The sequence below is a fragment of the Eutrigla gurnardus genome (assembly GCF_963514095.1).
Source record: "Eutrigla gurnardus genome assembly, chromosome: 15".
Lineage (NCBI taxonomy): Eukaryota > Metazoa > Chordata > Actinopteri > Perciformes > Triglidae > Eutrigla > Eutrigla gurnardus.
The window spans coordinates 1,599,990-1,840,307 of record NC_139938.1 but is presented as its reverse complement, the minus strand read 5'-3'; the positions used below and the strand labels follow the sequence as shown (position 1 = coordinate 1,840,307).

At 41.5% G+C, this 240,318-nt stretch overlaps 11 protein-coding genes across 18 annotated transcripts; 3 read left to right on the top strand and 8 right to left on the bottom strand.

Annotated features, from left to right (window-relative positions):
* Positions 1–56,707: 56,707 nt before the first annotated feature.
* ubash3ba (ubiquitin associated and SH3 domain containing Ba) lies at positions 56,708–75,194 on the bottom strand. The gene is made up of 14 exons (XM_084029398.1): positions 74,431–75,194; positions 62,917–62,970; positions 62,511–62,697; positions 62,222–62,420; positions 61,812–61,981; positions 61,431–61,639; positions 60,664–60,808; positions 60,373–60,493; positions 60,150–60,272; positions 59,332–59,424; positions 58,710–58,854; positions 58,513–58,619; positions 57,993–58,102; positions 56,708–57,894 (listed from the first exon to the last, which is right to left on the bottom strand). Exons 1-14 carry the CDS (start codon positions 74,556–74,558, stop codon positions 57,757–57,759), a joined length of 1,929 nt encoding a protein of 642 aa, XP_083885524.1. The 5' UTR covers positions 74,559–75,194; the 3' UTR covers positions 56,708–57,756.
* A 669-nt stretch (positions 75,195–75,863) lies between these two features.
* Positions 75,864–85,660, bottom strand: f11r.1 (F11 receptor, tandem duplicate 1). Its single transcript, XM_084028111.1, has 10 exons — positions 85,238–85,660; positions 81,121–81,180; positions 79,254–79,370; positions 78,691–78,834; positions 78,353–78,555; positions 78,155–78,257; positions 77,863–77,970; positions 77,531–77,543; positions 77,312–77,378; positions 75,864–77,169 (listed from the first exon to the last, which is right to left on the bottom strand). The coding sequence occupies exons 1-10, from the start codon at positions 85,287–85,289 to the stop codon at positions 77,134–77,136; spliced, it is 903 nt and encodes a 300-aa protein (XP_083884237.1). The 5' UTR covers positions 85,290–85,660; the 3' UTR covers positions 75,864–77,133.
* A 3,372-nt stretch (positions 85,661–89,032) lies between these two features.
* Positions 89,033–95,686, bottom strand: LOC311025289 (uncharacterized protein; the record flags this gene model as incomplete). Its single annotated transcript, XM_084028140.1, has 6 exons — positions 89,033–90,304; positions 90,407–90,730; positions 90,880–90,922; positions 91,494–91,566; positions 93,028–93,122; positions 95,426–95,686. The coding sequence occupies 6 exons, from the start codon at positions 95,684–95,686 to the stop codon at positions 90,198–90,200; spliced, it is 903 nt and encodes a 300-aa protein (XP_083884266.1). The 3' UTR covers positions 89,033–90,197.
* LOC311025679 (uncharacterized protein) lies at positions 94,842–99,562 on the top strand. 5 transcript variants are annotated; one of them, XM_084028748.1, is made up of 5 exons: positions 94,842–94,860; positions 95,937–96,058; positions 97,505–97,852; positions 97,945–98,068; positions 98,169–99,562. In XM_084028748.1, exons 2-4 carry the CDS (start codon positions 95,989–95,991, stop codon positions 98,049–98,051), a joined length of 525 nt encoding a protein of 174 aa, XP_083884874.1. In that variant the 5' UTR covers positions 94,842–94,860; positions 95,937–95,988; the 3' UTR covers positions 98,052–98,068; positions 98,169–99,562. The 5 variants fall into 5 exon arrangements, with proteins under 5 accessions (XP_083884874.1, XP_083884875.1, XP_083884871.1 ...); XM_084028749.1 differs by lacking the exon at positions 94,842–94,860 and adding an exon at positions 95,386–95,530 and having other exon boundaries at positions 98,173–99,562; XM_084028745.1 differs by lacking the exon at positions 94,842–94,860 and adding an exon at positions 95,387–95,530.
* A 9,183-nt stretch (positions 99,563–108,745) lies between these two features.
* LOC311026113 (forkhead box protein O1-A-like) lies at positions 108,746–123,215 on the bottom strand. Its single transcript, XM_084029447.1, has 4 exons — positions 123,101–123,215; positions 122,409–123,012; positions 113,741–113,932; positions 108,746–113,390 (listed from the first exon to the last, which is right to left on the bottom strand). The coding sequence occupies exons 2-4, from the start codon at positions 122,994–122,996 to the stop codon at positions 112,236–112,238; spliced, it is 1,935 nt and encodes a 644-aa protein (XP_083885573.1). The 5' UTR covers positions 122,997–123,012; positions 123,101–123,215; the 3' UTR covers positions 108,746–112,235.
* Positions 123,216–124,817: 1,602 nt separating this feature from the next.
* mrps31 (mitochondrial ribosomal protein S31) lies at positions 124,818–127,841 on the bottom strand. 2 transcript variants are annotated; one of them, XM_084028838.1, is made up of 8 exons: positions 127,670–127,841; positions 127,206–127,248; positions 126,754–127,097; positions 126,329–126,481; positions 126,061–126,204; positions 125,918–125,988; positions 125,581–125,721; positions 124,818–125,503 (listed from the first exon to the last, which is right to left on the bottom strand). In XM_084028838.1, the coding sequence occupies exons 1-8, from the start codon at positions 127,777–127,779 to the stop codon at positions 125,268–125,270; spliced, it is 1,242 nt and encodes a 413-aa protein (XP_083884964.1). In that variant the 5' UTR covers positions 127,780–127,841; the 3' UTR covers positions 124,818–125,267. The 2 variants fall into 2 exon arrangements, with proteins under 2 accessions (XP_083884964.1, XP_083884963.1); XM_084028837.1 differs by having other exon boundaries at positions 126,754–127,248.
* A 253-nt stretch (positions 127,842–128,094) lies between these two features.
* On the top strand, positions 128,095–134,421 carry taf6 (TAF6 RNA polymerase II, TATA box binding protein (TBP)-associated factor). 2 transcript variants are annotated; one of them, XM_084028952.1, is made up of 15 exons: positions 128,095–128,302; positions 129,539–129,696; positions 129,849–129,935; positions 130,050–130,203; positions 130,299–130,355; positions 130,446–130,565; positions 130,656–130,777; positions 131,056–131,133; positions 131,238–131,339; positions 132,067–132,249; positions 132,500–132,574; positions 132,678–132,803; positions 132,993–133,166; positions 133,328–133,519; positions 133,870–134,421. In XM_084028952.1, the coding sequence occupies exons 2-15, from the start codon at positions 129,541–129,543 to the stop codon at positions 134,158–134,160; spliced, it is 1,917 nt and encodes a 638-aa protein (XP_083885078.1). In that variant the 5' UTR covers positions 128,095–128,302; positions 129,539–129,540; the 3' UTR covers positions 134,161–134,421. The 2 variants fall into 2 exon arrangements, with proteins under 2 accessions (XP_083885078.1, XP_083885077.1); XM_084028951.1 differs by having other exon boundaries at positions 129,521–129,696.
* A 422-nt stretch (positions 134,422–134,843) lies between these two features.
* On the top strand, positions 134,844–137,960 carry LOC311025738 (thialysine N-epsilon-acetyltransferase-like). The gene is made up of 6 exons (XM_084028823.1): positions 134,844–134,992; positions 135,081–135,132; positions 135,916–135,999; positions 136,309–136,410; positions 136,568–136,608; positions 136,731–137,960. Exons 1-6 carry the CDS (start codon positions 134,930–134,932, stop codon positions 136,908–136,910), a joined length of 522 nt encoding a protein of 173 aa, XP_083884949.1. The 5' UTR covers positions 134,844–134,929; the 3' UTR covers positions 136,911–137,960.
* Positions 137,961–138,334: 374 nt separating this feature from the next.
* Positions 138,335–141,742, bottom strand: LOC311026103 (claudin-15-like; the record flags this gene model as incomplete). Its single annotated transcript, XM_084029436.1, has 5 exons — positions 141,524–141,742; positions 139,391–139,555; positions 138,720–138,801; positions 138,511–138,621; positions 138,335–138,434 (listed from the first exon to the last, which is right to left on the bottom strand). Exons 1-5 carry the CDS (start codon positions 141,738–141,740, stop codon positions 138,335–138,337), a joined length of 675 nt encoding a protein of 224 aa, XP_083885562.1. The 5' UTR covers positions 141,741–141,742.
* Positions 141,743–148,132: 6,390 nt separating this feature from the next.
* grk1b (G protein-coupled receptor kinase 1 b) lies at positions 148,133–154,248 on the bottom strand. Its single transcript, XM_084029763.1, has 8 exons — positions 154,059–154,248; positions 151,737–152,443; positions 150,908–151,035; positions 150,526–150,683; positions 149,466–149,549; positions 149,216–149,340; positions 148,879–149,080; positions 148,133–148,791 (listed from the first exon to the last, which is right to left on the bottom strand). Exons 2-8 carry the CDS (start codon positions 152,433–152,435, stop codon positions 148,508–148,510), a joined length of 1,680 nt encoding a protein of 559 aa, XP_083885889.1. The 5' UTR covers positions 152,436–152,443; positions 154,059–154,248; the 3' UTR covers positions 148,133–148,507.
* A 4,017-nt stretch (positions 154,249–158,265) lies between these two features.
* Positions 158,266–192,014, bottom strand: cpeb4b (cytoplasmic polyadenylation element binding protein 4b). 2 transcript variants are annotated; one of them, XM_084029835.1, is made up of 11 exons: positions 191,607–192,014; positions 189,552–190,788; positions 177,802–177,892; positions 172,819–172,869; positions 169,246–169,269; positions 167,834–168,004; positions 167,529–167,618; positions 167,007–167,125; positions 166,741–166,855; positions 165,522–165,703; positions 158,266–162,930 (listed from the first exon to the last, which is right to left on the bottom strand). In XM_084029835.1, the coding sequence occupies exons 2-11, from the start codon at positions 190,740–190,742 to the stop codon at positions 162,703–162,705; spliced, it is 2,262 nt and encodes a 753-aa protein (XP_083885961.1). In that variant the 5' UTR covers positions 190,743–190,788; positions 191,607–192,014; the 3' UTR covers positions 158,266–162,702. The 2 variants fall into 2 exon arrangements, with proteins under 2 accessions (XP_083885961.1, XP_083885962.1); XM_084029836.1 differs by lacking the exon at positions 169,246–169,269 and having other exon boundaries at positions 191,607–192,013.
* Positions 192,015–240,318: the final 48,304 nt, after the last annotated feature.

Here is a 240,318-nt window from a genome sequence, read left to right as displayed (position 1 = left end):
AAAAAAAGAGTTCGCCTCGGAGTCCTCTGTCATTTATGCTCTGAGAAAAAAGAAGAAAAAGAAAAAAAGAATCACACACAGGGCCCCTGTCTCATTTCTATGGCAACCTGAAGGCTATTATCGTACCTTGCCATTCATCATGAAAGGACTTCAGTTGAGGGGGGGGGGGGATTTTCCCCTGCTCACAGCTGGGAAACAGGAGGAAAAGGAATGAATGACCGAAAGAAAAAAATGTGCAGTAAAGTTCATTGACACTTACAGTACAACATTTGTTAATGTGACCACCAGCGGCTACATGTTAAACCTCCAGTCGTGGTTTGGATGCTAGTGCTCTCTAATGTCGGGCAATAAGACAAACGGTGCATCCTGACTCACCGTCAGCTGATGAAGACTGTGAAATATAGTCGAAAGCGAGTAAGTGGACCATTGAGTCAAATGTTTGACATCTCATACATTATCTGGGAGTTAGCTTGTGTTTATGTAAATAGCTGTGCTCACTTGCCCTCCAGCTACAGATGTACAGTACGATATATACATAATAATTCATCATTCATACATCTTAAAGCTAATTTATATCCACAACTCATCAGAGCCTGACCTGAGTGAATTTATTTATCATCATTTTTACATTCTTGGATACCAGCATGAAGCAGGGAGGGAAATCTGGATCAGTTACCTTCTTTTTCCTTTTTACAGTCCGAATGAAATAATAGAAGATTATTGGTTTGGCTGTTGTTGTGGTATTATTTGCACTCAACCACAAGCAAAATATTTCCTATCTTTTCCCAATAAGTTGCTTAAATCTGCCAATGAGCGGGAATGATTGTTGTTTGGAACGCTCCGAAGGATTCAGTAAACTAGGTTTGAGCGCTGGCAGCAGAGTGAGCCGGTTAGTGTGACAGTGCATTAGCAGCCAGAGTCCATTCTCTGCATCCCCAGAGAGACCAGAACGGGCATATTAACATTCTCCTCAGAAGGGCCACAGGATCTGCCTTCAATGGCGTCTGAATCCAAACAAAAGACAGTGTGTGTGTGTGTGTGTGTGTGTGTGTGTGTGTGTGTGTGTGTGTGTGTGTGTGTGTGTGTGTGTGTGTGTGTGTGTGACGAGGAGAAAAAAAGCAGGGATAAAGAACGAGGGAAAAGGGCTACAGTAGGCAGAGGACTGCATATCTATCGCTGGCTGCTGTGTACACATTTGCATTTCCCCTCCATACTGTGACCTCCTACCCCACACAACCAACAGCTGTTGCCTCATTCCTCCTGGAGAAACATGTAAAAATGAAGAACATGAATATGAGTCAAAACCCCCCCAAATCTGACTCATGACGTTCTCGTCTATCGGCGATCATAAGTTAGCTCCCTTTTATTTTCTGTTTAGTGATCAACAGTCGTCCACACTGTGACTGACGGTTCAGTGAGTTTTGCTTTGTGAGGAACATGAGGATCTGATGTAACTGTAACAGCGACGGGAGGATAAAGGATTTTATTGCAGATTGTGAAAAGTGACAAACAGAGCCCGATTAAAAAAGAAAATACTGGAATGATTATTTAAGGAAAGACTCAGACAATGTTGCTATTTTGTTAACCTTTATTTTTGCAGGACAACCTGGTGGTTTCTGATGACGTTGCTTGCGTTTGTTTGTTTTCACTGAAAAAGACGTTCACTAATAAATTATTCCAGGGTGTTTTAGTGCCATTTTTTAATGTTTGAAGCATGACGCTCACCTGGATGTAAATACAAAAGTCAGACAGGCCATGCTACATTTACAGCAGGCACACCAGTGCTTTGAGCTAAATGCTAACATTAGCGTTCTAGCAGGCTTTTACCTTCTGTGCTAAGCATGTTAGCATTTAGCAGTGAACACAGAACAGAGCTGAGGCTGATGGGAATGGCACTCGTCGTAGGTATTTAGTCGTGAACCAAAGCAAATTTCATGGGAATGCATTTAGTAATCATCAACCTCATGGTGGCGCTAGAGTTCACAAGGAAACATCGGCTGGGATCTGTGATCGTCACGTACAAACTGCTGTGTCGTCCATCTCATAGAGGAGGAATGTTTTACTGGATAAGTGAAGCATTTTACCTGCTGGAGGACAGTTTGGGAACACACGTAGTTAGGATTCGTCTCGTCCCGGAGATCTGTAAAATAAACGTTGATAAAAACATTCTGAGATATTTCAGGCTGGACCAAAGCAGGTGGACGACACTGTCGGCCCCAAAAAGGTGATGTGAAAACAATGGTGCTGAAAATAGATGTCTTTGCTTTCCAAACATTTGTTTTATCTCCCCATTATGACACACCATGCCCTCTTATAATACAGTATACTGCCATCAAAGCAACATTTTTTTATTTTGTTGACTGTGCCTGTCAATTATTTGTTTATTCATTTGTCATATTGCTGTATTTGACTGCTTACTACTATAATAGGAACTCCTATTTGTTACCTCTTCTATTAGTCAAGCAGCAGTTTCATGCAGTTGTCGTGTGTGAATACTCCATCGTACGACACAATACATGTTTCAACGGAACTTTTGCAAGCATGTCCATGATTAGTGCGTTGACATTTCATTTACTGGAAGTCATTCAGGACCCTTCTGCAGGGCGTTTCAGTCTCAGACAAAACATTTGCACATATATTCGAGGTATGTTGTTGATTGTGATCTCAGAAATGGCTGAAATTCAACCCCTTTTGGTTCCGTTTCTCTTGGACCAGATGACATTCAGATGCAGTGTGATGTTTGCATACTTGTAGCAGCGATTGAACAGCTCTGCGGTTGCCTTGCAGCTGGTGGGACGGAGGGCTTCCTCCACCAACCTGAGAAATGAAGCGTTTCATAAAAGCTGACAACATTTTAACCCCGCAGCCTTTGGCCTCGCATGTTCGGCAACTAACGCATGCAACCTCAGATGTATGGGCGTACTCTCGAGGGGCCGTTGGTTTTCTTCACACTCTGTATGATTTCATTAGTATGGTATAGTCTCTTCTTGGCAGCGTGTCTGAGAGGATCGAAGCCCTCCTGAACTCACCGCTGCATCACTCTGGCCTCCACCTACTCACATCCGTGTTTTTCCACCAAAGCGCAGTTCTCAGTACAGTAACAGCATTTCCATACTTAACAGCGGAAATGTTTACCCTTAATGATGCTCTGTATTTCACCCATATGTGATTCTGTTGGGGAAAAGTATGCAGCACCGTGTACTGCCTTTGTTGTACTGCAAAAATACTTAAAAGCGACGAGCACATCTAGAATGCAGGCATTTGTGAATTATTTATGGAGCTGTTTGGGAAAATGATTTATCTAGACAATTTAATTATGTTCACACATGTTCTGTGCAAATGGTGTTCGGAGGGAATGGAGCATGTGTGATATTCAGTCATTTTGTGATCGGCTCTGTGCGCATATGGTTAACAGCGGTACTTTTCAACCACGACTCAATATCTTTCTCAGCATATGTATTGATTTATATATATATATATATATATATATATATATATATATATATATATATATTGATTTATAAATATATATTGATTTATATATATATATGTGGTCATGTTCTCAGCACACACTTGGCTCCACAAACAGAAAATCCTGCAGAATCAGGGTTAGATTGTAATGAATATTTTCCTTTTAGAGAACAACAATCACATTTTGCAAAAAGGAGATGACACTTTTTACCTATAACATCATTTATAAATTAGCAATACAACAATGAGTTCACTGTCACACCCATGTGGCTAGCTTCTGGTTTAGCTTTGGGTAAGGTATTGGTACAAACAGTTAGAAACGTGCTATAACAGGTAACATGCACAACTAAACTCTGTGCAGGGATAAGCTCAGCTGCAATATGTTGTGAGTAAGCTATGAAAAAGCAGGATTGCAAAAATAAAGAAAAAGCCATAGTGGCTGGAGTGAGAAGCTGGCAAACACTTGAGGCTGGGTTCCACGATTTGGTTTTGAGTGCAGCAGGCAGGCGGGCAGACCTGCAGCACAAGCAGTAACAAGATGGCGGCGGTCTGCAGCAGCGAGCTCTGTCCAGGGAGAAAAAGGGAGACGGAGAGGCCGTGAGCGCAACATGCTCAGGGCGCCGAGGTGCCAAGTATCACAGGGATTTGGAGCCGGTCCCGTTAGTGCAGTGGCGGCTGGCCAGAGCAACGCCAACACCCATAAGAGCACCTTTAGGTGAGGGGGGCGCGAGAACAATGTAATGGCTGCCTACCAGACAGAGCTGCCGTACTGCAGTGATAAGGGAACAGGAAGGAGGGAGGTGGGGGGGCAGTCCAGGAGTTAGACACACCTGCTGCTGGAGCAACAGCAGCAGCAGCTACTGTAACAAGCAGGCAGACAGAGAGCCTGAGCTGGATTCAAACGTGAGCCCGGTCTCTCATCCTGGCGATCAGAGGGCATCTCAGGACTCGGGAGAGCACGAGTGAGATCACAGTGCAGCGAAGAGCTGCAAACGACAGACGAATGAGGACGTAAGGCTTTGCTGGCATATGCTGTTCACTCACAGAGCAGATGTGTTTATTCATGCAGTTTTGACATGAACAATTAAAAAAACCTGACATGCTTATATGCTGAGGCTTGCTCCCAGCGTGTGCAGTAGAAAACAGTTGTGATTTAGTCAAACCACCTCATTTAGTGCATTATAACAGATCTACAGCAGCTATCATGGAACATCACAGAACCAGGTTTTAATTAAATAACAGTAATTGGTTGAACTATGTAGTAGCGCGAGCTCGTCATCACAGTATATCATTATTACAACCAACTGACAGAACTAAATACCTGGACATGCTCACACATGGTGATTGGATCTATATAACGTATACTGATCTGTGTAGTGTGTTTTCCTTCATCCCTGAAAATGGAAGCCTGACGTCTGCTTTCGCAGTAAAAGCTTTGTTTCTTCACCGAGCAAGCTGTCAGCGAGGCATTGAAGGATCTACTGTCCTCTAAATGGTCGGCCATTTTACAAGTTGGAAAAGAATCGAGCAGAGGCCGGGGGGCAAGGCTGTGGTGGGAGGTCTTAATAATGTGGCTTGAGCACACACACACACACACACACACACACACACACACACACACACACACACACACACACACACACACACACACACACACACACACACTCTGATAGAAGTACAGTCTGAATGCTCAAACTGCACACATGGAAGTTAGCTGCTTTCATTTTCAGTCATTACTGGTTTTTTGAGAGAGCAGAGGACATTTTTTTTTACAACCAAACCAAAATCATACATACGAATGTTTAGAACGTCACACACACCGACACCACGACCAACTGATGGAGACCTGCTGCTTCGAGTACATCACATTACTGCATTTACAGCCAAATACCTGAATGTGAAAATGTGTGTGACACATGGGACATGGGAAGTGTTGAGATTATGTACTTCTGCTAACAATAAATGCCCCCCCCCCCCTTCTGATTCTCTTTTTGATGCAAATCTCCAAGAGACTGAATGATGGGATTCCAATAATGCAGATGCACACACCAAAGCCCTACAGCTAAAACATCTCAATATGCAAATGATCACATGGAGCCGGAGACCTCAGCGGTGAAGCATTTCCGACCGTGGCAAGGAAAGATCAGGGCCCACATATAAAAGTGCATTCTAGATGTGACACAGAGTAGACAAGTCCAACTCCACTGTAAGGAGTATTTCTTTTTGTCTGTCAAGTGCGTGACAATGAGAATGAGTTGCACATTTACAGAAGTCAATGCTCATTAGAAGTGTTTGACCACATAGTAAAAATGCCTATTTAATGAAGCTCCGCATGGAGGGATTGTACAAAAAAAAGCTGTTAGCCGTGTCTTCAACCGCTCAGCTGACTTGGCTAAAAATGCCTTCAAATCAAAGCTGAATATAGACTCGCAGCTCAAAGCTACCTGTCCTTCAACCACGTGATCGCTGCATCACATTCCGCCCAAACTAATGAGGGAATGAGGACAAAACATCAAACAAATTCGCCGTTGAAATGCGTCTGAAGCTCCCTGAAAGACTGAGAGCGACTGAAGAAGAGGAAGGAGACGTGTAAAGGGTTACACACTGGAGGTGTGGATAAAGGGGAGGGAAGAGCTGGAAATGAAGCTGTTACTGTGATCACAGATCACCGACCAATTATAGAAACAGGCATTTTGCCTCCAGACACATTTCGACACGCTGAATGTTGGTTTCACAGCGAGCACAGGGACGACGTCCTTAGCATGACACTTATTGTCGGTAGCCGGAGACCTGACGCAGCCCCAAGTACAATACTGCATCAAACGCCTGGACCTACACCGTCTCGCTGGGATGGAGCATCACGCTGCCATCCTGCTTTCATCCAGAGTTTAATGACTTGACACCCATGGGAGAGGAGCCCTGCTGCACACATGCACAAGTATCCCACAATTCCCACTTGAACATGCAGAGTTTCCCTATTCAGTATCTTATTCACATGTGAATCCCACACACACACAGATTGGAGGACCAAGTATAGAAGAAAAAAGATGATAATTTTCATGAGGTCAAACACAAGTGTACCGAGCTTTCAGTTCACGCTCTCACCAGTACTTTGTGCTGCTCTCAAGATGAGGCCCGCAGGAACCAGTCGGGATGAATTTGTTTCATTTGTCCGTTATATAATAGAAAATAAAGTAAAGCACTGAATTCCATTCTGCAAAGGGTGATTTGCACTCTGCAGCTCGGTGATCTTATAGACGCTACAATGATTTTCTGATGCATATAAATGAATGTTTGCTGATTTATTGTGTAACTACAGTACACAGTACAGTGTGTCTAGCACTGTTTTTTACAGACTGAGTGAAGTCCTTGTGCTGCTCGCCAACGTTAGCATGTGTAACATTAGTCACTGTGGGTGTAACCTTAGTCATAAATTCCTCATTCATCGTACCTGCCCATAAAAAATGAGGATTCTGTAAATATGACACACTCCTCCATATCACCCCACCTTGTGTGGACGTCCCCCCATCCCAGTCACATGTCCTTCTTACCCACATTCCTCTATCCATCTCCCCCTCTCCCCCGCCCGATGCCCCACACACTGTGCCTGGCTCTGAGTCTAACCCCCCCATAACCTGAAAGAAACCCAATGTTCTTCCTTATCCTTCCCCTCTATCTCTAGTTTTTTCCGTGTGTGGATCATATGAGCGTTCCCCGTCACCGTGCCGAGCTTGAAAAAAAGCAAAAGTCGTCTCTTCTTCGCCGCCGCTTTGTGTCTTTCCGCCATGATCGTCTCTTCACTCTTTTTTTTTTTTAGGTTACAGAGATGTGTGAGCGCCCCTCGCAGCTCCCAAGAACCCAACCCGTGCACATCACAGCAAAACGTCACAAGTTAGGGTCTCAGGGAATGAGAGAGGTACAGATTGTTATTTTTTTGTCTGGTCTATGCGACATACAGTAGATCATCTGCTGCACGAGCGCTGTGGCTGAGGCTGGACCAGACAATGGCAGCTTCCTCTCTCGCTGGCTTTGTGCTGTTTCCTAAGTCTCCGTTTTACCACTAAGGTCTCGCGAAGTAGGGATCCGCATGTGACCACCGCACAACACTTTATACTGTATAAGACAATATGAGTCACGAGTCAAATACCGATGCAAACTGTAAATCACAAGCACACACTCACACACTCAAACTGACCACGTATCGTCTTACTGCCAGTGAACACATGCACACTGTACATGCTTATACTGTAGTCACCACTGAATGGCCATACACACCCAAGCAGCATTTTATTACCATATGATGTTCATGAGAATGACTCTGCCTCAGCATATTTTGGCCTAGCTGCCGCAGCCCGGCTTGGCAATGGTGGTGTAGTAATCTGTCGTACAACATCTTTTGTTCTTCACTTAAAATGCCAAAATGCTGCAGCATGCACACACGCAGCAGTACCAGTCGGGTGACAAGCAGAGCAGCGGAGGCAGATAAAAATCCCCCTCCATCACTTAAAAAAACCCCAAAGCTGCTTACAACTTATACCCTCCCTATGAGATATATCCCATCTCCATACGTGGCAGGCTTGTCAGTCCTCTGAGACCGCACCTGTCAATCATGCGGCTCTGGCTGTATAGAGGGAAGGAGGAGGAGAAGGAGGTTGAAGAGATGAGATGCGAGGAAGGAGAGGAGGAAAAAAAGGGAGAACTCACCCAGCTGACCGTGGTGGCAGAAGCTGCCGCAGTCCTCTCTGTGTGTCTGCGCCGGTCAGCCTAGAAGAGGAACAGAGGAGGGGAGGATGTGGCCAGACAAAATGAAGACAGAGAGATTTGTGAGAAAAGGCTGGAGAGAGGAGTGGAGGAAGAGATTTTAGTGCGGCTAGCACAGGCTTTGTTGAATGGATCATTCGGACTAGCACATGAGGCTGTGTAGCAGATTGCTGCTGTCTAGCCGTCTGCTGCTCAGACATGCAAGACTATACCATGTGCAGCCAGAGAGAGAGAGAGAGAGAGAGAGAGACAGAGATACAGAGAGAGAGAGAGGGATGAAAGGGAGGGCATGAGTGGGGTTAAAGGGTTAAAGTAGGTGAACAAGAAATATAGCAAAGATGCGTTTGAATAAAAAACTTGATAGGAATGACTGACACTACAGTAAATGTACAAACTCTGGAGGAAATCAGCCAAAAACCAATCATTTAAATGTCTTTACATCTAGACAATAAGAATGCAAAAGGATGCATTGTAGTGGGCATCAGTAGAAAAACGGCATGCACAAGGAAAATATGTCGGATCAATGGGCCTGTCCACCGCTACACGCTTACTAGTACAGCAGAGCAGGAAAAAATGAGAAACAGAATGAGAAAGAAAGAGGAGGGAAAGCGTGGAACAAAAGCGGCATTAACGAAAGTCAACTTAAGGTCAGATACATAACTGATTTACATGAATAAAAAGAAACCATGCCACATACAAACCAATAAAGTAGACCCACAATCTCAGTAAAGTGCTCTATGTAAATCACAGCTCTACATTAGACCTTAAAAAACCCCCTAAAAAATACGGTTATCATCTAAAATGTGCTGTTATGTTTAAGAGTTTTGAAAATAGGCTCAGTCACAGAGCACCAAAACAGCCACAGTAAAGTGAATAATAGGAAAAAATGTGTAACGCCTGTTGCTATAGTGCCTCTGCCCGCTGCTACTCACCCCTCTTTCTCCATGTGACACTACTACCCATCTTTTTCTTCCCCTCTCTGTCTGTCTGTCTGTCTGTCTCCATCTGTCTCACATTTTCTGTCTGTTCTTGCCCGGCGCTTTAGTCTCGCTATATCACACCTCTCTGTCTGTGTCTGAGCCTCTGTATTTTCTTTCCCTCCTCTGCCTTGCATGCTTCATGGATTGCAGGCTTCGAGTCCCCAGGGCAGAGAAATTGTAGAGCCTCTGCTCACCCGTCTGTCTGTTACATACAGCAATCGAAACAGCAGCAGCATAGCGGGGAACGAGAAATAAATATCATCCATTCATTTCCTCCCACAGCTGAAATCACTTAAGGGTCTAAAGGCCTGCTATATGCAGAGAAGAGAGGTACAGAAAGGTAGAGAGGGAGGGAAACAGTGGAGAACAGCATACGGCACAGAAGAGAAAGAAAGCAGGCAAAGATAAGGCAATCACATTTTTATCTTACAATGTCTCTTTTCAAGCTCCTTCTCATTAAAGAAAAGAGGGGAAAAAAAATCCTTCCCTGGTCGGCAAGTCCGGTATTCTGTTCCCGTCTCTCCCCCTCTGTGTCTGTGAGAGTGACTGGGTATTACAGCGTGCGTTTCATGGAGGAAAAGGAGGGTGGGAACAAGATCGGAAGAGAAAAGGGGGGAGTAAGAGTGAAAACGCAGTTCAGGGAGCGGTAAAGGAAATGTAACTGGAAGCCTGGTGGTGCGGTAGTCTTATACTTTATCAGCATTAGCTGCTGTAACGCGGCAGAAAAGGCTTGTGTAAAAAGGACGAGAGACAAGATGGTAGGAAAGCGAGACCAATGGGGAAAGAGGGAATTACAGAACAGGGTTCCTCTGACGGACAACACACAATGGGCTTAGATCAGTGACAGCAACAAAAAAAAATGGCCAGTGTGGTTTCACACTATCAGCGTCTTTCCCTCCACTGGTTTCTTTGAGAGCGTATTCTTTTTAAATTGAAGGTCAAGTAGAAAAATCCTAAACACACGCTCACTTTTCTTTCTTTCTGACTTGAGCATCTCAAAAATCGTCCCTTTTGACTCCATTCCAGCTGGGTTTTTTAAAGCTGGAACAGACATCACATGCCATGTCCTCTCAACACATCACATGCACTTCGTTGCAGAGAAGGGTCCGTTCATATAACCTTGGTTCCACAAATGGTCTCTCTTTACTTTCACTTCTCTCTGTAACACCGACGCTTGGAGTCGGCACCAGCAGAACTAACATTAGAACAGCTAAACACGACTATTTAGAGGAATTTTCATTGAGGACAAAAACCTACACTTAGATTCCACAAGGAGGGCGTGGTGTGTGTGCTGGGGTGGGGGTGGGGGGTCACTAGGGAGAGCTCCTGTACAGTATGCCTCTTGCTGTATACTACCCTGTGGCCACAACAAAACCTCTCACACAGATAGGGACGCAAATGTAAAACACTTAGCTTAAACCAGGGAAAGAAAAAGCCCGGAGTAAGCTGGGTAAATATGCACCGAGCCCCCCCCCCCCGGTAGAGTCCTGCTGTATCTACTGTAACTGAGTGCTGGCTCTATCGTTCTGCAGACGCTGCCCCGTACTCAGGGCCCCTGCTTCATTCAGAGCTCCTTACTCCACCTCCAACGAACTTGGTGGCCTTGGGACGGAGAGCGAAGGGTTTAAGTGGAAACAGTCTTTCACCATCACACCACTTCATGCGCTACACATCTGCACACAGCTGCATACCGCACGACGGGGAGACCATCGCCCCTTAACAGGCTGCATTCTCTGCCGCGTTTTTAACTATTAGACTAGTTCAGACTTCGCACTGCATAAAGGAACATACTTTTATTGTAGTCCAAACGAAGATGCAGCAGGAATCATTTATTTTCACAAGTGTGTCACTCAGGGGAATCAATCAAATACATTAAAAAACAAAACAAAAAAAAACAGCCTAACATTGATTTCATGTTATCTGAGGGAGTGTCTTTTGACGGCAGTCCACCGCTGAAATTCAAACATCTCAAATTGGGAGTTTGGACGATAAAACTGAGATCTGTCTGTAAAGAACAGCTAAAAGTCACACAGCTTGTGACAAGTCTCGAGAAATGTATTTGTGTACGCAACGAATAAAGCAATAAATCAGCGTGTTTTACATCGCTGTAGATGATTTCAGGGGTCGGTGGTTTCCTTGGTTTGAAGCAGTGAAAGTTCTTACTGACTGTTTTGATCACAGCAGTGTCTTTACCACATAGCTGCACAGAGGAAATCTATCGCTTTGCTTAAGTGAAACTGAACTTTGTACATAATTGGCTGCAACGACCGTGTTCTTCCCCCTGCGGCTGTATGGTGTTTCCCTTCAGTGGCATCTCTTTCATTAGAGCGGCCCACAGACCTCGCTGCAGCAGCATGATGGTGCTTTCCCCCCAAAACTCACGTTGTCCCATTCTCTGATTGTTTTCATTTGGTCTTCCTGCCACAAATAATGTCTTTTTCTTTGTCATGTTCATGTTTCTCGAACACATTTTTTTTTATCTCTTGCTGCGCCTTGTAAAACACGTGAAACGTTGCATGCAATGAAATAATTCAAAATCAATATTTAAGGGTCAGATACAAAACCACCTGGTATTGAGACAATGTCATAAAAACCAAATAAAAAGTGCGCAGTTTAACATCACACAAGAAGTTTGGTTTGGTGAAATAATCCAGCGGTGTCCAGAGTGTGTGTGTCCTCAGGGAAAGCTAGGAGGCTGTACAGTTATCTCCTGTGGTGTCACTCTGAACTATACAACCTACTACCTCAACCTGTGGAACACTGGAGCAAACTGCAGGAGGGCAACATTAGTTTACAGTGAACCTTATCAGAATGGAGATCTTTATTTATGACATCTAAGAGAAATTTATGAAGCTGTCTTTGGCTACAATAACCACATGTGAATGTCTGTTTGTTGCTAATCCACCGATAACATATCTGACAATCACATTTTATGAAAAACATCCCGCAATATTGCTGTGAAACCAGTTTATTGTTTATTGGCGGCACTGACCCATTGCCCTAATTCTGGAATTGTTGTAATGCCATGTCATGTCCTTGTATAGTCCGACCCACCTCCTTTGGGTGGGTCTTTGTGTAAAGACGGGACACGTGGGCTAAGTTCGCCAACGAGGATCCTGTCGTAACAGCGTCAGTGGTGTTCATTTGTGGGAACACAGGCGAGGAGAGCTCGGCGTTATAAATGACTTACTGTGTAGCCAAGACTGTAATTAAGTCTGACAATCTCCATCTTTATTATTAACCAGTCAAAATCTGCTTTGAAGATAATTACATTGAGCAAGTTGGTTTTGTTACAGACAGAAGGCAGGTGCTGTGTTTGCCACGAAGACACATACCTATAGATACGAGCTTGTGCAGCCAGTCACCACAAGTTCGGATCTACGGGTTTGTGGCAGCTGACATTACCCCTTCAAGTGCAAATAAGGGAGACGAACCCACAAAACATGGAAACATCATGTCGTTCTACTGTCTGGCCCTGTAAACTCCACTCACTCAACATACCGACCCACTCAGTGGGCGTTCAAGCAAATAAACCACGATGAACAACACAGTATCTGTTCAAACCCGGAGACAAAACGCTGATGTCTTCCACTCTGCTAGAGGTTTAAGAGTTCATTTTACTTTTATAACATTAAGGAAGAACTCCATGTTTAAGAGAAATATACTGTTTGTTTTATATTTTGCCTGGTTTTAAATTTAATCAGACCTTTTCAATGTGGCTATAAAACACATTTCCTGTTTGTGTATCTTATAGAAAAGCTTTCAGCTTTCAGATAAAACCCTGGTACACTGAAGGCCAGAGCATGACTGTGAGATGGACGTGGTGTTTGCTGTCACACGTGCTTCTGAGGTCAACATTTATATTTCAAACGTCAAACAGAATAATATAGTATGTGTTGTTTCATATGTTGACATAAAAAAAAATAAAAAAACGTGAAATACCGGCTAATGAATTATTTCATTCCCGGGAAAAAAAATTGTGCTGCATAAAATGCCATTTAAGGCTGAATGAGTTTTTAATGAAATACAAAAATATGAGTAAAATGCCCCAGGGCCACTACAAGACCATTTGTATTCTTAGCAAAAGCACCAGGTGCATCTACAATCGCCAACACACAACAAATAAAAAATATCTTGGAAAATATTCTAAAGAAAGAATAAATACGCCTTTAAAATCATATTAAATCGCAGCTGTACAGAATACAATATATGATGCCAATTTAAATGTTGGTAATTTATAAATACAGTCTGCACAGTTATTTGATCAATTATACACAGTTGCCCTTGACTTTACTACCTGTCAAAAAATAAACACCATCAAAATATGTGCTGTGAAAAAAATCCTCAGGTAAGGTGCGGATTAGAAACATCTCTTAACCAAGCTAACAGAGAGAAAACTATTAGTATTATAAATCGCAAACATACCAGTGGGCATTGCTGGTCAGACATCCTCTGAATCAGATGTCAGGCTTGAAGAGTAGTGTAGGCCAATTCTTCAGCAGAAATCAGGAAACCTATGGAAACAGATGCACAGATCATCAACACTGTGAACAGAACAGAACGTTGAATGTTGACAGATAAGAAACCCTTGCAGTACATTCCCAAAACCACACACTTACAAACACGTGGTGATCCCAGCACACCCTTAAAACACGATAAATACTTAAAACTACAAGCACTACAACAATGATCCAATAACGGTGACAGTAAAAAAAAAAGGGAGAAAAAAAGCCAAATAACAAGCAAAAGTAAGAAGATAACATCCCCTCGTTGTGTCCCTGTTCCGCCCTCCTGAACCGTTGTCCAGTAACCATTTTCCAGGGTACAAAAACCTCAAATCGCCTTTAAAAAAAAGGTACGGCAAGAGAGAAATGGCAAAAGGTTGAATGCGGTAAGATGTGGATGAGGAGGAGTGGCAGCGCAGGGCTGGCTACACAGAAAGTGGAATTTGTGACCAAGCAAAGGAAAGGGTGGTGTTTTCTTTTTTTTTTTTCTTTTTTTTTTTTGTGCTTCATTCTGCTTGGATTTTTTGGATCCCAGCAGGATCCTTGGCTGCAGCTCTGTCTCTTCTTAGTGCTGCCAAAAATTTGGACATACCCCTTTGTCTTTAACTCTGTTGCATAAAATCAAATTGAGAGATGAGAAAAGATATAACATTAAAAAAACAAGACAAGGGGAAAGGAACGACCAACAAAACTAGAGCGCAAGTTATTAGAGAAAAGAACACAGCGTGAGTGAAAGTGCACAGCGAAGAGGAGAGAGGCTTAGCAGCTGAATGCAAGGGTAACAAAAATTCATAAAAAAAGAAAAAAGAAAAACAGTCAAGATGGAGGAAGGTGGTTTCGCTTCAGAATTTTTTCTCTGCAAACACATTATCTCCCAAGTGCGAGCTGCGAAACGTGTCTTCTCTGCTGCTACAACACGGCAGCCTTTCCAAAGCTATGCCACGTAGTGAGAGAGAGAGGGAGAGAGAAAGCAGCCACTTTTTCCTCTCTCCAAAATGGCAGAGGGCCGGGAGAAAGCAGCTACGAGTAAAAGAGGACAAGTGGTGCTCCCCGTCCTGCTCAGGGGAGGGCTGGGCGATTCAGCAGGCATCTCTCCCTCGTTTCCCTCTTCTTACTCGTGCCCTTTGTCCCATTAGCCGCCTTCGGTCCGTCAGAACGGACGAATGGCATACAGCTGTGTTGTCAGTGCATAAGAAACTCTTGCTCGGCCCACCGTGCAGGGAAGGCTACGACTGTCAACGGTACGGCTGATGTGGCTTATTGTGTCTCCCACGTGTGTGTGTGTATGTGTGTATGTGTGTGTGTGTGTGTGTGTGTGTGTGTGTGTGTGTGTGTGTGTGTGTATGTATATGTATATATATATATATATATATATATATATATATATATATATATATATATATATATACGGAGTGGACTGCACTGCATAGGTAAATTAAGCAGTTGAAAACTGGCAATATTCAAAGGGGCAATGGATTTGTTTATTTTACTAAATTCCCTATTAAATAAATAAATACAAATTCACCTGGGTGTGATTATTTTATGTGAGCCCATACTGTTTTTCCCCCCATTAAAAAAGGTGGGGGAATTAATTTCTGCACATTTGATCCTGTTGTTCTTGCTTTATATCAATAAGCGGTCCGTTTTCTAAGGTGCAGCTCTTGTTCCTGCTAGAACATTCAGATGTGGGTTTCCACTGTTTCCACATGAAACACTACTCGTTAACAAAATATTTCCATCCTACATCTGAGGAACGAACCCACGAGTGAGGTAGCCTGCACCGACATTGCAGGTTCTATTACGCAGCTACTGCATTCACTGAAGCCCCATACCAGTAAGCAGCTGCCCTGCTAAAGTGCCCATGAGCAAGACATGATTACACTATCTGACCCTGACCTCCGACAGCTGGAAGAACAATTAGCTAATTTGTCGGCAATTTATAAGCAGTTGCAAATTGTGCGAGAAGCCATATTTTATAAATACAAGAATCACCTTCACACGTGGACTCGCTCATGTATATCAGCATGTTGGCTTTATTAAAAAAGGACTGAAATGTTTAGTTCAAGACATTAGGAGCCCTGGATACTAGTTTTGCCACAGCATGCCAATGGGCTGCTGTCTGCTCCATGGTCACCACTTGAATTTAAATGAACAGATTTGACTTTCAGGATATTGCCAAGAACCCTGTCACAGGGCCGCCAGAGAAAAGGGCCTCTTCAAAACAGGAGGTTGAAGAAAACAGAGCGAACGACATGGGCATAACCCCAAACCCCTAACAAGGTAACCCCTTACAGCCACTCTCAGAGCCTGGGAAAGTGGGGAAGAGAAAGTGGGCTGCCAACAATGGGGTAAAAAAATCATACCCACATTTTAAAAAATATAACGTAAGCAGAAGAATTCCGGCCTGAGTCACATGGATCAACGATATTTACTGTCCGTGTCGTTATTGTTTGTCTTGGGCAGCAGCAACAGTCTCACAGAAGCTTCTACAAGTGTTGTACATGTACTAAGCTTTAAAAATGAAGTGTCACAGGCCTGATTGCTGGCAGAGACACACGATGTTAACTCCTCCCATCAGTCTCGTTCAATTTTGCCCCTCGTTTGCATCCGAGAGTGACCTTTAATAAGGATCCACCCGCGGCGTTTGTTCTGAGAGATGTGTAAGTGACATGCTGGGAACGTCCTTTATTAGTACAGGACGACTGCTTCAAGTAAGTCAGATGAAAAAGCTACAACACTGTTCTGTATTTGTTATTAAATCAAAGCAAGTCCAAGATTCCTCACATTAAATTTGAGGTTGGTGGTCTTCCAGTGAAGTAGTCCCCATGTTTAGGTTTTCGTCCCCTATGAGGGTCTGTGCTGTCCTTTAGAGGGACGCATTACAGACTGCATGAGTGTAAACCCAATTAAATATCTTAAAATGCCTTCATATTCTGGTTGAGTGTATTTCATTTCATAGCACTCAGGACTTTGATTCACTCGTGTTCTTTAGTTTCTTTTTGTCTGATTTACACCCTCATGAAGAAGCAGAAATTTATTTTTCCATTTGGAATGACAAGTAGGCTACACTTGAATTTGAACAGTACTACCACTACTTTTACATCTTCAACATAGTGGATTAAAACCCACGGAGTCAAATTTGCATCTGAATATGAATTTTGTAAAAATCAAGTACTATAAAGTATATTGCTTAGAATATGTTTACACAATGTGTTAACTATTTGTGCTGCGATTCACGGTTGAGTCAGTGTGTTGCAGGATGTTTCAACAAATACCTCTGTACTCATTATTGGTACCAACTGACTTCTGAGATCCTGGAGCTTTTCCAAAGTACAAGCATGTCCAGTAATGTTCCTTTCAGACGCGGTTCTCATTTATTGGAATTTTAAAAGAACATTACGATCATTTTCTGAGTACAAGCAAAATGTATCATCCTAGGGGAGAGGCACTGCAAAATGTTTAATTTTAATTGTTTGGATACACAAGTCAAAACATGTGATAACCGCCCACAGTCCAGTCTGTCTGTTGTATTATCTGAGGAACTTGCACAAGTAAGCTCATCCTTAAGTAATTCCTCTGAAAAAGCCTCACTGGAAGCCATCTGAGCATTTTTTCTACCAAAATGCTGCTTACTACAACCTCAGACTTAAGGACGGTAGAAGTATCAATCTGTCTGTCACTTTGCACAAGGAACAAAAAGAGAACACGTGTCTATAAAATAAGATTGATATTCAACCTGGTTACAGCTGTACACCTACCCCTACACAGGGAAGGAGGGTTTAGGATTTTATCTTGTATTGCAATAAAAAAACACCCACAATAAATTTATTGTGGTGAAAAATAGTTTTATTTAAATCGTTTTTGCTTTATTTATGCAGGGGACCTTATGATTCATGATCACCTTGATCACCACCCTTAAAGGTGGGTTGATTTGTTTTTCACAAAAAACAATGTTCACAAAAAAAGTTAGTCTAATCTGTGAAGCAGCAAAATTATTATTTAATTTTTTAACACATTTTGATGACTATCGGAATAATATTGTGAATATCCGTTATTTTGGCCCAGACTTAACTATAATTTTCATATCATCCCATACCTCCTCACAGGGACTTAAAGTGTGCATGTAAGTAAGCCAAATGAGTTAGAAATATAATCAAAGACCCTGCATACTTGATTTACTTCAGTGTGTACTCCCCAAAACATCGACTTGCTTTGTTCAATTGCTCCCTCATTTTGTTTCCACAAGTGTTATATTTAGAGATATCTAATCATTGAAGTCGACTGGTGTATATTTCGACTGTCAGTGGAGGCCTTTGTGTAGATTTTATCCCCATGTTCAGCCCAGTGTAACAGAATGAATGTTTAAAGCCTACACTGTGGAGTGCAGTCAGACAAGAGAGCAGGATAAAGCAGCAGTGGGAGACGCCAGACAGCAGCAGTATTTATTACTGAACATTTTCATTCACACTCATACATCTTTGCTTCTTGATGTTTCAGTCCATTTTTATCTTCTTCCCCCTTTCATCTCACCCATCTCTTGCAGTTGCTTGTCCCTCACCGTTCCCTCCTCTCACTTCCCCCATCAAATATTCTGCTCACGCACAACTGCGGCACCCTTTCTCCAGTCCTCCCCATTAATCCACACCACAGACATCTTGGCCCACTGTCTCGTCTCCCTCTCGACGTGCACTCCAAACTCTCAAAGTCTGGGCCATTTCAGCAGGGAGTGCCTGAGCATTTTTCACAGACCACGAGGCCCACTGCTGAACATGCTTTTAACTGTACAGACAGACTAGTAGTATAATCACGCTCTCTCCCACCCTCTAAATACCACTAATTAGAAAACGTTAGACTGCATCCTAGTCAAAGCAAAGGTCGTTTCAGGATACGTAGCACTCCAATTCTTACTTGGACAACCCACGCACAGGATATAACCTGTATGTTCAGCGGGAAAAGCGGCACAAAACAAACCGATGGCTTGGTTCAGCCGGTCTGATGTGGCTGTTTGCTGTTTCAGCCAGGTTTGACCAGTTTCTAAAGACGGTGAGGACGCTGGCTCGGATTCAGAAAGCAACTAAATCTTTGCCACTGTTGAAACTTTATTCTGAGCATGCTCTGCTTTACAAGCTTTTCATCAGTAGAGATTCACTTGAACAAAAAAAGCAGTGTTTTTAATCAACAAGCTGCATTATCCACATCTGTTAATCTCACCAAAAACCATCTAAATGCACATTAAATACAACCTTGGATTTCCTCTTGCCACTTAAAATAATGATAGATAGAAATTGTAAAGTTTTCCTAACTTCCCTCTTAACATTCTAATATTAAATATTAAGTATAACTTGTTAAGCATTTCTAATCATGGTTTGCCTGTAGTACAACTGCAGTGTTTGACAACATAGCAGTAAATTGTATTCATCGAACTGAGACAAAGTACAAAGTAAAACAATCCATTATGGGTGGCACACTGCTTCTTAAGATGCTTTGCGGGAGGAGTTGAGAAAGGAGAGAGCACAATGACATAGCAGGGATAAGGCTGTAAAAAGGAGAAAAAGATCTAATTACTGTATTAATTACTTAATTTCTATTCATCTGCAGGATCCACTGGCTTGTACTAATCACTTTAAGAATGCAGCCAAATGCTCAACATTAACACATCTTCCATGACAGGAGGAAGAGTGTGTGTGTGTGTGTGTGTGTGTGTGTGTGTGTGTGTGTGTGTGTGTGTGTGTGTGTGTGTGTGTGTGCGTGTGTGTCGAGGAGGGGATGAAGAAATGAGATTTAAAGGCAAATTAAAGCGACTAATGCCATGAGACTTGCGAAAGAGGCAGCTCAATGTGTACGTCAAGGAAGAAAACTCAGGGAGGTCAATTCTTTTCCTTCTCTCTTTGTGAGGCACACTTGTTCTTTAAATGCTGGCGGGGCACAGCGGCGAAATGCAGATTGATAGAAACTGTATTAACAGATATTTCAGAGTATAAAATTGTTGGCGGATCGGGAGTTTATCCCCTCTCTTCCTTGTCTGAAATAAGGGCTCAAGTTAAATTGTACAGCAGCGCTTTGAAATAGCCCACAGTGCCTCATCAGCCACCCTCCTTTCTTACCATTTCTTTCTTTCTCTCACCCTCCACTCCTGCCATTTCAGACCCTTATTTCCCTGCCCTCCTTCCCTCCCTCCTCTCATTCATTCAGTTTAATTTTGAACTCTGCACTGGTAGACAGGCAAAGAGGGTAGCTCCATGGTTACCTGGCACCGGGCCATCTCATTACACTGCCAATTGATTCTGGCCTGCCGCCATGTCCGCTGCCTGCCTCCCCCACACCCCACACCATCCACCATCTCTGCACCCAGACTGTCTGCAGCAAAGCAGATCCAGAACACACAGGAAGGAACGGGGCAAACAGCTTCACTTACGTGCAGCAAACTTAGCCCTCGTTCATGCACGGCTACACACATTTAGAGCACAAACAAATACTCACTCATGTAAATAGTACACGGAGAAATGTGTTCCAAGACTAAAAATATGCACTATATTTACTCACTCCGATAACTATAACCCCCAGACTGTTTACACGTCCGTGCAGCTACAACACCGGCATTATGTCAAAGATGTAAAGACAAGGAAGAAACCAAGCTTTACATTCCTAGACTTATTGTCATCCATCTATTAATCGTGTGTGTCTGGAGATTAAAAATGAATCCTAATAAGATAATAATAATTGAATCATCAATCAATTCTAGTGGACTGGCATTTTCAAGGACAAAGTGTTAAGTTGTGAGCAGGTAGAAATCAAATTATTCTCTTCACCACTGACAAACAATGTTGGCCAATGTCATAACTTAAAAAAAAATAAAGATACATAAAAGTACAAAAATGATAAGGAAACTCAATATGTAGAACTCGACATATTCAAGGAAAGATAAACCTTTATTGAGTAATAAATAAGATATTATTTAGAACCTAGTGCTGATCAATAATTCAATATGATTATGTATCGTCTTAATGCAATCATATTGTGATGAAATCATATATCACATGATGCACAATAAAGTTGTTTAAATTGATAATAAGCACATGCTAAATCATGGGGATATGCCAGTTTAGTTAAATCAAACTATTGTCTTCATCTGATTAATTTGTGTACATGCATGTAAACAAGCCAGCTGGCAATATTTAATTATTCTTTAATCTATAATTTCACAATTTTCACTTTGAAAAAATACTCATTGTCAAGCATTTCATCTACACAGGCGTGCACAAAAACAATCATTACAATATAATTATTTCATATAGACTATTTTTTTAAATTAAATTACCAGAAAACATGCTACATCATGCTACATATCGTTGGAGTAGGAAATATAGGATTTTATGGCACATCGGGATAAAAAACACTCACGATAATCGATCGTGGTGAATTTCCATCATCTGGATAATCCTAATTATTGTCACAAATGACTAAAGTCTGTTTTTTGTATGTATTTATCCTTTATTTATGAAGGGAGACTATATGATTCATGATCATCTAATTTAAGATGATTTGATTGGTTTTCACTGAAATGTGTGTTCATTAAAAGAAATTGTGTTTTGTTTGTGATGAACTAAATATAAAGTTATTCCATTGTATATTAATGCCATTCTAAGAGTTTTCTGCATATTCCAATGATTGGGATAATATCGTGAATCGCAATTATTTTGGCCAGGATAGTAATGACATGAAATTTTCATATCTTTCCATGCTTGACATATAGTTATCGAGATGTTAAATAAACTATATAGGGATAAAACATTTTGGCCATGTCGCCCAGCACACATGGTTGTTTTACTTGAGTAAAAAAGTACTTTTTGTTTTACAGTTGTCATTACATTATAAACATTTTGTTTCTAACATTCGATTTGACAAGAGAAATTTACAGTAAAAAAAAGAAAAGAAGAAGAAAAGAAACAGCACCTGCGTTTTAAAGTCTGTAACCTTCACCACTGCAATTTTGCATTCGCTGTGCAACTTCCAATCCATATCATTTTAAATATGGTTAAGTATGAGTTCAGACCTTATTTTGGCCAACAACTTCCACCAATGACACTGCAACTGCATTAGCAAAGTTGAACGTTGGCACAATCAGATCTTCCACAAAATCTCCTCTGGAATCATAAAGTCACTGGGGCGCTGAAAGGCCAAACTTCTAGAAAGTTCCCTTGAAGTATCTCAAAGCTCTTTGGCTCAGTGACAAAACCAGAAACCGGTTTAAGTTCTCACACACTTTACAACCTAAAAGTTTGACTTGAGAGTCACATTTACACTGAGAGCTTTAGACCAAACAAAGTGCGTCCTCATTGGGTGTTCCTCATATCTGAAGTGTCTGCTTCAAATCATTTGTGGAGTTGTGAGCCAAAGAAGACCCGATCGATGTCTAATGACTCATCTTGCCCTGTGAGACTTTCAGTGGCAGCGAGTGTAGGGGCGTGTTCACTGCTGAGACTTCATCTTACACAGCATCTGTCTGCTGTAGCTGTGACTCAGACAGTCGTATCTTGCCTCTCCTTCTGCCACTGCTGGCAGATGCTGGGGTCATGGCCTCTCCGTCACCAGGGATTTGAGGGGATCAGGAGTCAAAGGGATCATAAAGCCATATGACAGTGTGTCTACTGTGCCTTCAATATCCCCACATTCAACAGCCATTCATTCATGATCCAGTTAAAAATGTACAAGGCGGGCCATGGTGGTTTTTGTATTGTGAAGACATTGTTCTGAAGACCTGCAGTGGTTCATGTGCAGTCGCCAGAGTTGCCGAACAATGACGGATGAGTGATTTGTGGTTTCATGTTTTCCTGAACTGATACGATGCATCTCTAAGTGTGGGCAGAGCAATGCAATATACTACACTGCAACTCATATCCAGCTGACCCCCTGCCCAGTCACACAACTGTAGCGCTTCAATAAAAGGTTTCTTAAGCACCATACAACCGTATGCTCCAAGTTATATTCTCCTCCATTCACTCCCCATCGCCCGCTCTGCTTAGTATAGTGATTAAGTCAGAGATCCTTATCTTAAATCCACTTCCTGTGGTTGACTGACAGAGACATCAGAAGGAAGACACAACAGACATCGTCTTCATTTACAGACACAACTGTAAATAGGCTAACCCATTTCATGGTACGCATAAAACTAGAAACAAATTATAACGGAGTAGAAAATACCACACTAAGTACATTTGTAGTGAATGCACCTTTTTAAATAGCTATGCTGCCATCTTGACAATATCCTGCTTCATCCATTCATGCATTACTAATAAACATAAAAAGTAGGCAGTGCAAGACTTGGAGCGCACCCCCAAAACATCTGCGAATCAAACCCAATCAAAAAGTGCTCTTTTCTTCATTTTGGTAGCTTCATGGCTCATACACTTAATTAGAGATTCAGCCTTGAAAAATTATGGAATCACGAATGACTGATGAATAACTTAAAGCTTCAGGACTTTTTTAGTAAAATGCAACGTGAACAAGAACCATTATTTCCTCACGAACACCACCATTTACAACCTTGTACCTCTTGTGACTCCACTTGTTTAGACTAACCACATCATCCTCTACTTTCAAAGCTTTTAGTTGGCAAACATAGATTCTAAAGTCACATAAAAGCTACTATCTGACATGCTCCCATTTACACCAATCCTCAACCAATACCTTCACCACCTTATCATCATAGAATATAGTCATTCAACTGCAATGAAAAAACAACTATATGTTTGAGTATAAAGTCAGTTGTATCTGGGGTTATTGGCCTTCAAACAAATTATGCATCACAACTCAAATCATCAGTTACTTAAAAAGGTTATTTAATCCATCTAAAGGATGGGCCATCAATTTCATCCTAGCAGGTCCATCCATCCATACATACTGTACATCCATACATCCCCATACAGACAGATGTTAGGGAGCAAGTAGTATAGAGAGAGGGATGGGAGGCCTAATGTCTTTATGAGTTACTACAGCTTAGAAATGAATCCAGATTAAAAGTGCCACTATATACCCGTCTCTGCATGCCTCAGAGACATTCCATTAAATGAACCCATTGATCTGCCAAACTTTTAAAAGTACAAAACCCAATACAAAAGCTAGTGCACCTACTGACTTGTCCACTGAAGCACCAGGGCTTAATAAAAACTACTTTTCCACAGTAATAATTACAGGAAAAATGTTCCATGCTTAATTTGCTGAATTTTAATAAACTATCGCAAACTGTTTTGAAGCAGTGAAAACATTTCTGGACCTCACTACTCTGTCAAAGCTGTGCAAGAAGGAAAAACATTCTGACAAATAGCATTCAGTAAAATCCTCCAGCATCAAAGAATGATAATATCAACCGCCTCTGAATGAAGACCGCTTGTTGTACTAAATCGACAGGCGCTGGTCTCTTTATTGAGCTGGCGCCGTTATTCAAACACTAAGGAATTTTGATAACCTGCATTCAGTGTGTGAAGGCACATGTAGTGAACGATGATATACAATATATATTGCCAATAACTGCAGCTATATCTCACTATAGTCTGAACAACATGAAAAGATGTTTATATCAAGAATATGCTTCCTGTTGTTACTTCTGTCTACTATTGTGCACATGCTGTGTAGCTATCACGCATACAGTAGTTTGCTGTATGCGCATTTTAAATACAGATTCTGCACATATATAATATATATAGATAAATAACATTGATATTACTCTTGACGATGGCTGTAATAATTACACCTTGGAGTTTATCAATAAGGAAAATTCAGAGTAGAGATTTTCTAGCATGAGTTTGAGTCTCTAAAAACTAAGGGTTGGAGATGGGCCTCCCCACTTTGGGGCCCCTTTCCTGTACATGCACACGGGTTGTTTAAGGACACAGTGAACCAGGCTACCCGATCTAGGGAAGGGGCCAGGCAGGGGGAACAGTGACAGGACGGCCAAGTGGAAGAAACTCTCATGGAATCCTAGGAGCTCAAGCTGCTGGCTTAATGCTAGAGGGAGTAGAGAGCGCTGGAAAAGAGAGAGCTGGGATTGGCTGATGCAAAAAGAGAAGGAGGAGCCTATGCCCCAGGAGGAGAGGCGTATAGATTTATGGACTCTGCCGACAGCAAGGAGAAAAAAAAAAGAATAAAAGGTGGTAGTGAGTGCAGAGAGTGCAAGTGTCTTCTAGTGAGACAACTTCTTAAAGTAAAGTAACAGTACAGATAAGAGCCACGGTAAGTCTGGTGGCCATAATATTTGGAAAGACAAGGTCTTACTCAGTGACTTTACAAATTTCAGATGAATTCAAAATGAAAAACCTCCAGATTCTGGATCACAGCAGAGCAGGGTTGGGTTGGTCCAGCTTAGATGACAGCCCGTCACACCTGCATTCTTGGGGGAATGGGAAGCCACACAGACCGTCTCACATTGCCTCTCCCGCCCCTTCTCCATTTTCTCTCCCCTTGTTACCTTGTCTCCCCCTCTCCAGCGTTCCTCTCCTTCTGTTGCTCCCCTTTCTGTGTGAGTGTGTCTGGGTCCTGCTGGAGAGGCTTTGTCTGGGAACACTGGAGCCCGGACCGGCCCACGGGGGCCAGATCCATGAATACCCACACTGTGAGAGCCACTCTTTCTCTTCACACCACTTTCTCTACTGAAATGCCTGAGCAGTGAGGTAAGAAACTCACGCACGCGTCGTCATGTGCGCACACACACACGCAGCCATACAGTACGAGTGCACACACACATTTTCTCACTTTCTCTGCCTCTCTCTCTCTCTCTCTCTCTCTCTCTCTCTCTCTCTCACACACACACACACACAGCACACACACAGCACACACAGCACACTTTACACACAAACTGAGTGAGTCATGCGGTGATGAAAAGCCAGTGTTTTGTGTGTGAACCCTCTCACCCTGGACTCACATCCTGAGAGCCTTTCTCCTCCATCAGTCCCTGCCAAGCTCTCCCTCTAATTAAAGACCATTGGGTCCAATAGCATTGGCCCAACTTCCCCCAGACCATGCCCCATTCCGTCTCACAGAGATCCTGAGCAGAGTAGAATCTATGTGGAATGTGAATGACTGTGGTGATTAACAACTTCTCAGGGTTTCTAATTCCCCAGTTAATAGTATGCTTGGCCGCAAGAGACACATGCCAGTTTTACAGATAGGCTGGCCAAATAGATGGACCTCAGCTGACAAGGGGATCACACTAGCAACACAATAGATGGCATTGAAGTTGTTGAAATGAACCATATTTTGTGCAGAATGATACCATCTTATCTGGACTTGATATACAAATACTTAAATGTGATGCTGCCAATTTAATTTGACATTGTGTTTACACCTGTATGTAATAATGACAGGTAAGATGCAATACACTCAATTCAACAAGACTTTAGCTGTGTCCCAATTCAGTGGCGGCATCCTTTGGAGGCCGCATTTGAAGATTGAATGCGTCACAGCGGGTGCGACAGGGCTGTCCCATTTCAAAGACTCCTTCAAGTGCAGCCTTCTTTTTCCGGATTCGTAGGATCCAACTGGATCCTCCACAGCCCAACTTATCCCAAGATTATTTGAGTGCCTGTGACGATTGGATTTTAATCAACATGGTGTCTATAAGCGGATCAGCAGCAGGAGATGCGGCAGAATACACTCTTAGCTTTAAATGATGCACCTGAGGCGCCGGCAATGAAGCATATCATCATCATTATATAAAATAAAAAACAATAAAATCTGATCTCCATTTTAGTATTATAATGTTAGTTAAGTCTTATATGCTCTTTCTTGTCAACCACAGCTGGTTGCTAAGCGACGTGAGCAGAAAAGGGTGTGGGAACAGCTGGTGACGCAAGCAAGAAATCCTCTGGAGACCAGATCGTCTCATTTCGCAGAAAGCTCGGCTGTTGCGGACTTCAAAGGACGCAGACCACGAAGGCCGCGTCCTCTGAAGGATACTGAATTGGGATGCAACTTTTGTGCACTTTGTGTCAGCTCTGACACAAAGCTGTCAGTTATTGATTGCACGAGAAAGATCCTTTGAAAGTCTCAGGTCATTGGAAAGAAAGTTTGCTCCATTTGGTGTAAGTATTGCTGCAGGACATCAGCAGGCCAACAAGCCAAGCACGTGAGGGAGAGGCCATTCTGTCCGCAAAGTATGCTCCAACTGTGACTGAATTTAGTCTGTTTAAGGACTTTAGGGGCAAATTTGAGCCACAACTTAATTTGAATAAACTTCAATTTTGTGTGATTCAATGCAATCAAACTGTTTGATTGCATTGAATCCCACAAAATAATCAAATAAACACAAGAGAACCATGGTTACAGGTACAAAGGCCCAGCAGCATCCAAGTTTGCTGAGTAGTGAAAGCAATGTAGAAGTTACATGAAAGCAGGGTACATGAATCCTGTCTAAACCAACTCACCGCAATAGATGAACAGGAACTGTCTCCCAAAATATTATGTATTAACCTATTAAACACTGTTCAATATATTAGAGTCAGAAAAAAGGGTTAAAAAGGAGGGTCCATTTGCTATCAGGGCAGAAAGCAAACCTGACCAAGGCAGGGCTTTACAGAGTCTTGAATGACAGGCCTCTTAGTCACTCTCAGTCAGTGGCGGTAGTTTACTATTTCTAGTCACAGCAGGCCGCCGCCCCTTTGCCCAAATTTAGATTGGCAAACTTAAATCCAGGCTGGAGAAGTCCTCACTTTCAGCAACTTGTGGGTGATGATTGCACAGACACTCCATCCTTATAGCATCTACAGTCTGTGGTCACGCCTTTCACCTCTAACAAGTTACTCTTTTTCATTTTGGACATCACTCTCTGGAAGCTGCGTCACCGAGTTATTTTAATAAACAACTAGCGAATCGCTCTGGTTTGGAAAATGCCAAACATTACACAGACATAACCAGACCGTTACACATGTCTGCTGTAGAAGTGGAATAGGACAGCCAATGGTCTGAATCTGTGAGACGGCAGTAATTAGTCTGAAAGAATGAGTTTCAGAGTCAGCCTAGTCTATCACAACAAACAAGCAGCAATTAACTTTTGCAATTAGCCTTTCTCGGCAAAAACCGGCAATAACCGTTCACTGACTGAAAGCTAGACTGCTCAGGATGTGACTTGAGCTACCTGCATCATAATCAATCATCAGTGGCAGATTCTGAATCATCTCTTCATGGCATTGTTTATTTAAGGATTAATTACATAAAAGCAAAGGCAAAAAGGGCTGGAACTCCAAAGGAAAATCTTCCTTATTTAATCTAATATATAGGGAGAGGTTGTATGCAAAGAGACACATGAATCTTCTACAGAGGCGATGGACGACATCTCCTGTAGGTGAACTCTGCTCACATAATGAGCTAAGATGGCGTCTGCAGCAAAAGTCCTCTTCCTCTCCTTCCAACCAGCCACACTTGTGCTTCTTCCACCTGAGATTTCTAAGAAGTACTCTTGTCAGCATGGGTTGTGTCTTTCTGGAGCCTGTAGAGGTGTGCTGCTGTCAATTTTGTTAAATGTGTTTTCTCTCCAGTCTATTTATTTGAGTTAAATAAGAAGGTTAAATGAATTGTTTACTTTGATCTTTTTTATTTTATTTTGTTGTGACATTGAAACTAAGCTGCCACTTATACCCACTAGATGTGTTACTAGTGCACTAGTGTTTCTAATTATATATATATACTCGTCAAACTACTGTGACTGCATGCATCACAGGATTGAATTGTGTATTTATGAAGTGATTTTAAAACATGTGCAATATTTACCGTGTATGATACAACCTAAAAATAATACAATATAATTTATAGGCCATACCGAACCCTACCCTGAAGCCAATCTTGGCTCCATGTATTTTATCACATTAAAAAAGAAACACCAAAGTCTTTGTTTGCTGCTGTCCCAGTGGCTGTTTGGGAATGAGGGAAGATGGGTCTCATATTGTTGCTCCACCACCTCTAGACAGGGCATAACAAGGGCTGTAGTCTCCTTCGTCTTTTCTCATTGTGATTTGCGGTAAGTCGTTTTTTCCCTCGGGTTGGCAGTTTTCTTGATTGTGTGGGAAAATCGTGGCTTTTTAAATCAGTCGTAATGTAATTCAGTGGTTCATTTGCTTTTGTAATGTTTACAAACATCGGATAAGGAGAAGATTGATGATTGGTTCGATTTAAAATTGGTTTAACAAGGCTAAGGGGCAATTCTGTTTGGCTCAAAGTAGACTCCAATATTCCACAAGAAAAGACACTGCAGAGTGTGCAGTTTGTGAAAGTTTTTGACTTTAAAAAAAAAATACTGCCACTACTGCAAGTCGACAAGATATACTGTGGAAAGGAATGGGAAGAATAACTTGCCACTAAATAACTAAGTAAAAGTTTCCACAGTATTCCATAAGTTTCAGCATGAGTCTGTAATTTTAAACAAGAGCTTTTATAGAATGGGTAAAAGCACAGCAGGGTTTGTTTTATTTTAATCAATTATTCAATAGGTACTAGACACACTAAAGGATAAGGTCACTAAAGGATGCTGCACTTTCATCATTGAAATCATAAAGCAGAAGTTCAAAGCAAAATGTTAAACCAATAATAATTATACGATAAAAACAGTCACTGAGTAAGGGAAGCACAAACCCTCCATTAATGGCTGCTTAAATGTGACTACCCTCATCCATCCCCCTGAAGATGCAAGCTTCTGAAAGGCAGTTTTCTGAGAAAACCAATAACATCATCTCTCCATCGCAGGTTGACTCTATTAATTAAAACATCTCTGTATATTGAAAAACTGAAGTTTGTAGGAAGTATGGAAAATTTTAATTAAAGCTTAACATTATTAACAACAAATAATATTTTGAATCAACTTTGTATCAAACAGAAACAAAGAACAACTGATAAACCATTAAAACATGTGACTACTGTTTGAATCCAGATGGCTTCAATACTGTATACACCACATATTCCCCTTATTCTACTGGAATTATTGCCCGTCATTCATAGTTACTCCTCCTCAACTGTGGGTCAGTAGTTCAGATTAATGACTCAACACTGTATCTCTCCATAGAAGAACTGCTTTTGTCCTAAAATAAATCAATAAATTTGCTGGGTGTGTCTTTCCAATCCCACTTGAGACATATGATTCAGAATAGTGGGAAGTCATAATGAGCAAGCAAAAAAAATTTAGCCATCAAGTCACTCAAGTGTGTGTGTGTTTAAGGCACTAGGGTGTGTTGATACCAATGTGGTTTCCTGTATTCTATTGTGTCTGTGTTTGTCTGGTGACTCAGTTGCACTTTCACTTGTGTGAGCACATGAAACACAACCGGTCATTCAACCACATTTCCGCCACAAAAACCAAGCCTGAATCATCTCCTCGACCACACACACGCATGCACATGCACACACACACACACACACACACACACACACACACACACACACACACACACACACACACACACACACACACACACACGTCTTGTGTAGTGGCGAGGGAGTGAGGTACTGTTCTAACCAACACTATATTGTACTGTGTGCAGCTCCTCGGGCTTTCCAGTACATGCAAACACACACAAACAGAAAACAGGCACTATTACGTTGTGAGTCATGAACTATGGCTGTGAGGCTGCGAGGGAGGGACGTCGCAGACAGTGGGCAGAGGGAATATGGTCTGCATTGTCTCTCATCAGCTCCAACACATCAACCAATCACATCCCTGAAATCCTCATTACACCAACCTGCATAATGACGCAGTCGACCGCCAGACTCCGCCGCAGACTCCGCCGCAGAGCAAGCAGCATGTTCAGAGAAAATCAAGAATCATCGGAGTGTTTTAATCAGTACCACAACACTGATATGGTGTTTTTAATAAATGACTTGAAACCAAAACTAAACTGTCATGCAGCCTTTAAGACCATTAAGTTAAGATAAATCACCATTCAGTTCAAGTCAGAACAATAAAGACCAGTTAAAAACAATTCCTAACAACCAAAACCTGAGACAATATCTATTTTTCACATTTAGATGGATCTCCTGTCCCTGTAGGCATCATCTATACAGAGCATTTCTGTGAGTCTGCTTGCAGCCCTCTGCATCACTGCCCACTTCTCCAATAATGTCAGTGATAATAATGTAGTGTGGTGACATTTAACAATCCCATTATCAAGCTTTGTTTCACTTACTTCTCAGTTTAACTTTGGTAAGATGGAATGTGTGGTTAGTTTTCTTTCTCGTCTCTTTCAGGTCAGTTGAGGTGGTGGAACGAGAATTCAGACACATTCCTGCCATGCCCAGTAAAAAAACAGTTACAATCTCAGTTATGTGGCTGCCCTCCCAGCAGCAGTTTGAACAACACCTGGAAAATAATAATTACATGTAACTGCATCAAACTCAAACAGAAATCTATCATGAGTATCATGAAGCATATTACAAAGGCTGAAGGCCATTTACCAACTACACTATATAATCATACTCTGGCTCTGATTAGCTTTTTTCTTCACACAAAATATCATATTATATATGTATAAAACATTAATGAAGAGAGACTGCATTGGCTATTTTAATACGCCGCACCACAAAGAACACACTTACTCATCTAAAATAAAAAAGACAACCCAAACAAAATTAAACCAAAAATAAAAGGAGTTATTTATACTATGACACAAAACAAGATATTGAAATTTAATTTTAAAGAACCTTCTATATACAGGTGATCATATAAGATTGGTGACATTATTTGTGCAAACATGAGGAATAGTGCAGAATGATGAATACTTGTTGCTTTGCAAAGAGATGAATAATAGTAAGACAAAGTGAATCAATTCAATTTTAGCCATAATTTATGTATCAGAGTCAGACTAAGAGGATTACAGCCATTATATCATATTTTGCATGCTATTACTTACCCACAGACATAAAGCAAGTGTGTAATTAGTTCCATCTACTTCACAACACCTTTTCTTTCTACTTCTTCAAACATCAATCAGCTTATTTGTCCGAGTTTATAAGTTAAATATAAGATAACTATACAACAATCCATTGAGCCCACAAAGAGGCTGAGGACATTTCACCATGATGCTAATCCAACTGGTTTCTTCTGTTCTGAAACAAAGAGTTCAATAAACAGTCGGGTGGATTGTCTTATAATATGACATCTTACATAAACCGGAACATTGTTTTTTATAGATTCAATGGTGCTTACGCCGCTACAGATAATCGATCAGAAATAATAGTTTATTGTAAAAACTAGAAAGCTCTTATATCTTTGCCAAGTCTACACAATTATTTTGTTTTTATTGCAATAAGTAAAAATGTTTAGAAATGTTTAATCTCTGTGGGCGAGGATGGATTAGGATCTGCATTGCCAGACTCCTTTCATAACAAATAAGGGTGTCATGGTTCTCCAAATCCATGATTCATCTGACTTAACAATTTTTTTCAGCCTTGTCTTTTACATTTTCAAATTCTTGCTTCATGATACCATGATGGAGTCCACATTATGAAATTTAAATTATTTATTTAAGCAACCATTATACGACATATAATATAATATAGCAGCAAACAACTATAAGCTATGTAAATATATAGTAAAGTAATGTCTACCTTTCTAAAGGAAATGTGTTCTTGAGTCAAGGCAACATTTATACTTTGCCACATGGATAATTGCAAACTTTATGGCTGTGAGTGTGCTGGAATATAATAAACCCAATATATTGGTGACTCAGACCTTGAGACGGGGCAAAAGACAGCAGCTACAAGTGATACGCAATTCATAGTGCTATCAGCGACCTCAATTCATTCCTTGTGAATGCCTGTGAGTAACTTCAGGAATTCTGTATTTTAACATATTTCTCATCTGTAGCCAAAAGATTTAATCTACAGGGTTGACCCGTGGGCTAAATAAGACATATTTTACATGCAAGGTGTCTACCCACAGATGGGTGGAAACCAATTCTACAGCATAACATTCTCTTGGACATACCAATGCGTACTATTATTGAAACATGAAACGTTTTTTTGTCATCATCAACAATGATGAAGAAAAGAATCGCCTGAACAAAACTATTAACAAGCATTGCAAGGTAAAACCTTGAGACACCCACTCCCCATCTGAGCTCAGAGAGCGAGAGAGAGAGGGGGGGGGGGGGGTTAATGGCACCGACGGTATGGTGACACGTACAGTGTCAGTGCACAGTCGTGGAGAGGTCCTCTGCCGGCTGGCCACTACTGTCTGGCATGCGTCTACAGTTCTTCAGACGATACTGCCTCGCTGTGTCGGACGAGGTAATGGCCATTTTCTTCTGACTTGACAGACACATCCAGGCTAGATATTTTGAGAATTAATGGAGGCTGTACAGTAATAATGTAAACTAATGTCATTTATTTATTTCAAGACAGGGACAATGCACATTAATCTTGTACAACAAGAAAAGATGCATTATGCCAGGTTGTAGCAAACTGCTATTTTCCACCTGAAGTCCCTGGGCTACAACAAGGCTCTCAATGAAGTCACGAGAATGTCCCTAATCAGATATGTGGAGGTTTATGGCTGCATTGTATAAAACAAAGACATGTACCCCCTTTCACAATCTCCCTGACAAAACTCTCTTTCTCCCCTCAATAAAAGGCACTGATATCTTTAACTTTGACCTTGTATGGATGAATGGCTATCATATGTATGTATTGTGCTTACCATAATCATATGATTCTGTTCCAGATCAAGGTGAGCCGAGGGGCAACGCAAATTAGGAATTCATATGAGATGGACATTAGGAAGTGGATGAGTGGGGGTGAAATACTGTAGCTGGTATTCAGACAACCACGCATCTCCCCTCGTATTTCACCTCCTTCGTCTTTTCTCAACAATGAACAGAAGAACAGGGTCCGCCATCAAGATGACTGTGTGATCAGTAGGTGAAATGCTGCTGGCTATAAGCCTAATTGCACTTACAGTGTGTCGTTTTGATAGATATATATGGAGCCAGTCTTTGAACATCTGCAGGTATTCAAAATATGGTTTTAACCCTGAAAAATCCTATCAAATCTAATAATTGAAATTAGTAGCAGCATATAGAATGAATTTTTTCTATTGTAATTTTGTCATCTTGGTCATATACAGAACGCTGTAACTCGTGCAGAAGTACAGCACAGCAAAGATATCCCCTTTGAATAAATTCTCACTGTATTTACTCCTCTCTTTTTTTCTCTACTACTGCTGCTTTCTTTGCTGCAGTGCTCTGTGATTGGTTGAACACATGTGTCAAGTCACTTGAATGTTGTCAGGATAAAGAGTGTTATTGGCTGGTGCTCAAACCCCACTCCACCTCCGCCAACCACCCACCACCCAAAGCTGTGGCGTAGATGAGTGGGCAAGCAGATGTGTGCATCAGGTGGGGCTGCACTCCAAAAGGGGAGGGGGAGGCGGCGGTGGCGGCGGCACTCGGGGCCATCCCAGGTAACAGAGCACCAGCATGGGCTGCATTTCACTACCCTTTATATATTTTCATTCACAGAGGGACGGCTGCAGGGATGCAGTGGAAGGACGATGCACTCATGCTTAGTTTTTGCAGTGCTGTTCTGTGATAAATTCAACTATATCATGTCAATTCTTCCAAGAGAGTAGTAGAAAATCCTCATTTGAGGATAAAAAAAGCCGTTTGGGTTTAGATTGAGCGTTATTTGACTGACACTGATCACCTACTAGAGGTCGTAATCTATAATCCACTTTTTTCATATAAATCATGGCGACTCTCCAATCTCATTCAACCTTCACGGACTGTAAAGACTCACTGACAAGCTCACTTCAGAGCAGCATATCAAAGCTCAGCATGCAGAGCTAGCTGGCATCACACAAAGACCTCACAATGACACTGTGGTAAAAAAAAAATAAAAATAGGTCACGCAAGTGCTGTGAGTCACTTCATGTGGTCCTCTGCTTTACACCATTGACATAAATAGCACCTACACCACACAGACAAAACACAGACACACAGATTCTCACTCACACAGTGTAGTACTAAGGTGAAGTGGCCATCAACAATCTGTTGCTTTGTCACCTCACACCACATTTGGCAGATTATTTTGTGGTGTTGACGCTGGTATTGTATTGTGTGTAGAGCACACAGCAGTGGGTTTGACCTCCACCTGCAGGCCAACACAGGAAGTGAGGCTGAACTTACCGGTGAGAACATGGATTCTGCTTTCCATCCACATCTACAGAAGTTCACACAGCCACCTACGGAAGAGAGAAACAAGGACAAATAGATCAAACATACAGCAAGTAGCTGTCCAAATCATTGCCTACCAACAATGCTGCAATGTGTGACGTTTTCCTGTTCATGTGCGCCACATATTATTATTCGTTTTTTTTTTTTTTTATCAGAGCACGAGCGGCTGCTTTGCAGATTGAGGTCAGGATTTGGCTTGGAGTGTTATGTAACCCGGTATATGGGCCAGAATAATAGTATTACATATGAGATTGCAGTTCAAACAGGAGTCACGGTGGTGAAAGGCAGACTGCGGCAGTGTCTGTGTTTTCAGGCTGTGGCTCTGTGCTCAGAACAGACAGACATGCCCAAGAGAGTAGTCTAAGTCTTTTTCTTCTTGCCTCGTTTCATTTCTCCTACCCCATCAGTCTGTGTTCTCCCCTTTTCTCACCCACGCTCTGCTATTCGGTTTCTTACATTTTGTTTTCTCAAATTCCCTGATGTCGCCACATTGCCACACTTTGATGCTTCCACTTCCCCATTTACTCTGACTGTGACAAACTGCCAGACAGACAGACAGACTCAGTTCATCTCTGTATCTAGGATCTCATTAGGGTCTTGTCAATCTGTCATTGCCACTTCTGTTTTTTTCTCTCTTGCTCCAGAAGGGTGGGATATCCGCATTGGTTGCTATGGCACCAGACAGCTCCTCGTTTCCTCAGACAACGGCTAGCTGTGATTGTGTGTCTGCGTGTGCGTCTATGTCTGTGCACGTTCGTATGCGTGTGCATCCGCATGTTTAACTGTGTGCACACGCGTGTGTCAGCCCCCTTGTGTGAGGAGGAGCAATGATAATTATCAGTGTGTATCAAGGATAAAATCCACTTATGATCCATAATCCATGACAGGTGAGCAGCTGCAACTCAACTTCATGCTATGTTTTAAATCCACCTGATGACTTACTTGATTTATTCATGAGGTGAGCGGGATTACAGCTGGCATGCAACTATTAGAGAAATCTGTTAGATTTCTATCAGTCTTAGGTTTCAGTGCATCTGCCTTGCCTCTGCTGTTCTTTGGTGAAAAATGTGAGTCTATGTGACCCAATCCCATATTTTAGGGCATCCATCCCCTTTTGACCTGCCATTTCTCCTCTATTTGCACTCCAGCAGAGGGCAGTGTCTGCTCGACACTATACTATGATACTACAATATACTACTACAAAATAAATCCACTGAACGTTTATTCTAAGCAGTGACAGAGATTCATTCAAGAGACCTTGCCCTTTTTTGATTAAAAAGGCCTTGAAAATATCAACTACAGACTGACATGAGCAAAACTTAAGAGGCTTTTTAGTACCTGATGCAAATTTTTGACTGAAAAATCTCAAGCTCACTAAATAAAATATTCAAATACAATTTGCAGAATTATTTTCTCATCCAGATAAAAAGAATGAGGAGCCCTAAGTATGTGAACTTGACTTACAAGAGATCTTAAAATGGTGATAGCGAGAAGCTGTTAACACTACAAGAACATGCTGCCCTGACAGCTGGGGTGGTAAAGAAAGGAGAACTTGAGCACTTGTCTTTGTGTGTGTGTGTGTGTGTGTGTGTGTGTGTGTGTGTGTGTGTGTGTGTGTGTGTGTGTGTGTGTGTGTGTGTGTGTGTGTGTGTGTCTATTCATGTTTGTGTATGTGCGTGGGGAGGCTGTGGTGTTGGGTGAAGGAGGTGTGTTTTTTTCCACCCTGTGGGGCCTCAGGCTGGAGCAGGGCGAGGCGGAGCTTTTGGGAGACGCAGCGTGGGGCGGGCTGTTTCAGCTGAACTCAGTGCACTGTAACAGCACTCGGGGCGTGAGGTCACAGAGTCCAGCATTCCTCTAGAGCGCTGTCTGTTTACACGACTGCCGCTGCGCCGGGGGGAGGTGGCAGCTCCGCATAACTACACCATCAGATAACAGTCATTACTTGTATTTATGTTCATCATCTACCAAGGAGATAAGATCCATTGTTCCAAACGTTGAAAAGCATTCAGGCTTTTTTACACAATTTAAACCCTCCATTCTTACTGTACAGCGGCTACGCAGTAGACTTCCACAAAGAAACAGGATTTTTGCCTCCACGTATATACAGTCCACCCTTTGCAGTAATATAGGCATAGTGGTAGACTGTATGCTTCCTCCCTTCACCTTTGTGTTTTACAGAGACACTGAGGAAACACATGGCCGTATGAACTCAATACAACCTATATAGCAGACAGCACCTGTAATGCACACACAGCAATTTGTATGACTCACCTTTCAAGTGAACCCTTCTTAACAGGGCCAAGTATATGCTAAATATAAAGCGGGAAAATACGTTTCACTTAGCCAAACAAAACCTCTCAGTTGCGGCTCACGTATAATTATATTGGCATAAGTGTGCTAAGAGGCATATAAATGTACTCTATTATCCAGTCTTGGCTGTAGGTTCCTAGTGAACAAAACACTACGATTTATATCTTTTCATAGTGAGATAATTGACACCAAATTATACATATCGTGTCTACATGGATTTGATATTGTACTGTAGTGTACTGCATCACTGTGTGTGTGTAGACGGACTAATTCTAACAGAGCAGCCAAAGTCAAAGTCATATGCATCCCTGAGATTATCTGGGGTGGGTCAGAATAAAAAGGACCAGTTGAACCTCCTCTCAAGTGTGTATGCAGGAATAGCCTGGACTTGGCTGAGCTGAGATGCTGCTGGCCTCTCTGCAAGCCTAATCTGGTCTGAAATTTGACTGTAGCTCCTCTGTGCTGCTGCTCTCACATCCCAGAGCCTAGAAGCCAGCTGGCCAGCTCCAGGGGAGCACAACAGAGATGGGGAGTGACACCCAAGCCCTAGAGAGACAGTGCTCTGACTGTACTGTGGACTAGGGAGGGGGGCACGGCTGTCAAAGGCTCCATTGTTTGACAGGCCAGCATGGTTTCACGTGCAGCGCATGATTCTCGCTGCAGGTCTGAACTATAGCCCAGTCTGACCTAAACTGTCCAGGAGGATGTAGCTGTGGCCTCCCTGGGCAGGTTAACGTGTAACCCTGTCCGTGTTTTCTCAGGAAAGTGTGTTTATCTAGAGGACTAACATGGAGGCCCTTTTGTTTAACTAAGTAGTGAGGCTCGCCCTAAAAGTAAAGCTCTCTGAAACACACAGGAACCAGGTGGCCCTTCTCTGTTCCATTTATTGCTAGTTAGGTACAGTTTGCATGAGCGTGTGTGTGTGTGTGTGCTCGTATGTTTGTTTACATGTGTGGAGAAAAGGCAGAACACAGACACACACAAAATGACCTGTGGAACTAATCTGTAAACTGAGTTTTTTTTTGTCCAGCACAATACAAAACACAAACATAAAATTCAGAAAACAACAGGCACCTTTTGTCTGTGGAGAGCAAAACAGCTGCAGCCAATTAAATGCAAATAGTGTAAAGTAAATGATCGTGCACACTGTGGCACTGTTCTGTGGGAAATTCTGGTATTTTTCAACCTGTGTCTTGTTCTCATAATTGTGGAAATTGTGATTACTAGTTGCTTGTTTGGGGTTTGGAGTGTATTACCTTTTTAAATGGCCGATTGGTTGGCTTGTATTGATGGGGGGATTCAAGAAATTCTCTCAAGAAATGAAAGAAAACTAGGTACAATGGCTGGTTATCCAGTGGACTATGACACTAATAATGGTAAGTCACTTATTAATCAACAAATCAGGAGATCAATTAAAATGGAAGAAGACGAAGGATGGACGAAGAGGACATTTTTCCCATCTTAGTTAAGAGCAGTAGATACAATCCAAAATGCTGAATAACAGGAATACAATATGTGAAAGGGCCCACGATTTGTTTTCGTTTTACCAAATAGTCTCATTCATATTTGACATAATTTCTCTGCTTAAAATAACACTCAATCACCAACAAAGTGCACTCAACCCCCCTTTCTCTGGAAGCCTTTTAAATCTGCATGAATAACTTTTGGGCTGTGAAGCTAAAGATGCTCATCGCATTACAAGCCTTCCATCAACACATTCGCGACAAAATTTTAGAGCTGGGTGTCGGCTGCTCACCCAAATGCCTTGTGGCAGATGTACCTTTATGCACCAAAATTCAGTTGTGCATAAAAACCCAACAGCACTAACGAGGTCGACTTCATCAAAGGCCTCACTGATACGGAGAAGTGTGTGACGCCACCCAAATACTCCTTTCACACCAAAGCATGCATCTAGAAATGCCGTTTGCATTGATCTAATTTGGTTAAGGATGCTGTACTGACCTGAGTTTGTGACCCAGCAGCTGACCGTAGTTTCATGCAGGACTGACATAGCAGAGCATTTTGACACATGAGCGAACACAGGTTAATATATTAGCTACAGGTTAGGGGGCGTCCTGATGGTGGAGTGGATACGTTGCATACCTTAAACTGTAACTGTGACGTTATAATTGTATTATTTTACACATGCTTTTTTGTACATTTGCCATATTGCGATACTGTATATGTACATACTTATATGTACATACATACAGTACTCAGTATTCAGCCCACGAAGCAGAGGCTTACTATGAGGACGGGATAGCTGGAGTGACAGGAGGTTCATGGCAAAAAGATTAACTTCTAAAGGACAGTATACTTTACAGAGGTTATACGGTTTTAACTTGTTCCTCCTGGAACGAGGCCATGGTTTTTGATGTACAATGATTGTTAGAGTACTGTATCAACATCACTTAGGACAGAAGAGAGTTTTGAGAAAAGGAATGTCCATCTCTAGGCCATGTTTTGGTGAAAGGTCTTTGCTCTCGACATTTTTTTTAAATAAATGTGAGATGACAATTTTTGGGGTGGGGTTTTCATAAGGAGGGCTGCACGGTGGTGTACTGTAGTGGGTAGCACTGTCGGCTCACAACGAGAGGGTACTGGGTTCGATTCCCGGGTCGGCCCGGGTTCCTTCTGTGTGGAGTTTGCATGTTCTCCCCGTGTAAGCGTGGGTTCTCTCCAGGTTCTCCGGCTTCCTCCCACAGGCCAAAGACATGCAGGATGGGGATAGGTTAATTGGTGACTTTAAATTGCCCGTAGGTGTGAATGTGAGTGTGAATGGTTGTTTGTCTCTACATGTCGGCCCTGTGATAGACTGGTTACCTGTCCAGGGTGTACCCTGCCTTCACCCAATGATAGCTGGTATCAGCTCCAGCCCCCCACCGACCCTGAATACAGGATAAGCGGTAGATGATGGATGGTTTTCATAATGGAAAGGGGTCGTTTTTTGCACTTCGTTTCCCAAATGTTCAAATGCAATTATGCAAACTATTTTGTCCAATTCAGCAAATGGAAGGCAAACATACAATAATTTAGCTTTTTGGCTGAGGTAAACTCTGGTTTCACAAAAATGGTGTATTTAATTCTCTTGAGACAATTACACATGCCACCCTTTGTCAACATATCAACTACCAATATTTGGTTTGGCCTCATCACTTTCAAATATGTTAATCAATTCTTCATGTGGGCACAGCAAACCTCTTTATCTCTGCAAAGCTTATCGACACATTTTATGATCTACTTTGCAAATAACCATGTTCTGACCTAGTGCCAGGTGTGCAGCAAGTCAGTGAAGTTTGCTGTTTGAATGTAGTAACTCTGCATACATAAAGGCTAAGATCAAAACTGGGATTAGGATGAGAAGTACCAGAGAGTATATGCCAAAAAGTGCAAGGTGTGACTGCTGGAGTGGAAACATTACGGTGCCTGCCAACTCTGAAAGAAACTGGTTATCTGTCAGGAGATAAACTGGACAGCCTCCCTAGAGACCAATCTAAAATGTGTAATTGGCCTCACTTTAACCCACTTGTATCTCTCAGTTTAACTGTAAACATACTCAATCACTATACATGCAAACAAATTATATATATTCTGCTATTTGAATCTTTACCTTATGAACTTGTCTTTCAGTTACCGCAACAGTTAAAAGTTATTGTTACCACCAAGTACAAGTGAAAAGCACAAAGAAGAAATGAGTGAGTGTTGTGGTTGAGGGATAATGGAATCCAGCCATACCTAAGGAGTGATGGAGAGCAACAGGAAATTCAGGGTTAACGCAGTGTTTTCTTTCTAGCCTCACATATGGCCGTCCCTCAAGCACTGAAGTGACTGTTCCACATTTGATCTTTTTAGCTGCCATGAGTTAGAATATACAGCTAGACCAGGGTGGGTAACCTTAAGCTACTGCTTAACAAAAAGGCACACTAGCAATGAATGCACAAGCAAGTTTTTGGGAAATGTTGTGTCCTCTCATGCCAAATGATGTCTTTTACGGACATTGACCTGTAATTTGTTTTCATAGGAACACTGAATGAAATGACTCCCTGTAATGTGTTCTACTGTTCCGACTGTTAATCCAGAGCCCAATCTGTTCAAAGCTCTATGCTCATTTTGTTTCCCTATAGCCTGCCTAGCATGAAATTACAGAAAATAAAAAATAGATACAGTGGTTCAACATTTAGAAAACTAAATTGAAGATTTTTTCTCAGCATGGCAGAAAAACAAAACAAATATCAACATAACAAATGCACATAGATTTGAATTACACTCAATCACAGACGAGAAGCAGAACTCAAATGGGATTTCAATGTTGCTGTGTTTCTTGTGGAATATGTAAGGAGACATGTGTTAAGTTAAGGAGACCACAGGAAAACCACAGATAATAAAATGAATGATGTCTGAATTCCATTCAGCCGTTTCAGCTGCAGGGTCTTGATATTGTGCCTCACTGTCACGGTTTACTGGGACACATGATGTTATTGAAGCACCTGAGCTTTCCATAAATGACAAGTCAAAAAACTTTATCTATATAGCACCTTTCAAAACAGTTTCAGAGTACGAGGTTACGCTACTAAATTATGTTATTTGGATAGGAGGCAAAATGTCAGACAAAACTAACATTAAAACCTGATAAACTATACTATAGATAAAACCATTTAAAAAAAATAATACACTGTGCACAAATAAAAAGAACATGCAAATGTAAAACAAAATAAATAAAAGGAGCAGTAAAAAGACAACATGACATAAAAGCTGGTCTGGGTCCTGGGTTCGATTCCCGGGTCGGCCCCCAGAGATCGAGGGAGCGATGCCATTATATGTAATGTGACGTCTGTTCAAACCAGTGAGAATCCTCGCTGCGGAATCATTCCACGCCAACTCACCCAAATTTCAGGAACCTCCACAGGTTATCTCCTCAGATTTTGCTGGAACAATTCTTTAATGTAGAGCTATATGTTTGTACCCACCATGCAAAATATTAGCTTTCAATTCCACAGTTTCAGAAATACAGACCTTTGATATTTGGCCCAAAAAAAGCCATGTGCGGAAAAAAAATGCATGTGATTCCAACTTCAGGAACTTTGGCCAAAACGAGCTAAAATAAGGTGAAACTATAGGAGTCATCCTGAAAATATGGAACACACATGGAATTTTTTCCTCATCATACATAAATGACAGGATCATAATCTATTCACAGGTATATTTTTGCCAAGATAACACAGTCAGGTGATGAATTATAAAAGATTTAACATGAGCCCTTTCCTCCGAGGGCTCTAAAATGGGTCATTTTTGTCCCATGATTTGACCATGTGGCTAGGGGGTTAAGAATCTTCAATATTTTTCTTGTCTCATATAAGATACATCTACAACATTGTCACAAGAAATGATGATGAAAATACATTCTCATAGACTCAAGAAAACAGGAAAGATCAATGATGGGTGCCATTACTTGACATTGTTTGTGTGGTCGAGGCCTCGGACGTATCAACTGTCACAGCATGACTTTAAGCAAGTTCAAGTTCTGTTTTCTAAGAATTAAAATTCTGTGCCTCTGAATACTATGGGCATTAAATTAAGGCATTAAAACATGTTGCAGAGTTTTCTTAGAAGTTGTAAAAATGACTCATTGTCTTTGTATTCAGTGTACTACATAAAAGAGATGCTACTCAACTGAACACATTTGTTATAATTTACAACATGCAGTCATCAGTATGTGCTTGTATATGAATAAATAACCACCTTGTCACTATTAAAGTCTCATAAGAAGCATAATTTAGCCTCCTGTGGACCCAGGTTACATTTCACCTCGCAGTATTCATCTCTTTCCTGAATACTTCCATTTCAGATCTATAAGCTGCTCAAAATGAGAAAAATGTAATATTTATAAAAAATTTGTGTACATAAAAATGTATTTTTGAAAATATGAAGCCATGGGCGTAGATTCATCTTAATATTATTCAATCTGAATCCTTGAAGTAATGGCACCCAGCATTGATCTTTTCTGATTTCTGAAGGCTATGAGAATGTATTGCCCCTTCCTCACTTCATGAAATTCACACATCATTTTCATCATCCTTTCTTGTGACAATGTTCCCAATGTACCATTTATGAATAGAAAAAAATGTCACATAACCTCACTTAAGGGATTAGGCCCCCTGCATACTTACCATTTTTGGCCAAATTGCCATTTTCAGCTGCCTACAGATAGACAAACAAAGATTCTTCAGGCATTCTCATACCAGAATCTGAAATTCTGTATGCCAGTTGATTAATATCTGCAATATCACTTTGCTAGAGAGTTCCATTTCCGATTTATAAGGCCCTGAATATGAAAAGAGTGAATATTTCTAAAAATGTGTTTGTACATAAAAACACAACATTCTGAGTTGTTCCATATGTTCAGGATGACTCTTATAGTTGCAATATTAGCTTCCTAGATCAAACCATTATAACATTATAAATTCCTGAAGTTGGAAAAAAAATCTTTTTTGGGGTCAAATATCAAAGGTCTGTATTTCTGGAACTATCAGGAATTGAAAGCTAGTATTTTGCATGGTGGGTACAAACATATAGATCTACATTTAAGATTTTTCTTCCAGCTGAATCTGAGGGGAAGATAACCTGGGGAACCCTAGGTAAGGTCTGAACTAGTTGGAGGTGAGAGTGACTTTTTGGTTGATGCCTTGGAGGGAGTTACTGCACTCAAATCTTATTTGACTCCACATTTTTTGTTGAGATTTGTGGTTTGAATCAGAGTCAAATGGTTCTCCTAAATTTCTGGCAATGGATTCTATGTTGGCAGATAAGGGACGAAGGGCCCTTCCAATGTCCATGATAGAGATTGGGTGATCAAACAGTATTATTTATGACTTTAAGTTATATAGTTGAAGAAAGTTTCATCCCATCCAAGAGTTAATATTGCTGAGACAGTTTCATGGCAAACAATATCACATCTGCAAACACAGATGCTCTGGTGCTGACTCCTGGATTTCACCAAACTATGCCAATCACTCTGCAACAGTGTTGCTGGTGCCTTCACATGCACGAGTATTTGCAGGACGCCGTAAAATGGGCACCCTCAAACCATTGAAGTCAGACTCATACCATCTGTACCAAGCCCAAAGGACCATGGGTGGACCACAGACAATGAAAGACAGCTGAAAATGCAGTGGCTGCACAATCCCCAGCACCAGATGCCATGTTGCAGTTGCTCTGAAATGTGTGAGACGACAAGCAAACAACACGAGCACAGGAACAATGGCTGGAAGTGCATGAACCTGTGCAAAATACAAGCCCTTGCCAACTAGCACAGTGAGGAAGACCCTGCTGCACAGCCCAGATGTGTACGAAGATGATAATGATGTGACCTGTTGGACTCATTTTGAATGCAGCTGTTCATACAGTACACTAGGGCTGGGCGACATATCAAGTTTTTAATATGTATACAGTATATATATTCAAACACGATATAGGATAAGACAATATCGAGATTTATGTAGCGTTAAAATAACGTTACAAGTTTCTTTGGTGGAGCCGCCAGTTGGCCTGTTTCTCCCCCGTGTCTGCCCCCCACACAACGCCGCCTTGCCCCGCCTCTCTTCCTCTCTGTGAAACCAATACCAGCCCCTCCCCTACCCGCTCACTCACACACAAGTCCCGCATGCAGCAACAACATGGCAGACACACACGAGAGGCAAGAGTTGGTTAGTAAAATAAAAAACAATGGCTCCATCAATTAGAAATGGTTTGGTTTCGAAGTTTCTGAGGAGCAGCACAATAGTCATTGATAGAGAATGCCGCAAACAGGTTGAAAAAGCTCCATAAAAGTTGTTGTCCAGGAGCTCCAGGGGCAGAGCCGGTCCGAAGTGCATCCGTGTCCGGGATGGAGGCACCACGGGTGGATGAAAAAGCTCCGTAAAAGTGGCTGCCTGGTCAGCGTGGAGCTGATTCTCGCAGCCGTGTCCGGGATGGAGAGGGGAGAGGCGGGTGAGCTGCCTCGCTCTTCCCCAAAGGCACACTTAAACCCTCTGTCAAGTATTCAGCTGCTTGGATGTTTTCTTAGTGCCTCTAAGTGGTTTTCGATTTCGTGCTGAAGGTAGCCTGCAAACAGCTCATCAAATGGCTAAGATAGGAGGAGGTCAAAGTTTAAGGAAATGTTGTATTTAATATTATTATTTATTGTTATTTAAAAAGCAAGTACATGTTGATATTGTGCAGCCTGTTTAATAAAAGTGCCTGTGTTACATTTGGCACATGTTAATTTGACTTGGAACTGACTTTGTTTTTGTTATTTCTTTATGGAAAAAATATTGAGATATATATCGAGTATCGCCATTCAGCTAAAACATATCGAGGTATGATTTTGGTCTATATCGCCCAGCCCTAGTATACACACCGACAAAACAAAGTTCTCCTATTCTTCTTGAACAAAATCTGGAGCTTACATTACCCAATTCAAAACCCCCACAAATACAGCCCCTTGCCCCCGGAGGCTTATCTGTTGCAGACTGATAGCTGATGGGTTCCACGACTATGAAACCTAAACATTATAAGCTGCTTTGTTGAGATTTTTGAAGGCAGTACATGGCAGGATGTTGGAGAATGTTGTGGGAATACAGTTTTCTATGCCTCACTCTCCCACTGCCTGTCTCAGTACTACGCAGACTGGATGTTTCATATGGAATAAAAACCGGTTTATGCATGCAATATCAGATAGATTATGGCAAAGAGGAAGATATCTTTGTCATGTTCCTGTAAGATTAAGATATAATTGTTCTTGGTGGTTACAAGAACACCTCAGATTCATGTATTTAATAAGCATCTGGTCTTGAGCGAAGGTTAAAACCTGCTTCTTCTTAGCGCTGTGAGAAAGCACATAATAGGAGATGCTTTGCCTTTCTATCAGGTTGATCACACCAGCTGGAGTCCAGGATGGCAAACATGTTGAGAGTTTCACCCACAGGGTGCTCTGCATGAGCCACTCTCTTCACTTCGCTCCTCTGCACACTGCAGCTCTGTCACGTGTGTTACCTGAGGAGGATCAGGAAGGCAACATCTGGATATGTTCTGAGGGATGTAATTCTAGAAGCTCTTAATCCCCTCACAGTATGTTGTTTATTTTGGTCCTGTCCTCTGGTCGTCAATAGCCAGATTTCTTAGAAGCAGCCACTAGGTCACTGGGACTGACACGGTGAGGCCCCACAAAGTAAAAAGAGACCTGTATGGAGGCACTTCTTTAATGCAACAAGCACAGCCACCTTTCCCAACCATATTTGTCAAGGCAATTCATGTTTGCTTGATGCGACATCATGAACTGGCAATGTGTGTTCTGTGAAAAGTTGTTTGGTTTGATTTCCAGGAAACACAGCCGAGCTCAGGCTCAGAACATCACAATGTATCAGTTTTCCTATGATCCAAATGCGGAGCTGCCAGGATTGTCTAAGTCACAGAAACACAATTCAACTGCCACTCTATACATCTTTATAGCATACAAATATAGAGAAAACATAAACGAGGCTGCAGGTTGCTCTGGAGCAGGGCGGAGATGGAGATCAGCAAAGCTCACTAGAGAGCTTAAGTAAAAGCTGAAAAGTTGGGGACTCTGATATTCCATGCAGAATCTCAGTAGGACAGGACTAGGAAGTCAAAAGAACAACCAACTTTAAGATCAAACATCACTCCATCTACTGCCATTTGCCCCCATTTTGATTGTATAAACTGAACATACTGAACTATTAAAGAAAGCAAGGATGTCATTTCAAATTTAATTTACATTTGATTTTTATTATAAAAAATGTGGACTCATGTATGCTAAGGCATTGCACCTATTACACTTCCCTGTATTGAACTCATTACACTTGATAACAATCACATGCTGCAACAGGGAAAAGGCAAGACAGCCTACGAGGAGGTAAGTCGACAAAGGCCAAAAGAGCAATAATAGGAGCAGATAGAAAAGAAGGAAAAAGCTGAACGTAAGGGGATAAAGAGAGAGGGGGGGAGGAAAAGGGGATGAGAAGGGGTCAAAGGGGCAGAGGCTGAGAAGAGAAAAAGGGGAAGCAGCGTGGTCATATTTTACAGCCGACAGCAAGCGTGTGGTCTGGCCTGCACACCAGGAGTTAGTTTATTAGAGTCATTTCCTTTACGAGGGGCTGTCCTACCTCAGAAAGAAACGAGCAAGTTCAGGCCAGTCATCCCTACTCCGTCTGACACAACAATATGGCTCCATACTATACTGATTCTCCCTCTTCATTATGTAACCATCGCTTCATGTATTCTAGAGCACAACACATTAATCCGGATACATGTGCCACGGACAGTATATCACAAGGCTTCCTGACACCTGCATGTGTGGTGTCATGTGTCAGGGACACCTGGACGCCAAATCACTACATAATGAACAAAGATCAGCACGAACGGGGCTCTAATGTGTTGAGAGTTTACAGTTCCTCTCCACATCTCATCAAATTAAAGTTACAAAGCATTTATGCAATGTGAGAATTATTGAGTTTTAAAAAAAAAATTATATTCCCATAATTTCACAGCATTTCCAATTGTTAAATAAAAAAACCCACGTTTCCAAAATATGATGCTACTTTTTGGGCCAGCTTTATCACATAGGTGCCTCATCATTTTATTGGCACAAAAACATTCTGTCAAAGAAGAGCAGTGTTATTTTCATTCAGAGATATTTCTTCTACGTACACGCTATCAGCCAAGCAGGGGATGTCACTGGCACTAATGCTTTGACCTTTGGTTTGTTTAGGCATTACTCTAAACCGCTAAGTGAAATGATGTGTGATCACTGCAATGAGACTGTCTTTTCAGCCTTAAGTCTTATGCCAGTTACTGCAGGGAAATGCTTTTCTGTCACCTGCTCTCAACGGCAGCCAAAGCTTAATTTTGACATGTGACATTGACCTCAGTCCCTTAATTTTCCTGATTTCGTGATTGCAATGGTCAGTCCAATATCGATCACACATCATGATAGAATATATAGAAATATTTCTGTAACAAACGCATAAACAGATGCCCTAGCCCTTTCTAGCTATTTAGAGTGTTTGCTACCACAAGACAATGGTCTTCAAGGAACTTGAAGGAACACTGAATATGTCATAGCCCAAATTAAAGCTGAGCAATGAGGGAAAATGTATGTTAATTGAATGGTTACATGATTTATCCTGAGGGTCATAATTTAAAGTCCAAATAAATAAAGATGTACAAAACTATATATATATATATATATATATATATACACACACACACACACACACACACACACACACACACACACACACACACACACACACACACACACACACACACACACACACACACACACACGCACACTTCCATGTGCAAAATAAGAATAAAAACGTTTTCATCATTACTGTACAACATCTCCCCTAGAAGATTGACAGAACAGAACAGCACTAGGCCTACAATCACTACATTTGGTACCAGTAGCGAGCCTCAGGCTCTGGCCACGGCTGTGCAACCTTCCAGCGCGGCTGTTGTTAATTTCCATAGAGGTCAGCAGCTAAGAATGTGAAGCATGTAGAGTCAGAAACATGCCTTTCTCTCCCCAATAACCCCCACCAATTTTGTTGTAAATATTTTGAGGCTCCTCCTAGACAGTAACTCCATTTGTTTATTTAAAATACATTTAGCAAACTCTAAAGTGATTCCATCACCCAACTGCATACATTGATGTCTTATCTCCTGCTGTTCCTGTCCAACACTTGAAGCTTTCCTAGGATGGAAGCCCACAGAACTTTGAGCTAGATCACTAAATATGGTGCCATAATGACATTGTTCAGTATTTCTGAGAGCAGCAATCATTGGACAGACCTGTGAAAACTTGGGAGAGCTATTTTAACCTGTTTCCTTGCAGGATATCCTTTGACAGCATGTAGATTCTCAAACTACCTAACTCACAACAGCCACTGACTGGAGTTATCAGCCATTCAGAGCGCACCCAAACTTAAACTGTACATAATGTGAAACTAATGACTGCAATTAGACAAGATGCAGAATTCATTATTCATTCAATTATCATTAAGGTAATTACTTACTCCTTTTTTAACAGCAAATGTTTAGGTGTGTACAAACAGATGTAAAATACAGTAAAAAGTTATACAAAATATACACAATTAGTTGTGCTACAGAATGATTGATTAAATGATTGATCACGATTAACTGATGGAATGTTTCTGGGTTTTTTATTCAGCATCAAACAGCAAACAAAAAAGATCTAGTTAGCTAAAGAGACAGATATTTTCTCAGGGCATTGTGGAGACAACACGGCTAAATAAAACATGAATAAGTGTTACAATTGGCAAGACCCAAATGAATGCTAATGCTGTTCCAACTTTTACAATACGTCCCACATTCAAGCGATAATCAGGTTTGTATGGGGGTTTCTCTGCCCACTAGTGGTGAAAATGGATCAATGCATCTTTACAGTTATATATTAATTGTAGCCTTTTTAAATGGCCTCATTTATTATAACATCTTTTAATCCCGGATGAATAATACAGCCTAAAATATTAAAAGAAGGATATTATTGCTAAATGTTACTAATGCTGAGATACAGAACTTATTTTATACTGTTCTGTTGTAATAGTACAGATCATTCCAGGTCCACTCGGTTAAGATCTGACTCAGGACCAGAGTTGGGCACGGTCCAAAATACTTTGTGTGTGTTACTAGAGATATTCGTTTATTTGTATTATTCCCTGGACAGAGATAATTAACAGATACGTCTAGAGAATAACATGTTGCTACTCTTCTTGACGAGGCTGCTCATTAAACGGCACATCATTCTCAGGAGGGTTTTCCACAGGTATTTTTTGTTTGACCATTGTTTGGTCCAAATCTTTGTTTTGGGTGTGTTCTGATCTGAAATAACGTGATGTTTAACTCTAGTGAACATTTGTACAACAGATACACGAAAAACCAATGATATTCATTTAACTTTTAATTATTGCCACTTTCTAGGTTCATGACCACCAGAGTGATCAATTCGGTCAACATCCATTTAAGTTGTCAACAACACTGTTGCCCTTAAAAGAACAGTGTGTAGCTTTTAGGAGGCTCTATTGACTGAAATGGAATGGAAAACATTTGGCAAAAGGGAGAAGTTTCAGTTGGTTGCAATCTGCAACCTCGCCGCTAGATGCCGTGTTACAAATTCCAAGTGTGTGTTTTTACAAAGCAAAGTCGCCCACAATGTTGAACACTTTCCAGAGGGCTGAGGATAATTGTCCCACTAACACCCCTGTGTGAATTAGTTGTTTATAATGTCATTATGATTGGAGTGAGTATTGGTTTACAAATAGGCTGCTGTTACTTGAAGCAGCAGGAGTGAATCCTGTCCGCTCCGGAGACATCACACTGTCCCGTTGCTTCCTCTGTGGTGGAAGTGTGTGCGTGTTTATTTCTAGACATGTGAGATGTCTGAACAAATGAACAAAAGGAAACAAGAAAATCCTGAGAGAACCGGAGCAGCTGAGTCTAATCCAAAAGATGAAGCACAGACCAGCCAACACATCATAAAATCCAACAAACCCCTGTGCACGCGTGTGCACACACACACATTCCCAAAGAGATAAATAACAACTGTATGAGAGCTAAAGTACTGTACAGTTTACTTAAGGGTATTACAGCAGTTTAACAAGCGAGTAAACACTTTTATATCAATCCTGCTCGAAAACCACACAAACCAGAGTAACTTACCCTTTTCCACACAAATCTGCTTGTTGACAGTCCTTCATTCCAGCTAGGCTAGTTTGATCCTAAGAATAGTTTCGTCTCAAGATGGAGGCAGAGACTCTCCAAACACAATTCCTTTGCTCTGAGCTTTGTTATTTTGAGTCCACCAGGTCCATTTCTGCTTCTCTCCTGCTGTCTGCTACACGAGCTGCTAGCATGACAGCACTGATAAACAAGCAGCTGGAATGAGAGAGACCAGTGAGTGCTAAAACACACAGGTGCATGCTGATTCCTCTCCGAATACAAACAGAGAGGCAAAGACAGCTCAGAGGAGCTCAGTATGAAACGGCTCCTTTGCCAGTGGTTCCCCTTATGTGGGACTCCAACCTAACGCCACCTCCCTCCTCCTCCTCCACCTCCCTCTTCCTCCCCCTCCTCCGCCTCTCTGCACCTCTCCTCCCTCTATATCCAACAGTTCCAAGACAGTACAGAAAAGCACTCAGAAGTTGCCGTTTTGAGCAGCAATATAGAACCTGTTTTCTTTGTACTTTCACAATTAACAGGACAAACTATGTACAAGAAAGCTGTTGTGGCGCAACACAGTCTGAATAGTTGCTTTCATACTGTATACAGAAAGAATAGCGCCTCTTTCTTTACAGAATGACCAGAAGCATTTGTACAAACCAAGTTATTAGCAACGTTACAGAGATTTAAAAAAAACATAACCAGAGCATCAGCTATTCCTCACCAATACCTCTGTAAAGTCCAGAAGTTCAAATCACTGATGTTTACATGTTTAACTTGTTATTCAGCATAACAAAAAAGATCTTTTCATGACACAACACCTTGTTTACCTATTTCGACTTAGAAAAGCACACACTGTATCCTCCTTCTGACTAATGACTCAAAGCAATAGAGAGCTGAATCATCGCAGAGACACTCTGAAATGCCAAAGTTCTGTGCAAACAACATTATAAGCAACATTTTATCTTTCACATAAAATTCCCTTACAAATAGTGTCTTTATTCTAATGAATGCATCACTGACCCTCATTAAGAATGTTTAAATCAGTAACTAAGCATGATTAAACAGTGTTAGGTGAACCCAGGAGGAAAGAGAGGCAAGAATGCCTATCATGATGTTGTGGGGATTTCAGTTTTATAAAAAGGAGGCAAGGGGGAGGGCCCATGGCGGCTTTTGGAAACATTACTCAATGCCTCCCTTGGGCAAAAGCTGGCCTCAAACAGCTCCTGCTAGCTCTCACTTGCCTAATACTCTGAAAGACTCAATAGTGCTTATTCGGGTCAAAGCAGAACTGGAATGTTTCCCAACATCAAAAAGGTCAATCGTTTATTTGGTACCACTTCTACAGTTGAATATGTTTAAATGAAAGCCAAACAAGTAATTTGGAGTCCAAAAAATTGCCCGGGTAGTTTTATTAGGTAGAGACTTTGCTAATTAAAGAAAACCCTACTAAAGATTGCATCTCTGTCTTAGTGTGTATTTTGTGCACTGCTCTAGTATATTCACATCTCTCTGTTCTTGTACTCCGAAGCCAGTTGAGTCCATCTTGAGAATATGTAGTGGCCCCACTTACTCGTGACAGCTGTGTCAAACCCTATTAGTGGTCAGGAGGAGTAGCTACGTTGTTTCACCTCTAATCTGTAATAAAAATGATTATATATATAATTTTATATATATATATATATATATATATATATATATATATATATATATATATATATATATATATGTGTGTGTATATATATATATATATATATATATATATATATATATATATATATATAGCTTTGTAAAATTGACATTAATTCAATTTCACAATGTTGATTTGGCCCGCTGCCTTGCTTGACTAGCCAGTTAACAGGTGACTTTGTTGTCACGGTAATGTTAGTGCAGGTTTCTTTACAGACTTGTAGCAGTTATGCAGCCTGTGTAGACAGCTATGCTGGCTAAAATAGAAGCGTATCGCTTCTATGACATGGCCGTGAGGTGAACGAATGAAAAAAAAGAAATCGCTTTCTGTTACCATCATAAGGCAGTTGCATTTTTAAAAGTCAGCAAACAGCCTTATGTTCATCCTTGATTTTTACATTTATGGGGTTGAATGCAAAATCTGCTTCTAAAATGCACGGACAGCACTGGTTCAGCACAGCTCAGTAGTTTCTTTTATCTTGCAGGAACAAAGAATACAGAAATAGCCTAGTTTACTGAGTGAAACAGTGCATGCATTAGATCAGAGGGACAGCGCATTTTAAATGAGTCCAAGGCCTGCTGCACTTATGCACGGAGAATTTTCTAATTGGGACAGATCATTAAAGATCAATTATTTAATTTTAAGATTTCTTGGTTTGTCAAACAAACATGTTCATCTCAGATGTCACATGTGGTATGGTAGAACACAAATGGATGTCACTTTATTAATAACTTGCAAAGAAGCTGCTAATAGGTTGATAAATTGATTAGTCAACCGACCAAAAATTACATTACATTAGATGCATATTTACATAATTACAGCTTCTCTAATCAATACTTTTATATCAACAACAGATTCAATTATTATTACACTATGTGCAATGCAAAAGTTGTCGCTCAGTGATTAACCCACCAAGAATAATCACCCAACTCTGCAGTTCCCTCAGCTCCATGAAGAGTTTTAGCATCTGTCAGGTCATTGTTTCCTTTTACGATCAAATTCACTCTCGTCAACATAGCAGCAGCAGTTTTCAGACAGAAAGCTGATGAACTACAAAACTGACCAAGTCAGCAACAATTTGAGCATCTTGCAACTAAAGGCCCAGACATTTCCCACAGGAGATGGTGGAGACCAAAACAGAGCTAAAGGAAGAGTCAATACTGGACCCATTTGTATTAATTCAAATGCTGTTCTGTGTTAGCTGGATATGTAATTAGGCAACTGTTTGCAATCACAATCACACTTCAACTATAATGTTTAACATTTTACTGTTGTGTTTTCAGCTTGTTCCACTGCCGCCAAGTGGGCAAAAAATTAATAATAAAGCAAATCAGTGAACGCAGCTGAGAGACATGGATTATTGACTAACCTAGATCATACTCGCTCCGAAAGGCCCTGTACCAGTTTCCCTATGCAACCAAACATCTAAAACGGAGCCGGATTTAAGAAACAAAATCCTACCTGTGGGGTACCAACATATTTTCAAGCAGTGATACAGGTTCTACAGCTCTTGGAACAAATCAATCTAACTTTTTGTGTTTTCAGAAATCATATTAATGCTGAAAGACTCCGGTGATAGAGCATGCCAGGTGGAGGGAAACAGGAAGTCTCTTTTCCTCTCTGGAAATGATGACCGGCCAATGCTTTGTTTGTAATTTCATTTTAAGCGTGGCAGAGTGGCTGTATATCTTGAAAATAAGTGGAGGCTAACTTACATTTTTTGTACACATGGATGGCAAACTAAATTGTAAATGGACTATGATGAAACATTAGTAAATTATTTTTAGACAGACATTTAAATATTTTTTGAAAAAGTATTTTAAACTTATAAAGATTTATTTTTTAACGAATATTGAAACAGAATTTACAATTCAATTAATCAATGAATGAACTGATATTTGAGATTTATTGAGTAATTCGTGTTCGTCACTACATGTAAGGGATGAATTGGATCCTGCTTGTGCCATGGCTACTAACCAACAAAATTAAAAATTTAAATAAATTCACTTATTAAATACACAGTGCATCTAAATCGAATTTGCAAATCACCAGTACAGCTAGTCCTTTTCTCATATTTTCTAACTTTCATGGTGCCTTAACAAGAGTGGAAACAGCAACCTTAATCTCAATCCAGGTGTTCAACTACAATCTGGAGCCAAGTGAATGCAACCTACCTGCTGCCTGCAGGGATGCAGGTCTTCACCACCACTGCCCTCTCTCTGACCCCTGCAGGGAAATGCATGGATGAAGTGTAGACCATTACATACTTATATTGATGCTTCTATACTGTGTTTGCATGTGGTTTTGTTAGCAAGCTGTTGAGGGACCGTTCTCAAAATCTGCATTACTTTAATTTAATCATAAGCATTACAAAAGAATAGTAAAATAATAATTTGCTGATGCTTTCATCTTTACAGTTACATTTTAGCCTCAAAATGAAAATGTTTAAGTCAAATCACTACTGAATATCTAGAATTTAGTTCAAATAGCCCACATAAAAAAGGTTGGAGATTGTGGGAACCATTAGCTTGTGGTTCCTGTGAATGACTGCTACTGACGTTGTCCATTAAACAGCACCATCTAGCGTTTGTTTCACGCTATGTGAGTATATAGACTATGCGCAAGTGAGACAGTATATTATTCAGTATTATAGTATTCTGAAGCAATAATTCTCATCCTAATGTAGTATCTAATGTGGTGTAAAGGTATCTTGAGATGAAAGTGTGTGAGTATTGTTCTCCAAAGACCAAACAAAATGAATAAAGTAGAGAACAAAGTTCTTTGTCTAAGGGTGTGCATGTCAGGACCATACTGTTGAGTTTATTGTACAAAAGGCTCCTTCAGTATATATTCAAGGCAGACACAAAACATGACTAAATGTATTGTATAATAAATCTGGTTAAAGTTAAATACAACCACAGTGATTCAAGTATCGAGAGCATCGTTACCTTGAGGCGGGCCAGTTACCACACCGTAAACGGTGCTTCCATGATGTTGTATGAAACGTAATATTTGTATTAATTGTTTAACTGTAACAAACACACGAGCTAAGAAGCGTTTGCAGTGTGGTGACACTGACGAGGCTCACCTGGCTCCTTACAGCATCACCTGCGTCACGTGAGCGATGCCAACACATCAGGAGCTTTTAATACCTCTAAAGGTAATACCTCGGAAGTATAACTCTCTCTGTACCGGTCATTTATGTTAACATAAGCTAACTCAAATGAGGTTTTAGCAGACTATAACAAACAAAAACAAACGTTATTCGTTAAGAAATACAAAATACCTCGACGGAGTTAGCAAGAAACCGAAAGCCAGGCTAGCAAGAAAACGTTTAGCTAGTAGCCATTAGCAAAAGTGATGTCAGCTGTTTAATTACTTAAGTCAGGACCACTAAGGCAACGTTACGTGTCTGCTAAAATACTGCAAAAGGAAAAACTTGCACAATTCATAGTCCTCCATTTTCCTCATCCAAACATTTCCATCGTATTTAGTATGGAATGTGACTGCCTTCACGTGATATTGGAATTATGGTAATTATGAGTGGGAAACCCGGGAGATCATTTTAATTCCCATGTTTGAGTCATCACAACCTTTCAACATGGCGGAGAAGAGGACGCATTCTGTTGCTTGAGTGCATCATTGTAATCTGATCTAATGTACACTTAACTTGATAGAGACAAATGCTATCGTTCTATCCATAAAAAACATGACGCTCGTCATTTTTATTGGTCCTGACAACAAGGCACTTGAACATGGCATTCTCGTAATTCCGCCCTCACACGTGGGAAGTAGGCAGCATATTACAATTAAGGTTCCAAACTGTCCAAAAAAGTTTCTTCTTCTTGTAATCAATAAAACATATTGCTAGGTATGTTTTCCGCATGGACAGCACATTGACACTGCTGCAGACACACGATACCTGTTACAAAGTTAGCTGTGCATAGCAGTGACATAACCAAACATAACCAAAAGTAAGAGCAATCTTCATTCCCAATGGCACTAATAAAAAATTATTCATGTTTTCACAGAACACATGGCACCGGCTGATATGTATATAGGCCTTCATATCTCCACGGCCTTGCTTTATTCAGTATCAATAGATCTTTCTGAGCCATACAACAAATAATCGGTATAGGCAGTAAGCATTTAATTCATCTGATATAACAAAAGACGTTAAAATAAATGCACCAATTGTTTGAAAAGCAATGTGGTTATCGGGCTTACAGAATGTGAGGGTCGTGATAAACAAGTAAAAGTAGCAGAAGTTTAGTCAATGCACCCAACAACCGTCTGCATTTCATTATATTAATTTTCTTAAGCCATATTGACCTGGTCGCTGCTGGGGTTTTTAACCAAAACGGCATTAAAAGGAAGGGTGAAAGAATTCAAGTGTGTACACGAACGTTAACAAAGAAGAATCACTTCATGATATGACATTTACAGGAATAAAACAGGTATAATAAAACACCCACCTCACAGCACCAGAAACAATGAAGATCAGTTCTGCCCTATCTGATTGTCAACATTTCTTTTGTGCTTATTTTTTTCTTCACATGAGGGGCGTAGCTACAAGTTAAATAATCATTTCTGACACATGGAAAAATAGTTTTGCGCTACAAGTCTTTCTCGTCTAATTCCTGTCACAGTGTGTGTGAGAAGGCAGCAGAACACAGTCTTGACCGCCCGCCTGTGGAGGAGCCACAGACGGAACTTAGCGTAACCTTCACGTGGCGTAAAACCTGATTCATTCTCAAGAAATGTCCACATTTCTCGTAGCGCCTCTACATTTTGAGCAAAGGAGCGAAACGTTGAGAGAAACGCGACAAACCGCTGCCCAATCTAGAGCTCATTTTTTGCTGTGATCTCAACACAAACTGTATTTTCTCGTTCCTGAGCAGTGCATCTGAATACTTTTGCTTCAACGAATGCAATTATTTTGCATGATGTCTTTGACGGAAGCCAGACGTGTTTTGTTTGTTGTTTTTTTTCCCGCTTTTTTTGGTAGTTGGGCTGGATTTATATCAGAAGAGTGGGTTAAAAATAAATATTTTTTTGGCAGTCCAGGCCCGCCAAACGATATAGAGCCAAATCCTTCAGTCCTGCATAAGCATTTCCCTCCAGTTGAAACTGTGATTGGGTCCATGTGTCAAGGGTAAGATGGGTGGGTCGACCAGCTGCCACACCCCGGTCTCTCCCACTTCTTCACAAGCGCAAAAACCCAAGTAAGGAATCTGCACAAAGAGAAGACAGACGTACGTGTTATTAAGAAAAAGGAAATGAGGAGAGGATAGAAATGAAAGAGGCATTGTAACCAAAGGAGTAACCGGACCTTTCGGACCACTTGGACAAAGTCCTTGGAGTTTTGGGGGCTGAGGCCTTGTATCTGGCGAGTGCAAGCCTCCAAGGAGGAAGCATGGGCTACAATCAGGACCGTGTTTCCTGTGTGAAAGAGGAACAGAGAGTCACATTCTACTGATACATTAACTTTCTATACGGTCTACGAGCACTCAGCAGTTGATAGGATGCAGCTTGAAATGTTCAGATTCTTTGACCGACCTATTGTATGGCGACTGGGACATCATCCAAATTAAACATTTTGATTCAAAAGGCCAGCAAGCTAATAACAAAGGGCTTACTTTGTCACCCTATTCTTTATCTAGGTGTTATGGTATGTTCTGTGTACAGTCAAGTGCATTTTCTTTAGGGCCAGCAAAGCAGGAGTTTAGATTTCATTGGCTCACGCTCAGTGTACAGTTGCCACCAGAGATTAAAATTAATACAACAGGAAATCATCAGTTAAAAGTAAAGTTGGTATAAATTTGAATTAGATTTTTACAACTCAACGTTACCCAGGTTTTTGCTCTCTGCCAGGATCTCTCGGGTTACTTGGAAGCTCCTGCTGATGTAGGTGTCATAGGCCTCAGACACTGCCAACTTACTTATGGAAATATGAGGTCTAGGGACACAGCGATTCATAGAAAAGAGCATAGTTAATTGCAGTGTCACAGATATATGAGCTTATAGCTGCTATAGTTTTGCAGACTACCTGTACGTTGTGTCCACACTCATGTTAGCAGCAGCCAGCTCGGCTGGGGGGATCCAGACTGGTAAACATGTGCCTGAAACCCACTTGGTCCATTCAAACAATCCAGGCTCCACACGGATTTTTGTCTTTCCTTCCAGCTGGAGACCTGATACAGAACCAAACCCAGAGAGGATCTGTCAGATGGGGAGACACCTCAACCTACTCTGTCATTTGTTTAAACAGAAAAACTACAAATACATCTTAAGATTAAATGTGAGATTTGGTGCAATAACATGTTGTAATCATGTTGGTCCCATGTGCCCAAGCAAGAAATGACGAAAAAAATAAGAAAAATATTTCTAAAAAGAAAACATGAATTAGGAGTTTTGCTGTGTTCGATAAAAGTAAGTGATGGGGAAAAAGGAGTTGCCCCCAGCTTTTTCTATCTCTTTTGTTTCCTAATGAAGTCTCTAGATACCACAGCGATCTGAGAATGTGTGATGTAACTAGACAAACCATAAGATTTTGGATCCAAAACTAACACTGATAAACATCCAACGTCATCATGCAGCAGTCACTTTTGGAACGTGTGCACATTGCATGAGACGGCAGTGGAGGAACCTGAGTAGTATCGAGGTCCTACCCTGCAGAATGTGGTGAGCCGTCTGGACACAGCGGAGAGAAGGAGAGCAGTAAACAAAGTCTATTGTTGTGTGGCTTTCCAACAGCGCTTCACCTGAAACGGAGCAAAAATAGTTGTGATTCGATTGTAAGGCATTTTAATTAGAGATGCACCAATTCCGTTTTTTCCGATCCCATCTGATACCGATACCTGGGCTGAGCATATCGGCCGATACCCGATACCGATCCGATACTACTGTTGAATGAATGAACCGTATACCTTGCCATGTGAGTGAAGGCATCAGGCTTGACATAAACATTTAGTCTTGTTAAAAAAAGATAACAAATTAACACAGATATAAATGTACTTAATATTATTTATTAACAAATAATAGTGTACATTTGCAGCAAAAATAAATAAATAACACATGTAAAGTGCACTGCAAACAGTTACTTAAAATGTAATATAAAATATAGCAGCTGCCTGAAACCCAACAAACAATGGCTTAATGAACCGGCGCTTGTTCCATGTTGCTCTGTGTTTGCTCATCACTAGCTGCTGTGCGTGCTCTGCGTGATGACGTAACCAGCGTTGCAAACATAGAATTGAAGTGACTAGATCGCTGTAAATGTATTGCTGTGTCTGATATTAATAAAAATGAAATGACTGGATCGGAAATATCCGATCCAGCTAATTAGTCAATATCGGAGCCGATATCCGATCTGGGTATCGGATCGGTGCATCCCTAATTTTAATTTATTATGTATAAATTAAAATTAGTGTATTATGTATACACTTTTTAACAACATCCAAAGAAACTGTATCTAAAATGTACCGACCTACAAGACGGGCCTGGGTGGAGCCAAACACAGTAATTGGACAATCTTTATCGTAGTCCCGGTGACCTCCGCTTCTGGCTGGCAGGCTTGACGGCATGTTGAGATTAGAGCGAATGTAGCGGCCTGTGCAAACACAAATCACACACACAAATCTTACAGGATGAGCATACACTAAAAAGTAAAAAAAAAAAAAAAAAAGTGCCATTAATCTCTCCGTGTTAACCTTTGGAGTCGAAGCACTGAGTAATCCAGTGTTTCCCAAACACCACGTCCATCCTCTCCCCATGGCGACACACAAACAGTCTCATCTTGGACTGCGAGGACTGACTGGTTGGCCTCGACACCTGAGGTCAAGATTCATTTCATGAAGCATTAAAGAGTTGAGCAGCATTTCATTTCAAGCTCCCGCTGGAAGCATACGCTGTCTTCCATTGGTTTTAACCTCCTCACATCAGCATGCAGCTTGGTGATATTTGACGTTTGGTGATGTTTGACATAATGATTAGTGCCGTACCTGCATAGGAGGACAGAGACCAGCGAGGCCAAGAGGATCCGTGAGACTGTCGAGCAGACTGTCATTCATTTGTCCGTCAAATAATAACCCAGTCACGGTGCTGCCAGCGTTCGATGGAGAGGCACAGGTGAGCATAGAGTGAGACCTGAGGATCAGACCGACACAGAGAGAACTCAACTTTATTCACATAGCACTTTAAATACTACCGTAATAAAGACAGAGATAAAACAAGATGTGCACACAATCAACAAGCTCCTATAGTCATACAACCACAGAGAAACACCGGGATCAGCAAAAGTATTGGGCAGTGAAATGTCAGTGAGCTAAAGTGTGTTTTACTTGAAAACATGAAAGAGTGACACGAGTGAATGAAAGGAAGGAGGAGTGTTCAAGGAGCGTAGTAATGTGGCTGAAGGAGCCCAGTCGAAGGGCTTTTCGTTTAGTTTAATCTTTCCACCCAGCTTGGAAACATCCCCTGATGTTGTGTGCATTTCTGCTTACACTGCAAAAACGCACAATGAAGGCATAAGTGGATTGTCAGTTTAGGATAAAGCCCCACTGATGTCTTAGTGAAGTGGTTTGAGGAGAGCGACTCGGTGGCATGGAGGAGCAAGTGGCGCTGACCTGCTGCCTCTGCTACGGTACTATATGTGCACTCATCGGTCTAATAAATCAGATCTCCTCCTGGGCCCTTGGCTCCTTGAGAGTCATGGAAAGTTTAATGCAAAAACACACGGCGCTGGACAAATCGCACTCCCCCTCCTCACCCGTGGACGACCCAGGTGTCGGACTCATCGGCGCGGTTGACGTAGTTCTCGGGCAGCAGACCTGACAGCCCCGTGCCCAGCGAGGTGCCGTACACCCAGCCCTCGCTGGCAGTGCTCTGCTCCACCGGAGACATGAAGATGAAGTCTCCTTGCATCAGCTCGAGCTCGTCGTCGTTCTGAGGCACATACGGGTACATGACTTGCAGTGTCTGCAGGGGGGCAGACGGTTAACAGCCATTAGGGGGGAAAAAGGAAGAGATGAAGATCTGTATCTATTTGTCTATGATTAGAGCAACATTTCTTTCCCCTTAATGTCAGAAAAAGTGGAAAAAATGCATGTTAAGAGGAAGTTTTCATTTTCAAAAAGGAAGCAAATCACACCTCATGATTGGCGAATCGGATATCCCGGGAGAAGAGCACAGCCAGCCAGTCGCAGCCCGAAGACACGTCCACGGTTTTGGCCAACTTCTCCAAAACTGGAAGGTGACTGGCTTGGAAGTGGTACGCCAGGGTGACGTGTAGTTGCTTCTTATGAGGCTCGACGTGAACATCTGGACAAATGACAAAGAGAGAAATGTGAATGGCAGATGTACATTGTGAATATGGATACTCGTGACAGTGACGTTCTGTCTTTCTATTCTCCACTGACAGAAAAATGCAAATGTATCATGTGGCGTTACTGCTCGGCTCATCCACAAACTATGATTGTAATAAACAACTGTTTAATAAACAAATATTAAAAAAACGAGAGCCTCTTAAACTCCATCAAAGTGACAGGGAAGGTGTCAAACCTGCTTTCGCTGTCGCTTCAGTTGCAAAATCCAAAGCAAAACTCTTCAGCACCTCCGCCATCTGCTCCTCCACGAAAAGGCCGATGAAGGTTGAGGAGGTGTAGAGCTCCAGTGGGAGGGGCATGGGCATGAGACCCTTCCACTTGGCCACGGTGGTCTGGAGAGCTTCAGTCAGAGCCTCCACCTTCCCGTCGGCACACTGAGCACAGACACACCAAACAGGAAGTCACCACATGTACAACCGCTGTAAAGAGCCAGAAGACGAGCGCTGGTACACACAGACACTGACCATGAAGAACTGGCAGAGGGTGATGTGGGGGAAGATGTTGTGTGCCTTATTCTTGCCACAGGAGAGGCGTGACTGCTGCCAGAAGTGTGAGAGCTGCTGGAGCAGCGAGCCGCTGGGCCGCAGATACAACACATACTCTCTGGGCAGAGGGTCGTCCAGGAACGGGTCATCCACGTGGGAGAAGAGCCTGAAGCGACAGAGGGGGAGAGTGATGGCTGAGAAGTGGGAGGGGAGTAGGAGAGAGGAGGGCTGCTGTCCAGCAGAGGGCAGAGCACTGTTTTAATAGCACAGTGACACTCCAAAACAGTGCTTTTTACCGCAGCAGATGTTATATTTACGCATTTAAAAGAGTTTCTCTTTGCATTGTGCGTTCATAACCGTCGGTAAATACGCGTGTGGCTCTCACCAGTCACAAGCCGCCTGGACGTTTTTCCCTCCCGTCGAAACCAGAGCTTTCAAGCTGCAAAGAGAAAGAAGTGGAGATCAATGCACAGTCACAAAAATCAATAGTTTCTCTTCCGGACTGCGTTTGTTAGGAGGAGATCGCTGAGCTTCCACGTGACAATGAACAAAGAGCAAACAATCCCGAGAGAGCAGTGAAAATAATAATCCAGAGCAGGAGTTCATTATTCATACCAGAGGTTCACCGATTTTAAACTTCTTCTTTGTGAATATATATATATATATATATATATATATATATATATATATATATAAAAAAGGAATAAAGGGACACTTGTTCAGCCCACCCTGATTCTGTGGCAGACGATCCAGTGGATGATTAAACAGCGAGCACCATGTTACGGGGGAGAGAGAGCTCAGCACACGCTGTTGGGTAACAATTCACTCCGGCAGCTGCCAAATGTCACAATACTAAGAAATATGACGAATGCTTTGAAATGATTTATCTGTGTCATTTCATAAACTGCAACTTCTCCAGACTTTTCTGAAACAAGGGGGAGCTGATTACACGATTATTCTCGAGTGCTTTCAAATCTAATTAGTGTCTTTTTATAAAACCTCGGGTACCTCTGGTACTGCGGGCCGCCTCTGAAGGGATTCACTGATTCCAGCAGATGTCTTTGGGTTGGAGAGAATTAACAGAATATCTTGTCTGCAAAGATTTGGCACACATTAACAAAGGTACCGGAAATGAGGTTTTTACGAACAGTGAGGTGTCTGTTCACTCATTATAAAGCTTCCCTATGAGAAGTAGATATAACCAAATTACTCCAGGAACACCCGTGTACCACACATTTCCCCCCCTGATATAACTTCTCTAAGCGTGCCGACGTGGACAGCGCCCATTGTGCCACTCCGCCGTTCAATTTCGATAAGCTATTTTTACATTTGTCCCACTGAGAGGGTCCTAGATACAGCAACGTCCCTGAACCCCGGGGCAGTGTGCCCTGACAGAGCACAGCGTGCATCATGGGAACGCCAAGGCTACAGCGATGGAGCAGAAGGCTCACTCAGAGCTACAACACACACTAATACAAGTTGAATTAAAAGACAGACACAACTTGGCTTCCTGCTCGTTCACGTCATCAGGCCTACCACAGTTGGATGACAGATAACAACTTTGTACCAAACGGATGCATTTTCATTCCTCTACTGTAAACCACTGCGGCACGTAGGAGGCTTGAGACGGAGTCGTTTGCTGGCTGGAGCTGTCTCATTCAGAGGTTCCACCTGGTGCTGTGTGTGGATGAGGAAAAGAAGGGGATTTTCTCTCAGAAGGCATGATGGGATTACAAGCAGATGTGACTGAGACATCACTAAATCCAATCCAGGCTAGAACATTGGATTGCTTGCTTCTTATCTCCGTGGTATTTTATAGAGTGAACTCCTGAGACATGAAATAATAGAAACGGGTCTCACGCTCACACTGAGGTTTACCTGAATTTAATCTGCTTTAAAGATGCCGGGATTACGAGAAACTCTTTTCCTGGCAGGAATAATAATAATACAAGGAGACGATGGAGAGTGGTGTTGCTTGCCATTTTTACTCTCAGATGTGGGACAAACTGTTCCGCAGGAGGGTAAAAAAACAACAACAACAATGTCTATGACAAAAGACACAGAGGCAAGACCAAGACTTTGAGGAGGCGACAGCCACTAACAGTAATAAAAGTTTCAAATTTTGTTTTTGTACTTTTTTGTCTCTGCCAAAGCTTCAAAGTTGTCAAATTTTAAAAAGTCCACCACTAATCCTTAACCTGACCTGCCACTGATTATATATTTATATATTTTTTTATATAACACATTTTCCCATAGAAAATACAGCTACACTGCAGAACATATTAAGAGTCATGAATATTACACGAAATATTTTATCATTTTGTGTTCTTTAATATTCCGTATTAAAGCTGAATTTAAATGTTTGAATGCATTTTCAGTCGTTATATTTAGAGCATCCCACTGCCTGGTGAGAAAAGAGAAAAGCGGGCCACCGCTTGCGTGTTAGTCTTCAGAGCCTTTTACCACTCAGGTAAACAACCCGCCGACACTGACTCATGTTGGTTTTCTGAGACTGACCCACTTTTTCCATGCGTCGTCTTCGCCTTTCACGTTTCTGCATTTCTAAGTGACAACAATTCACTGTGAAACGGCTGGAAAGTTGGTTTTAAGCTCATCTACACACATTGGTAGTAAAACCAATTTAAAATTGTATTCCTTCTAAATGTAGTTTGAGCAATCCCCTTACTCCCACTTTAACAACACAACTCATTTTTTTTTTTATTCAATTCTATTGAAATATGATGGTTTTCTTTATATTAATGGATGAACTTTTGGAAGCAGAAAATCCAGTTGATCTACCACAGTGAATGTTTTTTAATGCAGGCTCAGTGGGCTTATTACATCCATCGTCACTCATGCACAAATAACTGAACCGACAGCTGAACATGGGTAGTATATAGCTGATACACGAATGACAAGAAAAAAAAATGTTCATGACACATTAAATACTAAATGAGGAATCTGTGGTATTGTGCATGTTTAAGTGTTGTGCTGCTGACCTTCCTCCACAGTGTCCAACCATGAAGGCAACGCTGCAGCCAAAGACAACAGTCGTCGTTTCATGCATTAATAATTCTCTCAAATAATCAATTTATAGTTTGGTGGTTGACACATTTAAATTGGATGTTTTGTCCCACCAACAGTCCAAAAAGATATTCATTTTATGATAACAGAAGACCAAGAATCAGATCCTTTGTACTCACGAAATGAATTACTTTATGATTTTTTGCTTTCTCTTTCCTCTCTTTTGGAAGCCTGATTTCACAGGTTGTTGAGGCTTTGAATAGAAAGACACGGCGTGTGCAACATTCAGAGGTGGCAGATACGCTTTCAAATAGTTCTACACAAACAACAATAAGAATATTTTACTGATGAGTTTTATTCCATGCTCCTTATCTGGGTATCTACTTCCACGACTCGCCCCAATCCAATGCCCTGCTGGTCTATGCTGCCTGGGTAACATTGTGATGCAAAGTGTTGTCTTTTTCACACAGATTGTTAGGAATAACATTTGTTTGAATTATATAGTTCCAAATGCCAATTCTGTTTAGTTTCCATATCTCAGGGCAAAAGACAGCAGGACGCCAACATGTGTGCTCCCCTCGGGGTTCGCCAGTTTCCCAGGTGCCGTCGATCCCTCAGCTGGTCCGTGTCAGCATCTGCTGTTTGACACTTTAGTACTTTGAAATAAATCTTTATTAGTTTGTTTTTGTTGAACTGAATATTCATGTTTAAAATTTATTTTCCATCTGTTCCACCGGTTGAACTGCAGCTAACTCAAAGCCTCTTCTTCGCTCTGAGCGAGAACCGAGCGAGTTATTTATAAACTTCACAGCTGGGCGAAGATAAAAAAGAAAGAAGAAGAAAAAAGGGTTAGAGGGTGCTAGTGAGAGAAGTCGCTCTGGATTTGGTATGGCTTCATATCAGCAGGACCATTACAAGATAATGGCTTTTGCTCCATGTGCACGTGTACCACTGTTGCAGACGTTATTGGAAACAGCTTTTCATTTTTTTCACCCACATATGGCAAGTGTTTGCAGTTCCTGTTTCCACATTTAACACCACTACAGATAAAATGAACTGGCTGCCAGCATGTTTAAACAGCGGCATTCCTGGTTTTTTTCACATATGTAAACATTATTTGGACTGTTTATTATAGCTGACCTTTTCGCTAAACTTGGACATCGTCCAGGCTGCTAGAGAAAGTAACCCCTTCATATCAAGCAATCTGCACACTTCTCCTAGCATCTCACGAGCCTGTAAACATTGTGTTTGAAGTCACCGTGACAAGAATTAACGACGTAAATGTCATGCCTTTCATGGCCACATATGAGCCGAGAAGGAAAAAAGGAAATCATGAATTGAAGCCAAAAAGTTTCGAGCATCTAGACGTGACGTTCACAGAACCTCGTCACCCGTCTCGACGCACACACACACAGCTACATGCTCCCAAGGGCCCCTCCCAGACTCGCCTCTATGGGGCGAATCAACATTTCCTGTTTACAAGCAGACGGCGAACACTCATCACTAACCACTTATCGCTCCAACAGCGCCACTGCTGCTGCCCAACACCAGACTGCACCCTAAGGAGAGCCCTGTCAGCAGAGGAAATGTGCTTCCCTACGTCCAGCCTGGCCGACTCTGCTCGGGTGAGCCCACACTGAGGCAAACACCGCTGAACCACCCATGTCACCGCCCTTTAGCTTACGGCTGTGCAACATATCAAGGTGTGATGGAGCGCACAAAGACAGCAGGAAAAGGTGTGCAAGGTTGTAATATTAAAAACCTATTTTAATTGTAATAGAGGGAGAGCCGGATCGGTTGGGACAAGAAATAAATACCCTTCCATTACACATGGACCACTTGTCCAGTAATAACAGTAATTAATCCCTGAATGGTTTCCCTGTTTTAGAGCCCAACCCAAACATGAAAGGAACATTTTTGTTAAATGTACAAGAAGTGCATTTCGCCAAACTTACGCCACCCAGGGACGATTGGAACAGAGGGTCAGGTCGGTTGGGCAAAAACAAACATTTAACTTGAAAAAAATAAATAAAGTCTAAATTTGCGCACTGTATTTTTTTATTGTCACGTTCACATATTTCTTTGCGAAAGGAAATATTTGTAGAATTATTATTTTTCATAAATTACTGATGGAATTTGGCATCTTTACTTGAGTAAAGGTTTTCTTCACTCTGGGTCTTATTCTATTAGGAAAAGCCTTTGTCTTGTTTTTGTCTGCTTTTTGTTTGATATGCAATGAGGTCGGAACTAGAAACAACACTGTCCCGAACGGCTCTGATAACTGTCCCAACCGTCCCAGGGAGAGCAGATTTAGGACACGTCTAAGCTCAACGTATTCTCATGAATTTTCGTATGGAAACGTACGAAAAGTTATGTACAATTTTTTCGTGTATTATCCTACGAATATCAAAATGACGCCAGTGCGCATGCGCGATTCCCTGCAGTGAAAAATGGCATCCATTCCTTTCATTCATAATGGAACATGCAGCATAATGCAGCATTTTAAAGCTGTTTCGGCATTAAAGTACGTTTTGATGACATTCCTAGCGAAAAACATGCATTTTGTTCTCATATTAATCCTTCAGTGAATGTATATGATCTTTCGTTTGTTGGTTAGGGTAAAAGTTAAGGTTAGGGTTAGAGGAGCCTGGGATCGAACCAGCAATCTTACGGTCGCTGGCTAACCCCCTCTACCTCCTGAGCTAAACCCCCGAAGGTTATTGTCAGGTTTAGGTCTGATGGTCTCTAACTACCAGCATAAAGCGCATCATTTACATGACGACGGCTCTGTGTAATACGTAGGAAATCATACGAAAATATCATGCTTTACTTTTCGTACTTTTTAGTACGAAAGCTGAGTGAGAGCAGCCTGCTATGCTAGCTATCAACAAACAGTCAGACAGCTAGCATTAGCATCAATTGATAGGCCAGAATGTAGGATTTGTGGCATAACTAAAAATAGTATAGTATAAAAAACAACAAGAAAAGAGCCAAAAATGCACACTGTCAACTTCATGTCTGTGTAATAACTAGCTAGAGCTGGGAGTCGATTAGCTTAGCTTAGCATAGCATAAAGATGAGGAAAACAACAACAACAACAAAAAACTTAGAAAGCTCAAACTGAAACGTAAAAGCTAAACGGCACCAGCTAAAACCACCAGCGCGGTGACTTATTGGAGACTTTCGTTGTGTGCCCAGTTAGCCGTCTTCCCATCTATTAGCTACACTAAGCTAACCGGCTGCTAGCAGTCATTTCATATCTGCAGGACATGAGAGTGGTATCAGCTTACTCCCAGCAAGAAAGGGAATAAGTGTATTTGCCACAATGTCAAACTACTCCATTAACAGGGGGCATGACTGGTGGTAATTACTTGAGTGTTTTGGCACCACAACATCTTGTTTGGGTTCTTTAGCAAGCTCTTGGTGTCGTACACTCACAAAGCGGCCAGTGCCAATACTGTATGTCTGTATAATGTATTGTATATTGTGTAAAGCAAAGCTAGCTTTGTACAGTCAGTGTCACCTCCTCCCGCTTCATTATTTCTGCAGAGCTGTGAAGTCCACGGGGGCAGACAGAGCAAGTCAGAGATTGGCACCATTACATCAACTGTGTGGGCTTTTGTGTGACTAAAGGATTAAAATTAACATTATTCTTCGCTAAGTGTCCATCAAGCTTATAGGATTGAACAAGTGATTATCGATGTTTCAGTCAAACTCAAAAAAACAAGGTGTGCTGTTTCATTGTGTTATTTTTAGCATGGCATGAGTTACGTGAGTGAACCAAGTCAAAGTGCACAAAGCAAATGTTTCACTGAGAATATGAGGCAGAGCGCCAAAACAGGGACGCATCACACAGCACGCCTCAAAGTCCCAGGATGTGTCATATGAAGCCGGCGTTTGAGAGTTACAGCCGTGTTTTGAAGCCGTGGATGTCTAAAAACAACACTTTCAACACCCAAATCAACTGGATTTCTGTCTGATATATAAAAGGCTATAAAGGTTTTGCAATCTTCAGGCCTCAGCCGGCATAACTAATGTTATTTTCTTATCTGCGAGTGACTGCTTAAGTCGCCCTCAAATCACCGTCCTTGCAGAGCGCTCAGTAAAGGTCACAAGCCACTTCCGGAAATGGGCGACTTCCTCTTGGCTGTCTGGAGCACAAGCTTCCAGTTTGTTCTTGCGAAGCTGCACGCGCAGGCAGGCAAGTGTCACATGTATGCATAAATGCTGTGGAGAAATTAGTATATATGGAGCCCAAACTAAAACGTTTTTTTTTTTTAGATTAAAGTGGAGTGAGACATGTAATTGTTCTGGTTAAGGCGGGAGTAATGAAACTGATGTCGGTCGGAGAACAGCCTGCATGCACACATGCTTCCTCTTTAGCGTTCAGAGAAAAAAAGAGAATTTACCGTACATGGCCATATCTCGCTACATGTGTTACAGCTCAGTGACCACAGTAACTTTGAAGTCTTCTTTGGAGAAGCAGTGAAACAGACAATGAACACGTGAGGGGATGTGAATTTAAATAATAAATTGATTGATTGATGTGTGAAATAAGCACCGTATATATGAAAGCTGCCTCAACAGCTGAAATCTATTCAACATTTTTTTAAACAATCAATTCGGAGGGAATATCATGGCAGTAAATTAATTTGACATGGCATCTAAGTTTTATTAAAATGTTCCTAGTGAGCTTTGAGGACGGAACAAAAAAAAACACCCTTAACATTTGTCATGCTTGGTTGAATATCATCAGGCTAAGTCAGTCCCACGGGATCAGTTCATTAGCAAAATATTCAAATCTGCCCTTTTCTCAGATGTGAGGATTTGTTTATTTCCTTTATTTGATGCCACTAAATTGAATATCTCTGGATTTTGGACTGTTGGTTGGACAAAAGTCTCACCTTAGGCTTTTGGAAATGTGTGACGGTCATTTTCAAAAATATTCTAACGATTCTTATAACTACACAAACACTCAGTTAATGGAAAAAATAAGCAACAAATTAATCTATTTATTTCTCTATATGCCCCCCTGAAAAATGCTGTCAAAAAGGGGCCATATTGTTGTAGCAAGCACAGGCTCTCTGACCAAAGTGTGGCCGTTGAATTTTCCATACTGCAGTTATGAAAGTTATCACATGACTGGTTCAATGCCTCCGTCTACATCTTTTTAGTAGCAGTAAAAAAAGAAAGAGGTCTCAGCCACCACTGAAGTCGATTTTCTGTAACATTTTGGTCATCAACTTCCTGTTTCCCTTGCTCACAATTGCCACATTATTCCTCTGTGCAACAAAACAACAAAGCCGAAGTAGACGATTGTACACAAATCTGTGTCCTGCAACATATTTTTTTAAATGGGTTTCTTTCTCGGGCTGTTTTGTATACAAAGCTGCCTTGAAGTCGGATCATGGCTGACGTGAAGGACACTTTTACTTCAGTGTTATAAGGTTGCTTGTTTCTCTCAACCACTCAGCTGTCTAACAATACAAAAGGTGTAATTCAGGCTTGTGTGTCCATCCAGCCAGCATAGGGACTCATCAGGTGTGAGAGCCCCCCCCCCCCCCCCCCCCACAAACCACAAGAAATAATTAATATTTAACGTTACTAGGAAGTCCCCTGACAAACGTCAGACAACACACAGTTTACACACCGAAGGGGAAATAGATGAGCAATCATTAAATAGGAGCAGGTTCCCAGGGATTAAATAGGGACTACATCCCTGGAGTTCTCAGGGGAATGTGTTTATCTCATAACAACTAATGATTGCTCACTGGACCTGAACAGAGTTATTTGAAGAGTGAAGAAGGTTCAGCCAATGAAGGGACCGAGGTCGAGGCCTCAGTGTTTTTTCTGGGCATTTGGAAAGTTTTAGCAACCTTAGGGCGAGTTTCCATTCCACAATTAAAAAAATACACATGATGGGTATTTATTTCAGGCAAATTCCTGCTAAGAAACGGAATACAAAGAACAGAAATAATCAAACTAAGAATTCAGTATTTGTATTGTATTTATAGTATGTTACAGAAATAATCAATAAAAGTCTCTAATTTTCCCAAAACACTTTTAGATGTTTCTTTGGGGGGGAAACAGTGTAATTGGGTTCTAATTATAGAGAAAAACGTTTTTATGCAGTATTTAAGCAATTGTCCTTTACGAGGCAATTGTCCTTGAAAGAACTCCTCAATTAAAATAAAAAGGCTGGACCTCAGGGTTTCTGAGTTCTTGTTAAAACAGGTAATGGAGGGGGGAGGAAAGTGAAAACTTCCAAAGCAACTCATAGTCGGACCAAAAGTGATCCAACTCTGCTTTTGTCCCATCGGCCACCAAAAAGCAAAACACACACAGTGAGTCTGCCGTGTCCTCAGCCGTTTCCCAGCCTGCTTCAGTTCTGACTGTCACATCATAGGAGAGAGCCCCCTGTCCATCCAGCTCCCATCGCTTTACAATGGACAGTTCCTGAATGACTCAGCAGAAAATGACCAAACATTAGAACTGAGGGGCTGTTTCTGTGTGTACACGATTCATGCTCCATACCGGCTTGAAAAAACTCCTCAAACACAATGAAGCCTTTGTTTCCTGAAGCTTTGACTGATAACTGATGTTCCTATTATTCCTTCTTCCTATCCCACCAGTCTTGGGAATGGCCCGATAGTGAAACGTGCAAATTGGGACGTTTATTTTGAAGTTTTACTGCGATGGACCAAAGTCTGGACCAAAGAGGAGAACATGAGAATAAGGAGCCAGAAAAGTTCAGTCCAGAGTGCTGCTACCAAACATGTCTGCATGCATAAAAATCTGTCTAAAGTACTAAAGCTGGCATTGAATATCTGGCCAAAGTCATGGCCTGTTTACGCATCGATCAGTTATGAAGCAACATTAAGATTTATTTTGAGTTTCTTTCCATTCCATGAGTGCAATAATCACTTTCCTGCTTCATTGTCATAGCTTCGATCTAAGCATGAGTCTGTCATCAGTAATAGATGCGAGTGTGGAATATAACCAGTCAGAGAGCTGTGGTCTGGCGTGATGAAAGCCGTGATGACATTAGCCCCTTCTGCAGAAGATAAAAAAGGCTTAAATTTGGAGACACTGCATCTGTCTAGTTCAAAGAAGAAAAGGCCTGTCTGACTGTTTTAGCAGAACTCAAATGCCGGTTAGTCTCTTGTCATGACTCTTTGAGATTAAAAAGACTCAAAGTGAACTGCTTCAGGTTTTTATCTTTTTTACATGGGGCATAATTTTGCAGCACACTGCACATACAGAAAGGCTTTTGTGCGAGATGACGCTGTTCAAATCCCCGGGCTTGATATATAAAGTGGGAGTCGCTGACAACACGAACAATGAGAAAGGACAGTATGATCACAGATTATGTGATTAGATGGAGTTGATATAGTGAGAGGAGGCAGAACTTTAATTAAAATGTGATACTTTCCAGTGTCTGTGGCCACCTGTGCCATATCAATGTATTTATGTGTAACAATAGGCTAAGATGGGTTTTATCAGGCATCATTTACAACATTAATGTTACATTCTTCATGTCCATTTAAGTTACTCTCATTGACTTTGACTTTTTTATTATCATCAATTCTGACATTAAAAGAGAACGCTTCTGTTGATGTTTGGTCTCAAATATTGAACATTCATGCCAAATAGTCCTTAAAACTCCTTGATGAAGTTCTTATAAACAATCTACCGCTGTGTAGTGCAAATAATTTAAGATATGTTCAATAATTATGAAGGGTCACACCGAGGTTATTTTTGAGCTTGCATTCATTGGTAGCGAGCAGACTACACGGACGTTTTTTTTAATAGAATTACATAATCCATACACTACATTTGCAAAACAGCTCTGCTTGTTTCCTGGCAACTCTTCTCTCAAGGATGAATGAGAAGAAGATGTGTTGAGGAGAACGCAGGAATACCCACAGGATCAGGTTTTCATTGAAGACCCTGGAGAGTTGCCGTGGGGGAATCAGTGATTTAGACATTTTAATCTCTGCTAGATGACTTTTACAGTGGGAAATACGTCCATATGTTACAGAACATATGGACACGAACACAGACGCACAAATACTCTACACCTGCGATGCAGCCATTTTACTGATTCTAATTAGTAAAATGGCAGTAGTACTAATTATGAAGTAGTATTAGAGCTGTATTTGAGTGTTCCAAAGGTATTTTTTTACTTTTACTTATAGCTGACATTTATTTCCAGTTACAGGTAACTTTGCAGATAAAAGGTATAACAAGCACATGAAAAATGATTCATTGTGATACAGCACATTTAACTGCATTCGTCTATAAAATAGTTCCAACTTCACGAACAACATCACAATGCAGCTTGAGTGTGAATACAGAATAAAACCCTGACAAGGGCAACTTCCGCATGAGCACACATGGGCACTTTTAGTTTTGTCAGTAATATCAGTGTTTTGCAGTGCTGTATTGTCACAATGATCTAAATACTACTAAAAATCAACTCCAGGTCAACCTGAGTGTATGTGTTTTTAGCCACTAAAACAAAGTGACATTAAATCATATTGCACCACCCTGATGCGGACCATGCAATATGGCAGTGGATTACAGAGGAGGAAAAAAACCCTGCAGTGTTCAAGGGGTCATTTGACGTGACCCCACAGGCAATGACATGTGTTAACGCACAGTGGAGCAGACATGTCTCCTTTCAGCTGCAGAGATGCTTCCGATCAGCTGATTGTGACACTGAAACAGCAGAGAGACAGATAAGGAGGCATGAAACTTTGGCTCCAGAGTGAATATGCTGCTGGGAAGCCTGATTTAACCTCGTTATAGTGTGTGTGTGTGTGTGTGTGTGTGTGTGTGTGTGTGTCTTGGGACAGTACAGCTGTGTACTCACGCCCTGGTCTTGGGGAAGCCCATGGACAGCAGCACGTCCAGAGTGGACCCATGTTTGATGGTGCTTGGCCGGTTCTGGCGTTGCCTCCGCGGCGTCACTTTTGCATAGAGGTCCTCTTTAGCTGCCATAACTCACACCTCCATCGGCATGTCAGGTCCTCGGCTCCTCTGGTGTATTTTCATTTATTTTAAAATAAAAAAATAAGAAGAAAAAAAGAGGGATGGAAGCGGTGGCCTATTTAAACCACGGAGACTTGTAAGGCGGAAGCACGTAGAAAACACCAAAGCTCCCGAGGAAAACGAGCCTTTTCTCTGGGTTTAACAAATGCTGTGAGCCGGACGAAGCTGCCTGCTGACGGCTGGCGGATAAAGTCAAACCCATCAGCAGGGGGTCAGCCATGGGAAGTCTGCTGCTCTCTCAGCCGTGCCCCCGATCCACAGTCCCGGCCGAGGCGGACATGTCTCCTGGTTGCTGCTCGCCCCTCGCAAACGGTCCACTGGATGAAAAAAACAGATGCTGTATGAGCTCCCTTTTCCACACGATGTCTTATTTATGAATGGATTCTGAGTGAGCGGATGTTCAGCCTGTAAAAGGTCGCGGCTCAAAATGCACGGCCCCCTTCAGTTAAAGGGCCAGTGCGCAGCTTTGCGAGAGGACAGGAAGTCAGCGCGGTTTTCGGGCGGAATACGTGTTAAACCGAGAAACACGCGCCGTCCTCGATTAGACGGGCTGTCGTTCCTCTCGGCCGCTGAAGGCAGTCGCACTGGTCGAGGCAGTGTGATGAAAAGCGTCGAGGTGGGGCTGAATGTTGGAAAAAGTTGGTCACACTTCCTGTCTGCGAAAGTGGGTGTCGACGCTACGCGCATGCGCAGTACACAGCAAGGAGAGCAACACGCCATCCTCAGTTGCCATAGCAATTTTCAGGTGGCAAACGTGGACATCTCCCTATATATGTTTGTGGCGAGCTCATAGACTTGGCCTTATTGCCCATAACTGGTAGCGTTACTGTGTATCGTATAAGGAAAGTGTCTAATCTTTGCATTTAGTTTCATGTGAACAAGGTACAAATTCATGATACTGTAATGAAAAAGCAGACACTTAAAAAGACTACATTTAAATAATTGCATTTTATTTTGAAACGTATGTGTTGATATATAATCTTGACATTTCCTTCAAATGATAACGTTGTGGATCATAAAAGGGTACTGTCCAATTGTATAATTGAAATTAGTGAGTTATCATACTATCGTGTGAATTAATTAGTTAATATTAACTTGTGTCATGTTCTCAGTTATAACCGTGGTCTATATAATTATGGGCATAAAGGGATGTAGAGCCAATCCCTGTGTTTAGGCTGTGGGAGGAAGCCGGAGTACCAGGAAAGAGAACGGCGTTCATGCACAGCTGAATATGACCTTGTTGACATGACAGTAGACAGTAGAACTTAACATTTATTAACTAATAAATAAGGCAAAGTTACAACCATCAGCAGTCATCAACTCTGTTTTCCACAAAGTTAAGGTCGAGCAATGTAGAAAAGTTTGTTTCCAAATGTAAATATTATACCTGAAAGATTATATAAACTCATGATTAATGTCTGACCTTATCAAACACAACCTGAGAATTAGTGGATGTCAAGGCTAACAAATGAAGCACATTAAAGTCCCTTCCGTGTATGGAGGTAAACAGAACTAATCATGTCACTAGGATAAACACACTCGTTAAAAATGGTTTAACATCGTCATTAACTCCTACCCCCATTTCAACTACATACAACGTGCAGTATCCCAGATGACGTGTTTTTGCTTCAACAGGACGTTCACTTAGCCAATGTAGTGCAGAGATTTACAAACGTATGTCCCAGAAACACAACCAGACAAATGTTATGCTACTTAAACTAGAATTGTCTTGCTAAAGAGGAACATGTGCCTAAAAAATCATATGAGCAGTAGTCATTTATATTTCATGTCAGGAAGCTCATAGATAACCTTTTTTTTATAGTTCTAAATTACAAATGTAAAAACAGTTGTTATTTAAAAAAAACCCCGTAAAACTTTAATAGAAACAACATTGTATATTACAACAGATTTGTGGTTTGTTGACATAAACAACTCTGAGAGACACTGAATGTATGATCCATCTATGATATACAAGCTCCATCAATATTTCAACTTACATACACACACTAATTGTAAAAAAAAAAAAAAAAAAGTTTATAAACTTTATTGTAGTCATGTTTCCATTTTCCTTAGAAATAATTGTACATACCAGGCTCTCCCTTATTGCCAGTAGTGCAAGTATCTGTACTCAATTTGATTTGATTCGTTTTCCACGCAGATGCATCATTTGAACAAATTAAAATGTAGTAGTATTAGGAGGCACAGCAAATCAACAGCACACAGAAACACACTCTAAACGTGGATGGGAGACATCATGAGGCTAAAAGGTGTCACTAGCAGGCTCATCTCATGCTATTAAAATAACCCATCAACACATGGAAGAAGTCTCAGAACCTGTCCGTCATAAATCTATCCTAAACCTTGATGCATTGGAGACACCAAGGTACACACTTCAGGGTCAACAATCACGCGGGTCTTTAAAAACTGCAACTTGGGAGCAAATTAAGAGAAAGACTTCAATGACAACTTTAGCAAAATCCAGAGCCACTTAAAAACCAAGGTGATCTCTTGCCGTTAATGAAGACTATACCACGAAAGATGACTTCTGCTTGAATTCCCCCTGAAAGCGAACATATCAAACATCAGAACTAAAACATTTCTCCAACAGCTCTAACTAAAAACTTAACTGTCCTAAACTAAAAACAGGTATGCTTGAATGAGATAAGAATCCTCTTGGAAATGACAAAAACACTCATACTTACATCTTCATCCTCACCGCCACCACCATACAATGACGCAGGCTGGTAGACCACGCTGGGCTTTGGTTTGCTGATGGGACAATTAAAAGAACACGTTGAGGTAACCAGAGAGAGATTCTAACCTGAACTTGCATTTCACTGAGGAAGTGTTGAGTCAGCAAACCAGTCGATTGATTATCTGCTAAAATCTACTAAAACGTATAAAAATGAAAGTCCTCTCACCTCTCAGTCTTCTCTGCAAAATAAGAAAAAGGAAACAACATTAGTAGGATAAACTACTCGGACCATATAACAAAAATTAAATATTAATATTAAACGTATTTTTGTTGAAACTGACGTAGCCAGTCAGAATAATATTGTACTTATTTAGTGGATCTTGAGATTCATAACTTATTTTACGTATGCTTTTTCTTAACTGAAGGTGATGTAATTATTATGTTTGTGATTTGACTCATTTGTTGGTTGCTGCAGCTTGTAGCCATGTCCACAGTGTTCGGTGATGTCAAATCAAAATAATGATGATCAGTGATTTTAATGTAATGTAGAAAACTCACTGGGCAGATATCCTTTCCTGTAGGCATACCAAATGCCAAGTCCCAGCAGCCCCACCAGCAGCAGAGCCACTATCACCCCAGCAACAATCCCTCCAGTGTTTAGGTCGCCTTGAAGAAGAGGAAAAGGAAAAATCAAACTCTGTTTCTATTGGTTCCTTTGATGCAGTCGAACCTGTTAACTACCCTTTAAGTGTTGGCAGGCAGTGGCTGAACTGGTTTAAAGATGAATGTCTATTTAAAACTTGAGCTCAGGCTAAAACATGTTTTTGTAATAAAAGAGAGGAGCACTTACGGACATCCATTTTCAAGGCTTTACAGCGCTTAGGAGGTCCAGCATCGTTGAATGCCTCGCAGGAGTACAGACCCATGTCACCCTTGGTTGTAACGGGAAACTCCTGAAGAGACAGAAAGGGTATATTTTTTAATTTTTAAGGCCACGGGAACACAACTGCCACACTACACATGGTGCAAGTAATAGGTTAAAGCTGACCAGGTTGCCATTAATTGTGTTGAGCTTGTAGGTGGCATTTTTGAAGCCAGAAATCTTGCTGGGCTCAGGGGGCAGGAGGACACCATCTTTGTACCACTTGTATTGGGGCGGAGGTGAGCCGTCGCTGTCGTGGCAGGACAGCAGGGCCGTCTTGCCCGTCGTCACCGAGGTGGGGACTCTGCATACAGGTACGGATGGAGGCACTGCGGGACAACACACAATGATACACAAACCCCAATACAGTGCATAAACGTACATTGTATGCTGGCGACGAGAGTCAGGGTGGATTATTATGAATGCAAAGACATTATTATAGACAGTATTTAAAGGATTCTCACCCAGAACAGTCAGCCTTACTCTGACTTCCCCAAACTGGCTGTTGCTGCCGGACACCTCGCAATCGTACACCCCGCTGTCCTTGCGGGTCACTTTGGAGAACCTCAGATTACTACCGTACATCGTCACTCTGCTGGAATATGGAGCTGGGGAAGAATGGCTGCATTTAATACCGGACTGAAAAGCATTGAGAGCACACACACACCTCCACGAACGCTGCCCATTACTCTGAACTTGTTCTCTAACTAATAGAAAATGTTTGAAACTTTCAGTGTGAGTGTGGATCTACAACGCAGATTGTTATATCATGTTATGTAATACAGTATGACCCCCCCTTCAAAGCTTCATGCGTGGCGACACTGCTGTTGGGGTCGTGTTACCAACACTGTTCTCTCGACCCAACATTCCACCTATTTTCATTAAAACACCTAATTTATTGTTTTTGAGATATTATTCGAAACAACAGAGAGACAAACAAACGGGAGAAAATCCTTCGTGGGGGGGAAACAACTGACATTAGTCAATATGCTATAAAAAGAGACAAACATAGTGTGGATCTACTTACTTGTTGGTTTCCCATCAAAAACCACATACGTCTGAGAGTCTTTCAGGTCCTTAAATTTCCACTCAACTCTGGGGTTTGAGCCAAAGTCGGCCGAAAACGAGCATGTCAGGTCAGTCCCTTCAAAAAAAAATCCAAAATATACACATGACTAGACTGCGAAGGTTTTTCACTTACATTGTGTAATATGAAATAACAAAGCAATCATTTAAAAAATTCTTATTCCCATTTTAAGTTTGTGCATTTTCAGATTTACTGCTGATCTTGAAGATTTTAAAAATAACCATCATGAGTTAATATCACATGCATTCCTTACTGCGTGGTAAGCTATTTAAAGATAACCTATATAACCTTAAAGCGATGGTTCAGAGTCAAATGCACCCAAGGTCATTTCCACCATGACGTCCAGCCAAATACCCCCGTCAGAAGCATTTTTAGCGATGGTCAACATTGGTCAAGATAGGGATATCCGCCGAATGGCTTAGTACTGGCGCTAATGGTACAGTGTGTAGATCTCGTAAATTACCTCACTAATAATGCATGGAATGTTACCAAACTTCTGCAGTAGTACACATAGGGTCTGTACTCACAAAACAAGGCATTTGAAAGTTTGTAAGTACATCAGGAGTTTATTTAAAAGAACACTTGCCCGATAGCTTCTATCCTCTGCTGCTAACACTACCGCGGCGTCGACGCCACTTCCGTGTGTACCTAGCTGTTTCTGTGACGCGAGTTTCAGTTTTGCTGAATTTTTATAAATGCTTGTATTATCAGGTCAACACATTTTTATAAATGCTTGTATTATCAGGTCAACAAGTGTTGAAAAGTGTTGACCTGATAATACAAGCATTTATACAAATTCAGCTAAACTTTTTCCATACTGTCGCGTGAAACTGCATGACGGCATCTGCTGGGTAAACACAGAAGTGGCATCTACGGTGCGGTAGCGTTAGCAGCCGAAGATAGAAGCTATCAAGCAAGTGTTCTTTTAAATAAACTCCTGGTGTACTTACAAACTTTCAAATGCCTCGTTTTGTGAGTACAGACCCTATGTGTACTACTGCAGAAGTTTGGTAACATTTCATGCATTATAAGTGGGGTAATTTACGAGATATACAAGATGTACCATCGCACCAGTACTGCCATTCGGCTTAGTACTGGTTATCTTGACCAATGTTGACCATCGCTAAAAATGCTTCTGGGGGGTATTTGGCTGGATGTCATGGTGGAAATTACCTAGGGTGCATTTTACTCCGAACCATCGCTTTAAAATATCAAAATACAACTGCAACGCAGATTTGAAACCAAACATGGCACATCGTGGAAAAAGACCACAGGGAATCTGTCAGTTTTCGTCAACGCCACCATACGACGTAAACAGATATCAGTTAACCAGCAATCACAACACTCACTGTCATTTAAACTTTAAATTATACACAAAAACATGCATTCTGTAGGAGCACTATTTAACTACAGGTGTCAAAGGTTACTAAAATCATATGAATGTTGCCTTGCGAGTTACAAAGTAGCCAGGAAGCCCAGACATGCGGCTACACTAACTGACGTGCTCCTCCTCAAAGATTTAACTATATGTTGAGGCTATGGCCTTAAACATACAGCCTGTTAGGTAAAAAGGCTCAGTTACATTAGCAACACGCTTTTATCCAAGCCATATCCGCTGCAAAATATCACTCTATCACAAAGAATAAAAGACCATGAGCAGCATAAATGCACAGCAGTAGTCTCCCGTTGAATTAGAGGATAAGGCTCATCATTCTTCTTTAGAAGCGGGGTAAAGAGTGCAAACACAATTACTTTGGGGCGAATAATTAAGGTATACAATATATACATTTTAATTTTCGATACTCACCTTCATTTTCTTTCACCCGCACATCTTTGTTCTTGCTGGTGACCTCAAAGCCACTTACACCTGCACAGAGATGAAAATCAAACCGTAATTACCAGTTTGGAGTTACATAAAATGCTGTCAAAACAACACATCCCTGTACTTTGTATTGGTGAACAGATATAATGCTATGATATACATACACGAGTATATTAGATGTTATACTTTCATCACCTCGATTCTAAATTCTCACTTCCTGCAAGTACAGCTATTTAGTCTTGGTGAATATGGTTATTAAGTAAAAGACTGCAGTCATCTCTGTATCTCCAAACATTGTAAAATCAGCCATGCATCAATAAAAAAAACTAAAGAATAAAATAATTGATGATATGACATCACACTACAGATACATGAGTATTCCACAAGTGGGAAAACTGCGGTAATCCTGAGTTTTCAGGTGGAATTGAAGGCTTGGAACATGAATAGCTGGAAGCCTCTATTATATGAGGTTAAGCCCGAGTGAGAGGGAAGATAAAAGCAGCTGAAGCAACCACGAAGAGTGGTAGGAATGAGGATGAGTCAGTCTAGATTAGATTAGAGATTAGCATCATATTCTAAACTCCTTTTCCCCATGAGAGAGTAACATCTGAGATCCCTGCTTTGAAAAGCGGAGTCCTCTACGCTCATCAACTACATGGCTGACATGTTGAGGTCACAATATGACTGACAGGATAAAGACGCGAGTAATCGGGCATAAAAAAACAGTGGAAGCTATTTCAGACATGAACATGTTCAGCACTACTTATCAGCAACTGATTTGTTAATCAAATGTGTGTTTTTGAAATGCCAAAAAAAGTGTCAATATTCACGAGAAATATTCTATGATGGTAAATATCTGAATGAAATATAAATATATTTCTGGTTTGGAATGTCAAATGGACAAATGACCAAAATTTAAAAACTTAGTTTTATAAACGAAACAATTAAATGAGAAAATAATGGTCAGATGAATGAATATAAAATGTGAGCAGCAGCCCTTTGATAACACAATCTAACTGTACGACACTTCATTAGGCTTTAAAGAACGAGCACTGCAGACAGGAAACGAGCATGCCAATGCTCAGACGTCAACAGTGTGACATTATTTTAAAGATCACGCCTCTTGTCAAACACTTAGAGTGTGCTCACACACCACGAGGGTGTGTGTGTGTGTGTGTGGAACAGAGAACTTCCGGTGAAACTCAACTGAAACTGCTACAGCAGAGACGCAGACGACTAAATGTTTATTGCATCCAGACACAGGCCTCTCTGTCACATCATATACAGTATCAGCCGCACCACAACACACCGACATTACGTGTTGGAAGCAGTTGACTTAAAGGTACAATATGTAAGAAATCTAAAGCAACTGGCCGTAAAATCATCCTAATATGTCATAGAGACTCAGGAATAATGATCATATAACATACTGAACTCAACAACAACAACAACAACAGTACAGCCAAAATATTCGCATTTAAAAAAATCTTTTGCGGACCGCAAATCATGTTTATGTTTTGAAAACATGTTTTGGCACGTGGCGCCACCCACTGGCGTCTACAAATCATTGCAGTCAGTAGAGTCTCAGCTGCCGAGCAACCACGGGTTGCCAGTTTCGACTGAGCTACAATGGCGCTGCGAAACCCAAAAGTTATGATTCACAAAAACGCCAAGATGAAAACCGAGGCAAAGCGAGGGTCTATATGGGTATGCATCTGAACGGTGGAGACAGTTGAAAGCTGAGAGGAATTTGAAATCGGATGCAGAATTGGCTACTCTTCTCCTAGACAGGTAAGTTGAGCTTGGCTAACTAAGTTAGCATCATAGCTTGATGGGGATGGACATTTCGAATACTTTGAACTGTCGAGAAACGTTATTCATTACGATCATAGAAACAAACGCTAGCAGCATAGACGTCGGAACTAGGGGTGCGGCCGACTCAGGGAGCGGCTCCCGGTCGGTAAGAGCGCAGATCCCGGCAGTCACCGAGGATCAACAGCTGAGTGGCGGAGACTCCGCTTTTATGTCGGCGTCATAACGCTTTTGGTGCGTGTTTAAAACAGTGGGTTTACTTCAAAACGCGAGCGTCAGACGCTGTCAGAGCGTTTATGAACAGTGTTTCAGAGCTCCCCCTAAATGTCTCAAAGTAGGCTTTCAGGTAATTTCGCAGCATAACAGCGCCTTCCGGGTAAAAAAGACGTAGCCTACGGCAAAATCTGGAATGAAAAATGGCACTGTTATTTCATCCCCGAATCCCATTCATAAACACAGTATCTAATATCAGTTAACGAGTCGTTTTCCGTTTTTAAAACGAATAACGGGATACGAGTCATTTTTCCGTTTTTCTCTTTTATTTTGAAGCGAAAAACGGGAAACGACCCGTTTTGCGATTGTTGACTTCAAAACGAAAGTTGGATGGCCGCAACGTACACGGACCGTTTATCCACTTAATCATTGTGTGCGTCTCTCCCCCGACCGCCGTCCAGCTTGCTGACGGAGGATACGCCAACAGCTCTGGCAACCTCGAGTCTGGAGGGGGAGGGGTGTAGGGGGAGGCGGATACGACTCGCCGCAGTGTTTTGAATTTGGGTGTAGTAACGTTTTTGGCCATTCTTACATATGGCACCTTTAACTGCTACCTTGTTGTCTGACGAGCCTGTGTTGTACGGAGACGATACACTACAGCAGAAGTTAATCATTCACTATGGGCAGCCGTTAATTACACACATCACCCACATTTTATACAAGGCCTACAGACTTTAAATCTATATGTGTAGCAACATTATACTTATACTCTCATCTCAAATTTACAAGTTACATTTTTATTGAAATTAAATTCATACCAACAGCGAGGAGCTGTTTCTCACAGGTGGAGAGATAAGGTCGTACAGTCAGAGTTTTGGTTTGGAGATAAGCCTCCTGTGTAAAATGAAACCAGAGCACTCCACGACTGCTTTGTTTGCATACTTTGCGGGTTTCGTAGTTGGGGAAAACTCAGTTTCAAGCTCCACAGTACATTTGTTTTTTCTTCGCAACAACTTGAAGCATTGTTTAGGGTCCATTTCATTTACTGAGGAGCTTTACAGCAAAGACAAACAGTAAGCAGTCTGGAAAAACAGCTGGAAGACACAGTTCACCAAAACACCAGGCCCTTCTCGTCTAACCACTCTGCCTTGTGGCCAGTGATGTCAGTCACTTATGCAAAAGTTTGTTGAAACTGTTATTACAGAGCAAGTGAACAAATTATACCGTCGATTTCATCATGTTCATTAAAATCCTTGGACCGCTCCGAGTCAAGATTGGGAATGTAATGCTGCATTTTGGCTGTTAATGAAACAGTGCATAGTACTTTTGGAGATTACTCACTGGAACAACCAACAAATAAAAAAATCCTTATTCCCTGACAGTTGGATTTGTAAACATACATGTCTCACAAATTCAGAGATAGTATGTGTTTAATTTAGAGGCAAATGGAACTGCTGCAAGTGAGTGGAAAGCTCAAAACCCTGGGTTGCATTCACACACACACCGATAGTGTTGCATTCTTAATAGGATGCAGTGGAAATCAACTCTTGATGCCTTCTGTGTGCTCGTTGTTGATCCAAGTGTAGACCCAGTGAACATTGGGGCTTCTTAATAATCCCATCTACCGGTATGAGTACAGGCCATTAACTAGAGGAACAGGAATGTGGAACAACATGTTGCATTCTTCCTACATTTATGACCACATCGCAAATGCCCATTGTTGCAAAATAGGGGGAACACATCATAGTATCGCTTGTGTCCAGCTGTTAACTTTCTGCTATATTGCTGCCATTGATTTTGAAAGAGATTACAATAAAATTAAAAAAAATAAGCTGCATATTGTAGACTACAAGGGACAATCCTATTCATGGTCACTAGTGTTAACCTCACCTCATCAGCTCACAAGGCCAACATGTTGGTTCCCAGGCCCGTTGGGTCATTCGGGAGTATAAGCAACAAGACAACATTTAGGGACATAATAGCAACATTTCAGTATTGAGCTAAACGACGCAACTTGAAATACTGTGAAGCGTTGCCTTCCTTCACACTAAAACAAAGAGAGGTCCAAATCACTCACCTGTCGCTGCCCAAAAGAACAAAGCCACCGAAACCAACCCGCTGACAAACATGTCGGCCAGTCCGCTCCTTCCTGCTACAAGCCGGCGTCCTTCTTCACTCTCCTCCCGGAGAAGCGAGCACAAAGTACCGGAATGTCTTCCTGGCGTCGAGTGAAGAACCGAGGGAATGTTTCCCGACTATTAATCCACTGTATGGACGTTTCTATCTGCGGTGGCCGTGTGCTCTCTCTCACCTGAGGAGTCCACCCAGTTGACAACAAGCTGTGTAACTTCCGCTAAAAGTCTCCTCTCAGGTAGCTGCGTGACGTCAGAGTGGAAGAACAGGTCTGACTGGAGCAAAGCTACAATGTAGCCACATGTACACGGAGAGAAAGCTGGCTCGTGAGTATGTACACAGACAGGACGGGTTCAGGTCTTTGAACCCCCCCACCGCGGTGACACACATCCAACAAGTGTGTTGAACCTCCTTCACTTCCTGCTTCACCCGCGGTCCTGGTCCAAGAATTTGGAACGATGAGTCATACATGAATTATGTGCTGAGGGATTTGATTTTCTTTCATGTTCACACAACATAATAACATTATTCCTCCTCAGTTGCAGAAGTATGGAAGCCCATTTCCGCCACTGTCAGAAGAAAAGAGAAACTTGATCACAATAATGAGAAGCTTTCTAAAAATGATGACTTAGTATCTCAAAATAATGAGAAGCTTTATAAAAATAATTACTTAGTATCTCAAAATAGTGAGAACATATATTTATATATATTTGAGATACTGAGTCAATATTAAGAGATAATAAGTAATTATTTGAGACAAACTAAGTCATTATTTTGAAATACTAAGTCAATATTTGGGGATAGTAAGTCATTATTTTTGAGATACTAAGTAATTATTATGAGATACTATGTTACTAGACACTAAATCATTATTTTGAGAATTTTGTGGCTGAAATGGACTTCTATACAGAAGTGAAACTGTCAGCAACATAAATCACATAAAGTCGCATTCTTAGTTTTTATATCCATGATCATAAAAAAGCAAATTTACCATAATGATGATGTGAGCTGTCAATTTTATCATGTGTATGAATCTGTGACAACATATTCTGTGACATTAATGGCAATGACATTTTTATTTGGTAAAATTAGGGTAACTAATAACAGAACCGTTGTCAGGTTACATTATTTATATTTATTTGGAGACACGGGGCAGCTGTTTTTAGCTTTAAGTTAAAATGCATTTAAGTTGTACTATGTATATAAATCTATTCAATCTGTTTAATTTACGGTGCCTTTTATCATCACCACAAGTAGTGGAGATACAGCAAATATACAGGATTTACACCATTGATAATGGCTTTAATGTGTTTCTTTTCTATGCATGCAATTCACAATGCATTCATTTAATAAATAACACCATTCATGTCCAAACATTAGCACCTGAGCAAGTGTGAAGGTGAAACGGTGGTGCCTTAATATAAACACAGCCTGGGTTTATATTCACTTGGGTTGGGACTCCTTTGAGAAAAGTCTGTGCATGATTCACTCCTCTGGAGTAAAGCTAGTAGCACATTATTACAGCATGTGGTCAGGAGAAAGTATTGCTGCTCTCCATCGTTTCACTCTGGTGTAGAGTTACTCCATGTCATAGCCTACTTTTTAATTGTACACAACACACAATGTAACTCGATGCCTACCTTCCCAGAAGTGTAAATGCTGTTAACACTTGTGGTTTTGGAATAAGATGTTGCAACATTTGGGCACCCACCACATACTTACTATTTGATTGCATACTTTTGGTTTATGAACCCATGAAATAGTGAACACATGGACAAAACATCTGCTCTGTACAGCCGGATCACAACATATTTTTTGAGGATGGTGATGGCATTGCAGCTTTCATTCTTAAAGGGATAGTTCGGAATTTTGGACATAAGACCTATTTTCCAACTCAGCCGGTGTGTTCGAGACGTCTGGAGACGTTTTCAAGATATTTCATTCAGTTCTTCTAGCTGCCAAGTTCGCTTGTGCTATGGCTAGCGCAAGTCAATGGTTCTAGTTAGCATGGCATTAAAAACACTCATACCGACTCCACAGTGCACCCGAGGCAAATCAATTGTAACAGCAGACTATCGATGTACATGTGTTGATAGAATGTTTGAAATAAAACCAACCTTGCATTTTTAAGGATTTATGTCTCAGCAGCGGCAGCGTGTCATACTTCCTAGTAGGCTATGGCAGCGGCGGACTGATATCACCTAGCACTTATAAGTTACCGGTTCTATGATAGTTTGTTTACCTGCTGTCATTGCTACAGACGCAGAGTAGCCTGCATTGCTAGTTTCTTCAATCTCACAGAAATAGCCACTTTTGGAGAATATACTGAAACTTTTGAAGACTCTGATGATGAGTTTTTTTCCCACCCAAACCCAACCGTACCTGTACGAGCCTGAATATACAGAGGAAGAATTGCACGAGAGGGATGCTCAAAGGGCAGAACGTGAACGAGCGTCTGTGGAGACCGAGATAGCCCCCGCTGGAGCTGAGAACCGGGACCGAACAAACGGAGACTGGTGGTGCCAGGAGGGAATCCCCCGCAACGCGTCCGAGGGTTTACGGTTCTCCGGACGGAGCAGAGGTTCGGGTTCGCGGTGCGTAATTGTAGGTTGGCTGGGCCGTGGGCTGCCCGGTGTTTGCGTGAGGTCCAAGCACTTTTCACCCAGGTCTGAGGGCATGAGGCCCGACAATTCGGCCCGGTTCGATTGCCTGTTTACGGGCAGTATTTCGGGCGGCGCGTCTTAGAGTTTTGAGTCCAATGGAGAGTCCGCATGTGTGGATTCGCATGGCCGTGTGCTGCCCGGTGTTTGTGTGAGGTCCAAGCGCTTTTCAGACAGCCTTGGGGGCATAAGGGCCAACAATTCGGCGGTGTTTAGGTGTGTATTTACCGGAGGGATTCCACACAATGCCTCCGAAGGTTTACGGTTCTCCGGACAGAGCAGAGGTTCGGGTTTGCGGTGCGTAATTGTGGGTTCGCATGGCCGTGTGCTGCCCGGTGTTTGTGTGAGGTCCAAGCGCTTTTCAGACAGCCTTGGGGGCTTAAGGGCCGACAAATCGGCGTTGTTCAGGTGTGTATTTACCGGCTGGATTCCGAGCAGCGCGTCTTAGAGTTTTGAGTCCGACGGAGCAAAGTAAAATTCCACTGCTGCTGAGAAACTAGTCTCTCAAAAAATGGATGATTCATGCGATGCGAGGTTAGTTTTGTTTCAAATATTATTCTATCAACACAGATATGTACATCGACAGTCTAGTGTTTTAATTGATTTGCCTCGGGTGCACTGGAGAGTGGGCAAGACTGTTTTTAATGCCATGCTAACTAGAACCATTGACTTGCGCTAGCCATAGCACAAGCGAACTTGGCAACTAGAAGAACTGAATGAAATGTCTTGAAAACGTCTCCAGACGTCTCAAACACACCGGCTGAGTTGGAAAAGCAGGTCTTATGTGCAAAATTCCAAACTATCTCTTTGGACTGTACCCTTGCCACTATTGTGATGGATATTGTAAGAACACATACATTCCTATAGTTTGTGTCAACTACCTCCTCAGACACTCTGCTTTGCTTATTTTAAAATGTTGGTATTTCCTCATGAATCCGATTCAATTTGACCCAGTGTCACTCTCTGGGACACCAACAGACCTTCAGCATAATGCATATTCAGACACATGCATGCTAGAGAGCATGCATTAGCACATTTCATTGGTTTCATTTAAATAGTGTTGTTCTTCTTTCATGCCATTCAGTTTCAGTTCAGTTTATTGTCATACAGTTCATAGTACAGCAGCGCTTTTCAGTGCAATTAAATGATTGTACGTTAGCGACACACCACCTACTCAACTACAATAGATACGTAAAAATCCTTGACATTATCAGAGTAAACATTGCACCATATAAAGCATATTCAGTGTATAAATAGAACCATGTGGATTCGACTAAACGCAAGTAGCTTTCAGGAACATATCATGACGACAAACCTCGGCTGAACATGGATCGTGTGTCTCAGGCACAAGGCAAAATCAAAAACAGAGTTAGCGTTTTGGATTTCTTCATTACAATAATCGTGTATTCATCCTGTAATACATCATAGAATAGAATAGAGATTTTATTGCTCATGCATATATAAGTAGTCAGTCAAAAACGTTTTCAAAGTTTTGGTTCCTCTGCTTGTCATTAGATGAAACCCTGCCAAAGCCGTCTCAGTTGCCCAGCCCAGTTCTTATCGACTGACACAACACAATCTGCCACTAGCGGGCCTTGTGTGGCACAAGGTCGCCCCTGTCTGCCCTCATCACTTGGCAGCCAAGAAGAAGACACATGGGACAGATTTCAGTCAGGCGAAATAGATCGCCTACTTTAAAGAGTGATGCTACTCAGCAATAACGTCACAAACCGGGGCGCAATGTTGCATCACTTTAACGTTTTTTTCTCTCTTTAAAATCCCTCTAAATCGACCGTCCTCGGAGACAGGTCTTCCTTTCTTGTTATCAAGACTGAATGATTTTAATTACATTTCATAAAACTGACTGAATGTGAATATTAAATATTACAGAATATAGACTTTCACTTTAAGACTAAGTCATATTCATGCTTTTTTACTCATCTGAGAGACAAGTCCGTCCGACAAGTCCGTCCGACGGATCCGGTAGATGTCGACCGCAGTTCAGTAAGTGTTTATAGAGTACTGTCGAGTACAAAGTGTATACAGTAGTAGCCTACGTGTGCTTAGTATTGGGTGCATGATGCAGAGTTAGCAGGCCTGTGACATACCAAATATATACTGTATGTTCACTCAGTTCAACTCGTTGCACTCGGTGCATACACACAACTTGAGGGGAGTCTGACAGCAGCCGCCAGACAATTACGGGGTGCAGTGTTTAACGTATGCAGCAGTTTGGCGCCTTGTTCACAGCCAGTGAATTTCCAGCAGCACGGGAAGTGTCATCAAGGTCAGCAGTAGGCCACTGCAGCGTTGTAATAGGACACTCCACCCGGAGCACGGGAGGAGGAGCTCTGCAACGACAAAAAAAAAGAAAAAAAAGAATGCAGGTTCAGAAGGAGGAGCGTTTTGGCAGCCACTATGTTTTCTTGAAATGATGACCACGAGCAGCTTACTTTTTTCAACCACAGAGGTTTTGGATGCCGTGGCCGAGCCGGGGAGTTTGATGTTGCAGGTGAAGTTGGACTTGCCCTTGGGCAGGTTTTTAAACAGCAGGCGACAGATGTTGCCTGGGAAGATGCGGGCTCGGGCGCGCTTCTTGAACGGGGCGTGCTGCTCCTCGTCCGGGTCGGTGGTGTCAAAGAGTCTTTCGCCATTTGTGTACTTGCAAAATGGCTCTGGTGACTCAGCGGGGACCGCATATTTGCAATCCATCCTGAGGTGGTGCTCATCTATCGAGCAGTAGTTCAACTGAATCACCTTCTGGGCTGACGCAAAGCCTATGTATGGAACAGAGAGATGAGCAGATATTTCCCAAACCCAACTGAAACCACTTAAAAAAGAAAAACATAACACAGCTGAGAAAATGATTCCCAACGAAAGAAAACAATATCGAACAAAACATTATGTAAACCATCAGTGATCTTACCGAAAAGTATAATCGTGGCAAGGAAGAGCATTCTCTCAACTTCCTGCGCAAACAAAAGAGAAGATATCGCATGAAAGATTCAGAGCGAACGAACAGCAGGTAATTACTGTACATCAGAAGAGCAAGCCTATTTATTTTTGCTGTCATGTCGTTCCATTATTGAGGTCCAGATCAAATACAGCTGACTGTGCTGTACTGAGCTGGGTCAGATTTCACAGACATATCACACTTCTGCAGAGGTTACTGAAGAAAAGTCACTGTACCATAATACTGAACAACACAGCCTCGCTGTCTTTACGCTGCAAAGAGATGAACTGCAAACTTCACTGGAGAATCGCCAACATTGACACATTTCTGTTTTCCTCCTGCCAAGTGCATGCGCTGTTTGCCGACTTGTGTTTAATATGTTCAGAAAATGCATGAAGCAGCTCTATTTTGTTTGCTTGATGTTAAGCTATTCTCACCTTCATTCAAGTATTTGCTGCTGGGCTGGACCCAGTATTAAACCTAATATTTCATCCACAATAAGAGAATAGGCATTGCACAGTTCAATATAATTGTTTTCGTACCAGGAAACCAGATACAGCAAATAGTAGCATATGAATCATTCTCACCTTGTCTGATGCAGTTTGAGCTTTCCTCAGTGCTCTGCAGTGTGATGCCAGGGGTAGATACAGTAGAGGTCGGCTTATAGAAGAAACAGAGGAGAGAGGGGAGGGGAGGGGGACAGAAAGGATGGGGGAGTGAGAAAATGCTGCTCCAGTGGACTTTGGGGACATTTCTCAGTATTGTATACGATTTGTATTGATTGCCATCCTCTGTTTTACCACAGGACAGAGGATCATATGTCAATACACAAACCTCTGGCCTAGTAGTAATAAAAGTGGAAGGGTGGAACGACAAAGAAAAAGGAAATGTTGTGATGAGGTTTTGATTAGCAAAAAAGGAAACAAAAGAACCCACAGGATGATATGATAGGTGTTTGAGGATGATATGATAGGTGTTTGAGCTTATCATTTATAAGTGCATTAGTATTACATTAAATGGTAAGAGGACAGTTGTAACTGATACGCTGGGGCCGGTTTAACATCTGTATCTGTTCCACTTCGAACCATGCAGATGTTCGCTGTGAAGCACAGTTTTGTTGATTGTGACCAAAACAGGATGATGAAGAAGAGATCAGAGGTGCATTAGTGTGTATTTTTTTTAAATATCTAAATCAGTTACAGTTTATCTGCATGTCTTTCCAACATGTCTTCAATTCATCATTTTTTATCCTAATAGAAATTTATGTGGAATTGTCCTAATTAGCATATTCATTCTTGAGTTTTTGCCAAATATCTGTTTTGTGGAGTCACAGTGACCTTAACCTTTGACCAAATTCATCTTTAAATCCAAGTGGATGCCAAATTTGAAGAAATTTCCTGCAGGTGTTCCTGAGATATCATGACAATAACAGTTGTCGGCCCGCTAATAATCCGAATACCTGATGTGGACACATGACACTTTCTAGTGTCAAATACTTAGACCAGGACCACAAGACTTCAGTCATGCTAGCACCTCTGCGAAGCTCTGCTTAAGGCACAGTTGTGGTTTATGTTGCTAATGCTAAAGTCAGCAAGCTAACAAGACAACATGCTAACAAGAAGCAGACAGGGTTGTTTGGCATGTTTGCAATGTTCACCATCATAGTTTAGCATGTTAGCATGTCAGAATTTGATCATTACCAAAACACACAAAGTACAACTGAGGCTGTGGTGGTGGCGCTGCGTGGAGAGTCGGAGGATCGCCATGGTTACCATGACTCAGCCGGAGAGGGACGTGCATGTGTGTACCACATTGCATTGAGATCAATACAATAGTTGTTCAGACATTTCACTCATTCAGCCATTGGATGCAACCTCTGGAGACCATGAACGTCCTAAATTGCATGCTAATTCATCCAGTAGTTGTTGAGATGTGTCAGTCAGTCTAGACAAAAACGGTGGCTTAAAAGACTGACGGGCCAACACTGCCTAAGAGCACCACAAGCTTACAATTTTATCTTAATATTAATGGCTATGGAAATTGGTTAAATTATGTAATCTTGGCTTATGCTGCCTAAACACATCACACAACACAACCAGAATTTCATCAAGTCAAATCCACCATGCGAAACCCTCTGCATGCTCTTCACACTGCTCATCCATTTTATGGAGCTCCTTCCTGGAGAGTCTCCCAGGACAAGAGTGTTGCAGAGGTCTCTGAAGGGCATAACCAAGAGCAAACAATGAAAGCAGAGGATATCTGCCACTTTACTCTGCGTTTAATACAACCACGCTACATGATCCTTTTCTTTTCCCCCTTCATACTGAAAGCAGAGCAGGTGGAGTGATCCCTGCCAAATTAAAGATGATGTCGCTGTGATCTCTGCTGCTCCTCTGCTGATGCTGCTGTTGATACACTGCAGATGAAACACACAGACATCACCCACTCAGTGATGTACACAATACTATTAGTACATTACCATTGCACTACCATCATTATCAAACTGCATCAAGTATTGATTGAAGTCTTTTGAATCCATGCACCTTTCCAGTTTTGTGTCCAGGGGCAAAGCTGTCTGCTGGATTTTTTTTTTTTTACAAATAATGAAAATATTGCAATTTACAATTTTGTATGCATAATTCTGCAGTTATGCGTTCCCAAAAGCTTTTATTTTGAAAGAAAGAATCCTAGAGCATTATGCTGCCACAGACTAAGCTTAATTTTAGCTATATATACAAAATGATTGCATATTGCTTAATGTACATTAGACATTGGTATACGTCCCACTGGCCCCATACAGATAGATGCTGCATGGGTGTAGTCTCACCAGAAAAGCACACCCAGGCCTGCTATCATTGCACCATATGGAGACAGTCATCTACTGTATGGTGCAGTTTGCATTCTGTTTGCATGTAAATATGCATATGCATATATGATAATCAGTGATGGAATTCTCGAGCTGCAGGTCTGACTTTCTCATGATGTACCATGTTGAACTCTGCAATCATTCATTACTGCTGCGACAGCAAGTATTAAATTAACTACAGTGCACACATGCAATAGCTTAACAACAGAGAAAAGGTTATGAGAGGTCATTTGCAAGGGTGATTGTATGTCTCCAAGCAGCGATTGCAGTAGAGAAACTGGCCTGCGGCAGAGGGTCCATCATGTTAACTGTCACAAGGCTGAATCCCTCCAAAGGCCTGGCGTGAATGAGTGGTTCGAAGTGGACGGAACAAATTTAGAAGTTTTACTCTCAAACTCCGCTGAAGTCATAAGTCCACCTGCACCTTTCTTTTTAAAGGTCCTATATTATACTGTTTTTCATCAATTCCACACAGCTGTCAGAGGTCCAATAACACTGTTTTCCATATGCATTGCCCCAAACCCATCCATGGTCCTGAATTTCAGCTGTCTGATAGTTGCTCAAATGAGCTCTGCTGAGAACAGGCCGTTTCTGTGCCTGCACCTTTAAATGCTAATGAGCTCCGTCTGTCATCGCCTACTCAGAGAGAGACAGGACGCCACTTACGCTAGCGGCAGCATGCACCAATGTTTACGTGGATGTATCGCTATGGCTTGCCTATGTGGCTCAGGGGAAGTTGCTGGGTCCCGTATGATTGGGACAGATCCTTTTTACGAGGGTCAGTCTCGAGGCAAAGCCAGCTTTGTACTGACCCTCGTTACTGAAGCAGTCCGATGTGAAGTGGTTAGCACACACATAGAAGCTAACACGGACCGTAGCCGGCACATTGTCATTAAAAATGAAACAAGAGACCAGACCCGGACCATTGTGCACGGTGCTTTGTCGGACACACCCCCTGGGTTCCGTCTAACCGGAGGCAGCAGTGAAGATGTACCAGAGTGCTGAGACTGAGGGAGGATTGTCTCCAGCTTCACCCACACCGGGATTTATTCACAGAGCACCAGCCGGATCACCCAGCGCCACAACCGGTAAGTCAAGCTGCGCTCTCCCCGCTTCATTACGTAACGACGGGAGCTTAATCTTGACAGCCTGTAGGAGCCGTTGTACCAGTGGGGGGGCTGCAGAGACCATGCAGGAGTCGCTTGTTTCCCTCATTCTGGGAGTTGACAGGCTCAAGGAGGACCAGTTTATAGGTGTAGAGACCAGAGAAAACCTGTTTTTCATAATATGGGACCTTTAACGCTAGATGTCACCAAAAATGATTGGTGTTGTCATATTTTTGGTGGTGTTCCAGCTTTCATCCTGCAGAGGGAACTCTCCCCAAAACAACAGCAATCTGAATGGGAGTGGTAGTGATATGAAAAATCCAATTGATTAACATTATGTTTAAAATTTAAGTTGCCATGCTTTTTAATGCAGGAACTTCAAAAGATTCCATCTGTAGTCACAGCGGTTCCCTTGCTCCCTAATATATAGACATAGATACATGGGAGGAACAATGCTTTTCTCTGGACCCTGCAGTGTAGACTTCAGGATGACACTGATGTGTGCGTGTTTGAGTGACTACGTAGGGCTGCAGAGCAATAACAGCACCCTCGGTCCAGCAGTGAGCGCTGCTCCGCCGCTGCCGCTGCTGCTGCTGCCCTGCACACTGGCACATCGGCGCAGCTCAACTTCGGGACAGGGACCGCAGATCAGGTAAGAGGAGAAATCATCCGCAGGCACATCGGGGCATGCGGAACGCGATCTTTTCTGATTGCGGTTTGCGTGTATCGGTATGCCCGCGAGGCTCTCATTCTGCGCACGCGGCGACGGCAGAGCTGCAGCTTGCTGCAGAGCGAAGACGCGCCGCATGGGCGTAGTCCTCCATCTGCGTAGTCCTCCATCTGCGTTTGGGTTGCAGGCAGACCAGCACACCCAGGCCCGCTATCTCTGCGCTAGTGGGAACAAAACAGTTCTGCAGTTATTTATAGGTTGCGTGTGTTTATTACTCTATAAGGTATCTATTACGCATCTGGTGTTTTTCTGCATGATTCTGTGATGGGCTTTTTTTTGGGGGGGGGGTTGCAACTTTCTCACGTTGTCCCGCGTTGAACTCTGCCAGGCAATAAGGCGCTGTGAAGGTTATTGATCTGATCGGAGGGACGCCAGTCGCCATGGAGCTGCAACTGTTCGCCACGGCCTGTCTCCTCGTTGGCAGGATAGTGATAACGCACCAGACCCACAGTACGTGATGCTCTTTTTGTTTATTCTGAAATCTACTGTCACCCGAGGTCGTTGTAGTCAAAAGTTAGGTCGATTTAAAGGTTGGCTTTATCAAGGCCTGCGTGTAATTCTGCCAAAAAAGAGGACTGCAGTTACAAAAAGGAGTTTAATTTTTTAAATGGTTGTTTTGAGATTAAATCCAGATTATTCACGACAAACTGACAAAAACAAGTAATCAATAATGCTGCAGCAAAGATGCCATTACTCAATTTCACCACAGAGAACAGTAAAATTATATTCGGATGATGTCATCACAATAACCTGCTTAATTATAAAGAGAAGTATTACTTGGAGGTAGTATTGAGCAGCTACTGTGAATCATCAGCAGCTCTGTGCTACAGTGACATCATTCACTTCTTCATGCATATTTATTGAAGAGATAAATATCAGCTTTGACTAAATTAATAACACACGTGTATATATACAAGTCCTGTGGTGCCGTGAAATTGCCCAATATTGAATATGGGGGAAAAAATGAATAATGAGGTTACATGAATAAATAGTGTACAATTTTTCAGTGTTCATTGATAGATGCTAACAGCGCTAACATATGCTAAGTAGGCCTAATGATTCAAGCTGACAGCCCGGCCAGCATGCAACTAAAGCCTAAAATATGAAGCGTGTTCGTTTCCTTGGTTTATTCAGAATAGCTGCGATGTAGCGAGCTAACTGGAGCTAACATTGTTGAGAGGCGGGAACCTGGCTAAACCAAAAATAAACAAATTACTTGATAAATTATAAATAATTAAATGTAACAAAAATTACGTTTTCACATTTTTGACAGAATATGTTAAATTAATAATAACATGATAATATTAATTTTGGTTTAATTTAATTACATTTTAATTTATTCATGAAACCATTTGTTTATTTGTTGGTTTGTTTAATTATTTATTGAGGGATTTTGGTAGGATTCTGTCCTCTTTAGGTGTCAATACCACTGTAAGGATTTGATACTGAATTAAAATATACAGCACAATACTGTTGAATCATTAACTAACATTTCATGACTCAAGTTTTAATAATTGCTTCCCTTAAGTTCATTCACAAGTTTATTTAGCATTTCATAGTCCCATAAGTTGTTTCTTTAATAACAGCTGTTTAATTGTTGAATCATTTGTGACTTTTAATTGCATAACATTTGAAAAGCTGCTGTGTCCAAACTGAAACAGATCCATCCACATTCAGGCTGATATGGGCTGTTATTGCTGCGAGAGATGTCTTCACTAAATCGTGACATATTAGTCACTGTGTAGCTTTGGCTTTATGTTTGGGATCATTGTGCTCCTGGAAAACAAATCTTCGCTCATAATACGGTTCTAATAGAAAAGCATTCCTCTGCATGTTGCGGCCTTCCTTTCACGCTGAAGAAGCTGTGATTCACAATCCGGTTTGCAACTCTTCCAGTGAACTCGGTGACTACGTTTCTGTTCGCGCCCCGTGGGCCTCAGATGTTTCCGTGTCTCACTTACCTGGAGCGAAACGTCCGGGTGGACTGTGAGTTTCCACCAACCTACCAGGCCCCCGGCCCCTACTGTGAGTATCGGCAGGACAGCCGCCTGGTGGGCAGCACCTTCCCCAACGCCGTCATCTACGTGTCCACGGAGGACCGCAGGAGGAGCAACGTCAGCCTGGTCACGCCCAATCTGTGCCGCCTCACCTGGGCCCCGCTGGCTGATGAGAAGCCTTTCACCTACACCTGCAGGGTTTACCAGGGCAGCGGCTGGAAGGAGAACAGCATGGCCGTCCACCACAGTGAGCCCCTAAACTCCTTATTCAGCTCTTCGTTTCCTCCATTAAAAAACCAACAGAGGCAATATCTAAACTCACATTCTGCTCTATTACAGGGATTCTTCCGATCTGCTCTGCAATCAGTGTGATGTTCAAATCATCGCCGTGGTATTTGTCCCTGGTGATGTCCCTCCCAGTGGCCGTGGGTCTTCTGAGTCCATGAACCCTCACTGTCACAAGGTATCAACTTTAACAACCTTTCTCAAATGATTTGTGACTCACTCTGGTTGGAAGGTTGGTGGTGGGATGCATTTCTTCTCTATTATTTTTTTTTTTTCAGGCAGATAGAAGCCATGAAACCTCCTCAAAAGAAATTCGACTGGATGAAGTCATTGAGCATTGGGCTATTCTTTTAAAATGTACCTTTGAGGTATGGAATATTTTAATGCAATAGACTTCATTCTCACCGCTGTACCTTGAACACCATCGTTTCATGGCGCTATCAAAGGGGGGAAAGAAATCACGACAATATCAAATGAAAGACATTGCAAACAAACGTAACAGCAAGTGTTCTCAGGCAGGGTTTTCATCTGTTGCGTTGATCAGTTCTCCCTTATAAATAAGAGGAATTGGGACCCATCTATACAAACAAACGTATTGTTAATGGCAGAATAAATATTCATTTTGTGTTTTTTGTTGTACTTTTTGTTAAAGAAAAAAACGATGCTTCCTATAGATTTATATTGCATCTTATTATTACAATTATGGGTTTGATTAAATACGCTGGCATTAAAAGTGGGGCTCTTCCCTCAAACTATAACAAAGAGCCTTTATTTATGAAGATACTAACTCACAAGTGTATGTCATTTAATTTGCATTATAACAACTATGGGTACTATGTTCTATATTCACAAATGTACTTCTAACTTTACCCAGTAGTGTGTAACCTAGACAGGTATTCAAGTGGCTGACATGGCGGTTGAGTAATAGTAATAATGGAAAACTGCTCAAACACTGCCTTTCCTGCTAGCAATGCTAATCTCAGATACCTCCAGAACCTGCAAATGGATAAAGATGATTGGACCCCCATGTTTCACTCAGTGTTTGGAAGCTAATCTGCCATACAGCCTAAAAAAAGACGCGCAGATGTCTGTTTTAACCGCCGGTTTGCAAAGTCTGTTCGATGATGTGGAAGAGGAGGAGGTCGCTGTGGGTGCCTGAGTGCGGGTGATGCTGCAGCTGAATGAGGAAGTTGGTTCCCATGCAGCTCAAGTAATGACTTCACCCGATGGGGAACGTTTTGCACAGCAAATATGAATTGCTCGGACTTCACCCTCCCGTACAAGTATGCATGTGTGCATAGTATACGTGTAGTATGGACAGAATATTGGAGCTTTACGTGTTTGTCAAAGCTGCTTCCATTTCAGTATTATATGTTTACAGTGCACACATGTAGGGCCTTTGTAGGCTCTCTTTAGGCAGCTTTCTTTTTTTAATTTAGTGCTATTTGTTTTACTTCGATGTCACCTATGTAACAGTATTTGTGTCCGCACGGCATTTCTGTTTTATTTTGCCATCATTTTCTGATGCTACGCTACTAAGTGTTATTTGCAAAGTAGTACTTGCAATAAAAATGTCTTTATATTTTTATAGACAAATCAGCTTGTTTATTTCCTTTGACCACCAAAGGTGTGCTAAATGCTATAGCAAAACTATAGTAACAAATAAAGGTTATGCACAATAAAAGTGTCCTGAGTTTTCTCTGCACACGTCACCGTTTCTACAGAATACATTCTTGACACTATCCGAGACTAACAACAGGAAAGAAAAGGGCTGAATTAAAAGGTGAAGCACATGCAGGTCTGAAGCTCTGACTGGGAATTAAGAATTGCTACCGTGCATCTGCTTCTGACACTAGATGTCATCAAATCATTCAGTTGCTGGAGCCTATCTGTCAGTTTTCTGGCACTTCCACGTTTTGTCCTGTGGAGGGAACCCTTGTTGAACACAGTATATGTATGCTTTTAACGGAGTCTCCTGCTGCATCAGCGTCTTCTGGTCTTTTTGAAGAAGAAGAAATCATTTGGTCCTTCCACCATTAATATTTGATGCTTGATACATCTGCTGCATTTAAACCAACCCACTACTTAATACTTTTTTCACTATTTGACACCTACAGGAGGTTTAAAATATGGTGTCTTGTAATCTGTCCAGTAGTCCAGGTGATGTTGGGACTTTGAAATTGTGTTGGCTTGAAATTTTGAGCGTATTCTAGTCCTGCTCAGTGTGTTAAGTGTCCTGAGATGACTTCTGTTGTGATTTGACACTATAGTCTATAAATAAAATTGAATTGATTTGAATTAACAGGATCAGTTGTCGAAAAACACCTTCAAGAGCCTTTCATAGTCCCTCCTTAAGCTGCGAGTAACTGTCTGTGCACAGGAGGAGAGGTGTGTTCCATTTTAGGGTCATAAACAGCTTTGTATATTGACTGAAGTTTTATTCTCCATAAATGCTGCAATGATACAAATGGAATATTATTATCAGAATATTAAAGGCCTAATATAGAAGTTGCATTGCCCTTAAACAATAAAGTTACAGCTTATCACTGACACTGTCGGCTCAGAGAAAGAATAAATAAATAAATACATATGAATAAGTAGATGGTAAGAAATGGCTGACACTGGACCATACACATCCCAACATGTGAATCAGTACTGGCACTTATTTATTTCTAATTCAAGCACTGAAGAAGAGATTGAATAGAAGGTGAGACATGTTGACATTGTTTCCAGCTGGAATTGTTTTCTAAACACATAAAACAACATAAAACACGTAAACACATCAACACAATGTAACATGGAAACTTCCACACAATGTAACGTGTAAACACATCCACACAATGTAACACGTAAACACATCCACACAATGTAACACGTAAACACATCCACACAATGTAACACGTAAACACATCCACACAATGTAACACATAAACACATCCACACAATGTAACACGTAAACACATCCACACAATGTAACACGTAAACACATCCACACTATGTAACACGTAAACACATCCACACTATGTAACACGTAAACACATCCACACAATGTAACACGTAAACACATCCACACAATGTAACACGTAAACACATCCACACAATGTAACACGTAAACACATCCACACAATGTAACACGTAAACACATCCACACAATGTAACACGTAAACACATCCACACAATGTAACACGTAAACACATCCACACAATGTAACACGTAAACACATCCACACAATGTAACACGTAAACACATCCACACAATGTAACACGTAAACACATCCACACAATGTAACACGTAAACACATCCACACAATGTAACACGTAAACACGTCCACACAATGTAACACGTAAACACGTCCACACAATGTAACACGTAAACACGTCCACACAATGTAACACGTAAACACGTCCACACAATGTAACACGTAAACACGTCCACACAATGTAACACGTAAACACGTCCACACAATGTAACACGTAAACACATCCACACTATGTAACACGTAAACACGTCCACACAATGTAACACGTAAACACATCCACACAATGTAACACGTAAACACATCCACACAATGTAACACGTAAACACATCCACACAATGTAACACGTAAACACATCCACACGTAAACACATCCACACTATGTAACATGTAAACACATCCACACAATGTAACATGTAAACACATCCACACAATGTAACACATAAACACATCCACACAATGTAACACGTAAACACATCCACACGTAAACACATCCACACTATGTAACATGTAAACACATCCACACAATGTAACATGTAAACACATCCACACAATGTAACATGTAAACACATCCACACAATGTAACACGTAAACACATCCACACAATGTAACACGTAAACACATCCACACAATGTAACACGTAAACACATCCACACAATGTAACACGTAAACACATCCACACAATGTAACACGTAAACACATCCACACAATGTAACACGTAAACACATCCACACAATGTAGCACGTAAACACATCCACACAATGTAACACGTAAACACATCCACACAATGTAACACGTAAACACATCCACACAATGTAACACGTAAACACATCCACACTATGTAACACGTAAACACATCCACACAATGTAACACGTAAACACATCCACACAATGTAACACGTAAACACATCCACACAATGTAACACGTAAACACATCCACACAATGTAACACGTAAACACATCCACACAATGTAACACGTAAACACATCCACACAATGTAACACGTAAACACATCCACACTATGTAACACGTAAACACATCCACACAATGTAACACGTAAACACATCCACACAATGTAACACGTAAACACATCCACACAATGTAACACGTAAACACATCCACACTATGTAACACGTAAACACATCCACACAATGTAACACGTAAACACATCCACACAATGTAACACGTAAACACATCCACACTATGTAACACGTAAACACATCCACACAATGTAACACGTAAACACATCCACACTATGTAACACGTAAACACATCCACACAATGTAACACGTAAACACATCCACACAATGTAACACGTAAACACATCCACACAATGTAACACGTAAACACATCCACACAATGTAACACGTAAACACACCCACACTATGTAACACGTAAACACACCCACACTATGTAACACGTAAACACACCCACACAATGTAACACGTAAACACATCCACACAATGTAACACGTAAACACATCCACACAATGTAACACGTAAACACATCCACACAATGTAACACATAAACACATCCACACAATGTAACATGTAAACACATCCACACAATGTAACATGTAAACACATCCACACGTAAACACATCCACGCTATGTAACATGTAAACACATCCACACAATGTAACATGTAAACACATCCACACGTAAACACATCCACACTATGTAACACGTAAACACATCCACACAATGTAACACGTAAACACATCCACACTATGTAACACGTAAACACATCCACACAATGTAACACGTAAACACATCCACACAATGTAACACGTAAACACATCCACACAATGTAACACGTAAACACATCCACACAATGTAACACGTAAACACATCCACACAATGTAACACGTAAACACATCCACACAATGTAACACGTAAACACATCCACACAATGTAACACGTAAACACATCCACACAATGTAACATGTAAACACATCCACACAATGTCAGCCTACTTGCTCTTTACATGCAATAAAGAGTCCTGTCCAGTCCTTCATTGTTCTTTCTCATGGGGGTGTACTGTACAGATGGCTGGATGGACAGACGGACGGATGGATGGACGGATGGATGATGGATGGATGGATGGATGGATGGATGGATGGATGGACAGACGGACGGACGGATGGATGGACGGATGGATGGATGGACGGATGGATGATGGATGGACGAAAGGACGGACGGACGGACGGACGGACGGACGGATGGACAGATAAACTATTTTTACACTGTCATATTGCTACTTTGTCAAGAAATCATTAAAAGCCTGTTCCTGAAATACAGCATGATGTCAATTCCTGCACAAAAGGATGAATGACAACGTTGAAGACCCCAAGCAGCACAATGCTCGATGTTTGAAGATACTTTTAAGGAAGTAAAATCATGGAATTTGTTTATAAATGTCTGGGTTTAGTGTGAGAGAATTTTTTTTAAATTCCGAATTGTTAATGCAAGAGTGCAGCTTACAGTTGTAAGAGGACAACAGCGTTTAAGAAGTGGGACCCTTCAGAGAAATGAGGCATCACATTCAGGCCTTTTTTTCGGCAGCTGTCTCACTGTGCTGCGTAAACATGCAGCGTCACTGGCGGTAAGGAGATATGAAAGAATAGCATAAAGCAGCTGCAGCTGACGTCACTTCCTGTGATAATTCACTATGCTTGCAGGTGAAAGAAACGAGCGGAGATATTATCTACATGGAAATTACCCGGGCTATCAGCACAAAGGAACAAAATACTCTGCTTGGCTTCCTGACCTTAGAAATGATCTTCACAATACTTCAACACAGTAGACACCAGAAACAGAAACAAAACTGTACACTTCTTGTAATTTGAAGATTAACAAATGAAGTGCGCACTAATAGCACAGTTTACTTGATGACAGCTTAAAGGGTCACTCCACTATTTTATTGTACAATATCTTCTGGGGCTGTGGAGCTTATTAAAGTTATCCCGATTATGTCATTGCGGTTATCTCAGATTGGGTTTGAGATTGAAGCTTTTTGGAAAAAAATAGATAGATATTTGATTCCATCTCTGCCAATAGATCACCCTAAATGCTACACTGTATTTCTAGTTGTACAAATCAATGTGCGTATCGGCCCTGTCTCCTTACATTCAAATACCATGAGATTGCATTGTGAGTTACGTTTTGAGGAAATCATATTTGGAATATCCTTGACCATTTCTTCCTTTCAGTAACCCTTCTTCTTGTTATTGATACTGTATTATATTGTGCCTGTAGATCATTCTGTTGTTTCCTTATCTGGGGAAATTTTATTAGAGCAGTTTTTTTTTATCATTTTCTTTTTCATGTGCCAAAAATCCAGCCTGAGAGTTGTTTGCAGCCACACGACCAAGCTGATTTCCTGTTTCCTGTTCAAGGATCATCGTGATGAGACTTGAACAGCTGCTGCCAGGTTAATGTCATCATGAATTAATCTTCATCTCGGCCTCCCTCTGAGACATGCAGGGGTGCGTTGCAGATCTGCGGCTGGGTGTGCGTGTGCATATTGTGTTTTGTATTAGCAAACCTCCGATGGCTTGGACCACATAATTTCCTGGCTTTTTGCCTGGGCCACATGGATAAATTAACGTAGCCCCGGCTCACTGTGTTGCCCCTCCAGACCGCACTAACACGGCAAGAATAATCTCCATCACTCTGTGCAGATGTTAATAGGGGTTCTGCTGCTTTTTCTATGAGCCAATTAAGAGCATCAGCACCGGGATTGGGAGCACAGGAGGACACCTCCAAACCACATCTGTGTCATGAGGTAATGATTGTGTTGTAAACGTTGTGCTGCAGAATAATCTCTAAATTTAGAATCACAGAGACAAATGTTTGTAATTTGCTAGATAAAGCATTAGTGATAAATATGTGGTTAATTACAACCACAGGTTACTCACAGATCAACATAAAATGGGTGCAAGAATATCAAGTTTCATTCAAATAAAGAATTGTGTCAATTAACATGACGATAGATGTGAAATATTTATGAACTTGGATGCATCTGAATAGCCATGTTAAATAATGCTCGCTGAATAAATACAATTCTCAGAGAAAAAGATGAGTGAGGGGTGAGAAAAAATACTCTAAAGGGAGTTGGATGAGACGATTGACAACCATGTCTCTATGCTAACATGAAGCCACAGCCAGCAGACCTTTAGCTTAGCATAAAGACTGGCTAACAGCTAGCCTGGTGCTGCCCAAGAGCGTCCAGCGCCTTTAAAGCTCACAAATGAGCACCTTGTGTAATGTAAAAAACGGAACGGAAATGTGAAAATGTCAAGTTGTAATTTCACAGCAGGCGGTAACCAAAAAGTAAAGCAAAAGCTTAAGTGCCTTTAACCTGCATTCTCTATGCTGGCCATCAGGGGGCGACTCCTCTAATTCCATGGAAGTCTAAGAGAAAATGACCCTTCTCACTTGAGAAAGTAGTTTTATGTCTTCTTCAATACAGCATGATGTTCATTTAGTAACGATGGTCCATATAGAGTCAATTAGATGATAAAGCAGGGTCTGCTTTATGGTGTGGCTGCCTCCTGATTGCCAGGTCTGCCACGCCTCGCTTCTGCAGCCAGCTCCCACACTACCAATATAATTAACTCCTAAGATTCCTTTTGCACTTAGGTGTAGGCCTAGTTTACCTTGAATTATGAAGCCAACTGTGTTAACAGCTTCACACCAGAACCAAGATTGATCCAGTTCCAGTAAGGTTGCTGCTCGGAGTGCCGCTCTGTTGCTTGTTTTCGTCAGATCCACCTGTCACTCCTGAACAGTCCAAATATGGTCACTTCCTGGTTGGAAAATTCCAAGATGGCGATGCCAAAATGCTGAATTAGAGGCTTTAAAGCTGAAATCCACAAACTGATGGGTGATGTCCATTTCTTATATACAGTCTATGGTCTGGCCAGAGGCAGGCTAGGTGCATTCCGACGTCCCCCCACCTACTTCCAGTCTTTATGCTAAGCTATGCTAACACCGCCTGGCTCTAGTTGGACGAATTTATGTCTTCCCATTGACTTTGTATGCAAATGCCTCGTTGTGTTTAGTCGAAACAAAAAAAAAGGATATTTCCCAAAACCTCAACCTTTGTATGCTAGTCTCCCATACTTGATCTTGACGTTGTGGAGAGGTGGGTCATACGTATGTTAGACAGCATGTTTCGTAACCAACGAGGCTGAGAAGACGAGCCCCAGTCAAACAAATAAATGACAGAGGGTGTCCTTTTAACCCCACTCAGCCACCCACCTTGCTTCTACTAATACACTTTATTGACCAGTCAGGCAGCAGAGGTGACCCGGTGGCTCTGGAAACAACAACCACTTAAGGGGTATGGGCTTTGTGATCCGCCTCCCTGCTGTTGAATGGCTCTCATCGTGTGATTAATCGTATGTGATGCATGCTGTGTTAAACTGGCTATCAAGAGAATATGTTGGAGAATTGAGCGATGAAACAAGAAAGCAAGAACGTACGTTTTTAGATTACATAAGATGACATAAATAGTGTTAGTAGTGATTGTTGGGAAATTATCTTTCTTTGACTCAAAGTTGGAGACATTGAACTTTGCCTCATATTTTTGTTGTAATGTGACTCATTTCAAACAGGAAATGAAAATGTCAACACTGGTGTCAATTTTGTCTCGTTTGACAGAAACCAAAGTATGAATAGATATGAGACATTTTAATGACCTACCGTCTGTTGTAAAATAAGCTTCAATATTCCCTTTCCTCAATCAAACCAAGCTTTTGAATTACAATAGACAAAAAACAAAACAAAAAAGGGAAGACCAAGTGGACGATGTGCCACCATAAAAATCTGATCAGTAATACTGCCGTTGGGTTGTCATGTGTTGCAGCTAGTTCACGTGAATGCTCAACGATTAGCCAGCAGCTCAGTGTCACACATGTTCAGAGACAACTTCAGGATTATAATCTGGAACCGATAAAGAATCATCTTCTGATTCATTACTCTTGTTTTAAGATTAAACATTGAATACACTTTCAGCTTCAACTAACAACTGAACTGAGTCACAGGGGTTTCATTAAAGTCAGTGTGGGTTAACTGCCATAACTGGTTATTAATTAAGAGCATTCGGAGAATTCGGAAGAGGACAAACCTTCCTTTCAAATAAAAACACCTACCGCCAGGAATATTATGTACAATCCAAATCATGTTACCATACGAAACTGATAATCCATCAATCATGAAAATATTTTTCACTACAGAACAACTTCCAATAAATGACTTTCCATTTCTGTTCATATGATACATAATTAATAATTAGTCAAGAAGCTGTGGAGGCTGAGGAAGTCCCAGTAGGAAGGATTGTAAATGTGCCCTGATAGTGATGAGAAGTTGTGGAGGACCCTTTTCATTTGGGGCCAGCCGTGGGCTGATAACCTGGAAACGATTTGTAGGCGGTGTGTTCCACCTGCAGCATGTTTTTACCTCATTTACCTCAAATCATTTGAACTTGTTTCATTTATTGTATCTTCTTTCTGACAAGTAAATGCCTTGATGTCCTTTAGGATAACAGCCGCATGACTCAATGGAGGGATTTATTGCTCTCACATTCATACATATACATTTATACAAGTAATGAAGGAAAATTTATAGAATCAAAAACATCAAAATATTTTCCTCTTCTAAATGCTGTTTAAGGACAGCTGAATAACAGAGCAACATTCATAACATCATTAAAAAAACCATCCCAAATGTAAACAACTTTCACTGGAAGCACTTACTGGATTACCAGCTACCTCACTGGTCGGCCACAGTATGTGAGGCTGCAGCACAACACCTCAGACACCAGTACAGGAGCACCTCAGGGTCGGCCAGGGGCACCGCGGAGCGCCACAGAACGCCACGGGAAGTCTCTCCTGCCGGTGGTCATCAAAACTTTATAACTCCTCTACTTTCTGCAGGACTGAGAGGTGAACCATCAGACACTGAACAATAACACCACTTCAACTATATTTTATGTTTTTATTCTTTGTAATTGTATATTTGGGCAACATCTGGCACAAGAATTTCCTTGGAGATTGATAAACTTTGATAATCTCATTTGGCTGACCTCTGAGGACCTGGATGAGAGCATGCGGGCTGCATGTGGGCTGTCCATCCTGCACGAGTCTCATTCCTCACAGCCAGCTCCACTGTTAAAGATGTTGAATAATAATCTCAAGTCATGCTGATCTAGTTATTTTCAAGTTGTTGGGCTTCCCCAAACACCCAACAAAGCAGTAAAGATCTCAGACGGATGTAAGACTTGATATCTGTGGACAGCAACGTAAACTAACATGTAATAAGTAAATGTTATAGCATGGCTATCACAGTGAAAGTGAAAGCATTACATCATACAAATGCCATGGATGAGTAAGCATTGACCACTGGCATGATCACATGTGGAAAACGGAAGCCTGAATATAATGTGGGAACAGGCACCAAACTAATATGTTAGACAGCACTGACAAACAGTCCACTTAAAATAAATACAGAAAAATGTATTTGGAATCATATGCCACTGATGTGCCTATAATATCAGTCAGCCTTAATATGATGAAGACACACAGATAACATTTTGATTTTTCTTCCTTTAATTGCATGTGCACACAGTGATTTATGCGCTGAACAGGTTACATATATAACTGCATTCTTTCCACACAAAAAAAAAAAAAAAAAAAAATACCTGGATGTGGATATCAAAGATAAAATAAGACTGTATTTCAATTTTCCTGAAAAATATGTGCACAGAAGAGGGCTTCGACATTTGGTAATTTTACAGTTAAAGATTCCATATAAAAATGCATTATTCTTTCTTTTTTAAAAAGAAAGGTAACAGAATATCTCACCATGAATCTCATTTGTTCTTACAGAAGTAGGTTTATCTGAATGAAACAGAATTCCTTTCCTTGAGTTTTTTCTGAACAGACACATTTTGCATTTAAAAAAAAATCTTTAAAAATGTATATTTTCACAAACACGTTAAATTTAATATGACTCATTTTGTGCTGTCACAAAAGATTCACTAGAGACTAATGGCTATAATCCTCAAGCACAAGACACATTAGAAATACAAAGGCAGGCGGTGCATCACACTGAACAGGTCCAATCAGCATTAATCAAATACACAAAAAGAAAACAGAAGAAAATATGTACAAAAATATATGTCAAAAATGAAGATAAATTCAATACATTACTCACTGAGAAGAATGGCAGGAAATATCCCTTCAGCACTTCAGAGGTAAAATATTTTGAGGTATGAGTGTTCAGATATTTATTGATATGGTTTGGACTGCGATATGTAAACAACCATGTCTAACACAATACTACATACAGTATAATACTTCAGTATAATCCTAGCAAGTCTTTGAAACCCTTCATATACAAAAATGCATGGCTAGAGAAGATAATATGTACAGCATTAGAAGTCTAGGCGACCATGTAGGCACAGTGAATTGGCACGCTTTCTTTGAAATGTGTTTGGCAGAGTAGACATAAAAACTGCAGCTGCTGGGAGGTAAACAGCATCAAGGAGGTCATCGTCCATTTCCACTCAGTTTAGGGATTTCGTCATCAACCTCTACAAATTCTCCATAATGTCCCTTTCGACTTGGTCACAATGTTTTTATCAGTGTGTACACACGTGGTTTTGGAAAAGTTGGAAAAGTGTGGTAGGATTTCCTAATATGGCTGAAGCTCACGTAAGCCTAGACTAGAGTTCGGAGGTTTTCCCCTGAAAGCAACATTGAATCCAAAATGGCAAAATAAGATGTTGAGATGTTGATTATAGTATTCCCAAATACATATTGGGAGTTTACAAATGCTCACATTTTTTCTAAAATCTCTTAATTATTGCATGAAACTGAACTGTTGCCAGAATGCAACATCTTCAATGTATCTGTAATTTACTTTTTCAATATTCATTTTTTATGTAACAAAAAAAAACAGTAAACAATATCATGTAACTCAAATACAGTATATACACAATGTACAAAACATAGGCACACATATTTTTACAAGCACACCAAGGGCAAAGCCAGAAGCTACAATTCAAATAATAACATAAATAAAACATTCATACAGTATGTCAATGATTACTTCATTTCAGTCAGAGGTGCAGCTTGTTTCTTATTGTTTCTAATGACATCTGATGTCGAGGAGACATGGTCTCTCAAACAAAGAAAAGTTAAAATCTCTCTCTATGGACCCTCACGGCTCCCATGTAGTCAAGATAACAAAAACAGGGACTTATTTATCTTGTTACAGTGTTTCATGACATATCCGGGATGGAATTTGTCTTCAGACTCTGCGGTTCAAAATGGGAGGAATCTTTTCTATGGATGTCAGTTTTTCAGCCACTAAAGGCCAACATGTGGCCGGCAACAGACTAGGTAACACTTGTTTTAGTCGAGTTGATTGCTCCTGAAGCAGTTGTTGATCATTTGCAGCCCCTACCAGCAGCCAATGACGGTATAGGTCAGTCAAAGTCAAAGCTTGTGGGGCGGCAGTAACTCGGTCCATGAGGACTTGGCTGAAGGAACCGGAGGGTCGCTAGTTCAAGTTAAGTGCCTTGAGCAAGGCACCAAATCCCTAAAACTGCTCCCAAGTTGCTATATGGTAGCTGGCCACTGCTCCTAATACTAGGATGGGTAAAATGCAGTGGCTAAATGTCATGGCATGCTGTGCAAATGTTGATTTACAAAAAAAAAAGTTTGAAACACTGCAACAACGAGAGATCATTGAGCACACAGTACTAACTGAGTATCAAAAATATTAGGCTGATGGTGCCAGTATCATCTGAGTTTAGCTGGGGAGAGACAGGCAGGCAGGCAGGCAGGCAGGCAGGCAGGCAGGCGCAGGCACACACACACACAGACACACACACACACAGACACACACAGACACACGACTCATGATCTCCCAACAGGTTTGGTTAAAATGTATCACTATGCTGATGATGCACCGGTTTATCAAGCGTTTAAGCTGAATGAGGTTAGTGTTTACCTTCTCACTAGGTGAACACTTTTGTATAATTTGCCATTAAGCACTGAGTGCTAAAATATCTTTTCAAATTCAACCTTGAACAACTGAAATTCTTGTCACTGATCAGACTACATAGAAGATCACATTTTGCAGGTTTTTGGTCCACTAGAATGTAATATACATATACATAAGTCCTCCTTTGAAGATTTGGATGACATTTTAAACTCACGCTTGATATTTTACACAATGAACCAAAAATCACTTCTTCATGGGTTAACTCAATATATGCTGCTGTGTTGGCCCCCAATGACTCCAAAGCTGGCTCCGTTCACTGGATGGTAGCAAGTAAAGAACCGATTTTAAAAATTCTTCGATCACCTACAGAGCAGTGTTTGTTCAAACCCTAAATTCTAACTGTGTTGTTGTGTCCCCACTGCAATTTGAAGACCCACATGTTTGCTCAGCTGGGCGTTCAGTCTTAAAACAAAAGGTGTTGGCCCTGTGCCAGACTGGCCACAAATCATACATTTAGAGAAATGACTTTTGTTGGGCACTCTGCTGCCTAACTGTGTCCCGTCTTATGTAACATACTGTACTGTGTATCTACATATGAACAATAATCAACAAAACCGCATATATAAACATTTCCAGTTTTTCACAGGCAATTATAAAAGACTAGTTTGCTGGTGTGTCTCTTATTCATTGTCTCTCTGCAGAGCTATGTTAAAATGTTTTCCATGCAGTTATGAATGAAACAGTCCGGCTGGTGTGTCTTGCCTATTCAGTATCCGGGTCTGAATGATAGCTTGATTTGGTTTATTCTATTAAATAACATAATAAAATGCATTGTTATGCATGGAGCTGCAACTTTGTGTCAGACGCTCTGGCGGCGGCGGCTTCGGTGGATTTACATTTTTGAATGAAGAGCAGAGGAGTGACGCTGAGACAAACCTGTCAGAGAAAATGTAAAATGTTCAGGGAGTACAACATGGACATAGCAACTGGACATTTCATTTCTTATACTTTTGATATGTGTACTTTCTGCCAAACTAGTTGTCGGTCTCATCTGTCTGTGATCCACCACGAGTCCTAGCCTGACACCCAGCTATGTGTGGTGGTCTTCACCCTCTGGGGAAATCCATGAGGCCCAGCTGTGGGGTCAAAGTTAAAGTCCAGTGACCCGCCATCCATGAGGGTGTCATGCAGGACAGTCTCCATGTCACATTCAAACCTCTCAAGGGACACGTTGTCCAGGTCACTGGGCAGCCTCTCCTGATGATGACTGTGTGGGTAAACCGCGTGGAGCTCCCTGTAGCCGTTGTTGCTGCCGTAGGCTGGCAGAACAGCGTTAGTGTGTGCGTGGTGTCCATGAGGCAGCTGCATGCATGTCCTCAGGTTGGTCATTCGAGTAGGGGCCCCCTTCAGACTCGTCAGACTAGTCAGGGGGATCATGTTGCAGCTATTCAAATCCTGTGAGGTTGAAGGACCCTGGCTATGTATAGCTTGTGGATTTACACGAGGAACTGGGTGACTCTGAGGAGCAGACATCATTTTGACTTCATTATGACCCCCCATGTGGCTCTGGCAGCTGTAAGTGGGCACTAGACAACCTCCCCTCACCTGTATGTCCCTACTGGCCTCTGCATCTGAGGTCAGCAGCTCTTTGAGGAGGCCTGCAGGACAGATATACTGGTTCTCATAAGCCCTAAAGCTCGGCTTGGTCTCTGGAAACACCTGCATGGGAGCAGAGGCCAGGGAGTTAATCCTCACCTGGCTGTACATGCACTTACGGTAGTCCTTCTGTGGGTGAGGGGTCAGGCCAGTGGAGCTGTAGGGGCCACTCTGGAGCAGGGCAGCATTCGGTGAATGTGAGGAGTCAGAACCCAGTTGGGTTTTAGGAGACAGCAGGTTCAGGTTATCCAACAGACTCTCCATAACGTTCTCTGAGCCACGTTGGCCCAAGGACCCAGCTACCTCGGATAGGCTGGGCAGGGTGGAGGTTATCTTGGTCCCCGCTGCTCCGGGGTACATCATGTGGCCATCGGACTCCCCCAGGTCATCCTGTTCAGAAGGGAAAGGTGAATGGCACCCACTCAGGGTGCTGGCGTCGGAGCTGGTGCGCGTCCGAAAAGAGCTCCAGGCCTCAAAGTCCTCGTTGCTGTGGGAGTTGGGGCTTCCCAGCCAATTAGAGTACTGGGAACCGGGGCTGCCTGCTCCCCCTTCAACGCCTTCCTGTAGAGACACCTGAGGACGGAAGGATATTAAAAGTTCATATAGGCTGGCATAAACAAAATCCCAGTGTATCGTTAACTAACATCTGAATTACAGGACTATTTTGGGCTTGATTGCTTAATAGCTCAGTTGCTGAGACTTAGATAAGAAGCTTAGCTTAATATTACACTTAATGATACTCTGGCAAAGGGGAAACATCTAGAATCACTCTGTCCAAAAGTGACAAAATCCAGAGCAAATCATGTATTTTCTAAAATGTCAAACTGTTCCTTTAACCTAGAATCAGCTGAATTGTGAGAAACATATATACAGATGGACTTTATGAGTATGTGAGTGTGGTGTCAATGAAGGAGAGACTGTACCTTTTTCTTTGAAGCCCTTCCTCTGCTCTTGGCAAACTTACTGTTGTTGTCCATGGAGGCGGCCCTGCGCCGAGGCGACTTTCCACTCTTCCCCCCCTCCGGGTTCAGCATCCACCAGGAGCTTTTCCCCGTCCCCTCGTTTTGTATGCGCACGAAGCGGCTGTGGAGGGACAGGTTGTGTCTGATGGAGTTCTGGATGGGAAACAAGTGGATCACGTGTAAGTGATCTGTCGAATCACAGGTTTGTGGAAGCTACGATGCAGCTAGAAGATGCAGCTAGAAGAATACCTCTGGTGAGGTGCGCAGGTGGCCGAGTGGTTAGAGCGCATGCCATGTACGCACGTATGCATACGCAGCCGACCTCGGTTTGAATCCCGGCCAGAGGTCCTTTGCTGCATGTCACACCCCCCTCTCTCTCCCGTCTTTCCTATCTGTCCACTGCTAATAAAAGGTGTCTATGCCTGAAAAAACCTCTGATGCAGAAGAAGCAACTGTGTAATCCCTGCTTGCTTTTCAGTGGGAGTTAAATGAGAAGGTGTATCGCTGCAGAGGAAATGTTTGTCGTTTTTCATAGTGAACGGAGAAATAAGCTGGTAGCCAGCAGATGGGCAGGAAGTACGCATACGTCCATGTCCTCCGTCATATTATCTCTACTGAGCCTTTTCCAAGCCCTCTTTACGCTCTCCAGCAAAAGAAATTAGTCTCTTTGGCACGAGGGATGGACGGGATGTGTGGTGTCATTTACTGTAACACTAAATAAACATTCGGTACCAAGGCGGCTGCCAGTGTAGCATCAGACAGACTAAATGTACAACAACATAACGGATTTTCATTATAATTATTTTTATTATGATGAAAGAAGTTTAGTGCATTTAGGCTGATTAATATATCTGGCTAAGGACATAAAACTATTCTGACACGTGACTTGTATGAATCTCTCACAAGATTGGCCGACTGAGACTCTTCTTGTATGATGTTAAAATGCATTAAATGATTTTAACTTTTAAGATGATGTTTTTTTTATTATCCTTTTTTACTTGTAATTGAAGCTTTGAAAAGTCCTAAATTAAAGTTTATTAGTGGTCATCCTACTCCCTCCTCACTGTAGGCTGTAATCATATGTTTGTGATTTACACCATGTTTGATCTGCTTCCACCAGCAGCACATTATTTTTACTGAAAGAGAAGATTAAAAAACACTGACTAGGCTGTGATCTTTGGGTTTAACTACATTTTTTGTGTATGTGGGCGCATTGGTCATGTGCTAACATGTGTACACCTAAATTCATTCAGTCCATGTTCTCTTAATGCTATGTTATGAACTCCTGCGGTAATTCTCTCAGGAAGAAAAACAGCGCTGGTTGTGGAGCAGAGAGGCGGTCACACAGGACACAGATGAACTGTACGGCCCGCTTGCTCTCAGCGTAACATGCTGCTCTTGGCTCGGGGGCAAATGTGGTGAATATTAATCATCAGGATGCGATTGATTATTAATTTAAGTGATTTTACATTGAGGATGGCTCCATAAAATGGTCACCTTTTTTATGCAGCTGCATGAGAATTAGACCCAAATAACTATATGAATAGAACAAGATTAAGAATATTGCGACAGCAAGTCTAACCTCAAACTATACATCGACTCATGAAGCCTGATCCTCAAAGAGGAGGCAGCGGGCTGTGCATGAATGAGATTTTCTTTTTTTTTTTACTGAAAAAGAAAGTGGGGGGAGGTTACAGAGTTCGACACGAGGATGGGGAGGGCGGCAGAGTGAGATGTTTTTACCAGCAGAGCAGGAGGTCAATGAGTTCACTGTGTGCTGAACACAAGCTCCACAGCCGGCGTTGACAGAGACATGCAAACAGGTTGTCTGAGGCAGGAACAGAGAGGGGAGAGGCATCGAAGGTGACGTGCTGACCCCCCCCCCCCCCCCCCTTCTGAACAGGACACCTCCCTTCTCTTCTACTGACTTTTAAAGAAGGCTTCCTGTATATCCTGCACATGCAAACACTGCAGGGCCCTCAAGATGCAATGCTCAATCTGCATCACATTCGATTTGTGACTTTTTCTCCCATTTCTTTTTCTTCACTTTTTTATATGATCGCGATCTGTAACCGAAGACAGGAAATGAGTCATTAGCGGGGATCTCAGCAGTGTGCTGCACAGACGCAGCCTGTTAGCAGCTTTATATTCCACTAAACCAAAACGACGTGTCTCGCTCGCACACGGCTGAGATCACTAGTGATATGCAAATGTCCACAGACTCTGATTAGGGCCCACAATAGATCATGGACTGCATGACTGGGCCCTGGGAAGGGTAATTCTCTACTCTGCCGGGGATAATCCTTGTCTGAGACAGACCTCACCTCAGCCCAAAGAGAACAAAAGGCATCACTGCCTCACTAATTCAGGAGGTGCCCCATTCACACATTATGTCTGTGAAAGCCCGACCCAAGGTGGCCTACATGTTTCATTGTTGCTAAAGTTCCATATAAAACATATTGTCACGATGCTTTTTCTCTAACCAACTTTGAAGTGGAATATGTGCACCTGTAGTTGCATTTGAATGTGGGGCATTTAGAAATCTAGATGCTCTCAGTTGACCTTTCATGGCGACCAGGGAAGTTCCCAGGCACAGATTATGGAGGCCTGTGAGCGACACAAATGTGTGAGAGAAGCTCTGTTGAGCAATTCGAGCGGTGATCCAAGAACAGCCTGTACGCAAATTAAGATGCACGGTATATCTCACAAAATATTGTAATATGACCCTAATTTGTCTTGACTCCAGGACAAAATATCCCTGCTGAGTTTGTGTGTGGGGGAGGGGTCATGTCACTTGATGTATTTTCAAAAATGATATCCTGCATCATTCGTAGCATTATAGCTACAAAAATATATATATATATTTTGAATGAATCTGATGTGCCAAGAAGAAATATATTATATTATATTATATATAAGCATATAAAAAGCTCTGTGAAGGAACAAGACATAAATCTGGGAGTTTAAACATCTCACTGGTGCTTGGCCGGCTGGTACAGGGATGCCTTGCAAGGGGAAAAGGTATTTTTGCGACTGACAAATATCTATTTTCAGTTTGCCCTCAGAAATGCAACATTTTTAAACAGAACGCAGTGAATGCAGTGCAGCAGAAAGCGGTTGTCTCTCTACAGAAAGAGTCAGCTTGCTGCTCAGATACACAGAAGAACCAGCTCACAGAGAATTATCCAGCATCATCCAACTCTTCAAATATACCAACCGATCTCTAACCAATCGTCTGCGATCAATACGGTCGAACACAAACTGCTGCAGCATGGAGCGACTCCTCCTACTGGACTTCACAACAATTGAATTGACACAGCTGCTGTTGCTTGTGTAGTGAAGCATGCGGTTTGCAGTAACGGTCGCAGGATAAGTCAACAAACACGGCCGGTCGCAGCGACAGGTGCAGCCTCGGTGAAAGTGGCTGGTCCGCATGTTTTACATGCAGCTCCAGACCACAGACAGGACGGAGGATCCCCCAGGAGACCGACCAGCTGCTGCTCATAACAGTAACTCTGTTTTATTTCAATGATATGGTCAGATGTTTAGTGATGAAACACTGGAGGGAAGAGGAGACGCATGTAGACGCCTCGTGCAGCTCACAGCGAGACTGTGTCACTTTGATAGAACATAAAAGTACAGCCTTCCTCAGGTGGTATGTATCTTATTCATGTGTGCACACTTCATACATTATTACTATGTCAGTTTGCCAACATTATAACCTATAGCATGTCAAATGCATCGAAACATTCATCAATGACAAACATGTATAACTACGAACATTAACCACTGAATGCTGAGTAAGGCTGTCATTCATGAAATGTGTTATTTCTTCCTTTAAAGGTTACAACGTCTCACTTTAACCTGTATATTCTTACATTTTCATTTTGCAGCAATGTGTGCAACCGCCCTCAAAACGTCGTATTTGTGTCGCTTCTAAAAACCAAAATGTGGTGAATGAGAAAACACACAGACATGTGCCTGCTAACTAAATCTAGATTGACCTCCTATAAGGGAAATATGATACTGTACGTATCACAATATAATGATTACATTTATAGTGATATATACTGTAGATACCACAATATGGCAAATACACAACCACATATGCAATACATGTAAAACAAATTATAATTAATGATTAATATTAATGAAGTCATTGTGATACAGTTCTTGAACATAATACTTCAGCCATATTTCTTATTACGGTAAAATGAAAATGTCTTGATGGCTTTTGCCGGGTGCAAAACTATTGTAGACAATTAATCAGAGCTGTAATCTTCTAACTGCCGTCACGTTACAACCACCACAAAGCAGTGCAGCGGTGTAAATAAGAGAATACAAACAGCACTTGCAGAGATTGCAGTAAAAGGACAAGCCACTTCCTGACAGTGTCTTCCTGTGCACCCCCCACCCGTTTCTCCTCTGACCCAGGAAGCTAAAGCTGAGCGTGGGACCCGAGTTTTCTGTTACAGGGCGGTAAAAAGCTGCGAGAGCCGCTGCAGGAGCAGAAGGGCCCTCCAGCTCAGCGCGGAGACCATCTCGCCTCTCCGGTGACAATGCAGGCTCCTTCATGAACACTGAGCATCAAACCGAGTGACCTACTTCTGCAGAGGCTTCAAAGTGGGGCGATGAAAAGGAATAGGGAGCTTTGTGTTACGAGCTCCTCTTTAGATAAACAGGGAGGGGGGCAAATGAGAACGATGACACAGTTCAACATCCTCACTTGATGCACCAATGATAAAAAAATAAAAACATACACAGTCATACCCGATGTGCAGAAATACTAAGCTGATTAGAAACTTGATGTTAATCTTGAGGTCGACACACATTCTTTGCACACTTTACAGGGTAAAAAAAGGCCAACTGCTTTTCACAGGGCCGGACACTAATCTCAATTACTTCTGATCCTGTTTCTCTTTCTTCACACCATATTTCTCTGCCTCCCTTGGCATCCACATCCTTTGTGTTTTGCATGATGGATTTGTGGCCAGGTACACAACATAGGAGGGGGATTATTATCCTGCGCTGGCTGGAAGACAATGCAGAAACCCACATGCCACAGATTCCACAGGCTCACACACGTGTAGGCAGCAGACTGTATACAGGCCCACAGCCAGCCAGTCAGCTGACTGCTCCCCTCCTCACCCCTCTTTGAAAGCCCCTGCCCCGAGCCTCCCTTTCTTCATGGGGTTAATTGAAGCTTCCAGTGGGCCTCTTAAATTAAGGGCAGTCCTCTTATTTAACCTTGTGATCCCAAGACTAATAGCTGGCGGCTATTCATTGTTTTTTCTCTTCTAGTCGCCTCTTCTCAGGCCTGTGTCCCCAAACCCAGTTCATCAACCAACAACTAAACACCCTTTACTCAACAAAAAAAACGACTAAAACTAAAACTCTAGAATGTCCCAACTCTGATGTCGTAGACACCTGCAGAGACTCCTACAGGCATAAAAGTGACATGATGTACATCACAATTGACAGGCTACTGATTTCTACTGTGATTTCTAATGTTAACATACTGTATAATGGTAAGACAAACCATATTAATATTATTATACAGATTATATTCATCCATAAAACACTGGTCCATAAATACCCAAACTGCCTTGTGTCTGTGCAGCACTATCAACCAACGCCTGTTACGCAACAAGTTCAATACAAATATTTTCTTTGTTGCCATCATGCTTTGCGACGAACACCTCAGAACCTCTGTGCCAGTTAAGCTCATGAGTGCTACTTCCTGTTCCATTTCTTAAGGTCACAGTTCACTGAGAAAAACAGTGGCAGCACCAGTTGAGATGGTAAAGTACCTCGTATGCTGCACACTGCCACTCACACACCCACCAGGATCCCAGGGGAACCAGTCCTCCCAGTTGGAAGGGGCCCCTTCTCTTTTTTGGTAAAGGCATCATGATCACCACAGAATTTCTTTTAGAGGGAAAGCAAAAACAAAATTGACACGAGAGAGACAGGAAGCTTCAGCTGGAGCAGCGTTGCCCTCGCCCTGCCCTCCACCCACCTCCAGTTTAGGTGGAGCTGCATAATCACCGAGGTTCAAAAACTCAACGCCCTCCACCCACCATGAGGTCTCTGGCTTATCTCCATCTGTCATTACAATCAGGGACGCTCACGCATGTGGATGCTAAAGTCAATACAACACACACCACAACAACAAGCTGATGATGATCTTTTTAACGCTGAAATGGAATAAACTGACACACAGAATCAGACGCAGAATCAGACGCACAAACCTATTGGTTTCTCCCTCTTTTTCCAGCCCTGACTCTCGTGTTTTTGCGAGGCGGGGATGTTAACACATGGCACTGTTTTCCATCCACTCTGCAGGAAATGCATCATAGTTCATTGTGGGGGGACGCTGGTGTTTTTTTAACAGGAAAGTGTAAAAATAACCATTAGCCGGCGGTTCCAAGGCCCAGCGGAGCATGCCAACATTTAGGAATGCAGAGGTTGAAGTGGAGATGTGTTGATTTAATATTAAAGACAAACAGGCTGGTGCTGTTGTTATTGAGGCGACTCCTGACTTACTTAAAGTTAGAACCAAAATCATTTTTGTTTCAGATATTAGAAATAAATGAAACCCAACGTTGGGTGCAGCAGGTGGAAGTCGAGCGGAGAATGAAAGCAGACACTGAGATTGGTTGAACTTCTGGTTCATTGATTGTTGTTGCTAATGTCAGTTTACACATTCAGTTAAAAAAATGGATTCTAAAATTAGAGTAAGAAAGAACTGGCCAGTATTTAAAGATCTTGGCGCTGAGAGTCGGCCTGTGAAAATCTCTCCTAGCTCCACTTGAACAAACACACCTTCATCAGAAGGCCTGAGAGAGAGCCGGAGGAAGCGACAGGATAAAGAGCAGCGGTCCGCTGAGGAAACTCTAGAAGACAGGGGCACAAAGATATGAGCTGTGCACTCAGGAATGGAGGATGTTTGACGTTGTTCCTAGTATTCCCTTCTCCCGAGCCCCCTTCCCCTCCGACACACTCCCCGACACTGATTGAACTGTTTGTGTCGCCTCCTGTTATTGTCGGGGGGGTGAGCGGCTCTGAACAGTTTGCTCCACTCTGACTGAAATCCTGACTGCATTCCCACCAGCCAGCGCAGAAGAACTGACTCAGGGAAGGAGGAAAGGGAGCTTTGGCAGAGCCATAATCATAATAGAAATCTGTGATTGAGCTTTTCACAAGCGGGCGGTGAACAATGGAAGCTATATTTGATTGACGTTCACGAAGGCATTTCCTGACATAACTTCAAAATCACATCTCATGAGAACGCAGGGGTTACAGGAAGGGCTGCAAAGACCAAATAGGAACTAGTTTCCATGTCTTTTAAGAGTGCCGGTTTTAATGATCGCCTACTTTACTTTCTCTGTCTGCTTTTCACCCACAGTTCAATTTCTATCCGTCATGGCTGAGTAACTTCCTCACCCGGCCAGACAATATTAAGACCTGGATTAGCATGTTTGTGCAGGCATTAGGCTACCGCTTTTCCCTGGCGCTAAATATTTCCAAAGCATTTCCAGGCCAGAAAGAACGCCTTTGTAAACTTCCAGGACTGTTCCAGGTTTTCCCATGACTGTGGAAATGCTGCACAGACCATGTTTTGTGGCAATACTGGACTGATTGTTCCAGGAAAATGATTGTTCACTGAGGTTTTCTCAGGAAAATGTATATCTGAAGTCTGCGTGGATACACACGGTGTCTAGTCTTAGACATGACTGCTGGATAATAAACCTTAAGGTTGCTGCAGATTTATACTGAGGATTTCCATTATTGTGCAGTGCTGCTGAAATATTCTCCGGCTGGTGTTTGTTTGGGATGTTTACAGCCTTGCTTCAGAGCTGTATGTTTCCTCACTGACAGGGCAGAGAGGCGTGTGCTACCGCTGACAGAGGAAGCCACTCCGAAACTTCAAAGGAGGCCGAGGTGCCAAAGTTCAGCAGCCGAATTCAAAGAGTAAACCGTGAGCATATTTGAACTCATGTACATGGACATAACCTTAAGAGAAAATATTGTATTCTCTGAGAGTCTGGAGGATTAGTGTTGTGTTTCTATTGTTACTCTTATCTGATGAATGACCATCACCCAATACTGGCCTGAAATAATATGATAGAAAGCTGTTACTGTGACGTCACTGACTGGGGAGCTAGGGGACACAGATGCGACTGATAACAAAACAAATGGAATTCAGCCGCCATTCATTTGAAAATGAGGGATTTTCCTCCTTGTGTCCCCTATGATCCCACAGAATACAGCAGAATAGGATGGAGCCCCTTTTACACGTCTGTGATGAGATTAAAAGTTATTTACGTGACCTTTTTGAAGCAGGACTGCAGAGGAAATTCATCAGCATGTTATATAATGGACAAAAACAAGCATTTCTAGGACTTTGTAAGTATGTGCATCAGTGCAGTCAGACAAAAATGAAGAGCATCCAGATGTTGGCCTGTTTAATAACTGAATCTTTTGGGCAGTATTGTGCAGATGTTTTACTAACTCCATTGAATTACACTTTTCTTGATTTTATGTTGGTGTTTATAGTTCTGTGGGAGGTAATGGTCACATGGCTCAGCCACTAAATCATGGCAGGCTCTTACAAACAGACACTCACCTTCCAGCCCGCGGAGCTGTTGCTGTCCCCTTTATCCTTGAAGTAAGGCACGTTCTTCACCATCCAGTCGTAGATCTGCGACAGTGTCAGCCTCTTCTCTGGCGAGCTGTCTATGGCTTTGGTGATCAGGTCAGCGTACGACATGTTCCCCCAGGCGTTGCGACGGGACGAGCTGCTCTTCCTCTGGCCGGAGCTGCCCAGCGGCACGACGCCAGGAGGAGGCACCTGTTGCTGAGGCGGCAGCGGCGGACCCGGGATCTGCTGCTGCTGCTGCTCGAGAGGATGGTGCTGGTGGCGGTGCTGGTGATGCGGATGCACACAGTTGCCCTCCCGACACTGGACATCACTGCAGGGCAGCTCATGCTCCGCGTACTCGTCGTAGTCCTCCTCCAACAAGCCGAGGTTCCTGATGAACTCGGCGTTTCCTCCCGGCTCCTGCTGCACAGACGGCGCCGGGGACGACGTGTTGGAGCTGGCCGGGTCACTGAGCTCCGGCCGGGGCAGCGGCCAGGTGCACGACCGCGGCCGGGAGAGAGGTTCAAATTCCGGGTCTATTTCTACCGGTGGTGGTGGCGGTACCTCAGCCATGTCCGAGTCGCTCTCACTGTCACACAGACACGCGCATAAAAAAGTGATAATTAATGGTAGAAAAAATATCAACAGGTGGAAAACAAAATGTTGCGTTCAAATACCAGATTCTACGTCTGAGCCAGATAAGATAATAGAGGTTTGTAGTTTAAAGGTCGGAGAACTGTGTCGTTGAAGGTCTTCGCTGAAGTTCACACCATCCTGCAGCGACTCGTTAACTCTCAAGTCCGCCGCTCTGTCTCTGACAGCCGTTTACTCTCTGGTGCTGCGTTCAAGGACCAATCACAGGCTCAGACATCTGGCTTGAACAATTTGACGGCGCATTCAAGTCCAATAACGTACATTGACTCTATTCGAGTGCTCTTTGGTTGGAAATCATGTGGATGTGTTCATCATATGTGCAACGTATTTCTTTACAATGAAAAAAAAAACCCATAGCTTTGATAATTAATTAGGCAATCATTAATTAGCCATATTTTACTCTTCATCTTATAAGGAGCTGCAGACTTTTCATGAGTTAAGCATTTTCTTCCTTGAAATACTGAGACACTACCATGGTATCATGCATAATGGTCATCTAGACAATTATTGTTAAATATTAGTATTATAGACTAGATTAAGTTTGTAGGCTATCGGCCAAATCAACAAGCGAGGGAATATACAGTATTTATTAATAACATAATTACAACCACATAAAAAAGTGAGCATCTCCTACAATTCTGCAAATATTGTGTAACTTCCTTCTCGTGTAATTCTAACTCATTTTGACGGCACATGAATGCACCATGAAGGCAGAACAATATGCAGACTCCCTCTAGTGCTGACAGACTTTGACCACCAGAGAAGTGTTATATTTGAATAGTGGTTTTCATATTGAAATATCTTTGCAGATGTGCTAATTTTAGAAGAGTGACACATTTATCAAGTGTAGTTGTGTGTTTCCCCACAAATGGTCTTATGTTCATCAGTCCAGCCACCCGTTGATATTTGTGGCCAGTTAGTTATGATTTTGATATCCAAAACAGTGCCATTATTTAATCAAATGTCTTTACAATTAGGTTATAGGCTTGTCAGTCATGGCCAATTGATCAAACTGGGTGAATACAGAATACAATTGCTGAATTTAACACTTACTTTTCATAATAACACATTTCATCACACTGCAGAGGTAGCTTTTTGTTGTTGAAATGTCTGGCACCCAGTCTTGTGAGAAATCCTATTATATGCCCGGAGCTGTCAGTAGTGCCATCTAGTGGATTATTTTCATATACGATTTCTGAGCAGAGCCAGGTGTATTTCCACACAAAAACACTTTTTTTACTTTATACATATACAAGTCGGGAAATGTTGCCAAAATCTTATCACGCCAACTACGTGTTTATGGAAAAGTGAACAAAATGTGGAAATGGGGCACTCAACTGTCAAGCGCTCGTTCTCCACTTTCTCAGACAATAGATGTGGGTGTTTTTAGACCAGATGGAATCTGTGTGGTACATTGTTAACATGTTTTTTTAAACCTTAAAATCACTTCCCTTGCCCAAGGGCACAAGGTTCATGGTCTTATTATGCTACTACTGTAAACCTGATCTGAGGCCCTAGATGCTGCACATAAGTTACGCTTGTTTTACGACCTGTCTGGAAAAACACCATTAATCACAATTGCATGTTTTCATCCACCTGTTTGTTTTTAAGCTGAAGGTCTTTAACCATCCATCCAACTAAACAGTCCACTGTGGTTTTTAATGCAACCTAATCTCCAAACATGCCTTCATATGAAATTACTTTCATGTCAATATTATATTACATCTCTTTTATTTTTTTTTATTTAACCAGTATAATTCAACACAACAGTTTTGGTGCACCACTTTGTACCAACTGTGTATCACAAAACACATTGGATTACCTGTTGATACATTATAGTCAGTTAATAGTCTGCATTAGTGTTGGATTATGTAAATAAAGGTTGAACAAAAAGCTACAACTGGACTTCTGTTGCTTTATATTGTTTGTATTCTTCGTAAAAGCACTAGAATAAACACAATTTCAAGATTGGTTTTACAGTCTGATCAACATTGTAGAAACAGTAGATACTGTTCCATGTTTGAGGACCAGGACACGGACTTGATGCCAGTCCACTCCAACAGACCTCCTGGAAGAGTTTAGAGATCCAATCTGTGCGAGTAAACACGATCATGGTTGCAAAGCCCCGCTGACGTCTTACTTTTATGTGTCCACATTCAACATATGTTGACGTATGCAATTGTCTTAAGCTCAGTTGAGGAAAACATCAGCATCCTTGAGGACTTCCTCCTTCTGGTAGAAATAGTCTCTGAACCAGGAAATGTGTTCCCTCTTCTGCTGGACTGTCAGGTAGGGGTTCCTGCACAGACCGGCCACCACAAGCTCCATGAAGTGACGCACTGGTCCCTGACGGGGGAAACCCTCCTCTAAGTGTTTCTCTAAGAAGATATGCTCATGGAACGGGACGCTGGTCTCCTCCTCAAGACCTGACACAGAGCAAAAATGTGTGTCAGTGTGGTTTTTGTCCTTCTCTGTACATTTAGCATCAGCATTCACTACTCACCAGCTTCATTGTTTAAAGGATATTGCCACATTTTCCCCTCTTTGGTCCACTGGATCATTTCCTCAAGCCCATTGCGGGGCGTTTGGTTGGTTGACAGAGACAACTGATTAGCAAAGTCCATGTCCCATAGAGTTGGTTGTGCTGAAAATATGAGAGCAGCATTGAGGGCAGATGTCCTGATGAAGTTCAAACCAAAAGCTTTGGCAGTGACAATACATTTGACGGAGACCACCTGCTCTATTGTCAGTACAACAGGACTAAAAAATATCTAGACAAATAACACCACAAATAATCCACTGTCAACAAACATAGCCAATACATCAAAATTCATCGTTACCAAGTGTTGATTCATCTCCATCAGTAGTGGGGGAGAAGATGTTAAGTCTTTTCCCTGAGAACAAGTTCCTCCTAAAAAATAAGGACGCACATTAAAACACATCTCAAAACCTATCGAGTAAAGACCATGATGAAAGTATTTACCTCCTCCGAACACCATCCAGCTCAGCAGTGATTCCTCTGTCGTGCGTATACCCTCGCCCGTCATCATCAAACCGGATTTGATTGGCCGGCCGAGCGTTCTGTCGGTTGGGATTCTTTCCTACTTTCATGTCAGCGATTATTACGCTGAGAAAATGTGTTGGATTTAATATTTATTGCATGTGAATGAGTCTATTTTGCATTACACAGAAATAATCTCATTTAATTATTCAGACCGTAAACATTCATATATTGGAGACATACCACATACCCCAGGTTGCTGACGTCCCCTTTCTTCTGAGCCTCAGTGATGGCCTCGTGCTGCCTCAGCTGCCTGAGGAGCTCAGATTCGGCCTGGCTGTGGTCTGGCAAAGTGGACGCAGCAGCAGACGCAGCTGAAACCAGTTCAGGATCCAGTGTCTCTCTAAAAAAAAACAATCAGGAGAAAAAAATATATATACATCCTCCTTTGATTAGGGTGTAAAGTCAGTAAAAAGTGTACAGGCACAAAATTCAGGTGAAGCAATTAAACCTGCAACAGAATCAATGGCAGCAGTGACCGTGTGTACATCTCATCATGTTGAGACGAAAGTCAACACTTCTTTTCAAATGTTGTAATGCAGCATAGAACTGAAAGAAACATGCATTGGCTTGTTAAATGCAATCTGACGAACAACTTCAAGCCCCGTCTCTCACCTCTGTGATGAAGCCTCTACTGTCGCCTTCTGAAACATACTGATAGTGCTCTCCATCACTGCTGGCTTTGACTTGGGTGTAGACTCATAACTCGACTTCAACTTCAAGTTTTTGAGCTTCCTCTTATTAGTTACTTCCACCTTCATGGCTCCAAGAAGGTCAAGGAGACTCTCTTTCCCACTCTTAGCTGCATCGGTATTCACTTGTTTTGGCGTTGCCACGACCTGCTCAATTTTAACATCCACCTGTTGTTGCATGGTTCTTCCCTCATCCGCCTTTAACAAAACTGGCTCCTCCTCCCTTTGTTCCGCCATCTTGATTTCTTCATCGTCACCTTCAGCTTTCTGTGTAACCAAAGTTGGAGTTTCTGTTGCGTTAGCGTCTTTAACTGCATTTGTGTTTTCATCTTGATTAAGATTGGCAACATTATTTTTCTTTTCGCAGAACCTGACCGGACTTGTGCTGAGGGCTTTGACTCCACCTCCGTTTGCAACCCTGTGTTGAAAGAAGAAAAAAAGAAGCTGACTCAATAATCATATAGGTCTCAGAATAAAAGGAATCACAGGAGTTAGAATGCCAATATTATTACAAACTTTGTGTGTGACAGGGCTTCTTTTTTTAAATTGTGATATTCATGTTGATAATAAAATATTGAAAAATACTGTAGTTAGCAATTGCAGCAATAGACACTTCATTGTTTAACCCGGTGGCTGCTGAGACCATCTTCTCTAGATTCATGTTATTTGTAGTTAACTTCATTTACACGTTACCATGGAATCCTGCCCGCGACCCACCTGAACCGCTTAAAAGAAGTGTCAGTCAAAACGTCCCGCCCCCCCCAACGGCTGTGAATGAAGAGCATTATTACGTTCACGCGTCACGTTGCCTTTCATGTTCACCCATGAACCAAACTCACCTGAAAACCGGGGCGGCCGCGTACCATTTTGCTGACAACACGCACGACTCATGTACACTCACGGAACACGTCCGAGCCGTGAACGCAGTCCGGAATAAAAATCTGTACATGACTGCTTCTTGCAATGTCCTTCCACGCTCCTGACGTTTGTCTCCGTTGCTACACCATAAGATCACCGTCGTAAACTCGGGAGGGTAAAATTGGTTCCGGACACCGGGGTTTGTGCGTTCAAAGGCACAGTACCCTCCCCGGGGGAACTGGCATGTCATTCACTAATAATGTAAGACTACACGTGTGTTGGTTATTTTTGCCGTTTAAAACACATCTCTTAACTGATTTTGCAAAGGAATAACTTTTCGATAGGCGGCAACTCCATCTATGAGGTCCGCAACCATAGTCTCGCGATATCAACACTGGAACGTGACTCAAAATGGCGATGGAACATAAGCGCTAATTCACGGAATGTCCTGGCTGCAATCCGTAAATTAGTTTGTTATTTATATCGAGAAATGGATATTCATAGAGAAGAATTAGCCTTGCGAAATAATTTTTGTTGCAAATCTCAACATTGACTGTTTTTATTCGTGTAAGTCCCCGCTTAAACTCGGAAAAGGAAAGGACAACTTCATACAGGTAAAATGTCAACGGAAGCTAAGTTACTAGCATGCAAGCTAACATATATCACATTAAGCTCACTGTAAGTTGATATTAAACAACATTACAGTCGATAAATGGCTTAAAATCAATTCTGTTTTAATGTTTTATATGAAGTAGTTGCATTTGCATGAATATATCGTAACTTTATATGTGGCTTGAGTGTTGTATGACGCTAGTTGTTATTGCGAGCGGATAGCCCGCTTTCTGTGGCGCTCAGTATGTTTGTTTACACACATGAAGTATAAAAAATGTCAAAAGTTCTTTCTTTGGACTTTGTCATGTTTAATGTAAACACGATACAACATTGAATCAAAGTGGCGGCAATCAGGCATTCTGTCACCGATAAAAGAAATGAGGAAGTAACGTAATCCCGTTCAAACCGATCACGTTATTCAATTGAGGCATTTGTAGTAGATGCTACTGCTTCCGTATAGTCTATGTCTTAGATTTGCACATATTTACACTGTAATAGTTTTCGAAAAGTTGCATAAAGATAATGAACTGCGCTTTAACGTTATGTTTTTACATTTGCGGACATGAGCGCTCTGAGACAGTTATGGCTTTATGTTTGCAGTTGTCTTCATGTTGCATTCAGGTAAACCATGTTAAAGAGCTGTTTGGGAACGTATACATTTGGTCTCATTGGGTCTGGCCATAGAGTCTTCTAGAACTTTCTGTATTGATTTTCCCACCAGCTGAGATATCACAAGGCCTTCGTGTATAAAGCTGAAGAGAAACAGCCGGTTGTTCTGTGCACATTGTCTCACTAGTCTTGGACACCTGTGACTTCTTAAATTATGTGATTGACCTCTTTAAAGGTGTGCACTCCATGTATGAATGCTGTTTTTGATGATGGCCTGCTCAGTGCAGATGTATAGTTGTCACATTAAAAAATATCTGAATGATGATCTGCAATAAGATATGCTTTCTCATATTTACATTGGGGGAATGGTACCAATGACACTCATGTGTATAAAGTGTCTAGAAGTAAACAATAGGCTGCATATAACGTAAGCTATAGTTCAAGGTCTAGATGCTGTGTTTGTAGCTTTTAGTGAACATTCACATTTTTCAAGAACTGAATTGTTTATATCCAAAACATAATGCTTAAAACTAGTGCTTCTTGAATAAGTGAAGTATTTTAGTTTGAATTTGATTGTTTTTATGTGTACATGTGTGGGGTGATATTCACAGACCTGTCTACTTTGTTAGCCATGGCGGAGGAACGTCGGCAGAAGCATAGTTCGGTCTCCCTGCCCACCGAGTCCATGAAGGCAATGGCAGAGTCTGTGGGAGTGGGGCAGTTACAGGAGGAAAGCTGCGCAGCCCTAAGTGAAGAAGTCAGCTACAGAATTAAAGAAATTGCACAGGTAAATCATGGCTGATAGAAGCGGATATTTTGATTGCAGGTCTGTTAAATGCTTGGGTGGACACCACCTGCTTGAATGTCTTTGTCATATTTGATACATACGCTTTATATTTGAATTCTGTTTGGACTCTTTTCTTTCTCCCTTTTTCATAGGATGCCCTCAAATTCATGCATCACGGGAAGAGACGTAAATTAACCACCAGTGATATAGATAATGCTCTCAAACTAAAAAATGTGGAGGTGAGGAAGAACATGAGTACTTGATGGATGCTATTGAAGGAAAGCATGAATTGGGTCCTTTTCTCTGGTTTCTTTTTAACATGTGTGTTCTAAGTAATTCTCTTTTTGTTCTAGCCCTTGTATGGGTTCCAGGCGCAAGAGTTTATCCCTTTTCGCTTTGCAAGTGGAGGTGGAAGAGAGCTTCATTTCTATGAAGAAAAGGAAGTCGACCTCAGTGACATTATTAACACACCGCTCCCCAGAGTTCCACTAGATGTGTCTCTCAAAGGTATGCAGATTATTAGTATTTCATTCATTATACTCCGGGACGTTGTATTGTTTTGTCTGTCAGCTCACACACCTTGCTTGTTTGTTAATCCACAGCCCATTGGTTAAGCATCGAGGGGGTGCAGCCTTCTATTCCAGAAAATCCACCACCAGGTGAGCCTGTTTATATGTTTTTATCTTTTTACAGATGAAAAAATCGACAGGAAAAAAACTTCAAATGAGCTTTCCTTTACTGCATTTCAGCGCCAAAAGAGCAACAAAAGATTGAATCTACAGAGCCCCTCAAAGTCGTCAAACCTGGTCAGGAGGAGGAAGGTTCGATTCAAGGCAAGAACCAGGGGGGAACGGCTGCTGATGGCAAAGGTCAGTCTCTTGTGTTCAACTTTTCCCTGTCCCGCTTTGCTTCCTTCTTCCCTCCCTAATCCTTAATGACTATGTTTACGTCTCTTTCAGGAAAGGAGAAGGGTCTTATACGTTTGAAGCCACGCAGCACTCATGAGCTATCTGTGGAACAGCAGCTTTACTACAAGGAAATTACAGAAGCTTGTGTTGGCTCCTGTGAAGCTAAAAGAGCTGTAAGTCCTGCTTATGTCTGTCCACATATATGGTTTATTTAATGCATGCTGGGTAACAATGTAATTACCCTTTCTTTATGAATATTATTCATTTTGACTAGAAATTACATTGTGGGCTTCAATAATCAACTATAAAGTAACTAAATGGCAACATTTTGCATCCAACAGGAAATTGTTTGTGCAATTACAGAATTTTACTAAAAATGATCAAATAGTAGTTTGAACCTCATTTCCCATGTCACTTATGTTTGATAAATGTTTCTTCTTGTGTCTTTCAGGAAGCATTACAGAGTATTGCTACAGATCCTGGATTGTATCAGATGCTTCCAAGATTCAGCACATTCATTTCGGAAGGAGTGAGCATCTTTTCCATCGTCTCCGAATGTTCCAAAGCAATACTTACGTTGTGAAACCCAAACATATCATTGCACAAAATACTGATTTTATGCTCTTCTTAAAGGTTCGTGTGAATGTGGTGCAAAACAACTTGGCTCTACTGATTTATCTAATGCGGATGGTCAAAGCTCTGATGGACAACCCCACCCTGTATTTGGAGAAATACGTAAGTTTTAATTTAAGGAAATGAATGACTGTATTTTTATTTTAATATTTGCTTTGATTAAACACTTTTGGGTAGGGATGCACGATATTGGATCACGTCACGCTGCGCACGCAAATCCTCGCGCCCTAGGGCATTTAATCTGATATAATCAAGGAAGCAGCAGTCTTTATTTATCGGTTTAATATATTGGCATGTTATCCGTGCACCTCTACTTTTGGGGAGCATTAGTAGTTCCAATTTTGTATTATAAGCTGACTTAAAGCTTGTGTTGGGAGGTTAAATGGCATAATCCCCACCAAGAGTTTCTCACTAAAAACACAAAAGTACAAGATTTTTCAGTTTTAATTCATCACAATAACGTTGCATTTTACCTTGACCCTATACTCATTTTTACTTTTTGGCGCTTAAATGCGTGATAATAAAGTCACCTCAACTGATGTTATCTGTTAACTAACGATGAATGAATTACAATATAATAGGCCTACGTGTCCGTTTACTCAATGTAGCATTATCAGGGATTAGCGACTAAAAAACATTAACGTCAATCTCTCGATCCTGCAACTTTTTACCAAATAGCCTATCGGCCCCTAATCACATTTATTTTTCGCTTGCCCGATTGCACAACTGAATGAGGCATTCTACAGAGTCTACTTGCATGCTTTAAGGGAAAATCTCAACATATACATTTATTCTCATTAATAATAACACATTTTCTGTGTATTTGCAGCTACATGAGCTCATCCCAGCTGTGGTGACGTGTATTGTGAGTAAGCAGCTGTGTTTGCGACCAGATGTTGACAACCACTGGGCTTTACGAGACTTTGCCGCTCGCCTCATGGCCCAAAGTTGCAAAACCTTCAGTACCACGACCAACAACATCCAGTCCCGTATTACCAAGACTTTTACTAAGGTGGGTTGTGTATTTTATTAATACAGTAAGGAGTCAGATATATCCTGACTCAAGGCATGTAATGATGTCTTTTTACATTTTAATGTTTGATTACATACTTTTTTTAAATGAACATCCCTGGCACAAAAAGGGAAAAAAATACCAATGGATAGTTTTGACATAAAACATAAATGTTACTCTATTTGATTTTAACTTTACACCACTGTTTAAAACACTTGATATACTAAACCAGACTGGCATGTTTCCTCAGAGTTGGTTGGATGACAAAACCCAGTGGACGACACGTTATGGATGCATCGCTGGACTTGCTGAACTGGGACCTGATGTGAGTGTGAATCTGTTTTCTTTATATAAGTCTTTTTAATATTTACTCTTTTCAGTTTGCACCAACCGACTTATCTCCCCCCCCCCCCCCCCCCCTCCATCAGGTGATTAAGACGTTGATCCTTCCTCGGCTTACTGTAGAGGGTGCTCGCATCAAAGCAGTGATGGAAGGACCAGTGGTCTCCAATATTGATAAGATAGGAGCTGACCATGTTCAAAGCCTCTTACTGGTAAGAACTTTGTGATTATTATGCATTTAAAAGTAGACGACTTCCCACAGATTAATACATTTGTATCCTCTAATGGTCAGAGCATTTTGTTAAAAAAAATCAGTAATTGTTTCTTACTTTGTATCAGCCCAGTAATTACATTTCATAGATACAAAATGTTGTTTTTTTTGTTGTTGTTTTTTTTTAAAGAAACACTGTGCAAGTGTTATTGCCAAGATCCGACCTCAGCCTGACAACGTGGAGCAGTATCGGACGGACTATGGTTACCTCGGTCCAATGCTTTGCTCTCATGTAATGAAAGCCAGGACTCAAGCAGCACTGCAAGCTCAACAAGTCAACAGAACCACGTTAACAATCACACAGGTACATTTAATACTAATAAATATATGAACTTTAGTGAAGTATAAATTACTTATTATTAGAGGAAGCTGAAAGAATATATATATATATATATCATTATATATAGGTGTAATTAAACCAGCACACAGCTGTTTAATCATGAATGATGAATCCTTCTCCTGTAGCCTCGTCCCACACTCACTGTCTCACAAAGTGGATTAAGTGGGTCGACGGGGTCACGCACTCCCAGCATCATTAAGGTTCCAAGCTCCCTCACCCTGATGTCCCCTCGACCAGGGACCCCATCACAGCCATCTCCCCCGGCAACGAAGTACATCGTCATGGCAACCAGCGCAGGAGCCGCCTCAACTCAGCAGGTACTTTGATTGTGAAAAATCTATTGCATTGTTGAATGTTGCTCTACAGCACCACCATAACCTGAAATCTCCACAGGGAACTTTTGTCTATATTGATGAGATGAAATATAAAAATAAAGCTGCTGCAATAACAATATAAAGATAATAAGTGATGACATTTTATGGCAAAATATATCTAACGTGTTACAATATTAAAACAACAGACAAAAGCACTAATACAAATTATTGAATACAGCTTTGAAACATTTACATGTAATTGGTGTAAAACTTAACAGGTCTCGAATTTTAGGAGATTTACTGAAACCCTTGTTTGTAAAACTCACAACTCTTTCTTCTTTTCTTCCCTCTAGGTCATCACCCTCAGCTCTTCCCAGTCGGCCTCACCAGTCACTAGCACTGTTCCCAGTGCCACTTCGACCCTGCAGCCTTTGGTAAAACTGGAGTCTGGTAGTGGGCCTGGACTAACAGGTTCACGACCCATGCAGAAGTACATAGTTGTATCACTGCCCTCGTCTGCCTCTTCCTCTTTGGAGCCTAAGAGCTCTGTGCTACCAACTTCAGTTTCCTCAAACCCACTAGAAGCAGCGATGAAGCTCGACCGGTCAGAGTCTCCTGGAGCGAGCACACAGTCGCCACACTGAGACTCGTATAGGTAGTTGAGATTTTTACCATGTTGATGCAGCTGAACACACGTTTGTTTGGGCTGAACTTAACTCTGGCCTGGTGTGAAGAGGAATATGAACTCATGACTGATAAAGAGCAAATGGGACTAGACTTTGTAAATATGTTAATGCCCAATGAAAACTGAGGTCTAGCTGTGAGATCTGTAATGTTTCAGCGTATATTCTAATTGATTTCATGTTTCTTTTTTTACTCAAAAATAAATCAGATTTTGTATGATATCCTTTGGTCTGGATGTGTTTTATATCACTGTTAAAGATCAATAGTGTGTACAGTTTGATATCATCAGATTTCACTGCTTATCAAAACCAAATTGCTGAACAGCTCTTTAAACAAACTATTTCCTACCACGTTACTTACTGCACCTACCTTGGTCATCACTGAACACAAGCCAGTTTAAACCACATGAGTGACGTTAAAATGTATGTATTAATATTAAAGTAGCAATCCTGCAGTGTAAAAAGAAAATATATATTACATTTGAAAGCTCTTTTTAGATTTACACATTACGCGATTTGAATCACCAATTCAAATTATTAACAGGGCTGTGCAGGGCATGTGTTGATTAAAACTTTGAGTGGCCCGTCTTTTATTTTGAAGAGGACAATTGCGACACCGGGAGCATTTCCGGTGTCTCCGGCGTTTTAACGCGAGATTTGTAGTCATTTCACTTTTCTCCGAGGAAGAACATCGTAATTTCGGATTAATCGTGGACCGAATTAAACTAAGATGCATTTCAAAGTGCGGCCTTCAACCAAGGAAGACTGCAAGGAAATCTCGAGGATGATCTTGGTGAGGCCCGTTGCTCTTTGCTCACCTTAAAACGCCGTTGTTGTGCTTCACTAATGCAACGCTTAATGTAACCCCCCCCATTCCTTAGGAGTTGGCGGTTTTTGAAAAAATGTCCGACCAAGTGAAGATATCTCATGAAGGTAATTGTGCGCTTAATAACTGACTTTTAAAGATGCAGAGAAAATGACTCTAAAACGGTTTAAACTGGTACTAAATGACATGCATCCTCTGTTTTAACGCCATATACGTCATCAATTACACCTGTGATTTGCCTGCTGTGAAAAAGGTCTATAAAAGTACCAAGTGAATATGCACAGATCAGTAATCAGATTCCAGTGCGTGTGATAAGCATGCGTGGAGGGGAGTCCGGCAGGGTTGAATCCGAAGTAGGAGCACATCTCCGGGGGAACATTTTCCAAAACGTGGCTGTGTCCATGGAGCTACTTGCTGCTCTTTTCTTTATCATTCGTTATGCAATTTGATTTTCTCTAGGAATTACTCCACGTCTCCCTTAATGTTATATTATGAACGGTGAGTATGCTTGAGTACTCGGCAGTGAACATTAATACAACAGCCAGACGGTACAATATAGATGGAAGACTGCATGCAGGTTTGAGACATTCAGGATTTGCAAGTTTTTTTTATAGATTAGTAAAGGCATTCTACATGTTTGAGTAAATGACTTAATCTGGAAAAAACATGCAGATCTAGATATAACATTTGGGTATGTTCAGTAGAAGGTTCTTTAATTTCTGTTTGTCAACCTAATAGTCAACTTGGTAGCGATGCTGCCATTCTTGGTACTGAGCTTCATGTGTTGATGTTCTTTTATGTGTCTTGTCACATGACGAGTGCTGATGAATACTAATATTACATCTAATGTAAAGATAGTGGTGAGAATGATCTGTGTTGCTTTACTTCAGAGCTGGAGCAGGACGGTTTCTGCCAGCATCCCTTCTTTGAATGCCTTGTTGCAGAAGTGCCCGAGGAGCAGAAATCTAAAGAAGGTAGAGTTTGGATCCAAGCCTTTTCTGTCATAGTCTTCCCCGTCAGACAGGTTTAAACTTGTCAGCATCTTGCGCAGATAATTCATTTGATAATACAATCCGTAACCGGCAAATAATGACGAATGCTCAAGTGCAAACTCAGAAATCAACAGTGTGAGATTTTTGTTGGCATCCACTGACTTGAAATCATTCACCGTTATTTATGTAAGACAAAATAATTTATTCCACTATATATTTGTTGGGATTCAAACCTTTCTGATATTCCTCCTGCTTGTCTTTGTGATGGCTTGTTTCTTTTTGTCCAGGCAGGATTCACCGTTGTGGGATACGCCCTTTACTTTTACACTTACAGCACATGGAAGGGCCGCTCAGTGTATCTGGAGGACCTGTACGTGATGCCAGAATTCAGAGGTAAAATATGGATTGTGATCAACGAAGCCTGAAAAGAAAGATATTTAGTAGTTAAGTTTAGTTTTGAGGACTTGCTTGTGTGAATCGCTATTTCTTCATGTTTCTGTCACATCTTTTATCCCCAAGTAAAAACATTTCTTATTGATTTCCTTTACAGGAAAAGGCCTCGGCAAGGGTTTACTGTGCAAAGTCGCTGAGGTAAGAACGTGTTTTTTTTGTTGTTTATTTTTGGCCAATAAATCCCAGTTTTCCAGAAGCGATGGATCGTCTGTCCCGTGTGGAGAACAAGTCACAGTGCAAGCCTGTTTGTTTTTTCTCAGGTGGGGAAGAAGAAGCAGTGTGTCCGGCTGCAGCTGTCTGTGCTGGACTGGAACACTCCTTCCCGAGACTTCTACGCTGCTAAAGGAGCTCAGGACCTCACCGTCAGCGAAGGCTGGCACTGCCTACGTTTTGACGGACAAAACCTGGACAATTTAGTAAATGACGCTCCGAATGATTAACATTTGTGGTTGTATGAAGAAGTGAAATATTGCCTTTTATCAGGCATTTTAAATACACTCTGATCAGGTGATGCTGTGTGAATATTTTGTTAAATTTCCCAGAAACACGATGTGAATTGACCAGAGTAGATCTGACCCCAGATGTGACACCATATCCTTCCAGTAGGTGGCGTAGTTAAGCAACGTTGAATTTCTCAACTCTCCGAGTGTTCGGTGATAAAACGGACCACACATTCAGCTCCGTCTCTAGACTGATATCTGTGAGTGTCTTCTGCTTTGGTTGAATAAATCATAATCAAATCATTGGAAATGATTTATTTTTGTATAAAACATATTTAAATCCACAACATGTTAAATCACCCAAAAGAAAAACATTTGAAATATACACACGTGTGCTAAAAACATATAAATGCACAAAACTTACAAAGGCTGTGGTGACATGTTTTTCTTTAGTTTGTTTTTTACCCTTTTACTCAAGTGTTCTGGTTCAGAGTTGAGAGTCAAAATCCCACTGTGTAAAAGTTGTATACTTGACCTGGTAAACCCAGTATACTGGTTACAGTTACAAGTGACAGTTGCACATTTCCTTCATGATTATTGCACTAGAATCAGATTCTCTCCAGATTTATTTTTGAAAGACACAAAATTCTAGTAGGGTCTTTATTCCCCTTAAAACCAAGTAGATCTTTTCCTTTTTCCTTTTTTTGAGACCACTTCTTTTGAAATTTAAAGCACAATTACAAGACGTGTTGGGTTTTGTGGAAGGGTGTGACTCAACTTTGTTGACCAGAAAACCTGATGCCATGTTTTAAGATACATGAGTATAACAAAGGATTACAACACTTAACATACTAACACAAATGTCATAGACTTGGAACACAATTATTAAATAGTTTAAGGTGATCTGAGGATTTTATAGTTCTGATTGTTGCGTAGTCACAGTCCAAGAGTGTTAAACAGGATTTCTTTAATATCTTCAAACCTTTAAAGGTTTTTCTCATGATCAAGTCATCCTGTAGTGATCATTAAAATGAAAGAAAGGAAAAGTAATTGTGTGTAAAGGTGTGGTTATTAAAGGCTGTTAAAATATATTGGTATAACAACCAATTGTGGATATGTAATCCGTTCAAAGCTGCTCCCCCAGACTGACAGACATGTTGGCCGTTCATATATTTTCTCCGGCCCGACTTTTGTGATTGGACGGCGTTTTTACAGTCGTGCCACGGCCACAGATGACATTTAAAACCTTTTTTTTATGTCGGAGCATTTCATTTATTTAATGCTATCAGTATGTTACGAGGATTTCAAGTAATATAACAGAAAGTGTTTCTGAATAGAATCACCTACTCAACCTTTAAACTATACAGTGATCACGTGAGTGTTTAAAATGCTGACGCTGGCTTCCCCGCCCGCACCGCCGCCTCTCAGACGTACGCGTTTCTCCCATAGTTACTCGGGGCAGCCTGAGACGTCGCCGCGGTCGACAGCACATGTCCTCTGGAGGATGGTTGGTATGGATACGGTCTGAAACACGGAAGGCGCGCTTTCAATGAGGTTCTACTTCACCCAATGATCAGACGTTTCAGTGACACATACTCACATTTTTTCCTTTGGTGTGTTGACTTTGCAAGAACACATGAGGCACGCTCCGCCACAGATGGCAAGTACGGCTGAAGACCAGCCGATATACAAGCCCTCCCCGATCTCATACCTGTTGATGCAGATGTCGTACAACATTACACATTGTTTCTGTGTTACTGAATCCACGGTAAACTCAATGACATGGTGATGCAGGATGCATTGACTCACTTTGTCCCCGGATAAAACTGGTCAAAGAACTCCTGTGTGATGTTGGCTGCATACCAAGATATGGCAATCATGGTGCAAATCCCTGCAAAACACACACAAAAAAACATTGTTTACTTGAGACGAGTGGGATGTTTTTACAATGCAAACAAGGGAAGGTAACGAGCACATGGTCAACATCATGTTTTTAGATAGTAAAGTGATGTTGGGAATGAGCAGTTTACGTCTGCTCTACAAGCCTTATATTGTTGTAATAAAACAATATTAACATTTCAAATGAAACTGGAGCATTTTGTTTGTGCAGTAAAAGGTCCCTGAGATGACCAGTGTCACTTTCTGTTCTTTTTTGTAGTTTAACAATGTGACCTATTCTCACAATCCAAATGCCTTCACTAATGGCAGCTTTTCAGCACGTTTGTTGGAGTAGGGATAACCTTTTGAACTTGTGGCTCATTTTCTGATAGCTTGTCTTCTGTACACAGAGATCCGAGTGCCAGACATGATTTACCTTTCTAGCTATTTGGTGTGGTGTGGTGGCGTGCATCCTCCTGGGGATATCTGCATATCTACAAAGGGACCTTTCTCCATAAAGCACGGCACATTTGAGGTCACCAAACATTTGATCATGTTTTTTTCGTCTAACATGACCATGGAATCGACCAACAAGTCTTTACCCTGCAGTAAAAAGAACACTCCTCCGATCGCAGTGACCCTTCCCTTCAGCATGTAGTTTTCGCCTCCTATTTTTGAGCACTTCATCCCTCCGAGCGTTGCCACGAGCCCAAACGTCCCGAACACAATGGCAGCGATCATGAGTGCCCGGGAGGCCTGAATGTACCCTGTGTGCAAACATTAAAAAAGAGAATAACATTTATACTTGATATATATGATTTCATTGTGAATTTCCATCAATTGAAAATGAAAAAGCCATCAAGGTAGAGAAGTGAAAATAGAGCCTGATTTTAAAAATATATGGGAATTATCATGTAAGAAACAACTACTAATCCTTTATTTTAGCAGGGGGGACCTTATGATTTATGATAACATACATTTTTTTCATTTAAAAACAATGTACACAAAAAAACGTGTCGTATAAGTGATGGAATAAAACTATTTGTTTCTTAACAAAATATAAGTTTAAGTGATTCCAGTATGTTTTAGTGCCAATTTAAGCATTTAACCATAATTTGATGATTATCGGGATGAATCCCAATGACTTTGGCCAGGATGTTCTACACATGCAGTATATCTGAATATTCACAGTCTAAGCATTGAAACAAGTCGATGCAGTTCTTCTTATTGCCTTAGAAATGCTTTGCTTCTGCCAGGTGATGCTAACAGTTACAACAGGACAAGCCTGATGCAGGTGTGAGCCCCCTAGAGGCCACTGAGACTAGGCTAACCCTGGTCTAGAGGCCCACTGAGACTAGGCTAACCCTGGTCTAACTGGTCTAGAGGCCCACTGAGACTAGGCTAACCCTGGTCTAACTGGTCTAGAGGCCCACTGAGACTAGGCTAACCCTGGTCTAACTGGTCTAGAGGCCCTGTGAGACTCGGCTCACCCTGATCTAACTGGTCTAGAAGCCCACTGAGACGAGGCTCACCCTGGTCTAGAGGCCCACTGAGACTAGACTCACCCTAATCTAACTGGTCTAAAGGCCCACTGAGACTAGGCTCACCCTGGTCTAGAGGCCCACTGAGACTAGGCTCACCCTGGTCTAAAGGCCCACTGAGACTAGGCTCACCCTGGTCTAGAAGCCCACTGAGACGAGGCTCACCCTAATCTAACTGGTCTAAAGGCCCACTGAGACTAGGCTCACCCTGGTCTAGAGGCCCACTGAGACTCGTCTCACCCTGATCTAACTGGTCTAGAGGCCCACTGAGACTAGGCTCACCCTGGTCTAGAGGCCCACTGAGACTCGGCTCACCCTGATCTAACTGGTCTAGAGGCCCACTGAGACTAGGCTCACCCTGGTCTAGAGGCCCACTGAGACTACTGAGGGCAGAACCCTCTAACACAGATATACAACTTCAGCCACAACACTTAACAAATATATTGTCTTCAATCTAACCAAAAAAATCTGCATTTTTCAAACAATTAATTCTAGTTATATACCTGAAGGGAGAGAATTTCCTGGTTAATACGCCAACCTTTTCCATCCCCATCATAACGAAACAGAAATGTACCGTTTATGTATGGAACTGGAAAACATGTTTCTGCCTGTGGTGAGATGAGGGTCTGAATAATGTAACTGCAGGACTGAAGACGAAGGCTGGGCATTTAGTGTCATGTGTTTGTAATGTATTTAAATGAATGGGTTAAAAAAAAAGGTAATTAACAGTCTCCAAACAAACTGAAGTAATATTCTAAGTAATAAGTTAACATTTGTTTTATTTTTTTCCTAAGTATGTATTTGTCTAGGATGTTGTTGTGCTTGTTTAAACTCTCATCTTATCATATCTTATATTACCCGTCTTTACTACAGATTATAGCCAGTACGATAGATTGCACCTGATAGGCTTTTAAAGGTACACTAACGTCCTTTCTGGATTGAGGAACACAAAGGCAAATAAGAGCAGACATTCATCCACCGTTTGATCAGCTGAATCCCCTGTGAATCTTTAAGAGTCAAACTTGTATTGTACGTAACATCCTCACCTGTATACATTCAAGATGAATTACAATGTGTTTCTTGTTTCCCCCCCTTTTTTATACAGTTTTTCTCGTTTGGTACGTCACAGCCTCCGACATCCAGACCCCCTGAGCAATCAGCACAAACAAAACCACTTCTGTGTTGGCCACATACCATTAAGTGCCAGCAAAGATGGAAAATCCCGGCAGTTGTGAACTCCCGTAGAGTCGGTCGCACAGGACATCCATAGGTTCTCGTAGATGGTTGATGTGGTGATAACGTTACCGTCCACCGAGGAGACCTTCCAGTATCGGTTTGGGAGGGCGATCCCAACCATCAGCCAGGCCAGAAAACCAAGGAAGAAGGCCAGCGCTTCCACTATGGCATTCATACTCCCTTTTGTGTCTTCTGTCCGACCCGTGTAGTTATCCGGGAGAATTCAACGCTTGCTACAAACAATGACTCCGAGCTATCTTCCTGTTGTCAGCCCTAAAGACTCAGTGTGCCAGACCAGCTCCCACCGAGCCCCCAGAGGACCACGAATCAATGATTCATTGCAAATAACCCACTTATGATTGCTCCTATTATTCTCAACTCTATTGAACCCTTTCAAAGAGTCTAAATGTTTACCCAACTTCAGGGACAACGGGAGGTGAAGTCCAACCTTTTCGAGCCCGCTTGCTAACGTCTATAGACTTAAAGCTATTCGTCACCTTTTGACGTTTGCTTTGAACACCGTGTCAACAATATCAAACCGTTATTGATGGGATTGAAGTCACGTTTGTGGCTTCTCGTGTCGCCCTGCGTTCAAGGGATGATGGGTAGCTTAGTGGCACCGAGGGGTGAGGGTGCATCCCCGCACGCTGACCCGCAGATGACAGATAAACCCTGTTTGCTCGTCTGACAACTGAGCCCAAAAAGACTTGTGACCATTAGTTTAACAAACGCAGCCTTGTTTGTTATCGGGGCCTTTATCATCCTGGTGATGAAGTACCACCGCAGCCTTCTGACCACAAAAAAAGCATTTTACTTGACTCCACAAATGGTTCAAACCTAAACACAGGGACTTAGAGCCGTTTGACTGACTGCTTTAAGTCAAAGTTGACTTTGTAGACATTTCTAAAGACATAGTTCCAGTCTCAGCAGGAATAACGTACAGCTTCATTTTAAATATGTAAAATGGCATGTGCATTGCATTAAATACAGTGGAAACAATGAAAGATAGTGTCCCAAGAAGCGACCGTGCTATGTAAGGATACCCTTATGGAGCTATGATAAACCTTACTGTTTGTAAGGTTTATGAGGTCATTTGGTTTTATTGTGTTCACCTGAAAATACAATGTCATCCAGTTCAAGTACAATAAGATGCAGTATGTTGTTAGAAATGTTGTGGTACGTACATTCCCCTCATACAACCTCAACAGAATAAACTTTACAAGCGTCACAAACTTCACCTAGCTGTTGGATCACACGGCCCATGTAATGTACGGCACCGGCACTGCATTAACTATGTATGTCATTTTTCTTTTTTAATGTGTGACTCTCTGATTATGTATGTTATTATGGATAGTTAATAATTTATAATAGTAATAATGATTTTCTAAGAAGAAAAGTACGTGCCTCAATCAGATATTAATTTCTCTCAGTGTGACGTAGATTAGAAAAATGCACAGTCAGCAGCTACATGACACTGAATCGTCATCAGAGAAAATGTGAAAGCATATATGATAATGTGAAAAATATGAATAGAGGCACAGGATATAGAAATATATATATATATATATATATATATATTAAAATGTAATAAATAATAATAATATATATATATATATATATATATATATATTATTTATTAAATTTTATTACAAAAGATACAAAAAAGTAACTTTTCCAAGAGATTATAATAACATGAAACTGTGTGATCCGGCTTTTAGACCATTTCGACTTTAACTTACCTGGCAGTGCAAAAAGGGATGGAAACTCACGACAGTCATAGATCCCCGTCGAATCACTCGCACAAGACATCCAGAGGTTCTCATAGATTGTGGAGGTTGTAATTACGCTGCCTTCTGTGGTGGATTCCTTCCAATACTGATCTTCTAGTGATATGAAAATCAATATCCAGCCCGCAAAACCTAGGAAAAGTGCTATAACCTCGATGATCTCTTTCATCTTGAAAGTAATCTTCTATTAATAATTAGCAAACTAATAGATAATATCTCTATATCTCTGTGAGGAGCTCTATTCGCAACTTCTGTGTCTGATGTACATTTTGGGAGAACTGAGCTGATTTTCTTTTCCCCCCTCGTGCACTCAAACCTGGACTAATTTGAACATTGATTTGTTGGCTGTAGCTACACTATAAGTCTGCTATTCCCGCCCAAAATTGATGACATTTCACGTGCCTGGCACGTTACCATAGAAATGTAAGCATACAATGAGGTTTTTTTCTTTCCTCGTTTGATTGGCAGCGGAGGGAGAGATAATCTCTTGTAAAACAGTTATCACAGCTTTAAATCCACGAGCCAAAAGGCAGAATCATTTGGCACTGATTGCTTTGAGGCGTCTTCAGGAGGTAGTTAAGGTGACAAGTCATTGCTTTATTCAGAAGCAGTGTTTTAAGCAGAAACGTAGTTCTGATTGTCAAATACGTTAACGCTTTATGAAGGATGAAGTAAGCAAGTTTGATGAGGTGATTTAACGAAGCAACGTTCTTATTGTCCTGTAGATTTACTCTTCTCACATTCTTCTTTCTTTTCTTCCAAATCAGTTTCTTCTTCACATCATCTTGTCCTCCCGTCTGGATCCCGTTTCTGAGGAATTGGTAGCTCGGGATTTTAGGGAGGTCATTTAAAGTTCCATAAGTAAATACTCATGGGGAAATAGTGAATAGAGGGCAAAGCAAACACTGAGAGCTGGGTATGGTGAGCGGGGTGATTTATTGGAGGCAGAAAGTGGCTATTTTAGTACTGGTTAAGCATTAACAAGTCTGCAGCGGGACAAAAGATGCGTTGAAATTCTTTCTCTTTGTAAATACATTTTTTTTGTACTAGAGCATATAGATTTGACCCTGATGAAATGCTGTATTGACATATTACAGTGCTGTCACCTAGAAGACCACATAGGCTGCTCTAACACGCCCTTATAATGTTTACCTCTATACATGAAGCAACATATGGAAATAGTCAAACATGCAATATCTAGAAGTACGCATGTATTTCTGTACACCTGCACTGCAAAAACGTGCTCAATACCCAAGACGTCTTTTCAAAGTAAACACAGATGTTTACCCTTTGTTTGAGTCGACCTATTCTTTGTTTATGGGAAATTTCACCATTTACAGTCTATCTTATCAAATGTGAATTCTCTTTTGCCAGCCAGTAATCAGATGCACAGTTCAAAGTACTGTCATATACTTACAGTATTGAATAGGCATTCAGGCTTTAAATCATAATCTTATGTCTGTTAATATGTTATTGCCTTGCCCTTTAGTCATGTCCGCGTTGACCTCCTCGCTTAAAGGGAAAGTTCGCTCCAAGCCGAAGCTTTTTCAGCTTTGCAGACTCTGACACTGGCCGCGACCAGAAGTCGGCACTGCCACTGAGGTATTCAGCCACACAACCGACTTATTGTGATTAGAGTCATTTTTAATCTCTCAGTCATTTGATTTTTAAGCATTTATGTTAATACCTGACTGTAGAATTTTGTAGTTTTAACTAACTGTTCAATGGGAAGATGCTAAACTGCTTTAAAATGTTTTGTTAAACTTTTAATCTTCCATCCTTCCATTCCATACTTTGTCCAAAGTGAATTCCCTGGGCGTAATTATTTACATTTATCCTGGAAAAAGTTCCAATCTGTACCTTGTAACAGAAACATTTTTTAATAATAATAATAATAATAATAATAACAACAACAACAATAATAATAATAATAGATTAATACCATTTTTAATGTGATTTGATTGAGAGAGCAGTGTTTGAGACGTTTCATTTTTAAATAATATTTAAAAGCACTGATTTAAAAGAATGGAAGAAGTGAGTGAACAGCAGCCGCTGTTTGACCGTGTTTTGCTGCACAAAATGATACTGATCAGTCAGCGAAGCATCTTTTTGGGCATCAAGATGACTTTGATCATTTCGAATATAACGTAACTGGAAAAACCAGCATTTCTCCACGGACCTAAGTTTAGAAGGTGATTTGTGTGTGGGCTCAGTTCAGTAATGTGCTCTCAATAAAAGCTGTTCAAATAATGTGACGTTTGCAGAACGCTGAACAGTCAGTATTTGTGTGCTCGATGTAATAGAGTTTCGGTAAAGTCACTGTTTCAATATGGTCTGATTGATTAATATGATCACAGCTTTTTGTGTCTCGCTCTCAAACACACAAACTTGTCCACACGGGAGCTTGAAAAATCCTTTTGGGTGGGGGTGACCCCCGGTGACTTTAGAGATCCCCTGACTTCCTCCAGAGCCACCATGGTCTTTACATCAGTTCTTAAGGAAATATATATGATGAATAACGAATCACCATCAGCCTCAGCTGTAGACTTTGTTTAGTTTGAATTGACGTGTTAATATGCAAAACTACCATAGTAACCATGGTAACCATGGTACCTTCATCGGAAAGTTAGCATCGTCGCTGTGAGCGTGTTAGCAGGCTGATATTAGCGTTTAGCGCAAAGCATCGCTGTGCATGACTCCAGTGTTTCCCAAACTGTTTTTGGGGACCCACTTTGTAAAAAGGCCAAACCTTTGTGACCCACAGCAGGCCTCATCTATTTGGAGAAGATCTAATTGAATGTTCCTGACCATTTATAGTGCAATTTCCACGTAACTTTTACAGTATCTTCAATAGGAAAACCAGCCTTTTTGAAGGGATGTATGTGTGATAAATCCCAACTTTGTTTTAATGCATGTGTTAATGAAAGAATATTCACACGTAAGTCTGTGGAAGAAATCCTGCAAATTAATGGCAACCGTAATCCGATCTCCTGTGACCCGGGAATGACTGCTCTACACTCTTAGTCGTGTTAAGCAACAGTTTCTTTTCATTGTTTTGTGAAAGTCACACTTAACAGTCATTTTTTACCAATGAACTCTGAGGCAGTAGTACTGGCAGTACTTAGGACATAACGTTTTTGTGAAATAAGTTCAAATAGAGTAAAAGTAAATCTTTAGATTTGCCAGTGAGACGTACAGTACACCAGACAATGGTAGGTATAATAAAATATAATTTAACATTCACTTTTACTGCCGAATCGCTCTCAGTGTTAATTTTATATTAACTTTGAAACTTAGACATGAACTGCTTTGTGGTTTAATCATTTACCCCGACGGTAACCCAAAAGAATGAGCCAATTTAAATAAAGAAGTGAAAATAGAAACTTTGCAGTATTGTTATCTAAAAGAGAAAATCCAAAACTGGCCACTTTCATATACAGATAAATAGTAAAAAAATAAAAAAAAAGTTGTGATATGCAGTGTGATATAGTCGTCAGTGTTTCTTGCAAATTTCAAATTCATATAGCAGAAGGATTTTCAATAAGCCGTATTAAAGGGTTATTAAACAGAGGGTTACTAATATGCTAATGAAGATACTGATTGATATTAAGATGATATATGATGTATAAATTATTATTTTCAGGTATGTATGTATGTATGTATGGAATGTACTTAACCGTATGCTATGTTACCTACATGTACCATGCATGTTATGTTTTTATTTGTATATTTATTTCTATTCGCATTTTGTTTCATTTTCAGTGTACTCTGTATGCCCGGATACGTTGACTTTACTTCAAGAATTTGAGGCAACCGATTCCACGTAAACCATTTAAGTAATGAAGGCAAAAGGGTTGATAACTATTTCAGTTGAACACACTTACACACTGTCATTTGTACTTAAATTCTCTTGGAAAATCAAATCTACTTTCCAAACATTCAACTCAGCATTTTAAGTTACACTGACTATTTTTTCAAATTGCATTCAGTTTAATTTACTAAAGATTTTAAGTTGTGAAAACTTAAAAATATATTCCCCACCAAAATCTTGACTTGTGTTCATAAAATATATATAAACGAATAAACACAAAATGCAGGGCAATTTGATTGAAAGTCACATAATACATCAAACAGAAATACCACTATGAAAAGATTTGGAATCGATTTCACATTTGATGGACAATTTGCTGACAGACTTGCATTTGAAGACACCATGTTAGGATAACTTTGTAATATCACACAAGTTCCCTTCATTATATATAAAACTGACGGTTTTAGGGATTTTATGGTTGCATTGAGGAACATTTTGATTCATGACGCTTTTTCAACTAGCATTCTTCCATCAAATGCTATTATTTAGATCTAGAAACAATAAAACCTGTATAAAATACAGCGAGAGAGGCACATGATCCTCCTTATTCAGGAGGTTTGATTAGCACCGAAGTCCGCCGCTGATTGCTACTATCATTTCCATTCTCTGCCTCGTGACATTTTAACTGCATCACAGTCCAAAGATTCCTATGATATTTTTTATAGGATTATTTTATATTATATATATTTTTTTAATTCCTACAATAATAACAACATAGACGGATTGCCTGTTAAATTGTTAAATATGAAATGTGTACTTGTGTGAGCAGTAGAGCCATGGAAAGAAGACTAAACACATGTTTGTGCTGTGCACGATTTTATTGATTGCTTTTAATACTTCTTTCTACAATTTTTTGCAATAATAACAACTTGAATACTATTTGTTATATAATAAATAAATGAGGAATAATTACATACTGTTAAAATGTCAGTACAGTGGATTGTCTTTGGTCCAAATGATGTTACATAAACATTGCATGTTGTTTCTATACAAAATAACTTAAATTTAATTTGTCCCTAATTAATAAACAAAAATATTGATAGACGTGGGAAGATTACAGCAGTCACAATTAGTGAAACACCATTTCCATTTTTTATTACATAGTATTTATAATATATGTTTACCATGCAGCCACATTAACACTATACATATTAGAATATAGGTACATATAAAATAATATTTAAATAATATAAATTCATAAAATACAGATGAGGATTAAGAGGATTATTAACTGAATCTAAATGTGTTTGTTTTAAGATATTCTCCCCTCTGCTCCGTTTCTACTCAAAGGAGCACGCATCCTCCACCCTTGCTTTCCACGTAGCTTGGGTCGAGGTCACAAGGCAGCTTGCCGTTCTCTCCCCAGAGATTCATCTCTCCAAACACGCCCGTCTCGATCATCTCGTCCTGCCACGGGATCGGGACGTTTCCCGAGGAGAAGTCGTTGTAGAACTCAGCGTCCTTGTTATCCAGGACGATGCCTTTGATCGAGCTGAAGACGCCCACATCGTCAATATCCTTGGCATAGACCATCCTCGGATCAGGGACAAACGGTGGAGGCAGCATCCCTAGAGATGGAACACAGAGGAGGAAACGCATGAGACTTTGTATGTCCCCACCTTTTGTGCCGTCCACATCCTGAGTTTGCTCTGTACCTGCTTCCAAGCGACCCCAGTTAATCTCTTTGAAGAATGGCTGATTCTTGAGCTCCTCGCACTCGTTGTTTTTGAACCCGAGGCGTTTGGCCGGGTCTTTCTGCATCAGGCCTTCACAGAAATCTTTGCACTGTTTGCTGAAGTTTGGCGTATATGAAACTGGATCATTCAATATTCTGCGTGCTACCTCGTCATTCTCAACCTGAAGAAAGAGGACATTATATGTTGTATGTATAATTCAGCACAAAAAAAATGGAACTGGACAAGAGCAAACAGGTGAATTGAGGATATTTTTGCCCATGAAGACAACTGTATGTCCGTTTTACATCTTTTGTACCTTCTCTCCTCGTACTCTAAAGGGCCCTTTGGCTGCAATCATCTCATACACAGTGACTCCCAGCGTGAAGTAGTCCACCGAGTAGTCGTACTGCTTCTTCTGGAGCAGCTCTGGAGCCATGAAACCTGGATTCACAGACAACGGGATTTCACACACACTAGGCAATAATAATAACCTGGATGATAGCATTTCCTCTTCATTGGGACAGTTTTGTTTCACTTAATATTAAAATATGGATTTGTTTCCTTACCTGGAGTTCCTGCATATCCAGTAGTTGTGTCTTTTCCTGGTGGAAGTTCAACAGCCAGACCCAAATCTGACAGACGGACATGTCCTGAGTAAAAAAGGCTTTGATTACAACAGTGGTACATCGCTGAAGTCATAGTATGTAAAAAAAAAAAGAAGAAAAAAAAGGTCATAGCATATTGTTTAGGGAATTAAATTAGCACCTGCCAAAGAGGGCAGTTGACCTGAAATTCTGACATCCAACAGAATGTCAGAATTTCAGGTTAACAAATATTATTTTTAAATAGCTTATTTTAAAAAGGGTGTGGGATTACGGCAATTATCTATTTCTTATTTCATCAGTCTCATACCGCGGATTCAGCTTTAAAAAGCATTCTACGCAGATCTCAAAACTAATAAAAGGCCAATGTATAGAATGTCATAAAAGTCATTATGACGTCATAGTATAGTATGTCATGAAAAGTAGGCATGTCGAAAAAAATTGTATAGCATGTCAAAATGTCAATGGATACAATGTTGAAAAAAGTAATACTCATAGTAAAGTCCAAAAAGCATATTTCTATTGTGGTCCTTTGGTGTAAGTCTGTGTTAGACGTGTTTGAGTGAGTATATGATCACAATAAATCGTAATAAATTATAAAATAAATTAATGTGAGTGTGTGTGTCTGAGACTGTGCTCCTTTTAGCGACTTCAAAGTAAGGAAGTATTTAGAATTTATTCAATTTCTTATTTCATATTTTTAGATTCTCAAGAGTGATGACGACTCCCATTCATTTGATTCAGTTGGTACGGGGGCTGACGTGATCCAATCCTCTGTACCAACCTGCACCCCAGCACGTTATTGGCATAGGTTACCATGGTGATTTTCTTTAGTTAAGAGTAAGCCACCGTCATGGTTCAAGCCCATTAACTTCTTAACCAATCAATCACTGCTTTACCTTTACCTTACTTTGTAATCCTGGACCAGAGAGACTGAATAAAGCAACATTTTGTTTTAAACGCCTCATACATGAAAAGCAAACGGTGGATTGGTGAGGAGAGGCCGGTGGAGGAACTGGCTCACCTGCATCGTCCAGCAGCACATTCTCTGGTTTCAGATCTCTGTAGATGATTCTGTGCTGGTGAAGGTGCTCCAGCCCACAGATGATCTGAGCTGTGTAGAAACACGCTCTCTTCTCATTAAAACCGGGATTCTTCTCATCCACATTGTACATATGAAACCTGCGAGAGAGGGTGGGATGTTACAGGAGGTCTGAAGCCTGAAATCAATAGTGTTGAAGGGGAGAAGCTACACAAGACTCCTTTAGTTATTCTCTGACTATGGTGCACCTGAGGGCCTGGTCCACATGTCAGCTACTTTAGGCTGATTAGTAGAGATGAGAGGATATATATATATATATACAGTATATTTACTTAAAGCTGTATCTAACGTTTATTTCGAGCACCTGAGGTCTCCACCATTCATGATGGTCATGACAAGGCAGAGGTCGGTCTTGGTCTGGAAGGCGTAACTCAGCGTCACAATAAAGCGGCTGTGAACTTTTGCAAGGATGCGCTTCTCCACAATCGCTCCCTAAACGCAAATCAAACATCAGAACACGATGAATCCAACAACAGCAAGAATATACAATGTCAGATATTAGGAAGAACTAAAGCCCCGACACGCTTTTGATTTGGTTGTATTCTAAATGCTGGCTCTCTGACATGGTTTTATGAGGCCGACCATGTGCTGCAGGTTTCTATTTTCAAACCTCGGCAGGTGATTCCAGCAGATGACTTCTTACGCTCTAACTGATTCTGAGCCAATCGGATGGAGTCTAGCTTGTAAACCTGTAGATTTAACAGGATTAGCTAATTAATTAAACGCTACACCTGTGCTTTTCTTTCTATAACTAGTGTCTATTGTATCTTACTGTCTTCATTAACGTCAGCAGGTAGATGTGTGCTATGAGAAAAAAGGATGAACATCAAGTAAAAGCTGTCTGATCGGCCGTAACTGAAGACCCGTTTGGGCAGAACTTAAACACACTTAAATGGCGTGGACTTGAAGATGTTTTAGAAGTAGTGGGCTTCGGTGGTTTCGGCCTCTGAGCTGCTTTGTGAGGTCTTAAAAGGTTCTTTGCTCCTCCGTTTGTGGTCAAAACTAAATCTCTGGTCTCACTTGGTTAAATTCTCTCACAACCTGTCCTGTGTTCATTCCTGTGATTTCACTTCCTGTTCTTCCTCTTTTGATTGACACTATGACTGGCTGTAGGTGGGACACCGGGGCTTTACCTCGTAGCCTTTGCGTTTCTTCAGCCTCTTCTTCTCCAGCTTTTTGTTGGCGTACATTTTGCCCGTTGCCTTTGCCTGACAGGCAAACACTTCCCCAAACCCCCCTTTACCCAGGACCCTGAAGTCCATGAACCACTCTTCGTCAAACGGCTGGCTCTCCAGCCATTTGAACTGAACAAAACGCAGGAAATACATGCTGTCCTTGAAGCCGTCCATGGCCTTCTTCTCCAGGTGTTTGAACAGCTGCTGCTCGCTCTCTTTGAACAGGTCGCCGCGGACGTTCTTGAAGTCTTCCACAACTCGAGCGACGGCCTTCTCCTCCAGGAAGCTGCAGAAGCTCTTTGAGGCTGACTTATAGTACTTATTGACCATTTTCTGGGCCTTCTGCTCTCTCTCCGCTTCCTGACAGATGGTGTAGTCTTCGATGTCTTTCCACAGCTCGGCAGCGCTTTTATGGGTGGCGTCGCTCTCCAGAAACTGCTGGAAGAGGCGCTTGCCGATGGGCTGTTTGACACACATGCTGCCGAAGGTGGTGTCCATAGATGTTTTCATGTGTTCACAATCTCTGATGTGCGGCAGCTTCAGCCTGGCGCGCATCTTCTTGTCACGCATGGACGCCGCTGCCGCTCCGTCCACGCTGCCACGGGCCGAAACGTAGGCGGAGTTGGCCACCACTGTCTCCAAACCACCGATGTCCATGGCTGCACCTTTGTCGGGCACAAAACCATCAAGAAGGTTCATGAGAGGGGCCTTGACATTTTAAATACATACAAAGGGATGCATTTCATCTGCGATCATATTCTATTCTCGATGTTACAGATCTGATTTGACCTCATCCGTCTTTTAGGGTTTACTTGAAGTGAGGACTTCCATGACACCAGCACCAGGTTACAATCGTATTCCATTTTCTATCATTAAAGCACTTTTGTTAAAAAAAAAAAAAAAAAAGCCATACAAGACAGGGCTGATAGTTAAATATAACGTCATAGTATAAGTATAATAATGTGTGGCATCGATCACCAACATGGAGTGGTTTCTATTGGTTACTCTCTTGGATTTTCAGCACATTCATTTCCCCAGTGTCTTCCTCATACTCCGAGCCTCACTTACTCTTAGAGAACACAGTGACAACATTGAGGACTTTTTTTCAGGTAAGAAAATATTGAAGGTGGAGCAGGAGTAATGCTGTGATCTGCTGCACCCTGCTGTTCTAAAGATAAAGGTCCCAGAAGAGATCTTTCTATTTCAGACGCTATAGGCAGGCCAAGAAATTAAGCTTGTGTGCATTTGCTTGTGCACACAATCACGCCAAGCCAAGGATTTGGGGAGCTGTGAGCAAGGAGAGCATTAATGTTTATTAGCTCGTAAGGTCTTTCCCTCCCGCAGCCTGGTTCCTCTTCTGTCTTCTACATTCATCATCACCTCCCTGATGTGGTCATTTCATTTACAAAGGGTATTTCCCATCCTGCATTTATTGCAAGCAGAAGAAGTTGTTTCCTAGGCCTGCTTCTTGCTGAATTCTTTATTTAACGCACAGTTTGAGGATCTGCTCTTACATTTCTTTTAAATCTACTGACATCATACTGCAGGCTGTGCAACGTGTAGAAAAAGAAGTGTCCCTGCAACAAAAGGGTCTGAGTGTATATTTCATGTATATAAGCTGCTCTGTCTTGACCTGGAACATGAAGTGCTGAAAGTGATACTATTGGCTGTGGGTCTTTCCTGACTCACACATAATCCAATTAACAATGACTGTTGATACCAGAGATGATTGACCTCATTGTTAATTAACCTACATTGTAGACTTGCTTCTAAATATATTTAAACAGTTGGAGGGATTATTGTCATTTCTTATCATAACACCTATTATTACATACATATAACACTGAACACGGAACAATTTACTTAAATTATTAAAAGAAAAAGTACTCATTGTGCAGTAAAATCGATGCTGTCAGTGTTTTACTATTATATATATATATATATATATATATATGCTATAGATGCTATGCTATAGATGCTATATATATATATATATATATATATATATATATATATATATATATATATATATATATATATATATATATATATATATGATAACATTAGAGCTGTATTCATTTATATATTGGATTTTACTGATTTTACTCACACACACACAATACATAATGAAATATTGATCATGAAAAGGCATAATTAAGGAAATATTTCATGTGCAATATTTTATGGCAAAACCAATAAACAATGCAACATCAGTAAATATGTTTTCATTTCAGAACAACATCATGGTCATAAAATGAATATTGATGTAGCAACACTCACCGTCTAGTTTCTTACTTCAACCGGGGAGTCAGATAAGAAGTTGAGTGCAATAAATTAAATCCAGCTGGGAAACATCCAACTTATATATTTTCCTTTCTTCCTTTTCTTCCATCAACCACAACAAAAATAAATCATCTGTGTCCCGTTGGGGTCTTGAACACACGTCCTTTCTTTGAAGTCTGAGACTCTCCCTTTCTAGATCTGCTTCCTTGTGGTGTGTTGAGACGGGTTGGGGCATCACGTCGAGGTTTACCTGCACCTGAAATCCTACTCGTCGTTCATTAGCTGGCGGGGATTACACCCTGACATTATTGGAGGGAGCAACTCGGCAGATGCTATTAGTGAAACTCAGGAGCAGGAGTGATTACTGATGAGGCGCTAATTAAGTAAATATACAAAGCCATGACCCTTAATTGATACTATTCTGGATTGATAGTTGTCATATTCTTTCATCTAAGTTTTGAATCATAGCACGATGAAGTCACAGGCTGCAGACTGAACGTGGATTGTCTTAGATGACTAAGAGCACAACGACACTGCAATCATAACATAATCTTTGAACTGAGTTTAAGTGTATGAGAGCAACTGTTTCCATTCATTGTGGATGCTGCAGGTGAATCCAGATCTTTGTAAAAGTATTCATGCAAAGAAACGATGTGGGTCCGTTTCGGGTAAGAGGATTGAGGGAAACAGAGAAGAGGTATTTAGATCGGCCACCAGAGAGGACAGACACTATGCCAAACAGCAGAGCAACATTTAGAGATGAAATAATTGGTAGATTTGTTGCTTGCAAATAATGCAGCTGCTGGAAGTTGACTATTTAATGGTGACAGGAAAGGGAGGGAAATGCACAGAAGATGGCAGCAGTTTGAGTCACACCAAATGCACTACTTTTAAGACAGCAAATTACATTGTTACAAAGTGAAACGCTATTTCATCACTTTGCAATTTCACTTGTGCATCAGCCACAATCTTAGTAATAGCCGTTGACTAACTTCTTGCATGAAAGTTCAATAGTTGTGTTGAAATGTGAGCATTTAGCAAGCTTGCATTAAGAGTTTGGCACATTGAAATTGAGTTGAGAGAGCAGAGCGAAAGCAAATGTAAAATACCTTCAAATGTGTTAATGTGTGCATGTTTTTAAAAGTTAAATAAATAATGGACAGCGGTGACAGGAATCTGGAAAGAGGTTAGATTTGTTTTTTTGTAATGAAAGTCAAACAAATAACTGACTCAATAGCAGAATTGTTTGACCCCAAAAAATCAAATGTAGTCCTATTTATGCCTGTTTAAACCCACTTCCTGTCCTTTGCTTCAGACTGGGGCTGTTCAAAAGACCCTGAGCCCAAATCCTATTTAAATGGGAGTAGAGGTGAAACAGATTTTGCGTTCATGTGTAATCCAGCTCAGTGAGGAAGACCAAGTCTCTCAGTGAAACACTTATACATGCATCGATCTCACCACCGAGCTTTCATTCGTCAAGTCAAAGGTGAGAGCACAGAAATGGTGTCACAACATCTTAAGACACCTTGAAAGACATCAATGTCAACCATCGTCTGGATTTGAATGAATTCAGTGTAAAGCAAAAATCCCCATTACATTTGCGGCCACATTGGAGTTGTTAAAATGCCTGTGATCCTCCGGCAGCTGAGCTGTAGGCCTTAATGTGCATCAGCTGATTAAACAGAGATGTGTTTAAAAACAGAACTAGAAGTCACTGTTCTGGCTCAGACAATAATCTCTAATTGAGAGTGATGGTGCTGCCCTGGTGACCCAGTATTTAGCTGACTGATGTCACTTCACTTCACACGTCTCATGATTTTTTTTTTTCATCGTCATCTCCTCTCGGAGGATGGTGCGATCACTATTGGTGCTTGCGTCCCATGCACCTCTGTGTCTGTCCATGGCTAAACTCGCACTCTGCTGCAGCAAACACAACAATAATAATATTTGGGGTAGCCAGTTGCAGTATATTATGTCATAAAAATGAAGTCGTAGTATAGTGTGCCATAAAAGTGTGATTAAAAAGCCATAGTGTCATAAAAACATTCTAATATTATTATTATTATGTCATTAAAAAAAGTATGTGTGGAGTTTGCATGTTCTCCCTGTGTGAGCATGGGTTCTCTCTGGGTTCCCCCCCCAAGCCCCTGAATACAGAGTAGAGAAGTAAATGTAACCCGAACCCCAAACCCAGACCGTGTTCCGTGTTCTTTAGCGCCTCCCAGAGGGGAAAAGTAGGAACAGGTAGTGTCATAGAAAATGTAAAAAAAACAAAAAAAATTATACAAAAATAAAAGGCATAATATAGCATGTTATGAAAAACTTCTGCATGGTATGTCACTAAAAATGCCATAAAAGGTCATAGTATATATGTTTAAGAAATCATCACAGTTATTTCAATAGACAGCAATTTAGTTTAAACTAGTTTGAACTACTTGTTCGAACACTAGCTTTTCCCAATTTGGGGCAAAAAAGTATTTAGTCAGCCACCGATTGTGCAAGTTCTCCCACTTAAAATGATGACAGAGGTCTGTCATTTTCATCATAGGTATTAGGTACACTTCAAATGTGAGAGACAGAATGAAAAAAAATCCTGGAAATCACATTGAAGGATTTTTAAAGAATTTATTTGTAAATTATGGTGGAAAATAAGCATTTGGTCACCTACAAACAAGCAAGATCTCTGGCTCTCACAGACCTGTAACTTCTTCTTTAAGAAGCTCTTCTGTCCTCCACTCGTTACCTGTATTAATGGCACCTGTTTGAACTTGTTATCTGTATAAAAGAAACATACAAGACCATTGATAATCTCCCTCGATCTCTAACTGTGGGGTCAAAATGATCATGAGAACGGTGAGCAAAAATCCCAGAACTACACGGGGGGCCCTGGTGAATGACCTGCAGAGAGCTGGGACCAAAGTAACAAAGGTTACCATCAGTACACACTACGCCGACAGGGAATCAAATCCTGCAGTGCCAGACGTGTCCCCCTGCTTAAGCCAGTACATGTCCAGGCCCGTCTGAAGTTTGCCAGAGAGCATATGGATGATCCAGAAGAGAGTTGGGAGAATGTCATGTGGTCAGATGAAACCAAAATAGAACTTTTTGGTACAAACTCAACTCATCGTGTTTGGAGGAAGAAGAATGCTGAGTTGCATCCCAAGAACACCATACCTACTGGGAAGCATGGAGGTGGAAACATCATGCTTTGGGGCTGTTTTTCTGCAAAGGGGACAGGATGACTGATCCGTGTCAAGGAAAGAATGAATGGGGCCATGTATCGTGAGATTTTAAGCCAAAACCTCCTTCCATCAGTGAGAGCATGAAGATGAAACGTGGCTGGGTCTTCCAGCATGACAATGATCCCCGGCAACGAAGGAGTGGCTCCGTAAGAAGCATTTCAAAGTCCTGGAGTGGCCTAGTCAGTCTCCAGACCTCAACCCCATAGAAAATCTGTGGAGGGAGTTTGAAGTCGGCGACAGCCTCAAAACATCACTGCTCTAGAGGAGATCTGCATGGAGGAATGGGCCAAAATACCAGCTAGTGTGTGCAAACCTAGTGAAGACCTACATTAAACGTTTGACCTCTGTCATTGCCAACAAAGGTTATATTACAAAGTATTGAGTTGAACTTTTGTTATTGACCAAATACTTATTTTCCACCATAATTTACAAATAAATTCTTTAAAAATCCTACAATGTGATTTCCAGGATTTTTTTTTCATTCCGTCTCTCACAGTTGAAGTGTACCTATGATGAAAATGACAGACCTCTGTCATCATTTTAAGTGGGAGAACATGCACAATCGGTGGCTGACTAAATACTTTTTTGCCCCACTGTAGCTAGGCAGTTTAACAAGCATGTAAATGTACATTGTACTTTTGAAAATAAGCAATAAAATGTAATACATCAGAACATGCTGCCTCAGACTTTTTCAGGCTGAAATTGTTGCTATATTGATTGATCAAATTTAAATTAAATAAAATACTAGAACCCAACAGAGCAACATCACAAGCTGAACATCTTAATGTTGATCGACCTTCAGCGTTCTCCTCATATGATGTAGAAGTGTACTCCAGTACACCGTGACATCTCTGCTGGTCAGAGGTATTTACATGAGAGCCACATGTCTAGTTGGTGAGAACATCCCCAGAACACAGCTTTAAACATCGCCTACGTAACATAAAAAGCACACCAAGCACATATTTTCATCACAGTTAAGATTTATTTCATTCAACATTTCACATTACAAATATTTAAAAATTATGCATACTGTTATAAATAGTTGGCTGCAAACAATTAAATAACATTAGATTTTTCTTTTTCGTTTCACTAGCACTTCTACAGACCAACTCCTAGAAATATGGACATATCCTTATTACATAACTTAATTAGAAAGGAAAATACAAAAATAGGAACTTATAAAGTGAAATGACAATAAAAATTAAGGTGATATCTTAAGTAAAAAAATGCTATTAATAAATACAACAACCTTCCCATACACAGTTAAAAACTATTGAAATCTTGCCATTAAGTAACATCATTAACAGACAAATATTTAAATATTTATTTTCCTTCAGAAAATGTGAACCATATATTGTGGAGCACAATATAGCAATTAGTAAAAACTAGACACTTTAACATATTAAAAGCTTCACCTCAAAAATATAACAAAAATCTGATCAAAATTATAAAAATCAATTATACATTCCAATTAAAAATATACCAATAAACAGCTAAATACATTGTTGACCTAATAATTACAATGCAATCAATCACAGTAGCTTAAAATAAACAAAATAAGCAAATGAGCACAAAACCTTTAATGTTTTAAAAATAACTTCAATTATTTATATTAGTACAAATAGTTTGATTTCTTTTCTTTTTTACAAACACCAGCATGAAAAGGATTACAATAACAGTAGAAAATGACTGTGAAAAACATATTAACATCTTCTTTAATTAAATGTCTGCAATTAAAAATGGCATTAAAGAATTACATTGCAAAGAGTCTTTATCTGGAAAAAGGTTCAAAAGAAGTATTGCACATAACAACTTGAAGTTAACTTGCAACATCTACCACATTCAAGTCTTTAAGCTCCCCTTCCTCCAGATAGGTCTATATAAGATCACCTCGACAGACAGCGGGGATGAGTTCTCAAGTCTTTTTCAAAACAGTGTTCTATAAGGATGCTCAAAGTCCTGCACTGCCAAACCCATTTTAAAGTTACGTTTCTGTCTTGTTTCTCGTCTTATCTCCCTGTCATGTGCATCCTGCAGAGGTCTGCGAATGGGGAAGCAGGGGGGGGGTCAACACGTAGGGAGGGGAGAGGTGGGGTGAGGTGAGGTGAGAGCAGGTTTGGGGTGTCCTTAACAACTTAATAGTTGAGAAACATTTGGTGCACACCACAACAATTAATTTTAATAGCTAATTCATGTACTTGTCATTTTCTCTTCTTTTTTTTGTCATGCATGCTAAGGATTACAATAGGTGCTAGTTGGCAAGTTCAAGAATATATATATATATATATATACTTTTTTTTGAAATATTAAAATATCTAAACACCAAACATCCATTCGTGTGATACGAGATTCAGCATTAAGCCTGAACCGAATTTTCATTCTCCTTATAATAAGTTATGCTCCTTCTATGGAGAGGAAACCAAGACAGAAGTTACCATTTTCCAACTAGTATAGCCATGTTTAGAGACATTAACATCAATTTCAAATTACAATTTTTTTTTTCGTCTTTCATTTATTCTCGCCATGCTGTTATTGACCAGATTGACTGGACATTTCTATTGTACGAAAAGCTAAGACCAAGAGAGCGATACACTTTGGTCTCTCCTCTGCAGATCTGAAGTCGCATCAACACAAGTGCGCACTTAGTTGTAAAGTTTCCTCAGCACTGAAATGTATAAAAAGCATAATTGAAAATAATATATATTGAAATCACTCAACTTTTTTTTCTTAAAATGAACATTTCCATATATGCAGATCTCTCAGTAACAAAAGTACAAAAGCTACCTTTCACAATGTGAAAAATTGAGGTATTGCAAAAAGGAGTTTCCCCATTTGTGAAAAATGTGCCTAAAATGACTGTTGGAAAAAGAAAAAATATTTAGAAAAGTAGTGCATAATAAATGTTTATATGTGCATGACAAAATAATTTAGCTAGAAAACACTGTACCAAAAATCAGCAGGCCATGTATAAAATAATTTTTTTCATCTCATTTAACAGCAAATTCTTCACAAAGTGTTTAAACTTCTAAAATGCTCACCCACCACACCCACAAAACTAATGTCCAGGGTGCAAAACTGGTGCAACGCCGCCACGCCGACATGAGGATACGTCTCTCACTAGTGTGTATGATCAAGTTTCTGTACTCCCTGACAGATTTAAATGCTCGGCTAGTAGGTTTCCACTGAGTGAGTCAAAACACCAAACAAATGTGAGGATTCCTTTTACTGCTGCTGTGTGAATGTGCACTTGATGCTAAACCTTCTGTTTGAGATAAGAACAACTAGTGCCTACCAGCGTGCACCTGCATTTTGAACTATGAGTGTGAGGCCTTGTGTGCGAGTGTGTGTGCGCCTGTGTGTTGACCTGTTGTTGTTTCCATTGGTGTTCTAATGTGTTTTGACTGCACTGTCAAATATATATAGAAATATATCGTGTTCAAGGCCAATCTTTGGTTTGCTGGGCTTGACAGTTGAGCAAAACTGGGTAGAAGTGACAGAATTTAAAAACTATATATGAAATAAAACACCCTTGAAGAAATGAAAAAAGAAAAGAAGAATAAAAAATCAAACCTAAACAAGAAATGAGCTACAGTATGACCCACTACTGCACAGCCATCTTTGGTTGCCAAAAAGCCACTGGGTACAACCGACTGTTATCAAGAGAAGAACTGCATGTGGGTCACAAGTGTGTAGTAGTAGAGCACACTGCAGAGACTATCTTCATTTATGCTTCAAAAACACTGGATGCTGAGTTGGATTCGCTTGGCAGGAGAAAGGAGAAAGGGTTTCACCGAAAGGGTCAGATCCCTCCGTGACTCAAATGTGTGCCGATGATTGGGAAATCTGATAAACTTTCACGTAGCAGACTCTCGGATGCAAAGTAGAACTTTTTCATTAAAGACTTGGGAGAATTGCACAAATGCATTAAAAAATAAATAAAATAAAATAAAAAACGAACAAAAGGACAGGCATTTCCCGTTTGGTGGTAGCCCCGTAGAAACTGCAATAAAAAGGTGGCCACTTGACCCGCCTTCGCTCGGGGAGTCACCTAAACCTCAGTCCTGAAAGGTCTGGATCCAAAGCCTTCGCTGTGTGCAGGCACAGGAAGCAGGTTTGGATCCAGCAACGAGGCCCTAGCCTCTGTTAGCCGCTAGCTTAGCAGCAGAGGCTGCAGACATGGGGGAGGGGGGGGGGGGGGGAGGGGGGAGGGGGGTGAGTGGGGCAGGACTCTTCTCTCTTTACCAGTAAGCCTGTCTGTCTCCCTATGCCGTACATTCCCCTAATACACTGTATGATGCTCTGCTCCGTCCCGAGCTCAACCCTGGGTTTGATTACAAAAATAAGGAGGTGATGAAGCAAGCGAGTACAAAACTGTGCCAGTCACATCCCACTCCGCCTGTTGCATCACTTCCCTTTGATTATAGTTCTAAGGAAAGAGGAACACAAGCGGGCGATAATGTTTTCTGTCTCCTGTTTTTCTTTTCTTCTTCCTTTCTTTTTAACTGTATTCGGCACATTAGCAGCTGAGTTTGAGGTATTAGTTTTTGCATGTCAAAATGGAGATCAAAACCCAAATATGTGTTGCTAAAATTTTGTCGCGATTTTTCAAGTAACATCAAAATATTGTTAAAATGTTGGAAATCATAAAAAAAGAAAGAAAGAAAGGTTCAAACATTTTGATACGGGAGGGGAAGGAGATCCGTTTTCGTTCTGCAGCGGGCCCTCTCTGTTCTTCAAAGTTAATTCAAGATTCAGCTTTGGTTAACTACTAGGGTCTCATATACTGTATCAGCACTGTATCTTTAAAATTGGAAATAAGTGCACTCTTCTTTAGCAACACCTTTTTCAATTCACATTTGCTCTGGAGCCTCTTGTATCAATAGAGAACTTAAACACACCTCTCAGAAATAAACATCCTCTGGAGACTCAGTACAAAATTTAAAAAAATCACAAGCTCTGCTACAAAAGAAGTCAATCAAATCAATGAAGTGTATTGTATTGGGGCCTCTTGTATCAAAAATTAAAATCAAATACGTTGTTGAGGAAAAAAAGATGCCAATTAAATAGCAGAGTACCATATCACACCTCAAACTTTCCTATATATGTATTTGTTGAGAAGTAATAAAAAAAAAAATTAAAAAAAAAATAAAACGCATAGATAAAATTATGTTACACATCTTTTTTCCTTGCTGGACATATTTGCATATAATTCCAGTTTTTCTTTTCTATTTTCAAAATATAGATATATATTAACTTAAAAAAACTGAGAAAAAGGTTCAGTGAAATTAGAACAAAAAGGAACCAGCAACAGAAAAGTGCATTTATTTGTACAATGATTTGCGACTCCTGCACTACCTGCCCTCCTGCTCCCCTGTTGCCTCTCCCTCTCTGTCATCTGCTCAGTTCCAGCGGAAGGAGATGTGACGGGGTCGGTCGCCCCCTTCCTTCACCAGGGGCTTGTGAAACTCTCGCCCGGCCCGCGAGTGGATGGCCGCCCAGCAGTACTCGCAGTAGTACTGCAGACAGGTGACGTTGGCGCAAAAGAACGGTGCAAACTTGCCACCGCAGCGAGTTCCCTGGCACTCATCACACAGCTGGTCATCCAGCACATATGGCTTCACTTCCACCTGCAATCACAGACATTTTTGATTTAGTGAGGTGATGACTTTCCACGTGATAAAAACGAAAAGACAACCAATTAAAAACAAAAATGTAGCAGGTTCATGGGAGCTACCGATCCCCATGCCCCACTGTGACCAAGATATAGAACCTGGAACTGATCAGTCTCATGAACACTGACCAAAGTGATAAAATATCACTGCTATTTACCATCAGCTGCTTTTGTTTTGATGCAGGGGTAAAAGAGCTGTGAGTGGGCCTCATCGGATGCAGATGCAGCTGAGGGGAGGACACCTGCACCATGGAAACAACTGACGCTGAACTGTACTGCACTCTAGTGAAAAGACGGCGCCATAACACTAAACTGGCTGAGCCCTTAAATGGCCGGCCCCCTTCAGTGGGTTTCTGCTAATAGAAGAGACCAGTTTGTGATGTATGGCTGCTGAAGTCTTTCATATGTTGCAGTGCACTAGTTAGTAATATTGAGCCTTTAGAAGGTTAAAAGAGACATGATTCTTTACCATGTCTGACCTAGATGCTTGCTAAACATTGAATAAAAACACAAGATAATTCACATTTTATTCTCCTGTCTACAACAGCTATAGTCTCTTACATTTACTGTTGTTTCCATCCTGCCAATGCCTTGTTAGTTACAATACCTGCATCCACACCAGTTACCAGTCCAATAGCTGCAGGTCAACATTCCACTTATTTAATTATTCAGTATTTTATAATATGATTAGCAGCAAATTGACTTATTTTTAAAGATAAATCAAAATACCTAATCCTAGCACTGTATGGGGCGCCATAAAATCTTGCCTAAGAGGTGAAATCTCAGTTTACACCATCTCTGGAAAATTAGATAAAGGATTTAGAAAAACAACATGAGCAGTTGAATAACAGTTTTAACAGCAGGAATATAACCTCCTTAATACACACAACACAGAAAACGCAATTAAAAAATTATAAAAAGGGAGACAAGGCAGGGAAACTTTAACCTTTCCCCTAGCAGATTAGTAAGGAGGAGACAAATGTGGCAACATATACAATCAAAAAGGATGAGACATTTACCAGTAATCCTGGTGAGATTAACAAGGCTTTTTGAGTTACTATCAACACTTTTACACGTCTCAAGGGTGTAACCCTGGAAGCGTCTTCCTCAGCAATCGGATGATAAGAAGGAGACACTAGAGGGCAGTATTATAATAGAAGAGCTTTAAGTAAGCTTTACTGACAGTTTCCCCATAGAAGATCACAAGACATCTAATCCCAAACTAAGTGTCACTGTATCTGATGGATATACTGACAGAATATAGTTGGGCTAAAGGGTTCACATAAACATAAGTGTAGTCATGCCTAATGTTCAACCGCCTCGTACCATGTTTCAGTAGAAGCCTTTTCACAATAATACATTCTCCATTATCTACACAGCTTTACTGAACAAGCCAAAAGACGATTGAAGAGATGGACTGATGTACCTTTTACTGTAATTGGGCAAATTGGCTACACAAAAATTACTACACTATATTTTCCAGCTATTTTCTACTACTACTGTCTCACACCAGCCCGGAGCATAAGAGCAGTAAGGAAACAAATTGCAGCTTAATCTAGATACAATGAAAATGGAATCAACAACATACATCAGCTCTTTACATTCTCTAACAATTATAACAACAAAACCAATCACTGTCCGTACATATAAGAATGGGCATTAAGTTCAGAAGTAAAGAATACGTTGTATTAATTTACCTGAAGCCCTTAGAGATGGTATCACAAAACTATGGTGTACAAAAGGTATCACAGCTTTCTGATATCAGTTTAAAGATGAGGCCCTTCAGGCGTTTGACGATGTCTCCACCCACGACAGGATACCCTCACTTCTTCAAATACCTCCAGGTGGTTGGGCACTTCATCATCTCAGAACAAGATTGCCATCTGCTATCATTACATTAATTGCCTCTAGATAAACTTACTTAAGTGTAATTACAAAGAAGTGGGATGGGAAGCAAATTACACAAGGCACTAGACATAAAATTACACAATCTCAATAGATTGTATATTCATAGAATATACTATTCATAGAACATACTATTCAGCTGATAGGCAGAATTAATACCCAGTACTTACAGGTCTGCCCCAGATGTAAAAGTGCTAAAGGTGCACTGGTACATATATTCTGGCTCTACCGTTGGCTAGATTTGACCTCTTTACTCGATTTGTGTATTTAAACCATCAACCCTCATGGATTTCATCTAAATCCATAAACAGTGTGTTTGATACTCTTCTGTGCTCTCACTCTGTGGAAGACATCTTGGTTGAATTGAATTTGAATTCGTTTGACAACCTCTTCCTGCAGCTTGTAGTTGGGTATTAAGAATTGCTACTCGCACTGATCTTCTCAAACTAATCCAAAATTATGCACAATGTACTTACCTACTACACATAGTATATGCATTTTTCAAAAATCTAATAACATCAACAGAGAAAAGAGGCAACGTTGAGGAGAGTTTGAGCGCAGCACCACAGGAAGGGGAAGAACGAAGGGGACAGGAGAGAGGACGCCGAAAAAAACACTGAGCTCTCTTTTCTTTCCACTTACCCGTTTATCGATTTCTCCATGCTGCAGCTGTACAAAGCGAGCACTGATAGCAGCAATGTAGCTCTGCTGATTAGAGAAGGCGACCCGCCCTGCTCCCTTGGGGTACTTCAGCTCAGGGTCTGTGTCAATGCCAGCATAGCAAACCCCACCATACAGGCGGTCCATGATCATGGCCAGCTCCACTGAAAAGGGAGGAAAAAGACACGTTGATGTAGCTCAATTAAACATTTGCAAAGACAAGTTTGAACACAGAAGCAAAAGAGTGGAAGGGAATAACAAACATTCTAGCAAAACCCAGCAACAACATGCAAACAGCCTTAATATGAGCTCTCGCCCAGCGTAGCCAGCGAGCACAAACACCCCAAATCGATTGGGTTGTTGATCGGAGAGCTTAAAGCAGGCGACGGAGACGGATTAAAGTTGAGCAGAGTTGATGGAGTAAATATGAGACTGGTGTCAGCTGCTAAAATGACTGCACAATAAATCCCAACAAGTGTATTTACAGTTTTAATTGTGTTTTTTAAGAGCCGTTAACAAATTTGGGGGGAGATAACCTTCCATATTAACAAGGCAGCTTTACTTGTTTAAACATGAAAAATACAAAATATAAAACTGCAGTTTTTGAATCTGTATATTTTACACATGTTCATTTAGACCCAAATACTATACAGGGTTATAAAACATCAGATGCGCCACAGGGCTGTGTGACCTTGGTCATTACCACAACCACAGCGCAGAAGTCTAAAACACGGCTACCGGCGGTGCAGAAGACACGAACACACAACATTGCTATCAGGATCAAAAGGAATTTAATATTCTACACAGCACAGCGTGACACAGCGGTTACTTCCTGACGGGACCAGTGTAGGTCAAAGCTGATCTCAGCGACACGCTGCAGCTTTTATTTTCTACCCTCTTACCAAGTCTAATGTTTATTATGAACACAAGCTCATCGCATTGCACTGTTTTACAGAAAGTAAGTTTGTTTACAGCTGGCATTTTCAACAATCGGGTGTGAAGGGTGGCTACTTTGTGTTGCCCATTTGTGATGTATAGTATAAACATATGAAGATGGAGTGAAGATGTATTCACGGACAGAAAATATGGGATTCCACCTGTATGCACAGTGTGTACTTCAAATGTAAGTGTTGTCAATACAAACGCTCATTTGTTGCCGATTCATCCGGTGGAAAAAAGCTCTTATGAAAATGAAGGATACCTGCACGGAGCGGACGAGGGACGCCTCCCACAAAGATGGTTTTCCTCGGGTCCAGAGGCTGAGATCCATCCATGACAAAATCACTGTCGTTCAGGTTCCACGGGCGGATCTGGACCTGTCACCCACAAAACCAACAGGTTTCAGCACTGAGTGCACTATAGTATAAGCAGCTTGTGAACTCAAGTTCAAGTCACGCTCATAAGCTCAAGTTTCACAGCAAGAGATGTGAGCAGATGGGTGCAGTTTGTGTATGTGTTCCCACTGACCGGCTTGTCTTTGATGGTGGGGCTGGACACACAGAGGTACAGCTTGCCATCCTCTTCAATGCAGGCATCGATCAAAGCCTGCACTGAGCTCTCATCCTGGAACAGCAGGAAGGCGTAGCCTGCACAAAATACAGCAGGGTTATTCATGCTGCCGGGGACAGGATGTATTGACAAAGAGTCGTGATGGAATTTAGTGCAATGATCACTGTGAATGAATGCCACATTCTGCATTCGCAGCAGGAAGGCATAAGCTTTTGCAAACAGACAAACAGTCCTCACACATGGTAACAAAATGCTTCAGATAGCAGCCTAAAGACAGAACCAGACTGCACAGATGCACGTGTTTGAATAGCAGTAATACACAGATGAATAATTCTAACAATGTGGCCCTGAAGAATACCAGAAAAAACATTTCTGTCTTTTTCTCATTCAGAAACACACTGACGCTGAAGCAAATTGGATCAGGTCAAAAAGGTTTTGAAATTGTGAGACAAAACAGACAGGATTAAGAATTTAACAAACCTTTGGGTGGAAAGTAGGATTTGCTCTCTGCTTTGTGAGGCCAGTCCACAAACAGGTGTCCAAAACGCCGGAAACTGGCTGTTATCTCATCTGAAAAGAAGCAGACAGCATGCATTCTTGTTTGTTTTTTTTTAAAGAAAACCCTGTAATGTATCCTCATTGTACAGTAAGCTGGTGTTGCAGGTGTAATTGTCTTTTGTTGTCTTTCATATTCTATAAGTTACCCTCAAGTTCCCTTTCCTCTATGTTCCAATCACAACCGAAAATGAATTGAAATCCTTTTGATCTTAATATCACTACTTTACCTTCATCTATGTCCGGGGGAAGTCCTCCCACAAAGACCTTGCGTGAGTAGCGTTCGACGCGCTCTCCATTCTGGTGGGGAAAGCAGTGTGGAGAGCCAAGGCCTGCAAGACCCTGATCGCCACGCTCATCGTCAGGGAAACCATCCTCCATGGGGAAAAGAGAGGAGTGGCCTGGAAGAGTTAGGAGAAGAAGAGGATGAATGGTTTATACCGTATTCTGGAGAAGAGAACTTGGGCAAAGTAAAGGAAGGTCTGCTGTTGTCATGGTTACAACACCAGGGCAGTAATGACAACTCTACAAAAAACGATTAATTTACTTTTTACTGCATTGAATAGTCCACCATGGTTGTGGGTGGAAGGGAAAAGGCAAAATATTTATTTTAGTCTTGATCACTCAAGACTGCATTAAATGCTACTTAAGTAAGTAGCATTTAATGCAGGTTACTAACATCTGCAAATATGTTAAAAATGTCAGACTTATATTAGGAAAATACTGCTGTCTGAAGGACAAAAACTAGTGTGAGTGAAGGAAAACATGCAGCACTCAAAGGTTAGTAGGGGATCTTTTTCAAACTGTCTTATTAAAACGAGAAAAACCTGTTATAAACATAGCCCTAACCCCAAAAGAATTGGGCTGAACAACAAACAAAAAGTAAGAAATGCAGAACTCAAACATGGCCTGCAATCGAATTGTCTATGAAGGACTGAACATGCATCCGGGTTCTCGATAACAAACACAGTAGCGGGCATGTCTAAATAGTTTCACAGTTGAGTGTTTCACAGATGAGTGTGCATGCTGTGCAAGTCTTTGTGAATGTGTTGCAGAGACTAAGCCCTCCCCGGCCTATTCCTGCTCCTATCCAACCTGCCCTGAGCTGCTTTATAAAGACTTATGCAAGGGAGTTAGCCTCAGCTTACAGTTTATGTGTGTGTCTGTGTGTGTGTGTGTGTCTGTGTGTGTGTGTGTGTGTGTGTGTGTGTGTGTGTGTGTGTGTGTGTGTGTGTGTGTGTGTGTGTAAATCCCATACTACACTTTGTGTCTGCTGCAATAACCTTCAGCTGAATGTGACAATGCCAACTATTGTCTGACTTAAAAAAAAAAGAAGCAGAGTCAAGCATAATGAGAGAAACGCAAACTAAAGGATGAAAGATACTTAAGATCACTTTACAAGCTTAACACAGGAATCAACACTTAAAACAATCATGCAGACAAACATGTCACTTCACGGTACAGACACAAAGCGCAAAGCCATTCAAACATTTTTTAGGAGCATTCATCTAACAACCAACCTAGAACCAATAAAAACATAACGACACGGCTTCACATCACAAACTCAGTCAATATACTGAGACCACGAGAGCTGAATTTATGCTAGAGAAGTGACATAATATATCCATGATTATATTTTTACCTCGTCTCCTGCTATAATTCCTGGCTGCATGGGGAGTAAGGACAAATTAAAGAAGAGGGTGATTATAAAAGGCACAATACACTGTACCAAAAAAGGTGCCAGGTGCTTCATGACAATGAAGAGATGTTTCATTGTCTGCCTGCCTGCCCTCAGCTGTGAAGGATAATAAGGCTGTGGAACCGTCAACATACATTATCAACACTATGCTATAAAAGGTTAAGTACAAGTCTATATTTTGATTGGTTTGTAGACAAATGCTTCGGTAAAGGAAGATAATGACTTGTAGCTTGATCATGTTGACACAATAATCTTATCTCAGTGTATTTTATAAAGTGATGTTTTACATGTTTCAGCATGGGCACTATTTCAAAATAAAGTGTTTCGTTACCAATAAGAAATACAATGCAAAAAGAGACACGGGTCAGATCAGTGCAACGGTAACAAAGACTATACTAGTCCAATGGCAAAAGGAAAGTAACTTAAGTAAATACAGGCACCGGTATTACAACATTAGACAAGGCAACAGAGGCTACACAGTTGTGTAACTTGACTGAAAAGTACAACTGTGTATTATCATTCATAACAGTGGAGGGAGATTTCCTGCCTTCTCATTATGACGTATCATATAAAGGGAAAGAAGACTGTTTAGTTTATTCAATGTATTCACATCAGCAATCATGTACACAAACAAACAAATCTAAAAAAAAAAAAAAAGAGACAATATGCTTTGTACTAGATTGATCTGCTAGCTAATTTCCATCTTCAGACTCTGGGCAGGCAGATAGAAATAAAACAACAAGGAGCAAAAAGGCGATCAACTCCAGTACAAAATGGTCCAACAACCTATTGATGCATACGCAGGCATCAACACAGAAATCTAGTTCCCATTCTCAGTGGCAGTCGTTACAAGTGCAGAGGAAGCACTATGGGGGGAGTGAAAATTTCTTCCACAATAATAACAGAGCAGTTACCATCATGTGTTCCTGGATCTGGCCGGCCATTTCACAATATGTGATTTGCCCTCCTCCAGTCACGCTTCAGGCTTTTAAAAAAGATGAATCTACGACAGTGAGGAGTTACCGTTGTGACCTCCGTTTATTCCAGTGTAAACACAATAGCATCCCTGCAGCCCATTAAGGCAACAGTGGCACCAATAGATAGATAGAGAGATAGATGCACTTTATTAATCCCAAACTGGGAAATTAGGAGAGTTATGCCACTGTCATGTACATGCACAGCGATCTGCCTCCATCGTCCGAGTGTTAAACTTCTGATAGCAACTGCAACTGGAAACAATAGCATTAAATACTCACTTTTTGAAAGCCCCTTGGTTTCTTTTAAAACCAGATAGCATATAAAAGCACAAATAAGAATTGTACAGTTGTGATAAATGGACATATATAATTACAAATTAAATAAATAATTGTAATAATCGAAGAAAATAAAATGTCTACAACCCACGTAACAGGTCTACAAGTCCACAATGTGGTTCAGTCTGATATGTGTACACAAGAAGCTGCTCTTTTGCTCATTCAATTCAATACGCTCACAGGGACATAATGTTTCTTTGCACAGAACTGAAGTAAAACAAATTAAGATGTGGACACTGGAGAGATGAAGCATCGACCCATCTGAAACTGTAAGGACATGGAGAGGATGAAGAAGTGGCCAGAAACACACAAGCAATAATCCCTGGCTCCCGCAGCGGACTTTCCAACCCAGATGGACATTAACTCTGGGGGGAAGGTCAAAGAGAGCTAGAAAGAGAGAGGGCAGGGAGAGAAACAGGAAAGCAGATTGAAAGAGAGCAGAGTGCGCTATAAAAAGGTGTGTATGCGTGCGTGCGTGCGTGAGATTGGAAGAGACCGAGAATCAAGCTGATAATACGCTGTGAGGGGGTGAGAGAAAATGAGAGTGAGCGAGAGAGATCAAGAGAATCGGGAATGCAATCTGTGTATGCTTATGAGACAGAGAGATGAGAGAAAGAGAGATGGGGAGAGAGAGAGAGATGGGGGGAGAGAGAGAGAGAGAGAGAGAGAGAGAGAGAGAGAGAGACAGAGAGAGAGACAGAGAGAGACAGAGAGACAGAGAGAGAGACAGAGAGAGAGAGAGAGAGACACAGAGAGAGAGAGAGAGAGAGAGAGAGAGAGACAGAGAGAGAGACAGAGAGAGAGAGTGAGAGTGAGAGTGAGAGAGAGAGAGAGAGAGAGAGAGAGAGAGAGAGAGAGATCTTGCCTATCCACTGGCACCATCTGTCTCAGGGCTTGATGACAGTTCCTGAACATGTGATCTCACCATGTGACCCAGCGATTTTGTGAAGGACCTACTGGCCTCTCGTGTTTTACATCCTGGCCAAAGACCAGAAGGCAAAAAGCTACAACAACACCATGATACACACAAAGATAAGGGAATGAGGGCTAGCAAGGGCAAGGGAGAGGTAGCTGAATATTAAAATGCTGTTGAGGAAACTGAGGCATGTACAAGGGATTTGATGGATTTGATTCAGCCATTGGAGAAAGGCATATTTATTGATATAAAGTTTAAAGGTTCTTTACTTCTGTACAACAGGACCATATGAGTAGATGAAATATACTATAAATCTTCATTGTATTTCTCCAGAAACACAGGGATGAAGAAGTATATTGTTTTCAGAGGCGTCATGATAGCACAACGATCTAAGAGGCATATGACATGGTCCCTGGTTTGCATCCGGAAGGGAAACCTTTGTTGCATCTAACAACACCTCCAAAGAGCGAACACCAATTAGTGCCTAAGGTATCTCTAACACATCCATCAATCACTGCTCGTGAAGCTCTTGAATACCGATTGCAACTGTCAAACTCAGACAGCGCTGATAAAATATGAATCAATTTGTACTTTTCGCCGCCGCGGGACTGATACAGGATTATCTTATCTTATCAAGATTCTGTTATTGCATCGTTTATTTCTCACTTCAAATGTTTTCAGAAACATATTTTGGTGTGAAATGAGAATGTTTGCGACCCGACTGCCATGTTAAAAGCTCCCCCCAAAAGGCACTTAAGCCTCGGTTATACTCCCAAATGCATGCGCAGTAGTTCTGCTCATACCGTCTGCTTGGAGGCACGTTCCACACATGCGCAGCAGATGGCTACTCTAACAGAGCCTACGCATAGACTCTTTGATTATGTATCGAATTGACCCCACACGGATCTGAGCATACTGAGAGCCACTCAAATTGAGAGAATTATCATTTATATACGTCCACGTATCTGGGGACAATACGATTCATCTGAGGGAGCATATTTTTGGAACGGGAATTCCAAAGGATTGTTTGTTTGCTTGGTTGTATTGTCTTTTTATTTAGCCTGCCTGGGTGCATATTTTTTGTATTATATTATTAATTATAATTTAGATTCAAGGACCACAACAAAACACAACAATCTCCTACAAAATGAATGACATATTGACTTTTCAATATCTGATAATTTTCATCAAAATAATTGTATTAAAAAAATTGGACACAAAATCCTTATTACTAAAATGTCAATCTCTGGTAGTCACTTGAAAACCTGAGTTGGTTGCCATACGTACCATTGAGGGGTAGAGGGTTGTCTCCTCCTGGATGGGGGAACCCCAGACGACCTGCACAAGGAGAAGCAGAACAGAAAGATTTAACATGATGGGGCCTATAAATCACAAAATGTGATAATTTTTTGTAAAAAAAAAAAAAATCATTAAAAGAAATCCAGAAATTGTAATATTACAACTATGTGCTATCCATTTTTCTAATAAAAACAAACATGTCTATGATAAAGTACAAATCATAAAACGGTAGCCACAAAATGAAAGACAAATTATCGGAGAAAATATAGCAACACTATGAGCCAAACATTTCACCTAAAAAGTCTGTGACCGTGATAATGCTTTAATCATTACTGCATGTGCAAAGATTTACATCACTGATGGGCAATATTTGAATGATTTTGCACATAACGGGTCCCAAATTAAAAGGGCACGGATTTGTTTCTGAAAAAGCCGTTTGTACAGAAGAGCATACTGAACATCGAGTGTTTCAGACAGTTCATTAAGAGTGTTCATATGGAATAGGCTGTGGCGATATGAATATGGGAAAACACAGAGTGTTTTTTCACATCAATCTCATTAGAGACTACATCTGTGGGACACCAACCATCTCTCTCCCTCTCATCGACCTCCTTCCTATGTGTGCCCCACTCTCACTTGCTCTGAGCCTCATATCATACATTTCACATTGAGCCATTTGCCAGTCTCGCTCGCACGCACACACACACACCCGCACCCACACAAATGCATGTTATGATGCCAAACAAGCTTCAAAGTTATGCAAGGCCCGCTTGCTGCAAAGGGATAATGAGATGAAAAAGCTGAAATAGTACAACCATTGTTTTACGGGTATGAACCGCCCTGTGATTGGTGCATTCCGATGCCTCGGTCACATGAAAATCCGCTGGCCCCTCCCCCACACCTCATCTATTGAGCCCCACAGTACTCTGTAGATGTGATGCATAAAACAGAACTAGACCACAGAAACCAGGATGGACTACCCGTAGCTTCCGGGAGCTATGCTACATACATACGCAAGAGATTTCCATACTACGGTCTTCCATACATTCAAGCACATTTATCACAGTCTACATTATCAGCATCACAATACAAGTTCACCGTTTCGTTAATATGCTCCGTTTCATCAAACTAATATTAAAGGTGCCAACCAAAACCAGATAACTCTGACAAGCTCAATTCCTCAACTGTTTATCACACTCTGTAATTTAGCTTCGTAATGTATGTGCTGATAGGTGCACCGCCCAAAATCAAAGTCCATCTGAGCACAACGCGTGTTGGATGTCATGTTGGATTTTAGGAGCCTTTAATAGTCTCTGAGGAGCAAAGTGTGCCATAAGAACGCCACATCCCTGTGTGTCTGCGGGCTTCTCTGTGGCCGCCCTGTGAACCTTACAGCAACCCGCTGGCTGTGTACATGTGCAGTGCAGTAACAGTTTAAGCACATGCATGCATGAACACACACAACACAGTGGTGTGTGTGTGTGTGTGTGTGTGTGTGTGTGTGTGTGTGTGTGTGTGTCGGCTGAACAGAGGGATCCTTTCTGTCAGTCAGGACAATGCTGGAAGGGATTCAAAGCCCTTTCTACTGTAGACATTTTGTCCCGCCTTTCCTTTGCTTTATCGCACTCACTTTGTTCAATATGTTCTGCAGGAAGGAGAGATTTTGCTCTGGTTATGTGCATCTAAATGTGCTTGTGCATGCATGCTGTCTGTGTTTATCATATTTGCGTGTGTGCATGCTTGTATGCATGTGACAGAGAGCAGCAGCGCAAGGGACAGTTGGCCTGGAGAAGAGTCAGTGTTCAAAGAAAATGTGCTGTAATTATGTTATTTTATTTTAACTTTGCTGTGAGGTAAAAGGAAAGGACTCATCACTGCTACACTCGGCACATCAGTGTACAAGCCTGGACTATAATTATGAAAACAAGGAATAAACAGATTCATATGTTGTAGAAGCCCAAAGGCTACAAGACGACGAGGAAAAAGACAAGGATATTGTAGTGATGCATCATGTGAAAGAAGTACAGAATGGGGCACTGTGTATGAACCAATCTGAAGATTACTGAAGAAAGCTGATGTCAAATACAATATATTGGACAATGTGTTGAATTACATTAATTTGCTGTATCGCATATAAAACACTGCCAGACAAGTAAATGGACTTGACCTGCATTCACATAGGGCTTTTCTAGTTAACTAGCTACTCAAGGCGCTTCACACTGCATTCAGTCACATTTAGCCATTCACACACACATTCATACACTGATGGCAGAGGAGCCGCCTGCACATCTATCTAACTCATTCATACACCGATGGCGCAGCATCGGGGGCAATTGGGGGTTTAGTATCTTGCCCAAGGACACTTTGGCATGCAGACTGGAGGAGCCAGGGTTTCGAACCGCCAATCATCTGATTGGACGGCGACTCGTGCTACCTCTGAGCCACAACCACCCCAACTACAACAAATCTGTCTTTCCTCAACACAAATAAACAGCTGTGACCCAAATGGACAAAGCATTTGCATTCAATTATTACAGGAAGTTAGGATCAACAATAATTTATATTTTCAAAACCCTAAATTGGTTCCATTCCTAATGAGGCATACATTTATGGGTTTTCAATTTAGAAGAAAGATTGTAGGTGCCAAGCTCTTGGATGTGAGCTAGTGGTAGGAATCTGTGCCAGCATGGCTAAACCACCTAAACATGGCTAATGAGGTAATCTTCCAGCCTTTTTTTTTTAATATTGAGGGAAGATTTACGAAGGTTTGACAGCAGAACATTAGATCACAGCTGGATGTGGCTTAGCACAGTGGGTGTGAGGCTGAAATAAATACGAGGTGATAGTGAAGTGTCTGGAGCTTGGAGTTTTCACTCATCTCGTTATTCTGGCAGTAAAACTGGTATAAATGTGTGTTTCTCTTGGATGCGTCTAACTTTGTCAAACATGTTGGATTATATACATTCTATAAGATTAAACTGGGGACTAGAGGAGATGCACTTACATCTGATTTAAATTATCTGCACTATAACATTTAAATTTTCAAATGTTCAGAAATTAGATGTAGCCTACTGTATATGCAGACTAGAAAGGAAAAGAACATCTTGCTGTTTGAATTTTGAGATTGGTTGTACTGAGATTTAAGCTTACACAGACATATAACCAATATCCATTGGACTGCAGTGACATTAAAAAAAACATGGGTGCAGAGTAGTTGTTGTCGAGGGTTAAGCCTTGTGGTGTGATCAACTACTAAGAAATGTGGCTCACAACTTAAACATCCTCTCGGCCAACAGCTAATATTGGCCACAGTACTTCTACTCAGCTAAGCACTCTCGGCTGGAAACAACACTGCTGTATTCAATAACCTATGTCTGGATTACCTTTGACCAATTTTGCCAACACTATTCAACCAATAACAGACATTGCCTAGTCTCTATTAATCAATAATCTACGTTAGTTAGGGTCCAATGGATGATTGTCTTTTTCAGCCAATTAAAAGTGTCATCTACTTTATTATACTTTATTATGCATAGAATACCTAAATAACAATAGTTTAGTTAGGTGTACCAATTTCTGTTATTTTGTCCACCCCATTTTATTTCAATGAGGGTGGGGTATTGTAAATAACATTGACACATCTCAGAAACATCTCATCTCACGTTATACAGTTCAACAGCAAAAAACAGCCTACAGCCTCCAAACTGATCACAAAGTTTTTTTCAACAGAAACAACATGATAACCTTCATTACGGGAGGATTTACTGAAGAACCGTTGTGTTTAATTGCATTAGTTTTAGCGAGGTGTTCCTAATAATCTGAGTGTACGCGTGGGTCTGTGAAATAAACGTGTTTCACAGACGCAAAAAGAAAACAGACCTGTACATCATTAAAGGTGCAAAGGTTTCACTTATTGGCTACGTCAGTGTGTAAGCACTGTCTGCTAACAGACCAAAGGTTTCTTTTTTACACCTTTTACTGGCAATATGTGGAACATATGTTGATTCTGATAAACAAACACCAACCAACACCAAACTTCACACTACAGGAAACCGTGTTGTGTATTTGTGTCCTCTCGAGAGAAACAACTGTGCATCATTGTATTTTGAAAAAAGTTATCATCCTTCAAAATGGAAGGGTCTGCAGCTGTGATCATAAGAAAACTAATGATGGCCAACAACTTCAGATCAGTGGGAGTCCTTCCATCTCTCTCACAAATCCCCTCTTAAATACAAAGCCTAAGCTTGCATCGGTCTGACATTCTCTCTGCGTCTCCTTCTCAAAATGCAGGAGAGAAAGAGGTCAGCAATGAGTTTTTCCTTTGTTTTTAAATTCAGTGCCGGAAGGAGAGAAAAGGGAGCAGAAGACAGAGGTGTAAGTTGACCTCTCTTATTATTGTTGATCGCAACACTATAAGAAAGAATGGTGATAAATTGTGAATAAGTGTGTGTGAGCAGTTATCAGCTTGACCTGGAAGGCTAACACTCCTACCAGATGCTTAGCTTTATGCTTTATCGCCTATGTTTTATGTTATTTTATGAAAGGTCAATTTAATTTTAGCATAAATGTATGCGTATAACACTGTGCAATCTATTGGTAAAATTTTGGAAGCCATTATTTTGGAGCTTTCAATTTATACTCTGAAACTAATTTACAGTGTGTTGATGCACGCTATGGCTAAATATTGCATGCTAGCCATGTGCAGAATTATGTTGTATGTGCATGAGACATTGCTGAAAATGCACCTTCAGTAGAGGAGGGTGGCTAAAGTGGGAAAATGTACTACCAGGTGCACACTCGTATCGTTCAATTTCTGTCCAAAATGACATATTGTTTATGGATCAGTGAATGAAATCCAAACATGAATTATGTTAGCTTCTATGCGCTATGTCTCTGCTGTTAACAGAGTTTAAAATTAAAACAGTAGTATTGCTCTTCTATGCGGTTCATGTTGTTGGTTGACATCTTCACCTTTCAGAGTGTCCTGCTCCGCCCTCATGATGTCAATCAGGGAGCTCTCCAGCGTGTTCATGTTGAAACTGTCAAATGACCTGGTGCGTTCCTAAACAGAGGAGAGAAAGAGAAGAAACACCGTTTAATTTTCTTTACCTGCTACAAAGACATGCCGATTTAAAAAACAGACCTGACAACTGCAATGGTTCATGGGAGCAACTGCAGCAAATTCATTTTTCTCTTCTTTTAAAGTAGCATTGCCTCAATTATCCCAAGCTGGCCAAAGAGCACACACAAGAGGAGGAGACAGGATTCATCTTCATTTACACAAGAAAATATACTGCGATTCTGACTGCTTCACACTCATAAAAAAAAAAAGGTTTAAATAGGGGGAGCAGCCAGACGCTTTCCCAGTTATCTATGAAGGGCTTTCACTTCTTTCTTGCTTTAGCTTGAGTGTTTCAAAGGAAAATGACATCTTGCCTAATTTGTGTCAATTCATATATCTTCTATCTTGCTTTGAATAAAGGCAATACTAGGACACTGTGAGGTGAGGATTTAAATGCAAGGAATCTAGAGGTGTAACGATTCATTCGATTAATCGATGAATCGATTGTCAGTCCTATAGATTCTACTAAATCGATCTGCTACAATAAATAAATAGAATGAATCGTTTTGGCTTCACCAATAATCGATATAAATGCATTTAATCGGATTAATTGTGATTCTTACTTATGATTAATGTTTTAATACGTTTAAGACACTCTCTCCCCTGCCAGCATGTAGTCTAAAAATGTTAAAAATAACGGAGCATATTTTAATTACATTTTTGTATTCAGCATAAAATATTATGCAGGTTTACTTTTTTATAGAATAAATACGTTATTTTTTCACCTTTCAGAACAATACAAATAGTCTCACTCGCATTATTGCATGTTTATTTACTGGATATAGAATTTTGGTTACAAGTTACTGAATCGAATTGTGGTTTACAGAATCGAATTGAATCGAATCGTTAAAAAAAAAAAAAAAAAGTCCTTGAATCGAATCGCCAACTACTGTATCGTTAATCGAATCGAAGTGAAGCCAAAGATTCACACCCCTAAAGGAATCTTATTTTTAAGATCCTGGTCTAATAAGTCAGTGACAAAACAAACTAGGAGTGAGCCCATAACATAACCGACTAACTGAGCCATAAATGCACTCGTTCAATGAGGCAGCATAATGGAAACCAACAGGAGAACGAGGCAGTAGAACGGGGCAGTAGAACGGGGCAGTAGAACGGGGCAGTAGAACGGGGCAGTAGAACGGGGCAGTAGAACGAGGCAGGACAACGAGGCAGGACAACGAGGCAGGACAACGAGGCAGTAGAACGAGGCAGTGCAACGAGGCAGGGCAACGAGGCAGGGCAACGAGGCAGTAGAACGAGGCAGTAGAACGGGGCAGTAGAACGAGGCAGGACAACGAGGCAGGACAACGAGGCAGTAGAATGAGGCAGTAGAACAGGGCAGGACAACGAGGCAGGACAACGAGGCAGGACAACGAGGCAGGGCAACGAGGCAGGGCAACGAGGCAGGGCAACGAGGCAGGACAACGAGGCAGGACAACGAGGCAGTAGAACGAGGCAGGGCAACGAGGCAGGGCAACGAGGCAGGGCAACGAGGCAGGGCAACGAGGCAGGGCAACGAGGCAGGACAACGAGGCAGGACAACGAGGCAGGACAACGAGGCAGTAGAACGAGGCAGGACAACGAGGCAGGACAACGAGGCAGTAGAACGAGGCAGGACAACGAGGTAGGACAACGAGGCAGGGCAACGAGGCAGGACAACGAGGCAGGGCAACGAGGCAGGGCAACGAGGCAGGGCAACGAGGCAGTAGAACGAGGCAGGACAACGAGGCAGGACAACGAGGCAGTAGAACGAGGCAGGACAACGAGGTAGGACAACGAGGCAGGGCAACGAGGCAGGACAACGAGGCAGGGCAACGAGGCAGGGCAACGAGGCAGGGCAACGAGGCAGGGCAACGAGGCAGGGCAACGAGGCAGTAGAACGAGGCAGGACAACGAGGCAGGACAACGAGGCAGGACAACGAGGCGGGACAACGAGGCAGGATCCAAGCCATTTCTCAAGTGACAGCTTTTGTCACCTACAAACAAGGGCATCCTTGGCATACCAACCATACTGGAAATGTTCATATGCACCCACAAATATGTGTATGTGTATACTCAAAATATGCAAGTATCGCAAGTATGTGCCCATAAAAACACTCATGCTCAAAGGGCCATGCTGATAAGGTTTCTGTTTTGACTCCACCTCAGCCAAACAAAATATGCGGCCTTTGACAACAACTTGTTAAAAAAATCTGATAAACAGTTTTGGCTTCCTTCCATCCGAAGCAACTGCAATTCAGGCAGACACTGCTGCTGAAGACCGACGTAGGAAATCCATATCCTCGTTGTAACATTTACAGTTGGTGGCGAATGTCCCCAAACATCATGTGAGTGGTTGTCTCATTTCTTCCTCTGTCTCTTCTCATTTTCCAGTCATCCACCAATGCATACTTAAAAGCAGAAATACCTTTTAAAAAAACGTTTTCTATCCTTATTTATGCGTCAGAGATCTCACACGGCACAAAGCCAATGACTCTTCTGGCTACAAGTTGTTGTTGAATAAACTGAACATCGTGACTAAAGTGTTCAGTCTTTTTTTTCCCCTCTACTGTCTGGTCACGAGTGAAATAAACTTTTTTTACTTGCTTCATCATATCCATTGTATCAACCACTTTATTTTAGAGCATAGCTATGAGAAAAAGATACTGAAATGCTTAAATAATATGAATTGTAGAAACCATAAAATCATCCATGCATTAGCATTTTATGTAAACACAGTAACGTACAGTATATGAGGTATTTGTAAAACACACACGAGCAATTTAACACCAGAGTAAAACTATTTTACACAGGAATTGGGAGGAGAAGCCTGCTGGACTATAAGGATACATGCTGGAAATATAGCAACACCAGAATAGATCTCCTGAGGTGATGCCACCAGATATAAGTGAAAAGATCTGCTTAGAGTTGATTGAGGCTGAACAGATCAATCAAAGTACTGTAAGGTTTTAGATGATGACGTACATGTATACGACTCACAGCATCTTGAAACCCAAACTTACTTTTTTTCTACCCTGTTTTCATAAACGTTATTAGTTGCATAGTTAAGAGAAATGTAACATTTGCAGAACAGCAACCATCGTTCTCCAGTTGGGAAATAATAAGCAGGTGTAGCAACAGTTTACATTGACATCTGATTGAGGTCTATTGTACAGCTGGCCTACCTGAAATACCATCTGTCTAAAGCTAGCATAATTACATAAACACATTACAGTAACAATATGAATAAAGCCTGAAAGCCTGTTAATTGCAGTGAGCTATGAGAAAAAGTCAAAAGAAAATCTACAATCCTGACAAAATAATATGTAAAATGTGCAGCTTTTTGTCAAAATCGCCTCTGCTGAAAAGTCTGAAAAACATTCTGACATCAGCACTGCGTGATCCGTTCTGCCCTCCATCTGACAGATAATAGGCGGGCCTTGCACAACAAGAATTACTCAACATGTCTGTCAACCTGTAAGTAATCTGTTTAGTCAATCACTCCTTCCATTCACCACTTTGTCTTCCCAACAAACACATACGCATAACCTCTCTATTATGTATCCAGCAACCAGGTCAGACCTTCACTACAACGTTAGACCAATGTCTGTGAGGAACGATCTGAAAGCAAAACCACCTTGGGAAGAAAAGCTCAAAACGTACATTGATACACCGTGAACTCCGCAGGGGTCAGATGCTAAAAGCTTTAGAAAAACAGACCTGCGTCAGAGATCCATAGGACCAAGGATTGGGGCAGGCAGGCAGCTCACTTTTTTATCTACTGTCTGCAGTTGCTCCCAAAATCTAATAACTACTTGTTCCTAACTCATCAGGCAAAGTGCGTGGTTGGATGTCTGGCACGCACTAGCTGATGAAACCGCCAACAATCCCGAGATGTAGCCAAAATGTTACCAGCATTGGTGGTGTAGATTTCCCAGACCGACTGAGGGAACATACCAACATAGGGATGACATGGTACGAGAACACACCCAGTGCACACTCTCCCTCAAAACAAATATCAACACAGGGATATAGGCCAGACTAGGTCTACTATTTTTCATATCCGCCTCAGTATCTCATGTGGACTTAAGCTATTGCTTTAGGGTCAAATAAAACAAACATTCAAAGACAAGAGAAGCAAAAACAGGTGAAAGACCGGTTACTGTGAGAAATATACAGCACTAGTGAGTTTATGTGAGGCAAGTACATAAACACATTACTCAAGACAAACACAGGTTGGTGTAGCAGCAAAGTGCAATATTGCTATGATCTGCTGCATATGTAGAGGTTACAGTATACTATGCTTTCATAGCTTAAAACAAATGGAATGCTTTCATTGGGTGTCATTATCCTTTATCGTTCCATCTCCTTGGTACAGTTATATTTCGGACGTATGGATATATGTATGGATGTATATATTTCGGATGTAGCACTGCAAGTAATCCTACTGCATTGTTTCCAGAGGATGGGAATTCATTTTGTGGCTGACATGGACTCAGTATGGCGGACATGAGGCCTGGCTGTTGCGCTGCGGTTGCTAAGCATTAGCCTGGAGAGGTGCAGAGGGTGATTAATCATCAGATTTGTGCATCCTTCTCTCTCAACAACTGGCCAGCTGACCAGCAAAGTACTCATCCCTGACAGATTGCAGGGCGTGCACAAATACACACACAAGCACAGTCATGGTAACTCGTCACATCCAGGTACACACACACACACACACACACATTAGCTGTAAGCAGACAATTTACTGTGCCGTTCACATCATATGTGTCTATGAAAGCTTACCCAAGCTAACCCAAGGCTAAAAGTATAAACACAGAGGACATGGCAGCGTGCACTATATTATTTGTGGGCAACAGGGAAATGTAACCCAGTCTATGTGGAAAAGCAGAAAAAATATAATAACCATGACCCAATCTAGTTAAAAATAAGAGATCAAAACGCCGAGACCCAAAAAAAAGCCGTCAATAAAAACCTGCATGATGGATCGATTTGCATTACACAGCATGGTAGAGTGCTTCTACCAGGCCCTGTACTGTTGAATAGATGACCCTTTACTGAACTGATCTAAAAGTATGGGGATTAAACAAGCAGTGAATGCATCATCAAATTTGAATTCATCACTTTGACTTGAGGCAGCCACATAAAATAAATCCTGTTTTGGCATTGTGGTAGGTGTGAACCCTGAACCGAGATTATTATTAGATTAAGTTACCGTGATAACAATCAAAATATTTGATCTTCAAGCATTTTAGTCAGTATACAGTACGTACATTAAGTTTGAATTAGTTTCTACCAATGAAGGTCAAGACCTACAATAGTGTTATCATAAACACAGCTCATCTGAAAGGCCTGACAAAACAGTACTGTGTTCATTTGGGAAAATGCAACTTAGGCAATGCTATCTGAACTCTGAGGAGAGCTAGAGCTGCCGTGATTGGTCAATCAACAGAAAATGAATCTGCAACCTTTTAATAAGAATAGATTTATCAATGTAGGTTTTTCCAAACAAAAATGCTCAATATTTGAAGGTTCCAGCTTCAGACGTGAAGATTTACTGTATTTCTTTATCCTCATATTATTTTGAGATGAACAGTCTTGGGTTTTCAACTCCTGCTCCGACAAAAAAAGTATTTGATGACATGAACTTTGGTGGCCATTTTTCTTCACTTTTGTTGTAATGCTATATAGACTAAACAATTCAACAATAAATAAATAAAATTATTTTTGGCAGATTAATAAAATGGACAGACAAATTGTTTTGCAATTTGTACAGTGCCACAGCTTGTTGCTGGCTTCACATGCCCCTAGTCGTCGCCAACAGCTGTGACACACATCAACAATACATGATGGTATTGGGCATCTGTAGAAAAAATGAAAGCTGCATTTGTTTATATATATAAACTAAAAGAAAAAAAGGTGAAATAATAAATTGGATCAGGAACGGTTTCTAGATTTCAACATCCACTTCACATTAATTTGTGGCAAGGCAGATTTTTTTTCCCTTCATTTTTTTCTGCATCTAATCATATTCCCGAGACAACTGGGAGAGAAGGGAAGCCAAAAGCAAAGAAGGGAAAGGGAAAATGGCAGATGAAAGAAAGGGGATGATGGAGAGAGGCAGAGCAAGCAGTGAAGTAAAGGCAAAGGCAGAAGAGAAGAAAGGAGGGCAGGAAAGGGAAGCAGGTTGAGCTCTTGATGCTTGTGATTATGTTTCTTCCTGGTCAAAGTATTTCAAAGGCTTGCTATGACATTAAATACCCCCCAACTGTCAAAAACAAGCTATTACCCAGTGTTGGCTGAATGGTGCGCATGCGTGCGTGCATAACTGTGCATTTGGTGGTGCCAAAAGGTGACCGAGGCAGGGGTTCCAGCAGTATTCACACTGCTTGGGGGATTGGACTCCTTTATTGTATGCAATGAGCTATGGCTACGCTAAAGACAATATTGCCTCTGCTTTGTCAAGACACTTGCGGAAGACATAGGGCAGGAACTAATTAGGGCTCATGGACAGACACACACACACACACACAGACACAGACACAGACACAGACACAGACACACACACACACACACACACACACACACACACACACACACACACACACACACACACACACACACAGCTTCAAAGTAAACCACATGATCTGGTCTTGATCATCGAAGTTTCATACCAATCATAGGGACTGACAATCGCTGCATGATTTCTGATACTTGCCTCAAGACATGTCATATTGATTGGATTGTCGTTCAAATAATCAAGGTTAAAAGGAGGCAGAATGCTTAGTTAAAATCATTCAAATTTACATTTACAAACATTAATTTTATTGATTTAATAGTTTGCATATGTGTTCTATCTAGCACCTTAATTAGAATAAAATATATTTGTTTGCGTTTGAATTAGAATTTGGTCAAATAAAACATTTTCATAGGGCCCCCCTGAACGTGAACTGACACTGCTAGCTGGTTTGTGTTAAAGTTGGAGGAGCTTCTTGACTAGATGCACTTGATGCAGCATGTTGCCAAGGACAAAATGCAAGGAGAGATCTCAATGTAGACTTGTACCCATTAGGGGAAGAGGATTAACATTAGTGACAAGATTTGAACTGTTATGGACCTTTATGCGCAAAATGCGCAGAGAAAAAGCTGTGCTCTGGCCATGGTGAGGTACCCCTCGTGGGAATGCAGTCATGTGATTGGCTGAAAACGAGGGAGGCATCTGATTGGCTACAGAGAGTTCCTTGTTGAAAAAAACGCATTTGTGAATCCAGCCACGTCAGGAGAGTCTCAAAAATCCACAAACAAATGCAAACAAGTTCACAAATGAAAAGCGTCTTTTAAATTCAAGTTTAACAGTTTGTATATAAATGTAACAACATACAAATACATTTTTGATGAAAATTGCAAATATTTTTTAATTCATATATTTATGGATTTATATTATATTTATTTAAAACAAAATGTACGGGGCGCACATTCGCTGATACAGGTCGAGTGTTGACTAGAAATATATGCAGAGACGGCGCTCCTTCAAAACAACATCAAGCCATGCGTGTGTAGTATTAGGATGCGATGACGTATGTACAACCGGCAATCGGGCCAAAGCCCGTTTGGGCTGGAGCAGTGTGAATGCAAAGCCGCGGCGGACCCCTGTGGGGGGCAATCGTGCCAAGGCACGCTACTGATCGCGCCCTTAGGCAGCCTATGTTAATAAAATAAGGATTGTTTTTTGATAAGCTGTGTTACTCTGAGTTAACCTATTTCTACCTGAATTTCTATGAACTATTAAGCTGTTGAGTAAACCTATAACTTATATTTTACTTGATAAAATAAGACATGCACTCATATGTCGTTGTAGTGTTTTACAGTATCTGTAGCTATTAATGTGATGCTCATCATTTTCCAGCCATATTTTTCCGGCCCCTAATTTTGGATAATTTCCATCAACCGGCACCTTAATAAGTCACTCTCTCCTTGTGATCTCGAATACACTCTGGTTGAACAAAAATGTTGAATGCAAATATAATAATTGTAGAATTGCAGACTGCTTGCTGTGCCACCTGACTTAATCCAACTGCACTAATACACCATCCCACGCGTCTGGTCTGTTGAGGGTTTTTTCGGTGGGTACCACCGGGCCTGAAAAAAATTCTAGGGTAAACACTGTTAGCTTCTGTCGCTGAGGTCAGAGGCCGGCATTATGTGCTGTCCGTTTATGTTGTCAAGGAGCTTTAATTAGAATTGTGTACTACACGATAAATGCAGTAATTTTCCTCTCTGTTCCTTGTAACGTAGCAGGGTATTTTTCTTTCAACTCTCATCTCAAATTTGTCCTAAAATTTCACCCTCCCTAATCTATTTTTTTGTGACGTCCTTAAGGTTGTGCCCTGCTGAAGGGGTACTTTAATAATGAACCTTCATATAACAGTACTGTATAAGGCTGAAGTATATCTAAGCAACACAAACAGTGAGGACCCAGGTAGCTTACTGAGACAATATCCTGTCCTGGCGTACTCGCCTTCAGGCCTTTGCAGGTCTTCATCTGTTCACAGGCCAAATTCACCGATCTGATTGAGCCCAGTACACCTGACACAGCAGCAGGCCTCTGACCTTGAATTTGTGAGGAATTATTGAGCAAGAGACTAGAGAATATTTGTTAGGATTTTCTCCAGGTGTTCTGGTTTCCTCCCACAATTCAAAGAGGTTAGGTAATTTGCAAGTCTAAAATTGCCAGTATGAATGCGAGTGTGAATGGTTGTCCGTCTCTGAATGACTGGCGACATGTCCGTGTCGTCTCTCCCCCGATGTCAGCTGGGACTGGATGGATGGATGGATGGATGGAAAGGAAAGCAAGACAGGCTTTCCTGACATTTAAAACCTACAGATTTCCGTCCTGGGGTTAGTAACTAGCTGGCCAGTTTATTAGCAATTAGCAGCAGTGTGCCTGGCCTGGAGCCCATCCAATATACTAAAGCTGTTATAATACATCAGTAGCCCTACCTGCTGCAGCAAGAGCCTCTGTGTACACCACTTTGGATGAAATATGGCATTGGCCGTGCTCTCAAATGGCATCTACACCTTTGCTCATATACACAGAAATTAATGTCATGGCCTAAAGCAGAAGATAATGCCAAACATTGTGGAAGTGGGCAGAAAGAGTGATCTTCACTTTAGCAGTTAGCTGTTGTAACACGCCTCACCCGTGACATATTGCTGCTTTAATGTGCGTTTATATCTACTGAATAGCATATAACTGCAAATGTTACAGAGCAGCTACTTTATGGAGGTCAACTATATGCTTTGTGTCTGCAGAGCCATGTTTTAAAATCTCATTGAATCCTAAAGTGTATACAAAAATGACATTATGATGAACTAACTTTGATTGTACAGAGGCAGAAAAAGAAAATGCAACTCATGCTTCATGTGTTGTGTCAGCGCTAAAATGGAGACAGTTGGAGAGGGCTTATAGTGAAATAGTGTGACAACAGTTCCTCATGGTCTCTGTTTAGTGCAGAGTAACAGGAGCTACTGTATTTCAATTACCAAACCCTGGGGTGTCTTGTGTAAGGCAACATGTGTCATCAGTCATCTGAACAGTGCATGATCTTTACAAGCCTTGACAAGAACCACTTTGAGTAGAGTTTTTTAAAAAGCAACGCAAAGCTTTTGGCTATTGCAATCAGCAAAGGCAATAGAAAAGAAAATCGTTCATCCAGTAATGGACTTAACTGAGGTGACGGAGCTATTCAGTAGCAAACTAGAAGCAAAAAATGCATATTCACACAAAACAAAATCAGCTTGACCATAAAATGGGAGTGAAAGAAAATGAAATGGCCGTATGACCTACAGATCTTAAAGACTGAACTACACTCGCATGCACAGACAGACACCGACGCAGAAACACGCCCACAAACACAGTGAGGCCATTCTGCGCCCATCCTCCATCTGCCCTTGCAGTATCAAGAGGGCAGAAGGACAATGCTACTTTGGCTGATCTGATTCAACCACAACGAAGAGCAACATGAAGTAATGCAAGCTTTAGCTTAAAGCCGACATGGGGACGCAACAGCAGGGAATTTCCACAGCTCAAAATGGATGCAGAACCACAATTCAGATCGAAAGAGAACTCGCTCACAAACCTAGATGCTAGTTGCATCTATAACCTTCATCTAACAGCATTTACAGTGGCTGGTACATTGTGAATTTTCCCTGAAATATACTGCTAATGCGAGTATATTTTATCACAATATGACTCCATAATATTAACAAGGATTAGGCCCTAATGACTTGGAAGAGGCCAGATATGAACCTGACCCCATGACTATCAACAGCAATAAGGGCGTTAGCTAATGGTAAGGTGCTGCTCAGAAGAAAGCTTGGTTACTTATTTAGCTAGAATACATGTCAGACATGTCAGGACAGCGTCCTTACCGTTTGACCTGTGGTGCACTGTGCATCATTAATTGCAAGTAGAGATAAGGCAACACCTGGAAAGGTCATGGCAAACATCACTGTTAATTAATGTGGTTGTTAGGAGGCATTTAGTTCATTCCTGAAGCACAAAGGATGGGCATGGTCAAGAAATGAAGTAGCTCCTCACCGGAAGGGATACAAACCTGGTATTTAACGGACCCCGGGGCTAAACTACTAAGGAGTGCACTTGATGAGCTCTGAAGTTATCGGTTCTTTTATCAGTACTTTTAAAACATTTTGTGTAATTTATTATAATGTATTATGATTTTATTATCTCCAACTGCACTTGTTACTGCAGACTGCAAACAAACTTTTACAAAAGTGATAAATCAATCTGTTTTACACAAGCACAGCACACTGGCTCGGTTAATAGCAAATTGTTACAAACAAGCTAAAACAAAAGCTGCCTGTTCATACTTGGCAAGATTGGCATCAGCAGAGGGAGGAGAACAGAGGACAGGATGGCTGATACAGACTGATGTACACTTCACTCAGGAATATTGCCATTCTAGAAACATCATTTAGGTAACATAATGAATTCAAATCCTGTCCTGAATGTATTCTTTATATCAATAAAGAACCAACCTGATGAGGAGTATCGATAAGAGTAGTAGTATCAATAAGAACCAGCCAGCCAACCAGTCACTCTTGGTCATATATACCCATGACGGTTCTGCTTGCACACTCTCGCTTTCCCCATTTCTTACTCCCTCTACCCATCTTTCTCTCTCCATCCATGATGCCTCCCCCACTTCACACACCCCCACTCCTCACTCCAACCCCCCAGCTCGTATACGTGGCACACACCACTGCAGTGACAGAGCCACATTAGTCATCAGGGACATACAGCTGTGGAAGTAGAGAGCCCAACAACTGAGTTCTAAGCTGACATGGTAACACATGCATCATATAAATCCATACCCACCCCCATGTGTAAAAATAACAACTATATGACATACTGTAATAAAATAAACAACTAAGATAAATTACACATTGATGGTTAAGCATTGAGACACACAAAACCAGGAACACACACAGTGCAAGTGCACACACACGTAGGTAGATAATCACAGAAGAAAAACTAGAATACTATGCCAGAATTATTGCTTAAATCATACAATGAGACTATCACAGGGAAACTGACCTGGAAGGGGAAGATGTTATCGCTGCGGCCAACACCATCATCCATCCAGGACTTGGGGTTGAAGCCTGCGGGACTGTTTCGAGGGTACTTCTGGGATGCCACATGGTTGTTAGGGAAGGTCTTCTTCAGTGGGGAGATAGAGTTGATGGGGGTCATACCGCCATTCAGCCCTCGGCGATAATCTCTGCCCTGAGACCCTCCCCAGCCACCACTACCACTACCATAACCTCCTCCGGGACTCCAGGAGGTGGAGGAGCCGGGGGAGGGAGAGGGGCTCTGGTAGCTGGCTGGACCCCAAGGGGACGGGGGTTTGTTCAGGCTGTTGGACAAATGCGGCAACTGGCTGAAAGCCGGATTCCTGTGCGGAAAGGGTGGTGGAGGGTGTGGAGAGGCCGGGGAGCGCCGATGCTGCTGGTGTTGGTTGTGGGGGTGTTGGAAGTGGGGGTGTGGTGGGGGAGCCGGATGGTGCTGCGACAAGGCCGCCGCTGGTCCGATCTGAGGGGAGAAGTTGCCACCAAACCCTGGACTGACATGGTGTGAGAAGTTCTGGAACAGCAGGGGCCCATTGTTGGCAGAGGCCGGGTTGAAGAAGCTGACGTCCTCATTGATGATGGTTGATGGTGCTGGCGGGATAGCAGCTGACCAGTTGTTGAAGCCAGTAAGTGATGATGAGGTGGTACTGGACTGGACTGTGCCAGTTCCCCCGAGACCAGACGTCTCCTGGTAATCGAAACCCGTCAAGACAGGAGACTCAAGACGCAACTGCTTCTCCTTCCCGTTACTTCCGTCAGATGTGCCGTTATCCGTCTTGGTTTCATCTGACCGTGCCTTTTCCAGTTCTGAAATGATCCCACCGCCACTCCCACCCTCCTGGTGAGTCCCAGGGGACAACTGCTGCTGCTTTTCTTGCGTTTCTTGCATTTCCTGTTGCTGCTGTGCTTTGGGCTTCTCCGGGCCCCCCAGGATTTCGTCTTGCACACTGTTGTGGGTGGCGGAGGCAGGAAAGAGCCAGGGAGAGCCTCCCGTGGTGCCATTCCCTGCAGCTGTGGTGCTGTTTATGAAAGCGGCAGGGCTCTGCGACACATTTTGGTGGTGGTGTGGGGGCTGCAGATGCGGGTGGATTCGGACCGGGAATGCAGACTTGTTGCCAGTGTTGTTTTGAACTAGGACTCCAAACCCGTAATCCCCCATTTGTTTTTTCCCCCCACACACAAATGCTATCCCGTGATCGTTTGTCCTATTGAGAGAAGAGCACACAGGATGGCATGCACTGAGTTAGCAGTCAGCCCCTCTCATTCCACTGTAGATCAAGGGATTTAGAAACAACTGGGTGATGGCCATATGCATATTCTAGTGACATAAAATATCTCTTTTTTCAGTGGGGTCCGTTTTACACCCTCAGATAATTCTTAGACATATGATTATCACACCGTCATGAATGAGCTCATTCTTGCACCGAACAATTGGTGACCCTTATTACTACTCTGTATGGTTTTAATACGCCAACCAGTTAACATTACATCTTTAGCTAATTATAACCCCGTGACGTTGCCAGCTTGTAAGTCTTCAGCTGAGCTGCTGGCAGCCACTAATATAGCTGGGAACACTGCTGTGTCGAGCCGACACAATCTCCATTTGGAGACGTTTTCTTATCGCATACCAACTGACAGAGAATGAGCTGGCCGTAGTGTAGCCTTAAAGAGACCACCGCTGTGCCAAATAGGATGAACGCTGATAATATTAACAATAAACCGTCCTAACGATCGGGGCGAAAACACTCGACCTTGTTTGACAGCTGTCACCAGTCTGTGGTCTCCAGACCTTCAAAATGTGTCACATACAAGCCATTCAATGAATAATGTCACGCGTTATCGCTCGTCATAATGTTTTTACACGTCAGGTAACAGCCGAGCGGTTTAAATAAACTAGACGTTAGCTGGCCGGCTAACATTTCCATCCGTTGCTAACGTTAGCTAGCTAGCTAGCTATCACCCGTTAGCATAAAGGCTAGCTAGCTGGACAGGCTGAGTACAGGCGAATAAAATGTCTTTTCACCTTATGATCACCACCTTCGACCTCGACGACGTCTTTGTCGAGATCCTTCCCTCGGCTTGAAAGCAAGGAGGTGTCCTTGAAAAAAAATTAGTGCGTCAGGCAAAGCTTTTCAGAGGCGATTTGATAGCTGACTAGTACAGTGCAGTCGGTCAGCTTTTTTTTCTCCCTTCGCCTGACGTGTCCTGCCTGCTCAATGACACAGCTCTCTATCTGCTGCCTCTAATCTGGACTGTATAATGGAAGAGCTTTGTTAACGTGGCAATGAGAGAAATATATACGGCCGCGGTTCTTTCACAAGCCGTATTCGATCGGTTTCATTGTTCGTATGATCTTCGGTATATTTCTTCCTCGCTAACTGTCTTTCCTACAGAGCCAGCCGAGTCCTGTGTGCTTCTTTGGCAGCCCCTCTCTCCTAGAAACCGACCGTGGCCGAATGACAGCGACTGTCAGCGAGAGATCAGCCGAGAGACACTTCCGCCTCTAGCACCGCCCTCTCCGCCGTGACCACGCCCGCCGAGAGCCACACCTCGGTATGTGATTGGCCAGAAGACCGGCAGCCTCGCCTAATGTCCACAGCATTTATAGGCCATGCACCAATAGTACATTCAAGCCATCCATAAGTACTGCCCACTGAGGTCAGATATGACTGGGGAAAAAAGGAAAAATCCTCCCAGCACGGGTCTGTGCTTTCAAGATGTAGCCGGTATCAGGTCGTGAGAAAACTGAGATACCCCCCCCCCACCCCCACTCAAAAGGATGGCAATGCCTCAGAAAATGAGCATCCTTGGCCCAAGCTTTCTCACACTCCTTCATTGTATATGTGGAATGAAACAGGAAGGTATGGTCATCATTTTAGTAGCTGTTTTAAATCCCTTTTCTTCCACAATTTTGCTTGTATATAAATATACTTTTGCCGATAATGTTAAATTCAGGTCATAGGTGAGATTATGTATTGGAGTGCATTATATGCAGAGGTGTTTCTGATATTCTGCCTCTCTCGTGTCAGTAAATGTGGTCCTCCAGATGATTATAAACATATTTAAATCTAAACATTTCTGACAATTTCAACAAAAAACTGGACAAATGAGCAAAGACATATGTTTTATTGGATTGTATTAAATTGTATAAAAGTAGGGTCCACATCGATATATGGTAAATGTATGTAATGTGTTTCTATGTTGTCTTAGCTTACCATAAAGACTGGAAACAGGGGGAGACAGTTAGCCTGCCTGTCCACTGTTTCACAGGGAGTCAAGTGCTGGACTACTTCTGCTGTCGTGATCAAACTCTCAGCAAGAAAGCAAATGTTGAACCGTACCTTTAAATAATCTATCCCTGAAGGACCTTACGCATTGCAACTATTCCCTCCATGCACAGTATTCTATCTGATATAATAGCTTTAGTCTTAATTTCTTCCAGTTTTTGCAGTTTCTGTACAGTATATCACACTGTGCTAAACAGTCCACAACCATGTCTGCTTTACTTGACTCTGCCAGATGTCTGGCCATCCAGCGCTTTTTCCCTCATTACCCGCCCACTCCATTCCCCATGTCTCTTTATCTCCCTCTCTGTCCTCCTCTGTGTCCTTCGCTCCTGTACGGTCATTATCACCTCGAGGTCATCAAACAGCTTTGACTCTGTCTGTCTCGCCGGCCCTCAACTGGCAGTGTTACATGCAGCCACAAATGGCTATCTAATAAATCTGTCACTTCAAGTCCAGCTGGGACAGAGTGATAAATTGGGGAATCCATAGTGTTTGCATCATTAAGTGTGTACAGAAAGGTACACAGGCATTAGATGATGGCAAGTATTGGCATGGTTAGGGAGAGTAATCTGGTTAAAAAAATAGATTACAGATGTCTGATAGTAACACTATTCACATTTAGCTTGCAAACTGGTGGGACCTTTGCAAATCCCCTGACATGCAATAGAATTTGAACTATTATTGTTTTTTGGAGCGTTATAATTTGATGCTTAAAATGATTCAATGCAAAGTATCCCCGTACCTAAATGAGGAGACAGTCAAATATTCCTTACTTTTAGCAAGAAATTAAAATTTTTGCAATTGTGTCCATGAACCAATTAATTTCTTTTTTTATGTTTATTGTTGTTGGGTTAAATTTTAGAATGGACGACTTATAGAAGCAAACTCTCAAGCTCACATTGTGATATTTTATCTGTCAGTTCTTTTTAAATGTAACGTGATGCACTTGACCATTAATGTTCTGCATCAAAAATTATTATTAGTACTTTAACACAAGAAGACCGAGCGAGCAAGCCTCATCTGACCTACTGGGGACCCGGGGGAGTGCTTTGTCGAATTTTATGCAATTTGTACATGCAACACTTTCACTATCAATAAACTTTGACTAAAGAGGCGAACGGCACTCTGTGTAGCAAGGGGGGGGGGGGGCTTCAGGGCTCTGCAGAGCAGCATTTCATCTGCAGCGGACAGACAGCAGCTCAATGATTGCAGTTCACTTTTGCTGTTGGATGCTGGATAACTTTACAGCTGAACCTTCTTTCACTTCTCTGGAGTCTACGAACTCAAGCGACGCACAGGAACAGCGATCACCCGGCCACTGCAGCTCAACTTGTGTACGTTTTTGGAATAGTAATAGTTATAACACTAATAAAGTTGCTCCTGGCAAAATAACCCCGCTAAGCCGGCCCGGCTGCCTGTGCCAGTGAGTCCTTCAGCTGTGTTCGAAATTGCATCCTGACATAGGCCTGCTGCATAATCAGTATGTACAACTTACTGTCTATTAAATTAAATATTAAGTATGATTTTTACGACCAGACTGTTCACTGAAGTACGCTTATGCAAGGCTTATTTGGATACAACTGACCACATATTGGGAAACTAAACAGATTTTATTAACAGTACTTTCAGTACTATTAGTATAAATTCATATTTAGTATTATAGTATTAAGTTTTAATAAAATACTGAACAGCAAACATCCTGTATTCAAATGTTTACTTCAAGTAGAGAATGACAAGGAATTATCAAGGCAAGGCAAGTTCATTTGTATAGCATCATTCATACAAAAGGCAATTCAAAATGCTTTACAGAGGCAGATAGATGCATTCAAATAAGTATACATTTTAAATAGAACAATGCACTTAAATATACTTTACTTAAGTTTACATCTGTTCAAGGTGGAGCTTTCAATTCTAATATGGTTCTGGATAGTTTTAAGTATAATAATGCATGATATTGTTATATTTTCTGAGCCAAATCTGAAAACGTAGTAACATTTCTCTGCCAGGCAATATAGTACAATGTTTTCCTCTGAAGTAAAAGTACACAGAAGTACACAGTTGAGTTACATTTTTTAATTTTAATATTTGGGGTTTTGTTAGTTTTTTCTGGGTACCATGAGTTAGAATAGTAACATAACTAACTCATTTTCATATGTAAACATCATAATGGTCATGGCGGGTCTATTTCTCAGGACTCAACACAGCTCCAACACCACAGGCCGAGTGTTCAGGTCATGGTAATGATATAACGCCACAGCTATATTCCAAAAATAATCTTTTTATAATCAGTGTAACAAGTCCAGCAGCTCCGGCCTCACACTTGTCTCATGCATTCCTATTATATATTGTCATTTCTATCGGTGACCTCCATTCCCTTTCCTCGTTCCCTAATCTTCCTTCTGTTCCACAAACGAAAGTGTTCAAGTGAAATCTTAATCATACGCTGGACGGTGAGAATCAGCACGATGACGGACTCATGTTTGATGGTCTTGTTGTGCTCCAGCTCGACAGTTGATCTTGAATAGGGCGGAGTGTTCCTCTCTCAATGGGTGGATGTTGAGCCAGAGAGCTCGGTACAGTTAAAGGCTTTCTAGGACGGACTAACCGGTCTTACAGGCCTCACTCGGGAGACAACACCCTCTCCTTTTTTCCCTTTCTCTGTCTGTTTTTCACACACTGCCACATTATTATCAAATTCCCCATGTCCAAAGCATACATATTTGTGAACTCATGTATGGAATCCACATATCTACAGTTTTAGCCCAAAATGTTCCCACGTTCAGAGCTACTGAGATTTGTAATTCTTCTACTGTATGAAATAGCTACTCGCCGGTTTCTGTGCGTTCTCTGCTATATCCGAGATAGGTGCTATGAATAAAACATTGAATCCATTAAAAAATTAATCGCCTTTTACCTTTGGCATAATTATGGTGCAATTCCTCCCAGAGTGCATGCGTGTGTGTGTGTGTGTGTGTGTGTGTGTGTGTGTGTGTGTGTGTGTGTGTGTGTGTGTGTGTGTGTGTGTGTGTGTGTGTGTGTGGAGGAGGAGCCTGAGTGCCAATGTGCACATGCTAATTTCATAAGTGTCATATTGATTATTTATATCTTAAAATCTCAATTTGAAATAATTTCCTGCTACTCTGATGGCTTTCCCTTCGGGTTGGGAAGCCCACTTATTTGACAGGACAAATGCATACATGATTGTGGTCCATCTAAAAACATGGATGTTTTGTACTGCTTTCTAGGGGGGGGGTTGGGGGTATACCAATGACATTTTTAAAATGTGATTGATTGTCGGAGGCAGTGCCAGTACTCAGTGAGAAGGATTCCTGCTGTGGACAGGTGAATTATTATGATTTATATCATGATAAGTAGAAGAGTAAACATACAATGACCACAATTGAAATGGAATACGTTTAAAAAATTGACATATTAAAGCTTAAAGTAGAGATAGGTATCCAGTTGAATGAGTAGTAACTAATGTGGGCTGGTGTGAGGCATGAAACTCCTGGTTGAAAATGAATCCTCATTCGGTTGGAAAACACAAGGTTTTTGTATTTGTGTCATTTATGTAGTTGTTTGAAAAACGTTTCTTGGACAATGTAACACAACCTTGTGATGTGCTGGTGTAGGGTTGTGTTTATATCCTATGAAATATTCAGGGAGTGAGCATGTTGCTAACAAAACGGTGTGGACATGCTCCCGGGTGGCTTTGGGACACAACAAGGACCTCTGGGTAAAGGGTGAAGTGGGAGGGGAGGTTGGGGGTCAAATATGAGAGTGGAGGATATGGGGAAAGGACCTGTGGCAAATAATGATCAAGGATGGATGCAGCAACATATAATGTGTGTGTGTGTGTGTGTGTGTGTGTGTGTGTGTGTGTGTGTGTGTGTGTGTGTGTGTGTGTGTGTGTTTAGAAACACCAAAACACACAATGACCTAGTTTTAGTTTTAAATATCTCAGACAAGGATTTTAGTCACGTTGCATTCATATTATTTCAAATCTTTGCACAGGGAAGACTTGATGGATGTGGCAGAGCTTCAGTCACATAGATCTGTCTTAATCAATAATTCATAATCACTAATAAAAATCAATTTTTAAATATAAATAAATAAGCGTCCTTCATTTTTTAATATTAGAGTGCAATCCCTCTCCTCAGTGTTTTCTCTTTCTCTCGCTCTCTCTGACAGTCTGAGACCTTTCACATCCTTCATCCATCCAGTGTATTTTGCCCTGTTGTTCCCTCCCTGGGGACTCTATACTAATTAAGCCAAAGAGGGCTCTGCTGGGTAGAGGCCAGGACAACTGTTTGAAAAAGACACATGGGCCGAGTGTGTGTGTGTGTGTGTGTGTGTGTGTGTGTGTGTGTGTGTGTGTGTGTGTGTGTGTGTGTGTGTGTGTGTGTGTGTGTGTGTGTGTGTGTCGCGAAGGCCAGGCTGATTTCATGACTCCATTGGGTACAGACGGGATAATAAATTACAACAGAGCAGCAGCTGGGGCTCCATGATGTGAGTGTCGATGTGTGTCAGTGTGTGTCTTTGGGCACACTAGATTGAGCAAATATGTAGTTAAGTGAGTTAATACAAAATTAGATATCTTGCACTGTAGCAACACTGGGAAATCTGCAGTTTGACTCATAATTTAGTCCTCGGTTGTATCTGGTCATGGTGTAACGTCCCACATTAATAACAGAAAATAAGACAGGCAATATCAAATAAGTAGCATTTTCTTTGAACTGCAAAAAATAAAAATGTATTCTAGTATTAGAGGCAGCAACTTCAGGGAGAAAATGAGCAACATTTGCATAATTACTATGACTGGCATAGAAAATGAGTACTGGTGAATTACCCATTTTAGCCCTGGTGGTAGAAAAGCTAATCAGATGTCAACTGTGCACACTAATGCCAGAAAGTTTCACAAAGGGGAAATTGAGTCAACAATGTACAGAATACGGGTGTAATTATGTTGAACTTTCTTCATGTCTATCGCTACACCCCTTTATCTTTAGTAATTCAGGTATGTTTGCAATGTTTGAAATTTGTTGTTGCCAAGGCAATGTCAAATTTGGGCTACTTGTTCATTCATCCACTGTTGGTGACACAATGAGAGATTCTGATTCTGCTTATGTTCCTCTATTTGCATCTGTATTTTTTAATTAATCAACATAAGCAAGAACAATATTTGGAAACAAGTATCTATCAAAGGGTTTGTGTGTGTGCGTGTGTGTGTGTGTGTGTGTGTGTGTGTACGTGTGATTAAAGATGCGTGTGCACAGATGTGTGAAATCAGTTGAGGAACTGTGCTGCTAAAGTGGGAGTGGTTTCATTCACCTTCTGGGCTCATGAGTCTGGCTGGGTGACAGGCTAAAAGGAGAAGCTGAATGGACGAAGGAGGAATCCACCATTTTGATCATCTTCAATCATTTTGTTTTTTGTAATCATATGATGTTCAAGTCACAGATCATGACGAGCTTCAATCAGAATATATGATATTATTGCATAATCATATTACCTCAATGTGCCTGATCCAGTTCAATGAGTGATTTATGACAAATTACATTCAGTCCATCATCCACATCAGCCATAGTTGTGGGTAGGAATAATTAACAAATGCCAGCATGCTACAGTGACTTACAAAAGTTTTCACCTTCCTTGGAATGTTTCCTGTTAAAACGGATAATTATTTGGATTTTATGTCATGGTTTTATAATAAAAAATAAAAAAGTGCATGCTTATGTATTCGCCTCCTTTGCTAGCCCCTGAATAACATCTGGCACAGAATTAGTTAAATGCCACCTTACCTACCACCTTTGTGCAATCTCAGTGTCACATGATTTGTCATCCAAGCACCATTAAATCCATCGTTAAAAAGGGAAAGGATATGGCTCATCAACAAACCAGCCAAGAGAGGACCAATAGGCAACAAAGAGAGCATAGATAACTGTAGGAGCTGGAAGACTCAGAGCATCACTTCAAGCCGTGTACTTCATGGAGCTGCATGGGCTTCATAGGGAAGTGGCCAGACTAAAAAAATATCAGATGTATGGAAATCAAGCCGAAATCAAATATTTTGAATGTTGCATGCAGGCTGTGAGATGAGTGTGTAGCTCATTTTAATGAGTGCACTTTATTCTTTTTGGGTTCATATATAAGATTTGATTCCAGCTGCCAGTGATTTGTAGCTATTTTGCCACAATTTGTTTGCCATGTAGAAGATACTGTAGAAATTCCCCAACTCTCCGACTGGAATAACAACTAGGGAGCTGATATAAACACCCATCTGCTAGCCAACTTGTTTGTCATATCAGTGATCTACTTCTCTCACTCAAAACACAACAATGTCTTATTTGGAGTTTAGTGGACAAAAGCGTTTCCCAAAGTCTCACTGTTTGTTGTTGTTTGTTGCGCACTGACCTGCAAGTTCAAAACAGATCCGGGCTGCACCTTCTGTAAGGTTTGTCTGCAAGGGGTTCATTGTCTGTGTTTGTCTTTCTCTTGTTTTCTTTTTCCTGTGTCTGCACACACACACACACACACACACACACACACACACACACACACACACACACACAGTGCTGACAGAGAATAAGAGCAATGGACAGAGGAATGCTGAGTCAAGCAGACCTGGGGCCTGTACTACGAAGCGAGTTCAACATACCTCGGGTATCTTTCAGAGATCCAGCTTAAGTAACCCTAACAAAGGCAATCGGAGATAAGCGGTCACACGAAGCTGGTTATCAACTCGTTAACTCAACCCAGGGTTTACCTGTCCAGCTATGAGCGCGTGCACATGAAAGAGGCGGCGTTTGCAGCATTTGACCAATCACAAACATGGATCAGTCTACGGCAACGGAGCGGTGTATTTCACGTACGAGGAGCGAACCATAATCTTACAGAAAGACGAAGAAGTTAAACATATAATACAGGTAAAAAGCAACAGTTTCATCTGCCAAATGCAGGAAGAACAGCTGGCAAAAACTCGGCGACTGTGTATTAATAATATTAGTAGTAGTACAATATGACTGCCCCATCATAAGGACACTAGTAGATCTGATTGATTAAATGACAGCAGTAACTTAGCTGATAGCTTAGTGGTAGAGTTACTGCCCTATGAACCAAGGCTCCTTGCAGCGATCCCGGTTCGGACCTGTCCTGCCGCTGTCTTTTAAATCATGTCGTCACTCTCTCTCTCATCCCTTTAACTCTTATGATGTCCTTCCGCAATAAAAGGCCAAACATATAACTTTAAAATAATGAATTTGTTGCTTGGATGTATTCTTATAACGTGGTTTATGACGGACTTGGGAGAAAATAAAATAAATATAAAAACATAATTCAAAGTGGTAAGTCGGCTGTACGCTGACAAAGAAAAGTCTTTCCCTCCGATGAGAATCTGTATCTCTCATATAAAACATTGTCAGACACAGAAAAAGGGTTTTGCCGGTCTCTGTACACTCTATAGTTCTCCTACGAGACCCTCTCACGATCCACAAGCTTCTTTTTTTTCTATTTCTTATCTGCGCACCAAGAGAGCTGATTGGTCAGTCGGCGGTGTGTTTCTCCACGTCGATCTCTTATCAGGAACATAACCTGCTCCGGAGCAGGTTAGCTCCACAGCGTAAGTTACCATGGCGATCTACCCCGGTAAGAAGTGAACCAGTGTCGTAGGACGGAAAACCCAGAGTTAACGCTTAAGTTACCTCGCTTAGCACAAATCCTGCTTCGTAGTACAGGCCCCTGAGCCACTCACTGCCCCAATAAAGGTACAGAGCATGTGGCCTCATCAATAATGAAAAGCCCTCCTTAAAACCCTGCAAGTCACTGATATGCATGTGTGTGTTTGTGTGTGTGTCACTGTATGTTTGTTGTTTATGAAGACTAGATCAGGTTAGTCCCGTGTGTGTCTGCAGTCCAGTTTCTGGTATTTTCCAGATCACTTTAACTGCAAGGTGAGTGTCTCTTATCAGTCGGCACAGCTGTATCTCCGAGGATGCTGTGATGTACTGCGATGTGTGTGTGTGTGTGTGTGTGTTCGGTGTGTCAGCCGGCGGTCGTGGTGAAAGCCAGCCTGAATGATGTGCACCCCGACTACCAGACATGACTACACGTTACCCCCTCCAGCAACTCTGTAATCCCCCCAAATCTCAGCTCCTTCAGCTGTGAGTATTAAGGAATTTTCGGTTTTCGTTTTGTAAAAGGCTGAGCGTCATTGCGTCGCTTTGATCTCTCAAAGTCATCACTTGTGGACATTAATTGGGTATTGTGTTGTCTGCGCAGCGAGTATCTGGGTCACTTCTGAGTTTATTTAGCATTGTGCATTTAACATGTTTGATATTTTCTGCATTTTTATTCAAATGTTGAATCTCAACCGTTTCTGTTTTGCAGTGAGTCTTATTGCTGATGGTCTTTCCATTTTTCCATTTATTCCGGGAGTTTGGTTGAAAGACTTCATTTTTGGCATCCTGGCAGCAACCTTTTTTAACAGGTCTGTCCTTTATATTTCTTCCTCTTTCAAAAGTTACTAAAGGTAAGCATTTAAATGTTTCTTTCAAGGACGGGGTGTTTTGGAGAATATGCCAATGTTCTTCGTGTTTATGCTTTTCGGGGTGAATGGAGTGTGATAAATAAGCTGAGGCCAAGATTTGGAGGGTTTTTGAACTTGTTGTCTCTCGGCTCTTTGAATTCACGTTACATACAAGCCAATCTTTTTTGTATTCTCCCTGATCATCACAGATTCTTTTCAGTCTGGTGAGTTGACTTACAGGTAGAATCTTTGGGATGAAAGCCTTGAGCACATGCATATCAAGAAAAAGTTCTGCATTTAAGTGTGAACCCTGCAAAGTTCCAATTTAGGAACAGTAATAATAATAGTAGGCCTAAAATAATATTAATATACAATGTAAGGTTTTATGAGGGGTTATTTGATATATACATATATACATATCAAACTATTCCTTTAAGGCACCTCGATATAACTTTTCATATTGGATCGTCTACTTTTATTTTGTAAAAATCAAACTGCCCTCCTACCTCTTGTGACCTAAATACATATGTGAATATTAATGTTGCTATCTATGCATTCTTACGATGCACCACCCATAACATCAGTGCTGAAAATTCACAAAAAGCATATTGTGGATATTGCTGCTGAGAAATATTAATGCGATGGGTTTTATCAGGTTCATGGTCTTCTATATTAGGAATCAGTGGGAGTTGGGAGCCTTGGAATAAATAAGTTATTCCTCCTGTCATAGATTTATATTCTGAGAGCCAGATTGTTCTTAATTACTCCTCCAGATGTTTCTGTCCTCACTTTGTTCCCTTTGGACCTGAACGATTTGCCACCTTCACTCAAATAAATAATTAATTGGATGAACGTAATTTTATCTTGCCACCTATATTCCATCTAAATAAACCATGTTAAATCAATCTATCTTGATTGTGTCATTTCAACAACACATATATTTGTAAATGTAACATAATGTTAACATGTTCATTCAAGTAATTTGGCTTTTATTGAATTCAAATGTCTGTACTAAGTTAGTCTAATTAAATTCATTTAAGCTCATTTTACATTGATTAAACATTTTCGTACAACAAAATGTAACCTTGTTATATGAACTAATGTAGCTTTTGTCTGTACTACTCATGTCAATCTTGTTTTAGTTAGTGTTTTTATTGCTAATGTAAGCATTACATTTAATTAAATTAGTAAAACATAAAGGACAGCTTGCAAAATCATTTCATCTTTCTTTTATTGTGCTCTCACATTCTTAAAACAATAGCCAAGATCCCTGTTCAGCCCAGCTTTCTCCCCTTTAACCATCCCATGCTAAACTTAATAGCACCAACCCACTGTTGGAATAAATAACAGGTACATTTAGAGTCTTTCATTAACAGTAACATATAGGAAACTACAGACCATCCATAACAATGAAGACATGCTGCATTCCTCCGGACCAAACATTATACCAGATCTAAACTATCAGATCTACTATGGGTAGCTTAGGTTCAAAAAGTATATCAGTCCAAATAACAGAGCACAAGCAATCGCGATGCTCCCCAAACCAGTGAGAACCTCCACACCTTCACTCAGGGCACCAATGTCCTCTGAGTCATCTCCAGGCTGTGCATCCTCCTGCTGTATGACATACACTCCCAATCAGTTTGCTCCATGGCTTCAGTGTTGGCCTCAGTGTTCTGTGAACTAAAATATGACAATATATACATTTGTTTGAGTCTAGATATGGGTGGCAGGAGACTGGAAGCAAAAAAAGGTAAATCATTTGCTAATTTCTGATCATAACATTATGAAAACATTTCAAATTTCATGAATAAAAGCACATATTAATCGGTACAATTGGAAATGTACCAGATTAATACAGATAGACCCATTACAAATTGTAAAAAGTGAAATGAATTGAATGACTTACATATCACGCAAGCAAATGTATGAAATATGTGCTGTAAGCCTACATCTTTTTCACACCAAGGGAATAACTCACCATGTAATCCTTCAAGTTTCTCATGGTCTTCGTTGAGGTAGATGCACAAGGACTTGAGGATGCATGCTCATCTTGTATGTATTGTGTCATCCTGGGGTGGAAAAGGACATTTATTATGAGAATATTTAACTTTTTAGGTAGCAGTTTGAAAAAAGAAGTTGGTAGACATCAGCCCATGGACTCCTAGGTTGTTGGATATGACACAACTCACAGTTCCTTTAATACACATGTTGACCTATTCAATAATGATGATGTAATGTATAATGCTGCAGTAATTTATACCTATGCTCTCTGGTGATACAATGTTTGCACTGCCACATACACATCACTGAAACAAAGAGAAATATGCATTAGCAAACGATAATATACCAAACACAAGCCAGTATTGGGGCATTAAACTTGTGCATAATGCCAACTAGACTAAAACAATGATATGAACAATATTCCATATAAATAATTCTGAATTCAAAAATGAAATGGGGATATTACAGAAAAAGACCATGCACATGCAATGACTGTGATAGATTTTATCTTGCTTCTTGGTATTATTTCACATTCAGTTAAATGTGAAAATAGTCTGTCTCTACATGCTGTCCCCCACTATATTGCACTCATCAAAGACACCAAACTCCACTGACAAAAACTGAAATTTTACCAAGCATCTTAAAACACTTCAAACTCACCAAAACCGTCTCGGTTAGTCTCTCCACTTTTCCAACAATGACCAGTTCCGGTTAAATAGTACGAAACCTATATTTCACGTAGTTATATGTGAAAACATTAAGCTCTACGAGACTTTCCCGCCTACGTCGCGCGCCAGCAAACTTGCGTCGAGAAACAGTGATAACTACGCAGATACTCATGAAACACACCTCATTCAAACTCTACAGAAACCAAATAAAACTTACCAAAACCGCTAGTAAATTACACGTGAAAACATTCTGGCTCTACACATGGTTTTCTGTTATATCGTGCTCCTTAAAGTCAGCAAACTCGTAAATAATTTTTCTAACTGCGCAGATAACCAAGAAACACACCTAAGTTGACAGCAACTAAATACAATTCACTAAAACAATTCAAATACTTCTCACAGACTACTATTTATCACACACACTGCTAACCTGAATACATTTATCAAGAAATATATGAATTACTTACCTCACTATCAAGTTTTCCAGAAGATTCCCTCCGTGCCCGCTTGTTAACGTCTCCACGGACTTTTCCGCATGTGGTGGGCGTGCCCTGGAGCATGTGCAATAGCTGTTGAAATCAGAGTTGCTGGTTTGATGGACCTCATTCTCATTCGATTGCCATGAATGAATTTAACCCATCAGAATTTTCTTTGAGTCATGTACAACAAACAAGAATGAAGTATTTAATGGACATAATCATGATTTATTAATGTAATGTAAGCATATTATTAGTTTGCCAACAGTGTTGGGCAAGTTACTTCAAAAGCGTAATGCATTATTTATTACTTGTTACTGTCATTTCAAAGTAATTAGTTACATTACAATATTACTGTCTTTGAATTGTAAGGCATTACACTACTTTTACATTACTTTTGCATTACTTTTCGCCAAAATAAAAGAAAATTGTAGTTCTCAATAGATCTTCTTGTGTTCAATGCAGCTCATTACACAGCAGGATGTGATGTTTTTCGCTTCAAAATAAAAGAACGGAAAACGGAAAATGACTCGTATCCCGTTATTCGTTTAAAAAACAGATTTTTACAAACGACTCGACGCGTTTTGAAATAAACCTACTGTTTTAAACTCGCACCAAAAGCGTTATGACGCGGACATAAAAGCGGTTCAAAACCGACGGGGAGAATCGGAGCCTCCACCTTTTCGCCGCCGCCCCTCAGCTGTTGATCCTCGGTGTGCCAGGTCGGCTGCGCTCTGACCGACTGGGAGCCGCTCCGTGAGTAGTCCAGCTCATGGAGCCTGCTAACAGCGCTTAATTAACATAGTGTAAGAGTCACACGGACCGGCTTTCACACTTTTCCAAAAGTGGAGCGTATGCCCATCTCGCGATCGCGAATGTAGAGTCAATTGATTTCGGGTTTAAAATGCATTGTAACGCGCGTTACTGAGATTTGTACCGAGTAAAATATTACCAGGTTTTTTTTTGTAATGCCTTACATTACCGCGTTACAGCAAAACGTAATGCATTACAGTAATGCATTACTTTTGTAACGCGTTACTCCCAACACTGTTTGCCAATCGAGCTACTCCCAACACTGTTTGCCAATCGAGCACATGCCCTTGTTGATTTTTTTGAGTGACTCCTTCTGTTGGATGATGATCTCCTTCATTCCTCAGGATCTCCCTCAGTCATAGTGTTTCTCTCAAATGTGGTTTGGGAAATTAAACTGTTTGAATCACACTTTAATCACCAGTACGTTATTTTATCCTGGGCTTGCACCAGAAGGGAAGTGATCCGCTCCATGATTTCTTAATCTGCGATCAAAACACTGATCTCAGACAATATCTCGGGACTTGGAGGTTTCAAACAGATCTGAGGAGAACTGGACTGTAAAGGGAAGGTCACAGAAGCGCAGGAGGTCACAGGAGTTTAAAGGATTTTATTAATCCTGTTTGATGTCTGGGCGGGTGATGATTGCTCTACGAGCTGCGTTAGCATTATTATCAAGCAGAAAGACTTTGTGACCTTTTCCAGTGAGCGACAGTGCAAGGAGGGGCCTTTAGTAAAGAGATTGATCCCCTCCCCAAACCCCCGTGCCCCCCTAGGATCTGCTGTGTTTATTGACCTCAGTTTGCAGAGTTCACAATCTGGCCCATTGGTAGTTAGAGCCAATGGGCCACATAGCTGATCAATCTTTTAAAATCGCACAGGCTGGAAGCTCAGTCAGTCACCAGCCTCAGGGGTGGTGGGAGGCACACAGCAACGTGACTGTGGGTGGGGGTCAGCTTATCCTGGATCATGGCAGTTCTGCATGCATGTACACAAACATGCATTGTGTTTGCTCTCATGCATATCTGTTCATCATACATTCATAGCGCCTGTACTGTGTAAACACATACATGTTGAACGAGCCGTGTACACTGTCTACACACACAAATGTCATGGCACCCGACAATCAATGGCTCCCAAAATCCATAACAAACTGTTTAGCATATTCTTTGATCATCTGCAATGCTGTCCCCAGAACAACCTTTTAAAGCAGGTAAGTGGACGGCAAATATTACGACAGCCTTTCTTCTCTTTCACTATTTAAATGTTTAGTCCTTCTCGTGACATGGCGCTGGGGTTTCTGTCTGTCTGTCTGTGTGTCTGTCTATCTGCCTGTCAGTCAGCGACCATGGTCCAGACCAAAACATCTTTTCATCTTGTCGTGAACTGAACTGAGAGTTTGGTGAAGCTGACTTGGAACAAGCAACTCCAAAAGTTTTAGGATAAGAATCCAAAAATGTTATTGCATGGGGGCCACTTTTGTAATAACATTGGCTAGCTCCTGACTTTCCATATAGCCCCATCATCAGATACAAATTTCTAATTTGCCCGATGATTTGGTTAATGAACAAAAACCTGCAAAAGTAATGACATTCCCAAGAGTGTTTAGTGCTAATTAGGAAATGTTAGCATGTTTATATGCAAATCTTGGCTCTGTGGCTCTGCATAGTTTACAAATTATGGAAAAAGGGAGTGTAATAGGTGCATTTGGGGTATTTACTCTGCGTTTTAGCAGAAGCAAAGGGTTTTAGACATATGACACATTCAATACTAGATGATATATGTGCCATATGTCACACAAAGAGATGTATACCACTAAATCATATAAACATACATTCAAGTGTCCTCTGTGATGCTGCTTTCACCATGACACGCTAAAATTTTGATCTTTTTCCTTTCACCATTGTCTGTATTCTGTTGTCTACTGTAACCCGGCCTCTCTCTCTCTGTGCCTCTCTTCCTCTCAGCCGGCAGTAGTGGACAGATGGTCGGATCAAACCCCATCAAACATTTACAACCCCACAGACACAAGCCTCATCGCACTCACTCCCTCACATCAGAGGTCCACCCATACCACCCCCACATGTACACACACACACATGCACCTGCCCCAGCCCCAAATTATTCTTTTCAAATTAAGAGTTTGACGGAGGCTTTGACAGAAGTCTGAAAATTTAAGTTGCTCTCCATCTCACTGACAAACGCAATTTTTTGCCCAAAAAGGATCATGCGCATAACATGTTTTGGTTATATTGTCGAAATTTGGTCAAGGACTTTCACCAGGTCACACTGAATCCATCAGACTTGTTTTACTGCAGCCTTGAGTCCCCAGGGTCCTGTATCTCAAACAAAAGGAGAAGGACGATAGAGAGGAAGGGAGGACAAGGATGATGAGTCAAGGGAGAGAGAGAGAGAGAGAGGGGGGGAGAGAGATAGAGGAGAGAGAGAGAGAGAGAGAGAGAGAGAGAGAGAGAGAGAGAGAGAGAGAGAGAGAGAGAGAGAGAGGAGGAGGAGGATGACTGTGTTGAGGAGGATGGGAAGAGAGAAACAGATGATTAGCAGGCGGGGGAGAGCGAGGAGGAGTGGTGGAGGTGGAGGAGGAGGCACAGGAATAGGATAGCTGCATTGCTGTCATGCTACAACGTCCTTCAGGCTTTCACTGAAACAACAAGCACCCACTGAGTGATGACGATGATCACATGCAGCAAACTCTCTTACACGGAAAAAACTCAATCCAACATGACTTGCAGAACCACGGACTTCTGTTCAGGTCTAAGTCCGGCATCCTAAACACTATTTCCTATTTCCTGAGCTGCACTGATCAGTGATATTTAGCCTGGACTTGTAGATTTTGACATTTCCTATGCAGCCATTCGATTGGTCAGAACAAAAGATAATTTTGTGACTACAGTCCTTGCAGAAACACATGTTCAAACACACAGACATCATGCATACTTACAGGGAGAGAAATATAACACCAGTTAAAAATGTTAATAATGATCAGTCTGTTTCTGTTCCAACAACCCCACAGAGATTTGGTTGCCAAGTCAACCACAGCCACCTCGATGACAACCACGCAGTTATCAGCTTGCCTTCCTCTATTCTATATTCAACTGAATCACTTTGGCTGCTGTTCTCGTCATGAATTTGTATTGTGATTCTCCGGGGGTCATTACAGGTTGGTTTAAGTCACTGGTTTTTGATCATAAGATTACACTGTAAGTCCATATTGTTCCTTTTGTGACTGTAAGTCAAAGCCTTCACACTAATATTGGGGTCACAGTCATCTCGATCCAAAGTTTGTGATATGGGCCGGGGAGTTCAGGGAAAGGGTGCAGGAACGAACTGATCTAACTGATGGCTGGAAGACAATAACATTGAGACACAGTTATGGCGGCAGATCACAAGGAGACTGTGATATTCTGAGAATTTCTGCTCACCGATTATTTCACAGGATCTTGAATTCAGCACAACTGGAGCTATGCCTACTGGAGCCTATGGTGGGATAGTAACACATACTACAAAATGATCGTATCATCAAACACTAAATCAATGAGGATGCTGCGTGTGCAACAGATTCTTTTAGAAGAAGGATGACTATGTCTGTTACACATGTTTCCAATTAAATGTTTGATATCATTTTAATATCCAGGAACCAATGTTTGATATGTAATGTGAACGAGAGTATGAAACCAACACATCTGCTTTCATTTTGGCAAACATGCAAATCTATTTACATTAGATTCAATTTTTTTTTTTTTACTGCAGCTCCTCTTTATGACCGATAAGAAAGGGTGTGTTTACAATAAAAATCTTGCCTAATGTAACTTAAACGTTTTATTAATAGAATATTGATTGCCTTGGAAAAGTTTTCTATTGAAGGTTTTTCCTGGGAGTAACAAACATTGGTGCTATGCAGGCTGGCTGCTGCATGATCCACTAGCAAGACGAAGATACGACGAATGCATCAAGGGTTGTACATCATTCTTTTATGCACCGGCTTTATGAGTCTGCAGCTCTCCAGCGGAGCACGGCAAAGCGCTCGTAGCATGAACATAAGCGTGTCGTGCAGAAACTGCAGAGAAAACGTTTGCCTGCTCACACAAGCGTGGATGCACTCACTCACTGACCCGAGATACGCGTAGACAACTCCGCTGTCCACACTGCTTCTTGGCACACCTTGGCCTATAATAAGACGGTGAGTCATGACGCCCGTTTTTTTTGTGTTTTTTTTACAGACACTTAATTACCTATAATGAGAACAACACAGGTGCAAAAATAACACCGAGGCCATGGAAACACAGTAGCTTATCTTTGCCTTTATGCCAGTCAGGGCATCTGCTGTTTGCAAAGCAAAGAAGGTGCAGCGTCCTCTGATCTGATTAAACACACTGCACTTTTAATAAAGTCCATCTTTCATTTGACCCGAGTTAGACAGATAGGCCAAACAATATTTCTCTGCCACACTCTTTTGCACACGCACACACCTTATCATTCAGTAACTCAAACCCAGAGCCAGTGGTAGGTCTGAATGCTCGCCCAGTGTTGACAGTGCTTGACTCATTCTGCAGTGTGCCTGCAGTCATTGAGATGCATAGCGAGGTCTAAATAAAGCTCTGCCAAGCTGTAGGCAGCCATTTAACCACCACACACACACACACACACACACACACACACACACAGACATAGATGCTCAGGGAGGGAGAGACACTGAGACCAGGATCACGTGAAAAGGCAATTAACGACAACCCTTTGTTACCGTGGTATAAATTCAGCAAATAGAAAGTGTGTCGTGTTGATACTTTAAATTCAATTGTGTTAGCATGGACGTCACAGAGGTGGTGTGTTGTGCCTGCATGGTACAAAAGCTATGCTAACAGCTCTGTGAGGTTAACAGTGGTTCTTTGAGCTAAATGTCACAAGGTCTTAGCAACAGCATGCTAGCATTGGCTAATTAGTGCTAAACACAGCCGAGGCTGATGGAAATGGCATCCATTTTGTAGGCATTGGGCATGAACAAAGGTCAAAGTCCAAATTTTGACGGGATTACCAATGTCAGTGTGATTCATCCTTCATACCTCATTTACTACTGGATGCATGACCATGAAATGTGGTACTGACTTTTAATGACAACATGAATTTTCATCCCATACAAAATATAAAACTTTATCCTCATCAACCTCAAGCTAGCATTGCCACTGTCAGCCAGTGTGTGCATGTTAGCATGCCGATGTTTACATTTAGCTCAGAGCAGAGCCTCACAGCACTGCTAGCATGCTGTAGGCTCTCAGTCTCTTCTTTTATTGTGATTCTAATAAATGTTTTAACTGCCAGTCTGGAAAGAGAAAGTAATTAAAGTCACAGTAATTAAGAAACTTAAAGGGCATTTGAAGAGCATAGACGTCCACCAAGGGCCTGCTTCGTCTTGCAATGCTATCGACAGTGACAAATCATGTACTTTGATTGGCTCCAAATGGAATGGGCTCTTCTTTGGCACATGCTACACCCTTCCACCAAGTTTCGTTTATATCAGTCCAGTCGCTTTTTCAATAATCCTGCTGACAAACAACCAAACTGAGTGGAAGTCATAATGTGCTTGGTGAAGATAATTACCCCTTTCTTGGCCATGGGACATTAAAATTCTTGCTCCAATAGCCCTTAAGACGAATACCTTCATACAATATATAATTTCTTTGCTTTCTTTTCATTATAATTACCACTGCCCTCTTATCACCAGATACACAGTTAGCCGGTTAATTTATCACAACCCCAGATTTTAAAAGCTGCTGTTGAACTCTTAGTGAAACACCCCCAATTTAAATCCAATCTCATGTGGCACACATAGAAAGAAAGAGAAAGACGCCCTTATCTGTAATCTGGAAAGAGCATTTAGTGGAACAAAGGTCATAAGGCAGCAGTTTATCTGCATGCATGCTTGGGGGAAGGGTTGGCCAAGACGAGGGCTGTTCAGCCGGCCAGCAGAACAGGACTGAACTAAGCTTAATTACACAGCAATGTTTTCATCAGAGTTTTAGAGGTAATTACATGTGCAATAGTTGAATATGTATATCGTATAGGAATTGATGCTGTTAGTCATCCTGTCATTGAGTTAGTTGGTTCATCATTTGCTCCAATTATGACACAAAACTACTGGCCAGACCATTATGGATAATCATGTTCGCCAGAAGATGGATTTGGATGATTTTGGAGATCTAACTTTTCATATAGTGCCATCATCAAGTCACATTCTACCGATGACTAACAAGTTGGTCAAGCACAACCGTTAATGGCCAGTGAAATTTACTGCAGATATTCATGGTCCCCAGATGATGAGGGTTTTTGGTTTTGGAGGCCTTAGTTCTGCTGCCAATCTCAGCCAACAGACATCAAAATGTGCCAGGATTTACATACTGTGTGCATTACTATTCAGCAGCGTTTTTCTTTTCTTGAAAAATGAAAATCACCTGATCCTGCTGTTATAATTGGGGTCAAGGAGAACTCATCATTTATGAAGAAATATCCCCCTTCTCTGCCTCTCCTTCTCCATTCTATCATCATCTGGGGAGGGTGTCATGGCACCCGGAAAAACTATGACCTTGCTGTTCCACTCCAATTTATATCCATTCGTGTGTGTGAATGTGACTGTGCGTGCATCCGCATGTGTGTGTGTGGTCATCTTAAAAGGCCCTACAGGAGGTTTTTGTCCCACATAAGCACCTGGAAACCCTCAGAAGCCCCTAATAATTAAACTACACACCTGCATTGACACTTGCACAGAACGAACCAGGGGAAGTACCAGGGAGAGACAACTGTGCTGTCAGGATACATCCAGCCTCCTTTTCCTGGAAGCTCTTCAGTAATTCCTCATTGAAACGGAAACTGCATCGTCACTCCTAACACGGATGCCATTTTGTCTCAGAGGCAGCACTAGAGGATCTGAGTTACTTATGCAGGCACAGGTTCAGCCTGCCCATCCCTCTCTCTCATTGTCGATTCCACTGACTTTCGCTCTGACAATTTGACACGTTTTGTGTGATGCAGCGCCCATATGGGTGTTGGCATACTCGTTATATCTTTGACTCAAACTTACATTTCTCTGTCTTATCTCGCCCTCACTCTGTCTTTTCCTCTGCCATTTCTCTCTGTTTTCGGCATCTCCATGCCTCCAATTGTCACGGGTAGTAAAATAAGATGATGAGATTACCATGACAACATGAAGGAGTGACGTGGAGGTTATTTCTGAGGCCGGACAGTCTGTGTGGATGAACGTGATGACACTGATGAATCATCTAGAGAAATGGGGCCGGTGTGTGTGACATCCCACCTCCTGCTTTCCCCCTATGCATCTATGCAAGTATACATACGCTGTTTAAACCGCGGGACTTTAGCTCCATCTCAGTATTTTTTATGTTAATCATCCAAGGATGTTTTATTTTTATATTTCTGCGTCGCCCTTATTCACATAGATGTTGCTCAACGGCACTTTGTCAGCGGTTGTCAAGGGAAGGCAGAGCACTACTCGTTTGGTTTCCTCCTATTGATTTTCTGAGGAGCTAGACTGAATTTTCCTCCTTAACCTTCACAGTCGCAACTTCTTTCACACACCTTCCTCATTGTTGAGCCCCACACATTATGTTTCGTTCACCTTTCTCCCACTTCCTCTTCTTTTCTCCCCCCCTGCTGTGTCAGACTGTCCCCATTTTGCTTTTGTATTCTTCACTCCTGTTCATCATCGCCCTTTTCGCAACCCTTTGCCTTTCTGTCTACTGTGGTGTTGCAAACGCAGTCCTCCATTTCGCACCCACAGCCTCGCCATAGCAACAGAAGTGACTGCGTGACAGCCTGCATATCCAGGAAGGGAAAAGAGGGAGAGAGAGGGGAGAGGAGATGCAGAAACACTGGTCTGCTTGAATAAAGACAGTGAGGGGAAACTCCAAGCTTTGCTATCTGAAAGATAAGTAGGTCAGTCCTAATATGGGGTTGAGTTTAGCATATAAATAAATAATGGAGTCAGCTCTGCAGTAAAAACACCAACTAGGTGGAAAACCCTCTAAATATGAAAACTGTACAGGACAATGCAAAGTATCCTCATTAAATTGTTTGTAGAATAACTACTTGGTTAAGTTTGGAAAACGTGGATAGCTTTGTTACGTGTGTTTTTTACGCAACTAACGTTGGTGGCGTTGGTAAAGTACGTAGCAGCGGTCTGCTGGGTGACATTACTTCTTTGATTTGACCCATTCACCCCGTGTCGCTCTTCGGGTAATATATATACAGTATATATGCCCTGCAACTGCAGCACATTACTTTTAGTGGCTTTAGGTACAGCAAATGAGAACAGCTTGTACTATGATGGTTATGATTCACTATCACTGTTAAGCATCATAGTGATGAATGGACAGTAGCACATGCAGTGATCGAGGCAGATGTAGCCTGAAGACGACATTTTGTCACTGTATGTGTGTGAGAAAAGCCTGGACTGTGCTGAGGAGATGTTAGAGATATGAGGTGCATTAGACAGACGGGGCATGTGATAGGGCACATCTGGTGATGGGAGGAGAGAGAGGAGAGGAGAGGAGAGGAGAGGAGAGGAGAGCAAAGGAAAGGAGAGGAGAGGAAAGGAAAGGAAAGGAAAGGAAAGGAAAGGAAAGGAAAGGAGAGGAAAGGAGATTTGATTACGTTTAGCATTAGGGTTGGGGGAGAGCTAGCCCAGCTCTGTCCAACATGCTTTCGTTCTGAGCTACATTTCACTCTCAGACAGAAAGGGCATAACCAAACTATTCCTCTCAATGATCGTATACACTCTCTTAACAACCAGGCCAAAAATGTCTTCTGCTTTTGGGTGTTAATCTGCTCCAACTCGAAAGAGGACATGTTTCTTTGGTACCCGTGAAACAAAATGTGGTTAGCGACATCACAGTTGATGTCGCACCCTTTTCATGAACTTTCAAAAGTAATTTCTTTTCCCCCAGGCATTTGTCCTGACCCGGGTGTCAATGCACAGCTTTGTTTAATAACCTGGTTCCATAACATACATCTTGTTTTAAGGAACAACACTTGTACTTAACCCCGTGCTGATATGTGGGACACCGCTGTACTGCCTGACACACTTATTTGTCACCATAAGCCTTGCACTGATTGGATCTATTTTCCTTTGCCCTCATAGGGTATTATAAAGCCACCTTTCATTTCTCTGTGAGCTGAAAAGGGACAAATGGAACAAAGACCGCAGTGGACCCGGCCAACACCTTCCCTGCTGGCATTAGGCTTTAGTTTCCTAATCTCCCTCTGCAGTGGCTCTGTCATTTCGTTAACCCCGTTCACACCAGCAATAAAATCTCAGGGGACTTATAACACACGTGTACATGTAGGTAATGTAACTGAATATATAGGTGGAACACATGGGTGTCTCTGGTGCTGCTCCAATCATGAAATCATTACCTCAATATCAATGGGGTTTGTGCTTCGACAATAAAAAATGTTGTCACTTATCATTTTGTCTTTTAACTTCCTTTCTACGCTGAAAGTGAGAATGTCATGTGTGGACTGATTGGATCTGCTGTTAAATTGTGGCTGCACTTTAAGCAAAAATCGGACAAGTTTTATGACAGAACAAACAGCTTGAAGACTGAGACGCAAGAAAACGAAAGATTTCCTTCCAAATCCAAACAGCTATTTACACAGCGATGCTAATTATGTCAGCTCTGCCGCACAGAGCCAGGATCAGCTGGTCACATTGTTAGAATGGTGACCCGGCAGAATCTGTTTTTAGCTGTTTTATTATGTCATATTTATGTCATCATCAGTCAATTGTGACGGGTATAGGTTTGGACCCAATTGCAGCACAGAGTCAGGCAGGTTCAGTTGGTAATGACTTTTATTTGTCAAAGAGGGACAGTCAAAAGGAGAGTCAAAGCCAGGCAGGGAGTCGAGGAGCCGATATATATACAATATTCGTCCGAGGCATCCATGTCCGAATCCAACTCCCTAGCCTCAGAAGGAAGTTTAGCCTCTTCATCTTACGAGGGTTCCCCCTCCATCTCGTCTTCGCGACCCCTCCGGGAGTGGTGGACTTGGACGGCTGGTCGGGATGATGCCGGTGAAACTCCCTGATGAGGGGGGCGTCCAGGACCTGCCGAGCAGGGACCCAGGACCTATACTCCGGTGTGTGAGCAGACTGTGACATCAATCATATTATTGTGTGACAAGCCAATTGTTCCAATTTATAGCATCAACAAAATAAACATGACATAGTTGGGTGAAAATATGTGTTTTAATCCAACAAAGTAAAAATCCTCTAGTGACAGTTTATGAAGAATGCAAATAATGTGGATAAACCTAATAACTTGCAACATATTGATGAGTAAAATGTTCATTAAAGAATCAGTCTGGATGGATGTTTTTCTCCCCTCTCTTAATGTTTTTCTTTTGAACACATTTTTGTGACACTTGTGATAAAACCATTAAGAAAGTTTGTACTGGTTTTGGATGCCCAGTTTGATGTATTAATGCACCAGAGGGGCTGGCTGTAATGGCTGATCTGATTCCCCAGGACAATGGGTGACCTCACTGTGTGATTAAACACCAACACTGGTATCTCTGGTTACCGTTGTCGTAGCAACGAACGCTAATGCCACATGTCCTGATCTGTGTTGATGATGACTGTCTGGTTTGGACAGTTAATCCCATTTTATCAGCAGAATCTTCCTTTTTTGGCTTTCCATTAACTCTCCCAACCCCTCGTCCTCATCTCTTTATCGATTTCTAACCCTCTGTCACTGCTTGTTCTTGTCTCTCTCTCTCTCTCTCTTCTTGAAAAAGTACGGATGATATTTCCAGCCAGGCTCATAAAAATATGTTTTAAGATAAAAACAAATACTGATGGTGTCTTTGATGGCCAGCATTCTTATTGCCAGTATGAGGCTAGCTTTGTTATCACCTCTTCTGATGCCTCCCATGGGCTGCGTAAAGACATTTGCCAGTTTTACAGGCAGATTTGGAAACAATTAGGAAAACCATTCCTTCCATTCTTTCAAACTTTAAAAAGCAGTAAGTCATGTCACTGAAATGCACTGAAAGCAGCAATCCGATCACGCTCCACTCGTTGCATTACTAAATGAAATAGATGTAACATCAGTCTGTTCACAAACTAAGCCAATAACAGCACTCCAGCAATGTCTGATACACACCAAAAGGACAAAAAGTGCCTGATTTGATGGAGACTTTTTAAAACAACTGCATCGTAACAAAACCGAGTTTCAAAAGCCTCCAGCGGGTCTGTCTGGCCGTCCACTTCAGCACAGCAGTGCTCAGAGCTGCATGGAAATGTAATCATGCCGATGCTGCTGGAAGTCAGAGGGTCACCAAAAAATGAGTACACGTCATCATGAGGGAAGCACAAATGCATACAGAATTAATAGAAATCTATCTTAATAGTTGAGACAATTCACTCTTAAAATGTCGATCCGTTGTAATGTCCGTGGAATGTCGTCTAGAACGATACAGAGGATCAGCAAAGTCATTACGATTCATCGCCATGATGAATATCTGAACCCAAGTTGATGCCAATTTATTTGACAGCATAGATGAAAACTTGAAGTGCTGCAGGTGGAACAGAAACAGAATGGGAATCACCACAATCATAGGCATCCAGCCACTGGTTACTGTGGATATCTAAACCAAACTGCATGTCCATGACCTAGCACTTGTGTGGAAAATGCACATACAAAAGACACTCCCGTAGCTTTCATCACTTTGTGTGTCTTTCCTGTGCTGCACTCCGTCACCTCGGAGTGGGTTTCATCCCCTCAGCCCGACGGTCGACTGCACTGTGTGGTCTGACCAGGCACAGCTGCTGTTTATGATCTCCTGTTGTTATTCCTGCCCCATTAGGACACCGCGGAGCAGCTGAGGCCAACAACAAAGGCACACATGCGGGATGCGTGAATGCTGGAAGTTCACCGGGTCAACTTAAAAGGTGACGTTGTACCAGTCAGCTTGTTGCGCTGCCCAGAAGTGACAAAAAATTAAGTAGTGAAATAAGTGGATCGACCACACGAGTGTACGTTTAAAACATTCACATAGCTGCTGAGCACTTCATCCTTCTTTATGGGAAAAGAGCAATTTGTTGGAACAGAACTAATGCTTTACACACACAGCTTTTACAAGTTCAGGCCTCTATGTGTTATTCTATCGATCAACCTCTTCCTGTCCCCCTCTCAGCTCCTACACTGGGACTCAGAGATGTTGTTGTATCTCTTTTCGAGACATCTGTTACCTTCCCTCCTCTCCTTTCACCTCACCCTCTTCTTCTCTGTCCCTCTTGGTCTCCGACTGTCAGGCCTTCCTGCCCGCCCCTCTTCTCTCTGGACGTTGTTGGAGTCAGACAAGAGCATAGAGATATTGAGGGAAACAGGCAGAAGTGATGTATGAAGAGGTGTGCTGAATTTGAGGTACAGCTATTTAAACTTCAGACGGATACAGGCGCTAGTCATGGCGCACCTCTATTAACAGTGTATCACTTGGAATAGGTTTTGTTTTGATTGTGTCTCAATCATTTCAAAGACGCTTCTTAGGGCTTTAGATCTTAAATACACCAAATCCATTTTTCGTTAACATGATGCGTTTGACAACATAAGATGAGTCTTTGGAATCTGTGAATTGTTTCCGCCTCCTGCTCCATGCCAGTTTGTAACACAGGCTATCTGTTAGACATCTGCAGTCTCCGAGCTAATATAACCCCGATGACCCCACTGTGAACTTGCTGCGGTGCGTTGTGGTACTCCTCACTGCAGCCTGCTCACCACACTGGGCTTCAGTGTGCCATTCTGCTTTCAGTGTTGGAGGAAGCTGACCAGAAATCAGCTGGGTAGGTTGTGTCTTTCTGGCTTCCTGCGGTAAAGTAGGGATTGCTGGGCTTTACCCACTATTTACAGGGTAAAAGTAATCAGTGGAAAAGGAAAAACACATTTGAAGTTGGGACTTGCAACCATTTTCAGATGTAACTGCAATTACAAAATCACACTGAAGCTCTCTTGAATTTTTCAATTATTGTGTCTGATGTCAATTATTGACTGGGTCATTTAGGATAGTATGTAATCTGGTCCCAGCATGAAGGGGTTTTTACTCGAGTCTATAGGTTGCATCTTTTTATTCAAATCATTATATTTATTTTTCAAAGTTCATCATGAACTTCCCCCATGGAGTTTTATTTCAGACAAGATGACACTTTCACACTCAGCCCTTCCTGATAGGAAAACCGCAAAGAGACCAGTCTCTGTCTCACACACACACACACACACACACACACACACACACACACACACACACACACACACACACACACACACACACACACACACACACACACACACACACCATCACGACAACACAGTGAGAGGATTGTTGTGTTGTGTAAAGCCAGTTCAGCAGGCCTCAAGCAGCAGCACATGGTGAGCCCATGTGACCCCATCCATGTGACCCTCCCTCTCTTTTTCTCTCTGGGGCACATCTGCAGCGCTACAGGCTTGAGGATATAGAACATCTGACACACACACACACACACACACACACACACACACACACACACACACATATAGAAGCTACTGTACAGTGCTTTTAACACAACACACACACACACACACACACACACACACACACACACACAGCCCTGTAAACTGAAACATGTCGCTCACAAACACACAGAGAACAACACATAATATGGGAGTTGTGCACACAGATTCACTCTGACGGCCACAGATTTAGTTGACGCTGATCACATGACCATCTTGCACTTTCTCTCAATGGCAGCTGATAAGTACAGCGTTGTCTTGGAAACAAGCCATCTGCAAACACCATTTAATAAGCTAATGGTTGTCCTCCAAAATAAGTAAAAAAAAATCCTAATGTTTTATCTCCACTACCAACGAGGTGTGATGAGGAATTTCTCACAACACAGGGACCAAGGCATTGCAGCATATTGCAGAAATAAATTGCAATCATGAAGATTTCAGAGTAGCACGCTTAAAATGCTAATCATTTGGGAACAGTAACACAGTTCTCACCTGCAGGGTGGCGTTGTGAAACGCTGCTATATTTAGTCGTGCTAACGCAGTTGTGAAAGGAGGTATAATGAAGAAGAATGGTGGATTAGCAGAGAGCAGCGATTTGAATGAACATGACTTAATGTTCCAAATGAAAGGGAACAAAAAGTCCCAGTTTATTTTCTTAGCTTAGAGACATTTAGGACCTCAAATGTCTGAGATGTCTTCTACCCAATAATGTCTTCTCTTCCTGCGGTAATGTTGATGAACACACTTGCTGTTAGAAAGCCAAACATTCACTATTTCACAAATTGTTTGGTTCTCAAATATAATGGAACTAGATGGCCATCGGTTGTGGTAATCAAAGTACCAAAAATTAATTTTGAAAAACTCAACAGAAAAGTATTCTTCCACAAATCATGACCCAGTTACTCAAGATTTACATACAAAACAATACCCGCCAACCAAATGATATTATTTTGGCGTGCAATGACCCTTTAACATGGCCACTCCAATGATAATGCTTATTATTATCTGCTCACCTGACAACTACTCCCTTACTTGCTGCTACTGCTTCTACTGTTTGTATAGCATTTAATAAGCCCCGCCTCCTCCACCCTGGCATCCACTCGTAGGCTCTGTAGGAGTTTACGATCTCCTCGAGGGAAGTTATTATCATCCCCACTCGGCCTCTGCTCTGCTGAACTTGGTGCCTCCTTGTGGGGAGCGACAAGGTCAGATCCTCAACACCAAATATCAAGGCTGTACTCATACTACATTCACATAAAAATTATCTCTTTTATGCAAGTTGGCTGACTGAACGGTTGGTGTCTGTATCACAAAGCATTCACCTCCCTGTACCTTTCCACAATGCAAATAGGGAAATTCAATTAAATATCAATCCCTGCTTATTTGAAGTTTTGAAAGTTTAAAAGTAAGGAGAAATGGGTTGCACTTAATTGAATAAAAAGAGGTTAATATATAATGTTCTAATAATCTCCAAGCTGCTCTATAGCTTCTACTTATGGCTTTGGTTTGCTTGAAGCTCCTGAGTAAATAATGCAACTTTACAATGTATGGGAAAGGCCTTAAGTCTATAGGATCACACTGACCACACACCAGGGTGTAGCTGTGTGTGTGTTTGTGTGATAGTGGGGCTGACACAGAGGATCCTGTGAGCACTTATTGAGGATGTGAAGAATGAAAGAAAAGGGATCACTGCTTATCTCAGACCTCAGGGTCCCCCTACCCTTTTCTCCCTCTGTGCCTTCCCCTCTCCACCGTCTACCAATATTTGTAATGCTGTGTGGATGAGCAAGTAAATCCACTTTGGGCTTTTCCTCTAAAACAACTGCATAGGACCAAGTTAAGGCTGACGTGTGCTCTATATGTAATTTGCTGCATATGTATGTGGATCAGCAGCTTAGCAGAGGAGAGGGTGTAAGATGTAGGATGGGAGAAGTGCTAGAATGAAGGAGAGGAGACTAAATGAAGGATGACAAAATGGCAGGAAACTACAGCCCCAGCCATGTGTCCCGGCCAGCAAGACTTAATTGATTGAGACAGCTAACTTCCAGTAATTCAGCTGATGAAGCTTTTCACTCTCGGGACTGCTGGCTGGACACAAACAAACTCACTAGCTGGGCAGCAGAGGAGTGGAGACGAAGATAGAGGAGCAGAGAGAGGGGGGTGCACGGTGTTTTGTTAACATGTCGACCCACAATCATCTACCGCCCCCCCCTTACACACACACACACACCATCACGACAACTGAGTGGAGACAAAGTGCTGATAGTGCTGTTCCCATTCCAGGGTGAAGACACATGCATGGCTGGCTGGAGCTGTGAAGATAATGTGGCATGCGAGGCAGTAGACAGTCCTACTGGTGGTGCAGAGGAATGTTGTCTGACCCTGTTTGGACTACATTTTTATCCACAGTCTGAGCTCTTTGATGCCGATTCAAATTAATCAAATTAACTCATTATGCATCCAGCGTAATTCCAGCCCAACAGGTCCGACGATCAACACAACACCAGCCTCAACCAGACCACATTCAAGCATCAACAGCAGTGTGCAGATTACAGACCTGGGCTTTCCATTGAAGGCAGCCCTGCACTTCTCACCCCTCCCCTCCTCCCCTCAAGGCTCGCCCAATCCCTGCCATATTCTCGGCCCTCTATGCCGCATGTGCATGTGTGCCATAAATAGCATCAGCAAGGCTGCAGAGGGAGATCTGCAGATGAGACGCACGGCCCTAAGATTACACCTGCCACTGCAGTCTCCCATGCAGCCCCAATCTACTCTCCTGGATTACACCGAGGGAATGGAAAGGAAAGGAAAGCAAAGATAAAAGAGTGTAGAAGAGGAGGTTAGTGGAGAGGACAAAATAGGATTAGAAATTCTCCCATCATATCTGGGACTGGCTTTCTATTGAGGTTTCCCAAGCTTCTCGGTAGATATTACACTGATATTTCATCATTGCACACTACAGTCGATTAGATTTTTTTGTCCTTAAATCCCTTTTCATACTTGAACATGAAATGTCTCTGGCATTAGTTGGAAAGCAATAATCTGCCTTCATGTGAAAGCCACAGTGGACAGATTTATGAAACAAAGTGAGAGAGGAGAAAGAAAGGGAGGGTTCATATGGGGACTGTGGAGGAAGGTGAGTCTGCTCTAACCTTGTTGTTCCAGCTACATTACACAGTTTAAAGCAAGGGCCTCTTTGTTTTAGCCATGTCTTATATTATTCTATTGAGCTGAATGCACAGTTATATGACCCGTTAGGGGAATGAATATGAATGAATGAAGTAAACGAAGAGTAAAAGAATAAGAGTCTACAGTGCTACAGTGCTAACATCAACATGCTAATTGATGTTTAGCATGTTCATCTTCGCCTTCTTAACTTAGCTTGGGAATTCGTTTATAGGTATTTGGTTGCATAAATGAAAGTTCCTGACCAGTTTTACTGTCATTTTAATTAATCTAATTAATCTTTAAACGGTAAACCAGCCATTTTGTGATAAATGTTTGATAAATCATATCTTTGTTTTATGCATGTTACATATACACACACACACATATAACTACTTTATAAATTAGACCAAATGAATGCATTTAGGCGTCGTCGACAGGCCATCTCGTTCTTATAATTCCATCTCATCAGATAAACAAACAGAATGTATGCAAGCCTGTCATATTAGATTCAATGTTAAGGCGGGTCCACACCGGACCGAAAATCGGCATCTTTGAGAGAGTCGGCGTCCGTGACATGAGTCTCCTTGGTGTGGTCGCTCGAATCGGCCCACGTCGGCGTTCATTTCAGCCGATTCAAATGTGTAATCCGCCATTCGAGTCGGCCATATTAAGTAGCCCGACTTCATTTACCGAGCAGTCGGTGCGGTGTGGACCCGCCTTTATAAGTAGGCTAATAATCACAACGATTCGAACAATCAGGCTCCATCATGTGGTTCAAAGGTGTACTGCGAATATAAATAGGAAAACATTTATTTGGCAATACCTTAATAAAATCTCCTGCGACCCACATGCGATCCCGACCTACTCTTTGGTAACGGCAGAGGAAATGTCGGGGGATCACCAAAGTCAAAGGATTCACAACAAAGGACCATGATTGTGCACGGCAATACATCCAATAGCAGTCAAGATATTTCAGGATATTTTAGAGCTAAAAAAGTAAATTTTTATGTCTAAAGTCCACATCATTTTTGATCATTCAAAATACACATTCAAACTTTCTGATGTCTTTTCTCTCTCAACAGTGATGCAACAACTGGGAGGGATGCTGCAGTCACAAAGATGCCAAACTCAAACAGCTGTTGAGAGCAGACAACTCCAATAGTGAATCAATACGTTCTTGAATGGTTATTGCAGCTCTAATGATAAACACACATATTTATGTCGTTTTGCAACACTATTTGAGCTAAACAAGCGCCGTGGTGTCTCGTACGGACCCAACCTGTGTTGCATAGGTCTTGGAATTGTTTTCTGAGGCCCAGGAAAGCAGATAAAAGTTGCCCCAATAGGTTAGCATTGGAGCGAGTCTGGAAGGCTGCCAGGCAGGTACAGATCTCGGGCTAGGCAACGTCAATTTTTTTCGGGTTTTTTGCTTCTAATAAGTCGGGATGACCCTGAGGACAACGGAAATGGGGTCAAAAATGACCGGATTTCTCCTTTAAGTCTCATACCACAAACCATGCTACACACTGGAAAAATCAAGTTCATATAAATTAATTAATGAAACAAGTATGCAGGTAAAAAGTGCAGAAAACTCGGTGTAAGAAAGTAAACTTTAAAAACTAGTATGAATTAAGTTAAATTAATTTCATCTTTAGTCAGGACATTGTTTGCATTTACAGAGGTGCAGTCATCTAACAGTTATAATAGTGGGTGCATTGGGAGAGTTGACACATTAAGAGATTGAATTCAATACCACTGACTTCATTCGAGATTAAAATGTGGCACCATTTAATATGATAATTATAAACATAACTGACAAAGACGTCTGAGGGCCAAATCTGTCACTCAAGCCCCATTGATCTCAAGTAATGAAACACTGGAAGAGACCACCACAAGGCCATTGTGTCACAGTAATTACAATGAAGAATAGCTCAATTAGATGGTGGGCGAAAGGGAGCAGTTTGGAAGTAGAGTGGAAGATACATTTTCACCGAGGAGTATTGGCTTTGTTATTAAAAAAGTTCAGGGTGTGCACTTTGGATTTCAGAGCTTCTATGTAACCTGTCTGTAATGTTTCAATATCGTAATGTAATGTGATAATGAGATCGTTAATAATTAATTGAATTCTGAAGGGGAATTTATTTATTCATCTTGTCTGAAATGAAGATTGGGTTTTGTGAAGACAGAGGTCAGTGATTTACGGCTTTAAGAATAAGTTTTGCGTCAGACAAACATTCTGTAAAATATGAAAACTATGAAAGCACATCAGAAAAGAAACAGTTTACCAGTGTAGCTAGAAGTCTAAATATTAAGTCAAAATGCATGATGAACTAAACAACAGCATGTATTGGCAGTAGCAGCATTGGGACACTGTTTTTATCCAAATATCTAAAGGCAGAGCAAACATATGCATAGCCTGAGGTACAGAGTGCAAAATGTGGATCGCTGAACAAGAGATCTTTCAACCATTTCCCTACATTCATCTCATCCGTCAGCCCGCAATGTTTGCTGCAGCAAGATGGTGGCTCTGTAACAATATGGCAGCCATCTCATGAGAGTCGTTAGCTCCAGTGATTGCTCTTCACTGCTGCGGAGGGAACATGAAGCCGCATTACATGAGCAACAGATACAATTATCATGCAAATACGGCTTCCTCACAATATTTGCATATTCAAAGTGTCTCGGGTGTGCACCTTTGACGTCTTCTGCAGTTCCCTTCAGTTCACTTCAGTTCATCTCTGCATGTTTATTATGAATGCTGGAACAATGAGTGACGTTAGTTCTTCACAGTCATAAGCTCTGAAGACAAAAGGTGGCTTTATTTCTCATGACCTGAAATTGACATAATTTGTTTTGGGAGAGAGGGCGATGTCAGTCGGCCAGTCCACCACTTTAGTCCAGACAAAAATATCTCCACACTAGTGGATGGACTTTTCCTCATAGCGCCATCATCAGGTCAAAATTCCCCTCAGTCCAATACTTTTGGTGTATGACCAAATACCTGGATAATAATTCTCCCCCTCAGCTGTGCTCAGTGCTAATAAGCAAATCAGCGTGCTAAGAGGTTACACAAAGGTGAAAGCATGCTAAAAGAGCAGCACGTTAGCATTGACATTGTGAGTATGTTAGCATGCTGGTATTAGCATTTAGCTCAAAGTATCGCTGTGTCTGAATACAGCCTCACAAAGCTGGGAGCGTGGCTGTAGACTGTTCATTCCTAGAAATATGGAGCTCCGCCAATCAAACAGCCGGATTCCTTTTCCCAAAATAAATTTGAAAAAAGAAGAAATAAAGATAAATAAATAAATACATTTTTGCAGAGCTATCTCAGTAAAACCACGTTTGTTTCACAGTGTGAAGTGAATAATTTAGTTGAACGGCAGCCAAACAATGCATTGTAATGTGTGATGGGTAATATCATTTTTAAAAACTATAATGAACCCAATGAGCACATATGCATCAGGCCATAGCGTCCGAATTAAACTGATGACTGAATAGGCACTAATATCACAACAATTGAAATTCAGAAATGTGTAAACATCCCAGCAACTTGCACATGAAGGTCACCACGAATCAGGTGTTCGAACGTTTGAAAATTAAGATTTTGTTTAAAGGGATAGTTCGGAATTTTGGACATAAGACCTATTTTCCAACTCAGCCGGTGTGTTCGAGATGTCTGGAGACGTTTTCAAGACATTTCATTCAGTTCTTCTAGTTGCTGACTTGTGCTATGGCTAGCGCAAGTCAATGGTTCTAGTTAGCATGGCATTAAAAACAGTCTTGCCCACTCCACAGTGCACCCGAGGCAAATCAATTAAAACACTAGACTGTCGATGTACATATCTGTGTTGATAGAATAAGGTGGTTAGTGGCTTAAAACCCACTAACTGTCCCCTAGACATTATTCCAGCCAAGTTTCTGAAGGAGGTTTTTAGCTCTATTGGATCAAGTTTGCTGGTTTTTATAAACACCTGTCTTAGCTCAGGGTCTGTCCCGGCTGCCTTCAAGCACGCTGTGGTTAGGCCCCTCCTCAAAAAACCACATCTTGACCCCTCTGTACTGTCCAATTTTAGGCCTGTCTCCCACTTGCCTTTTCTTTCTAAGGTATTGGAAAAAGTTGTTTTTATTCAATTACAAACATTTTTAGAAATTCATTCCATTCTTGATAAATTTCAGTCTGGTTTCAGATCCAGACATAGCACCGAGTCAGCACTTTTGAAGGTGCATAATGATATTGCCTTGTCTGTGGATGCTGGGAACCCCGCTGTGCTGGTTCTGCTGGACCTCACTGCGGCTTTTGATACAGTTGACCATGCAATCCTTGTATCTCGCCTAGAGCACTATGTAGGCATCCGTGGCACCGCCCTCAAATGGTTTAGGTCGTACCTGGCAAATAGGAGCTTTTCTGTAATAATTGGTAACCTCTGCTCCTCACAGACATCTCTCTCTTGTGGGGTGCCACAGGGCTCTATTCTTGGCCCTATTCTGTTTTCTTTGTATATGCTACCGCTGGGATCAATTATAAGAAAACACAATCTGTCTTTTCATTTTTATGCTGATGATTTACAGTTATATTTGCCCATGAGACCCAATGAAAACACTGCACTTACTCAGTTACTGGACTGTATCTCTGATATAAAACAGTGGCTGGCTCTGAACTTTTTGCACCTGAACGACAGCAAAACTGAATGTATTCTGTTTGGCACACCATCTATGTCAAGTGTTTTAACCACAAACTCTGGGACTCTGGCACCCTTTTTTAAACCTCATGTAAAGAATCTTGGGGTAACATTCGACAGTGGGCTCAGATTCGATAAACAGATTCGGTCTGTAGTTAGCACAAGCTTTTTTCAGCTGCGTCTCCTGGCCAAAGTGAAGCCTTTTTTAAGTCGGCAGGACCTCGAGAAGACGATCCACGCTTTTATTAGTTCAAGACTGGACTATTGTAATGCACTTTATGTCGGCATCAGCCAGTCTTTAATCTCCCGTCTTCAACTTGTTCAGAACGCTGCTGCTCGCTTTTTAACAGGCACGTCCAGGCGTGAACACATTACCCCTGTACTGTCGTCACTCCACTGGCTTCCAGTTCGTTTTAGAATTGATTTTAAACTGTTATTGTTTGTTTTTTACGCCATTAATGGCCTGGCTCCCTCCTACCTGTCGGAGATTTTAACTGTCCGTGACCATGGCAGGGCCCTCCGTTCTTCCGGCCAGCTCCTGTTAGAAGTCCCAAGGTCAAGACTCAAACAGTGGGGCGATCGTTCTTTTGCTGTCACAGCTCCCAGGCTGTGGAACAGATTGCCCCCTGACATTCGCACCATTACTGACCTCAGCCTTTTTAAATCAAAGCTGAAGACACACTTTTTTAGATTGGCATTTAACTGTGACTAGGGTAGTCCTGCTCTTAGGCATACTTATTTTGCCTGTTTTTACTTAAATGCACTTTAGAGGGCCTCAAACACCCTGCAGCACTAGTAGCACTTTTCCTGTGTCTTCTTGCAGCACTGTGGCACTTATGTATGCTTATGTATTGTTTTAATGTATTATTTTTGCTTTGATGTAAAGCACTTTGGGTACCGTCTGGCTATTGTAAAGTGCTATACAAATAAAATTTGATTGATTGATTGAATATTTGAAACAAAACTAACCTTGCATCGCATGAATCATCCATTTTTTGAGGGACTAGTTTCTCAGCAGCAGCGGAATTTTACTTTGCTCCAGCCGGTAAATACACACCTGAACACTGCCGATTTGTCGGCCCTTAAGCCCCCAATCAGGCCCGGTTCTACGGGGGTGCATAAGCATGCATTGCACCCCCAAAAAAATAGTTTGCACCCTCAATTAAAAAAAAAAAAAAAGATTTTCATTTTTAGAAATATGATAAAAATAATAAAATACTTGCTCACAAAACAAATTGTAGTTAAACTTGTGACAATTTCCATTAAATACCGTTGAGATATGAGCTTCCAACATCACTCTGACTGTTCACCAAACTGTCAAAATCACTCCGCATTTATGTATGGTGTTTTGTTTATATGTTGCTTGGCAACAGTCCGCTCAGTGGGGATCTATTTTTGTTGGCGGAAGCAATTTCATCCGTTTATATGATTAAATAAACAAACAAATCACAATCTATTGTCAATTATTATTATTATTAACAGTACATTTTACGAAATATAACTGTTGTATAAAGTAATATCACGCTCGAGGTCGCAATGTTGTCGCTCTATATCAGCGCTGCTGTGATAGCCTTCGGCGGCCGGTGGCCGGCCGCGTCGTGTGTCGTGTGCAAAATGCGCGCACCCTGATACCATCTTTTAAGCACAGTAAATGTTTGTTGTCCCAACATGTCAGTAGAACTACGCAGAAGTGCTTGTCTATGGTAGAGAGTCCTGTGTGTATAAAAGCGAAGTCTGAACTGAAGCTGGGTAGCTGGTTTTAGTATAGTACTGGTGCACCCTCTGTAATCTCAGATGCACCCCAAGGCATTCTGTTCTGGAACCGGGCCTGCCCCCAATGCTGTCTGAAAAGCCCTCGGAGCTCACTCAAACACCTGGCAGCACACGGCCCCGCAAACCCACAATTATGCACCGCAAACCCGAACCTCTGCTCCGTCTGGAGAACCGTAAACCCTTGGAGGCGTTGCGGGGAATCCCTCCGGTAATTACACATCTGAACACCGCCGAATTGTCGGCCCTTATGCCTCAAAGGCTGTCTGAAAAGCGCTTGGACCTCACACAAACACCGGGCAGCACACGGCCACGCAAATCCACACATGCGGACTCTCGCTCGGACTCAAAACTCTAACAGGGCGTACCCCCCAAACGCGATGAACGCGATTGAAACGCGCGACAAATGAAATCGCGTCGCGCTAGACGCTCCAGTTTTGACGCCGGTCCAATATGCCAAAAAACGCCTCATCGCGGCATCGCGTCGCGCGACGAGCCCGCCCAAACAACAACATTTCTTCCGCCATTTCATTCTCTCGTCGATCATGGCTGAGATAACCACCATCGCTGCACTGTATCTACTCTGGAGAAGTTCCCAGCTTCGTCTGCGGGCTAGGCGCCGACGTCGGTTCTGGGTGCATGCTACCCTACGGAGGCGGCGTGAGCTCGGCGAGTTCCACCGTCTCCTGCAGGAGCTGCGCCTGGACGACGGCCGGTTCCAGCGGTACTTCAGGCTGACTGTTGCCCAGTTTGTTGCCGGCAAAAAGCGAGGGAACACCAGGACGTCCGTACGTCAGCACGTCGGTGACGATCTCAACGCTGATAGGCTGTCGCGGCGCGTCTTCACGCGAATTCGCCGCAAAAGTTAAATTATTTCAACTCGAGCGATGGCGCGATGGCGCGATGAAGCGATGGCGCGATGAAGCGATGAAGCGATGAAGCGATTTTTCGCGTCCATCGCGTCCATCGCGCCATCGCGTCCATCGCGTCGCCCGGCGCGATGAAGCGTCTAATCGCGTCTTTGCATTGACTTTACATGTAATCTTGTCGCGCGATGAAGTTTCATCGCGTTTGGTGGGTACGCCCTGTAAGACGCGCCACCCGAAATACTGCCCGTAAATAGGCAATCAAACCGGGCCGAATTGTCGGGCCTCATGCCCTCACACCTGGGTGAAAAGCGCTTGGACCTCACACAAACACCGGGCAGCCCACGGCCCAGCCAACCCACAATTACGCACCGCGAACCCGAACCTCTGCTCCATCTGGAGAACCGTAAACCCTCGGACGCGTTGCGGGGGATTCCCTCCTGGCACCACCAGTCTCCGTTTGTTTGGTCCCGGTTCTCAGCTCCAGCGGGGGATATCTCGGTCTCCACAGACGCTCGTTCACGTTCTGCCCTTTGAGCATCCCTCTCCCGCAATTCTTCCTCTGTATATTCAGGCTCGTACAGGTACGGCTGGGTTTGGGTGGAAAAAAACTCCTCATCAGAGTCTTCAAAAGTTTCAGTATATTCTCCAAAAGTGTGCATTTCTGTGAGATTGAAGAAACTAGCACTGCAGGCTACTCTGCGTCTGTAGCAATGACAGCAGGTAAACAAACTATTATAGAAGCGGTAACTTATAAGTGCTAGGTGATATCACTCCGCCGCTGCCATAGCCTACTAGGAAGTATGACACGCTGCTGCTGCTGCTGGTTTTATTTCAAACATTCTATCAACACATATGTACATCGATAGTCTGCCGTTACAATTGATTTGCCTCGGGTGCACTGTGGAGTCGGTATGAGTGTTTTTAATGCCATGCTAACTAGAATTTATTGACTTGCGCTAGCCATAGCACAAGCGAACTCGGCAACTAGAAGAACTGAATGAAATATCTTGAAAACGTCTCCAGACGTCTCGAACACACCGGCTGAGTTGGAAAATAGGTCTTATGTCCAAAATTCCGAACTATCCCTTTAATGTGAGTAAATTGATGATGGCAGTAAAGACGAGTTGATTTCACATCTTTAGGTTTGAAATGAGGCCAGTGACAGATACAGCACAATAATTAACCCCAGAGTTATTTTCCAAGCCAGATAATCGTGCTGCAACCTCTGAACTGGTGAATACAATTACAAGGCACATCCAAAGGATCCCCTTCAAATCGGTTTCAACATGTACTGCTGTAGGAATAGATTTTTATGATAACTAGGCTTCACAGACTAGCGACATGTCAGGCAGAAGCTATGTGACAGTAGAGGGAGACACATAAGTGGGCACCACGGGAGTTTGTCAGACGCTCCGAGGCAGGGAATGAAGGAAAAAGGGATCCTGACACTCAAGGAGGCAGAAAGAAAATAGGGAGGAAGGAAGGCAGCCAACATATTGGTCTCCACTCATTACATTGTCACCACGAGCATCCAATCTGGGACTAGTTGGCGTGAATACAGCCTGATCCCACGATGAGTGTGTGTGTGTGTGTGTGTGTGTGTGTGTGTGTGTGTGTGTGTGTGTGAAGGCTAAATGACTTTGTCCTAGTAAAACCAGGCCATGGCAACATCTCCTTTGGGGAAATAGGCAGCGCTTAGGTCTGGATTCATATTAAACCAAGGATTACACTAATATAAAGCCACAGGGTCGGGCAGCACATGTTTGGGTCCATACAGCGTTTCCGTCTCTCTGCGTGTGGCCATGAGTGTGCCGTACAAATGCATGGATGGATGCTCACATGTGCTTTTGTCCACGCTGGTGCATATGTGCAGGAATAGTGCGTCCACAGAGCCGTGTGTGCCTCTGCTCGCTCATGGGTGGGTGGCCGCGCCACGTCCAGCCATACTTATGCATGTGTGTGTCAGAGCACCGTGCTGTTTCTGGCGGAGGCTGCCATTTGTTTGCCCTTGGCCCATAGAGGACGATTGGCTGCCAAGCACCGGCTCAGCGGAGTGGTGCAAAGAGGCATGGAGGAGTGGAGGACAGGACTGCAACGAGCATAAGAAGGATGAGAGGACATTTCTTTCAAGAGGCTTTCATTAAGGTGAATTACAGTTACAGAGTCAGTTCACTTAAATTAGAAAAAAAACATCCTCATTAACATCTAATGGTCAATCGACTCATTTAATTTGGTTTTATGTAGAATAAATAGTCCCAATAAAAACCACACTCATCTCCCTGTATCGGGGTGAAGCAACGATCTATGTGGCAGATAGAACCAGAGGTAGGTAAGGAAATGTTTATGTAATTTAAAGGTTCCACCACAGGTGGCTACCAGTTATTCTAATTATTTGAAATAAACAACAGAGAACTAAAGTAGAGCTAACACTTTCCTTGGTTTGATGTCCTTTGCCATTCATAGAAAAAATATTTCAAAAGTAAAAACAGAAAAGAAAGAAAGAAAAAATGTGAGAACCGGAGAAAAACAAATGCAAAAATAGTCATTAGAAAAGACACAAAAATAATTAAATCTAAATGACAAAAAGAGTACAGGAAAGAAAGGAGGAAAGGACAAAGAGAAGGAAATTAAACACAAGCAAAAAACCCACAAAGACACAAAAATAAACACACACACACACACACACACACTGTGGTACAGACCTTGATCACTTATTCATTCAGACCTGATGAGAGAGTCAGGAGGATCAGGTTGCCTAATGACTAATACACACACACACACACACACACTGGCAGTGAATCCCACAGGCCAGGGCTCGCCAGCTCAATTGAATTAGTGTTATCGTACACCAGGACTGAGACTGGGACCCAGGCTGCCCACCAACCACACCCTCTCTGTTTGCCCTGCACTGGAGGACACACACACACACACACACACACACACACACACACACACACAGGATCAAATACCAGCACTATATCCACGCCACACTCACACTGGCTCCATCCACGTCACTACTGCAATGACCCACCACAGGGACGGTCCCATAGCATCGTTTACAGTCAGTATTGATTACTGCTCCGGCTGCTTTAGGCGTGCACAGACACGCACACCTATATGGACATAATCCTAAAAAGTACACATTTGAATAGATATGCAGCTGTATTCACATGCATACTACACAAAGACACATACACATGTGTACATACATGCACATAGAGTACACACATGCACACACACATTCCCAAGATGTAAGATCTCAGTGTATTGATTTCTACCGGGAATGGAAATCACGTTACACTGCTTCTCACCTTTCTGATTTCATTCTGTCACATATGCTGTTTCATTGTTCACACTAAATAGAAAAAAAAGTAGATGAATGTTGAAGTTGAATCACTGAGGAAACACAGAAATCAAAGGGTCCACAGAAACAGCAAAAACTCAAACTAATGGGGGAATGAAAGCGCTGCCAGAAAGGCTGAATTTGAAATGCGGTGGGTTTGGTGTTGCATAGAAAGGCTGGTGTCGCTACGAGTGAATGTGATCCACACAAACATCAGAGATTTTAATAAAATAAAAGCATCCACTTCAGAAATGTCAGATTATCAGAACCAATATGCAGTGTGTACATTTCAAGCTTTTTGCAGATTGAGTGATTGATGTGGAGTTCTGTTAGTATGTCACAATGCGTCTCCTTTGTAACACAACAAAGCAGGGGAAATAATTGAGAACAACAAAAAAAGTCAAATGACGATCGGAGATAAGGGAACCTGTATATTTATGGATTCATTACAGGACAGCATTGCAACACCTTCTATCATTTCCATGTATCTCGCTGCCAGAGACGAATGAGGCTGGCCAAGGACCAACTGTGTCATGTAAATGAAGACTGGTGGCCTGCTTACTGTGGTGTGTGATGGAGGCAGCAGAGGGGGGGGGGGGGGGGGGGCGGGTGAGGCAGAGGGATGAGAGAGACAGAAAAGGGGGAGAAAGAGGGAGAGAGAAAGATGGGAGTAGGAAAAAAAAGAGAAAAAGATTCAGAGGGCTGATGTTGCTACCATGGTAACCAGCGTCACCTTGGAGAGGAACGGAACAGAACCGCTCAGGGGAAAGACCCAGTGCACACACACACACACACACGCACACACACACACAGAACTCATCAAACAATCACACATTCATGTGTTTAATCGACTCAACCCTATTTTTGGATACAAAACCTGTGTTGAGAATGTGCTGGGATTGGTCTACGGTCGGTTCGGTGCAGTCCAAGTAAAGCTCCGCTGGCCGTTGATGTTTAATTGATACGTCTGTGCCAGGTCAATGTCTTCTAGACGCCCCTGCCTCCACCTCTCGCTTTCCAACGACTGCTCTTTTGTGTACTATACAAATTCTCAAAGCCCTACATCATCCAGCTTCTGTTCCATATGGACTGCATACTTCAGGTCATGTATAGTTCAAAAAGACCAAACATGCTTGAGTCTGACTACTGACCTCAGTGCAGTGCCCGCCCTTGAAAAGCCTTTATACTACATACTAGTGTACTGTATGCCATACTGTATGCATTCCCTGCCATCTGAATATGCATACTGCATATCCCCTGCTGTGGCCACGAGGAGGAGTTCCCATCCCCCCACATTTCACTATGTGTTTAATGTGAGTCTGTTCTGCATACGCTTGAAAGATTCCCCCATTCTGTAATGTTATCTTCCATTCTATTAATTTTATGGGCATATAATTAGATGTTTGATTAGCTGTGCCTTCTAGTCAGTAAGTCTCATATTTCTCTCTTTCCCTTCCTTTCTTTCCTTCCCATCTTAATGTCTTTGTGAGCGACAAAGATCCGTCTCAGAGAAAACCTCTTTAGTCAATGTTACATAGACTGCTATCATGTCACGCATCATATACTGTATATATGTAGGCTGTATCTGTACAAAAACACAAAGCAGGCAGGCTCACCATCTACGGCTGCAACTAATGATTGTTTTTATTATGACTTCAAGTGTTGACTACTTTTTACAATCAGTCAATTATTTGTTTATGATAATAGTGAACAAATATCCCCATTATAGCTTCCCAGAGCCCAAGTCAATATCTTCAAATTGCTTGTTTTGTCTAATCAATGGTTCATAATCCCAAAATCTTAAATTGACAATGATACAATCAAGACAATTACATCAAATCCTCGCAACAAGCTAAGAACCAGGGAATATTAACCAGTTTTGATAAATGACTGAATGTTCTCTCAATCAACTCCTCGATGAGATCAACTCATCGTTTCATGACTCAATCTATGATTGAACGACTCTTGTTCTGGTGTTGGAGCTTTGTGAAGGCCGTCTACCTCGACTACAGCGAACATCATAAAACGTACATCCAAGCCTCGCTATAGTATGTTGCCGTAGTTTCAAAGAACCAAAATTCATTGCAGATGCCATTTAGCTATTTATAGCACAGCATGTGCCAAAGAAATCTTCAAACAGATGCGATGGGAGTAACAAAGACGTATAGCGAGTAGGGAAGGTGAAGACAGAGATGATTCAGGACAGGCCTGAAAAATACAGCTGTTATATGGCCGTAAAGACAAAACAAGACGAGTCTCCAGCAACGCTTTCTGCTGTGTAAGGCTGGTGCCCACAGTGACTATGCTAACATGCTATGATGTGTACTATCCTCTTATTTTAGCGTGTTAGCATGCCAGTTAGCACTAAACTTCTAGCTGAGGCTGCCGTCCACGACCAAACCAGTCTTTTAAATTATCAGCAGTCAAATTATCAAAGTTGTTTACTTTGACTTATCTGGCTTCGTGCAACAGATCCTGAACAAACTTGAACCAGCAAACAGGAAATACAGGTGATTGACAAACGATCTATCATCGTCGTGGTGTCACATTTCTGTTGTTTCTTCGTGAGTATAGACAGCTCACCTTTGTACTTTCCCTTAATTGGGTTGAGATGGCAACCGAGTGGGCTGGTTTCTATCTCAGGCCTACAGTATGGTTTCATAAGCGGGAGTCACTTCGCCCTTTAATTGGATTCCTGTATTCCTGGCAGTGCCTCTGGTCAGTAATGTGTTGCTCCTACACAGACACATCTATCATCTTAAATGTGATAATACAAGGTCAGCATCTGTTGACCACATGGTTTGTGGAAAATATTGTGATCCTGTGATATATATCTACACACCTCCGCTGCAATATCGATTCCATTAAGGCGTTTAAAGGCATATATACAGAGTCTCAACAGCCTTGGCCATGATTTCTTTATGTAATACATCACATAAGCTGAAAGACAATATGATCCTCAAAGGGTTGAGAAAACTTCTCAATCTCTTCAATTTATGAAACCCTTTTCAAAAAAGTAATTCTTTCTTTAATTCATTTTCTAGAAAAGAAAAAATCATGTCTGTTCTTCATAGAACAAAATAATACACGTTGGAGATAAGAGATTTCACCTGGTAGTTATCATATGTAAAATGATACAATGACTTGCAGCCGGATGTCCTTCTAATGCACAGATCATATAGTTTACTGCACAGGCTACTGCATATCCCATATCGGTTTCTAGACTGCAGCTTAAAGCCAATTACACTGAGGAAACATGGACTACACTACCAAGCGAGGTTTGAACGAGTCACTGTTTTGTTATAACCCATCAAATATGTGCACAGTATCCACCTTTGTCTTATTCCTTTTGGCATGTTTTAAATAATATTCTCTGCGAATCCCCTTTTGAATATGTGCAGAATATGTTTGTAATTTGCAAAATACTGTGAAGTGGCTTATAAATGCGAGAGATGCTATCGTTAAAGAAACGGCTTGAGCAGAAGGAGAAGAGTTGGAGGATAAGGTGTGTTTGAGAGGAGAGGATGTGAAAGTAAAAAAGAACGAGGGGGAGGCAGGGGGAGGTCAACAGAAGGAGAGGCAGATGCTCGTGCCTCGGATGCCTGTGTGCGAATAATTATCCTGATGAGATTCACCAAGAGCGGCACGAAATGCAGAGGATTTGGGGAATACCTTGCGACACGGGGAGAAAAAAGAGAGACAACGGATGATTAAGTTTTATATAAACATATTGTAGTAGAGTGTGCGAATGCCGTGAGTGGGAGAGGCACCTACTGTTCCTCCTTAATCCGTCTCGTGTGTTCTCCCTCCTCGTCATACATGGCGTGAGAAAGTGGAGCCTCCCTCTCATCTTTTAAAGATGCATGAAGCAGCAGCTACAGAGAGTCGGGCGGAGGCTGGATAGGAGATAAAGAAAGAAGCTCTGAGCACTGACTCTATGAAAAAAAACACATACAGCTCCTTATAAACTCTCAACCCTTCAGTTTCTGTCTGCTGAGAGAGAAAAAAGAGTGAAGAGAGAAGTGGACAACGAAAAGAACTGCATAATCAATTTTTGCTGTCTCCCTCCACCCTGATTAAATTATAGAGGCCGGCCCAGTGTGTGTCAGCGATGGCTTTCTCTTCCTAATGTAGTGAATATTAAGGACCACCGTGTGCATCCTAATAACAGCGGCCACTTCCTTTTTGAGATTCTGCCCGGCACAGTTGGATGGCAGCACATCAAAAACAGAATCAACACCAGTCTCATTCCTCATGCACCGGTGAAAGAGCTTGATCTGTGTCTCTCTACAATCCATGCTCATCCTGGATATAAAACAAGACAACACAGGTGTGGTGTTGAGTGTGCACACGACACATCTGTCTGGTTTTCTGCACACAGTCACAAACCCCTTCCACACATCACTCTGAAATTCACATATTAAAACATAAAAAGATCATCATCTTAGCGTAGTGTGTTAGCTTGCTGTTTAGGACTAAAACCCAGTTGAGGCTGAAGAAATCGTCACAGTATTGGACACATTTTGACCTGATGGTGGTGCTAAAGGGGTCACCGAAATTATTGCAATCCACCCTGATGGGGATATAAATGTGTGGATCAAATGTGATGGCAATCACAATGGTACCAACATTTTTGGGAAAAGTCAGGGCATCACTGAAGTCATCAGATACACATATGAGAACCATGTTTCCATGTTATCCACCAAGAAGATGTTGAGCTATATTAAATCAATTTCCTATTTTCTTTTTTGGAAGTATGATAATTCTTCATTTGATTCTTCATTTGATGTCATTGTGCATGCTTTTAGACATGCTTATGAAGAGTGAGAATTGGAAATCAATTGTGGCCAAATGATATGCATTAAAAAGTATTTCCTACATAGAATGTCATTTTTATCATTGTCTATATTATTTCAATATTTCAAATTGCGTCTTTTTGTCCTCTTATGTCTGAAAAAAGCCCTTATTATTACTTTATTATTTTTTTAAATAACTGGACAAACCTTTCATATCCTATCGTGTTTGATTAGCAGTACAACTGCTACAGTTAGAATATCATACTTGTAATATAATCAGAAATAAAAGGAGAAATTAACATTTAGGAAAGCAGTGCTGGATCCCGAGCCCTTATTGTGTCTGTTCCCTCTCTTCTGCCTGATGCTGCTGATTTGTAGGTCATGTGTGAGTATCAGAAATAAACTGAGAGAGAGCGAGCGAAGGACTTTTACCCTCTAGTGGTGAGCCTGGGGAAAGGCTTGTCAAATACATTTAGGGAAAAAATATGAATGTACAATTATCCCTGTTCAGTTGTGCATGGAGACGGTGACCCAGTTGGAAATCAGTTTTAGATTTTCCGAATTTCATATTTTATTCACCAGTGAGTCTGATACAGTTAGGTGAGAATGAGAGTGTTATGCTGCACAACTAGCTCAAAGTTTTATTTTTTTAAGAGTATAAAATCACCCAGTCTGATGTCACTCCTCGACCCTGCGACACCCAGCAGAATAAAAGGAGCAGATGCTAGCAACACAGAAATTTCAACTTCATATGAAAAGCAATACATGAAAGATCTCTAAAAGGCTTTTTACCAGGCTTTGAAAATGTTCGCCATCGTGATTTTCCAGAAATTCGTGGCCTCTCCAAGCAGTTACTTCTGCCATAGATGACAAAACATGTTCATTTTGGTTAAACTGAGAAACAATGCGATATAGTGCCTTGCTAACTGCTGGTTAATTTATAGTATAATTTATAGTACATTATAGTAATAATCAAATTCCATAATGACACTTGGTAATCCATCATTGTGTACGTCACAAAGGATCAACAGGTGAGTGGAAAACACACACACACACACACACACACACACACACACACACACACACACACACACACACACACACACACACACACACACACACACACACAAGAAGGCATATTCTCTCTATGAGGAAAATAATCTAAAATATGCCAATATTCACTGTCCAAAAGTCAAAGAATGAGAGACTGATGGGACAAAAGGACAAATATTCATAATATGATTAATGCAAAATCATTTGTTGTACCACCTCTGAAATAAACCCACACTGTCAAACAAAACAGTATTTCAGTTATTTACTTGGTAAACATAAACAGTAAAACTAAACTCATAGCTGCAAACAATATATGCACATACTGCTAATGTTGCTATATTAACATAGTATAAACTGTCCTCATCAAATAATGACAGCATAAACCCACAAAACACACACACACACACACACACACACACACACACACACACACACACACACACTATATGGAACATATTGAAATGCGGGTTCACATTTCCAGTGTTACTAGCATAAATTCATACATAGAGGTGTTATCCCTGACAGTAAAGCATCAATAATAATGCTCATCAACTGTGCCTAGTAGTGTTTTTCACACATAGACACAAACATATGCAAGCACACTAACACAATCTCTCTCTCTCTCACACACACACACACACACACACACACACACACACACACACACACACACACACGATGACGTATGTTGAGAAATATTGTCACCAGGATGAATATTTCACAGGTTTGCCTGTCCATATTCCAACACTGAAGCTGTGACCACGTATTTGGGAAACCCTGTCCCTGGGCAGGAAAATAAATACTGATTCAAGCTCTACGGTGTTCTTCTAAACAGGGAAATCTATCAGCCTGCTAACGAGTGTGTGGGTGTGAAGCAAAAAAAGGAAAAAGACGATATAGATGGGGAGAGAATAGGGATTAGAACGAGACAAAGAGAGGGGAGACAGGGAGGGAATAGGTGTTATTTAAAATGAAGATGACACACAGAATAGTTCTTCAGCAGAGAGAGAGAGAGAGAGAGAGAGAGAGAGAGAGATGGAAGTGACTCAACATTACAGAGTCTCATAAAACACACACACACACACACACACACACACTCATGAAAGCCCCATTTGGCTCAGGAGAGACTTATATGACGGTATTTCTCTTGGGGTGAAGGGAATGAAAATAGAGTTCAGTCTCGAGTTGTACAATGGTCAGGGGAACATCACTCCTCTGTAAATAACGCCACACGCATACGGGGCGGCTTAGTAAAGTGCGTGTGCTAGTTATTTAAAGGTCCCATATTATGAAAAACAGGTTTTCTCTGGTCTCTACACCTATAAACTGATCTTCCCTGAGCCTGTCAACTCCCAGAATGAAGAAAACAAGCGACTCCTGCATGGTCTCTGCAGCCCCCCCACTGGTACAACGGCGCTCCTACAGGCTGTTCAGATTCAGCTCCTGTTGTTACGTAATGAAGGGAGTCATTTGCATAGGCCAAACTCCTCTGATGATAGGAGATATCCGAGAGGGGGCATTCATCACCGAGATGAAGTTCGGTGTGTCCGGTGAGACAGCAGTGAGATAGTGGTGTTTCACAATGTCGTCGCTCACAGCTAGACACGCAGATTGCTCTGTTGTTGATTGTACAAATCAACATAAGTGCTTATATTCTGTCCCAGCTACAGAAGAAGAGAAGAGACAGTGGTTGCGTTTAATTTTTAATGACAATGTG

Coding starts and splice junctions, on each gene's coding strand:
- ubash3ba (XM_084029398.1), bottom strand. CDS start 74,558: ATGGCAGCTAAAGAGGACCTCTATGCAAAAGTGACGCCGCGGAGGCAA. Junction 62,971..74,430: donor GGCTTCCCCAAGACCAGGGC/GTGAGTACACAG, acceptor TTCTCTTTGCAG/CTTGAAAGCTCTGGTTTCGA. Junction 57,895..57,992: donor TTGTCCAAGTGGTCCGAAAG/GTCCGGTTACTC, acceptor CTCTTTGTGCAG/ATTCCTTACTTGGGTTTTTG.
- f11r.1 (XM_084028111.1), bottom strand. CDS start 85,289: ATGTTTGTCAGCGGGTTGGTTTCGGTGGCTTTGTTCTTTTGGGCAGCG. Junction 81,181..85,237: donor GTTCTTTTGGGCAGCGACAG/GTGAGTGATTTG, acceptor ATCTCTGTGCAG/GTGTAAGTGGCTTTGAGGTC. Junction 79,371..81,120: donor GCGGGTGAAAGAAAATGAAG/GTGAGTATCGAA, acceptor TTTTTTTTGAAG/GGACTGACCTGACATGCTCG.
- LOC311025679 (XM_084028748.1), top strand. CDS start 95,989: ATGGAGCTGCAACTGTTCGCCACGGCCTGTCTCCTCGTTGGCAGGATA. Junction 96,059..97,504: donor GATAACGCACCAGACCCACA/GTACGTGATGCT, acceptor CAACTCTTCCAG/TGAACTCGGTGACTACGTTT. Junction 97,853..97,944: donor CAGCATGGCCGTCCACCACA/GTGAGCCCCTAA, acceptor GCTCTATTACAG/GGATTCTTCCGATCTGCTCT.
- LOC311026113 (XM_084029447.1), bottom strand. CDS start 122,996: ATGGCTGAGGTACCGCCACCACCACCGGTAGAAATAGACCCGGAATTT. Junction 113,933..122,408: donor ACAGCTCCGCGGGCTGGAAG/GTGAGTGTCTGT, acceptor TTTCCCATCCAG/AACTCCATCAGACACAACCT. Junction 113,391..113,740: donor GAAGGGCTTCAAAGAAAAAG/GTACAGTCTCTC, acceptor TTCCGTCCTCAG/GTGTCTCTACAGGAAGGCGT.
- mrps31 (XM_084028837.1), bottom strand. CDS start 127,779: ATGTACAGATTTTTATTCCGGACTGCGTTCACGGCTCGGACGTGTTCC. Junction 125,989..126,060: donor CTGGATGGTGTTCGGAGGAG/GTAAATACTTTC, acceptor CTTATTTTTTAG/GAGGAACTTGTTCTCAGGGA. Junction 125,722..125,917: donor TGGAGATGAATCAACACTTG/GTAACGATGAAT, acceptor TCATATTTTCAG/CACAACCAACTCTATGGGAC.
- taf6 (XM_084028952.1), top strand. CDS start 129,541: ATGGCGGAGGAACGTCGGCAGAAGCATAGTTCGGTCTCCCTGCCCACC. Junction 129,697..129,848: donor GAATTAAAGAAATTGCACAG/GTAAATCATGGC, acceptor CCTTTTTCATAG/GATGCCCTCAAATTCATGCA. Junction 130,778..131,055: donor CCTGTGAAGCTAAAAGAGCT/GTAAGTCCTGCT, acceptor TGTGTCTTTCAG/GAAGCATTACAGAGTATTGC.
- LOC311025738 (XM_084028823.1), top strand. CDS start 134,930: ATGCATTTCAAAGTGCGGCCTTCAACCAAGGAAGACTGCAAGGAAATC. Junction 136,411..136,567: donor CGTGATGCCAGAATTCAGAG/GTAAAATATGGA, acceptor TTTCCTTTACAG/GAAAAGGCCTCGGCAAGGGT. Junction 136,609..136,730: donor TACTGTGCAAAGTCGCTGAG/GTAAGAACGTGT, acceptor GTTTTTTCTCAG/GTGGGGAAGAAGAAGCAGTG.
- grk1b (XM_084029763.1), bottom strand. CDS start 152,435: ATGGACATCGGTGGTTTGGAGACAGTGGTGGCCAACTCCGCCTACGTT. Junction 149,550..150,525: donor TGTGCTGCTGGACGATGCAG/GTGAGCCAGTTC, acceptor TTTTTTACTCAG/GACATGTCCGTCTGTCAGAT. Junction 148,792..148,878: donor CTGGGGTCGCTTGGAAGCAG/GTACAGAGCAAA, acceptor TTCCATCTCTAG/GGATGCTGCCTCCACCGTTT.
- cpeb4b (XM_084029835.1), bottom strand. CDS start 190,742: ATGGGGGATTACGGGTTTGGAGTCCTAGTTCAAAACAACACTGGCAAC. Junction 177,893..189,551: donor ATAACATCTTCCCCTTCCAG/GTCAGTTTCCCT, acceptor TCCTCTGTTTAG/GAACGCACCAGGTCATTTGA. Junction 162,931..165,521: donor ATGGAGAAATCGATAAACGG/GTAAGTGGAAAG, acceptor CTGTGATTGCAG/GTGGAAGTGAAGCCATATGT.